Consider the following 284,595-nt stretch of genomic DNA (forward strand, 5'->3'; position numbering starts at 1 on the left):
ATCCTGGTTACAGGGGAGCTGGAGGAGGAGCACCTCTGAAATCTGGACCAGATGTTAAAGAGACTCTTGGATGCAGGGCTGCGCCTGTAGCGCAGCGAGTGCACCTTCCAATCACAAAATCACTGCACAGGGTCTGTGTCCTGTGGAGGACAAAGTCAGAGAAATTAAAGATGCTATAAACCCCAAAAATGCGTCCGAGCTCAGGTCATTCCTGGGCATGGTAAACTACTATTGTAAGATCCTACCTGAGCACTCAACAGTTTTGGCTCCACTGTACCAGCTGCTCCACAGAGACTGTAATTGGAAGTGTGGACCAGCACAAGTGAAAGCTTTCAAGGAAGCAAAAGCACTACTATAATCAGCACAAGTACTGGTTCAATTTGACAAAGGGATCATCCTGTAGGAAGTAAAAGCACTACTGCAATCAGCACAAGTGCTGGTTCACTTTGACAAAGGCATCATCCTGTCATGTGACGCTTCACCCTATGGTGTCGGGGCCGTACTCGCTCATCAGATGGGTCTGAAAAACCCATCGAATTTGCATCACACACACTGACAAGGGCTGCGAAGCGATATTCACAGGAAGGAAGGTCTAGCCATAGTCTTTGCTGTAAAACTTTTTCATCAGTACCTCTACAGTTGTAATTTCACCATATGCACTGACCACAAGCCCCTGATGAGCCTTATCAGTGAATCAAGATGTATTCCTCCCATGGCTTCAGCAAGGATACAGCGCTGGGCTCTCACACTCTCAGCTTACGCAAACGCAGATGCGCTCAGCCGTCTCCCGCTACCAGAGATGCCCGCCACAATTGGGATGCCTCCCAAGACAATTTTCCTAATGGAAAGATTGTCAAACTCACCTGTGAATGCCAAACAGAATAAACAGTGGACAGAACCTATCCTGCGCCAAGTAAAAATATACCTTATGCAGTGTTGGCCTCCAGTCATAGATGATGATGGACTGAGACCGTGCGCAAAGTGTAAACCTGAGCTGAGTGTGCAAGATGGCTACATACTCTAGGGGTCCAGAGTGGTCGTTCCGCCCTCTGGCTGTTCACAAGTCATGTACAAGGTTCATGAGGCTCACCCGGGAGCCATCAGGATGAAAAGTCAGATCTTATAACTGGTGGCCTAACATGCATCAAGACTTAGAAAATCCTGTTCTGAGTGCCAGATCAACCAGAATTTGGCCCTGCCCACGCCACTAAATCCGTGGGACTGGCCTAACCGCACATGCTCCTTGTCATAGTGGACGCACACCCCAAGTGGCTGTAATTACCAAGTAAAGGCAATGAACATTAATCCTTGTAAAGCTGTCACAATTACACTTTGGATGGTGTATCAATACACCCAGTCACGTGAAATATACAGGCATCCTTCCTAACTCAGGAAGGAAACAGCTCAGGGATTTTACCATGAGGCCAATGGTGACCTTAAAACAGTTACTGAGTTGAAAGGCTGTGATAGGAGAAATTGTGGATGGATCAACAACATTGTAGTTACTCCATAATACTAACCTAATTGAGTGAAAAGAAGGAACCCTGTACAGACTAAAAAAAAATCTAAAACATGCATCCTGTTTGCGACAAGGCACTAATGTAATACTGCAAAAAATGTGGCAAAGCAATTCACTTTTTGCCCTGAATACAAAGTGGTATGTTTGGGGCAATCCAATACAGCACATTACTGAGTACCACTCTCCATGTTTTGAAGTGGTGGCTGCATCATGTTATGGGTATGCTTGTAATTGTTAAGAACTGGGGAGTTTTTCAGGATAAAAAAATGGAATGGAGCTAAGCACAGGCAAAATCCTAGAGAAAAACCTGGTTCAATCTGATTTCCATAGAAAAATTGTAGATTAATTCACCTTTCAGCAGGAGAATAACCTAAAACACAAGGCCAAATCTACAGTTGCGTTGCATTCTAAGAAGACAGTCAATGTTCCTGAGTGGCCTAGTTACAGTTTTCTACTTGAAAATCCATGGAAAGTCCTGAAAATGGTTGTCTAGCAATTATAAACAACCAATTTGACAGAGCCTGAAGATTTTTGAAAAGGATACTGGGCAAATGTTGCACAACCCAGGTGTAGAAAGCTCTTAGAGACTTACACAGAAATACACATATGTATCTGTAATCGCTGCCAAAGGTTCTTCTTCAAAGTATTGAACGCAGAGTTCCTCTCAGCCTTATGTTCTCCTTCTAATCTAACCGCAACCCTTTCCTCCAACCCTAGCTAGCCACTCAGCCCCTACTCAGATGATCATGTGCCATTGCAATATTTGCACTCTCTCTCTCCTCTTCTATCCTATCATCTCTCCCTTATGTTAATTCCTTCTCCCTGCTGTCTCCTGATTCCACCTCTTCGGCCCTACTCTCCTCTCTTTACCCACCCTATGACTCGCACTGTCCCCTTTCCTCCCGGCTGGCGCTGCCCTCCCCTCCTGCTCCCCCGTGGCTGAGTGACTCATTGCGAGGTTACAGAACAGGACTGCGGGCAGCTGAGCGAAAATGTAGGAAAACTACATTTCCAGAAAACATTCTTTCACTCCCTCCTCTCTACCTTCTCTTCCTATGTATCTGCTGCTAAAGCCAGCTTCTATCACTCCAAATTTCAAGCTTCTGCCTCTAACCCTGGGAAACTCTTTTCCACCTTATCCTATCGCCTTACCCCCCCCCCTCCTCTCTGCATACGACTTTGTCAACCACTTTGAAAAGAAAGTTGACAACATCCACTCCTCATTCGCTAAGCACAACTTTGTCTGCCACTTTGAAAATAAGGTTGACAACATTCACCCCTCATGCACTCAGGACAACTTTGTCTGCCACTTTGAAAATAAGGTTGACAACATTCACCCCTCATGCACTCAGGACAACTTTGTCTACCACTTTGAAAATAAGGTTGACAACATTCACCCCTCATGCACTCAGGACAACTTTATCTACCACTTTGAAAATAAGTAACGGGGGCCTCCCGGGTAGCGCAGTGGTCTAAGGCACTGCATCGCAGCGCTAGATGTGCCACCAGAGATTCTGGGTTCGAGTCCAGGCTCTGTCGCAGCCGGCTTCAAACATAAAGATATAAAACTGTATTTTTTTGTGAAGAATCAACAACAAGTGGGACACAATCATGAAGTGGAATGACATTTATTGGATATTTCAAACTTTTTTAACAAATCAAAAACTGAAAAATTGGGCGTGCAAAATTATTCAGCCCCCTTAAGTTAATACTTTGTAGCGCCACCTTTTGCTGCGATTACAGCTGTAAGTCGCTTGGGGTATGTCTCTATCAGTTTTGCACATCGAGAGACTGAAATTTTTTCCCATTCCTCCTTGCAAAACAGCTCGAGCTCAGTGAGGTTGGATGGAGAGCATTTGTGAACAGCAGTTTTCAGTTCTTTCCACAGATTCTCGAATGGATTCAGGTCTGGACTTTGACTTGGCCATTCTAACACCCGGATATGTTTATTTTTGAACCATTCCATTGTAGATTTTGCTTTATGTTTTGGATCATTGTCTTGTTGGAAGACAAATCTCCGTCCCAGTCTCAGGTCTTTTGCAGGCTCCATTCTTCCAGAATGGTCCTGTATTTGGCTCCATCCATCTTCCCATCAATTTTAACCATCTTCCCTGTCCCTGCTGAAGAAAAGCAGGCCCAAACCAAGATGCTGCCACCACCATGTTTGACAGTGGGGATGGTGTGTTCAGGGTGATGAGCTGTGTTGCTTTTACGCCAAACATAACGTTTTGCAGTGTTGCCAAAAAGTTCAATTTTGGTTTCATCTGACCAGAGCACCGTCGTCCACATGTTTGGTGTGTCTCCCAGGTGGCTTGTGGCAAACTTTAAACGACACTTTTTATGGATATCTTTAAGAAATGGCTTTCTTCTTGCCACTCTTCCATAAAGGCCAGATTTGTGCAATATACGACTGATTGTTGTCCTATGGACAGAGTCTCCCACCTCAGCTGTAGATCTCTGCAGTTCATCCAGAGTGATCATGGGCCTCTTGGCTGCATCTCTGATCAGTCTTCTCCTTGTATGAGCTGAAAGTTTAGAGGGACGACCAGGTCTTGATAGATTTGCAGTGGTCTGATACTCCTTCCATTTCAATATTATCGCTTGCACAGTGCTCCTTGGGATGTTTAAAGCTTGGGAAATCTTTTTGTATCCAAATCCGGCTTTAAACTTCTTCACAACAGTATCTCGGACCTGCCTGGTGTGTTCCTTGTTCTTCATGATGCTCTCTGCGCTTTTAACGGACCTCTGAGACTATCACAGTGCAGGTGCATTTATACGGAGACTTGATTACACACAGGTGGATTGTATTTATCATCATTAGTCATTTAGGTCAACATTGGATCATTCAGAGATCCTCACTGAACTTCTGGAGAGAGTTTGCTGCACTGAAAGTAAAGGGGCTGAATAATTTTGCACGCCCAATTATTCAGTTTTTGATTTGTTAAAAAAGTTTGAAATATCCAATAAATGTCGTTCCACTTCATGATTGTGTCCCACTTGTTGTTGATTCTTCACAAAAAAATACAGTTTTATATCTTTATGTTTGAAGCCTGAAATGTGGCAAAAGGTCGCAAAGTTCAAAGGGGCCGAATACTTTCGCAAAGCACTGCACAAATGCAGTTGCACTATTCTACACACAGAAATGCAATCAAAACATCCGTTTCAAATCAAATCAAAGTTTATTTGTCACATGCGCCGAATACAACAGGTGTAGTAGACCTTACAGTGAAATGCTTACTTACAGGCTCTAACCAATAGTGCAAAATAGGTGTTAAGGTGAACAGTAGGTAGCTAAAGAAATAGAACAACAGTAAAAAGACAGGCTATATACAGGAGCAAGGCTATAAAAGCAGCGAGGCTACATACAGACACCGGTTAGTCAGGCTGATTGAGGTAGTATGTACATGTAGATATGGTTAAAGTGACTAAGCATGTATGATGAATAGAGTAGCAGTAGTGTAAAAGAAGGGTTGGCGGGTGGTGGGTGGTGGGACACAATGCAGATAGCCCGGTTAGCCAATGTGTGGCAGCACTGGTTGGTCGGCCCAATTGAGGTAGTATGTACATGAATGTATAGTTAAAGTGACTATGCATATATGATAAACAGAGAGTAGCAGCACCGTAAAAAGAGAGGTTGGGGGGGTGGCACACAATGCAAATAGTCCGGGTAGCCATTTGATTACCTGTTCAGGAGTCTTATGGCTTGGGGGTAAAAACTGTTGAGAAGCCTTTTGGTCCTAGACTTGGCACTCCGGATGTAGAGAGAACAGTCTATGACTGGGGTGGCTGGGGTCTTTGACAATTTTTAGGGCTTTCCTCTGACACCGCCTGGTGTAGAGGTCCTGGATGGCAGGCAGCTTTGCCCCAGTGATGTACTGGGCCATACGCACTACCCTCTGTAGTGCCCTGCGGTCAGAGGCCGAGCAATTGCCATACCAGGCAGTGATGCAACCATGCTCTCGATGTTGCAGCTGTAGAACCTTTTGAGGATCTCAGGACCCATGCCAAATCTTTTTAGTTTCCTGAGGGGGAATAGGTTTTGTTGTGCCATCTTCATGACTGTCTTGGTGTGTTTGGACCATTCTAGTTTGTTGTTGATGTGGACACCAAGGAATTTGAAGCTCTCAACCTGCTCCACTACAGCCCCGTCGATGAGAATGGGGGCGTGTTCGGTCCTCCTTTTCCTGTAGTCCACAATCATCTCCTTAGTCTTGGTCACATTGAGGGATAGGTTGTTATTCTGGCACCACCCGGCCAGGTCTCTGACCTCCTCCCTATAGGCTGTCTCGTTGTTGTCGGTGATCAGGCACTGTTGTGTCGTCTGCAAACTTAATAATGGTGTTTGAGTCGTGCCTGGCCATGCAGTCGTGGGTGAACAGGGAGTACAGGAGGGGACTGAGCATGCACCCCTATGGAGCTACAGTGTTGAGGATCAGCGTGGCAGATGTGTTGCTACCTACGGGGCGGCCCGTCAGGAAGTCCAGGATCCAGTTGCAGAGGGAGGTGTTTAGTCCCAGGATCCTTAGCTAAGTGATGAGCTTTGAGGGTACTATGGTGTTGAACACTGAGCTGTAGTCAACGAATAGCATTCTCACATAAGTGTTCCTTTTGTCCAGGTGGGAAAGGGCAGTGTGGAGTGCAATAGGATTGCATCATCTGTGGATCATTTCTATCTGCATTTTAAAAAATCCTGATTGAAATTGTAAGGCCCATCACATTCCACTATACATCTAAACACACACTAACAAGTGTATCTTGCAAACAATTAAAATATACAAACCTGTCTGAACAAAGGGGTTTTGACAACCAGGAGTATAGCTAGCTGCTGTATCTGACAACACTTACAAGGAAACTAAAATGCATACAGTAACTGACAAATCAGTCCTCTTATCCCCCTCCAATTTTTACAACAAACTTCCCATTCTTTAATCATGTTCTACATCTCTGTTCTTTTATTGTTATTTTTTAACAAGCGCTAATTAACGGATGACACATCGAATCACGTTTAATAATGCACGGGTGTGTTTTGTCCGGAACATATGGCTCACATTATTAATATTCAACATCAATTGTCATTTCCTGCCTGACGGGCTCTTCCAAAAAAAAAAAAAAAAAAAAAAGGAGGCCATCTTGATGTGTTGGCGAGATATGAGGAAACAGTTGGGCCTTGTTGAAGTGGTTTGTTTTCAGATTTGTCTGTGTTTAGCAGACTCGTTTGCAAGCTGCCAGGAAGGAGAAGAAGTTGTTCACAACTTCATTTCGATGGCAGCAGCTTAGCGGTATGGTAGCAGACTGACAGGCAAGTGATGGTTCCTGACAGCGGCATGGGGGGGTTAAGGTGGGAGGGATGGAGTGGTGAAGGAGAGAAATGGGGTGGCAGGCAAACCATGTTAAGTGTTTCTTGTTGGTGTGCTTAACAGCTTGCTTGACATGGACAAGCTGCGCAGGTGGTGGTGGTGGGGGGTATTTTGCTTCTCTCCTGACTTCTAGGTCAAATGGCCTGGGAATACCGACCGTGGAGTGCACGTGTCGGCACATCAATCAAAGCACTCTTTTCCTTTTCGACCCTCGCGGCTGTCAATCAAAGGAGTGTGAAACCGCTAGAAAGGCAACTGGTTCAGTTTAGACGCTGATGATGACAAATAATTAAAGTCTATTAAGAAGTGTGAAATGTGTTGCATCAAAATGCAAACAATGAACGTTCTTGACAAGATGGGAAAGATAGACAGATGGCAAGGGTAATAGAGAGAGAAGGAAGAGAGAGAGTGGTAGTTAAGAAACCTGTACTGAATTAAAGATGACTGAGGTGTGAGAAAATGCATCCATCACATTGCAAGTACTGGAAGTGTGACCGGCTGGGTTTGAGCTTGGGTCGTCTGCACGCCATAAGACTGTGTTAGCCTGCTGAGCTTCAGCCTAGGCATTAGGTTGGGTAGCTAGGGGAAATGTTAAGGTCTCGGGCAAGGTTACTCATCACGTAAGCTTTGTTCACAACACCACCTCTGTTAAATAGGATATTGACAAGAAGGGAGAGGGGGGGATGGAGAGATTGACGGAGAAACAGAAGGGAGAGTGGTAGGTAAAGACATTTAAATACTCCGAATGAAACACAATTGAGATGTGAGAAAACGTATCCATTACAGTGCATGCAACATAAGTGTAGTGGAAAAATGAAATAATAAAGAACATTAAGAATATTAAGAATATCTACATTGAAAGTGTTTTTTTTGTCTAGGTATAGGCTTAGTTCGTGTCCAGGAATCCAGCCCCATTTGTGTGACATTTGCCTAAAACGTCTCTTTCTGTTCTTTCTTTTAAATACAGTGATAGGGGAAGGGACTGGAGAGGCATATTCCCACCGGGCAGACATTGGTTGAATCAATGTTTTTTCCACATCATTTCAATGAAATTATGTTGAACTAATGTGGAATAGACGGGGAATTGACGTCTGTGCCCAGTGTGTTGTTTTTATCAGGTCTTGTTAGACAAGTAGTCATGCAAAGACAAGTGAAGCAAGCTTTCTAAGCCTATTGGAATTCTGGCAAGATTGTACTTTTGGTGTTGATGGCATAATAACAAAGATGGTAGATAAATGAAGACAGTTCACTCAGGATGTTTACCATTGAAAAGAATGGTCAGTTCCGGTCTACTTAACTAGGTGTGTCTCCCATAGACACCAATGCAATAGCAGCTGGTTCTCGTCTTTTAGTTCATTGACTTTCATTGAACCAGAAAAAAACAGTGAGTGGGGTGTCTCGTTTCCTCTTGCATCTTTGCCAATACCCTACCATTAGCAATGAGTATCTGTGGCTGTGACCGCCGTCAACGGTTCTGACAGATACTCATTGCTAAAGGTTCCATGCGATTTTTCAGAAAACATTATCATCCTCATAACTTTCTTGGCATATGATTGATGATGGTGATTATTTTGTCACTTGTGTTTCCCTGAAGTCAAGCCTATCGGTGACATGAATAGACCTCAAGTAATGTCATTATGTAAACATCTTCATTATGAACAAGACATCTATTTTTACCAAGATGCACTAGGGGGCACTGGGATCTGGAAACAAGTCTAACTCCAGTCTTTCTCGACAATGACAGCTACATTTCAGACTCCCGTTTCCCTCCCAGTCTTCAAATTAAACTTCCACCGACTACTTGGATAAAAGCACAGAGTGAATGTTTACATCCCTACGGACAAAATAAATAAATAAATCAAGAAGAAAAAAAAAAACACGGAACAGAAACAAAACAACCTACAACAAATCTGACATATTTACCATAACAGCCGTTCCTAACTTTTTCCAAACGAAACGCGTCCATAAAATAAATGTTTGTTCTGTAGCCGCCCTTTGAAGTGGATTTGTTTTTTTTCTTTAATGATTCCGTTCGTCTGATGGTGATGGAAGCCATGCTGACACCTTCTTTTGGTTCATCAAGTTCCCCGGCACAATTACATGAATTTACTTTCAATAAATTACCATCTTTGCATACATCAGTCAAATCACTGAGCTGAGGCGTTCGCAAACAATATGCATTATTAATTGCATTGTCACAGTTTATTTGGTTAACTCATAACCGACATGGACAGCCCCTGCCTTGATGGTGTATTTAAAAGCATCAGCATCAGCATCAGTTTTTAAAAGGAGACCACTGGGGTGACACGCACAGCTATACACAACGACGCTATACACCACTGTGGTTTTAACATAGGGATAAAGTGAAAGTCACAGTCAAAGACCAATCAGAAACCGCGCTCAACCAAAATGGGAGAGATCTCTGGCTCACGGGGATTGTAAAAGGGAGAGAAAGTGCTTAACTCTTGTATCCTCCTGCATTAATAATGAAAGGTTGCTTTGAGCCAACGGTCGATCACCTAAAATATGTACGATTTTCATTTCATTTTTCACACTGATTGTCGGCAGAAATGGATGGCCTTGAGTACAGGTATTCCGTGTTAGGCTTTAGGGAACTGTCCAATGTTTACAATGAAAGATCTTCAGGGTTTCCGGTTGGTTTAGTGTGAGATGTAGGCCTTGTTCGTATACTTTGTAAATGGTATTATGCCATGGAAGGAAGGAAATGGTGTTACTCCATGGAAGGAAGGAAGGAAGGAAGGAAGGAAGGAAGGAAATGGTGTTACTCCATGGAAGGAAGGAAGGAAGGAAGGAAGGAAGGAAGGAAGGAAGGAAGGAAGGAAGGAAGGAAGGAAGGAAGGAAGGAAGGAAGGAAGGACGGAAGGAAGGAAATGGTGTTACTCCATGGAAGGAAGGAAGGACGCTTTTTTAACGTGTTTGAATGTGGCTATAGAGTCCTCCACTCCACAGAGGAAGGAGTAAGACAACAGACAGTTATTCACACAGCCATCTGTGAAGAGTTCCATTCCACTAAGGGTATATTGAGGAGATAAAGAAAGCCTCTCAATCCCACTTGTGTCAGCCTCTAACCATGTAATGTAGTGTGAATGAGGATGCATTCCTCTCCTTGTTTCCTTGAAGGGATCACTGATCTAAACAGACTGGGGGGAAAGCAGTATGTTGGCAATAATAATTTATCACACAATGCTAGTAAAAGAAACAAAAAATAGGAAGAAAGGAAGCTATTGGTCAATATTGGTACACAGTCGAAGTCAGGGCTGACTCTAGCTTTTTGGGGGCCCTAAGTGATATTTTGTTGGGGGGCCCACCACCTAATGGCAACAAAAAAAATTGTGGCCCCCCTATTAACGGTGAAAATAATTTTTTTGGTTTTAAATTTCATTTTCTACAATTCTACACTTTTTGCCATGGGGCGGAGGTCATTGTTTTGCAGTTTTACAGCTAATTCCCTGCAATTCTAGTTTCAAGGTTTATTCGTCGTATGTACGGGATACACATGGTATACATACACCGTCCAATGAAATGCTTACTTGAAGGTGACTTCTCGACAACGCAACAACAAAACAATAATAAATAATAAAACACAAAAATACGAACATAAAGTAAATGGCTCAGTAGAATAAAATAAACATTTTAGCATAAGTATAGTAGCGAAAGGTACAATTTATAGTCCAATATTTACACGCGTTTTGGGGGAAGGGGGATTGTGGGAGCAAGTGTTCTACCCATTTTGCCATGGGGTTGAGAGATATTTCTGCAGTTTTAAAGCTATTTTCCTGCAATTCTACACATTTTGTAATGACTTATGCCACGTTAATATGATATCTGAGTAAGAATGACTAACAAAATAAATGGTTGCCCGGGTAGGTATTTGTCCATGATTACTACCAGTTTAGATAGCTAGCCAGACTAACTACCATCTACAAATTGTTAGCTGACATGGCTAATTGAGTGACTTTCAGAAAGTTTTCCACTAATCTCCAAACCCTCTCTTTGCTCTGGAAGCCAAAAGAGAGGGAAGCTATGGCATCTTGTAAATATTTCTGTTAATTATGTATTACAGCTGTCCTTCCTAAAGGTAATTACGAAGTAGCCGTGAGGCAAAGCGACCCCATTTGCATACGCACGCGAGGAAAAAAGAGACATGGCGTATGCAAAACCTGGGATTTTAATTTGCATTCTTTGATTGGGTGCCTTGCAAATCAAAGTGGCGGCTTGTGAGATGCTCTTTGCTTGGGCTCACAATGCGTACAGACGTGGCGTGGAGTGGCGGCAGTGCCCAATGAAAGGTGGGTGAAGGCGTAAAGCCCTTGGTACCAGAGAGGTAGCGTCACGCATTCATTTCAACAAGCCTGCCCGTTCTCCCCACCCTTCTTCATTTGTTGGCCACGGATAACTGTCAGTGACACCATTATTTTTTTTTCACTGCCTTGAGGGAGGCGGAACAGCATCATTTGGTGGCTCTTTAATGACTGTGTCTTGATTATTATTATGAAGGGATATTACAGTCGGTCATTACCTCGATCCTTTATTTTATAAGTGAATTGAACTAATAAGACTTTTAGTCAGACAGCCTGAGGGGGACTGAGGGGTTGGTAATATCATAGACACAAATGAGCGTTTCAAATCTCACATAAACTTCTCTGACTTATTGACGTGCAACACCGTTTTAGCTCTGACAGACATTGTGCCAGTCCATAAATGATATGGCCATAGAAACAGTCCAATACCAATAGAAATAATTCCTCTGTCATATGCAAACAACTGTCAACGATTTTAAAACAAGGGCAGAGTAATTCTTAATTCCCCTACAACCAGTGCATGTATTATTACATGATTTAATATCTGAACATTGACTTGCATGACATGCTGCCCTGGGTAAGGGGATGGGTCTTGAAAAATGGCCACCAGTGAAGTAAAAGTAGGTGATACGATACAGTTCTCTTTTGTGAAAGAGATTTTATTTCAATGAGGTTAACTTGTCAAGGTGTGATGTGCAGAACCAACTCTCCTACCAAATTGCTTCAGGGTGGGGTTCAGGGTTCAACGATTCACCTCTCCCCTGGTGTCAGCACTGCAGCCATGCAGAACCAGGACTGAGAGGGCAGACATTTGCACGCTAGAGTGACTGAGCGAGGTGCTGCTGGGAGAGGGGCATTTGAAGGGGTAGATCTCAGGGTCTCCTGCCTCATCTGCCAGGTCTAATGATGGCGTCCACCTGCTGTTTTATGGCCACAGCTGGAGTGGTCTACTCCCATTTGTCCCAGCAGCCCAGAGCGCTCACTATCTTTGTCTCCATGTCCCTCTCCCTCTCTCTCCATCTCCAGTGCTCTGACTTTCTCGCTCTCCCCAGCACTCTCGCCCCACTCTCTCAGAGAACCCACTCTCTTTCTCTCCCTCTTATCCATCTTTCTGTCTCTCCAAAACCTATCTTTCTTTCTCTAACCCCTGTCCTCTAACATTCCATCTCTCCCAATCGCTCTCACCCCCATATCCCCTCTTCCATTCACCACCCTCCTCTCTACACCTCCTCCATCTCTCCCCCTTCTCTTCCTCACCATCCATCTCTCCCACCTTCCCCCCATCTCTCTCTCTCCAAGGCTCATTGCCTTGATGCTTTTTTTATGGTCAGCACCCATGAGCACCTCATCTAAAACAGCGTAGCCTCGTACGTCTCTGAGGAGGGGGGTAGGCTGAATGGGGTGAGAAGAGTGGGGGAGCCGTGAGGGTCTAGGAGTGGGTGAGGAGGGTCGAGAGAGGGAAACATCAGCTTCTCAGCTGAGAAATACGTCTCACAGCTGGGCGACAATCTCGACCCTTCCACCTCGCAGCATGCCTTTCCACAATCTGTAACTGTAATTTCTAGTCAAAAGTGCTGCCCCTGAATTTGTTTGTCCTGGCAAATAATTGCCACAGAGTTATTCGAATTTTGTTGTAACTGTCCCCAAATTACTGTTTGGGCACAGTTAAGAATAGATAGGCATATGTCCAGCCCTCAATAATCAGATCTTAAACTAAGGAGAGGTTCACTCAACCAAAGTGGTCATGCCTCTACTCTGTGATGTACCTATGACGTCACTATGATTATGTGATATGGCTCAGGGCCTAATCAAGCGATCCTGAGTTGTCCATACTTGCAATTTGGTGTCTCAGCGGACCTTCAGAGCAGGTGTTTCTAGACAACTTCCAATTTGACAGAGGAAGATTTGAGTGTGGACTAAAAATAGGGGCAACCCATCATTTCAGGAGACAAGCTGGAATTACCCGACGGAGGGAGAATCATGATCGCTCCTCAAGCCCGTCAAAAACCCAAGAAGCCTTTTGGGAGAGGCGCCGACTTGACAACATGTCAATATCACTACGAGCACTCCTGCGCACCAAGCTCTTAGGGAAATATCACTTACTCCAACAGCTTTTCCGATGAAAACCAGACAGGCTCAAGATTTGATATGAGTGCTAAGAAATCCTAGACAGTTGATCTCTGAGACCGCGGGAAGACAATAATAAAACATGTAAAAAAAAAAGATAAGACAACACTTCTTTGTTGATCACTGTCAACGCTGATACCGGACCAGACGGCGCGTCTAACTTTCCTCAGCACCAGTCTGTCTCAGATCTGACGCGGGGAGGGAGAAGAGAAATCGCTTTCCCCCAGTTTACCCCCTGGTTCAGCAGCCTCTTAAATCTGTCACTCAGGCTCTTTTCAGAAGCTGACAGGATGATTGAATACAAACTCGTATTAACAGTGACAACTTCAGCCGCAGCTTAGCAGACCTGAACAAACAGAACACTCAAGTAGGCCGTCGGTAAAAACAGAGTTCTACACACAGTACTGCTGCATATGTACACTTACCAGGGAACAGAGGAAGTTGAAAAAAATCGTAAAATAAATATGTTTTGTTTGTATTAGTGATTCCTACAGTAAACTGTAGTATTTGCAGATGATTCATGCTGAAAGCCTATTGTCTTGTCATTATTTGTGCGTGTGCGTTGTGTATTGTGTGGTGTGTGTGTGTGTGTGTGCGTGCGTGCGTGTGTAAGATGCCCATGTGAGTATTTTAAGATTTCCATATTTAGCTGCACTCCCCGAGGTGGAGCCATCAGTCTGGTCTCTAGGGGCGACAGCGGTTCTTGATTGTGATTTGTTCCCTGGGCTATTACGCATGCTGAATAAACACTGTGCTGGCTGTTCAAGCCACACCTCCTCATCACAGCTGGTGAACTGAAGGAGGCTTGTTAGGGTCAGAGTTCACACTTACGCTGTCCATAATAACAACATGAGAATGCAGTTATTCCTTGCCACTATGCTACCGCTTGAAGTAAAGCACTCTCTGACAAATGTTGCTTTAAAAAGGGCTACTAGGTAAATACATTTGATGAATTGATTGACACTTTACATTTCTCAAAAGCACAGTTGGCCCAGTTCGATTACACTGATAAAAAGGGGTATTCAGCATTCCACTATGCTGCTGTTGAAGTAAAACACTTTGTGATAAGTGTTGCTGTATAAAGGGCCACAATCATTTGGTTGAAACATTGACACTTTACATTTTTTAAAAGCACCATGGACCCAATTGGATCATACTGAAACAAGTGGTATTTGGAATATCCGGGGAGGGAATAGCAATGTCAACGAGGATGGATCTCCACACTTTCTTACTTTGTAAGAGTGCAGTTACATTAAGACACAGTGTATTCTCTGTAGGAAGTAGGAAACCAAAGCTTCAATAAACTGCAAAGAGTAATTGGCTACTTTATTGTTGTTTCAAGTGTTCCTCGAAAGCCCTTAAGGAACCACTTTAATCTTTATCTTTGAGCTTGCCTGTCAAGAGGCATATCCAAAATGTCCTATAGAACTTAATATTCCAATATGCCGGAAGAAAATATTTTGTTCTAAAAATCTAAGAAAGACCATCCTTTGCATCTTCGGGGTACTAAATGGTACTAAAAAAGAGGCATTGGTAAATTGCGATTAAGAGAGTGATACTGAACATGGCACATATCACGACACGAGCCCTATCTAAAACGACACACATTGATTTGGGGTTTCGTCAAACGGTGACACTCTAAAGTCTCATTAGCAACAAATATGTCTTTATTGTGATATTAAATCGTTCGGAGCCTGACTCTTTTCCTCCTTCGCCAATTAAGGGATAAGACAAGAATTTGTCTTTTGACTTTCTCTCACTGTATGGGCTTCTTCTTCCCTACTAAATCATTCAACAGCGCTGTGCTACTCATTAGCCCGCTTAGCAAAACTTCCTCTGAAATCAAATAAATCAGAGCCTGGGGATAAAAATTAAAGCCCTAGCTCGCTAGCTCCTGGGATTGGCTTTTTCTGTGAAAAGGCCTGCAGTTAAGATTTAAAGCACTGCAGTACTAAATGTTGACTTAACTTCACCCAAAGGGCTCTCATATGGTGAAGAATAGCCTAAAGTTTCAAGTTAGCGTAGCATCAACAAAAAAAAGTTTGCTTCAATGTGTTGTGAAAGGGACTGGTCATTCATTGGCAACGTAGATAGGAATAAGATCCCCTCGAGACAAGGAAAGCGGAAGAGCTAAATAAACAGTTGTTTTCAACTAATCATCAACCCCTTGACAAGTTGAATAAATTGTGTTTGTCTGGGGCTTCAAAAAGGACCAGAGTTGGGTTTCACTGCTTAAGATTAAGCAAATCAAAGCCCCACCTACAGTTGATCGTTTTAGATGCCAGATACCCCGTGATCCCAGAGTTCTAACACTAACACTCCAGGGATTTTAGTGTGAGTGAAAATAATGCTGCTCTCCAAGATATGGTAGAAACAGTAAACATCCTAAATAAAAAATATATATTCCCCCCCCCCAAAAAATGCATGGATCCATGGGCGGCCTCATCTCCGAGGCCCCATGCGGTGGTCTTTTTTTGAACGCAAACCTGAGCGGATGGGCCAACAACGCCTGTTTCATCTAGTCATCCAGGGCCTGACGAGATTTGACTGGCCCGGTCCCGAGTGAGATCTCAGAGTCCCGGCTCGGCACGGCAACCCATTGGCCTCCATAAACAAACAGAGCCAAACGTCGTCAGATGTTGGCTTGCATTTAACCGGTGGTCACTCAGAAAAATTATAATAGCTCACATAAAAGTCCAGACTTTTATCAGAAGCGCTTTTTTTGTGTGTTGCTTGTTCTGAGCAGTGATAGGTGTGGTGGTATATTCAGCTTTGTTTTTAGTGGACTTGGATGAAAATATGTGAAGTGGAGACCGATAGAGGTTGAAGTTACATCTGGATTTTGGTTGCTCGACGTCAGTGTAGCTCTATATAGGTCAACATCTTCTGTAAATGTCCTTTGAAACACCAGTGTTGTATTTTGTTGATGAGCCACGCGCAAATTTGAATGTTTGAAAGACTGGCTATTGGTAGAGTCTGTCTGTCCGTATCGGAAATATTATGTTGCACGTACTTTTTGGAGACACCCCCTGAGAAGGATGGGTACAGTAATGATCAAACCTCATCCTTCAAAATGTAAGGTCTAATTCGTGACCATTATTTAACCAACCTCTCACTAACACCCCATTCTCCACATGGAAGATCCTCCACGACATCCCGACTACAGACAGATGCATCCGGAACCTTTTGAAACCACAATCCCTCTGTTTGTCTACTGAAAGGAAACGGACCCATTCAAATTGCAGAGTGCTTGCCAAAAGTCTCCTCGGAGACAAATCTGTAATATAAAATAACTATTCGCCCATTAAAGAAAGTAAATAAATATGTAAATAAATAAAGGAAGATGGCTTGGTATGCAAATGAGGGTGACGACAGAGTACTTTGAGGCAACTTTGTGATGCGGCAGCGATTCATCACCGCGGCTGGAAATGCACTCCTCGCCGTCCTTAGCATATTCTAATGAAGCCCCGCTATGCAAATGAGGCTGCCCTTTTCCCTGGCTTCCTCCGTTAAGTTCATCTTCCAAACGGGAGGAATGGGTGCATATGAAAGGTTTGTGTGAACACAAACATGTACACACAGACAACTTATGAGAGCGCATACACACACACTAAAAACACACTAAAAAGTGTAGACCTACACAAGGGATGATGCATGTGTTGTATCAATGTGTGCCTATGGTACACACACAAACAAATACACACACACTCACACACACGCACACACAAAAACACACACACACCACAAGTCAAATGGCAAGCATGCAAAAAAAAATACACCCCTTTGCATACATTAATGAAACAAATACTGTGAGTCACCGTCCAAATGATTAAAATAGAAAAAGCAGAAAGCTCATTTTATTTAGACTACATAGTGGAATTAGCATCCCTTCCTTGTTAAAGTTTCAGATATCTAAAACTACATGCGTTAGCTTCCTAACCAAGTATGATATTCTATGTTCAAGAAGAACTGTCTTTCAACAACCTTTATACTACCCGAGGTTGAGGAAAAAAATTATACAAAATAAATACATATAAAATCAAACCAGGCTTCAAAATCAAAAATCAAATCAGAATGTTATTGGTCACATACACATATTTAGCAGATGTTATTGCAGGTGTAGCGAAATGCTTGTGTCCCTAGCTCCAATAGTACAGTAGTATCTAGCTTGGTATGAGAAGCAGGGAAAGTAATGGTCAGAGAGCCAAACAGCCAAGTTGCACATACCCTTACAATAACTTTGAACCTCTGGGGGCTTGTAAAATTGAGACATAAATATTGAAATATTGAAATGAAAGATGCTGCCTGCCACACAGCGGTGCATGGAGGGAGATTGGCATGAGAGCTGAGCCAGGTGCCAAGGCCTCAATCACGTATACCACGAACATGTAGACAAACACACAAGCACACACACACTCTCTCTCTCACTTATGTAAAAACGCGTGCCCACACACACACACACATTTGTATCCACTCATGTTAACCCACTTCCTCACAAATATACACTGACCACCAATAACTCACATACAGACACACCCAAACCAACACTCTCTCTCCCTTTCCCTCACTTTACTGACTCCAACACTCTGCCCCCCCACCCACCCACCCACCCACACACACACACACACACACACACACCAGACAGTTATGGATAGGAAACATTACTAGGCAGTGGTAATTAAAACAAATACTAAAACTGGTCTTATGGATGCAGGAGTCTTCTAGCCAGACATTATTAATCAATGCCGGTGTCGCCAGGCGTCAGATGAGCCTCTTTACACCTACTGGTATTTAAAAATACACCCTCTGTGGATAATGGTAATATATACTATTTGTTAGGCGCCCTTTCATGCTCACTTAAAATCACTTTACATTAAAAAGTAGAATCAATGAAAAGTGAAACCTTTCCTTGACATTTAGTCTATGGGTTTTTCACATATTAATGCCATCTGCTAGGGATAGTTTAGTTGTGTGCATTGCTATTTTCCATGAGTATTTCATTTGGATGATTCAAATGCTTTGCCAGACATTCACACACACAAACACACAAATACAAGATGCACATAACCACAAACAAATTCACACACGCAAACACACACACACACCTCAGATGGCATATAACGTGTTTGTGCCCGTGTGTGTGTGTGTGTGTGTGTGTGTGTGTGTGTGTGTGTGTGTACGCGTGTCACTGTGTAAGAGAAAAGGGCATTTGAGTACCAGGGTTCAGTTCGTGAGAAGACAGTGCCACTCACCAAGGGTCTCACTCTGCCAACACTGAGTCACCTTCAGCTGAAACACACACACCACACACACCACATACACACACACACACCAGCCAGTCGGTCATACACTGACACCCACTGGGACACGGCTCCATTCTTTCACATCAGAGAAGGACAGACAGAGGGTGTGGTGTGTGAATGAGGGAAAGAAAAGAAAGCAGAAAGAAACAATAAACAACACACAGGAAGCGAGAGTTGGAGGACTTGAAAAGGGGAGGATCATACGAGAACGAGTCGAATAAAAACGAAGAGTGAAAAGCCGGAGTTGGAGATGTAAAATGTAGTAAAAGCAGTGAGAGAAGCATAAAATGGCCTCACACAATGTTAACTATTTCCCACAGTTTTTTCCACCATTGTAATTCACTTCTTCTGACTGCCTCAACAAAACAGCCGCTATTTTAAAAAATGCACACGGATTATAAGTCGCTCTGTACCAGAGCTTAATACAATAAAAGTTTAAATAAAAGACACAAAAAGGAGAGAAAACACAAAGTGAAACACCCACCAGCCACCAGCAAAAGCACCCCCCCCCCTCAAAAAAAAGATAGAACAATGAGAGGGAGAGAGACAAGCGAGAGAGAGCCTGAGCAGAGTGAAAGAGAGAGAGAGAGACCGGTGAGAGAGACTGATCGCCACTGATCTCCGACAATAAGCGGGCCTGACAAGAGGCGAGCACGGTGCTGCTCCAACACTAATTGGCTGTGAAAGGTGACCCGCGACTAGGCGGCCCTCGCTCAGTTCCTAGCGGCCTCGCTATGCCGCCGTCGACCTGATTGCGCATGACGCCAGACAACCAGCCGTCAACCCTAGCCCAGCCACCAGCCAACAGCCGGGTGCTATCGAGAGAGGATGGGGGGGGGGGTGAGATAAACAAATAGGGACAGAGAGGAAGGAGTCAAAGAGAGAAGAGAGAGAAAGAAAGAGTGAAGGAGTAGAAAGGCAACGAGAGAAAAACAGGTGCTAGAAAGAGTGAGAGATAGTGAGGGAGACAGTAAACGTGTGAGATGGAGAGAGATATAAAATACTGAGAAAAAGACAGAGTGGGTGGGGGTGGCTATCAGTGGAGGTCAGTGCTGTTTAAGATCAGGGAGGACACATAATTTTTTTTATGAGCATGGTCTTATTTCTATTACGGCATATTGGATGACTGTCATTCATATTCCATTCACCCAGCTCAATGTAACAGTGATAGGTTAAGGCTACTACATGATACTCTAATTTTCCCGAAACCCATCATAAGGTTGCTACAACCTAGCCCATGATTGAAAGTTTACAACGTAGGTGCACAGGTCAAGATCATTGTTTTGTAATCAAGATAACAGACAGGTGAGTAGGCTAAACTAGCTAGCTGCATTCCCTATCTAGGTAAGCGAAAGTGAGAAAAAAAAATACAATGAAATATAGCATATTTATTTTATTTATTTAAATGTTTTTTACCTCTTTTTCTCCCCAATTTCATGATATCCATTTAGTAGTTACAGTCTTGTCCCATCGCCCAACTCCCGAACGGACTCGGGATCGGCGAAGGTCGAGAGCCATGTGTCCTTCCGAAAAACGACCCCGCCAAGCCTCACTGCTTCTTGACACACTGCTCGCTTAGCCCGGAAGCCAGCCGCACCAATGTGTCCGAGGAAACACCGTACAGCTAGCCACCGAAGTCAGCGTGCATGCGCCGGGGCCCGCCACAGGGAGTCGCTAGAACCCGATGGGGCAAGGACATCCCAGCCGGCCAAACCCTCCCCTAACAAGGATGACGTTGAGCCAATTGTGTGCCGCCTCATGGGTCTCCCGGTCGCGGTTGGCTGCAACACAGCCTGGGATCGAAACAGGATCTGTAGCGACATCTCTAGCACTGCGATACAGACCACTGCACCACTCGGGAGGCCCTCTCCTTCAAAACTGTTCAACTATTGTCTTTCTTTCTCTTCGAGTCAACTACTCACCACATTTTACGCGCTACAGTACTATCAAGCTGTAGCATATGGTTTCAGTACTAGATTCATTCTCTGATCCTTTGATTGGGGGGACAACATGTCAGTTCATGCTGCAAGAGCTCTCATAGGTTGGAGGACGTCCTATGGAATTTCTCAGAATTACTGTGTAAGTCTATGGAAGGGGGTGAGAACCATGAGCCTCCTACCTTTTGTATTGAAGTCAATGTACCCAGAGGAGGACGGAAACTAGCTGTCCTCTGGCTACACCATGGTGCTAACCCAGAGAGTATTGTTGAGGCTAAACAATAAAGTGTGTTTGTGTGTGTGTGTGTGTGTGTGTGTGTGTGTGTGTGTGTGTCTGTGTGCCTAGGGGTGGCCAGAAAGAGGCTTTCTCACATGAGGGGTAGAGAGAGACAGAGAGAAAACATATTGTTTATACTGAAGGAGGGGTAGAGGGGTTAAAATCATAACATTCTCATGATTTCAGGATCATCTGAGAGGAAGAGACACAGCCATGGTAGGGACAGGGGCCTGGCCTGTCATGGGAGAATAGCAAGCCTGAAAACCAAAATAATGGTTAGCCTCAGTTATAGATAATCAATGGAGGTAAGGGAGGAGGAGTAGGGGGAAGGAAGAGAGCAGGGAGGGGAAGAGAGGGGGCTTGTACAGCATTACAAGGAAAATAAAATGGCTGGCTAGAGTTCCACAGCAGATGACAGGTCTCCAATAAGAAGCAGCTGGAGGCAGGACTGTAGCCCTTCCTTGCAATCAACGGATCACTTCTGCACATGTAGAAGGAGACTCCCACACATATGCATAAACAAACCCGTGTTTTGCATCTCCCTGGCACCACTGACTCAGTGTTTGTACTGCATTGCACCCATCTCATATTAAAAGCCACGCTACACAAACGTACATTACCGCCCACATTCCTTCAGGGCAATTTGTAGCCTCCTGGAAAGATGAACAAGTTGTGTGTGTATGTGTGTGTGTTTCTTGAACTCCCATTGTACTTCTCGTGTGTTTTTTATTTTAATTATTATATTTTCTATTATTATTTATATTATTATTATTATTATCACTGCATTGTTGGGAAAGAGCTCTCAAGGTAAGAATTTCACTGTACTGTTTTACACCCTGTGACGTGGCAAATAAACTTTGAAACTTGAAACTCTCACACATTGACTAATCTGCTGTGTTTGCATGAAAGTCAGGCTCTGTCCTTAGCTTAGTTACAAGACAACTAGCTTTCTTCTGTTTCTGCTACCTTCCCTGTTATGTCCCTTCTACCCAGTGAGTCCAGTTCACCCAGGAGGCCTCTTCCCCAATCACCACCACCCTCAAGATCCCTCCGTGATGCCTGGAGCCAAACCTGAACCGCCATCAATCGCACCCTCTAATAACAGCACATTACAAGGGCTGGAAACTTCTTCCAGAAATATGTCCCTATCGATTTTAGCTGTGGGAGTAAAGAGATGAGGCTGGATCTTTTTACACACAGGAGCCAGACTGTCGGAGGGGTGGGGGCGACCATACCGCGGCTACATTAATAACAACTTGGGTTGTCTTCTGCACAGTCATGGGCCCGACCAGTCAATAGGAGTATGGTTGTTGGTTGAATGTGTAAGGATATGGACCAGCAAAAGATGTGGATGGCACCCCTCTTTGGTTGTGGGTGGTATGGGGGATTAATATACATTGAACAAAAATTTCAACTTAGCATGAAACAATTTCAAAGATTTTACTGAGTTACGGTTTATATAAGGAAATCAGTCAATTGAAATAAATTCATTAGGGAAAACAGATATGCATCTGTTGGTCACAGATACCTTAGAAAACCTGTCAGTATCTGGTGTGCAGTGAGACACACCTTTGCATAGATTTGATCAGGTCCCACTCCTCTTCAATGGCTGTGTGAAGTTGCTGGATATTGGTGGGAACTGGAACACGCTGTCGTACATGTCAATCCAGAGCATCCCAAACATGCTAAATGGGTGTCTTGTCTGCTGTTTATGCCGGCCATGGAAGAACTGGGACATTTTCAGCTTCCAGGAATTGCGTACAGATTGTGTACAGATCCTTGCGACATGGGGCAAAGAATTATCATGCTGAAACATGAGGTGAAGGCGGCGGATTAACGGCACGACAATGGGCCTCAGGAACTCGTCACGGTATTTCTGTGCATTCAAATTGTTATAGATAAAATGCAATTGGGTTCATTGTCCATAGCTTATGTATGCCCTTACCGTAACCCCACGCCACCACGTGGCACTCTGTTCACAAAGTTGACATCAACAAACGGCTCTCCCACATGACGGCATACATGTTGTCTGCCATCTGACCGGTACAGTTGAAACCGGGATTCATGCGTAAGGAACACAGTTCTCCAGCGTGCCAGTGGCCATCGAAGGTGAGCAAATTGCCCACTGAAGTCGGTTACGATGCTGATCTGCGGTCAGGTCAAGACCTTGTTGAGGACGACAAGCACACAGATAAGCTTCTCTGAGACAGTGTCTGACCATTTGTACAGAAAGGCTTCAGTTGTGCAAACCCACAGCTTCATCAGCTTTCCGGATGGCTGGTCTCAGACAATCCCACAGGTGAAGAAGCTGGGTGTGGAAGTCCTGGGCTGGCATGATTACATGTGGTCTGCGGTTGTGAGGCCGGTCGGACGTACTGCCAAATTCTCTAAAACGATGGACATTCCTGCAGTCAGCATGCCAATTGCACACTCCCTCAAAACTGGCATTGTGTTATGTGGCTTTTTATTGTGCCCAGCACAAGGTGCACCTGTGTAATGGTCATGCTGTTTTATCCGTTTTTTGATATGCCACACCTGTCAGGTGGAGGAATTTGTGGAAACAAATTTGTGCACAAAATCTGAGAGAAATACGTTTTTTGTGCGTATGGAAAATTTCTGGGATCTTTTATTTCAGCTCATGAAACATGGGACCAACATTTTTCATGATAGGGTTATATTTTTGTTCAATATAAATTCATTTATGATATAATTCATATACATCATGTAAAGGATGATTCATATTCCTATTTGCATGCTGTTGAGACTGAAATAAAGTATATTATAAATACACATTATAAAGACATTAGAAAACTAAAAAATACATATCCCAGAGAGGTGAAGAGACAAGAACATTTTTATCTGAGAAATTAATATCACAGAATTAATTTGGCTGAATTCTAATATTATAGGTCGGGCGAGAGAAGTCTGAACTTCTCATGTCAAATTTTAGTTTCACATGAAAATGTCCACTTATCTTTTTACGAAGAGGAACGGCCTATTAAAAGCAGATAAATACATTTATTTTAACTCATCAATATCTCAACATCTCAACATTTCAAGGAATCAATACCTTGATTATAATGTGATGATTTGACTACTAACCAAATTGAATTCACAAACTTAACAAAAATAAACTGAGAAACACCAAAAAGTCTATCTTGAGCATAATGTGCTGGAAGACACATTAACCTAATAAACATTTTTTAAATTTCATTTAATTAATCTTTTCTCCACATTTCTCACCAAAACGCCGGAAAAAGTGTGATGAAGTGCAAATTCACAGTGTCAAAAGTCACGGTAATTAAAAATGTAAAAAGACTTCTGCCCTCTCCTCAGTCAAGCATTACAGCGAGACATTAATTGAACAAAGTACAGGGGAGCCAAATAACAGCTGTGGGGAAGAAAAATGACAGATATCTGCTCAAGTCCCTAAATGTGCCTTTTGTATAACAGTAATAATCATATTTCATGCTGTCATTTTCTATTTAATTGCTCACCCCGATGGTTGGCTTTCCAGCAATCGTCAGTACCCCTACTGAGCTCAGTGCGAGGGTAGAGAGACATATACACAGATTCGACGGAAGGGAGTTCTCATTTTAGGTTGCGGCGCCAGGAGCTCGACAAGTACATTTTTCCTTCAATTATGCTATTTTGTGATTGTATGCAAATGCTTGACTATTTTTCATTGTATGCAAAGGAGGTGTATGGTCAATTATACTAATGGGAAATGTACAGCAAACAAGGCATGGGGTTGGACCAACACACCAAAATGTGCTGGTTATTCAGACAAAACGCAACAATCTATTTCACATGTTCACAACTTCGACTATGAATCACTTGTAAATAACTGTGCAGTCATTGTATGTTCTCTAGTATGTTGAAGCCTTGATTGCAGTCGGAAGCAACGTCATACATTCTGAACATTCAGCTAATCAAGTTAGTTGTCAAGACTGAGAAATTCACAGAAAATATCCTGATTGAACACAAAGCCTTTTCACGGCTCTTTGATCAAATCTTTTCCACCTTTTCTCTCTTTCTCTTCTCCCGTGGTCAAAGTCGACCCATAGTCTACCCTCTAACACAAGGGTGCCGTTTTCCGTTCAAACCCACATGCGCCGTAATATTTTGAATTAACTGGAGATCTGATACCGTAGCTCGAAATGGCATTGTGTGTACTGTGTGTATTCGTATGTATACTTAAACTCTGGTTAAACAACATTTTTAATAGAATAGGATCCCTTAGTCCACTGAGGGCAACTTGTATTCTAAGCTTGTTCAAGGGGGGAGATACCAACCCACTGATACAGGGTCAGATCTTTTTTTATCCAACTAATGGTCAAGATGACGCAGTTAAGGTAATCTGATCTAAGATCTGGTTATAAGTACCAGAGTCTATTGGAGCAAATGGAGCACTAACACAAGTGGAGCACTAATGATGACATTTCACCGTTAACACATTCACCTGAGCTGTTCTAGAATCAGTTTAGACACTACTTCCCCCTACGGACATATACAATTTAAGTTGCCTCCACTTTCCTTTTCCACCATTCCTTTGCTGTCCTACAATCAGTTCTTAGGAATCAAATACCTTTTCTCCAAGGAGGCTCCCCTGCACTAAGTGCATCTCCCAGAGCCCAGTTCGAAAGCAACATGGAAACCAACACGACTAACGCTTCTCTTAAAATGCTAACGCTTCTCCCATTAACATGTGGGCCAGTGTCAGCGGCCTCTCATAGGCGCCCGCGGATTCTCTCTCCCTCAGAAATGCTCTTTTAGCGTTTTGCTGACAGGCGACGCTTGGCTCTGTGCTTAATTAAAGGGAAAAACATGGCCTCCAACTGGCGTTGGTCGTACCCAGCCTGCATAATGGGAGATAATTAACTTCCTCCATCATCGCCTCACTTCAAAGGACAGGTTTGAGGGAGCCCTCCATATTCACACACACACACACACACACACGCGCACGCACACACCTACACACAAAAGTTACATCTTTGGATCCCATGAAAATATTGCTTATTTTCTGTGAGTTTGGAGTGGGTTAGAAGTGTGTTGAACACACAGTTGCACACAGGCACTTGCTCACGCACGACATTTAAAACATGCTAATTTAGGGAACATTGACTTCTATAGTTTTCTGGGGAAGAGTCGCTTTCATTTTCCCAACGTTCTCCCTCAAACCCCAGTGCCAGAAAACTATTTTTAAGGTGCGATCTGGGATTGGTACGTCCATTTTTTTCAACTTTTGAATGAATGATAATAGCGTGTAAGAGAAGCTAAACGCCGTCGCTAAAAAGAGAGCCCCATCACCTGCCCAGCCCGGACTAGATATCAAAGGAAGACTTCGGCGAGCGTCGAAGCCTTGAGAACACATAATTGCCAAAGGAATAACACAGGGTGAAATGTTATTACAAGCCTAGTGTTGATTTAAGACTGGGCTGTTATAGGAGAGAACCTGTGTGGGGGTCTACTAGACAGCTTTTCTCGCATATACACACACACACACACACACACACACACACACACAGTTATGCTGGTCAAACATATGTACACAGACACACACACACACAGTAGAAGGAGAAGGAAGGGGGTATTAAAGGGTCTACGCTAGCAGGAAGGGTGTGAGGTTGTCATGAAGTGCTGTAAATCGTGGCGTGTGGCCTGACACAGTGGGATCCGTCACGCCGGTGTGCATTACTATCCGCAAGGCCAATGTGTGTGCGTGCGTTCATGTATGTGTTTATCTGGGACGCCCTTTAGTGCGATGTTGCAAGCAGCCAATCATTTCTTCCACTCAAATTAGCACACGTGTAAATCTAGGGGGCGTCCATCCAGGGGCCCAACCGTGATGTGGTCACTTTTCACCACGCAGGCGGGGTTTGTGCGTGTGTGTCCTGGCGCGAGGGGATGATGTTGTCCAAACATTGTCAGCTATGAGATGAGTCAGACTCTTCATTGGATAGGATACTCCAAACCCAACCCAACCCACCCCCAATAACCCCTTTAACCCCAACCCAACCCACACTTTACCGTCAGTTGCCTTAACCCCCCCACTCCTTGCCACCAGCCCCACAATTCACCTTCCATCATGGCCGCCACACCAGACAAAGGTCAATATTCCGAAAGCCCATTGACCGAGAGGCAGGGAACCGGGATTAATTTCCTATTCGGATTGGAGGGGATGGGGGAAGGAGAGGGGGCGTGATACACCTGATGTGACAGGCCGTTGCCTCTCCTTTTGGCACTTCTGGGTAAAGGACAATGAAGGGAGGGAGGGATGGAGGAAAAGGGGGGGGGGTGGACAGACAGGAAAAATAAACAGATGAATAAATAACAGGGAAAGGCAAACAGAGCCCAGCCATCATTCTGATTTAGCCGGGCCTCGTTGCTCGCCGCCCGCTCACAGCTGGGAGGTTCATGGTAACTTGAAGAAACGCTGTCCCCCCGGATATTTCCCGCACCTTGGCGGAGCGAGCCGAGCTCATGTGGCAGATGTCAACTTTCAGGAAGCTTTAGTCATGTCTGGAGCGAGCGGCGAGGAGGGGCAGGAACGAGAAACAACTGACTTAAAGAATCTGTCACGAACATAAGCTTGACTTTAGACAAAAGATATTGAAGAATGTACCAATTTCATTGAAGAATGTATTAATTTCAATGAACAAAGCTTGTAAGTCGTACTGAGAATTTGAAACGAAAAGCGGTTAAACCAAAACAGGAAACAATTGATGTTGTTGATCATTTATATTTTGTAAAAGGATGAGAATGTGTGTGGCACAGCACCACCAGCAGACCCCCCCCCCCCCGCTGGAGCTCAATAAAAAACCAGCAGACACATCGGGACTTGATGTAGAGGGACAAGTAGGGGGAAATGGCAGAGGAAACAACCCCCAGCACAATGTCAAATCTCCCCTGCTTTCTCTGTCTCATATGGACAAACAGGAACATTTCTCTCTCTCCCTCTACCTCCATCTGTCAGCCTGTGTGTATCGTTCACTTGTTTTTCGTACGTGCACTTACAAGGACACAGGGAGGAGGTAAAGTGAACAGTGAAGTATTGAAATTTTTTTGAAATGAGCCTTAGGGAGAATAACGTATGTTTCTCTCTAACCTCTACACAGCAAATTTGAGATCAGAATTTTAACACACCCGGTGTTAAATTTAACACTTTCTTAGTAATTACAGTACTAGTCAAAAGTTTGGACACACCTACTCATTCAAAGGGTTTTTCTTTTTTTACTGTTTTGTACATTGTAAAATAATAGTGAAGACATAAAAACTACAAAATAACACATATGGAATCATGTAGAATCTAAAAAAGTGTTAAACAAATCAAAATATATTTTAGATTCTTCAAAGTATCCACTCTTTGCCTTGATGAAAGCTTTGCACACTCTTGGCATTCTCTCAACTAGCTTCACCTGTAATGCTTTTCCAACAGCCTTGAAGGAGTTCCCACATATGCTGAGCACTTGTTGGCTGTTTTTCATTCACTATGTGGTCCAACTCATCCCAACCATCTCAATTGGGTTGAGGTTAGGTGATTGTGGAAGCCAGGTCATCTGATGCAGCACTCCATCATTCTCCTTCTTGGTCAAATAGCCCTTACACAGCCTGGAGGTGTGTTGGGTCATTGTCCTGTTGAAAAACAAATGATAGTCCCACTAAGTGCAAACCAGATGGGATGACGTATCGCTGCAGAATGCTGTGGTAGCCATGCTGATTAAGTGTGCCTTGAATTTGAAATAAATCACACAGTGTCATGAGCAAAGCACCCCCACACCATCACAACTCCTCCTCCACGCTTCACGGCGGGAACCACACATGTGGAGAACATTTGTTCACCTACTCTGCATCTCACAAAGACACGAAACCAAACATCTCAAATTTGGACTCATCAGACCAAGGGACAGATTTCCACTCGCCTAATGTCCATTGCTCGTGTTCCTTGACCCAAACAAGTCTCTTCTTCTTATTGTTTTCCTTTAGTAGTTGTTTCTTTGCAGTAATTCGACCACGAAGGCCTGATTCACGCAGTCTCCTCTGAACAGTTAATGATGAGATCTTTTACTTGAACTCGTTGAAGCATTTATTTGGGCATCAATTTCTGAGGCTGGTAACTCTAATGAATTGATCCTCTGCAGCAGAGGTAACTCTGGGCCTTCCTTTCCTGTAGCGGTCCTCACAAGAGCCAGTTCCATCATAGCACTTGATGGTTTTTGTGGCTGCACTTGAAGAAACTTTCAAAGTTCTTGAAATGTTCCAGATTGTCTGACCTTCATGTCTTAACCTCTTAGAGCTCTAGGGGCGCTATTTCATTTTTGGATAAAAAACGTTCCCGTTTTAAGCGCGATATTTTGTCACGAAAAGATGCTCGACTATGCATATTCTTGACAGTTTTGGAAAGAAAACACTCTGAAGTTTCAGAATCTGCAAAGATTTTGTCTGTAAGTGCCCCAGAACTCATTCTACAGGCGAAACCAAGATGATGCATCACCCAGGAATTAGCAGAATTTCTGAAGCTCTGTTTTCCATTCTCTCCTTATATGGCTGTGATTGCGCAAGGAATGAGCCTACACTTTCTGTCGTTCGCCCAAGGTCTTAGCAGCATTGTGACGTATTTGTAGGCATATCATTGGAAGATTGGCCATAAGAGACTACATTTTCCAGAGGTCCGCCCGGTGTCCTTTGTCTAAATTTGTGCGTAATCTTCAGGTGCAGGCATTTTCTCCTGGGATTCAGGAGAGAAAGCATGTTTCCAAGAACGATGTATCAATGAAGAGATATGTGAAAAACACCTTGAGGATTGATTCTAAACAACGTTTGCCATGTTTTCAGTCGATATTATGGAGTTAATTTGGAAAAAAGTTTGCGTTTTGAGGACTGAATTTATGGATTTTTTTTGGTAGCCAAATGTGATGTATAAAACGGAGCTATTTCTAATACACAAGGAATCTTTTTGGAAAAACTGAGCATCTGCTATCTAACTGAGAGTATCCTCATTGAAAACATCAGAAGTTCTTCAAAGGTAAATGATTTTATTTGAAGGCTTTTATGTTTTTGTTAATGTTGCGTGCTGGATGCTAACGCTAATGCTAACGCTAAATGCTAACGCGAAATGCTAACTCTAGCTAGCTACTTTTACACAAATGATTGTTTTCCTATGGTTGAGAAGCATATTTTGAAAATCTGAGATGACAGTGTTGTTTACAAAAGGCTAAGCTTGAGAGATGGCATATTTATTTCATTTCATTTGCGATTTTCATAAATAGTTAACGTTGTGTTATGCTAATGAGCTTGCTGATAGATTTACACAATCCTGGATACAGGGGTTTTTTCATAGCTAAACGTGACGCAGAAAACGGAGCGATTTGTCCTAAACAAATAATCTTTCAGGAAAAACTGAACATTTGCTATCTGAGAGTCTCCTCAATGAAAACATCTGAAGTTCTTCAAAGGTAAATGATTTTTTTGAATGCTTTTCTGTTTTTTTGTGTAAATGTTGCCAGCTGAATGCTAATGCTAAATGCTACGTTAGCCATCAATACTGTTACACAAATGATTGTTTTGCAATGGTTGAGAAGCATATTTTGAAAATCTGAGATGACAGTGTTGTTAACAAAAGGCTAAGCTTGAGAGCTAGCATATTTATTTCATTTCATTTGCGATTTTCATGAATAGTTAACGTTGCGTTATGGTAATGAGCTTGAGTCTGTATTCACGAACCCGGATCCGGGATGGGGAGATCAGAAAGGTTAAAGTAATGATAGACTGTCATTTATCTTTGCTTATTTGAGCTGTTCTTGATATAATATGGACTTGGTCTTTTCCCAAATAGGGTGATCGTCTGTATACCTTGTCACAACACAACTGATTGGCTCAAACACAATAAGAAGGAAAGAGAATCCACAAATGAACTTTTAACAAGGCACACCTGTTAATTGAAATGCATTCCAGGTGACTACCTCATGAAGTTAGTTCAGAGAATGCCAAGAGTGTGCAAAGCTGTCATCAAGGCAGAGGGTGACTACCTTGAATTTCAAATATAAAATATATTTGTTGACACTTTTTTGGTTACTACATGATTCCATAGTTTTGATGTCTTCAGTATTATGTAGAAAATAGTAAAACATTTAGAAAGAATTAGTAGGCGTCTCCAAACTTTTGACAGTACTGTGTATATGACACACCGAGATAATGTTAACCAAAAACTTTTTGTGAACAAATGTTCAAACTAACACCTCTAGTGTTGGAATGGGGTATTGCAAATAAATTAACACTTTCTTAGAATTTATGCTCTTACACGTTTTTTTGTGTGTGTTTTCACTGCATGTGGGGTCAATTTCAATACCAGTGGTGTTAACCCCACTAGAATCTACACTTAGATATAACACTCACAACACGTTTAATTTTTTTATTTAACCAGGCAAGTCAGTTAAGAACAAATTCTTATTTACAATGACGGCCTAGGAACAGTGGGTTAAGTGCCTTGTTCAGGTGCAGAACGACAGATTTGTACCTTGTCAGCTCGGGGATTCGATTTATCAACCTTTCAGTTACTGGCCACTAGGCTACCTGCCGCCCACACCGATATTTTAACACATAGGCAGGCCCAACCAAATCTCGGAAAGGCTTGCCCCAGCTCTGTGTCTAGGTATCTTTTTGTTGTTGTTTTGTTTAGTTTATTAATTTGACCATTTGAAAAAAAAAACAAGAACACCTAAAAAACTTGAAAAAGCCATAAACAAAAACAAAGAAGAAGAACATCTATCTCATCATTGCGGTTACATCGTAGGGGACATTCATGTGGGCACAGAAGACAAACAGTTTTTTACTTTATTTTTTAAAGCTGCCCAGAGTGGACGTTGTTTTTATGGGCAGAAGCAACTCATTCCAGTCTGAGGCTATTTGGAGCTTCCCCGTCATAAGCTTAGAACGTAGTAGCATAGTCAAAATGGCATTGAATGAGGGCAGTGGCTAGCACTTTTAAGGAGTCCGTGTCAAGCAGCTTGGACTTTCTAGACAACAACTTAGTCCTGGCAATAGCCTTCCCTAGCACTTTAGCGGCCATGCTCACACCTCCCAAGCTTTCATCAAGGATGCATCCCAGGTAGCTAACATAGATTTAAGTAGTCAGCACCTCACCCCCTAACTCCACTCTGATTTCAGAGGACCTACTCAATTGCCTCAGTTTTACCTAAGTGCAGAGATTATTATTTCCAAGCCATTTGCTAATGTTAGTAAGCTCTGTACTAAGTATGCTCTCCAACATAGTATACTTTTGTGAGACACTAGAAGTGTCAAGTAATCCGTATAAAGGAAAGAAGACAAGAACAAACATCTTTCATATCGTTAATATACAGTAAAAACAGTAGTGGCCCAAACACACTCCTCTGCGGTACGCCACAACTCATTGGTTTTGCCTGAGAAAGTGAACCATTAAGCTCTACTACTTACTCCCTACCTGATAAATACCCATCCTATAGGGATACTGCTTAACCCCAGTGCCTCCAGTTTGGAGACAAGGAGACAGTGGTTAACTGTATCAAAGGCCTTCTGTAGGTCAAGCAGAATCATCCAACAGATACAGTTGAAGTCGGAAGTTTACAAAGCATAATTGGTTTAGCCACGGAAAAAGACAGGAGCCTTCCCGCTAGCCATGATTGGCTGAGATAATGAATAGGCTAAACATGCAAATATATGAATTCTTATTGGTCTGCCATGTAGCATGCTTCTGTCTATAACATGAGCTGCTCAGTATGTGAAGATAATCCTTTCTACCAATTTTTAAATACAGTTGAAGCCAGAAGTCATTAATACTCATTTTTCAACCACTCCATACATTTCTTGTTTACAAACTACAGTTTTGGCATGTCGATTAGGACATCTACTTTGTGCATGACACAAGTCATTTTTCAAACAATTGGTTACAGACAGACAGGCTAATTGATATAATTTGAGTCAATTGGAGGTGTACCTGTGGATTTATTTCAACACCTACCTTCAAACTTTGCTTGACATCATGGGAAAATCAAAATAAGTCAGCCAAGACCCCAGAGAAAAAATTGTAGACCTCCACAAGTCTGGTTCATCCTTAGGAGCAATTTCCAAATGCCTGAAGGTACCACGTTCATCTGTACAAACAATAGTACGCAAGTATAAACACCATGGGACCACGCAACCGACATACCGCTCAGGAAGGAGACATGTTCTGTCTTCTAGAGATGAACGTACTTTGGTGCGAAAAGTGCAAATCAATCCCAGAACAGCAGCAAAGGACCTTGTGAAGATGCTGGAGGAAACAGGTACAAAAGTATCTACAGTGGGGCAAAAAAGTATTTAGTCAGCCACCAATTGTGCAAGTTCTCCCACTTAAAAAGATGAGAGAGGCCTGTAATTTTCATCATAGGTATACTTCAACTATGACAGACAAAATGAGAAAAAAAATCCAGAAAATAACATTGTAGGATTTTTTATGAATTTATTTGCAAATTATGGTGGAAAATAAGTATTTGGTCACCTACAAACAAGCAAGATTTCTGGCTCTCACAGACCTGTAACTTCTTCTTTAAGAGGCTCCTCTGTCCTTCACTCGTTACCTGTATTAATGGCACCTGTTTGAACTTGTTATCAGTATAAAAGACACCTGTCCACAACCTCAAACAGTCACACTCCAAACTCCACTATGGCCAAGACCAAAGAGCTGTCAAAGGACACCAGAAACAAAATTGTATACCTGCACCAGGCTGGGAAGACTGAATCTGCAATAGGTAAGCAGCTTGGTTTGAACACTGATCCTCAACACTGTAGCTCCCCAGGGGAGCGTGCTCAGTCCCCTCCTGTACTCCCTGTTCACCCACGACTGCATGGCCAGGCACGACTCCAACACCATCATTAAGTTTGCCGACGACACAACAGTGGGAGGCCTGATCACCAACAACGGCGAGACAGCCTATAGGGAGGAGGTCAGAGACCTGGCCGGGTGGTGCCAGAATAACAACCTATCCCTCAATGTAACCAAGACTAAGGACATGACTACAGGAAAAGGAGCACAGAGTACGTCCCCATTCTCATCGACGGCGCTGTAGTGGAGCAGATTGAGAGCTTCAAATTCCTTGGTGTCCACATCAACAACAAACTAGATTGGTCCAAACACACCAAGACAGTCGTGAAGAGGGCACGACAAAGCCTATTCCCCCTCAGGAAACGAAAAAGATTTGGCATGGGTCCTGAGATCCTCAAAAGGTTCTACAGCTGCACCATCGAGAGCATCCTGACCGGTTGCATCACTGCCTGGTACGGCAATTGCTCGGCCTCTGACCGCAAGGCACTTCAGAGGGTAGTGCGTACGGCCCAGTACATCCCTGGGGCAAAGCCACCTGCCATCCAGGACCTCTACACCAGGCGGTGTCAGAGGAAGGCGCTACAAATTGTCAAAGGCCCCAGACACCCCAGTCATAGACTGTTCTCTCTACTACCGCATGGCAAGCGGTACCGGAGTGCCAAGTCTAGGACAAAAAGGCTTTTTACTCCCAAGCCATAAGACTCCTGAACAGGTAATCAAATGGTTACCCAGACTATTTGCATTGTGTGCCCCCAACCAACCCCTCTTTTACGCTGCTGCTACTCTCTGTTTATCTTATATGCTTAGTCACTTTAACTATACATTCATGTACATACTACCTAAATTGGCCCGACCAACCAGTGCTCCCGCACATTGGCTAACCGGGCTATCTGCATTGTGTCCCACCACCCCCCAAACCCTCTTTTTACACTTCTGCTGCTACTCTGTTCATCATATATGCACAGTCAATTTAACGATACCTACATGTACATACTACCTCAATAAGCCTGACTAACATATAGCCTTGCTACTCTTTTTTCAAATGTCTTTCTACTGTTGTTTTATTTCTTTAATTAGACACACACACACACACACACACACACACACACACACACACACACACACACACACACACACACACACACACACACACACACACACACACACACACACACACACACACACTTTTTTTGGGGCACCATTGGTTAGAGCCTGTAAGTAAGCATTTCACTGTAAGGTTTACACCTGTTGTATCCGGCGCACGTGACAAATATACTTTGATTTGATTTGACATTAACATAGAAATAAGGAAACTAGAATGCCCACCCTAGTCACACCCTGACCTAACCAAAATAGAGTATAAAAACTTCTCTATGGCCCGGGCGTGACAAGCTGAAATAAATAATTCTGTATTATTATTCTGACATTTCACATTCTTAAAATAAAGTGGTGATTCTAACTGACCTAAGACAGGGACTGTTTACTAGGATTAAATGACAGGAATTGTGAAAAACTGAGTTTAAATTTATTTGGCTAAGGTGTATGTAAACTTCTGACTTCAACTGTATTTCCCGCATCATTCTCTTTCCTGATGAAGTCAGTCAAGTAAAGTAGACATGAATCAGTGGAGTATGTTGTTCTCAAACCCGGCTGAAAATCATACATCAGACTTAGTTTGTTGACATATTAATATATTTGCTCATGTACAACTCTCTCCAGTATCTTTGATGTTATACTGAGGATGGATACAGGCCTATAATTCCCAGGGTCAGACTTTATCCCCGTTTTATACAGAGGTATAACTTTAGCATGTTTCATGTCCTTGGGAAAGATGCCTTGTTCAAGAGAGATTAATGATATGCGTAATACAAGGGGCAATTTGCTTAGCAGAATCTTTAAGAAACCTTGCAGGAATATTATCCAGGCCTGTGGCTTCGGCGCATTTAAGCTCTGCTAGCATACTGGCTATTTTGGCTGTTGCTACCTTCACAAAAGAAAGAGTTTGGCTGAACCCCTAACTAATAGTTATTGACTTGGTTGTTTCCATACAAAACAGAACTGGAAGGCAGCTTGCTAACCAGCTTGCTGGCAACAAAAGTAAAAAAAAGAGTTGAATTCATTGGCAACCTCTGATTTTTTTATATACGATCTCCCCCCTGATGTTCAGACCAATACTGTTTAATTGGTTTTTGGTAATACTATTACAGACTACTTCCTTAAATTATTTCCAAAGCTTTTTAGGGTCATTTTTGTTCTCAATCATTTTTTTCAGCAAGGTAACCCCTGTTAGCTCATCCATCCTGCTCTGTGCTTAATTTCTGTGACGTTTATATAGGACAAAATCAGGCTGCTCATTTCTTAAAGGCCTTATTCCTTGCTTGGATAGATTCTAGAATCTCATGATTAAACCAAGGGCTAGATCTCTGTTTTACTCTGACCCATCTAATGGGAGCCATCACATTCGCCACATCAAGGAATCTACATTTAAAGGCTTCCCAGGCACTGTCTACCCCTACACTATCCAGCACATGTGACCAGTTAATTTTACCCACTCTCTCCCTAAATATAAATATATATTTGAAAACCCTCCTTGTGTAAAATGTAATAAAATGGTCACTGATTCCATATACTATTACTCCACTCTGTGATATTTTGGATTCATCAGACACCAATATTAAGTCAATCGTACTTTTCGCCGACCCTGGTGGGATCTTTTATCATTTGGGTCAAGGCAGGTGATCTACAGAAGTGCATCAATATATTGTGGGTTGGGCTGTCGTTTTTGCAGACATCAGTATTGAAATCCCCTAACAAAATGATTTCCTTCACCAGGGAATCATTCAAGTTTGACAACACCATTTCGAGACTTTCATAGAATGCATTCTGATTGGGCGGCCTGTAACTCACCCCCAACAAATTCGGCTTGGTTTTGAGAAGGCAGATATCCAGCCAGACAATCTCCAGATCAACGCATAAATCCGATCTGACTTTATAAGCAATGTCCGATCTTACAAACGGCACATATCCCCCCCACTGTTCCATTTTCGATCCATCCTGACAGAGTAATTGCCTATCTCAATTCCTGAGTCACAAACAGATGAATTCAACCATGTCTCTGTAAAACAGAAGACATCCACCTCTGATTTGCGATCCACGAGGCGTATATCATCAATCTTCGGTAGTAGGCTTTGGACTTTTAAGTGCACAAAAATGTAAACCCGATTCACTTGTTACTCTTGCCTCCCTCTGCACTACCATCCTCCTGATGCGCTGGCTCCGGTGGCCTCTCTGCCGTCTTGGAGTCCCCCCCCCCCCCCCCCCCCCCCAGTACCCTCTCCGTCCCAGGTAAGTCCTCTGGTCCCACTCCACCTTCAATGCTCACATACCCAGCGGGTACAGCACACAGACAGCAAAGATACATTTCATTGACCCCTTGCCCAAAGCTAGGTTCACTGCATGTTAGATGAATCCACTGCACGCATTCCAAACATACCAGACCTTTGCTTTAACTCTTAATCTAATGTTCGCAGGAGGAACATTGCTGCATAGGCCATTTGATGGTGTTGGTGATAAACTGAGGTCCAGGGCATTGATGGATATCACCCGATAAGAGAAGGCATAGAGTTATTATAAGGTCTCCACCATTCATTTGAGATTTCAGACTGACTTTCGATGGTATTTTTGGTTTGTGCCAAGGTGTTATGAAAGATTGGTATATAACATTCCTTCCAAACCCGAAGTGTTGGATACCATCAAAAGTGTTGGCATAGATTGCAGATGCGATTATTTCCAGTGATATTTAAAACAAAGTAAAAGTGCTGCCACCATGCTGAACTTGCCGGATTGCCATCTTGTCCTTTAACCTTTCTGATCTCCCCATCCCGGATCCGGGATCGTGAATACAGACTCAAGCTCATTACCATAACGCAACGTTAACTATTCATGAAAATCGCAAATGAAATGAAATAAATATGCTAGCTCTCAAGCTTAGCCTTTTGTTAACAACACTGTCATCTCAGATTTTCAAAATATGCTTCTCAACCATTGCAAAACAAGCATTTGTGTAACAGTATTGATGGCTAACGTAGCATTTAGCGTAGCATTTAGCATTAGCATTCAGCTGGCAACATTTACACAAAAAAACAGAAAAGCATTCAAATAAAATCATTTACCTTTTACCTCTATTTCAGTTAAGTACTATAACAGGGGAATAACTGAACTAATGATTTGCTACCTTCACTTTGTGAGTCATAGATAAAGACCAGGATTGTGTTCAGTTGGCACTTGCACTAGGCCAAACATCTTAACGCTCCCTGCAGAACCAAGTCCAGTAGTGTTCACACAAGGTTAGGGTCTGGGTTGCCAAGATGATTTGGCACGAAACAGGAAAAAACAAGCATTCTTATTGGACACGGTCTGGTATTACTTCCTGTGTTTCAAATTATTTTCCTATGCCTACTGATTGAGGCCCTATAAAAGATCTCCCACAGTTTCTGGTTGAGTAAGTGTGTGTTTGTGTGTGTGTGTCTGCGTGTCAGCCTTTGAACTTGATCTTTTGACATGTGTACTACTAGCCACACTTTAATGCATTTAATCCCCATGCAACCACTGTACATACACACCTCTAGTGTGCTGTTCAGGGCCGCTAACACACTGTAAATATTTGACCAGATCAGTTCTAATAGGCATCAGTTCCTGTTTGGATGGACTGGTGGAACATCAGTAAACATTTATTTTGTGCACATTCTCACACACACAGATGCACACATACACACGTCTCTACAGAGTCATCCTGGGGTAGTTGAAGGAAGGATAGATTTGTTTAGCAAATTGCTGCTCTGTGTGAGATGACAAGAGTAGCCTGCATCTGCAGTGAATAATCTTCTATGATATTTTTGACACACTCACCATCCCACCCCCACACGCACACCAGCACACACACGCACACACGCAAACACACATACACACACATGCGCGAATGCACGCACACACACAAAGCTTGTTACAGCGGGGCAATTCAGTTCTCTATCGGATTTGAAATTGTCGTCTAAACACAACATGCCGTCTGCAATCCACAGCCTGACTGAAAATAGCGCATGGCCTCTTCCCCCCTTCTCTTTAGTGAGGGATATAATAGCATACAAGTACTGAGAACAAAGGGAGAGGAGTCAAACTTGAAAGAAAACATTACAGCATAATCATAGTACTTCTGGTATTTCTCTTTCAAATATATCAAAGCAATAAGAGGGAGAGAGAAGAAGAGAGAAAAAAAACTGTCAAGCTTCTAGAACAATCTGTTTCAAATGGAACAGAAAATTGTTTCCAATTTTTCCTCGTCCACCAATGATTTGGAGCTATCTAGAAGAACCCCTCTGGAAAAAAAAGAACTCATCCAATTTAGAACATATCTGAAGCCCTAATTACAAGTAATTACGTATTTTTCGCTCTCAACATGGTGAAATGATTTGGTTCGTTCTTATGAAGGGGTCTGGTTTGACTCAACAGAGACAACTGCTTCTGCTCTGAGTTAGTCCATTGAAGGGGTTGTGAGGATCTTTTGGAGAAAAAAAGAAGGAAGTGGAGAGGGAAGGAGAGAAAGATGGAGGGAGAAGAGGACGTGTTGGCCATAAATTATGAAGGTGGTATTGAGACGAGACGACGGTGCGTGCCTCGGTGGCCGTTTGACGTGAACTTCATTTGGGCGATAAAATAAATAAGGGTTTGAGAGGTGTTTGTTTGTCTGTCTGTCTGTCTGTCTGTCTGTCTGTCTGTCTGTCTGTCTGTCTGTCTGTCTGTCTGTGTGTCTGTGTGTGTGTGTGTGTGTGTGTGTGTGTGTGTGTGTGTGTGTGTGTGGCTGGAACCATCAACCAACCAAGCACTTTCACTGCATACCAGTTCAGCCTGAAAACACAGAAATTAGAATCTGTCCCTAATTGATCAAACGTGTGGGCCCCATAGTTAAGCGAAAACACCTTTTATGTGAAGATTTGCTCTTATTTGCTTCTTGGATACTTCCATTCCATTCTCTCATCCTACTTATTGTATTCTCCAGTCTTATTTCCAATCAGTGAAAATTAACTGCCCTTTTATGATGTTTGCATAACCCAACCTCCCCCAAAAAACTTGACACTGACCTTAAAAGCCAAGCCTCTACACCCTTTTCTCCAAACAAAAAACAAGTATAATATGACAAGGGCAACCACTTCAAAAGATCCTTTGTGAGTTAAGAGCAGGGGATTTCCAACCTTTTTAAATCCAGGGACAACTATTTCACACCTGAGAAGTAAGTAAGGCCTCACCCTCAAAGCAGAGGGACAGCCCTCGAACATCCAAGTAGATCGGCAAAGTGTAAGATAGATAGTGTGTAAGGCACCGCATAAAAACTCACAACAAGGAAGAGAAGTGTTTGAGTAAAGTTGACATTTGCAAACCCAGTGCGCTGGGTAACACTAGGAATGTCTGGTCATATAAATAGCATAATGCTAATACAGGAACTCAGTCAGAATCAAGCGAAGCTCCCACTGATATGTAGGCACAGTACAGTGCATATACATCACGACATACACACACACACAAGCTGTGAGCGTTCGTGTTTCAATCATTTGCCAACAAATGCCTATTTTCAACGCTTGGCCTTTTCAACAACAGCGAACACGCTGCGCTAAAGAGAAGAGGATGGAGAGGGAAAAAAACAGAACAGAAGAAATCAAAGACGTTCCGTCACCTGGGAAAGAGCCATGGGATAAAAGCAACATTGTTTTGGAGGTCACGTGACCCCTGTCACACTCACATCAACAAAAGCCCTGGGATGCTGAGGCGTTTGGAGAGCATCGATCTATCACACACACACACACACACACGCATACTTACAAGCATACATACGCACGCTCGCTCACACACACAAACCTCCTCCCACTCACCATCGCTTCTGATCTGCAACACTACACAAATACAGTTCCAATCCACCTGATCTTGTTTGATGGCCTGCACTCACACATGACAACACATAGATTTTTTTTACCCCTCTACCACTCTCGGCACGTAAGAAAAAAACCATTAGGCCGACACTTCTCGTTTCCATTGACTGACAGGTCTGACGGGCTGAGGCTCTTCGGCCTGTCCCTTAACTGGCAGCTCGACACTTAAACAAGCTCTCCAGTTGCTATAATAGTTTAAAACACTTTCAATTACCCGAGTCAAACAAATCCAGCAGACGAATGCTCAGGTTGTTCTCTCTGAAGCAGTCCCACCAGCCACCACACCCCCATTGTACTGTGTACTATCAGCCCATTGTACTGTGTACTATCAGCCCATTGTACTGTGTACTATCAGCCCATTGTACTGTGTACTATCAGCCCATTGTACTGTGTACTATCAGCCCATTGTACTGTATACTATCAGCCCAATGTACACTATCAGTTCGAGTGATCCAGTCACTACTAATTTCACCACCCAGGATCAATACCGAGCCAACTTCGCTTCCTGAATAACTGTCATTTTGTCGACAACATGGAAAAGGGAAGCCATGGTTCGCAAACAAGATTTTAAGAGTCAGAAATAGGATTTAATAATAACAATATCAGTGATAGTAGGCTGGCAAAGTCACAGCCCTTGATGCAGTTTGCAGTTTCCCTTAGTTCGACTGAATTTTTCTTTAATTCATATTTGAGAGAGAGAGAGAGAGAGAGAGAGATCAGTGTAGCAAACGGTTCCTGACAGAAATGTGTGCCTTTTCCAGGCTTTAGCTATGCTTTTAAGTAGTTGCTCTCTCAACTGAAAATGTTTCAACATTATGTTGAAAGTATACCCATTTAGCTGCTGATTATGTCCTCCCTCCCTCCCTCCCTCACACAGCTCATTTTGCAAGCTCGCCAACAACCTAATGAACAATCCCCATATATAGTATTTTAGAGATTTCACTAATAAACAACGTTGTAAAACATTCATAATGGTGTAATGGTTTCCCCCCCAAAATACCCAAAATAACTGCTATTAAATCTGTTAGACATTGGGCATGTGTTGGAGTTAGGCATTTTATTATTGCCAGATAATTTTTCGGATAACATTGTGTCTTGTCTTGTACAATTTGTCAACCACTAGCACGTTCATGATGCCCTGTGACAAAATGTATTAAAAGGGAGAACTTGATTTGCAGAATGCAGTAGTCTAAGGTTTTTTTTTTTTTTTTACATTTGGAAATGAACGCCTTAATATGGTTTTATATGATTCATGTGATGCAACCTCTTGCTTGCATCACAGAGATTATATTCACATTGCACCGTTGTGTCTTTTAAATGTGCCATTGACTACTGAAGTGCTCACAAAAAAATGCAGATGAAGGAAAATAATAGAACATTGACTTCCTTTATGAGTATCCTTCAACTCAGTCAAGGAAATCTTTAGAAAAAATCGATTTTGCCCAGGTGCAATATATCTCTGCGCGTTATTGTCAACGGCACAGCATAAAGACAATTAGCAATTCCAAAAGACTCCAAAAAGGTCACTGTTATACATTCACTGGTTTGACTACATGTCAGATCTAAGGTTACAGAGCAAGAAGGGTCCAAGATCCTGAGCACAAACGGTCCGTATCCAAATACCCATACTTGCATCCTAAATAGTAGGCCGCTTGAGTATGCAAACAAAATAAGGTTTAATAGTATGCAACATTTCAAAAATCAAGTATACTTGAAATGCCCGGATGTCTTACTCTTTTCGGCTTTGATCAATTAGATACTGGGATGCGCTACCGAAATGAAATAATGTGAAAATAGAGTGTGTGAATTTTCAAAAATGTAGGCTAAGTAGTTTTTGTTCTCCTTAAAATGATCCGAATATTGCATCGTAGAATATATCTTTGAAAACAGAAGTATTTTTTTAAATGTATTTTTTTTAACCCAAAATGGATTTCTGTTTTCTCAATGAAGTGTTTAATTGTTCTCTTGGCCTTCATCAGAGCTTTGAAACTAAATACTAAAAAACATATTTTGATTTCTTAATGTGTTGGGATGTGGCTGCGGTATTGATGTTATGTTAATCAGGCCTTTTGATTTGAACACATGGATTGTTTTAGTTTTGTAGGCGTGGCTACCTATTTCATTATTTATTATTCCCAGTTCCCATATTCCCAGTTATCAGTGCTTTAGTTTATTATGTTGCTGTCTAGCGGTTCTGAATTTGCATTATACACCCGACTGTCCATGTTTTTCTGTGCAATAGCCTTTAGATTTAAACATTTCAAACGTTTTGGTGTGTGTATTAGGCTATTGATGTAATGTATATATGTTACAGTAGTTTGATTTCACTAATAAATACTCTATGTTGAAATGGTACCAAATGATCAGTATCTGTCTTCAGTCATTTTTGAATAGGATAGATGGGCTATGGTATAAGTCGAATGTGATTGTCTGCCTATAACCAGCCTGATTAGGCCTATAACTCATTCTTATTCTATTTTAGAGAAATTAATCTAATTGGAAATGAGCTATTATCAGGCTGGTTATTATCAGGCTGGTTATTATCAGGCTGGTTATTATCAGGCTGGTTAATGCGATGCATGTCTGTTGAATTTGGAAAAATCCACCCGCACTCAGCCCCGCCCCACCTACTCAGCCAGTCAGGAGCCACTACTTCGTTGTGGCAGTGGCATGCTGCATACTTTTTACTACACGGTACGTGCTAAATAGTATGCGACTATGAGTACATGGTATGCAGTTTAAGTATGTAGTATGCTAGTCTGTGTATTCGGAGACAACCAATGTATTTTAAATAGACTGCAACTTAGTGTACATTCATTCCACTGGCTTTTGTATGTAACCCAATTTATAACTATAGTGAATTAAATGTTTGATATACTTTTAAGTATTTTGAAGACATACAAAATGGATCAGCTCATATATTGCATATTCCTTGTATTTCTAAATTAAGATTAAATATAGGAGACAATGGGGAGATGTTTATACTTTTAACAAAAAATAATCATATTAATTCAAATGATCCATTTTAAAATGCATAAAAGCCTAAGTTTGTGAAGTGGTAAAATAATCTGGACAGAAAAAAATGACATAAATCCAAGCACCTACAGTATGGGTGCAATATGAGTGAGTCATGAGTCAACACAGATAAGACTGTGATACATAACCAATATATACTGCATTTGGAAAGTATTTAGACCCCTTCACTTTTTCCACATTTTGTAACATTACAGCCATATTCTAAATTATTTTTGTTTCCGTCATCAATCTACACACAATACCCCATAATGTCAAAGCGAAAACAGGTTTTTAGAAATATTTGCAAATGTATTACAAATTAGTAACAGAAATACCTTATTTAAATAACTATTCAGACCCTTTGCAATGAGACTCGAAATTGAGCTCAGGTCAAAATTGAGCTCAGGTGCATCCTGTTTCCATTGATCATGCTTGAGATTGGACATGGACATGATTTGGAAAGGCACACAACCCGTCTATATAAGGTCCCACAGTTGACAGTGCATGTCAGAGCAAAAACCAAGCCAGAAGGTCGAAGGAATTGTCTGTAGAGCTCCGAGACAGGATTGTGTCATGGCACAGATCTGGGGAAGGGTACCAAAACAATTCTGAGCAATGAAGGTCCCCAAGAACACAGTGGGCTCAGTCATTCTTAAATGGAAGAGGTTTGAAATGAATGGCTGTGCAGAGACGCTCCCCATCCAACCTGACAGATCTTGAGAGGATCTGCAGAGACGAATGGGAGAAAGTCCCCAAATACAGGTGTGCCAAGCTTGTAGCGTCATAGTAAAGGGAAATAATACTTACGTAAGTGGAATGTTTCATTTGATACATTTTCACCCCCCAAAAAATTTCAAATATTTCTTTGTCATTATGCGGTATTGTGTGTAGATTGATGAGGGAAACAAAACAATGTAATCCATTTTAGAATAACGTAAACCTAACAAAATGTGGAAAAAGTCTAGGGGTCTAAATCATTTCAGAACGCACTGTATATGACCATATCAAGTACCGTCATGGATCTAGTGAAATAAGAATATCATAACAATAATAAATACCCACATGAAGTCTATCCCAGAGTGTATACATACAGTATAAAACGTCACATGCAGGATGAGAAATAAAAATGATTGACTCACAATCCAAAGTCCACTCATACAGACTTCTCTTGTGTGAAATTCCTAGGTGAAGGAAAACACAAAGTAAATGATGCGGCTAGTGAGTGAAACTGCCTCTGATGGTTTCCACAAAATGGCAGCCATCATCTTCATCATCTCCTGGGGTGATTGCCAGACACCATGATGGTGCTCCTGTCCAGATTCAACCCTCAGTGGGATACAATCATCCCCCACCACTCACAAAACTTCACTCACACACACACACAAACTTTGTATCGGCCAAAAGCGGATAATTATATGTAATTATATATGTCTTCAGAAAGAATTCATAACCCTTGACTTATTCCACATTTGGTTGTTTTACAGCCTGAATTCAAAAATGTTCAACCACCTACCCCATAATGACAAAGTGAAAACGTGTTTTTAGACATTTTTTCAAATGTATTGAAAATGAAATGCAGAGCAAATAAAAAAATGTGAAACTACCCAGACTGCCTATAGCTGGCCATGCGACCAAACTGAGCAACCGCACAAGAAGGACCTTGGACAGGGAGGTGACCAAGAACCCAATGATCACTCTGACACAACTACTGAGATCCTTGGATGAGATGGGAGGACAACAGTCTACACAGTACTTCACCAATCTGGGCTTAATGGTTATGACTGGCCAGACTGAAGCCACAACTGAGGAAAAGGTACATGACAGCACGCCTGGGGTTTGCACCAAGGCACATGCAAGACTCAGAGCAGAAGGCAAAATATTCTGTGGTCTGATGAGACAACAATTGAACTCTTTGGCCTGAATGTAAAGCTCTATGTCTGGAGAAATCCAGGCACAGCTCATCACCCGTTGAAAACCATCCCTACCGTGAAGCATGGTGGTGGCAGCATCATGCTATGGGAATGATTTTCAGAGGTAGGGACTGGGAGACTGGTAAGGATAGAGGGAACAATGAGTGGTGCCAAATACAGGCAACTCTTTGATGAGAACCTGCTTTAAAGTCCAAATGATCTTAGACTGGGTGCAACGATTCACGTTTCAACAGAACAATGACCCCAAGCATACAGCCAAATTGACACTGGAATTCCTTCAGAACAAGAATTTGAAAGTCCTTGAGTGGCCCAGCCAAAGCCCAGACTTGAATCCCAGTACAAATCTGTGTAAAGACTTGAAGATTGCTGTTCATCGCCGCTCCACATCTAACTTAACAGAGCTTGGAAAATCTGCAAGGAAGAATGGAAGAAAATCCCCAAATCCAGATGTGCAAAACTAATACAAACATACCCAAGACTCATACCCAAGACTCAAATCTGTAATCGCCTCCAAAAGTGCTTCTACAAAGTATTGACTCAGGGGAGAGAATATTTATGTAAATTAGATATTTCTGTATTTCATTTGCAAAAAATTCTAAAAACATGTTTTCACTTTGTCATTATTGAGTTTTGTGTGTAAATGGGTGAGAAAAAAATATTTAATCCATTTTGAATTCAGGCTGCAGCACAACAAAAACTTTCTGAAGCCACTGTATATATATATATATATATACATACATACATACATACATACATACATACATATATATATATATATATATATACACACACACACACTAAGACGTTCCTGTCATTGCAACAGTAAAACACTGTAGAATGCACAGGAAAATATCACACACGTTTTACAGCACTAATGCTGTAGATTGCACTGCATTATGGGTAAAATGCTTTAAAATACTGTCATTAACTGTAATTGGAAGCCTCCTGTAAAAATAACTAACATACTGTATTTCTTTACAGTAATAGATTATGCCTACTGTACTGTATATTAAAATGATCAGTTTCAGGCGCCAACGTCGTGCTGTCGGGTGAGACACATAAAGCTCAGGCTATTTTAGTAAATATCTTCTGTGATAGGCTATAGCTGTGGCTCGCAGGTACAGCACACAATGTTCTGGTATGTGTAACATGTGTCCGTCAACCCCCCCCCCCCCCAAAAAAAAATCATTCATCCAGTAATATATGGGTCATATCTTTTTAACTACTGAAAACATGCCCTTTCTCTCTAGTAATGGTGAAAACATACCTGTCAATTATTATCTGGGTGATGTTTTTCTAGGTTGCACAACAAGATACTGTATTTACGAGCAAATGTTGTGTCAACTTGAGCTAGCTAGGTTAGCAAAGAAAACATGAAGTAATTTAACATTGGCTAACAATAAATATACTTATAAACAAGTAGCAGGGATGCTGTAATATATATTTAAGGTAAGAAAATAGTACTGTAAAATATATTACAGCATCTCTGCTGTAAAACAAAATGACAGTATTACGCTGGCAACTCAGAACAGCCTCAACAGTATACTCAAACCTCTACAGTACACTGAAATCAGTGTGGTTAGCACCTACTGCCATACCCTGTTCAAATGTCCTTAAATATTTTGTCTTGCCCATTCACACTCTGAATTGCACACATACACAATCCATGTCTCAATTGTCTCAAGGCTTAAAATTCCTCTTTTAACCTGTTTCCTTCCCTTCATCTACACTGATTGAAGTGGAATTAACAACTAACATCAATAAGGGAATATAGATTTCACCTGGATTTCCCTGGTCAGTCTATGTCATGGAACGAGCAGGTGTTCTTAATGTTTTGTATACTTAGATTGTGTTGGAGTGAAAGCATTTGCCTCAAAAGAAAAATATTGAGCCACATTCAGCTTTTTTATATATTACTTTGCATCTACAAACAATGCAGTTTTGAAACGTCCTCTTTTGAGGCAAAGCCTACTACCCAAATGCAGGCAAAGACACTACTAAGTAAGTGTACACTCAAGTTGTTGGGGACTAATCGGCGGACATGAGCGCTCGGCCATGTTCTATCGCTTCGACTACATTGTTAGGTTAAACACCAGACAGATCCGAATCAGGAAAAATCAATTGGTGTTGTTCCAGTGAGACAGGTGTGTAGTAGGGGGTGCATCGGTCTTATAGGGAGTCACTTTATTTGGCAGGTCCTTAGCTTTTTTGTGCCGTGGAGCCTGCGACTACTGACCTGGATAGAGACGAGCTCCAGGGAGAGAGCAGAGGGAATCTGTCACCTAGCTCTTTGACTGCCGAGCAGGAGGCCCTCTGAGAGATGTTCCATTCTAATTCCATTCTCCTCTCCTCTTTTTTACAGTGTAATTGGAATATGAAAAAAAAAACATGACTTGACAATATTTTAGGAAGACAACACTGAGACACATTCTTTTGCCGTCACACTCGATTTTACACCTAACAGCAGACCCGGCTTGTTTCAATGCCTACTCTGTAACCGTATTACCTAACACCCTCAATCACATTACATTTTAGACACGACCGCATATCTCAGCCATAGTAAGTAGCCTAGTGGTTAGCGCGTAGAGCCAGTAACCGGAAGGTTGCAAAATCGAATCCTGAGCTGATAAGGTAAAAATCTGTGGCTCTGCCCCTGAACAAGGCAGTTAACCCACTGTTCCTAGGCCGTCATTGTAAATAAGAATTTGTTTTTAACTGATGAAATTAAAAAAAATGACATTTTTCCTCAATCAAGTAACACCCCACACCACTTCTAATTTACTTTACCACACCACATACAGCACATTCACATCCCTTGACTTTTCCTACATTTTGTTACGTGACAGCCTTATTCTGAAATATATTCAATTGTTTTTTCCCCTCATCAATCCTCACAATACCCCATAATGACAAAGCAAAGACAGGTTTTTAGACATTTTTGCACATGTATTAAAAATAAAACACTGAAATATTGCATTTACAAGTTTTAGAACACCTGCTCATTTAAGTGTTTTTCTTTATTTAGACTATTTTCTACATTGTAGAATAATAGTAAAGACATCAAAACTATGAAATAACACATGAAATCATGTAGTAACCAAAAAGTGTTATACAATTATATTTGAGATTCTTCAAATAGCCACCCATTGACTTGATGACAGATATGCACACTCTTGGCATTCTCTCAACCATCTTCACCTGGTTACTTTTCCAACAGTCTTGAAGGAGTTCCCACGCATGCTGAGCATTTGTTGGCTGCTTTTCCTTCACTCTGCTGTCCGACTCATCTCTTGTTGGTTGAGGTCGGGGAATTGTGGAGGCCAGGTCATCTGATGCAGCACTCCATCACTCCATAGGTAATCGTCTTGTTGAAAAACAAATGATAGTCACACTAAGCCCAAACCAGATGGGATGGCGTATCATTGCAGAATGCTGTGGTAAGCATGCTGATTAAGTGGGTCTTGAATTCTAAATAAGTCACAGACAGTGTCACCAGCAAAGCACCCCCACACCATAACACTTCCTCCTCCATGCTTTACGGTGGGAAATACACATGCGGAGATCATCCATTCAGTCACACCGCATCTTACAAAGACACAGCGGTTGGAACCACAAATTTCCACTGGTCTAATGTCCATTGCTCATGTTTCTTGGCCCAAGCAAGTCTCTTCTTATTATTGGTGTCCTTTAGTAGTGGTTTCTTCCCAGCAATTCGACCTTGAAGGCCTGATTCACACAGTCCCCTCTGAACAGTTGATGTTGAGATGTGTCTGTTACTTGAAATGTGATGCATTTATTTGGGCTGCAATTTCTGAGGCTGGTAACTCTCATGAACGTATCCTCTGCAGCAGAGGTAACTCTGGTCTTCCTTTCCTGTGGAGGTCCTCATGAGAGCCAGATTCATCATAGCACTTGATGGTTATTGTGACTGCACTTGAAGAAACTTTCAAAGTTCTTGATATTTTCCAGATTGACTGACCTTCAAGTCTTAATGTAATGATGGACTGTCATTTCTCTTTGCTTATTTGAGCTGTTTTTGCCATAATATGGACTTGGTATTTTACCAAATAGGGCTATCTTCTGTATACCTTGTCACAACACAACTGATTGGCTCAAACGCATTAACGCATTAATTCCACAAATGTACTTTTAACAAGGCACACCTGTTTATTGAAATGCATTCCAGGTGACTACCTCATGAAGCTGGTTTATTGAATTCCAAGAGCATGCAAAGTTGTGATCAAACAAAGGATGCCTATTTGAAGAATCTCAAATATAAAACACTTTTTTGGTTACTACATTATTCCATTTGCGTTATTTCATAGTGTTGATGTCTTCACTATTATTATACAACGTAGAAAATAAGGAAAAATAAAGAAAAACCCTTGAATGAGTAGGTGTTCTAAAACATTTGACCGGTAGTGTAAGAATTCACACCCTTTACTTTTTAAATAACATTAAAAAAAAATATTTAAACTTTATTTAAGTACTTTACTCAGTACTTTGCTGAATCACCTTTTCCAGGTCATACCTTTTCTTGGGTATGACGCTACAAGCTTGGCACATCTGTATTTGGAGAGTTTCTCCCATTCTCCTCTGCAGATCCTGTGAAGCTCTGTCAGGTTGGATGAGGAGCTTCACTGCACAGCTACTTTCAGTCTCTCCAGAGATGTTCGATTGGGTTCAAGTCTGGGCTCTGGCTGGGCCACTCAAGGACATTCAGAAACTTGTCCCGAAGGCACTTCTGCGTTGTCTTGGCTGTGTGCTTAGGGGCGTTGTCCTGTTTGAAGGTGAACCCTCACCTCAGTCTGAGATCCTAAGTACTCTGGAGCAGGCTTTCATCAAGGATCTCTCTGCACTTTGCTCCGTTCATCTTGCCCTGGATACTGACTAGTCTTCCAGTCCCTGCCGCTGCCACCACCATGCATCACCGTAGGAATGATGCCAGGTTTCCTCCAGACGAGATGCTTGGCTTTCTGGCCGAAGAGTTCAATCTTGGTTTCATCATACCAGAGAATCTTGTTTCTCATGGTCTGAGAGCCTTTATGAGTCTTTACGGCACCTCCAAGTGGGCTGTCATGTGCTTTTTATTGAGGAGTGGCTTCCATCTGGCCACTCTACCATAAAGGCCTGATTGGTGGAGTGCTGCAGAGATGGTTGTCCTTCTGGTACGTTCTCCCATCTCCACAGAGGAACACTGTAGGTCTGTCAGAGTAACCATCGGGTTCTTGGTCACCTCCCTGACCAAGGCCCTTCTTCTCCCACGAAGTTTGGCAGGGTGGCCAGCTCTAGGAAGAGTCTTGGTTGTTCTAAACTTCTTCCATTTAAGAATGATGGACGGCAATCTATTCTTGTGGACCTTCAATGCTGCAGACAATTTTTGGTACCCTTCCCCAGATCTGTGCCTCGACACAATCATGTCTTGGAGCTCTACGGGCAATTCCTTCCACCTCATGGCTTGGTTTTGCTCTGACATGCATGATCAACTGTGGGAGCTTATATAGACAGGTGTGTGCCTTTCCAAATCATGTCCAATCAATTAAATGTACCACAGGTGGACTCCAATCAAGTTGTAGAAACACTCTGAAGCATGATCAATGAAAACATGATGCACCTGAGCTCAATTTCAAGTATCATAGCAAATGGTCTGAATACTTATGTAAATATGGTATTTCAGTTTTTTATTTTAAAGACATTTGTTACAATTTCTAAAATCCTGTATTTGCTTTGTCATTATGAGGTATTAAGTAGATTGATGAAAAAATACATATTTAATACATTTTATAATAAGGCTGTAATGTAACAAAATGTGGAAAAAGTCAAGGGGTCTGAATACTTTCCAAATTAACTGTATATTGGACTTCAGAGGTAAATTCACACACAGTAAATGGTAAAAAACCTATAGATGGGACTCATAATTTCCTCTCTTTGGATTTTTACTCAACCAGGATGTCATAATGTTGCTCTGCTTTTATCCTGTGTGTGAACACATATGACTATACTTGTGAGTACCAGAATTCCTCGCAAGAATAGAAAACATTCAGAGAAATTAGGACATTTTGCCGGTCCTCAGGTTTATGGTTATGGTTAAAATTAGGGTTAGGGGTTAAGGTTAAAGTTAGGGGTTAAGGATAGGGTTAAGGTTAGAGAAAATGGGATTTTAAATGGGAATGTGTGTGGATGTGGGTTATTTATTTTTTATTGTTGGACATAAAAGACTATAAAAACACCAGCAAATCAGCTTCAAGCGATTTTCATTTTGGAATCCATTCCAAAGTATACCCATGCATAGTAGAGAGATGTGATCATATACAAATGTAAGCAAGGTTTGAAATTGTGATGTTTTAGTCAAATATTATATCCATTTGGGCTTCTTGAGGTCTTCAAATGATTTGGCCCCCTAACCATCTGCTCACGAATAAAATTGTCCCGCGGCTGAATCTATCTATGATCCCTGTTGTAGGGTATGAGATTCTTTGTGACCCCCACTTTTCCAACCCCGACCCCTCTGCCCCAACCAACTCTCTTCATCATTACACCTCCCTCATCTCTTCACTGTTTTGCTAGTGTGTGTCTCCTGTTTCTTGTGGAAATGGGGGGCGATTACTGTTGTAGCAGAGGCCCAAGGTGCTGCTGGTGATGCTAGATAATCGCACGTAAACAAACGGAGCCTCAGGATAAGTCCCGTCAACGCCGGGCTCGTTCTAACTCTCAAACAGCAAGACTGTGGAACGATAAAGCCCATGAGGACAGAAAACATTGGGTAATGTATGGCAAGCAAACCCCCATCCTCAAAAAAAAAATGTTGTAGCAGAAATCTGACCCATAATAATTTTTTGTGCTGACATGGCAACACTAAATAAATGGCTGCATTATCCATTTTTGACACGGCCACACAAAATAAATGGTAAAATATATATATTGCATATAAACAGTCAGATCCATAATTAGTCACCCTTGATAAAGATGAACAAATAAAAAAATAAAAATACGAACAGGATATTATGTTGTTTTATACTAATACAATTGTTCAGAGAAATAGTTTTTGTTGAACAAATAAAAACATTTTTATTTTATAGAGCTCTTTGACCAGACACACCAGCGGTGGCTTTGGTGTCAACATAAGGATGCATAAGCACAAAAGAACCCCATACTTACTGTAAAATATGGTGGTGGATCTTTCATGTTATGGGGCTATTTTGTTTCCACTGGTCCTGGGGCCCTTGTTAAGGTCAACTGCATCATCAACTTTACCCAGTACCAGGACATTTAAGCCAAAAATCTGGTTGCCTCTGCTAGGAGGCTGAAACTTGGCCGCAAGTGGATCTTCCAGCAAGAACAATAACCCCAAGCACACATCAAAATCCACAAATAAATGGTTAATTGGCCACAAAATCAACATTTTGCAATGGCCAGCACAGTCTCCGGACTTGAAACCCATTGAAAAGCTGTGGTTTGAATTAAACAGGGCAGTCGATAAGCGCAAACGAAGGATATCAAGGATCTGGAAAGATCCTGTATGGAGGAATGGTCTAAGATCCCTCCCAATGTGTTCTCCAATCTCATAAAATGTTTTATAAAATTATTCTCGCAAGCTGAGGGATTCAAAGGTATTCAAAACAGGGTTGGCAATCATTCTGACCCCATCTTTTGAGAAAAAAAAAATGTATTCCAATGAAATAATATAATTTCCCAATTATGTTTTAGCATATAATATAGCTCAGTATTTGCATTATTTATTTTAATACAGTCATTATAGGTAATCTTTATCAAGGGTGTCAATCATTTCGGACCCCAATTGTATATATATACAGTGAGTAACAGAACACCTTCCTAATATTGAGAACAGCCTCAATTCGTCGGGGCATGGGCTTTACAAGGTGTCGAAAGCTTTCCACAGGGATGCTGTCCCATGTTGACGCTGATGCTTCCCACAGTTGTGTCAAGTTGACTGGATGTCCTTTGGGTAGTGGACCATTCTAGATACACATTTGAAACTGTTTAGCATGGAAAAACCCGGCACCTTTGCAGTTCAAAGGCACTTACACTTACACAATCTATTTCTCAATTGTCTCAAGGTTTAAAAATCCTTCTTTAACACAGATTCAAGTGGATTTAACAAGTGACATCAATCAGGGATCATTGCTTTCACCTGGATTTACCTGGTAAGTCTATATCATGGAAAGAGCAGGTGTTCTTAATGTTTTGTAGACTCAGTGTAATATGCATGCATTAATAACACATTTCAAAAGGAGAAGCTGTTTTGTTCAAAGCAAAAAGCATATGCCTTTTAATATAAATCAATAACCTCAATTAAGGTTTGTTTCATAAGCTGTAATCACCATGAGGTCATAGCGCATTATTCAAAGTCACTTCAATTTATCCCATTGTAAAAAGACAGGACAGACGGAGGAAACTGGATAATAAACATAGACTTGTTTGCAACACCCTAAGATACTTTCTGTATTTCTTACTAAGTACGTCATGTGCAGCAACCCCTTGAGTAGGCTACTGTTTACAGTAATTGTGACTGGACCGGTGTCGGTTTGATAAAATCACGAGTGGGTGTCTATCTAATCACAATCCCTTCTTTGTCTACCCATAAAGGCTCTTTCGGCAAGGACATTGCTTTTAAATACTGCCATATGCAAATCCTTGCATGCAATTAGCATTTGTAAGTATTCCAACCTCTCATATTTATTGGATTTTCAGGGCATGCTGATCATTGATTTATGCGCTCCTGGCAATCATATTTCCATATTTGCACGATTTTAACGACGGTAATAATTCAAGGATCTGCGGGCATATTCTTTGAACGAAATGCCTAATTACATCCTCAAAGCATCATCATTTTACCAGGGTGTCCAGACAAAAAATAGTGTGAAGAAGGTGTGCGTGTGTGGGTGTGTGTGTGTTTTTCTCTTCAATGCCTGAGTCTAAAGGGGGACTACTTTTTTCCCCCACTCTCTCCGCAATACCTTTCACTCCTGCTCTATTTAAATAAAGAGGACTTAGAACTGTAGCCCAACACTTTAGTCATCGTGACACTCCTGCATGACAACGTCAATCATAGGGGTTGAGGAGATTCTATTCTGTGATGCAAAAACTGTCCCCCACCTTCCCACACTCACATCCAATGTTACCTCCCTCCTCTTCCCCAACCTAACAGTGAAGATTTCCCCGTTTGCCACATTGCTTCATTTGAGTTGACACGATGTATGTGCTCTCCAATGACAAAAATACAGGCAAATCTCAAAATATCATAATAAAGAGAGGCTGACATCTACCAGTGTTTTTGGTCAACAACATCGGGGAAATGTGTCCTCCGTCTGTAGACACGGCCTTAGAGGCCATTTCACCAATTCCTTTTGTTGTGTAAACGTTAATAAAAAAAAAGAACGAAAAATAAACCGTCATGAAATAATCTTTCACTGGGTAAGAAATGCAAGTCAATTCTACGACATATATATACATCGGATCATAGTAATCAAAAGTTATCATATATATAGTACAAATTGTTATGATGTGTATGTCGTTTATTTGAGTGCTTATACAGTATTTCATGAAATATCGTCCTACCATCAAATAAAGAAAACACCAATTAATAGCTCTCATTGGCCACATACTGTACCAGAGCAGTTTAGGGAAGACAACTACACAATGAGGGCAATTAATAATCCCTTCTCCCCCCTCTCAATATTCTAATGATAAAAAGATGATCAGGCGAGGTTAATATCTACGGAATATGCATAATTTATATGGCCTGGTACAAAATACTCTTCTGTCGCGGTGCGGCTGCTCATTCACTCGGCTAATTCATTGGAATAAAGTGTCCCAAAGGGTGTGCATGTAATCACCCTTAATCCCACATTGATCTGAGAGAGAAGGAGCAAAAGAGAGTAAGAGGGGGGAAAGCTTTCTGTCATACTGGGACGAGCCCTTGCTGAGGTAGGTTTATGCGATTGCAAGGAATAATTTATGAGTGTGATTCCTTCGGAGGTTTTAATATCTGTGATTAAAGAAATTAGGCAAACGCGAGTCTGATTTTCAAATGTGTAAAGCTTTGAAATGTTGCTGCTACTACCAGTATTAAAATGTGTTTTTTTACTCAAGATAATAACAATAATAGTAACAATAATGTTAACAACTAATAATTCATTTCAGACAAATGTGCTATAAATACCCTCTTATGACTTTACAGCAAATATATATATTTAACATTTTTTTATTCAATTCGTTTTTTAATATCACGAATATGGTTTAAAAAATAGAAATAGTACTGAGGCTTCTGTTTTTCGATCTTTAAAATATAATCACTAAATAAATAATTTGTTCATCTTATTTGCATGTTGCTAAAATAAGTCCCTGATATTCTGCTAGGCCAGCTTTTTGTGTTTGTTTGTCTGCAGGGTTATCAGTGTTAACATGTCTATCTGATACTATTCATCCACTACACACTGATTTGAATAGGTTCTCGTAGTGTGTGTGTGTGTGTGTGTGTGTGTGTGTGTGTGTGTGTGTGTGTGCGCAAGTTATCTGATCTGGCCAGTGTCTCCAAGGCTTCATCTCAGCCACAGAGCGAGAGAGAAAGCGAGAGTGAGCGCGAGAGCGGCCGGAGTTCCTGGATCCGTTGGGAGATAACTGGAACACTGTGGAAATCCAGCCAGGAATCGTTCTCAACTGATCGAGACAGACAGACAGACAGACAGACATTCATAGAAACATTTATCCACGCCACACATATTGTGTTGGCCTTTTAAGAGTTTGTGCTGCTTTCAAGTGATGCATGTGAACATTGGAGTGTTTAAAATCATTGTTCCTTCTCTTTACCAATATAGTGTGAATAGACCTTTTGAAATAAGACCCTAATTCCCAAGCACATTTAACTAAACATTTGTTTAATACACAAATAGGAATATTTCTGTTCAGATTCTATGCTTGTATATAATGTTCAGTATTGTGAATAAAGAATATCCATATATAAAGAATATCCTTATACTCACATTATCAATGTCTGTATCCAACCATTTGTGAAGACCGTGGGTAACAAAAATCTGCAAATAAAACAAGCATAAACATTACATATATAAAAAAAAAATCAGAACCGCAAGGTTTCTGCCAAATCTATTAGATAAATCACATTATCTGTATTTTAGAATAAAATGACATCTACATATCAAATTGTGAGAAGCAGTATCTCTCTATGTTGGCGTCATCCTGTGAAATGCATACGGTAAAATGGATTTCCGTAAAACCCCATGGTCATGTGTTTCATTGATTTATTTCATTGACTGAATGGTGGATTCATTTGAAGGGGGAACGTACACAGCCATCGGCAATTTAACTCCAGTCCAGACCTCTCAAGCCTGTAAGGTAGGGTCTAGGAAACCATACAACACACGTCATTATCAGCCCTGCTAATATTACCCCCCTACTCCTCTTTATTAAACTAGCATTGGGGACTCATTATGCTGTGGTCTTTGTCCTTATTGTAATTGCCCTCTCGGCATGGCTGTCCTCCTCTCTCCTACTCTGTGACGGCTAGTGGGCAGTAGGCTACATCAGCACTGTACTACACCAGCGGAGGTGTCTAAGGGAAAGCAAGTGCGTGACCACCTCCACCACCCCTCCAGGGACCCCGCAGCAGCCCAGTCAAAGTAGTGTCGGGAGGGACTCGAGACTCCATTGCTTCCCCGCTCCCGGTTCAAGAAGCAAGAAGGAGATGGACTCTGGTGCAATGGTGTTCATCAGGGTGGAGCTCAGTTTTTATTGATTTAAATGGATGAACTGAGAGAGAACAAATAAACTTTGTTTTCTATGCATACAATTCTATTAAAATCATTCAAACTACATGCATTGGAACAGGAATGACAGCAATTATCTCAAAATTCTAATTACACATCTCTTAATTCATGTTTTCTTTGCCGTTTACAATTTCCACTGAATTATGTTTTTCCTTCTTCAGCATAGTGAAATTAACACCTTTACTGTATTTTCGAATTATATAACTCAAGGTTCTTTCTGCTTTTACCACTCTTAAATATGTTTATAAATGTGTGACATGCGATAACTGTATACAACTACAACTACAGTGAAAATAACATTTGAGGACAGAAACATGAATTGTACAATAAACATTAATAATACCTGATGTATGCTGTTTATTGTTGTTTGTTTATTCCAAGTATCCAGTATGTTCTATGAGAACTGTATTATCAAATCAGAAATCCCTCTAAGGGACAGACATACATATTTTGGAAAGTTGTACAGTACATACACTACTTGGCCAAAGGTATATGGACACCCCTTCAAATGAGTGGACTGACAGGTGTATAAAATCGAGCACACAGCCATGCAATCTGGATAGACAAACATTGTAGTAGAATGGCCCTTACTGAAGAGCTCAGTGACTTTCAATGTGGCAAAATCATAGGATGCTACCTTCCAACAAGTCAGTTCAACAAATTTCGGGCCTGCTAGAGCTGCCCCGGTCAACTGTAAGTGCTGTTATTGTGAATTGGAAACGTCAGCCACAAAGTGGTAGGCCACACAAGCGCACAGAACGGTGCTGCCCGAGTGCTGAAGCGAGTAGTGCATATAAATTGTCTGTCCTTGTCTGTCCTCGGTTGCAATACTCACTACAGAGTTCCAAACTGCCTCTAGAAGCAATGTCAACACAAAAACTGTTCGTCGGGAGTATCATGAAATGGGTTTCCATGGCCAAGCAGCCGCACACAAGCCTAAGCTCACCATGCTCAATGCCAAGCGTCAGCTGGAGGGGTGTATAGCTTGCCGCCATTGGACTCGGGAGCACTGAAAACGCGTTCTCTGGAGTGATTATTCACGCTTTACCATCTGCCAGTCCGACGGACTAATCTGGGTTTGGCAGATGCCAGGAGAACGCTACCTGCCCGAATGCATAGTGCCAACTGTAAAGCTTGGTGGAGGAGGAATAATGGTCTGGGGCTATATTTCATGGTTCGGGCTAGGCCCCTTAGTTCCAGTGAAGGGATATCTTAACGCTACAGCATACAATTCTGTGATTCCAACACAGAATTGCTTCCAACTTTGTGGTAACAGTTTGGGGAAGGCCTTTTCCTGTTTCCGCATGACAATGCCCCCGTGCACAAAGCGAGGTCCATACAGAAATGGTTTGTCAAGATCGTTGAGGAAGAACTTGACTGGCATGCACAGTCAAGTTCTTCCGCATCAAACTTGACCGACCCCAACCCCATCGAACACCTTTGGGATGAATTGGAATGCCGACTGCGAGCCAGGACGAATAGACCAACATCAGTGCCCGACCTCACTAATGCCTGTGGCTGAATGGAAGAAATTCCCTGCATGTTACAACATCTAGTGGAAAGCCTTCCCAGAAGAATAGAGGCTGTTATAACAGCAAAGGGGGGACCAACTCCATATTAATGCCCATGATTTTGTAATGAGATGTAGTGTATGTGGCGCTATGTAGTGTACTGGCGCCATCTACTGAGCACATTCGTCCAAATACAATCCAACATCATCAAGTCCACCACAACTTTCCTTAATTGGGAAATAATTGCATGTCTTTCAAAGGAGATCTCATTCCTTTCCCCTTATCATTTATTTAACTTTTCCTTTTTTTCTAAGAGAAAAAAAAGGGAGAAGAAACTTAAATATGTTATTTTGCCTTACTATTTGAGGCAAAAGAACATACAATTTGTGCAAATACTGTGCCTCAATTAAGGGGAGGGAAGACAAGGCTTGACCAATTATCCCATGGAAGAGTGGGAGTCTCTTGGGTTTGGGGGGAGCAGTATATCTCCACGTTCCACTGAAGTGTTATGGCGTGTTAGCACCTCAGCTACTGAACATATTGTAGACTTATGAGAGTAGCAAGGGCCAATGGAGGTGTGAAAGAAGAAGGCATAATTGAGATGTGCTGGCTAGTATAGAAGCCACAAATAAAACTGTGAAACTGTGTGCTAGCAAGTTAGTATTTCTGCTTTTCATTGCAAGTTTGAAGTTTGAGAGCTTCTTGTGTTACCAAATTGCTTAGAAACATAAACTAGTCAGTCCAGAACTTACATTAAAGAATATCTATTAGACAGAAAGCAACATATCTTTAATTATTTTTTTGTAATGTTTCCCCCCCAATATTATTTATTTTAGATTACCTCATACAATTAGAATGATTTTGGAGAACTACACAATTACAGCAGTATGCTATTTTTAATGCACAAGGTCCAATTTGCACCGAGGCTTGATGACTGAGTCTGGTCAGTCCATTGTAGCTTTCATACAGTCCTCTACACTTGTATCTGCAGGAGGATTAAGGGTTGGGGTCCATGTTCTTAGTCATAACTACACATCCCAAGAAAGGACTATGACCTAGCCTACATTTTCAACAGGGTTTTAATCCATGTGAGTCAATTTTGACCTCGCCATGCTTACAACTAAAACACACGCCATCGGGCAACATAACTTAAACATCTATCCCTATCATTTGGCTTTTAAAATAGATAAGGAATCAACACACAACCAGACACTACAGTTTATCTTCCTTCACTCCAAGCGTAATTTTCGTCTGTTGTACTCCTAAACTGTTCAAGAGTCAGTGGGTGATCACCAAGGAGGCAGTTTATCAGGGTTAGAGAGGTGTCCCTTCTCCGGTCTGGCTAGCATAACACAAAGTCATCTTTTTAGGGTTGTATCTGAGCTTTATCATAGTCTCCTCGCATCTATGGCCCCAGGGGCTTGTTTGTCCTTCGCCCATACCCTTTGCCTCTGTCACATTCAGCTTCCCCATTTTCTCTGCACACTCTGATTCAAGAGGACGGCATTCGTTCTGTTGTATGTGGTCTTGGGCTACAACAAAAGCCTGCACAACCAGTAGTACTCCAGGAGACAGGTGGTCCACCCTGATCAAGGCATGTTGTATCAGAGCTCAACTTCACATGCTTTGTAAACAACAGGTGTAAACTAACAGTGAAATGCTTACTTATTACAGGCCCTTCCCAACAATCAAGAATACAATCAAAAATGAAATACGGTGTATTAATTCCTTGTGTTGCTATTTTTTTCTATTATTATTATTTCATTTTTGATTGGCTATATACACAGGGTACCAGTACCGAGTCGATTGTGCAGGGGCACAAGGAAATTGAGGTAGATATGTACATATAGGTAGGTGTAAAGTGACTAGACAACAGGATAGATAATAGACAGTAGCAGCCGCATATGTGATGAGTGTGTGTGTGTGTGTGTGTGTGTGTGTGTGTCTGTGTGTCTGTGTGTATGTGTAATGTGTAAGTGTGTGTGTGTGTGTGGGTAGAGTCCAGCGTGTGCATAGTGTGCATGCATAAGGCACTAACACCACTGAAGTATATCAAGACGAAGAGGGATGGCAAAAGGGCTAGTATTATCAACTGAGGAGGAGTAAGGTCCATGGCCAAAGAGCTCTATTTTCATGTTGTAACGTCTGCTTCCGACTCACACTCTCAAACACATAGATCCCCTGAACGCAGCTCACTTTCCAACCCACTTTCCAGCTCACACTCTCAAACACATAGATCCCCTGAATGCAGCTCACACTCCAGATCCCAATCAACTGAATTCTGATCACCTGTTCACACACCTGTACGTCATTTACTCACACTATTTAGTTCAGTTCTTTACACCCCATCATTGTGAGGTATTGTTTGTTTTTGTACACATTATATTCAGAGTGCTGTTCATTTCTGTATTAGTCCTCCTGTGTATCATAGTTTTTGGCCATCCTCACTACCAACTTTTTTTTGCCTGTTCTTTTGCTATCAGATTTCCTGTCATCAACCTCTTGCCTGATCTCCCGGACTACGTTATTTTTCCCAGCCTGTACTGTTACCTTTTTGGATTCCCTGTGTATGACCTTCTGCCTGTCCCTGGACCCTGCCACCTGCCTCCTCCTGTGGTCCTTTACTAAATAAACACCTGCTGCGCCCTGCGCTTGAAACCAGCACTCTGTCTCCCATCATACTCATTATACATGTCATCTGACCAAAACACCAGTTCCAATCCAAGTGCCAGGGCCGGTTAGCAAAATCCAGGCATTTACATTTGTTGGATGACATGAAAATAGATATCTTTGGCCAAGCATACCAGTGGTCCTCAGATCCTCAAAAGGTTCTACAGCTGCACCATCGAGAGCATCCTGATGGGTTGCATCACTTCCTGGTACGGCAACTGCTCGGCCTCCGACCGCAAGGCACTACAGAGGGTAATGCGTACGGCCCAGTGCATCACTGGGGCCAAGCTTCCTGCCATCCAGGACCTCTACACCAGGCGGTGTCAGAGGAAGGCACTAAAAATGGTCAAAGACTCCAGCCACCCTAGTCATAGACTGTTCTCTCTGCTACCGCACGGCAAGCGGTACCAAGAGACTTCTACACATAAGACTCCTGAGCATCTAATCAAATGACTACCCAGACTCTTTGCATTGCCCCCCTCCCTCTTTTTACACTGATGCTGCTACTCTCTGTTATTATCTATGCATAGTCACTTTAATAACTCTACCTACATGTGCATATAACGTCAATTTCCTTGACTAACCAGTGCTCCCGCACATTGGACTCAGTACACCCTGTATATACCCGGTACACCCTGTATATATCCAGTAAAACCCTGTATATATCCTCGCTATTGTTATTTTACTGCTGCTCTTTAATTATTTGTTACTTTTATTTCTGTACTTTTGTTTTTGTTGGTTAAGGGCTTGTAAGTAAGCATTTCACTGTAATACCTGTTGTATTTGGTGCATGTGACAAATAAAATGTGATTTGATTTGATGGGTTTGGCGTCAAAATGAAAATCCAAAAGCAGAAAATATCCCCATTCGTACTGTAAAATATGATGGTAGATATTTTATGCTATGGGGCTATTTTGCTTCCACTGGTCCTGGGGCCCTTGTTAAGGTCAACGGCATCATTAACTTTACCAAGTACCAGGACAATTAAGCCAAAAATCTGGTTGCCTCTGCCAGGAGACTGAAACTTGGCCGCAAGTGGATCTTCCAACAAGAACAATAACCCCAAGCACATATCAAAATCCACAAAGAAATGGTTCATTGACCACAAAATCTAAATTTTGCAATGGACAGTTCAGTCTCCGGGCTTGAAACCCATTGAAAACCTGTGGTTTAAATTAAACAGGGCAGTCGAAGGATATCAAGGAGGATATCAAGGATCTGGAAGGATTCCGTATGGAGGAATGGTCTAAGATCCCCAATGTTTTCTGTAACTCATAAAACATTTTTGAAAGAGACTCAGTGCCGATATCCCCGCAAGGCGAGCTATTGAATGGTATTGAAAACAGGGCTGTCAAATTTTGACCAATTCCTTTTCCTTGATTCCTCTTCTCTTTGTCTGAGCAATTGTATTGTTATTAGTATAAAATAATAATTTTAAAAATGTAGCATTCAATATAGCTCAGTATTTGAATGATTTATTTTATCTTTATAAAGGGTGCCAATAATTGCGGACCCCACTGTATATGAATTATATTCTATTATAAACTGAGTGGTTCGAGCCCTGAATGCTGATTGGCTGACAGCCGTGGTATATCAGACCGTATACCACGGGTATGACAAAACATGTATTTTTACTGCTCTAATTACGGTAACCAGTTTATAATAGCAATAAGGCACCTCGGGGGTTTGCAATATATGACAAATATACCACGGCTAAGGGCTCTTCTAATGCACAACGCAACACCTCCTTGGATCTTATTGCTTAATTACATTATATATATTATTTTGAGTACAGCGGTAACACTTGCCCTCACAAACATATTTAGTTTCTGTCGCAGTGGCAAACAATGACAGGATTGGCCATGTTGTCAACTAGCTTATCTGACCCCCCCCTCTCCCCACACAACGACCTTAAGCGCTCGGAAGGTCAACCACCGCATCACTGTCCCCAGGCTATAGACCCACTGCTCTGGGTGTGTACAGCAAAAACATGCATATATTTGTTTTTCATCAAATGCAGACGCAACCCAAAAGGGGTTATCGCCGACAGCAAATGATATGACAGTGCAATCGCTCATGCAACACTTGTGAAAGAAAAAAGAAGGGCTTGATAAAAAAAAGCAGGGGATGAGAGAGAGAGAAGGATGCTGTCACGTTCTGACCTTTATTTCCTTTGTATTGTATTTATTTAGTATGGTCAGGGCGTGAGTTGGGTGGGCAGTCTATGTTTGTTTTTCTATGTTTTGGGGCATTTCTATGTTTTCGGCCTAGTATGGTTCTCAATCAGAGGCAGGTGTCATTAGTTGTCTCTGATTGAGAATCATACTTAGGTAGCCTGGGTTGCACTGTTTGTTTGTGGGTGATTGTCTATGTTGATGGCCTGTTTCAGCACAGGTCTCATTTTGTAGCTTCACGGTCGAATTTGGTTTATTGTTTTGGTTACTCGTTTGTATAGTGTTCAGTCTTTCTTGATTAAAGATTTGCCATGGACACTTACCACGCCGCGTATTGGTCCTCAGATCCATCTCGTCTCTCCTCTTCAGATGAAGAGGAGGACGGCCGTGACAGATGCAATTGCTGAATTTATTTGGACACATTTTTGGTTTGATTCGAGGCGAATGGAGCTGAATTTTGAGATATTGTTGTGATAACAAAAAAAAGGGGGGTTATATATGTGTCCAAAAAACTAAAATATTTCTTATATATTAACTTTCTTATATCTCCTAGATACAGGACAGACACATTTAAATCCATCAGTTTTTCTTCTTCTAATGGGCTGTAGTAGTGAAGGCCAAATTCAGGATTATATCAAATAATGGTTTTATACTTTTTTTGTGGTTTGAGTCCTAAAATTCCAAATCATATATCTAAATGATCCACGGTATGACCATCTTAAAACAATGCCATATGTTAGTAGAACCCCCCCCCCGCCCACCCTTTCAAAGGCTTAGACTTTTAGAGTTAAGTGGGTGTCAACTTTAACGCTTGAATTAGAAGACAACAACCATAAATGATCTTGTACCATATTTAACCCCCCCCCCCCCTCCCAAAAAGACACATTTTACTGTTTTCATGAAAAGTAATTATGTAGAGGATACAATTGCAGGAATAAAACACAATTTTAACTATTTTTTAATACTGCTTCTCTCTACAATCCAATCATAAAATGACACCGTCACCTCGGGACATCTTTCAATTTACGCCTTTCTGATGCTCAATCTTGCTGCAATAAAGTGTAAATACTGCTAATCACTTAGAATATAATAGAATACAACTTTGTCCATCCACCTTACCTTAAAACTTCTCCTTAACACTCAATACTGCACCTATAAACTACATTCATGTCAGAATGTGTCACCTTCACACATTTGAACAGTAAACCTCATGGATTATTCCATTATTCCACTACAAGCTCACAGAAACCCACCCACTTTCCTCCATGGTATCCCATGATCCTCCCCTGCAAAGCCACAAGGAAATCCTGTCAAGCAGCAGGAAGTCTATTAAAAACTGCCAGCAGATACTAGGCCACCGTTGGCAGATCCTTCGCCTGTATGTCTGCATCTCTGCGTGCTGGCTGTTTGCTTGGCCTCTGTGTGGTGAGCCTTCTTAAATGGCCTCTGTGAATTCTAAAGAGGCCCTCACCACTTGCTGTGTGCTGGTATAAAGATTGCTAAACGTTGAAACCCTCCCCCGTCTGTAAAATGTATGGTTGCCTGCGTTAAAAGACAGCATGGTATTCGATTGGGTGTATGTCACCTGAAAGACACGTTATAACCTCTCTCCCCGCCGTTGTCTTTTGTTTTTATTTAACTCGGACTCTCTTGAGATCTCATGTCCCTTGCTGGCACTGTGGAAGTCTCTCTCAAGTGGAGAATTGAATGCACAAATTAAGTCCCTCCACCTTTCCATCCCACTAAATCTTTCGCTCTTTCCACTTTGCTGAGCTTGAATAGTGTATTCCTCCTTAAAATATGCATGCTATTAATTAAGTAAAATGATTCCCTGACTGCCAAATATCCTGTGCCAAAGACTGTCAACACAAAAAGCATGCCTGTGAACTTCTAACGAAGGGTGCATCTCTTAAAATGTTGAGTTACAGCCTTCAAGAGCTCCGTGTCTACGCGCGAGCGTTCACCCACACTCCCATCACTCCCACTCGATCCTCTCAGCCAAGCCCTGGAAGTAAGTGGCGGTTTCTTTTTCCTGTGTTTTTTTAACAAGGCTGCACAATGGGCTGACATACGCACTTGACAGGCGAGCGGTGAAATTTTAATTACATACCTTCCCCTCATCTTATAATTGCTGTTGTTAATCAGTCATTAACTTCATCCACCCCCCTCGGGGTTCACTTCCTAAATCTCCCCACAACACATTTCAGCTCAATAAATTCCGTCGCTCTTTCCTGGCCCCACTGTGTAATTTCATATATTTTTTAAGCTGTCATCTTTTCCTTTTTTCACCGCAAAAACAGGGGGTATTTGTTATTTGTTCTCTGAGGGGTTGACAGTAACAGGCTTTTAATCATAACTTGCATTTAAATGATGCATCTCAGGTCGATCAAGATGGTAAAGTAATTCAAGAAGGCGCAGATAAGGGTGCACGATAGGAGTCATTGTGCCCGGGTGCTAGGCGAACATAAGCTCTGAATGATTCCGCACAATGGCGATTGAGCTACAAGGGCCTTCGTCTTTCCCCACCCCTCCCACTCTTCCCTCCATAATTTCAACCTGTCCCACGAGCAAAGGAAAGTTGATATGAGCAAGGATGTACGCGCGCGACAGACAGTTTATTTGTCTCTCGACAAATCCCCCTCCCCCATTGAAAAGAAACAGATGTTTTTTTGGGAACTGTCTCAAAGCAAGTCAAACCACTACTTATATTATTCAGAGGGGTGGGGATTCCTCACACTGTACGACCGATGCGGCTGTAGCAATTTATCGTTAGCGCGTATGTGAGTGTTCAACTGCCTCTTCTCTTCTACTGGCTGAGGCCTGTTCTTTTTCGGGCACAGCTACTTCTCGCTCCAGGAAGTGCTAGAGAAAAAAGGTACCGCTAGGTACACTTTGACACTGTTAGCACTTGTAACAAGCGTTTAACACATTTTACACAGATAACACTAAATTAACGAGTTAATGCAGACATGAGTAAAAACTCAAAAGTACACTGACTGTATAAAACATTAGGAACACCCGGTCTTTCAATGACAAACAGTACCAGTCACATTTACTTATTGGACACATTTACTCATTCCAGATTGCAGCCCAAATAAGTTCAAGTAACAGACACATCATAACATCAACTTTTCAGAGGAGACTGCGTGAGTCAGACCTTCATGGTCGAATTGCTGCAAAGAAACCACTACTAAAGGACACCCATAAGAAGAAGAGACTTGCTTGGGCCAAGAAACACGAGCAATGGACTTTAGACCTGTGGAAATCGGTCCTTTGGTCTGATGAGATTTTTGGCTCCAACCGCCGTGTCTTTGGGAGATGCAGACTAGGCGAATGGATGATCCCCGCATTTGTGGTTCCCACCATGAAGCATGGAAGAGGAGGTGTGATGGTATGGGCTGCTTTACAGGTGATTGTACTGGTACTGTACACTGACCAGGTGAACATTAGGATCCCTTCTTGCTTTTAGTTGTTAATTCCACTTCAAGTTGGTGTAGATGAAGCGGAGGAGAGGAGAGATGTTAATGAATGATTTTCAAGCCTTGAGAGAATTGAGACATGGACTGTGTATTTGTGCCATTCAGAGGGTGAACGGCTAAGACAAAAGATTTAAGTGCCTTTGAACGGCGTATGGTGGTAGGTGCCAGGTGCACTGGTTTGAGTGTGTCGAGAACTGCAACGCAGCTGGGTTTTTTCACACAGTTTTCCATGTGTATCAAGAATGTTCCACCTCCCAAAGGACATTCAGCCAACTTGACACATCTGTGAGAAGCATTGGAGTCAACATGGGCCAGCATCCCTGTGACACCTTGCATGGTCCATGCCCCGATGAATTGAGGCTGGCAAAAAGGGGTGCAACTTATTATTAGGAAGGTGTTCCTAAAATTTGTACACTCAATGTATATATACACTGAAGAAAAATATAAACACAATATGCATCCATTTCAAAAATTTTAGTGAGTTACAGTTCATATAAGGAAATTAGTAAATTGAAATGAATTTATTAGGGCCTAATCTATGGACTTAACCTGACTGGGCAGGAGCGCGGGCATGGGTGGGCGTGGGAGGGCATAGGCCGGTTGGACACACTGCCAAATTCTCTAAAATGACGTTGGTGGCATCTTATGGTATAGAAATGATTATACAATTCTCTGGTAACAGCTCTGATGGACATTCCTGCATTCAGTATGCAAATTGAATGCGCCCCTCAAAACTTGAGACATCTGTGGCATTGTGTTCTGTGACAAAACTGCGCATTTTACAGTGGCCTTTTATTGTTCCCAGCACAAGGTGAACCTGTGTAATGATCAAGCTGTTTAATCAGAGTCTTGATGAGTCACACCAGTCAGGTGGATGGATCTTGGCAAAGGAAAAATGTTCACTAACAGGGATTTTGCTCAAATTTGAGGACAACATTTGAGAGAAAGAAGCTTTTTGTGCTTATGGAAAATTTCTGGGATATTCCAGAACTAATAGTAAGCAACACATACTTAAAGAGAGGAAAAGAGCCATGGAGTGGTGGTGCTACAGATGGAGAGAGGAAACTTGAACTTCAAAGTCCAGAGTTGGGAAACTGAAGAATTTGTTGAAAACACGGCCAATAAACCCAAATGTTGTTTTCACTGCGTTTAAAGTAAGAGTCATTTGGTGTGCGTATTAGTCGCCTCCATGATCCAAAAGTTACCGGAATATAAATCAATTAAAATATCAACTTCCTTCTTGCCTTGCTTTCACATTCTTTGAAATGCAGGAACTCAGTTAAAGGATACAGATTCAAATACTACAAAACACACAAAGATATTTAGACTGCAAATTAACCCTGCGGCCCAATCCCAAACCGAAAAGTTTATCTAGGAACACTAAGAGACGGAAAATAAAGTTACATTCTATTCTATGTGTTACAGCGAACAACGGAAATGTGTCTTCTGACCAAGGGATTGTGTCCCCCCATAAATAACTCCTGAAGAAGAAACGTTGAGAGGAACCAGGCTCAGAGGGAAGACTGGCTGTACCAGGTAGAAGTTAAGTGTAACTTAGAAGGGGACATCCAGGTAACCAGGCAGTTGAACCATTAGTTTTGACAGAGAGGGAACAATCACACTGGAGTCACCGGTGTGTTAAGAGCGAAGTCATTCAGACATCACAAAGAGTGGCACACCCCATTACTTTAAATACATTATGCATATTGTAAATGGCACACGTAAAACACGGCATTGTCACAGTGCCCCATCATTCAGAACAGATACTGTAGTGTTACAGAGAGAGATTTGAAGCAATGTGATATAAAGTGAAGAGGCAATGTGCTTAGTAGAAAGCTTCATGACCTATACCAGGGGTTCCCAAAGTGGCGTCCGCGGAGGTACTGCAAGGTGTCCACACAATTGATGTATTAAAAAAATGTTTTTACATTTAATTGTTTATTGCTAGCATCACATTTTTGACCAGGGATCTGTGGAAAAAAGTTAAGGGGGTTCAATACAATACAATGTAATATTATTAATCATCATTTATGTTCCCTTAGATGCACATGGGCCTGGGAGGCTCAAAGGGATATTGGTATCTTCAGTACTCCATCAATTCTACTCCCCCCCCAACTCAACTCTTCTTGTATTCCCCCAAACTTTGTTGTTTTGAACATAAATCCACTGTACTGTAATTTAAGCTATAAAACTGTACAACAACAAAAAATCCCTTCCCCTTGGCAAAATGTGTAGAATTGCAAAAACAATTGCTTTAAAACTGCAAAATGTTCTCTCTGCCCGAAGGCAAAATGTATAGAATTGCAGGACATTAGCTTTAAAACGGCAAAATGTTCTTTCTGATGCCAGGACGGGGGCTTGTGTAGTGCTATTTTTATTACACTATACAGTAGGAGTTGTGTTCTGATATTATGAGAGGGTCCCTGGTAAATGTTCTATAACAAAAGGGGTCTCGACACAAAAAGAAAGTTTAGGAACCACTGACCTATTCCTTATACCAGGGAACATAGCAATTAAGCACAACAGTCCACATGAAAAAAAATGAAATGGTTTTCATGGGTTTGCATAATTGAGACATAATTATGGCCGTACTATGGACTAAATACCCATACAAGCTAAAGTCAAACAAGTACAGAAACATATGATTGACTTTATCATTACTGATTACAATTAACAGATTTAGACTGTAATTACAGACGGTGTACCACACTTTCAGGGGTTATTAACGTTTGGCTAGAGTTCTCTTTCCATCATGGCATGGCTTTTTAAAAACCTTTAAATAAATCATCATCATCCTGAACTGCCCTTTGTCATCACATGCAAATCACGCCCTACAGCTAACATGCAATTACAATCAGTGAGCTTAGCTGATTCTCCGAGACAACAGTAGTTAGCCTGTGCCTAGTACAGTACGTGTCCCGTGTGAGAGGTGCTTTTGTGGCTAATGAAGTCTCTGGAAGATGGTGATTGGCGGCTGAGTACCTGTAGAGGCAGCAGAGGAGAAACAAAAGGTGTTCCAATTCTGAAGGAAAGTCTTCTAGGGTGTCCATGCAGGCTTTTAGGAAGGAAAATAGAGTAGGTTTGAAAAATGTCCCCGGTTCAGTTCAGAGTTAGATGAACGTTTGGTAACAAGAGTTTGACGAAAGTTTGGAAACACTTGCTATGAATACTCTCTTCTGAATATGGGTATGAGAGAAACAGTTAATTCCCTCAAAACTAAATCTGCATTCCATTCCAAGCTTGCAACATTTGGCCCTGGAAGAATCGTACAGTGAGATGGTCTTTAACAGACAATGTTTCATTGTAACAGCAACTGTTTTATCAGCGTGTAAGGTAACCTATTTTACTCGCATCATAGGGGGGACGAAGATAAGAGCACCAGGAGCCGTGACTTATTGGGGTGTCAAGCAGTTGAATATCATGGATGCACGCAAGAAAACTCATATGTTGGAGCAGTTACGAGAGCATGAATTAATACAAAGTCCACTTTACTTCCATTCTCCCAAGAATTACGATGAATACCTCAACTACATCAAATTGTCCAAGTGAAATAAGAGCTCAATGTACTGCTCCAGGGCATAAAGATACAGTTAACCTTTTCCTCTACCTAATTTAAGTGACAGTGTGTTCATTTGAATGATAAACTGGGTGGTTCGAGCCCTGAATGCTGATTGGCTGACAGCCGAGGTATATCAGGCCATATGTCACGGGTATGACAAAACATTTATTTTTACTGCTCTAATTAAGTTGATGACCAGTTGATAATCGCAATAAGGCATCTCGGGGATGTGTGATTTATGGCCAATATACCACGGCTAAGGGCTGTGTCCAGGCACTCCACATTGCGTTGTGCATAAGCACAGCACGTAGCCGTGGTATATTGGCCATATACCACACCCCCTCGTGTCTTATTGCTTAAGTAAAGAATAACAAATCTAATAGCTCAATCGCATTTGCTCCAATTGAATAATAAGAAGCTGAATTAGACACATTGAAGGACCTATTTGTATTGCAGCGAGGTGGGCTCTTTTGAAAAGAGACCTGTCTTAGACAGTGCATGCCACAAAGCTTATCATAATCATTTATGTGATCTTCTGTCAAATGAGTGTATGACAAGGCATTCAAAATAGTATTTTGTTTTTTATCATATGTTTCTCAAACATTCATACACTTGCTCAAGTGTCTTATCAACTCCTCACAAAAGCCGTTACAAAATGACATATGATACAATATCACAAACTGACAAAATATTTACCCTATCCTGAAATAACACCATATTTTGTGAATGTGGGACACTTTTTCATTATCAATCGTATCTCCTCTCGGTTTTTAAACGATGAGCAAGTGGCATCTGTTTCGGTCCCAATGAGCAGAAATGAAACGATCCCTTCCAAAGCCAAAAGTTAAAGTCTGATTTAAAACAGATTAGTAGTTTTACTAGTGAGAATGTACCCTCGTTTATATGGATACATTTATTATGCAAAAAGGGGTCTCATCTCCTTGTTGGTTAAAACTATTTAATATTCGCCTTCTCTCCTATAAAATACTCTGGAAAATGTTGCAATTTTAAGTATTTCCCAAGTAAAGGAAAATTAGCAATTTTTCACAATTTGGTTTATTTGCTTGATAGATTTAGGATGATGCAGGCTTTTAATTATTCCGTGTTTGACGAAAACTTTACTTGTTGAACAGTAACCCGCAAATAAATGGCCATCACAATAAGAGGTTTTAATAATGCAGTCAGTTTCATGTTCATCTTTAAGCAGGATTCCAATGATACCTCTAATGCACATGATGATTAAGTGTAATTCCAATACCGACTGTGTTGTTCAAAGTCTGACAGGCAATAATTTGTTCTATTATATTCTGCCATTTAATTGCCTAGGACCGACATCCTTTGACGCATCACGAGGCCATGATTTACAATTAAAATGGGCGCCGAGGATCATGGGAGTGACATTATAATCGTCTAACACGGAGATTCCCTCTCATCTGCGACGGGTAGTGCCGAAAGTAAAAATGTTTCATTTTAACTAGATTCCATTTGAGGATTATAAAATGGTAAAGTAGAAGAGGATCGGCCAAACAAAATAGGCCTAGTTAAGTGGCGACTGCTCTGGGAGAAGAAGCTAGTGAGCTGTAGCCCTATGCTGTCAGGACTAGGCTTCTCACACAGACACACACACACACACACACACATTACAGACAATGCAGAACGGATGGTTTAATCTGAACAGGGCAAAGAAGGGAGGTACCAAATGCAGGCTTGAGTTGAGACATACATCCTTTGGGCTTTTAAGATGTAGGGATATCACAATACATTTTAGATTAAGAGAGAGAAAAAAGACTATACATTCACAGGTTTAGAGTTCACAATAAAGTTTAAGAGTTGCATGATGTCGTCAGGGCTTCCACTACACCCAACATCTCCTATGTTGGAAAGAGAGAGTAGAAGAAAAAGCTCAACGCAAACTAGCAATTCAATGACTCTACGAGGCTGTTTACGTGTGGTGTGTCCGTATTAAACCAATGTTTCACTGAATCTTAAGACCTGATAAATAATTTAAGGAGTGCAGAGAAACATAGCGAGTGGGGAGGATAATTTGGGCTGTTGAGTGCATGTCCTCTTTCCCACGTGATGCAGGAGAAAAGGAACGCTCTCATTAAAACCTGTTTGGGCTAGGGGGCAGCATTTTCACTTTTGGATGAATAGCGTGCCCAGAGTAAACTACCTCCTACTCAGTCCCAGATGCTAATATATGCATATTTTTAGTATTGGATAGAAAACACTCTGAAGTTTTTAAAACTGTTTGAATGATGTCTGTGATTATAACAGAACTCATATGGCAGGCAAAAACCAGAGAAAAAATCCAAACAGGAAGTGGGAAATCTGAGGCTTGTAGTTTTTCAACTCATCCCCTATTGGAGATACAGTGGGATAATGGTAATCTTGAACTTCCTAAGGCTTCCACTAGATGTCAACAGTCTTTAGAACGTTGTTTGATGCTTCTACTATGAAGGGGGGCTGAATGAGAGGGGAATGAGTCAGAGGTCTTGCAGAGAGCCACAGGCTCGTGACGCGTGGTCATGAGAAAGTTACCTCTCGTTCCATTGCTTTTCTACAAGACAATGGAATTCTCCAGTTGGGACATTATTGAACATTTATGATAAAAACATCCTAAAGATTGATTCTATACATCGTTTGATATGTTTCTACGACCAGTAATATAACTTTTCGGAATTTTCGTCCGACATTGCCTGATGGAATTGCCCGCGCCTCGTGAGTTTCAATTTGTTTACTAAACGCGCGAACAAAAGTGTTTGGACATAAATTATGAACTTTATCGAACAAATCAAACATTTATTGTGGAACTGGGATTCCTGGGAGTGCATTCTGATGAAGAAAGGTAAGTAAATATTTATAATGCTATTTCTGACTAAATGTTGACTCCAACATGGCGGATATCTGTTTGGCTTGATTTTTCATCTGAGCGCCATACTCAGATTATGCTTTTTCCGTAACGTTTAAAAAAAATCTGACACAGCGGTTGCATTAAGGAGAAGTTTATCTAAAGTTCTATGTATAATAGTTGTATCTATTATCAATGTTTATTATGAGTATTTCTGTGAATTGATGTGGCTCTCTGCAAAATCACCACATGTTTTGGAACTACTGAACATAACACACTAATGTAAAATTTGATTTTTGGATATAAATATTCACTTTATCGAACAAAACATACATGTATTGTGTAACATGAAGTCCTATGAGTGTCATCTGATGAAGATCATCAAAGGTTAGTGATTCATTTTATCTATATTTCTGCTTTTTGTGACAACTCTCTTTGGCTGGAAAAATCGCTGTGTTTTTCTGTGACTTGGTGGTGACCTAACATAATCGTTTGTGGAGCTTTCGCTGTAAAGCCTTTTTGAAATCAGACACTGTGGCTGGATTAACGAGAATTGTATCTTTAACATGGTGCTTAATACTTGTATGTTTGATACATTTGATTTATGAGATTTCTGTTAATTGAATTTTGCGCCCTGCAATTTCATTGACTGTTGGCGAGGTGTTCCGCATTCCCAGACAGGTTATTTGGCTTTTGTCCAGCGTGAGTGGCTGTGCACCGTCGGAAGAGCAGAGTAGAAATCACCTTGCAGCCTTGTGTTTCCTCCATTAAAGATGAAGGATCGGGGTAATATTTGCCTGCAGGCTGTTTGCTGTGGGTCGTCCCGGCAACTGTTTCTGCTACTTCTGCAGATCATGTTGTTTTGAGCAACTTTATGGGTCTTTGATCAGACTCATGTTTTGGAGAGAGCAAACAAACCAAGAGATTTCAGGAGAAGGGGAGTCATTCAATTCAGTGACGCAGAATTCACTGGAGGCGTGAGACGACTTAAACCACACTACAATTGGCACTTTATATTATATTGGTATTGTAGCAACCACAGCTAACACTGTTACAGTGTCCTGACATAACAGAAGTGTGCTGTGCTTTGACGTGTGCTGGTTTAAGTCAAGCTACCCCCATATTTGCTACACTGGTGTCAGAAGTGGAATATATTTAACCTATTTCTTACATTATTATTAGAATTGTAATTCTACAGATTTTGCTATGTTGGTGTCAGAAGCGGGATACTAAACACTGATACACTGGTGTCAGAAGTGGGATACTAACTACTTTTCTACATTGGTAATAGAAGTGGGATATTAACCTGGGATCAGAACCTGACAGAATAGCGCTGGAGGAGATGGCTGCCGTTTTACAGGCTCCTAACTTATTGTGCTATTTTGTGTGTCTTATTTCGAACAGAATGTTTCTGCCGCCGTCTTTTTTGACCGAATCGAGCTTCTGGATATCGGGACAGCGATTACTCACCTCGTACTGGACAAAGATTTTTTCTTAAATGAGTAATATGCGAAGGATTTACTTCACGCACCAAAATCCCAATCCCAAAATCCCAATCAACAGCATGAAGAAAATCCGACATGGATCCGATGGCGAGTGTGTAGTCCGCCTCCACCATCAGTCCTATTAGCCAACGTGCAATCATTGGATAATAAACTGGATGAGCTCCGATCAAGACTATCCTACCAACGGGACATTAAAAACTGTAATATCTTATGTTTCACAGAGTCGTGACTGAACGACGTCACAAATAACATACAGCTGGCTGGATTTTCCATGCATCAGCAAGACAGAACAGCTGCAGCTGTAAGGCAAGGGTCTGTGTCTATTTGTGCAGCTGGTGCAGAAAATCTAATATTAAGGAAGTATCAATGTTTTAAGATTGAATCGTACATTGAATCGCACCATTATCCCAGAAACCCTAGACCCACTTCAATTTGAATACAGCCCCAACAATTCCACAGATGACGCAATCTCTATTGCACTCCAACCTGCCCTTTCCCACCTGGACAAAATGAACACCTACGTGAGAATGTTGTTCATTGACTACAGCTCAGCGTTAAACACCATAGTGCCTTTAAAGCTCATCACTAAGCTAAGGACCCTGGGACTAAACACCCCCCTCTGCAACTGGATCCTAGTAGGTAACAACACATCTGCCACACTGATCCTCAACATGGGGGCCCCTCAAAGGTGTATGCTCAGTCCCCTCCTGTACTACCTGTTCACCCATGACTAAATGGCCAAGCAAGATTCCAACACCATCATTATGTTTGCCAACGACGACACAGTGGTAGGCCTGATCACCTACAACGATGAGACAGCCTATAGGGAGGTAAGATACCTGACAGTTTTGTGCCAGGATAACAACCTCTCCCTCAATGTGATCAAGACAAAGAAGATGATCGTGGACTACAGGAAAAAGAAGGCCAAGCACACCCCCATTCTCATTGACGGGGCTGTAGTGGAACAGGTTGAGAGCTTCAAGTTCCTTGATGACCACATCACCAGCGAACTATCATGGTCCAAACACACCAAGACAGTTGTGAAAAGGGCACGACAACACCTATTCCCCCTCAGGAGACTGAAAAGATTTGGCATGGGTTCTCAGATCCTCAAACAGTTATTCAGCTGCACCTTCAAGAGGATCCTGACTGGTAGCATAACTGCTCGGCCTCTGACTGCCAGGCAATACAGAGGGTAGTGTGTATGGCCCAGTACATCACTGGGGCCAAGCTTCCTGTCATCCAGGACCTCTATGCCAGGCAGTGTAAGAGGAAGGCTCTAAAAATAGTCAAAAACTCCAGTCACCTTAGTCATAGACGGTTCTCTCTGCTACCGCACGGCAAGCGGTACTGGTGCACAAAGTCTAGCTCCAAAAGGCTTCTTAACAACTTCTACCCCCAAGCCATAAGACTCTTGAACAGCTAATCAAATGGCTACCCAGACAATTTGCATTGACCCCCCCCAGTCATTTTTACACTGTTGCTACACTCTGTTTATGATCAATGCATAGTCCCTTTACCTCTACCTACAGTGGGGCAAAAAAGTATTTAGTCAGCCACCAATTGTGCAAGTTCTCCCACTTAAAAAGATGAGAGAGGCCTGTACATTTTCATCATAGGTACACTTCAACTATGACAGACAAAATTAGAAAAAAAATCCAGAAAAATCACATTGTAGGATTTTTTATGAATTTATTTGCAAATTATGGTGGAAAATAAGTATTTGGTCACCTACAAACAAGCAAGATTTCTGGCTCACACAGACCTGTAACTTCGTCTTTAAGAGGCTCCTCTGTCCTCCACTCGTTACCTGTATTAACCTCTTGAACTTCTGGGGGCAGTATTTCATTTTTGGATGAAAAACATTCCCGTTTTAAACAAGATATTTTGTCACGAAAACATGCTCGACTATGCATATAATTGACAGCTTTGGAAAGAAAACACTCTGACGTTTCCAAAACTGCAAAGATATTGTCTGTGAGTGCCACAGAACTAATGCTACAGGCGAAACCTAGATGAAATTTCATACAGGAAGTGAGCCAGATTTCGAATGCGCTGTGTTCCAATGTCTCCTTATATGGCTGTGAATGCGCAAGGAATGAGCCTACACTTTCTGTCGTTTCCCCAAGGTGTTTGCAGCATTGTGACATATTTGTAGGCATATCATTGGAAAATTGACCATAAGAGACTACATTTACCAGGTGTCCGCTCGGTGTCCTCCGTCGAAACTATTGCGTAATCTCCAGGTGCGTGCATTTTTCCATTTTGAACAGAGGAGAAACAAAACTGCCACGAGTGATTTATCATCGAATAGATATGTGAAAAACACCTTGAGGATTGATTCTAAACAACGTTTGCCATGTTTCTGTCGATATTATGGAGTTAATTTGGAAAAAAGTTTGCGTTGTAATGACTGAATTTTCAGGGTTTTTTCTTAGCCAAAAGTGATGAACAAAACGGAGCGATTTCTCCTACACAAATAATATTTTTGGAAAAACTGAATATTTGCTATCTAACTGAGAGTCTCCTCATTGAAAACATCCGAAGTTCTTCAAAGGTAAATTATTTTATTTGAATGCTTTTCTTGTTTTTGTGAAAATGTTGCCTGCTGAATGCTAGGCTTAATGCTATGCTAGCTATCAATACTCTTACACAAATGATTGTGTAGCTATGGTTGAAAAGCATTTTTTGAAAATCTGAGAGGACAGTGTTGTTAACAAAAGGCTAAGCTTGTGAGCCAATATTTTTATTTCATTTCATTTGCGATTTTCATGAATAGTTAACGTTGCGTTATGGTAATGAGCTTGAGGCTATAATTACGCTCCCGGATACGGGATTGCTCGTCGCAACAGGTTAATGGCACCTGTTTGAACTTGTTATCAGTATAAAAGACACCTGTCCACAACCTCAAACAGTCACACTCCAAACTCCACTATGGCCAAGACCAAAGAGCTGTCAAAGGACACCAGAAACAAAATTGTAGACCTGCACCAGGCTAGGTAAGCAACTTGGTTTGAAGAAATCAACTGTGGGAGCAATTATTAGGAAATGGAAGATATACAAGACCACTGATAATCTCCCTCGATCTGGGGCTCCACGCAAGATCACACCCTGTGGGGTCAAAATGATCACAAAAACCACATGGGGGGACCTAGTGAATAACCTGCAGAGAGCTGGGACCAAAGTAAAAAAGCCTACCATCAGTAACACACTACGCCGCCAGGGACTCAAATGCTGCAGTGCCAGACGTGTCCCCCTGCCAGTGTCCAGGCCCGTCTGAAGTTTGCTAGAGAGCATTTGGATGATCCAGAAGAAGATTGGGAGAATGGCATATGGTCAGATGACACCAAAATATAACTTTTTGGTAAAAACTCAACTCGTTGTGTTTGGAGGACAAAGAATGCTGAGTAGCATCCAAAGAACACCATACCTACTGTGAAGCATGGGGGTGGAAACATCATGCTTTGGGGCTGTTTTTCTGCAAAGGGACCAGGACGACTGATCCGTGTAAAGGAAAGATTGAATGGGGCCATGTATCGTGAGATTTTGAGTGAAAACCTCCTTCCATCAGCAAGGGCATTGAAGATGAAACGTGGCTGGGTCTTTCAGCATGACAATGATCCCAAACACACCGCCCGGGCAACGAAGGAGTGGCTTCCTTATGAAGCATGTCAAGGTCCTGGAGTGGCCTTGCCAGTCTCCAGATCTCAACCCCAAAAGTTGAAAGTCCGTGTTGCCCAGCAACACCCCAAAACATCACTGCTCTAGAGGAGATCTGCATGGAGGAATGGGCCAAAATACCAGCAACAGTGTGTGAAAACCTTGTGAAGACTTACAGAAAACGTTTGACCTCTGTCATTGTCAACAAAGAGTATATAATAAAGTATTGAGCTAAACTTTTGTTATTGACCAAATACTTATTTTCCACCATAATTTGCAAATAAATTAATAAAAAATCCTACAATGTGATTTTCTCCATTTTCTTTCTCATTTTGTCTGTCATAGTTGAAGTGTACCTATGATGAAAATTACAGGCCTCTCTCATATTTTTAAGTGGGAGAACTTGCACAATTGGTGGCTGACTGAATTCTTTTTTGCCCCACTGTATATGTACATATCACCTCAATTACATCGACTAACCTGTGCCCCCACACATTGACTCTGTACCGGTATCCCCTGCATGTAGCATCATTACTGTTATTTTATTGTTGCTCTTTAATTATTTGTTATTTTTCTATTTTCTTCTTTCATTTTTTGTATAAGTTTTTTTTGCTTCAGTTTATTTTAGTAAATACTTTCTTAACACGTACTTTTCTTAAAACGGCATTGTTGGTTAAGGGCTTGTAAGTAAGCATTTCACTGTAAGGTGAAATGTTGTATTCGGCGCATGTGGCAAATAAAATTTGATTTCATTTTTTTTTTTAAATCTACCCATTTAAATTATGCTCTCTGCCATCATGTGACACCCATATCAAAGACCTTTTGAGTTGCCACACCACCACATGGGGAAAGGTTGCATGTTAGTCTACTCCTGATTTTCAGACACAGAAAACAATAACCCCAGATGTGGAGAGACAGTCAAAGAACATGATTTAGTCATATTTGAGTGGATATTAAATAAGTCATAACCAGGGGTAAAACCTCATGTTTGTGTGAAATACATCAGTTTCATTCGAGCAAAAGCTTATCATGACAAGACAAGTACTTGTCTACATTGACCTAATTTTACACTAGCACAACATTACTGTATCCGTATTTCAGCTTCTAAACTATGACAAATCTGTCACTCTTCATAAACCACACCAGTTCCATTTCTGGCTAATGTCAAATCCAACAACCATAGATAGTGTTGTGATTAGTGAACAGCTTTATCCCACAGATGGAGTACACTGATAAAGTCAATGCTAGTCTGATCTGAAGCACATCAGCACCATAAGATGGCCGCCCATAGTCCTCTTCACTTTGATCTCCATTTCCTGTAGGTCATTAGCTGCCAGCTTCTCCAACTCAAGCCTGACCCAAATAAAGATTCTGACATTTTTTTTCATTCATTGCAGTCAGTCAGCCTACTGGATGATTCTTTTTTTTATTATCAGAAAGGAGTGCATGTGCCCAGTTAATGCACAAGTGATTTGGTTCGACCAAGCTTCCGTTATACTGGAGCTCGTGGCATTGCTTGTCTTTTCTAACTTGTGAACATTGTGATTGACTTGCGTAATTGAACCGTGTCTCGGTTTAATGTTTGGCTCTTCACCCATTGACACTCCAGGCACTGTATCTCAACTTCAGTACTTGTTCAACTCCTCCTCAATTCGATTCATAATTCTTTGAGTTGGGAGATCTGTCAGCTACTTAAAGGGGCAATCTGCACCTCAAATGATAACAAAGCCTCACCCCGCCACTGATTTGGTAAATAGCTGAAGGATGGGACTAGAGAAATGTAGCCACTCTCAAATTAGGAAACAGAGCTATGGATGCAAGGACTGACCATCTATGAGATCCAAATGAAAGTTTTAACCATGTTTTGAGGCTATACCGTGTGTGTTTACAATTATATTGTTTGCAAATCAAAGAAATAAAACAATCTTCTATTTTTGGTTCTGATGGGGTAACATGGTTGAACTAAGCTCATGAGGCATGTATAAGTTATATTCTTCAAGAATCACTGGATTTATATCATGAATTTAAAAGTCCAAAAATGTATGTAGCAATCACAGTTTGCCCCTTTAATTAAAAAATAAGGTTCAGTTAAAAATGGAAACCTAAATGTGTCAAACTACATTGTACAGTACTAATGAAGAAAAAGAAAGTATCACAAAAATCCCACAGAATTGAGTGATGTGGTTGGAAGGGACGTACAATAACCTCTCAGTTTACAACTGAAGGCATTGACAAGGAATAAGCAGACGTCTTCAGTGCTCTCCTCCTCTTCCTCTCATCCTCCTCCTCCTCTCTCTCTCTACAAAGGCAGAATGCAAAAGGTCAGGGCGGTGAGCATTAATCAGGTTCCCCACACCACTCCCCTCCATCATTAAAGGCACTAATCACTCTGGTTTGGTTGTAGAGAGGTTTACGCCTAATTATTGTCATTAATAAATCAGCCAGCCGGGGCCTGTCAGGATGAGAGGGAGCGCGTCCGAGCATGCCATCCATCACCAGGGGCACAGAGAGTCATTATCAGGCCACTGTCAGCTACCTGCTACTGGGTTAGCATGGCTAAGGATGAACCACAGGACTAAGAGTGTCATGGTTGCTAAGTAGCCTAGCTACTTGCTGTTGGGGTAGTATGTTTGAAGATGAACCACAGGACTGAGGGTGTCATTGCTGCCAACTAACTTAGCCTGACTGGGATAACCCCCAGACTGGGATAACCCCCACTGACCAGCACAGTGTAACATGGGGGACTTAATTCCTGGGACTGTACTAGCTTGGCCAGACTGGCTTCAGCTCGTCACTACCATGCCTTTCTAAGGTCTTCAAAAGCCAAGTCAACAAACAGATTACCGACCATTTTGAATCTCACCATACCTTCTCTGCTATGCAATCTGGTTTCAGAGCTGGTGCATCTCAGCCACGCTCAATGTCCTAAATGATATCTTAACTGTCATCGATAAGAAACATTACTGTGCAGCCGTATTCATTGATCTGGCCAAGGCTTTCGACTCTGTCAATCACCACATCCTCATCGGCAGACTCGACAGCCTTGGTTTCTCAAATGATTGCCTCGCCTGGTTCACCAACTACTTCTCTGATAGAGTTCAGTGTGTCAAATCAGAGGGTCTGCTGTCCGGACCTCTGGCAGTCTATGGGGGTGCCACAGGGTTCAATTCTTGGACCGACTCTCTTCTCTGTATACATCAATGAGGTCGCTCTTGCTGCTGGTGAGTCTCTGATCCACCTCTATGCAGACGACACCATTCTGTATACTTCTGGCCCTTCTTTGGACACTGTGTTAACAACCCTCCAGGCAAGCTTCAATGCCATACAACTCTCCTTCCGTGGCCTCCAATTGCTCTTAAATACAAGTAAAACTAAATGCATGCTCTTCAACCGATCGCTACCTGCACCTGCCCGCCTGTCCAACATCACTACTCTGGACGGCTCTGACTTAGAATACGTGGACAACTACAAATACGTAGGTGTCTGGTTAGACTGTAAACTCTCCTTCCAGACCCATATCAAACATCTCCAATCGAAAGTTAAATCTAGAATTGGCTTCCTATTTCGCAACAAAGCATCCTTCACTCATGCTGCCAAACATACCCTTGTAAAACTGACCATCCTACCAATCCTCGACGTTGGCGATGTCATTTACAAAATAGCCTCCAATACCCTACTCAACAAATTGGATGCAGTCTATCACAGTGCAATCCGTTTTGTCACCAAAGCCCCATATACTACCCACCATTGCGACCTGTACGCTCTCGTTGGCTGGCCCTCGCTTCATACTCGTCGCCAAACCCACTGGCTCCATGTCATCTACAAGACCCTGCTAGGTAAAGTCCCCCCTTATCTCAGCTCGCTGGTCACCATAGCATCTCCCACCTGTAGCACACGCTTCAGCAGGTATATCTCTCTAGTCACCCCCAAAACCAATTCTTTCTTTGGCCGCCTCTCCTTCCAGTTCTCTGCTGCCAATGATTGAAACTGGAAACACTTATTTCCCTCACTAGCTTTAGGCACCAACTGTCAGAGCAGCTCACAGATTACTGCACCTGTACATAGCCCACCTATAATTTAGCCCAAACAACTACCTCTTTCCCTACTGTATTTCATGAATTAATTTATTTAGCTCCTTTGCACCCCATTATTTTTATTTCTACTTTGCACTTTCTTCCATTGCAAATCTACCATTCCAGTGTTTTACTTGCTATATTGTATTTACTTTGCCACCATGGCCTTTTTTTGCCTTTACCTCCCTTATCTCACCTCATTTGCTCACATCGTATATATACTTGTTTATACTGTATTATTGACTGTATGTTTGTTTTACTCCATGTGTAACTCTGTGTCGTTGTATGTGTCGAACTGGTTTGCTTTATCTTGGCCAGGTCGCAATTGTAAATGAGAACTTGTTCTCAACTTGCCTACCTGGTTAAATAAAGGTGAAATAAATAAAATAAAAAATAAAAAATTAGACTAGCAAAACCTAATAGGAATAGGCAGAACTGACAATGGTAACTAAGCCAGACCAGGCAAGCATTAGTGGGCTATATAGCAAAGCATGATTGGGCCTGCATAATAACAATTGATTTGAGGTGCTACATGAAAAGTAAAAAGGTTTTAACAACTACTTAGTCAATGCTGGGAGACATGCTGAGGAGAGCTGCCGGCACACAGAGGACTGCTAATACATTCATGTACGCTTCACTCAATACAAGTATGGAATGTGACAAATCAGATCCTGGTGGTCTAACCCGTGTTTGAATGGCAACTGTTGCCAGGAAGGTCTAGAAAAATGGGTGTGTGTTTCACAGTTGAGTGTGGAATACCACAGTATCTTCATTTTCAGACACTCACTCACTCTCACACACACACACAGACACACACACAGCGGGTCTAGCCCCCAGCGGACATCCCTTTTTGGGACGCCTGCTCGCATTAAACAAGCCAAAGGGAGAGAGGAAAAGAGAGAGTAGAAAGAGAGACAGTACAGCTCTCAGCCATCACATCTCATCAAATTAAGGGACTCCAATCCATTTAAATGAGTTCTGTGAAACTGAAATCGACCATTAATGCAGTGTCATGTTAAATTAATACTGTCATCTAAATTGGTGGTATGAATCTTTCATGTTTGAAATGAGACCAAGAATGACTTATTCATCGCCTCGAATCTCCTCTGATGTCATCTCCATTAACTATAAGTCTCTGCATGGCATCTCGCCTACTTAGATTGATACTAAGTGTTACGAAGCAGACAATGGAAGATAGGGTGTGGATGTCTGGTGGTTACACGCTGAAAGCCAAACTAGTAGATTATCTGAAACAAACCCCTAAAAGAAAATACAAATAAATGGGGCCTCCAACTCAAACTGAGACACAAGTTGAAAGTTCTAACCACTAGGAATTCGACAACTCTAGCCTTCAATGATATTACCCATTAAATGTAGTGTTACGCAGATATACCTACTCTCTGTTTAACAATTATTGTCTGCAAATTAAGCCTACAGAGAGGGGTACACCTCCACATGCCCTTGAGCAACAGTTTACAGTACAGGTACATTGGGTGGGGTCCTACTAATCACCCCAAACAACCACAACCAGGTTCTCCTAACAGGTACTCACAACAACCCCAAACAACCACTAACAGGTTCTCCTAACAGGTACCCACAACAACCCCAAACAGGTTCTTTTAACAGGTACCCACAACAACCCCAAACAACCACAAACAGTGCAAACCCAAACAACCACAAACAGGTACACAATATAACTCAAAAGTAACCCCCCAAAAATAAAACAGGTATGCAAAAGTACCCCAAACAACAAGAAGCATCCAGCTGCAGATTATGTGCGCTGAGGCCACCTAGTCTGCAAACCTTAAAGTGCATGCGCTTGCATCTCAGATTGTATTTTTGTGTCTCAGTGGTGTGTAGTGCTCTAACACCCTGGACCAGGGCTATAATCTGTCACTAGCTCTGGTCCAGGGCGTAGCTACTAGCTAGCCAGTTCTGGTCTGCACTAATTTAGCTACGCCCTGGACCAGAGCTACTAGCTATGCCTTGGACCAGAGCTAGAATGGACCAGAGCTGCCTAGCTACTACCTAAGCCCTGGACCAGAGCTAGTGACAGATTAGTCTAGGGCGTTAGAGCACTGCATGTGCACATACTGTACCAACTGAGACAAAAAAAATACAGTCTGAGACGCAAGAGAATGTTTTGAGGTGGCCTCAGCGTGCATAATCTGCAGCTGGATGCTAATCATTGTTTGGGGTTGTTTGGGAACCTGTTTGTGGTTGATTAGGGTACCAGTTTGTAGTTGGTTGGGGTTGTATGGGGAGGTTTGGTGTTGTTTGGGAATATTTTTGCGATTGTTTGTGGATATTTGTGCATGTTTGTGGTTGTTTGTAGTACTTATTTGTAGTCATTTGGGGTACCCATTTGTACTTGGTTGGGATTGTATGGGGTTGTTTGGGGTTGTGGGGTACCCGTTTTGGGTATCCATTTGAGTTGTATGGGGTCGTTGGTGGTTGATTGGGGTTGTTTGGAGTTGTTTGTGGTACCCTGTTTGTGTTTGGTTGTTTGGGGTACCCATTTGGGGTTGTTTGGGGTACCTTTTCGTAGTTATTTGTGGTTGTTTGTGATAATTAGTAGGACCCGTAACACTGAAAAATGTTTGTTAGCCTAAAACTAAGCACTATGTGGTTTCATGTGGTAAGTAATTGAACAACATTTTGATACATGTACATGTACAATACAGTTAATCCTCCAGTGAGCCAAAAATGCAGGTGAATAATTCTCCACTAAAATGTCATAGCTTTCCTTAACAAAAAATGTTTCATTTTGCCGAGAGACTGTCAGCTAGCCAATGATCCCTCTCAAAGTAGGCTTAAGAGGTAAGCTTTCCTATATCACCAAGGAAGAATAATGGTGTATGTTGAACACTTAACCTGTCCAAGTGTCTTGAATATCATCTCTAATTGGCACAGACCGATTTTGTTTTAGATCTAACTGAATATATTATTATGGAAAGCGAACACACAGACAAATTAACTACTCAGCTATCAGCATTGATTATTTTTGAATTATTAGCCTCTCTTTTGGGGATTTGGTTTGCTTTTAGTGAGCTTTAACCCATTTACATCACTTATTGACTATAATTACATGGAATTCTTCACGTAATGGACACATCAATTACACTTTGAACATCTTGACTAGACATTACTTTGGGAATCCTAAATCCCTGACCATTAGATTGGAAGCCTTAAATGTAGTTCATTTCCTTTCTTTAACCTTCATAACGAAACACTTCTACTTGTAAAAATATTGAAAGATGGTCTGAATAACTCAATTCTCACCAACAAAGGATATTTGAAGCATATCAAGTAAGAATTACATTTGTAACGAACCTGCTGTTGATCAAACTGATTACATCCACTGCCTTTGTTAAAAGGTAACCAGTAACCATTGCTATGAAAAGGGGTTGAGGATGTTACTATGTGGGGTTTATAAACAGTTTTGAGGAGTTCGTACATGAATTGTAAACATTTTCATGGGGAGGCTAACTGTAAATATTGTCTACAGAGTAGTTAAATGTTGAAATAAATGTAAGCAACTCACATCACAGGACTATGACTAGAAGAGAAACCTTCACAAACAGCTGGCTGATTTATGGGAAGTAACTTGACACCTTTAGCCATCCTGCATGACTGAATTGATTTATGTTACAAATCCCTTTAAAGGACAAATTAAATAGCATTGATCTAGATAATCTAGACTAGATTGCCTAGACTCTGGCCAACTAGGCCAATTGTTTTGAACACCAATTGGTATAGCAAGTGTATTGATTAAAGTGTCATGTGCTCGTAAGCCTTCAATACTCTGGTACCAGTGGCCTACTCGAAATATTCCTGGAGGTTTTCGTTCAGCTTCTGACTGGTGAACTCAAGAAAAATACATGGTTTTGTGTCGCCCTCTAGCGCCCACAATGCCACAATGTTATCATTCCACAGGGTGAGGGAGATGGGTTGTTTTTGCTGCCTGACATCTTCCAAAGGCATATCCAAGGTATTATCATAATTAGCCTACATGGGTCAATTGCAACCAGCATTGGCCAGTATACTATCACGAGGTAATCTCTCGTTAAAACATCAATTGCAACCATTATTGATCAATATATTTTCGCCCTCTGGTGGTTATCATCGGTGTAAATTAAACCTTTTTTAGCAGACCAAGGGGTTGTTTTAGCAACGCATCCCTTTGAAAGCAGCATATATGGCATCGATATGAGTCAAACAATTATTCTAGTGGCAAAATTCACTACAACGTTAAATAGGATACTTTTTGTCATAAAGTCTGTCTCGTTTAAACGGAAATTGGAACATCTGTGCGTCAAACCGGGTAAATGAAGGTTGGGTTGTTTTTTGACGATGTACATTTGCCCACTAACATGGGGTGAACAGCTGCAGTGATCGCTCTCTATCAAAAAAGCATAGACAGTGAGGTTGACCTGCCCAGCAGCTCCGACTATTTACGTAAGACATGTTTTTTTTACCTGCACTAAACACCTTAGTTAGATGTAAAATTTCGCAACTAAAACATCCTCGGCCAAAACGTAAAAATTACAGATTTGAGTTATCTTCATTCTGGGGATTTTAAGGAAGCGAAATCGGCTTCTGCGTCTACAGTGGTACAATGGATCGTGCTCACTAGGGCATACACTTGCAAAATGTTTGGAGAATTAAAACAAACGGTTGTTATTGAAAAAGTGCAGGCTGTACCTTCGCATTTCAGTTGATGTTCTTCCATTTGGTGCCTAATGAACACAACCCTGGTGTCAGGTTGGATCTTGAGACGGGCTAGCACTTGACAATACCAACATGAAACAGAATGCCCATTCTGATCTCCCCAACTCCTCTGGCAGTACGATTTCTGCACCTCTGGGCTGTGGAAGATCCCACTAGTGGCGGTTCTAGACCATTTCAACTGGGGGGGGGGGGGGGGTAAGCTGGGCCAGTTGTACTGTTAGAGGGGCCAGCTACATTAGACGTTGTCATATCGTTTTCTTCACTGCATTGCAGGCAAAATACCATGTTCCTTAATCATCATCGTTGCCACTGTCTAATAATGGATGTAAAAAAAGAATGATAACTAATTTTTGCTATGTAAAACTAATTTTTGCTATGTAAAAATAATAGTTAATAACTCCACACTTAGGGTGGGGGCACAAAATTGTTGTCACAGGAGCACTGCCCCCCCCCCCCCCCCCCCAGAACCACTAGTGGATCCCACTGTGCAAAAACTGGTTGAATCAATGTTGTTTCCACAACTATGTGATGACATTGAATCAACGTGTGGAAATTATTGGATTTGCAAAAAGTTAAGATACAGGAATTTCATTTATTTTTAACATAAATCCAATGACAGTGATTTTTTTTGTTGATTGCACATTAGTTGAAAACTCAACCAAATGTCAATCAAAACAAGACTGCCCAGCAGGATGAGTCTGACCACCTGTCTGCAACAGGACAACCCCACTGGTTACATCATTCCACCTGTCAAAACACACACACAAATCAACATTTGAAATCAACCAAGGGCACATCCTGTAGCTTGGATAGGAACATCAACCCCATTCAGTCACTCCTGGGTTCTATCATTAACCATCCCTCCACACTGTCCTTAGGCCCGTTGACTCCCCTTCATGAACTGTCAAATGAAAAGCCCAGGGAGAAGGAGGGATCAGTTTGGGATTGAGCCTCAACTCACTGGGCACATATCAAGTCAACGCTAATTCCACGTAATTTAATTGAAACAACGTTGATTCAACCAGTGCGCCCAGTGGGAAGGGTCAGTCACATTACATTTGTATGACTGTGGAAATTAAAGAAGCCAAAATCACATTTGAAATGTATGGATTCTGTTTTCTTTGGATTGATGGCATGACATGGGAAGTTTTCAGGATATTGGAAGCATGATAAAAAAAGACAAGACTGATGTTATGATTTATTGAATATATTGGCATGTGACAGTTGCCTGTTTCACAGTGACAAGGGAGAAAGTAGATGCATTACACAGGTCAAGTCATGCTCCAGTTTGAAAGAGAACCTTGAATGGCTCAATCAAGATGCCATTTTGTATACTGTACTATTTAATGTAATGCAAAAGTATGGAGATATTTTCATCACTTAGAATACTTCTGAATATATGCCTCCAATATCTGCGGATGTCTATGGCTATGTCCTGTGTGTTCATTTCTCTGGTCTACTCATGTTGTAAGACTGCAATATACATTTCAATACATACTGCAATGTTCTGCTTCCTGAGTGAACTTCTTCATAAATGATTACCCATAGTATTTAACAGGAATAAATTAGTTGAAATGGGTGTGCTGGTTTCTTTTCTTTTTTTACATTACAGTTGTAGGTTTCCCAACCAAACTAACATCGTAAGATAAAAAATGATCAGGTATAAAATCATCTCCAAGCCCTCCAAATGGAGGAAATGAGTGCATGTCAGTGTGCTGTTGTCTATTAGCACTTTCAGAAATACACCACAACAAAGCTGTGACATCATGGAAGTGTAATAGGGTATATATATATATATATATATACTGTCCACGTTTCCTTGTCGAGTTTGGTTTATAGTTCATCTATAACACTCTGATAAAGTAGATGAAGATATACAAGATGGCACTTCTACAATACAATAATCAATACTTCTATATTATTTTCCTCTACTTATCACCTTGTTGGGATATATTACAAATTACTAAAGGAACATCTTCAACGATCTGCTTTGCTGTACAGCAGCAGCAGTTCATGGAAAACATTATGAAACTTGCATTGGATAGAAAATTAAAACAGTTGGGTCCACAAGCTCAGGAGGCGGAGGGATACATCTCACTCAGGTCTGGCTAGTTCATTTACTCCAACTGGGAGACCTCGTGGAAGTATGCGCCAAGCATCTTGATGCCCTGGATGTAGTTTGTCCTGAAAGTAAACCATAGACATATATTCATATACATTTACATACAGTGCATTCGGAAAGTATTCAGACCCTTCCCTTTTTCGACATTGTTCAATTACAGCCTTATTTTAAAATTGATTAAATCATTTTTTTCCATTAATCTACACAAAATAATGACAAAGCGAAAACAGGTTTTGAAATTCATGCAAATGTATCAAAAATAAAACACAGAAATGCCTTATTTACATAAGTATTCAGACCCTTTGCTACGAGACTTGAAATTGAGCTCAGCTACATCCTGTTTCCATTGAACATATTTGAGATGTTTCTACAATTTAATTGGAGTCCACCTGTGGTAAATTCAATTGATTGGACATGATTTGGAAAGGCACACATCTGTCTATATAAGGTCCCACAGTTGACAGGGCATGTCAGAGCAAAAATCAAGCCAAGACCACGCATGACTAGCTTCGGGACAAGTTTCTGAATGTCCTTGTGGCCCAGCAAAAGCCAGGACTTGAACCCGATCAAACATATCTGGAGAGACCTGAAAGTAGCTGTGCAGCGACGCTCCCCATCCAACCTGTCAGAGCTCGAGAGGATCTGCAGAGAAGAATGGGTGAAACTCCCAAATACAGGTGTGCCAAGTTTGTAGCGTAGAAGAAGACTTGAGTTTGTGGTCGTTGCCAAAGGTGATTCAACAAAGTACTGAGTAAAGGGTCTGAATACTTGTGATTTCAGTTTTTTATTTTTAATACTTTAAATGTCAACTTGTTTTTGCTTCCTCATTATGGGGTATTGTGTGTAGATTGCGGATTTAAAAAAATCAATTTTGGAATAAGACTAACATAAAACGTGGAAAAAGTCAAGGGGTGTGAATACTTTCCGAATGTACTGTAGACGTGTAACATCATTGAATTAAACAACAAGATGTACATTAAGACTCCATCGAGAAGCTAATAATAATGTGGGTGCTTATATTTGTCATATTTCACATGTGCAAGTGTGTATTCAATGCATGTGTGAAATGGAAATGTGTTTTTTTGCATATCTCAAGTCCCCGAGACACGCCATTATCGCAGTCCCATGCATCCAGACAGCGTATAGATAAAAAGACAACCGTGGCAGCCTACCTGTTGAGTTTCTCATTCTGTGAATGTGCTCCGTCGTCAGACGAGCCCATGGGCAGCAGCATGACGTTACGGCCGGTGGCTTCCTGGAAGGTCAGCGTGACGGGGATGCTGCCGCCTTCCCGTGTCAGGTCAGGCTCCACACCAAACACTATGTGGAAAAAAGGAGAGAACAAGACATTATTGCTCAAAAATGTTATAAATATTTAAGGTAGACCAGTGTTGTGTGCGCATGTCTGTGTGCGTGTGTCTGAGTGAGAGGGTTTGCCGGTGTATCCACACACCTGTCTTCATGGCCTTTCTCCCAGCCATGTAATGGGGATGGTTGAAGTCAGACACCCAGGCCTTGGCCCCATGGCCCATGTACACCTTGAGCTTGTTGGGACTCTCCAGCTCAGCAAACTTCTTCTCCAGGTGGCCAATAACCTTGATAGGATTATACATACATTTCTAAATATATGTTTCCACATTCATATTAAAGTCTCATTGAGATCAAAAATATTATATGAACAGTAATGAAAAGGACAGACAGTCAGAATGCTATCAGGGCTGTCTGTGTATGGCATTTACTGTATTACAGGCTAATAGAGCAGTGGTTCCCAACCAGGGGTACTAGGAACCTTGGGGGTACTTAGCCTATGCACAGAGGGTACTTCAGAAGACTCCTGAGACCATTGGCCTTCTGGTAAAATGCACATTATGGGGTACTTCAGGGGTACTCCGGACGGAACAAAATTCAGGTGGTGGTACAGTAACCTAAAAAAAGGTTGGGAACCACTAATAGATGGACCTAATGTTTGAGAGTGAATTTAAATGTAAGGAATGGACCAGTGGTGGGGGATGCTTGTTCACTACTATTTCATCCAAAAGTCTAGAACATGCAATGTGCTTATTCGATAACACCTTTAATTAAGTTATCTAAATACCTGATCCTAGTCCTGTATTTAAAGAATTCAACTTATTACTGAGCCGACCTTTAACACTCTTCATATGTCAGCCTAACATGTTGAGGTGTTAGGATTTGAGGTAGGGGAATGGATCCCAGACCTGCCCTTAAAAGAGTAAGGCCGGAAATGATCTAAAAACCTGAGTTGAGTTCTACCTAAATTCTAGAGGTTTCTACCTGTTTCTCCACCATTTTGGGGTCCATGTCCGGGACCAGGCGGATGGAGAACTTGCCGATGACCTTGCGGGGAATGACGGTCTTAGCACCTCCGTCGGAGAAGGCCCCCTCTATGCCGTGCAGGGAGAGGGAGGGGTACCTCCAGCGGTGCATCAGGATAGCCTCCTGCAGACGAGGGTCAGAGGAGAGAGCAAAGGACAATATGAACCAGAGAACATTTAGCCTCCTGCAGACGAGGGTCAGAGGAGAGAGCAAAGGACAATATGAACCAGAGAACATTGGGAATTAATCACTTAAATTGACTGAGAATCAACCAGTATTACTTTTAAAACTAGTTGGTAATTTTAGACATTGGCCCTGTTTGAACACTTCAGAAATGCATTCGTAAGCAGTGAGATCAAGGTTACCACCCTATTACTTCAACCAATGCAACCAATTAAGATCAGTGATTGATTAAAGGGAGGTAGGAAAGAACGAAGGTCTCTTCATTTTTGAAGTATTTGAACATAACCCTCCATACCTTGGTGTCGTGTAGGAGCTTCCCAGCTCCAACGTCCTTGGCATACTCCACCATGTCAAAGTCGATCTTCTGGTACAGTTTCTTTTCCTCGTCTGTGACCTTGGCCACATCTTCATACATCCCCGGGACCAGGATCTTCCCCTTCTTGTCCACCAGTGAGCCTGAAGGAGGAGACACCAGGGTCAGGTTTCACGATTGCACGCAACAGAATACATTTCACAATGAAAAACTAAAATGAGTCGCGCCGAGTTTCAGTCCTTTTGTTTGGTGCATTATGAACACGATGACGCAGAGATATCATATGCCCTGTCCAGAAACAACCCCCCCAAGCCCCTACAAAACCCCCTAGGCACTTGTATAGATTTCATTCTAGGATTTTGTTTGATTCTATTGAAGGGCTACAATGCTGTTGCATATACCCATCCAATTATTTCATACCTATATCCTTATATATCTCTATGATAATACTATTCCAGCACATCAGCACACCTGATTCAACTTACCCATCAGTGCGATGAGGTCGGTCATGGCTTCATGGACAGAGCCCCCAAACACCCCAGAATGGAGGTCCTTGTCACAGCACGCCATCTGACAAAACAAGAAGGTTTGAAGCCGGGCTATGATCCATGCACAGTTTGTGGTAAATGCACCCTCTAGATTTGTCTGACTCTGGGTTTCCAAAACTCCGTCCTCAGGACCCCAAGTGGAGCATGTTTGGTTTTTGCCCTAGCACTACTCTGCAGATTCAAATAATCAACTAATCATCAAGCTTCGATAATTTGAATCAGCTGTGTAGTTAGGGCAAAAAACAAAACGTGCATAGAGTTTGTGAAACAATGGTCTAACTTTATGGCTTCACCACAATGACAATCACAGTTTTTTTTTGTGGGAAGAGAGCCCTCTAGCTAACTCTATGGCCTCACCTCAATGAAGAAGTAGCAGATCCCCCTCAGTCCATAGGTGATGCAGGGCTTGGTTTTGCCCAGCCAATAATTGTCTGAGATGCACACGTAATCCACGTCCTTCAGGAAGGTGTCTTTGCGGGCGAACACCAGATCGTCCAGGCCCTCTGAGCCTGATTCCTCCATGCCCTCGAAGCAGAACTTGATGTTGATGGGAAGCTCCTGTTTCCATGAGAGAGGTATGAATGAGAATCTCAGCAGGCAAAATATGGCACATAATCTTAAAGACGCTATTTTCTGGCTGTAAATGTTGTTGAGAAGACGTCACATAACCAGATTACAACCAACTGGTCTCTGCTGAAGTGCTTTGAATGGCTAGTCATGGCTCACATCAAAAGCATCCTCCCGGATACCCTAGACCCACTCCAATTTGCATACCGCCCAAACAGAGCCACAGATGACGCAATCTCAATCACACTCCACACTGCCCTTTCCCACCTGGACAAAAGGAACATGTATGCAAGAATTTCAATGAATACAGATCAGCGTAGTGCTCAAAGGTCATCACTAAGCTAAGGACCGTGGGACTAAATGGGCCACCTCCAGGTGGTAGGGGTAGGCAACAACACGTCTGCCACGCTGATCCTCAACACTGGGGCCGCCCAGGGGTGTGTACTTAGTCCCCTCCTGTACTCCCTGTTCATCCACGACTGCGTGGCCAAACACGACACCAACGCCATCATTAACTGATTAGCTGATCGTGGACTTCAGGAAAAGGTGGGCTGAACAGCCCCCCATTAACATCAACGGGTTGAGTTTAAGGGACCACAACCACATCATGTTCCAAACACACCAGTCGTGAAGAGGGCATGACAAAGCCTATTACCCCTCAGGAGGCTGAAAAGATTTGGCATGGGTCCCCAGATCCTCAAAAAGTTCTACAGCTGCACCATTGAGAGCATCCTGGTCAGTTGCATCATCGCCTGGTATGGAAACTGCTTGGCATCTAACCGTAAGGCGCAACAGAGGGTAGTACGTACGGCCCAGTACATCACTGGGGCCAAGCTTCCTGCCATCAGGACCTATATAATAGGCGGTGTCAGAGGAAACCCCATAAAATTGTCAGAGACTCACCCAAGTCATAGACTATTCTCTCTGCTACCGCACAGCAAGCAGTATTGGAGCATCAAGTCTAGGACCAAAAGGCTCCTTAACAACTTCTACCCCCAAGCCATAATACTGCTGAACAATTAATTAAAATGGCCACTGGACTATTACATTGACCCCCCCATTTGTTTGTACAGTGCTGCTACTCGCTGTTTATTATCTACGAATTCTCATGTCACTCCTACCTACATGTATTTTTTACTTTTGTTTATTTCGTAAATATTTTCTCAACTCTTCTTGAACTGCACTGTTGGTTAAGGGCTTGTATAAGTAAGCATTTCACGGTAAGGTCTACACTTGTTGCATTCGGTGCATGTGACAAAGTTTGATTTGATACATACAGGTAGATCTATTCACCACATACTATTCAAGACACTAAATGAATGTACCTGGCAGGCTGACAAAAGACTACTTCAACTTCTAAAGCACCGTCAGTCCTGTGTTTAACTTTGACAAATGGAGATCAATCATTCAATTAAATTACATTTATATAGCTCCAGCTTTCAAGCATCAGTGTCAAAGTGCTTCCAGTAACCTAGCCCACACCCCCCAAAAAAAACTATCTAGAGGAGGAATAAAGAGGGGAAGCCCATCCTCCTCTGGCTGTACCTCCATGATTACGATGTCAGTGAGCTAGTATAAGACATAGGTCAGCTCAATCATTAAACGCTGATGATAGGAGATAAAGATTACTTGAGGACCTTTGGACGGCCATGCTGCTGACAACACTGATGTGATCGACTGTAATCAAGATGAAAAGTCTTAAAGCGAAGAGGCTTTTTACCCTGTAGCTGACATCTCAACACCAAGTCCTTTAAACCTTGCCTGTTATTAGTTGCCTAACCAAGAAAAGGGCACCTGTACAAAAACTGTTTTGAAAACACAATACCATGGGGTTCTCTCTGTCCTGGGCTAGCTTCAGTGAGTGCTACTTATCAAGTCGTGGTGCTGTGTCTTACCTGTTGGATCTTCTGGTAGCCCTCGATACAGTTGAACCAGGCCAACACTGGACCTTTGTCGTCTGTTGAGCCTCGGCCATAGAGCTTCCCTGCAGGGGATTAAGTTGCTGATTATGTTTTTATGATGAGGATCATGATGATGATGATGATGGACTACATTATCTGCAAGCCATAGGTGTTTTAGTAAAAATAAAAATAAATCTAAAGCGTGAATGACTAAAACCATAAGAACATTTTGAAATTATAATGATCATATAATGATCATATAATATCATCTTGGAAAACTCTTGCAGCCTTTAGTCATTCAAACGAGATATCATTATAGACTAGGGCGGTATAAAGATTTTTTTCATTGTCATACCATCCTACTCTCATCCTGGGATTTATCGTATTACCGGTTTACCATGCGCTAAAAACGCAAGAAAAGCCCATTGGCCTCTATTCCCAGAATGCTACCAAATTAGCACAAATGTAGGAGAGTTCAAATGGTTATTCCATCAAACTTCCAATTATTAGAATAGTACACAAACGCAGAACATCCAGGTTTAGGGTCAGTGTCCCAAGCCCGCGAACAGGAATGTTCCAAGTTCAGACAGAAGGGGGAATCAGATCGCTATGATCGCCAGGAACTTTAGTTTTGGTTTATATTTTCATTTGTTGCGCTACTAGTACTGCCTGATGATGTTAAAGAGGCAGCTACAGTAGTTGGATGATATTAACATCTTCAGTTTTATTTCATTAAATGTATTTTAATTAAATCTGGGTGCTTACGTCACCTACTAACACCCTGGTACTACTGATAGCTCCCGTTCTCCTTACTCATGTGTAGAAGTCCATAATGTTAAATAAATAAAGCATCCCAAGGTTAATGCTATAGGTATTGTTATAAGGGAGTGTGAAGCTATCGAAACATGTAACAGTTTTATCGTTGTTATTTATATAGTTTTACAGAGTGATAAAAACTATTGCTGTTGCTAGCTAGCATGTCTTTCTGAGCTGCCGATGTATGCTCGTGTTGCATTATGGGAAATGTAGTTTTAGCTCTAAGGTCTGAATGGGATGAATGCAATTTTCAGTTGTAGCTTGTTTGCATTACAGTGTTTTTGTACATGAGTTGTATTGTAATACTGTCAACACTGAAAGCACCAAGCAATGTATTGGAGATGTGAGACAGGATATGTGTTTTACTTTTCTTCATGCTCCTCTAGAGAACAACTTGTCAGATGGTGCATTGAAGACTGATGTATTCCTGCCCTTTCGTAATACCATTGCAGATCTACATAGAAGGCCAAAAAGACAGCCTTGGTGTCGCTCTTCATTTCTTGGTTCTTCTGTGGTACATATAAAGACCGCTTTTCAAACTAATAGCGAAATCACAGACACTGTTGTCTAAATGTTAACGAGCAAAAAACAAACATAACTAATTGCAAAGACCGGCAAAACCAGCTATAAAGTTACACAAGCGTGGCTAGTAGATACCGAATTGGTGAGAGTGGACATTTACAAGCAAAAGTGAACGAGAGACATTGTAAAAATTAACAAAGTTGTGATGCATCCTTTTCTGAAGGAACAGCAGCACGTGTACATGGAACAGAGGGGAGAATAAAGGTGGGGATAGTAGGAAGCACAGGCCAAAAATTGCAACTGTACAGATAACTCATCCAGAGCTCTTTGACTTCTGAAGAAAGCCATAAGATATGATGGCAAACATTTAGTAGTGAAATGCATACAAGTGTAACGTCATCACTTCATGTGCGCTGCACAACAGAGACTCACTGATCGATATACAACACGATGGACTCACCAGCTCTTGCCTTCTCCTTCTGAAAATAGCACAAACACATGACTGGCTCAACTGTTCTGTGGAACTAAGGTAAGCGGCATAATGTAAGAGGTGAAGTGAACACTGTCGGTTTTATCTCCTAATATATTGCACAAGTTGACTGCAGGTATTAAGTAGCTACAAATATTAAAATGTATGGCTTTTTCCAAATGCCCCGGTATACACGGAATAACACCCAAGCCTATTATAGACCAATAAAAGACATTGAAAAAAATGCTACTTAAAAAGGAAAAAAATAAATCAGTACTAGCTTCCCTGTGAAACATATCAAGAGTCAAAAGAAGGAAATTAGGTAATCAAAGGGGGAGACGGTTTGATTTATGAGTGGTGAAGAGAATATAGCAACAGTCAGGTGACTGTCACAAGATAACAAGTAACGACCTGTCAGCATGAAAGGAAAATGCTGCTGACACATCTCTGCATGACACACTGAAACCAGACTAGAGACAAGACTAAAACCAGACTAGACTAAATATACAGTGCCTTCAGAAAGAATTCATACCCCTTGACTTATTCCAAATTGATTAAATTGTCGTTTTTTTCCACACCCATAATACCCCATCAATGAAAACACATTTATAGAAATGTTTGCACATTTATTGAAAATGTAATCTCATTTACAGGTTCTCATCAAGGCTTTGCATGTATTTTGCTCCATTCATTTTTCCCTCCATTTATACCATTCCCCCAGTCCCTCCCTAGTCCTTGCCGGTGACAAGCATCCTCAGAATGATCCTGCCACCACCATGCTTCACGGTAGGGATGTTGTTAGACGGGTGATGAGCCGTGTCTGTTTTTTTTCCAGACATAACGGTTTACATTCAGGCCAAAGTTTCATTTTTGTCTTGGCAGACCACAAACTTCTGCTTTATGATCTCAGTCCTTCACGTGCCTTTTTGAAAACTACAGGCATGCTGTCATGTGCCCTTTTCTCAGGAGTGGCTTCTGTCTGGCCACTCTCTCATAAAGCTCAGATTAGTGAAGTGCTGGATAGACTGTTGTCCTTCTGGCAAGTCCTCGCATCTCAGCCAAGACACTCTGTAGTTCTGTCAGTGGTCATCGGGTTCTTTGTCACCTCCCTGACCAAGGTCCTTCTTGACCAGTTGCTCAGTTTGGTCGGACGGCCAGTTCCAGGCAGCGTCTGGGTAGTTCCATTTTTTTGTTTTTGTTTTAATTTCCAATGAAGGGGACCACTGTACTCTTGGAAACTTCCACCACTCTAGAAATGGTTTTACACCTCATAAATACCTCATCAAAACGCTCTCTCTGAGATTGACAGAGTTCGTTGGACTTCATGGTATAGTTTCTGCTCTGACATGCAGTGTCAACTGTGGGACCTTTTACAAACAGGTGTGTTTCTTTCTAAATCATCTCCAAACAATTTTATTGGCCACAGGTGGACTCCAATCAATCGTAGCGACATCAAGAAAAAACAAACCCCAAAAAACAGGTGGGGACATTGATGGGCAAGACTTGATGGTAACGAGACTGTTTCTAGTAAGGGATATATTTTAGAGACAGGTGATTGCTGGACCATTGAGAAAAGTTCCTTATCAAACACTCATTTGATCCAATCATTATAAACCCATTTTAATGCAAGTGACCCTGAAAACAGTCTAGACTACCACACATGTAATCTGTAGTTTGGAGTTTAGGTTCATTAGTGCAGACATTGAAAAACTTGCAACTAACCAAGAAACAGAGCATTCGGAAAGTATTCAGACCCATTGACTTTGTCCACATTTTGTTACATTACAGCCTTATTCTAAAATTTATAAAATTATTATTTTTCCTTCAATCTACACAGAATATCCCACAATGACAAAGCAAAAAGAAGTTTAGACATTTTTGCTAATTTATTAAAAATAAAAAGTACTCAGAACCTTTGCTATGAGACTTGGAATTGAGCTCATGTGCTGCCTGTTTCTATTGATCACCCTTGAGATGTTTGTACAACCTCATTCATGTCCACCTGTGGTAAATTCTATTGATTGGAAAGGGACACACCTTTCTATAGGTCCGACAGCTGAAACTGCATATCAGAGCAAAAACCAAGCCATGAGGTCGAAGGAATTGTCCGTAGAGCTCCGAGATAGGATTGTGTTGAGGCACAGAGCTAGGTAAGGGTACCAAATAATTTCTTCAGAATTGAAGATCCACGAGAACACAGTGGTCTCCATCATTCTTAAAAATGGAAGAAGTTTGGAACCACCAAGACTCTTCCTATAGCTGTCCGCCCGGCCAAACTGAGAAATCGGGGGGGCTTGGTCAGGTATGTGAACCAAGAACCCAATGGTCACTCAGAGAGCTCTAGAGTTCCTCTGTGGAGATAGGAGAACCTTCCAGAAGGACAACCATCTATGCAGCACTCCACCAATCAGGCCTTTATGTAGAGTGGCCATACAGAAGCCACTCCTCAGTAAAAAGGCACCTAAAGGACTCTGACCATGAGAAGCAAGATTCTCTGGTCTGATAAAACCAAGATTGAACTCGTTGTCTTGAATGCCAAGCTTCACGTCTGGAGGAAACCTAGCACCATCCCTATGGTGGGATGTTTTTCAGCGGCAGGGACTGGGAGACTAGTCAGGATCGAGGGAAAGAGGAATGGAGTACAGAGAGATCCTTGATGAAAACCTGCTTCAGAGTGCTCAGGACCCCGGACTGGGGCGAAGGTTCATATATTTTTTAAACAATTTTTGCTTTGTCATTATTGGGTATTGTGTGTTGATTGATGAGGATTTTTTTAAATTCCATTTTAGAATAACGTAATGTTCTTGGTAACGTAACAAAATGTGTAAAAAGTCAATGGGTCTGAATACTTTCCAAATGCACTGTATGCCCTGGACTATTGGCTATGTCTAAAGGGCTTATGACCATGATACCACAATCATTTATGGGCATGCCACACCTTTATAGCTCTTTACACCTTGAATACAGTGTTCTGTAGCTTTCGTAGACTAGCAGCGAAATGGTTAAAGGAGTGCCACATACAACTGCAGTCTGCTAGCAGATTAGATTTTTTATTCAGTAGTCATGGAGCATGATGCCATGTAGAAATGGTTTTAGATAAAAAGGAATAAAAGACAAAAACAATGGATAAGAACCAACAGAAATTAAAACAAGAACCAACAGAAATTGTGAAACCTATAAGCAATGTTCCCTATATTTTTTTCGGGACTGAGTAAGTTTCAAGTCTGCAGAGTTTGCAACTTGAATGGCGTGAAAATTCTGTGCAACTTCCAGCGCATTTACTGTGAACACTGAGGCTGTAACTGCTTAAAGTTACAGTTATAACAGTGGCCAAGTAGGCTACTGTGGTTATTTGATCATGTTGGCCTACCATAAAAAAAAATTTGGAGAACATGCATCCCATAACATTTTAACATGGAAATGTGTGGTGTTCAATGTTTATTATTTTTATTTTACCTTTATTTAACTTAGCAGGTCAGTTAAGAACAAATTCTTATTTTCAATGACAGCCTAGGAACAATGGGTTAACTGCCTTGTTCAGGGGCAGAATGACGAATTTGTTCCTTGTCAGCTCGGGATTTCAAACTTGCAACCTTTCGGTTACTAGCCCAACACTAACCACTAGGCTACCCTGCCGCCCCGGGGTAGGCCTACATTCCATGAGACTTAAAAAACATGTAGGGATTGACAACCTGTTTATCCACTCAGGCAAGGTAACTGAAAATGTTGTGTTGTTTGAAGCAAGAAACTACTTTACAAAATAAAATTCCTGAATTATTCCTATATCATTATTACATAGAATCAGAAAAATTATGCTACCCTCTGCCTATTGGCTACTTAGCTTAATCAAGCCTGTAGGAAGTAACCACTCCACTATTGCTGACTAGAAATTAGCTATAACTGGGCTAATAACGCTACATGCAGTTCTTGCTTTGACCTCAAAACAAGCGCATCTACTCATGACCACTCATGCTATAAAAACAGTCCAGTTCAAAGTGAATGGCACAAATCCATATATGGCAAAGGTCTATTTGCATATAGGATACTGCAGCTCTGATTGGTTATGGCACACTGGTCTGTGTAGAGTATGGGCCTGAGTCGTGCCTGTCAAAGCAATAGAATCCTACTCCAATGCTCTCTGCCTACAAGAAAATATCTTACCTAATTCATTGTTTGGGTATGTTTCATTGAAAGTGGCTAATGTTGCGTTGATTAGATCACAATTCGCACAGTAGAGGGAATTGTTGATAGTGTTAACTAAAGGCGAAAACTTTAGATGTTCAATCTCATGCTTCCCTGCAAGGGCTGACATTTCTACTGCACAGCAGTCCCAGGGGAGCTGCACGCGTGAACACTGCCTAGAAGTTAGTAAGTTACACTGTTGATACAAAGAGTAAGAAGTAACCTAAATTGCACAAGCCAATGCAAATCATACTTCCCCAAAAGGAGAACAACGCTGAAACATCAAAGTCCAAATCTCAACACTGGCATGGATTTTGATGTTTCAGCATTGTTCTGTTTTTTGTGCTTTGGAATAGCTACTCTCACCATCTTTCTCCACCAGAGTGAAGGGCTCCGTGTCCCAGCCGTCATCGATGGCAGCTGGCTGGACATCCAGGTGGCCGTAGATGCACACAGTCTTCTTACCCGGGTCGGAGCCCAAAGAACCCAGGATGATGGGTGGCAAGGGGATCTCCTCTCCGGAGGGAAGCTGAGGGGGCAAAAATGAAAAGGTCTCATTCAATGGTCTAAAAATCCATCTTTTCCTCTTCTCGCCATTGCACTGACATTAAATAAATTACCAGGTGAAAGATGAAGAGGAGGAGACAGACTTTCAAGCAACAGATACAGCAAACCAGTTGAAGGAGATCAAGGGGGTCTGAGCCGGCCAGAGGATCGGCAGCAGTGTTCTTTCCTGGAAGCCTTTCATGCTCCACAAGGAAGAAGAGGACTAAGTTTGGAAAGACTAGGGTATATTAAATACAATGAAAGTAAAGGGAGCAGATGCATTTCAACTCAAAATGTTATGTACAGTTTGACTGCTGAATAGGCTGGTGTTGACACAATCTATGCAGACAATGTAGCTGGGCAACAAGTACCGATTGATAAAACGTTATCAACACATTTAAAATACAAGGAAGACCAGGTAGCCCTGAAGTGCAGGACTAATGCATGATAAATATGCTACATGGCCAAAAGTATGTGGATACCTGCTCGTCAAACATCTCATTCCAAAATGATGGCCATTAATATGGAGTTAGTCCCCCCTTTGCTGCTATAACAGCCTTCACTTTTCTGGGAAGGCTTTTCCCTAGATGTTGGAACATTGCCACAAGGGCATTAGTGAGGTCGGGCATTGATGTTGGGCGACTAGGCCTGGGTCGCTGTCGGAATTCCAATTCATCCCAAAGATGTTTGATGGGGTTGAGGTCAGTAGTCTGTTCAGGCCAGTCAAGTTCTTCCACACCAATCTCAACAAACCATTTCGGTATGGACCTCACTTTGTGCAAGGGGGCATTGTCATGCTGAAACAGGAAAGGATCTTCCCAAAACTGTTGTCACAAAGTTGGAAGCACAGAATCATCTAGAATGTCATTGTATGCTGTAGCGTTAAGATTTTCCTTCACTCTCAACCGCACCTGCTGTCTCCAATTCTGAAAGCTCGACTATGAAAAGCCAACTGACATTTACTGCTGAGGTGCTGACCTGTTGCACCCTCTACAACCACTGTGATTATTATTATTTGACCCTGCTGGTCATCTATGAACATTTGAACATATTGGCCATGTACTGTTATAATCTCCACCCGGCACAGCCAGAAGAGGACTGGCCACCCCTCAGAGCCTGGTTCCTCTCAGGTTTCTTCATAGGGAGTTTTCCTAGCCACCGTGCTTCTACAGCTGCATTTCTTGCTGTTTGGTGTTTTAGGCTTAGTTTCTGTATAGCACTGTGACATCGGCTGATGTAAAAAGCACTTTATAAATACATTTGATTAATTGAGTGATTGGAACCAAGGGGCCTAGCCCGAAACATAAAAAATTGCCCCAGGAAAAGTATTTCTCCTCCACCAAACTTTAGAGTTGGCACCAATGTTCCCTCTAAGCTGCCAAGCAGAGCGCATGAGAAATATCTGCCCACAGAGAGAAGCACAAGCTTGAACTTCACTCAACTTTCTAGAGTTTTCCCTGTTAGTTAACATTATCAATGTTTCCGAGTCAATCCAATATTAGCCACTTTCAATGCAACATAATGAAACAAAGCAAACTATTCAAGAGATTATGTTGTTGGCAGAGCACATAGGAGTAGGATTCTATTGCACGTGACTGAGCCCGTAGTCTACACAGACCGGTGTGACATAGCCAATCAGAGATGCAGTTGGCCTATGCAAATAGACTATTGCCATATACAGTGCCTTCGGAAAATATTCAGACCCCTTGAGTTTTCCACATTTTGATAGGTTACAGCCTTATTCTAAAATGGATTAAATAAAAAAGCCTCAGCAATCTACACACGATAACTCATAATGACAAAGCGAAAAGGTTTAGACATTTTTGCAAATTTATAAAATAAAAAAACAAATACATTTACATAAGTATTCAGACCCTTTGCCATAAGACTCAGAATTGAGCTCTGGAGAAACCAGTTTCCATTCATCATTCTTGACATGTTTCTACAATCTATTTGAAGTGCACCTGTGGCAAACTCAATTGACTGGACATGATTTGAAAAGGCACACACCTGTCTATATAAGGTCCCACAGTTGACAGTGCATGTCAGAGCAAAAGCCAAGCCATGACGTCGAGGGAATTGGCCATAGAGCTCAGAGACAGGGTTGAGTCAAGGCACAGATACCAAAACATTTCTATAGCATTGAAGGTCTCCAAGAACACAGTGGCTTCCACCACTCTTAAATGGAAGAAGTTTGGAACTAGAGCTGGCTGCCCGGTCAAACTGAGCAATCAGGGGGAGAAGGGCCTTGGTCAGGGAGATGGGAGAACCTTCAAGAAGGACAACCATCTATGCAGCACTCCACCAATTAGGCCTTTATGGTAGTGGCCAGACGGAAGCCATTCCTCAGTAAAAAAGGTACATGACAGACCAGCTGGAGTTTACCAAAAGGCACCTAAAGGACTCTCAGACCATGAGAAACAAGATTCTCTGGTCTGATAAAACCAAGATTCAACTCTATGGCCTGAATGCTAAGCGTCACGTCTGGAGGAAACCTGCCACCATCCCTACGGTGAAGCATGGTGGTGGCAGCATCATCCTGTGGAGGTGTTTTTCAGCGGCAGAGACTGGAAGACTAGTCAGGATCGAGGCAAAGGTGAATGGAGTAAAGTACAGAGATCCTTGATGAAAGCACTCAGGACCTCCGACTGGGGCGAAGGTTCACCTTTCAACAGGACAACAAAGCACATAGCCAAGACAACGCCGGAGTCGCATCGGGACAAGTCTCTGAATGTCTGAGTGGCCCAGCCAGAGCCCGATCTGACATCTCTGGAGACTTGAAAGTAGCTGTAAAGCAACGCTCCCCATCCAACCTGACATAGCTTGAGAGGATTTGCAGAGAAGAATGGCAGAAACTCCCTAAATAAAAGTGTGCCAAGCTTGTAGCGTCAAACCCAAGACCCAAGGCTGTAATTGCTGCCAAAGGTGCTTCAACAAAGTACTGAGTAAAGGGTCTGAATACTTATGTAAATGTGATACATTTTACATTTGTAAACATTTGCTAAAATGTCTAAACTTGTTTTGCTTTGTCATTATGGGGTACTGTGTGAAGATTGATGAGGGGGTAAAAAACTAATAAATTTTCTAATAAGGCTGTGATCTAACAAAATTAGGAAAAAGTCAAGTGGTCTGAATACTTTCAGAAGGCACTATATGGATCTGTGTAATTTACTTTGAACTGGACTGTGTTTACAGCTGTGGCCGTGATTAGATGCACTTGTTTTGAGATCAAAGCAAGAGATGCATGTAGCCACGTGTGCACATTGTTCATATCCTTTGCTATTTAGTGAGTTAGTAGCCCAGTTATAGATAATTTGTAGTCAGCAATAGGGGAGTGATTACTTACCACAAGAGCACAAAACATGCACATTTATCTTTGAAAAGTGAGTCAGGTAAATAACTGTCTTAAAGCGGCAGTGTTGTATTTTGAGACAGGCTTGAATAAGCTAAGTAGCCAATAGGGAGAGAGTAGCATAATGTGTCTGATTCCCTGTAATAATGGTATGGGAATAATAAAGCATTTTATTTGTAGTGGTTTCTTGCATCAAACAACATTTTCAGTCATAAACAGGTTAATGTCCTACATTGAACACCACACATTGGCTGCTACTGTAGGCTGAATGATGGAAATAGTTATTCTATGTTAAAATGTTATGGAATGCATTTTTCGCCATCGCTTTTCATTGTAGGCCACTATTGTAGGCATACATTATGATCAAATAGCTACTTGGCCACTGTTATAGCTGTAACTTTAAGCAGGTACAGCCTCAGTGTTCACAGTAAATGCACTGGAAGTTGTACAGAATGTTTGCAGACAGCAGATCTGAAATTTGATCAGTGGCAAAAATGTAGGGAATATTGGTTGGCACTATGCAGTTGGGCAGATAGCGTTCTCCTGGCATCCGCCAAACCCAGATTTGTCTGTCGGACTGCCAGATGGTGAACCATGATTCATCGCTGCAGAGAACACGTTTCCACTGCTACGGAGTCCAATGGAGGCAAGGTTTACACCTTTCCAGCCGACGCTTGGCATTGCGCATGGTGATCTCAGGCTTGTGTGCGGCTGCTCTGCCATGGAAATCCATTTCATGAAGCTCCCAACAAATAGTTATTGTGCTGATGTTGCTTCCAGAGGCAGTTTGGAACTCGGTAGTGAGTGTTGCAATCAAGAACAGACGTTTTTTTACACGCTACTTGCTTTAGCATTCGGCGGTCCCATTCTGTGACTTCACGGCTGAACCGCTGTTGCTCCTAGATGTTTTTACTTCACAATAACGGCACTTACAGTTGACCGGGGCAGCTCTAGCAGGGCAGAAATTTGACAAACTGACTTGTTAGAAAGGTGGCATCCTACGACAGTGCCACGTTAAAAGTCACTGAGCTCTTCAGTAAGACCATTATACTGCCAATGTTTGAGGCGATGGTGATTTTAAAACAGAGTTTAATGGCTGTGATATGAGAGAACTGAGGATGGATCAACAACATTGTAGTTACTCCAGAAAACTAACCTAAATGACAGAGTGAAAAAAAGGAAGAAAGTACAGAATAAAAATATTCTGAAACATGCATCCTGTTTGCAATAAGGCACTTAAGAGAAAATGCTACAAATGTTGCAAAGACAGTTACTTTTTGTCCTGAAAACAAAGCCTTAGGTTTGGTGCAAATCCAACACAACACCCCTCTTCATATTTTCAAGCACGGTGGTGGCTACATCATGTTATGGGTATGCTTGTCATCGGCATGGACTAGGGAATTTGTGTGATAAAAACTAACAGAAGAGAGCTAAGAAAACCTGTTTGTCTGTTTTCTGACAGACACTGGAAGACAAAATTAACCTTTCAGCCGGACAATAACCTAAAACACAAGGCCGAATATATGGGTTCCCGAGTGGTGCAGTGGTCTAAGGCACTGCATCTCAGTGCTTGAGGCATCACTACAAACACCCTGGTTTGAATCTACAACTGTCCGTGATTGGGAGTCCCATATGGAGGCGCACAATTGGCCCAGCGTTGTCCGTGTTTGGCCGGTGTAGGCCATCATTATAGATAAGAATTTGTTCTTAACTGACTTGCCTAGTTAAATAAAGGTTACATTTAAAAATATATATATTTACACTGGAGTTGCTTACCAAGACGACATTGAATGTTTCTGAGTGGCCTAGTTACAGTTATGAAGTAAATCGGCTTGAAAATATATGGCAAGACTGTCTAGCAATGATCAACAACCAACTTGACAGAGCTTGAAGAATTTAAAAAATAATAAATGTGCAAATACTGTACAATCCAGGTGTGCAAAGCGCTTAAGAGACTTACCCAGAAAGACTCAAAGCTGTAATCGGTGCCAAAGTATGTATTGACTCATGGGTGTGAGATATTTCTGTATTTCATTTTCAATACATTCTTTAACATTTCTAAATACACTTTCACTTTGTCATTATGGTGTAAGTGAATGTCGATGGGTGAGATGATATATATTTAAGTCATTTTGAATTCAGACTTTAACACAACATGTGGAATAAGTCATGGGTATGAATAGTTTATTGTGGCACACAGTGCAAAGTCCTACCTTCTGTTTTCCAATGTCCACCATCTCCACTGTGCCCCCCAGCTTCTCAATGTCCTTGGCTGCCATCTCCATCATCTTCTTGATCTCCCCGCGCTTCTCTGGCCAGGCAGACACACTCTGCACAGCCACCCATTGGGCAAGACGCTAGAGGCAGAGTAGAGCGAGTAAAGAGTGTTTTTTAAATGTAGGATATTTATTTTGAATTGTTCAACATTGTTTCTTTGGCAACAAGTATTTGTCATGCCAATAAAAAAAAATGCCTTTTCAATTGAGAGGCTTTGAAGCAAATTTCATACTCACTCAGTTCATGTTCAATAATCAAGTTTCATAGTTCTAGGTCGTCTTTTTAAATAAGGAGTCAATTTGTTTTCAGCACTTTTATTTATATGACTTAGCAAATAATCTTGTTGCAATACACATCATATCGATTCCTAAGTATAGTGATAATATTGTATTGTGAGGTTCCTAGCAATTCCCAGCCCTATACTTGTTCTTCAAGTTTATGAATAGGAAAACCCACAAACACATTACTTGGTTCTTGTGGCAAGGAAGTGAAGTCTGAGGCACTAAACCTAATACCCTACAGTGGTGTGGTGTCCTATCTTATGTTCTGGTGTTGTTTTTGCTACCATGTCAGTTCTTGCTACTCGTGATCTAAAGGGGTTGGAGAAGTGAAAGCAATAGCCTGCCATGACCAGGCTAAGATTTGACTCTGTTCTTATCAAGTCCTTCTAAATCTGAAGTTTAAGAAATTAAATAATTTAATATCATTTGAGATTCACATGCAAAGTAATGTTCGTCAAAACATTAATATGGCTAGTCCCAAATGCATGAATCAACTCAGTCAAGTCGCAGATAGTAAAACATGACTAAATGCATTATCATAATTCAAGTAATGAGAAAAGGCTACCTCAATGTACAGCTCCTGGTGTTCGTCCACATATTTAAAAAGTGCTGGAAGATGAGCCATGATGAGCTGAAGAGTTTGCTGGAGTCTAAGAGCTGTTGGGACAGACAGACTAACGTTACTTTGGACTACGAACTGACAGGGAGCAATGCACATGCCTCAACTATCTACTGTAACATGTTATCGACCATTAGCTCCTCCCAAACTGCTGACTGTGACACCAGAAGTACGTTAGTTGTGACCGCATGATATTATCGCCGAAACCCTGAACATTACAAATAACAAAGTAACAGTCAACTTGTAGCCAATAGTTTTTTTTTTATAGCAACATAGTTTAAACCTTTTTGGAACAGATTCTAAACCTGTTGCTGGGAATGTGATGGTCAGCAAACAGAGGCAAGTCACCCTCAGCTAGCTACTGTACTTAGCTAACGTTAGTTATCTACAGTAGCTAAATTAGTAACGTTACTGTATCTAACGTTAGCACGATGCTTTCAGGGTAAGAAAAAGTAATGCACCAATAAAGCTAGCTACAAAACACAATAACAAGCCAATTTAGCTAGCTACATTGGTTAGCCAGCTAGCTAGCAAACACTGGCAAGTTTAGCTTACTATTTAACATGTCAGTAGAGCAAGCTAAATGAGCTCCGAAATATATTGTGAAATATGACTACAACTGTGTTGCAAAGACATTTCAGAAAATGACAGTCATCACCATCGGGCACTTTTGCTTACTCACTGTAGAAAAAGATTGTGCTGCGCTTCTTCCTCTCAGGGGTGTATTAAATGAGGGGATTCGATTAATCTGTCCCGGGCGCCCATGTAGGCGTGCTTTGCACCGGGTGAAGGTTGATTGGGATTCGCTTTGGAACCGGGCTGCCTCGCGGGCGTGAGCTCGGGGTGCTCTGTTCAAAGCCCACGGCTCCAAACAAAAATGACGTAATTAACCACGATGAGTAATGAGTATGATTATGTTATAAAAACGCTTTATCTGCATTCACAATGAAAATTAAGAAAGATTTTTTTGGGAAAATATATATTTCTGGGCGAAGCACCAAACTGCCTTGTAGACAACATGACCTGGGCGAAGCACCAAACTGCCTGGTAGACAACATGACCTGGGCGAAGCACCAAACTAGCTTGTAGACAACATGACCTGCGCAAATTACTGTTCAATTTGAGAAGAGCACTCCTCCCTCACCGCTTTTGCCCGTTCACGTCATGGGCCATAAACCGGTACCTAGCGGCTCCGCAAAATCCAATTTGCTTAGTGTCTTGTTTGGCACACTTTGTACAAAATAATAAAATGCAGTACTACAGGATATTTCTTAACGTAGGTATTTTTTTTAGCTAGCTATAACTGGCATGTTCACGTATCACCGACCAGGATCAAACTGCCCATAACCTAACCATTTGGGTGGTCTTAACCAATCATCGCACAGTATGATATGGTGGTAGAATGCATCCAATTACAATTCAGTATGTTTACACATGAATATTACACTTAGTAGTTGAAACAGTTGCAAACTAAAACTAATATTTCTGTTGGACAAATTCAGGGAGGTCCCTCCCCGTTTCGTTCCGTTTGCTTTCTTTTAAGAAACGTTTTGCAACAGAATCGGCATAATGAATATGTCCCTGGCCTATGTTTTCTAGATTTCCACAACGTGAGATTGGCCGTGTTCGATAGCATCAAACCCATGATTTATCTTGGTTAAATTGTGACTGATTGACTGATTTACAAATAAGAATTAGTCATTATTTATGATACAAGGTGCTTTGTAGAAGAGTTTGTTGGCGGTTTGTTCCCGTGTGGTGCAGTGATCTAAGGCACTGCATCTCAGTGCTAGTGTCACTACAGACCCTGGTTCAATTCTGGGCTGTATTACAACTGGCCATGATTGGGAGTTCCATGGGTAGTGCACAATTGGCCCAATGTCGCCCGGGTTAGCGTTTGGCCGGGATAGGCCGTCATTGTAAATAAGAATTTGTTCTTAACTGACTAGCCTAGTTAAATAAAGGTTAAATAAAAATGTTTAATAAAAAGGCGGCTGCAACGTCGAACAAGCCCATTCTCTTTCGGTCGGAACAAGACCCAGCCATCTGGGAATTTTTTCCCCAGAAATAAAACAAATACAGTGCCTTGCGAAAGTATTCGGCCCCCTTGAACTTTGCGACCTTTTGCCACATTTCAGGCTTCAAACATAAAGATATTAAACTGTATTTTTTTGTGAAGAATCAACAACAAGTGGGACACAATCATGAAGTGGAACGACATTTATTGGATATTTCAAACTTTTTTAACATATCAAAAACTGAAAAATTGGGCGTGCAAAATTATTCAGCCCCCTTAAGTCAATACTTTGTAGCGCCACCTTTTACTGCGATTACAGCTGTAAGTCGCTTGGGGTATGTCTCTATCAGTTTTGCACATCGAGAGACTGAATTTTTTTCCCATTCCTCCTTGCAAAACAGCTCGAGCTCAGTGAGGTTGGATGGAGAGCATTTGTGAACAGCAGTTTTCAGTTCTTTCCACAGATTCTCGATTGGATTCAGGTCTGGACTTTGACTTGGCCATTCTAACACCTGGATATGTTTATTTTTGAACCATTCCATTGTAGATTTTTCTTTATGTTTTGGATCATTGTCTTGTTGGAAGACAAATCTCCGTCCCAGTCTCAGGTCTTTTGCAGACTCCATCAGGTTTTCTTCCAGAATGGTCCTGTATTTGGCTCCATCCATCTTCCCATCAATTTTAACCATCTTCCCTGTCCCTGCTGAAGAAAAGCAGGCCCAAACCATGATGCTGCCACCACTATGTTTGACAGTGGGCATGGTGTGTTCAGGGTGATGAGCTGTGTTGCTTTTACGCCAAACATAACGTTTTGCATTGTTGCCAAAAAGTTCAATTTTGGCTTCATCTGACCAGAGCACCTTCTTCCACATGTTTGGTGTGTCTCCCAGGTGGCTGGGAAGGTGGCTTGTGGCAAACTTTAAACGACACTTTTTATGGATATGTTTAAGAAATGGCTTTCTTCTCGCCACTCTTCCATAAAGGCCAGATTTGTGCAATATACGACTGATTGTTGTCCTATGGACAGAGTCTCCCACCTCAGCTGTAGATCTCTGCAGTTCATCCAGAGTGATCATGGGCCTCTTGGCTGCATCTCTGATCAGTCTTCTCCTTGTATGAGCTGAAAGTTTAGAGGGACGCCCAGGTCTTGGTAGATTTGCAGTGGTCTGATACTCCTTCCATTTCAATATTATCGCTTGCACAGTGCTCCTTGGGATGTTTAAAGCTTGGGAAATCTTTTTGTATCCAAATCCGGCTTTTAACTTCTTCACAACAGTATCTCGGACCTGCCTGGTGTGTTCCTTGTTCTTCATTATGCTCTCTGCGCTTTTAACGGACCTCTGAGACTATCACAGTGCAGGTGCATTTATACGGAGACTTGATTACACACAGGTGGATTGTATTTATCATCATTAGTCATTTAGGTCAACATTGGATCATTCAGAGATCCTCACTGAACTTCTGGAGAGAGTTTGCTGCACTGAAAGTAAAGGGGCTGAATAATTTTGCACGCCCAAGGTCGCAAAGTTCAAGGGGGCCGAATACTTTCGCAAGGCACTGTATACCTTATTTACATAAGTATTCAGACCCTTTGCTATGAGACTCAAAATTGAGCTCAGGTGAATCTTGTTTCTATTGTTCATCCTTAAGATTGGATTAGAGTGCACCTGTGGTAAATTCGATTGAATCGACATGATTTGGAAAGGCACACACCTGTTTATATAAGGAACCACAGTTGACAGTGCATGACAGAGAAAAAAACCAAGCCATGCGGTCGAAGGAATTGTCCGTAGAGCTCCGAGACAGGATTGTGTCGAGGCACAGATCTGGGGGAAGGGTACCACTGACAGAGCTCCAGAGTTCTTCTGTGGAGATGGGAGAACCTTCCAGAAGGACAACCATCTCTGCAGCACTCCACCAATCAGGTCTTTATGGTAGAGGGGCCAGATGGAAGCCACTCCTCAGTAAAAGGCACATGACAGCCCGCTTGGAGTTTGCAAAAAGGCACCTAAAGGACTCTCAGACCATGAGAAACAAGATTCTCTGGTCTGATGAAACCAAGATTAAACTAATTGGCCGGAATGCAAGACATAATGTCTGAAGGAAACCTGGCACCATCCATACGGTGAAGCCGGTGAAGCCGTGAGAGGATTTGCAGAGAATAATGGGAGAAACTCCACAAATACAGATGTGCCAAGCTTGTAGCGTCATACCCAAGAAGACTCGAGGCTGTAATTTCTCCCGAAGGTGCTTCAACAAAGTACTGAGTAAAGGATCTGAATACAGTCGTGGCCAAAAGTTGAGAATTATTGCCTCAGTTTGTATGATGGCAATTTGCATATACTCCAGAATGTTATGAAGACTGATCAGATGAATTGCAATTAATTGCAATTAATTGCAAAGACCCTCTTTGCCATGCAATGTAACTGAATCCCCAAAAAACATGTAAACTGCATTTCAGCCCTTCCATAAAAGGACCAGCTGACATCATGTCAGTGATTCTCTCATTAACACAGGTGTGAGTGTTGAGGAGGACAAGGCTGGAGATTACTCTGTCATGCTGATTGAGTTCAAATAACAGACTGGAAGCTTCAAAAGGAGGGTGGTGTTTGGAATCATTGTTCTTCCTCTGTCAACCATGGTTACCTGCAAGGAAACATGTGCCGTCATCATTGCTGTGCACAAAAAGTGCTTCACAGGCAAGGATATTGCTGCCAGTAAGATTGCACCTAAACCAACCATTTATCAGATCATCAAGAACTTCAAGGAGAGCGGTTTAATTGTTGTGAAGAATGGTCGCCCAAGAAAGTCCAGCAAGCATCAGAACCGTCTCCTAAAGTTGTTTCAGCTGCAGGATCGGTGCACCACCAGTACAGATCTTTCACAGGAATGGCAGCAGGCAGGTGTGAGTGCATTTGCACGCACAGTGAGGCAAAGACTTTTGGAGGATGGCCTGGTGTCAAGAAGGGCAGCAAAGAAGCCACTTATCTCCAGGAAAAACAGGGACAGACTGATATTCTGCAAAAGGTACAGGGATTGGACTGCTGAGGACTGGGGTAAAGTCATTTTCTCTGATGAATCCCCTTCCCGATTGCTTGGCGAATCCGGAAAATAGCTTGTCCGGAGAAGACAAGGTGAGTGCTACCATCAGTCCTGTGTCATGCCAACAGTAAAGCATCCTGAGACCATTCATGTGTGAGGTTGCTTCTCAGCCAAGGAAGTGGGCTCACTCACAATTTTGCCTAAGAACACAGCCATGAATAAAGAATGTCACCAACACATTCTCCGAGAGCAACTTATCCCAACCGTCCAGGAACAGTTTGGTGACAAACAATGCCTTTTCCAGCATGATGGAGCACCTTGCCATAAGGCAATGCACCTGAAAGTTCACGTGTTCCAGATGAAAATAAATATATTTTTTATAAAAAAGACATGTTTACGTTCAAATGCCTCTCCTGTGAAACTGATGTGTGACATACACCTAGTTTCCTGAAACAGGTCAAATGTGCATACACAGTCATTTAAAAAAAACTTTATGCATGCGAGGACACAAAAAACATTGATAATCTGGTTTTACAATACCTGCCTTTTAAACTTGATAGGACAATTGAAATATTTTGAAGTCTGCAGATAAATGCCCATATTTGTCTTACATTGTTTTACATGCCATGGTTCACTGCCCTTTCTGGTGAATGTGTTAGCAAAACTCTGTATGAGTCAGGTACACACTTAATTACATATACAGTAATAACAAATCCCAGAGGGAGACCTCTGCATATGCAGAATATGTGAATATTGTTGTCGATATCCTTTGTGGTGTGTTGTCAGGACATGCAATCCTGACTGTTAGTATGAATCACTTGAAAATCCAGAGCATTCACTCATTGCCAAACATCTTAAAGCTGTACATCCGTAATTCAAAGAACAGCAAACAGACAGCCCTGCCACTTGTTTTGCTACAAAGCTGTGGGATGAGGCTGGAACAATAAAGCCACTCAATTTATAAACAGAGCCATTGATGCAGGGACTGACCAATGAGATCAACGTGAGAGTTTGAACCATATTAAAACTCTAGTATACATTGTTTGGACTGATGAGTCCAACTTTGATATAGCTCTAGTCTATATTGTTTGTCAAGCAATAGCAACATTTTCTTAATAAATACCCATGTTGAATAGCCATGGGTCTACTCTATCCTTACCTATATATACTATTTTTAAGGCCAGGATTCAATCAGATCGCAGGTTATAGGCATTGCAGCTTTGAAAGGCAATTTCCGATTGAGCCGTCGTATGCAGTGTTTACCGGGAATGTGCCTTTAACATTTCTATTGGTTTTCCTGTATCTGTGCATGAGTCCCCTCTTAAGGATCCGCTCCTTTTTTTCAATTTTCGTCTTGAATGACATACCCAAATCTAACTGCCTGTAACTCAGGCGCTAAAGCAATGATATGCATATTCTTGGTACTATTTGAAAGGAAACACTTTGAAGTTTGTGGAAATGTGAAAGGAATGTAAGAGAGTGTTAAATAAGTCAAAATATATTTTAGATTTTAGATTCTTCAAAGTTGCCAACCTTTGCCTTGATGACAGCTTTGCACACTCTTGGCATTCTCTCAACCAGTTTCATGAGGTAGTCACCTGGAATGCATTTCCATTAACAGGTGTGCATTGTTAAAAGTGAATTTGTGGCATTTCTTTCCTTCTTAACGTGTTTGAGCCAATCAGTTATGTTGTGACAAGGTAGGGGTGGTATACAGAAGATAGACCTATTTGGTAAAAGACCAAGTCCATATTATTGCAAGAACAGCTCAAAAAGGCAAAGAGAAATGACATTCCATCATTACTTTCAGACATGAAGGTCAGTCAATCCAGAACATTTAAAAAACTTTGAAAGTTTCTTACAGTCACAAAAACTATCAAACTCTATGATGGAACTGGCTCTCATGAGGACCGCCACAGGAAAGGAAGACCCAGAGTTACCTCTGCTATGTTCATTAGAGTTAATTGCACCTCAGATTGCAGCCCAAATAAATGATTCACAGAGTTCAAGTAACAGACACATCTCAACATCAACTGTTCAGAGGAGGCTGCATGAATCAGGCCTTCTTGGTCAAATTGCTGCAAAGAAACCACTACTAAAAGACACCAATAAGAATAAGAGACTTGCTTGGGCCAAGAAACATGAGCAATGGACATTAGACTGGTGGAAATCTGTCCTTTGGTCTGATGAGTCCAAATGTAAGATTTTTTTTGTTCCCACCACTGTGTCTTTGTGAGATGCAGAGTAGGTGAACGGATGATCTCTGCATGTGTCGTTCCCACCGTGAAGCATGGAGGAGGAGTTGTGAGGGTGTGGGGGAGCTTTGCTGGTGACACGGTCTATGATTTATTTTGAATTCAAGGCACACTTAACCAGCATGGCTACCACTGCATTCTGCAGCGATATGCAATCCCATCTGGTATGCGCTTAGTGGGACTATAATTTATTTTTCAACAGGACAACACACCTCCAGGCAGTGTAAGGGCTATTTGACCAAGGAGAGTGATGGAGTGCTGCATCAGATGACCTGTCCTCCACAATCACCCGACCTCAATTGAGATGGTTTGGGATGATTTGGACCGCAGAATGAAGGAAAAGCAGCCAGCAAGGTCTCAGCATATGTGGAAAAAGACTGTTGGAAAAGCAGTCCAGGTGAATCTGGTTGAGAGAATGCCAAGAGTGTGCAAAGATGTCATCAAGGCAAAGAGTAATTACTTTAAAGAATCTAACACTGTCACGTTCTGACCTTAGTTCCTTTGTTTTGTCTTTTGTTTTAGTATGGTCAGGGCGTGAGTTGGGTGGATTGTCTATGTTAGTTTGTCTATGATTTTCTATTTCTGTGTTTGGCCTGGTATGGTTCTCAATCAGAGGCAGCTGTCAATCGTTGTCCCTGTTTGAGAATCATATGGTAGCCTGTTTTCCATTGTGTTTTGTGGATGGTTATTTTCAGTCTTAGTGTGTCTGCACCAGACAGAACTGTTTCGATTGTTTCTTTGTTGTTTGTTATTCAGTGTTCAGTTTTTTTCATTAAATAAGATGAACACTTACCACGCTGCGCTTTGGTCCTCACCTTCTTCCCACGACAGCCGTTACAAACACTTTTTTGGTTACAACATGATTCCATATGTGTTATGTCATACTGTTGATGTCTTCACTATTATTCTACAATGTACAAAAATAGTAAAAATAAAGAAAAACAATCTACACACACTACCCCATAATGACAAAGCAAAAACTGTTTTTTTTAGACATTTTATCTAATAAAAATAAATAAATCTTTATCACATTTACATAAATATTCAGACCCTTTCCTCAGTACTTTGTTGAAACACATTTGGCAGCAATTACAGCCTCGAGTCTTCTTGGGTATGACGCTAAAAGTTTGGCAGACCTGTATTTGGGGAGTTTCTCCCATGCTTCTCTGCAGATCCTCTCAAGCTCTGTCAGGTTGAATGTAGAGCATTCCTGCACAGCTATTTTCAGGTCTTTCCAGAGATGTTCGATCGGGTTCTAGTCCGGGCTCTGGGTAGGCCAATCAAAGGACATTCAGAGACTATTTCCGAAGCCACTCCTGCGTTGTCTTTGCTGTGTGCTTAGGGTGGTTGTCTTGTTGGAAGGTAAACCTTTGCTCTGGAGCAAGGTTCTCTCTATACTTTGCTCCGTTCATCTTTTCCTCAATCCTGATTAGTCACCCTGTCCCTGCCGCTGAAAAACATCCCCACAGCATGATGCTGCTGTTTCCTCCAGACGTGATGCTTGGCAATCAGGCCAAAGAGTTGAATATTGGTTTTATCAGACCAGAGAATCTTGTTTCTCATGGTCTGAGAGTCTTTAGGTGACTTTTGGCAAACTCCAAGTGGGCTGTCATGTGCCTTTTACGGAGGAGTGGCTTCCGTCTGGCACTCTACCATAAAGGCCTAATTTTTGGAGTGCTGCAGAGATTGTCTTTCTGGAAGGTTCTTCAATCTCCACAGAGGAACTCTGGAGCTCTATTAGAGTGACCATTGGGTTCTTGGTCACCTCCCTGACCAAGGCCCTTCTCCCCCAATTGCACAGTTTGGCCGGCCAGCCAGCTCTAGGAAGTTGTTGGTTCCAAACCTCTTCCATTTAAGAGTGGTGGAAGCCACTGTGTTCTTGGAGACCTTCAATGCTATAGAAATGTTTTGGTATCTGTGCCTTGACACAACCCTGTCTCTGAGCTCTATGGCCAATTCCCTCGACGTCATGGCTTGGCTTTTGCTCTGACATGCACTGTCAACTGTGGGACCTTATATAGACAGGTGTGTGCCTTTTCAAATCATGTTTTATCAATTGAATTTAGAAGAAAAGCAGAGTAGAAAACTTGAAAATAAAAGAGAGCCGCACACTCTAGGAGCTCAGATGCAAAAATGTAATTACCAACGTATCGACAGCCAAGCTGTCTTCATCAGGGTATACATTTTTGCATCTGAGCTCCTAGAGTGTGCGGCTCTCTTCTACAATCAAGTTGTAGAAACATCTCAAGGATGATCAATTGAAACAGGATGCACCTGAGCTCAATTCTGAGTCTCATAGCAATGGGTCTAAGTACTTATGTAAGTAAGGTATTTCTGTCATTTCTTTTTGAGATTTGCAATAACATTTACAACTAGTTTTCACTTCATCATTATGAGATATTGTGTGTAGACTGTTGAGATTTTTATTTGATCCATTTTAGAATAAGGCTGTAATGTATCAAAATGTGGAAAAAGTCAAGGGGTTTGAATACTTTCCGAAGGCACTGTATATACACTGTAAATACAAAAGTATGTGGATTCAGCTATTTCAGCCACACCCGTTTCTGACAGGTGTATAAAATCTATCACACAGCCATTGGCAGTAGAATGGTCTTGCTAAAGAGCTCAATTACTTTCAACATGGCACCGTCATAGGATGCCACCTTTCCAACAAGTCAGTTAATCTAATTTCTGCCCTGCTAGAGCTGCGCCGGTCAACTGTAAGTGTTGTTATTGTGAAGTGGAAACTCTTAGGGGCAACAACAACTCGGCCACAAAGTGGTAGGCCACACAAGCTCACAGAATGGGACCACCGAGTGCAGAAGTGTGTGACGCGTAAAAAATGTCTGTCCTCGGTTACAAAACTTCCTAGTTCCAATCTGCCTCTGGAAGCAACGTCAGCACAAGAACTGTTAGTCGGGAGCTTCATGAAATGGGTTTCCATGGCCGAGCAGCCACACAAGCCTGTTCACCATGCGCAATGCCAAGCCTCAGCTGGAGTGGTGTAAAGCTCAATGCCATTGAACTCTGTAGCAGTGGAAACGCGTTCTCTGGAGTGATGAATCACGCTGTACCATCTGGCAATCCAATGGACGAATCTTGGTTTGATGGATGCCAGGAGAACGCTATCTGACCCAATGCATAGTGCCAACAGTAAAGTTTGGTGGAGAAGGAGTAATGGTCTGGGACTGTTTTTCATGGTTTGGGCCCCAGTGAAGGGAAATCTTAACACTACAGCATACAATGACATTCTAGACGATTCAGTGCTTTCAACTTTGTGGCAACAGTTTGGGGAAGGCTTTTTCTGTTTCAGCATGACAATACCCCCTGTGCACAAAGTGAGGTTCATGACGAAATGGTTTGTCGAGATCGGTGTGGAAGAATTTGACAGGTCTGCACAGAGCCCTGACCTCATCCTCAGCGAAAACCTTTGGGATGAATTGGAACGCCGACTTCACAAATCTTCATTGTAAAGGTTTGAAACACTGTTTCCCATGCTTGTTCAATGAACCATAAACAATTAATGATCATTCACCTGTGGAACGGTCGTTAAGACACTAACAGCTTAGAGATGGTATGCAATTACTGTTATGAAAACTTAGGACACTAGAGGCCTTTCTACTGACTCTGAAAAACACCAAAAGAAAGATGCCCAGGGTCCCTGTTCATCTGCGTGATCGTGCCTTAGGCATGCTGCAAGGATGCATGAGGACTGCAGATGTGGCCAAGGCAATAAATTGCAATGTCTGTACTGTGAGACACCTAAGACAGTACCTACAGGGAGACAGGAAGGACAGCTGACCTTCCTCGCAGTGGCAGACCACGTGTAACAACACCTGCACAGGATTGGTACATCCGAACATCACACCTGCGGGACAGGTACAGGATGGCAACAACAACTGCCCGAGTTACACCAGGAATGCACAATCCCTCCATCAGTGCTCAGACTGTCCTCAATAGGCTGAGAAAAGCTGGACTGAGGGCTTGTAGGCCTGTTGTAAGGCAGGTCCTCACCAGACATCACCGGCAACAACGTCGCCTATGGGCACAAACCCACCTTCGCTGGACCAAAAAGTGCTCTTCACTGACGGGTCGCGGTTTTGTCTCACCAGGGGTATTGGTCGTATTCACGTTTATCGTCAAAGGAATGAGCCTTACACCGAGGCCTGTACTATGGAGCGGGATCGATTTGGAGATGGAGGGTCAGTCATGTTCTGGGGCGGTGTGTCACAGCATCATCGTACTGAGCTTTTTGTCATTGCAGGCAATCTCAACGCTGTGTGTTACAGGGAAGACATCCCCCTCCCTCATGTGGTACCCTTCCTGCAGGCTCATCCTGACCTAACCCTCCAGCACAATGCCACCAGCCATACTGCTCGTTCTGTGCATGATTTCCTGCAAGACAGGAATGTCAGTGTTCTGCCATGGCCATCGAAGAGCCCGGATCTCAATCCCATTGAGCACGTCTGGGACTTGTTGGACCAGAGGTGAGGGCTCAGGCCATTCCCCCCCAGAAATGTCTTCGAACTTGCAGGTGTCTTGGTGGAAGAGTGGGGTAACATCTCACAGCAAGAACTGGCAAATCTGGTGCAGCCCATGAGGAGGAGAAGCACTGCAGTACTTAATGCAGCTGGTGGCCAGCCCAGATACTGACTGTTACTTTTGATTTTGAATCCCCCCTTTATTCAGGGACACATTATTCAATTTCTGTTAGTCACATGTCTGTATAACTTGTTCAGTGTATGTCTCAGTTGTTGAATCTTGTTAAGTTCATACAAATATTTACACATGTTAAGTTTGCTGAAAATAAACGCAGTTGACAGTGAGAGGACGTTCTTTTTTTGCTGAGTTTAGTATTCTGTACGCTCAGTTGCTCTTGTTCTGTGGAACGTATTTGGTAATATTTATTTTAAAATGTTGGATAGAAAAGCCATACTGTTTTATTCAGAATTGAAATGTGCAAGTGTTTATTATATTCACATCATCCAGTCACTATCTGATCAACATTTGTCATATATACACTTGGTTAAAATATGTCTAGCACGGCTAATACTACAGAACTGGAAGATGGCAGCTCCCCCATCTTATAAATATTGGGTGAGGGATGTGTTGTGCTCTCTGAAACTAGAAAAAATTCAAATCACGTGGGAACCCCAAACTGTTTGATGAGGCTTGGGCTCCATTCCGGTCTTACTTTAAACAGTCCATCCTCTGATGGCATTCCAATTAATACTAAAATAAGTCTGTGACTTAAGGGTTGGAGGAGCTTCTCTCTGTGTTTTTGCTGGGGGGGGCGGGGGGGGCATTAAGGTCCATGTGCTTATTGATTGTGTTCCGCAGATGCCTTGTTCATCTTGCCCGGGCAGAGACTGTGTGAACTTGTTTTTCCCAGTTAATTTTACATTTTGTTCACGCCTACATGAATAATCATTATATTTTTTATTTGTTTTTATTTTAAAGCATTGTAAACTTTTTTTGTTGGTCCAGTGGATGGTTGGTCTGTGGCCATGACTCTCTCTCTGTGAGTGGTTGCATTTCTCCACCCTTATCCCTTGACTGTTTACAGGAACAATGGTGAGGTGTTTGCTCTGTACTATAGATTGCCCTTTAACCTCTGTAGCCTTCTGCCTGGTGTGTTTAACTTGTCTAAAGTATGGTATCTTTAAAGCTATTTTTTTATTTGTATTTTTATTTGTATTTTTTTTTTCTAGTTGAGTATATTATTTATATTGCTTTGTCTTGTCTGTGTGTGTGTGTGTAAAACTTAATAAACAGAGTTAAAAAAAAAATATATGTCTAGCTTGCCTCCACCCAGTACCCTGCCCTGAACTTAGTCACTGTCACTAGCCGGCTACCACCCGGTTACTCAACCCTGCACCTTAGAGGCTGCTGTCCTATGTACATAGACATAGACATGGAATCACTGGGCACTTTAATAATGTTTACATAATGTTTTACCAATTTCATACTGTATTCTAGTCAATGCCATCCTATTCAACTATTGCTGTATATACACTATTCTATCCTATGCATTCTGCAGATATACAAAGTATTCTATCCACATATCTATAATGTCTATACATCCCATCACACATATATATATATATATATATATATATATTATACTCCGGACTCCGACATTGCTCGTCCTAATATTTATATATTCCATTATTTTACTTTTAGATCTGTGTGTATTGTTGTGAGTTGTTAGATATTACTGGAGTTAGGAACACAAGCATTTTGCTACACTTGCAATAACATCTGCTAAATATGTGTATGCGACAAATAAAATGATCTCCCATCCATCCACTGTGTCTGCATTGAGAACAGATTTCCCAGTCCCTCCCTTAATGCAAATTATTTGACAGATACTTCAAAAATAATATTTATTTATTTTAGGACATATATTGATGTCATAAGTTAATCGTACCACATGTCATGAGCTGTCACTCCTACTCCAGCTCCCCCTCTCCAATGCTCCAGTGCTCGAAGTCGCCGGTCTACTAACCACCGGTCTTGGCACCATCCTTACACGCACCTGCTCCCCATCATTATGCACACCTGCTCCCCATCATTATGCACACCTGGACCTCATCATCACCTTGAATACTCTCTCTTTATTTTGCCCTCAGTCATTAGGCAATGTTGGTTTTGTCTCGTTCAGTGCGCTTCTCCTGTCTTGTTTATCTGTCTTTTATTATTATTAAACTCACCTTCTGCATCCTGACTCCCAGCGAATACATCTTGTCCACATTTTGATTGTATTATCAGACATGCAACCAATAACATTTACTTGTAGACGTGCGTGTCTGAATTGTGACCAGATTTCCTGGTCTGTCCTTGTCTGTAAATTGTTTGACAGATCAGCTTTCAAAATAATAATTCATTTTTTTTTATATCAATACATATTGATGCCATCAGTCAATTGTGCTACCTGTCAATTATTTTAGAGGATGGTATAGTGATGATTTAAATGGTTTCACTGTCCAGATCCATCTACACCTTTGAGATATCCAGGCACAATGTGTGCCTGATATATCTCCAGAGGTGGTAAGAAAGAGCTAATCACAATCAGATAACTATGTATTTTTTTCCCTGCCTCTCCAGGGAGTCCTGTAAACTTTCCCCCCGGTTCATCGGCCCGTTCCCCATCTAGAGTTATTAGCCCCACTGCTGTTCATCTTTTGTTACCACGTACCCTCCGTATTCACCCCACTTTCCATGTATCTAGGATTAAGCCCGTGTCTCACAGCCCTTTGTCTTCTGTTTCCAAGCCCTCTTCCCCGTGTCATTGATGGTCATCCGGCATACACAGTGAGACACCTCCCTGAGTGTTCGACCACGGGGCAGGGGTTTCCAGTACCTGGTGGACTGGGAGGGTTACGGCCTGGAGGAGAGGTGCTGGGTCCCCGCTAGAGACGTCCTGGACCCAGCCCTCATTGCCGATCAACCGGTTATGTGCCCAGGTACTGTCACACCCTGATCTGTTTTACCTGTTTTATGTTATTTACAGCTCGGGGATTTGAACTTGCAACCTTCCGGTTACCAGTCCAATGCTCTAACCACTAGGCTACCCTGCCGTTACAAGCCTGATAGCTGTACTTTTATGGTTGACACAGCTTGTTGGCCCTTATCCAAACGGGTAAACAAACCCGTCTGAACTCAACGAGTTCAGGTGAATGCATCCAACAGGTATTTACAACTTCACAATTAGTTTCCACCTCCCACTTGGAGTTCAAGGAAGATAGACGAGTTTCCCACTAGTAATTACCAGTTAGAGGGCCATTCAAATAGATATTTGTTACCCAGAAATGATTTGATATTGAGAATGTCTGCACTGGGCCTTTTTAATGAAATAAAGTACTTCTTAATGGCAAGACAAGGTCTCAATTTCACTGTCATGTATGTTTGTAAACAGTCTTTCAACGTCACTTGCAATTGCTGAATTGTATTTGGTTCCCTGTAAGCTGTCTATGGACAAGGAGACCGTTATACATGCATTGGGTTTGTTTACCTGGCCATCATCACCAACTGCTAATTCAGCATTTTTGATAACCTGAACTCTGCTTTCACTTGTGTCGCTTTCACCTTATTTTTTTCTATTTTTCTATGGTGTAATTCTTCAAAAACTCTGAAGATATCTAAATTGCCGCTAAATTGTTGGTTAACAATTTACTATAGGAGCGTATACAGATAAGGCCTTCATAACACCTTTATGAAGCCAATCATGAGACCTTTGTGAATTTTGAAGGATTATTCATAACAACCGTAATCCATTTATTCAACATCATTCATGAGGCGATTTCAAATTAAAACTCTTAAAGGTGTTATGAATAACTTACCCCGTAGAGCAAAGTGTTAACAATTGTTGCGTTATAGCATGTTTAAATAATTCTAAGAGGATTTCTGCAGACATTATTTCTCCAGTTAATGTTGATTTGAAAGGCTTTTATTACATGTGTTAAATTGTATGATAAAGAAACAAGTGCTGTATTGCAGACTTTCAAATATAGTGAGTTAATAGCTTAAATCAGCAGAGGAAATGACAAAAATCTAAAATAATATTTCTGTGTATATAAATGATTAAATTACATAAATGCATAATATACCAGCTCAGCTGTAGCTTTGACTAAAATGAGAAATACTATATAATATTAAAAAGTAGTACATTATGGAAACACGTGACCTATTAACCCTATCAAGAACAATGCAATTTTGTTATAAAAATATAAGCAAGTCCGTGTTTGATCTTCTCAAAAGTAATGGTGTATGGATTACATGAAAAATATATTATTTGTTGTGATGATGAGCAGACATAGATGATTGGCTGTTATTTTGATAGTCTTGTCACCTCAGAAGATGCCGTTTCTTGTGGTGTACTGTACGTTGTAAGCTCTGTGTTGTTGCCAGCGTCTCCTTAAAGCTGCACAGCCGCCACATAGCATGCACTGCAAAACAAGGATGGAGAAGTATGATTCACATGTAAAATCAAATCATTGCAGAGATTTAGCATATTTGTTTTATTAAATACTCTGTAAAATATGTAAATAGTATACACAGTACACAAGTGAACACAAGCCTATACGTACACATAGCAGGATCCACAGGGGTACCAGAATGATAGCGATGCCACAGGGGATGATAATAGCCAGAGCCCAGCCAGGAAAACCTCTGTCACTTGTACTGAAAGGAGTGGTCAGCAAAAGGGTAGTAGGTGGTGAGGTAGTTGTTGTTGGTGCAACAGTGGTTGTTGGTCCTAGAATACAAAGTGAACAATATTTAGAGGGTATTATAAACTTGTGATATATGAAATTGTTTTCACATTTGAGTGTTACACACAAGTTGTTACATGCAGTTTGATGACTCACTGGCATCAAAAAAGCATAGCAATCATGACCAATGACAACAAAATCAGCGTACCTGAGACTTTTAAAACATCCCCTAGAAAGGCACTAGGGAGGTTGACGTCTTTCTCTTTGTATACATACGTCACGTTTGCCCTGATTTGATTGCCAACAACACTGTAAAGATAAAAATGGTTTCCTGTGAGAGTTGAACTGTGGAATGTGTGAACAAGACCTATTCATGGAAATAATCCTTATATCAGATCATATAAATCATATGTAGTACTGATCCACAACTGGAACATATACAACACATGCTCCCTCCATCCTGTTTAGCCGTACAGACAGCAGCTGTATGAAATCAGCAGACATTCTAAAGAGTGCAGTTAAGAAAACTGGGTTGTTTTGGGAGGGCTTGAAGTTGTACTCACCTAAATTTGGCTTTGGGAAAGTCAAATTGTTTGCCGTTTGGTTCACTGAGAATATCATGCAGCTAAAAGGAGACATAAAATTAAGTTATGAATTATTAATTAAGATGATCTGACAGGACCATGGCTGGTTATGGATGGTTATGTATTATGGCCAATATGGCCCTTAAACATTCCTGTTGAATTCTGTTGATCAACTTTACAGTACAATATCCTAGATTGAGTAATCTAGTACGAAAAAGTATCTTACTAGGCTGTTAATTGAATCCTGTATCTGGCTGTAGGTATCATCGGTGAAAGTGACTCTAGCACTTTGAAGCAGTCTCTCCTCCATGGATACATTGGTTATTTTGAAACCAAGATCAACAGCAAATGAAGTACCTGAAAGTTCTGTGAGCACAAAAAAACATCACTATATTTATTTTATTTAACCTTTAGTTAACTAGGCAAATCAATTAAGAGCACATTCTCATTTACAATTTACTATAGCAGCAGACAAAATGACCTGTTAGAATTTATGAGTTTCAACAAAGCTGATTCTGTGTGGAAAAGTCACATTTAAGAAGTATTTAGAAAGTGGTAGCAGTTAATTGTTTACTTATTAATAAACAATTATTCTAAGCAGACTTAATTATCTTGAATTTTAGGAGGAAATCTGTTTTTCAACGTTTTTAAAATCATACTTCATGATATAAGCCGAATTTGTTCAACTCACTGATATAAGTTGCATTCTGGAGGGTGGCTTTAGTGTTTCTTTGAATTTTGAAGGTCCTGAATTGTGTAGACAGTTTCTTGTCGACGGCACCAAGGACGACATCCTTACTGGGGACTGCTGTGTTGAGCTGGAACTCTAGTCTTACAAAAACCACCACTGTGCCAAATCTGAGAGAAATTGATAATACATTTGGACATTTTGTATACTTTTATGAAAGCATTTGTGGTTAATGGCAGAGATACATTTGTCTTTGTTGCAAGGCTTCCTTGATTGACAATAAATATATATTAAATGATTTTGCTTACCTAGTTGATGCCACTGAAGCCGTAGAAGTTGAAGTAAATGTTGCAGTTGTGGTTGTCGAGGTAGGAAGTGCAATTGTGGTTGCACTTGTAGGAGCTGCTGTTCTAGTTGTAATAGGCGCTGCAGTTGTGGAGGTTGAAGGACCTGCATTTGTAGTTGTAATAGAAGTTGCAGTGGCGGTTGTCATTAATATGGTTTTAGGACCTGCAGTTGTGATTGGTGTTGTAGGAGCTACAGTTGTGATTTCTGTATTAGCTTCGGTTGTGGTTGTCGTAGGAGGTAAAATGGTAGTAGGACCTGCAGTTGAAATTGACATTGTTGGAGCTACAGTTGTTGAAGTGGATGTTGTTGTGGTTGTCGTAGGCGATACAGTTGTGGTTGTCGAAGGAGGTAAAATGTTAGTAGGACCTGCAGTTGTGATTGACGTAGTAGGTGCTGCTGTTTTGTTTGTGGAAGCAGCTACAATTGTTGTTATAGGAGCTGCTGCAGTTGTGGTCGTGGGAGCAACAGTTGTTGAAGTAGAAGCTGCAATTGTGGGGGTCATTGTGGGGGTCATAAGAGCTCCAGTTGTGATTTCTGTAGGAGCTTCAGTTGTGATTGTCTTAGTAGTCAAAATGGTAGTAGGACCTGCAGTTGTGATTGATGTAGTAGGTGCTGCACCTATGGTTGTGGAAGCGTCTGCAGTTGTTGTTGTAGGTGATGCTACAGTTGTAGTTTTAGTTGCAATTGTGGGGGGCATAGGAGCTACACTTGTGATGTCTGTAGGAGCTTCAGTTGTGGTTGTCGTTGGAGTTAGATTGATGGTAGGACCTGCAGTTGAGATTGACATTGTAGGAGCTACAGTTGTTGTAGTGGATGTTGTTGTGGTTGTCGTAGGTGATACAGTTGTGGTTGTCGAAGGAGGCAAAATGGTAGTAGGACCTGCTGTTGTGAATGACGTAGTGGGTGCTGAAGTTGTAGATGTTGTAGGAGCAAGAGTTGTTGTTGTAGGAGCTGCAGTTGGGATTGGCATTGAAGGAGCTACAGTTGTTGTAGTGGATGTTGTTGTGGTTGTCGAAGGAGGTAAAATGGTAGTAGGACCTGCAGTTGTGAATAAAGTAGTGGGTGCTGAAGTTGTAGAGGTCGAATGAGCAAGAGTTGTTGTTGTAGGAGCTGCAGTTGGGATTGGCATTGAAGGAGCTACAGTTGAGGAATTAGCTGCAGTTGTCGTTGGGACTGTTGTTCCTAAAGTCATTGGTGCTACAGTTGTTGTAGAAGGAGCTTCTGTTGTGGTTGCAGTAGGGGATGCAGTAGTAAATGTAGAAGCAGCTACAGTTGTTGTTGTAGGAGCTTCTGCAGTTGTAGTGATCGTTGGAGCTACAGTTGTTGAAGAAGAAGTTGCAATTGTGGGGTTCAAAGGAGCTACAGTAGTGATGTCTATAGGAGCCCCAGTTGTGCTTGTCGTTGGAGTTAAAATGTTAGTAGGACCTGCAGTTGTGATTGACGTAGTAGATGCTGCTGTTGCGTTTATGGAAGCAGCTACAGTTGTTGTTATAGGAGCTGCTGCAGTTGTTGTCGTGGGAGCAACAGTTGTTGAAGAAGAAGTTGCAATTGTGGGGTTCAAAGGAGCTACAGTAGTGATGTCTATAGGAGCCCCAGTTGTGCTTGTCGTTGGAGTTAAAATGTTAGTAGGACCTGCAGTTGTGATTGATGTAGTAGGTGCTGCACCTATGGTTGTGGAAGCGTCTGCAGTTGTTGTTGTAGGTGATGCTACAGTTGTAGTTGAAGTTGCAATTGTGGGGGGCATAGGAGCTACAGTTGTGATGTCTGTAGGAGCTTCAGTTGTGGTTGTCGTTGGAGTTAGATTGATGGTAGGACCTGCAGTTGAGATTGACATTGTAGGAGCTACAGTTGTTGTAGTGGATGTTGTTGTGGTTGTCGTAGGTGATACAGTTGTGGTTGTCGAAGGAGGCAAAATGGTAGTAGGACCTGCTGTTGTGAATGACGTAGTGGGTGCTGAAGTTGTAGATGTTGTAGGAGCAAGAGTTGTTGTTGTAGGAGCTGCAGTTGGGATTGGCATTGAATGAGCTACAGTTGTTGTAGTGGATGTTGTTGTGGTTGTCGAAGGAGGTAAAATGGTAGTAGGACCTGCAGTTGTGAATAAAGTAGTGGGTGCTGAAGTTGTAGAGGTCGAATGAGCAAGAGTTGTTGTTGTAGGAGCTGCAGTTGGGATTGGCATTGAAGGAGCTACAGTTGAGGAATTAGCTGCAGTTGTCGTTGGGACTGTTGTTCCTAAAGTCATTGGTGCTACAGTTGTTGTAGAAGGAGCTTCTGTTGTGGTTGCAGTAGGGGATGCAGTAGTAAATGTAGAAGCAGCTACAGTTGTTGTTGTAGGAGCTTCTGCAGTTGTAGTGATCGTTGGAGCTACAGTTGTTGAAGAAGAAGTTGCAATTGTGGGGTTCAAAGGAGCTACAGTAGTGATGTCTATAGGAGCCTCAGTTGTGCTTGTCGTTGGAGTTAAAATGTTAGTAGGACCTGCAGTTGTGATTGACGTAGTAGATGCTGCTGTTGCGTTTATGGAAGCAGCTACAGTTGTTGTTATAGGAGCTGCTGCAGTTGTGGTCGTGGGAGCAACAGTTGTTGAAGTAGAAGCTGCAATTGTGGGGTTCAAAGGAGCTACAGTAGTGATGTCTATAGGAGATTCAGTTGTGATTGCCTTAGTAGTCAAAATGGTAGTAGGACCTGCAGTTGGGATTGATGTAGTAGGTGCTGCACTTGTGGTGGTGGAAGCATCTGCAGTTGTTGTTGTAGGTGATGCTACAGTTGTAGTTGAAGTTGCAATTGTGGGGGGCATAGGAGCTACAGTAGTGATGTCTATAGGAGCCTCAGTTGTGCTTGTCGTTGGAGTTAAAATGTTAGTAGGACCTGCAGTTGTGATTGACGTAGTAGGTGCTGCTGTTGCGTTTATGGAAGCAGCTACAGTTGTTGTTATAGGAGCTGCTGCAGTTGTTGTCGTGGGAGCAACAGTTGTTGAAGTAGAAGCTGCAATTGTGGGGGTCATAAGAGCTACAGTTGTGATTTCTGTAGGAGATTCAGTTGTGATTGTCTTAGTAGTCAAAATGGTAGTAGTACCTGCAGTTGGGATTGATGTAGTAGGTGCTGCACTTGTGGTGGTGGAAGCATCTGCAGTTGTTGTTGTAGGTGATGCTACAGTTGTAGTTGAAGTTGCAATTGTGGGGAGTATAAGAGCTACAGTTGTGATTTCTGTAGGAGCTTCAGTTGTGATTGTCTCAGGAGTCAAAATGGTAGTAGGACCTGCAGTTGAGATTGATGTAGTAAGTGCTGCACCTGTGGTTGTGGAAGCATCTGCAGTTGTTGTTGTAGGTGATGCTGCAGTTGAAGTTGCAATTGTGGGGGGCATAGGAGCTACAGTTGTGATGTCTGTAAGAGCTTCAGTTGTGGTTGTCGTTGGAGTTAAATTGGTAGTAGGACCTGCAGTTGAGATTGACATTGAAGGAGCAACAGTTGTTGTAGTGGATGTTGTTGTGGTTGTCGAAGGAGGTAAAATGGTAGTAGGACCTGCAGTTGTGAATAAAGTAGTGGGTGCTGAAGTTGTAGAGGTCGAATGAGCAAGAGTTGTTGTTGTAGGAGCTGCAGTTGGTATTGGCATTGAAGGAGCTACAGTTGAGGAATTAGCTGCAGTTGTTGTTGGGACTGTTGTTCCTAAAGTCATTGGTGCTACAGTTGTTGTAGAAGGAGCTTCTGTTGTGGTTGTAGTAGGGGATGAAATAGTAAATGTAGAAGCAGCTACAGTTGTTGTTGTAGGAGCTTCTGCAGTTGTAGTGATCGTGGGAGCTACAGTTGTTGAAGAAGAAGCTGCAATTGTGGGGTTCAAAGGAGCTACAGTAGTGACGTCTGAAGGAGCCTCAGTTGTGCTTGTCGTTGTAGGTAAAATGTTAGTAGGACCTCCAGTTGTGATTGACGTAGTAGGTGCTGCACCTGTGGTTGTGGAAGCATCTGCAGTTGTTGTTGTAGGTGATGCTACAGTTGAAGTTGCAATTGTGGGGGGCATAGGAGCTACAGTTGTGATGTCTGTAAGTTCTTCAGTTGTGGTTGTCGTTGGAGTTAAATTGGTAGTAGGACCTGCAGTTGAGATTGACATTGAAGGCGCTACAGTTGTTGTAGTGGATGTTGTTGTGGTTGTCGAAGGAGGTAAAATGGTAGTAGGACCTGCAGTTGTGAATAAAGTAGTGGGTGCTGAAGTTGTAGAGGTCGAATGGGCAAGAGTTTTTGTTGTAGGAGCTGCAGTTGGGATTGGCATTGAAGGAGCTACAGTTGAGGAATTAGCTGCAGTTGTCGTTGGGACTGTTGTTCCTAAAGTCATTGGTGCTGCAGTTGTGGTCGTGGGAGCAACAGTTGTTGAAGTAGAAGCTGCAATTGTGGGGGTCATAAGAGCTACAGTTGTGATTTCTGTAGGAGCTTCAGTTGTGATTGTCTCAGGGGTCAAAATGGTAGTAGGACCTGCAGTTGGGATTGATGTAGTAGGTGCTGCACTTGTGGTTGTGGAAGCATCTGCAGTTGTTGTTGTAGGTGATGCTACAGTTGTAGTTGAAGTTGCAATTGTGGGGTGCATAGGAGCTACAGTTGTGATGTCTGTAGGAGCTTCAGTTGTGGTTGTCATTGGAGTTAAATTGGTAGTAGGATCTGCAGTTGAGATTGACATTGTAGGAGCTACAGTTGTTCTATTGGATGTTGCTGTGGTTGTCGTAGGTGATACAGTTGTGGCTGTTGAAGGGGGTGAAATGGTAGTAGGACCTGCAGTTTTGAATGACGTAGTGGGTTCTGAAGTTGTAGAAGTTATAGCAGCAAGAGTTGTTGTTGTAGGAGCTGCAGTTGTGATTGGCATTGAATGAGCTACAGTTGAGGTATTAGCTGCAGTTGTCGTAGGGACTGTTGTTGCTGATGTCGTTGGTGCTACAGTTTTTGTAGAGAGAGCTTCAGTTGTGGTTGCAGTAGGGGATGCATTAGTGGTTGTGGAAGCAGCTACAGTTGTTGTTGTAGGGGTTTCTGCCGTTGTAGTGGTCGTGGTAGCTACATTTGCTGAAGTAGCAACTGCAATTGTGGAGGTCATAAGAGCTACAGTTGTGATTTCTGTAGGACCAGCAGTTGTGATTGGCATTGAAGGAGCTACAGTTGAGGAATTAGCTGCAGTTGTCGTTGGGACTGTTGTTCCTAAAGTCATTGGTGCTACAGTTGTTGTAGAAGGAGCTTCTGTTGTGGTTGCAGTAGGGGATGCAGTAGTAAATGTAGAAGCAGCTACAGTTGTTGTTGTAGGAGCTTCTGTAGTTGTAGTGATCGTTGGAGCTACAGTTGTTGAAGACGAAGTTGCAATTGTGGGGTTCAAAGGAGCTACAGTAGTGATGTCTATAGGAGCCTCAGTTGTGCTTGTCGTTGTAGGTAAAATGTTTGTAGGACCTGCAGTTGTGATTGACGTAGTAGTTGCTGCTGTTGCGTTTATGGAAGCAGCTACAGTTGTTGTTATAGGAGCTGCTGCAGTTGTGGTCGTGGGAGCAACAGTTGTTGAAGTAGAAGCTGCAATTGTGGGGGTCATAAGAGCTTCAGTTGTGATTTCTGTGGGAGATTCAGTTGTGATTGTCTTAGTAGTCAAAATGGTAGTAGGGCCTGCAGTTGGGATTGATGTAGTAGGTGCTGCACTTGTGGTGGTGGAAGCATCTGCAGTTGTTGTTGTAGGTGATGCTACAGTTGTAGTTGAAGTTGCAATTGTGGGGAGTATAAGAGCTACAGTTGTGATTTCTGTGGGAGCTTCAGTTGTGATTGTCTTAGGAGTCAGAATGGTAGTAGGACCTGCAGTTGAGATTGATGTAGTAAGTGCTGCACCTGTGGTTGTGGAAGCATCTGCAGTTGTTGTTGTAGGTGATGCTGCAGTTGAAGTTGCAATTGTGGGGGGCATAGGAGCTACAGTTGTGATTTCTGTAGGAGATTCAGTTGTGATTGTCTTAGTAGTCAAAATGGTAGTAGGACCTGCAGTTGGGATTGATGTAGTAGGTGCTGCACTTGGGGTGGTGGAAGCATCTGCAGTTGTTGTTGTAGGTGATGCTGCAGTTGAAGTTGCAATTGTGGGGGGCATAGGAGCTACAGTTGTGATGTCTGTAAGAGCTTCAGTTGTGGTTGTCGTTGGAGTTAAATTGGTAGTAGGACCTGCAGTTGAGATTGACATTGAAGGAGCTACAGTTGTTGTAGTGGATGTTGTTGTGGTTGTCGAAGGAGGTAAAATGGTAGTAGGCCCTGCAGTTGTGAATAAAGTAGTGGGTGCTGAAGTTGTAGAGGTCGAATGAGCAAGAGTTGTTGTTGTAGGAGCTGCAGTTGGGATTGGCATTGAAGGAGCTACAGTTGAGGAATTAGCTGCAGTTGTCGTTGGGACTGTTGTTCCTAAAGTCATTGGTGCTACAGTTGTTGTAGAAGGAGCTTCTGTTGTGGTTGCAGTAGGGGATGCAGTAGTAAATGTAGAAGCAGCTACAGTTGTTGTTGTAGGAGCTTGTGCAGTTGAATTGATCGTTGGAGCTACAGTTGTTGAAGAAGAAGTTGCAATTGTGGGGTTCAAAGGAGCTACAGTAGTGATGTCTATAGGAGCCTCAGTTGTGCTTGTCGTTGTAGGTAAAATGTTTGTAGGACCTGCAGTTGTGATTGACGTAGTAGTTGCTGCTGTTGCGTTTATGGAAGCAGCTACAGTTGTTGTTATAGGAGCTGCTGCAGTTGTGGTCGTGGGAGCAACAGTTGTTGAAGTAGAAGCTGCAATTGTGGGGGTCATAAGAGCTTCAGTTGTGATTTCTGTGGGAGATTCAGTTGTGATTGTCTTAGTAGTCAAAATGGTAGTAGGGCCTGCAGTTGGGATTGATGTAGTAGTTGCTGCACTTGTGGTGGTGGAAACATCTGCAGTTGTTGTTGTAGGTGATGCTACAGTTGTAGTTGAAGTTGCAATTGTGGGGGGTATAAGAGCTACAGTTGTGATTTCTGTGGGAGCTTCAGTTGTGATTGTCTTAGGAGTCAAAATGGTAGTAGGACCTGCAGTTGAGATTGATGCAGTAAGTGCTGCACCTGTGGTTGTGGAAGCATCTGCAGTTGTTGTTGTAGGTGATGCTGCAGTTGAAGTTGCAATTGTGGGGGGCATAGGAGCTACAGTTGTGATTTTTGTAGGAGATTCAGTTGTGATTGTCTTAGTAGTCAAAATGGTAGTAGGACCTGCAGTTATGATTGATGTAGTAGGTGCTGCACCTTCGGTTGTGGAAGCATCTGCAGTTGTTGTTGTAGGTGATGCTGCAGTTGAAGTTGCAATTGTGGGGGGCATAGGAGCTACAGTTGTGATGTCTGTAAGAGCTTCAGTTGTGGTTGTAGTTGGAGTTAAATTGGTAGTAGGACCTGCAGTTGAGATTGACATTGAAGGAGCAACAGTTGTTGTAGTGGATGTTGTTGTGGTTGTCGAAGGAGGTAAAATGGTAGTAGGACCTGCAGTTGTGAATAAAGTAGTGTGTGCTGAAGTTGTAGAGTTCGTAGGAGCAAGAGTTGTTGTTGTATGAGCTGCAGTTGGGATTGGCATTGAAGGAGCTACAGTTGAGGAATTAGAAGCCGTTGGGACTGTTGTTCCTAAAGTCATTGGTGCTACAGTTGTTGTAGAAGGAGCTTCTGTTGTGGTTGCATTAGGGGATTCAGTAGTAAATGTAGGAGCTTCTGCAGTTGTAGTGATCGTTGGAGCTACAGTTGTTGAAGAAGAAGTTGCAATTGTGGGGTTCAAAGGAGCTACAGTAGTGATGTCTATAGGAGCCTCAGTTGTGCTTGTCGTTGGAGTTAAAATGTTAGTAGGACCTGCAGTTGTGATTGACGTAGTAGTTGCTGCTGTTGCGTTTATGGAAGCAGCTACAGTTGTTGTTATAGGAGCTGCTGCAGTTGTTGTCGTGGGAGCAACAGTTGTTGAAGTAGAAGCTGCAATTGTGGGGGTCATAAGAGCTTCAGTTGTGATTTCTGTAGGAGATTCAGTTGTGATTGTCTTAGTAGTCAAAATGGTAGTTGGACCTGCAGTTGGGATTGATGTAGTAGGTGCTGCACTTGTGGTGGTGGAAGCATCTGCAGTTGTTGTTGTAGGTGATGCTACAGTTGAAGTTGCAATTGTGGGGGGTATAAGAGCTACAGTGGTGATTTCTGTAGGAGCTTCAGTTGTGATTGTCTTAGGAGTCAAAATGGTAGTAGGACCTGCAGTTGAGATGGATGTAGTAAGTGTTGCACCTGTGGTTGTGGAAGCATCTGCAGTTGTTGTTGTAGGTGATGCTGCAGTTGAAGTTGCAATTGTGGTGGGCATAGGAGCTACAGTTGTGATGTCTGTAAGAGCTTCAGTTGTGGTTGTCGTTGGAGTTAAATTGGTAGTAGGACCTGCAGTTGAGATTGACATTGAAGGATCAACAGTTGTTGTAGTGGATGTTGTTGTGGTTGCCGAAGAAGGTAAAATGGTAGTAGGACCTGCAGTTGTGAATAAAGTAGTGGGTGCTGAAGTTGTAGAGGTCGAATGAGCAAGAGTTGTTGTTGTAGGAGCTGCAGTTGGGATGGGCATTGAAGGAGCTACAGTTGAGGAATTAGCTGCAGTTGTCGTTGGGACTGTTGTTCCTAAAGTCATTGGTGCTACAGTTGTTGTAGAAGGAGCTTCTGTTGTGGTTGCAGTAGGGGATGCAGTAGTAAATGTAGAAGCAGCTACAGTTGTTGTTGTAGGAGCTTCTGCAGTTGTAGTGATCGTTGGAGCTACAGTTGTTGAAGAAGAAGTTGCAATTGTGGGGTTCAAAGGAGCTACAGTAGTGATGTCTATAGGAGCCTCAGTTGTGCTTGTCGTTGGAGTTAAAATGTTAGTAGGACCTGCAGTTGTGATTGACGTAGTAGGTGCTGTTGTTGCGTTTATGGAAGCAGCTACAGTTGTTGTTATAGGAGCTGCTGCAGTTGTTGTCGTGGGAGCAACAGTTGTTGAAGTAGAAGCTGCAATTGTGGGGGTCATAAGAGCTTCAGTTGTGATTTCTGTAGGATATTCAGTTGTGATTGTCTTAGTAGTCAAAATGGTAGTAGGACCTGCAGTTGGGATTGATGTAGTAGGTGCTGCACTTGTGGTGGTGGAAGCATCTGCAGTTGTTGTTGTAGGTGATGCTACAGTTGTAGTTGAAGTTGCAATTGTGGGGGGTATAAGAGCTACAGTTGTGATTTCTGTAGGAACTTCAGTTGTGATTGTCTTAGGAGTCACAATGGTAGTAGGCCCTGCAGTTGAGATTGATGTAGTAAGTGCTGCACCTGTGGTTGTGGAAGCATCTGCAGTTGTTGTTGTAGGTGATGCTGCAGTTGAAGTTGCAATTGTGGGGGGCATAGGAGCTACAGTTGTGATGTCTGTAAGAGCTTCAGTTGTGGTTGTCGTTGGAGTTAAATTGGTAGTAGGACCTGCAGTTGAGATTGACATTGAAGGAGCAACAGTTGTTGTAGTGGATGTTGTTGTGGTTGTCGAAGGAGGTAAAATGGTAGTAGGACCTGCAGTTGTGAATAAAGTAGTGTGTGCTGAAGTTGTAGAGTTCGTAGGAGCAAGAGTTGTTGTTGTAGGAGCTGCAGTTGGGATTGGAATTGAAGGAGCTACAGTTGAGGAATTAGCTGCCGTTGGGACTGTTGTTCCTAAAGTCATTGGCGCTACAGTTGTTGTAGAAGGAGCTTCTGTTGTGGTTGCATTAGGGGATGCAGTAGTAAATGTAGGAGCTTCTGCAGTTGTAGTGATCGTTGGAGCTACAGTTGTTGAAGAAGAAGTTGCAATTGTGGGGTTCAAAGGAGCTACAGTAGTGATGTCTATAGGAGCCTCAGTTGTGCTTGTCGTTGGAGTTAAAATGTTAGTAGGACCTGCAGTTGTGATTGACGTAGTAGATGCTGCTGTTGCGTTTATGGAAGCAGCTACAGTTGTTGTTATAGGAGCTGCTGCAGTTGTTGTCGTGGGAGCAACAGTTGTTGAAGTAGAAGCTGCAATTGTGGGGGTCATAAGAGCTTCAGTTGTGATTTCTGTAGGAGATTCAGTTGTGATTGTCTTAGTAGTCAAAATGGTAGTTGGACCTGCAGTTGGGATTGATGTAGTAGGAGCTGCACTTGTGGTGGTGGAAGCATCTGCAGTTGCTGTTGTAGGTGATGCTACAGTTGTAGTTGAAGTTGCAATTGTGGGGGGTATAAGAGCTACAGTTGTGATTTCTGTAGGAGCTTCAATTGTGATTGTCTTAGGAGTCAAAATGGTAGTAGGACTTGCAGTTGAGATTGATGGAGTAAGTGTTGCACCTGTGGTTGTGGAAGCATCTGCAGTTGTTGTTGTAGGTGATGCTGCAGTTGAAGTTGCAATTGTGGGGGGCATAGGAGCTACAGTTGTGATGTCTGTAAGAGCTTCAGTTGTGGTTGTCGTTGGAGTTAAATTGGTAGTAGGACCTGCAGTTGAGATTGACATTGAAGGATCAACAGTTGTTGTATTGGATGTTGTTGTGGTTGTCGAAGGAGGTAAAATGGTAGTAGGACCTGCAGTTGTGAATAAAGTAGTGGGTGCTGAAGTTGTAGAGGTTGAATGAGCAAGAGTTGTTGTTGTAGGAGCTGCAGTTGGGATTGGCATTGAAGGAGCTACAGTTGAGGAATTAGCTGCAGTTGTCATTGGGACTGTTGTTCCTAAAGTCATTGGTGCTACAGTTGTTGTAGAAGGAGCTTCTGTTGTGGTTGCAGTAGGGGATGCAGTAGTAAATGTAGAAGCAGCTACAGTTGTTGTTGTAGAAGCTTCTGCAGTTGTAGTGATCGTTGGAGCTACAGTTGTTGAAGAAGAAGTTGCAATTGTGGGGTTCAAAGGAGCTACAGTAGTGATGTCTATAGGAGCCTCAGTTGTGCTTGTCGTTGGAGTTAAAATGTTAGTAGGACCTGCAGTTGTGATTGACGTAGTAGGTGCTGTTGTTGCGTTTATGGAAGCAGCTACAGTTGTTGTTATAGGAGCTGCTGCAGTTGTTGTCGTGGGAGCAACAGTTGTTGAAGTAGAAGCTGCAATTGTGGGGGTCATAAGAGCTTCAGTTGTGATTTCTGTAGGAGATTCAGTTGTGATTGTCTTAGTAGTCAAAATGGTAGTAGGACCTGCAGTTGGGATTGATGTAGTAGGTGCTGCACTTGTGGTGGTGGAAGCATCTGCAGTTGTTGTTGTAGGTGATGCTACAGTTGTAGTTGAAGTTGCAATTGTGGGGGGTATAAGAGCTACAGTTGTGATTTCTGTAGGAGCTTCAGTTGTGATTGTCTTAGGAGTCAAAATGGTAGTAGGACCTGCAGTTGTGATTGATGTAGTAGGTGCTGCACCTTCGGTTGTGGAAGCATCTGCAGTTGTTGTTGTAGGTGATGCTGCAGTTGAAGTTGCAATTGTGGGGGGCATAGGAGCTACAGTTGTGATGTCTGTAAGAGCTTCAGTTGTGGTTGTAGTTGGAGTTAAATTGGTAGTAGGACCTGCAGTTGAGATTGACATTGAAGGAGCAACAGTTGTTGTAGTGGATGTTGTTGTGGTTGTCGAAGGAGGTAAAATGGTAGTAGGACCTGCAGTTGTGAATAAAGTAGTGTGTGCTGAAGTTGTAGAGTTCGTAGGAGCAAGAGTTGTTGTTGTAGGAGCTGCAGTTGGGATTGGCATTGAAGGAGCTACAGTTGAGGAATTAGCTGCCGTTGGGACTGTTGTTCCTAAAGTCATTGGTGCTACAGTTGTTGTAGAAGGAGCTTCTGTTGTGGTTGCAGTAGGGGATGCAGTAGTAAATGTAGAAGCAGCTACAGTTGTTGTTGTAGAAGCTTCTGCAGTTGTAGTGATCGTTGGAGCTACAGTTGTTGAAGAAGAAGTTGCAATTGTGGGGTTCAAAGGAGCTACAGTAGTGATGTCTATAGGAGCCTCAGTTGTGCTTGTCGTTGGAGTTAAAATGTTAGTAGGACCTGCAGTTGTGATTGACGTAGTAGGTGCTGTTGTTGCGTTTATGGAAGCAGCTACAGTTGTTGTTATAGGAGCTGCTGCAGTTGTTGTCGTGGGAGCAACAGTTGTTGAAGTAGAAGCTGCAATTGTGGGGGTCATAAGAGCTTCAGTTGTGATTTCTGTAGGATATTCAGTTGTGATTGTCTTAGTAGTCAAAATGGTAGTAGGACCTGCAGTTGGGATTGATGTAGTAGGTGCTGCACTTGTGGTGGTGGAAGCATCTGCAGTTGTTGTTGTAGGTGATGCTACAGTTGTAGTTGAAGTTGCAATTGTGGGGGGTATAAGAGCTACAGTTGTGATTTCTGTAGGACCTTCAGTTGTGATTGTCTTAGGAGTCACAATGGTAGTAGGCCCTGCAGTTGAGATTGATGTAGTAAGTGCTGCACCTGTGGTTGTGGAAGCATCTGCAGTTGTTGTTGTAGGTGATGCTGCAGTTGAAGTTGCAATTGTGGGGGGCATAGGAGCTACAGTTGTGATGTCTGTAAGAGCTTCAGTTGTGGTTGTCGTTGGAGTTAAATTGGTAGTAGGACCTGCAGTTGAGATTGACATTGAAGGAGCAACAGTTGTTGTAGTGGATGTTGTTGTGGTTGTCGAAGGAGGTAAAATGGTAGTAGGACCTGCAGTTGTGAATAAAGTAGTGTGTGCTGAAGTTGTAGAGTTCGTAGGAGCAAGAGTTGTTGTTGTAGGAGCTGCAGTTGGGATTGGAATTGAAGGAGCTACAGTTGAGGAATTAGCTGCCGTTGGGACTGTTGTTCCTAAAGTCATTGGTGCTACAGTTGTTGTAGAAGGAGCTTCTGTTGTGGTTGCATTAGGGGATGCAGTAGTAAATGTAGGAGCTTCTGCAGTTGTAGTGATCGTTGGAGCTACAGTTGTTGAAGAAGAAGTTGCAATTGTGGGGTTCAAAGGAGCTACAGTAGTGATGTCTATAGGAGCCTCAGTTGTGCTTGTCGTTGGAGTTAAAATGTTAGTAGGACCTGCAGTTGTGATTGACGTAGTAGATGCTGCTGTTGCGTTTATGGAAGCAGCTACAGTTGTTGTTATAGGAGCTGCTGCAGTTGTTGTCGTGGGAGCAACAGTTGTTGAAGTAGAAGCTGCAATTGTGGGGGTCATAAGAGCTTCAGTTGTGATTTCTGTAGGAGATTCAGTTGTGATTGTCTTAGTAGTCAAAATGGTAGTTGGACCTGCAGTTGGGATTGATGTAGTAGGAGCTGCACTTGTGGTGGTGGAAGCATCTGCAGTTGCTGTTGTAGGTGATGCTACAGTTGTAGTTGAAGTTGCAATTGTGGGGGGTATAAGAGCTACAGTTGTGATTTCTGTAGGAGCTTCAATTGTGATTGTCTTAGGAGTCAAAATGGTAGTAGGACCTGCAGTTGAGATTGATGTAGTAAGTGTTGCACCTGTGGTTGTGGAAGCATCTGCAGTTGTTGTTGTAGGTGATGCTGCAGTTGAAGTTGCAATTGTGGGGGGCATAGGAGCTACAGTTGTGATGTCTGTAAGAGCTTCAGTTGTGGTTGTCGTTGGAGTTAAATTGGTAGTAGGACCTGCAGTTGAGATTGACATTGAAGGATCAACAGTTGTTGTATTGGATGTTGTTGTGGTTGTCGAAGGAGGTAAAATGGTAGTAGGACCTGCAGTTGTGAATAAAGTAGTGGGTGCTGAAGTTGTAGAGGTTGAATGAGCAAGAGTTGTTGTTGTAGGAGCTGCAGTTGGGATTGGCATTGAAGGAGCTACAGTTGAGGAATTAGCTGCAGTTGTCGTTGGGACTGTTGTTCCTAAAGTCATTGGTGCTACAGTTGTTGTAGAAGGAGCTTCTGTTGTGGTTGCAGTAGGGGATGCAGTAGTAAATGTAGAAGCAGCTACAGTTGTTGTTGTAGGAGCTTCTGCAGTTGTAGTGATCGTTGGAGCTACAGTTGTTGAAGAAGAAGTTGCAATTGTGGGGTTCAAAGGAGCTACAGTAGTGATGTCTATAGGAGCCTCAGTTGTGCTTGTCGTTGGAGTTAAAATGTTAGTAGGACCTGCAGTTGTGATTGACGTAGTAGATGCTGCTGTTGCGTTTATGGAAGCAGCTACAGTTGTTGTTATAGGAGCTGCTGCAGTTGATGTCGTGGGAGCAACAGTTGTTGAAGTAGAAGCTGCAATTGTGGGGGGTATAAGAGCTACAGTTGTGATTTCTGTAGGAGCTTCAGTTGTGATTGTCTTAGGAGTCAAAATGGTAGTAGGACCTGCAGTTGAGATTGATGTAGTAAGTGCTGCACCTGTGATTGTGGAAGCATCTGCAGTTGTTGTTGTAGGTGATGCTGCAGTTGAAGTTGCAATTGTGGGGGGCATAGGAGCTACAGTTGTGATGTCTGTAAGAGCTTCAGTTGTGGTTGTCGTTGGAGTTAAATTGGTAGTAGGACCTGCAGTTGAGATTGACATTGAAGGAGCAACAGTTGTTGTGGTGGATGTTGTTGTGGTTGTCGAAGGAGGTAAAATGGTAGTAGGACCTGCAGTTGTGAATAAAGTAGTGGGTGCTGAAGTTGTAGAGGTCGAATGAGCAAGAGTTGTTGTTGTAGGAGCTGCAGTTGGGATTGGCATTGAAGGAGCTACAGTTGAGGAATTAGCTGCAGTTGTCGTTGGGACTGTTGTTCCTAAAGTCATTGGTGCTACAGTTGTTGTAGAAGGAGCTTCTGTTGTGGTTGCAGTAGGGGATGCAGTAGTAAATGTAGAAGCAGCTACAGTTGTTGTTGTAGAAGCTTCTGCAGTTGTAGTGATCGTTGGAGCTACAGTTGTTGAAGAAGAAGTTGCAATTGTGGGGTTCAAAGGAGCTACAGTAGTGATGTCTATAGGAGCCTCAGTTGTGCTTGTCGTTGGAGTTAAAATGTTAGTAGGACCTGCAGTTGTGATTGACGTAGTAGGTGCTGTTGTTGCGTTTATGGAAGCAGCTACAGTTGTTGTTATAGGAGCTGCTGCAGTTGTTGTCGTGGGAGCAACAGTTGTTGAAGTAGAAGCTGCAATTGTGGGGGTCATAAGAGCTTCAGTTGTGATTTCTGTAGGATATTCAGTTGTGATTGTCTTAGTAGTCAAAATGGTAGTAGGACCTGCAGTTGGGATTGATGTAGTAGGTGCTGCACTTGTGGTGGTGGAAGCATCTGCAGTTGTTGTTGTAGGTGATGCTACAGTTGTAGTTGAAGCTGCAATTGTGGGGGGTATAAGAGCTACAGTTGTGATTTCTGTAGGAGCTTCAGTTGTGATTGTCTTAGGAGTCACAATGGTAGTAGGCCCTGCAGTTGAGATTGATGTAGTAAGTGCTGCACCTGTGGTTGTGGAAGCATCTGCAGTTGTTGTTGTAGGTGATGCTGCAGTTGAAGTTGCAATTGTGGGGGGCATAGGAGCTACAGTTGTGATGTCTGTAAGAGCTTCAGTTGTGGTTGTCGTTGGAGTTAAATTGGTAGTAGGACCTGCAGTTGAGATTGACATTGAAGGAGCAACAGTTGTTGTAGTGGATGTTGTTGTGGTTGTCGAAGGAGGTAAAATGGTAGTAGGACCTGCAGTTGTGAATAAAGTAGTGTGTGCTGAAGTTGTAGAGTTCGTAGGAGCAAGAGTTGTTGTTGTAGGAGCTGCAGTTGGGATTGGAATTGAAGGAGCTACAGTTGAGGAATTAGCTGCCGTTGGGACTGTTGTTCCTAAAGTCATTGGTGCTACAGTTGTTGTAGAAGGAGCTTCTGTTGTGGTTGCATTAGGGGATGCAGTAGTAAATGTAGGAGCTTCTGCAGTTGTAGTGATCGTTGGAGCTACAGTTGTTGAAGAAGAAGTTGCAATTGTGGGGTTCAAAGGAGCTACAGTAGTGATGTCTATAGGAGCCTCAGTTGTGCTTGTCGTTGGAGTTAAAATGTTAGTAGGACCTGCAGTTGTGATTGACGTAGTAGATGCTGCTGTTGCGTTTATGGAAGCAGCTACAGTTGTTGTTATAGGAGCTGCTGCAGTTGTTGTCGTGGGAGCAACAGTTGTTGAAGTAGAAGCTGCAATTGTGGGGGTCATAAGAGCTTCAGTTGTGATTTCTGTAGGAGATTCAGTTGTGATTGTCTTAGTAGTCAAAATGGTAGTTGGACCTGCAGTTGGGATTGATGTAGTAGGAGCTGCACTTGTGGTGGTGGAAGCATCTGCAGTTGCTGTTGTAGGTGATGCTACAGTTGTAGTTGAAGTTGCAATTGTGGGGGGTATAAGAGCTACAGTTGTGATTTCTGTAGGAGCTTCAATTGTGATTGTCTTAGGAGTCAAAATGGTAGTAGGACCTGCAGTTGAGATTGATGTAGTAAGTGTTGCACCTGTGGTTGTGGAAGCATCTGCAGTTGTTGTTGTAGGTGATGCTGCAGTTGAAGTTGCAATTGTGGGGGGCATAGGAGCTACAGTTGTGATGTCTGTAAGAGCTTCAGTTGTGGTTGTCGTTGGAGTTAAATTGGTAGTAGGACCTGCAGTTGAGATTGACATTGAAGGATCAACAGTTGTTGTATTGGATGTTGTTGTGGTTGTCGAAGGAGGTAAAATGGTAGTAGGACCTGCAGTTGTGAATAAAGTAGTGGGTGCTGAAGTTGTAGAGGTTGAATGAGCAAGAGTTGTTGTTGTAGGAGCTGCAGTTGGGATTGGCATTGAAGGAGCTACAGTTGAGGAATTAGCTGCAGTTGTCGTTGGGACTGTTGTTCCTAAAGTCATTGGTGCTACAGTTGTTGTAGAAGGAGCTTCTGTTGTGGTTGCAGTAGGGGATGCAGTAGTAAATGTAGAAGCAGCTACAGTTGTTGTTGTAGGAGCTTCTGCAGTTGTAGTGATCGTTGGAGCTACAGTTGTTGAAGAAGAAGTTGCAATTGTGGGGTTCAAAGGAGCTACAGTAGTGATGTCTATAGGAGCCTCAGTTGTGCTTGTCGTTGGAGTTAAAATGTTAGTAGGACCTGCAGTTGTGATTGACGTAGTAGATGCTGCTGTTGCGTTTATGGAAGCAGCTACAGTTGTTGTTATAGGAGCTGCTGCAGTTGTTGTCGTGGGAGCAACAGTTGTTGAAGTAGAAGCTGCAATTGTGGGGTTCAAATGAGCTACAGTAGTGATGTCTATAGGAGATTCAGTTGTGATTGCCTTAGTAGTCAAAATGGTAGTAGGACCTGCAGTTGGGATTGATGTAGTAGGTGCTGCACTTGTGGTGGTGGAAGCATCTGCAGTTGTTGTTGTAGGTGATGCTACAGTTGTAGTTGAAGTTGCAATTGTGGGGGGCATAGGAGCTACAGTAGTGATGTCTATAGGAGCCTCAGTTGTGCTTGTCGTTGGAGTTAAAATGTTAGTAGGACCTGCAGTTGTGATTGACGTAGTAGGTGCTGCTGTTGCGTTTATGGAAGCAGCTACAGTTGTTGTTATAGGAGCTGCTGCAGTTGTTGTCGTGGGAGCAACAGTTGTTGAAGTAGAAGCTGCAATTGTGGGGGTCATAAGAGCTACAGTTGTGATTTCTGTAGGAGATTCAGTTGTGATTGTCTTAGTAGTCAAAATGGTAGTAGGACCTGCAGTTGAGATTGATGTAGTAAGTGCTGCACCTGTGGTTGTGGAAGCATCTGCAGTTGTTGTTGTAGGTGATGCTGCAGTTGAAGTTGCAATTGTGGGGGGCATAGGAGCTACAGTTGTGATTTCTGTAAGAGCTTCAGTTGTGGTTGTCGTTGGAGTTAAATTGGTAGTAGGACCTGCAGTTGAGATTGACATTGAAGGAGCAACAGTTGTTGTAGTGGATGTTGTTGTGGTTGTCGAAGGAGGTAAAATGGTAGTAGGACCTGCAGTTGTGAATAAAGTAGTGGGTGCTGAAGTTGTAGAGGTCGAATGAGCAAGAGTTGTTGTTGTAGGAGCTGCAGTTGGGATTGGCATTGAAGGAGCTACAGTTGAGGAATTAGCTGCAGTTGTCGTTGGGACTGTTGTTCCTAAAGTCATTGGTGCTACAGTTGTTGTAGAAGGAGCTTCTGTTGTGGTTGCAGTAGGGGATGCAGTAGTAAATGTAGAAGCAGCTACAGTTGTTGTTGTAGGAGCTTCTGCAGTTGTAGTGATCGTTGGAGCTACAGTTGTTGAAGAAGAAGTTGCAATTGTGGGGTTCAAAGGAGCTACAGTAGTGATGTCTATAGGAGCCTCAGTTGTGCTTGTCGTTGGAGTTAAAATGTTAGTAGGACCTGCAGTTGTGATTGACGTAGTAGATGCTGCTGTTGCGTTTATGGAAGCAGCTACAGTTGCTGTTATAGGAGCTGCTGCAGTTGTTGTCGTGGGAGCAACAGTTGTTGAAGTAGAAGCTGCAATTGTGGGGTTCAAAGGAGCTACAGTAGTGATGTCTATAGGAGATTCAGTTGTGATTGTCTTAGTAGTCAAAATGGTAGTAGGACCTGCAGTTGGGATTGATGTAGTAGGTGCTGCACTTGTGGTGGTGGAAGCATCTGCAGTTGTTGTTGTAGGTGATGCTACAGTTGTAGTTGAAGTTGCAATTGTGGGGGGCATAGGAGCTACAGTTGTGATGTCTGTAAGAGCTTCAGTTGTGGTTGTCGTTGGAGTTAAATTGGTAGTAGGACCTGCAGTTGAGATTGACATTAAAGGAGCAACAGTTGTTGTAGTGGATATTGTTGTGGTTGTCGAAGGAGGTAAAATGGTAGTAGGACCTGCAGTTGGGATTGATGTAGTAGGTGCTGCACTTGTGGTGGTGGAAGCATCTGCAGTTGTTGTTGTAGGTGATGCTACAGTTGTAGTTGAAGTTGCAATTGTGGGGGGCATAGGAGCTACAGTAGTGATGTCTATAGGAGCCTCAGTTGTGCTTGTCGTTGGAGTTAAAATGTTAGTAGGACCTGCAGTTGTGATTGACGTAGTAGGTGCTGCTGTTGCGTTTATGGAAGCAGCTACAGTTGTTGTTATAGGAGCTGCTGCAGTTGTTGTCGTGGGAGCAACAGTTGTTGAAGTAGAAGCTGCAATTGTGGGGGTCATAAGAGCTACAGTTGTGATTTCTGTAGGAGATTCAGTTGTGATTGTCTTAGTAGTCAAAATGTCAGTAGGACCTGCAGTTGAGATTGATGTAGTAAGTGCTGCACCTGTGGTTGTGGAAGCATCTGCAGTTGTTGTTGTAGGTGATGCTGCAGTTGAAGTTGCAATTGTGGGGGGCATAGGAGCTACAGTTGTGATTTCTGTAAGAGCTTCAGTTGTGGTTGTCGTTGGAGTTAAATTGGTAGTAGGACCTGCAGTTGAGATTGACATTGAAGGAGCAACAGTTGTTGTAGTGGATGTTGTTGTGGTTGTCGAAGGAGGTAAAATGGTAGTAGCACCTGCAGTTGTGAATAAAGTAGTGGGTGCTGAAGTTGTAGAGGTCGAATGAGCAAGAGTTGTTGTTGTAGGAGCTGCAGTTGGGATTGGCATTGAAGGAGCTACAGTTGAGGAATTAGCTGCAGTTGTCGTTGGGACTGTTGTTCCTAAAGTCATTGGTGCTACAGTTGTTGTAGAAGGAGCTTCTGTTGTGGTTGCAGTAGGGGATGCAGTAGTAAATGTAGAAGCAGCTACAGTTGTTGTTGTAGGAGCTTCTGCAGTTGTAGTGATCGTTGGAGCTACAGTTGTTGAAGAAGAAGTTGCAATTGTGGGGTTCAAAGGAGCTACAGTAGTGATGTCTATAGGAGCCTCAGTTGTGCTTGTCGTTGGAGTTAAAATGTTAGTAGGACCTACAGTTGTGATTGACGTAGTAGATGCTGCTGTTGCATTTATGGAAGCAGCTACAGTTGTTGTTATAGGAGCTGCTGCAGTTGTTGTCGTGGGAGCAACAGTTGTTGAAGTAGAAGCTGCAATTGTGGGGTTCAAAGGAGCTACAGTAGTGATGTCTATAGGAGATTCAGTTCTGATTGTCTTAGTAGTCAAAATGGTAGTAGGACCTGCAGTTGGGATTGATGTAGTAGGTGCTGCACTTGTGGTGGTGGAAGCATCTGCAGTTGTTGTTGTAGGTGATGCTACAGTTGTAGTTGAAGTTGCAATTGTGGGGGGCATAGGAGCTACAGTTGTGATGTCTGTAAGAGCTTCAGTTGTGGTTGTCGTTGGAGTTAAATTGGTAGTAGGACCTGCAGTTGAGATTGACATTGAAGGAGCAACAGTTGTTGTAGTGGATGTTGTTGTGGTTGTCGAAGGAGGTAAAATGGTAGTAGGACCTGCAGTTGTGAATAAAGTAGTGGGTGCTGAAGTTGTAGAGGTCGAATGAGCAAGAGTTGTTGTTGTAGGAGCTGCAGTTGGGATTGGCATTGAAGGAGATACAGTTGAGGAATTAGCTGCAGTTGTCGTTGGGACTGTTGTTCCTAAAGTCATTGGTGCTACAGTTGTTGTAGAAGGAGCTTCTGTTGTGGTTGCAGTAGGGGATGCAGTAGTAAATGTAGAAGCAGCTACAGTTGTTGTTGTAGGAGCTTCTGCAGTTGTAGTGATCGTTGGAGCTACAGTTGTTGAAGAAGAAGTTGCAATTGTGGGGTTCAAAGGAGCTACAGTAGTGATGTCTATAGGAGATTCAGTTGTGATTGCTTTAGTAGTCAAAATGGTAGTAGGACCTGCAGTTGGGATTGATGTAGTAGGTGCTGCACTTGTGGTGGTGGAAGCATCTGCAGTTGTTGTTGTAGGTGATGCTACAGTTGTAGTTGAAGTTGCAATTGTGGGGGGCATAGGAGCTACAGTAGTGATGTCTATAGGAGCCTCAGTTGTGCTTGTCGTTGGAGTTAAAATGTTAGTAGGACCTGCAGTTGTGATTGACGTAGTAGGTTCTGCTGTTGCGTTTATGGAAGCAGCTACAGTTGTTGTTATAGGAGCTGCTGCAGTTGTTGTCGTGGGAGCAACAGTTGTTGAAGTAGAAGCTGCAATTGTGGGGGTCATAAGAGCTACAGTTGTGATTTCTGTAGGAGATTCAGTTGTGATTGTCTTAGTAGTCAAAATGGTAGTAGTACCTGCAGTTGGGATTGATGTAGTAGGTGCTGCACTTGTGGTGGTGGAAGCATCTGCAGTTGTTGTTGTAGGTGATGCTACAGTTGTAGTTGAAGTTGCAATTGTGGGGAGTATAAGAGCTACAGTTGTGATTTCTGTAGGAGCTTCAGTTGTGATTGTCTCAGGAGTCAAAATGGTAGTAGGACCTGCAGTTGAGATTGATGTAGTAAGTGCTGCACCTGTGGTTGTGGAAGCATCTGCAGTTGTTGTTGTAGGTGATGCTGCAGTTGAAGTTGCAATTGTGGGGGGCATAGGAGCTACAGTTGTGATGTCTGTAAGAGCTTCAGTTGTGGTTGTCGTTGGAGTTAAATTGGTAGTAGGACCTGCAGTTGAGATTGACATTGAAGGAGCAACAGTTGTTGTAGTGGATGTTGTTGTGGTTGTCGAAGGAGGTAAAATGGTAGTAGGACCTGCAGTTGTGAATAAAGTAGTGGGTGCTGAAGTTGTAGAGGTCGAATGAGCAAGAGTTGTTGTTGTAGGAGCTGCAGTTGGGATTGGCATTGAAGGAGCTACAGTTGAGGAATTAGCTGCAGTTGTCGTTGGGACTGTTGTTCCTAAAGTCATTGGTGCTACAGTTGTTGTAGAAGGAGCTTCTGTTGTGGTTGCAGTAGGGGATGCAGTAGTAAATGTAGAAGCAGCTACAGTTGTTGTTGTAGGAGCTTCTGCAGTTGTAGTGATCGTTGGAGCTACAGTTGTTGAAGAAGAAGTTGCAATTGTGGGGTTCAAAGAAGCTACAGTAGTGATGTCTATAGGAGCCTCAGTTGTGCTTGTCGTTGGAGTTAAAATGTTAGTAGGACCTGCAGTTGTGATTGACGTAGTAGATGCTGCTGTTGCGTTTATGGAAGCAGCTACAGTTGCTGTTATAGGAGCTGCTGCAGTTGTTGTCGTGGGAGCAACAGTTGTTGAAGTAGAAGCTGCAATTGTGGGGTTCAAAGGAGCTACAGTAGTGATGTCTATAGGAGATTCAGTTGTGATTGTCTTAGTAGTCAAAATGGTAGTAGGACCTGCAGTTGGGATTGATGTAGTAGGTGCTGCACTTGTGGTGGTGGAAGCATCTGCAGTTGTTGTTGTAGGTGATGCTACAGTTGTAGTTGAAGTTGCAATTGTGGGGGGCATAGGAGCTACAGTTGTGATGTCTGTAAGAGCTTCAGTTGTGGTTGTCGTTGGAGTTAAATTGGTAGTAGGACCTGCAGTTGAGATTGACATTAAAGGAGCAACAGTTGTTGTAGTGGATATTGTTGTGGTTGTCGAAGGAGGTACAATGGTAGTAGGACCTGCAGTTGTGAATAAAGTAGTGGGTGCTGAAGTTGTAGAGGTCGAATGAGCAAGAGTTGTTGTTGTAGGAGCTGCAGTTGGGATAGGCATTGAAGGAGCTACAGTTGAGGAATTAGCTGCAGTTGTCGTTGGGACTGTTGTTCCTAAAGTCATTGGTGCTACAGTTGTTGTAGAAGGAGCTTCTGTTGTGGTTGCAGTAGGGGATGCAGTAGTAAATGTAGAAGCAGCTACAGTTGTTGTTGTAGGAGCTTCTGCAGTTGTAGTGATCGTTGGAGCTACAGTTGTTGAAGAAGAAGTTGCAATTGTGGGGTTCAAAGGAGCTACAGTAGTGATGTCTATAGGAGCCTCAGTTGTGCTTGTCGTTGGAGTTAAAATGTTAGTAGGACCTGCAGTTGTGATTGACGTAGTAGATGCTGCTGTTGCGTTTATGGAAGCAGCTACAGTTGTTGTTATAGGAGCTGCTGCAGTTGTTGTCGTGGGAGCAACAGTTGTTGAAGTAGAAGCTGCAATTGTGGGGTTCAAAGGAGCTACAGTAGTGATGTCTATAGGAGATTCAGTTGTGATTGCCTTAGTAGTCAAAATGGTAGTAGGACCTGCAGTTGGGATTGATGTAGTAGGTGCTGCTGTTGCGTTTATGGAAGCAGCTACAGTTGTTGTTATAGGAGCTGCTGCAGTTGTTGTCGTGGGAGCAACAGTTGTTGAAGTAGAAGCTGCAATTGTGGGGTTCAAAGGAGCTACAGTAGTGATGTCTATAGGAGATTCAGTTGTGATTGCCTTAGTAGTCAAAATGGTAGTAGGACCTGCAGTTGGGATTGATGTAGTAGGTGCTGCACTTGTGGTGGTGGAAGCATCTGCAGTTGTTGTTGTAGGTGATGCTACAGTTGTAGTTGAAGTTGCAATTGTGGGGGGCATAGGAGCTACAGTTGTGATGTCTGTAAGAGCTTCAGTTGTGGTTGTAGTTGGAGTTAAATTGGTAGTAGGACCTGCAGTTGAGATTGACATTGAAGGAGCAACAGTTGTTGTAGTGGATGTTGTTGTGGTTGTCGAAGGAGGTAAAATGGTAGTAGGACCTGCAGTTGTGAATAAAGTAGTGTGTGCTGAAGTTGTAGAGTTCGTAGGAGCAAGAGTTGTTGTTGTAGGAGCTGCAGTTGGGATTGGCATTGAAGGAGCTACAGTTGAGGAATTAGCTGCCGTTGGGACTGTTGTTCCTAAAGTCATTGGTGCTACAGTTGTTGTAGAAGGAGCTTCTGTTGTGGTTGCAGTAGGGGATGCAGTAGTAAATGTAGAACCAGCTACAGTTGTTGTTGTAGAAGCTTCTGCAGTTGTAGTGATCGTTGGAGCTACAGTTGTTGAAGAAGAAGTTGCAATTGTGGGGTTCAAAGGAGCTACAGTAGTGATGTCTATAGGAGCCTCAGTTGTGCTTGTCGTTGGAGTTAAAATGTTAGTAGGACCTGCAGTTGTGATTGACGTAGTAGATGCTGCTGTTGCGTTTATGGAAGCAGCTACAGTTGTTGTTATAGGAGCTGCTGCAGTTGATGTCGTGGGAGCAACAGTTGTTGAAGTAGAAGCTGCAATTGTGGGGGGTATAAGATCTACAGTTGTGATTTCTGTAGGAGCTTCAGTTGTGATTGTCTTAGGAGTCAAAATGGTAGTAGGACCTGCAGTTGAGATTGATGTAGTAAGTGCTGCACCTGTGATTGTGGAAGCATCTGCAGTTGTTGTTGTAGGTGATGCTGCAGTTGAAGTTGCAATTGTGGGGGGCATAGGAGCTACAGTTGTGATGTCTGTAAGAGCTTCAGTTGTGGTTGTCGTTGGAGTTAAATTGGTAGTAGGACCTGCAGTTGAGATTGACATTGAAGGAGCAACAGTTGTTGTGGTGGATGTTGTTGTGGTTGTCGAAGGAGGTAAAATGGTAGTAGGACCTGCAGTTGTGAATAAAGTAGTGGGTGCTGAAGTTGTAGAGGTCGAATGAGCAAGAGTTGTTGTTGTAGGAGCTGCAGTTGGGATTGGCATTGAAGGAGCTACAGTTGAGGAATTAGCTGCAGTTGTCGTTGGGACTGTTGTTCCTAAAGTCATTGGTGCTACAGTTGTTGTAGAAGGAGCTTCTGTTGTGGTTGCAGTAGGGGATGCAGTAGTAAATGTAGAAGCAGCTACAGTTGTTGTTGTAGGAGCTTCTGCAGTTGTAGTGATCGTTGGAGCTACAGTTGTTGAAGAAGAAGTTGCAATTGTGGGGTTCAAAGGAGCTACAGTAGTGATGTCTATAGGAGCCTCAGTTGTGCTTGTAGTTGGAGTTAAAATGTTAGTAGGACCTGCAGTTGTGATTGACGTAGTAGGTGCTGCTGTTGCGTTTATGGAAGCAGCTACAGTTGTTGTTATAGGAGCTGCTGCAGTTGTTGTCGTGGGAGCAACAGTTGTTGAAGTAGAAGCTGCAATTGTGGGGTTCAAATGAGCTACAGTAGTGATGTCTATAGGAGATTCAGTTGTGATTGCCTTAGTAGTCAAAATGGTAGTAGGACCTGCAGTTGGGATTGATGTAGTAGGTGCTGCACTTGTGGTGGTGGAAGCATCTGCAGTTGTTGTTGTAGGTGATGCTACAGTTGTAGTTGAAGTTGCAATTGTGGGGGGCATAGGAGCTACAGTAGTGATGTCTATAGGAGCCTCAGTTGTGCTTGTCGTTGGAGTTAAAATGTTAGTAGGACCTGCAGTTGTGATTGACGTAGTAGGTGCTGCTGTTGCGTTTATGGAAGCAGCTACAGTTGTTGTTATAGGAGCTGCTGCAGTTGTTGTCGTGGGAGCAACAGTTGTTGAAGTAGAAGCTGCAATTGTGGGGGTCATAAGAGCTACAGTTGTGATTTCTGTAGGAGATTCAGTTGTGATTGTCTTAGTAGTCAAAATGGTAGTAGGACCTGCAGTTGAGATTGATGTAGTAAGTGCTGCACCTGTGGTTGTGGAAGCATCTGCAGTTGTTGTTGTAGGTGATGCTGCAGTTGAAGTTGCAATTGTGGGGGGCATAGGAGCTACAGTTGTGATTTCTGTAAGAGCTTCAGTTGTGGTTGTCGTTGGAGTTAAATTGGTAGTAGGACCTGCAGTTGAGATTGACATTGAAGGAGCAACAGTTGTTGTAGTGGATGTTGTTGTGGTTGTCGAAGGAGGTAAAATGGTAGTAGGACCTGCAGTTGTGAATAAAGTAGTGGGTGCTGAAGTTGTAGAGGTCGAATGAGCAAGAGTTGTTGTTGTAGGAGCTGCAGTTGGGATTGGCATTGAAGGAGCTACAGTTGAGGAATTAGCTGCAGTTGTCGTTGGGACTGTTGTTCCTAAAGTCATTGGTGCTACAGTTGTTGTAGAAGGAGCTTCTGTTGTGGTTGCAGTAGGGGATGCAGTAGTAAATGTAGAAGCAGCTACAGTTGTTGTTGTAGGAGCTTCTGCAGTTGTAGTGATCGTTGGAGCTACAGTTGTTGAAGAAGAAGTTGCAATTGTGGGGTTCAAAGGAGCTACAGTAGTGATGTCTATAGGAGCCTCAGTTGTGCTTGTCGTTGGAGTTAAAATGTTAGTAGGGCCTGCAGTTGTGATTGACGTAGTAGATGCTGCTGTTGCGTTTATGGAAGCAGCTACAGTTGCTGTTATAGGAGCTGCTGCAGTTGTTGTCGTGGGAGCAACAGTTGTTGAAGTAGAAGCTGCAATTGTGGGGTTCAAAGGAGCTACAGTAGTGATGTCTATAGGAGATTCAGTTGTGATTGTCTTAGTAGTCAAAATGGTAGTAGGACCTGCAGTTGGGATTGATGTAGTAGGTGCTGCACTTGTGGTGGTGGAAGCATCTGCAGTTGTTGTTGTAGGTGATGCTACAGTTGTAGTTGAAGTTGCAATTGTGGGGGGCATAGGAGCTACAGTTGTGATGTCTGTAAGAGCTTCAGTTGTGGTTGTCGTTGGAGTTAAATTGGTAGTAGGACCTGCAGTTGAGATTGACATTAAAGGAGCAACAGTTGTTGTAGTGGATATTGTTGTGGTTGTCGAAGGAGGTAAAATGGTAGTAGGACCTGCAGTTGGGATTGATGTAGTAGGTGCTGCACTTGTGGTGGTGGAAGCATCTGCAGTTGTTGTTGTAGGTGATGCTACAGTTGTAGTTGAAGTTGCAATTGTGGGGGGCATAGGAGCTACAGTAGTGATGTCTATAGGAGCCTCAGTTGTGCTTGTCGTTGGAGTTAAAATGTTAGTAGGACCTGCAGTTGTGATTGACGTAGTAGGTGCTGCTGTTGCGTTTATGGAAGCAGCTACAGTTGTTGTTATAGGAGCTGCTGCAGTTGTTGTCGTGGGAGCAACAGTTGTTGAAGTAGAAGCTGCAATTGTGGGGGTCATAAGAGCTACAGTTGTGATTTCTGTAGGAGATTCAGTTGTGATTGTCTTAGTAGTCAAAATGGTAGTAGGACCTGCAGTTGAGATTGATGTAGTAAGTGCTGCACCTGTGGTTGTGGAAGCATCTGCAGTTGTTGTTGTAGGTGATGCTGCAGTTGAAGTTGCAATTGTGGGGGGCATAGGAGCTACAGTTGTGATTTCTGTAAGAGCTTCAGTTGTGGTTGTCGTTGGAGTTAAATTGGTAGTAGGACCTGCAGTTGAGATTGACATTGAAGGAGCAACAGTTGTTGTAGTGGATGTTGTTGTGGTTGTCGAAGGAGGTAAAATGGTAGTAGCACCTGCAGTTGTGAATAAAGTAGTGGGTGCTGAAGTTGTAGAGGTCGAATGAGCAAGAGTTGTTGTTGTAGGAGCTGCAGTTGGGATTGGCATTGAAGGAGATACAGTTGAGGAATTAGCTGCAGTTGTCGTTGGGACTGTTGTTCCTAAAGTCATTGGTGCTACAGTTGTTGTAGAAGGAGCTTCTGTTGTGGTTGCAGTAGGGGATGCAGTAGTAAATGTAGAAGCAGCTACAGTTGTTGTTGTAGGAGCTTCTGCAGTTGTAGTGATCGTTGGAGCTACAGTTGTTGAAGAAGAAGTTGCAATTGTGGGGTTCAAAGGAGCTACAGTAGTGATGTCTATAGGAGATTCAGTTGTGATTGCCTTAGTAGTCAAAATGGTAGTAGGACCTGCAGTTGGGATTGATGTAGTAGGTGCTGCACTTGTGGTGGTGGAAGCATCTGCAGTTGTTGTTGTAGGTGATGCTACAGTTGTAGTTGAAGTTGCAATTGTGGGGGGCATAGGAGCTACAGTAGTGATGTCTATAGGAGCCTCAGTTGTGCTTGTCGTTGGAGTTAAAATGTTAGTAGGACCTGCAGTTGTGATTGACGTAGTAGGTTCTGCTGTTGCGTTTATGGAAGCAGCTACAGTTGTTGTTATAGGAGCTGCTGCAGTTGTTGTCGTGGGAGCAACAGTTGTTGAAGTAGAAGCTGCAATTGTGGGGGTCATAAGAGCTACAGTTGTGATTTCTGTAGGAGATTCAGTTGTGATTGTCTTAGTAGTCAAAATGGTAGTAGGACCTGCAGTTGAGATTGATGTAGTAAGTGCTGCACCTGTGGTTGTGGAAGCATCTGCAGTTGTTGTTGTAGGTGATGCTGCAGTTGAAGTTGCAATTGTGGGGGGCATAGGAGCTACAGTTGTGATTTCTGTAAGAGCTTCAGTTGTGGATGTCGTTGGAGTTAAATTGGTAGTAGGACCTGCAGTTGAGATTGACATTGAAGGAGCAACAGTTGTTGTAGTGGATGTTGTTGTGGTTGTCGAAGGAGGTAAAATGGTAGTAGGACCTGCAGTTGTGAATAAAGTAGTGGGTGCTGAAGTTGTAGAGGTCGATTGAGCAAGAGTTGTTGTTGTAGGAGCTGCAGTTGGGATTGGCATTGAAGGAGCTACAGTTGAGGAATTAGCTGCAGTTGTCGTTGGGACTGTTGTTCCTAAAGTCATTGGTGCTACAGTTGTTGTAGAAGGAGCTTCTGTTGTGGTTGCAGTAGGGGATGCAGTAGTAAATGTAGAAGCAGCTACAGTTGTTGTTGTAGGAGCTTCTGCAGTTGTAGTGATCGTTGGAGCTACAGTTGTTGAAGAAGTTGCAATTGTGGGGTTCAAAGGAGCTACAGTAGTGATGTCTATAGGAGCCTCAGTTGTGCTTGTCGTTGGAGTTAAAATGTTAGTAGGACCTGCAGTTGTGATTGACGTAGTAGGTGCTGCACTTGTGGTGGTGGAAGCATCTGCAGTTGTTGTTGTAAGTGATGCTACAGTTGTAGTTGAAGTTGCAATTGTGGGGGGCATAGGAGCTACAGTAGTGATGTCTATAGGAGCCTCAGTTGTGCTTGTTGTTGGAGTTAAAATGTTAGTAGGACCTGCAGTTGTGATTGACGTAGTAGATGCTGCTGTTGCGTTTATGGAAGCAGCTACAGTTGTTGTTATAGGAGCTGCTGCAGTTGTTGTCGTGGGAGCAACAGTTGTTGAAGTAGAAGCTGCAATTGTGGGGGTCATAAGAGCTACAGTTGTGATTTCTGTAGGAGATTCAGTTGTGATTGTCTTAGTAGTCAAAATGGTAGTAGTACCTGCAGTTGGGATTGATGTAGTAGGTGCTGCACTTGTGGTGGTGGAAGCATCTGCAGTTGTTGTTGTAGGTGATGCTACAGTTGTAGTTGAAGTTGCAATTGTGGGGAGTATAAGAGCTACAGTTGTGATTTCTGTAGGAGCTTCAGTTGTGATTGTCTCAGGAGTCAAAATGGTAGTAGGACCTGCAGTTGAGATTGATGTAGTAAGTGCTGCACCTGTGGTTGTGGAAGCATCTGCAGTTGTTGTTGTAGGTGATGCTGCAGTTGAAGTTGCAATTGTGGGGGGCATAGGAGCTACAGTTGTGATGTCTGTAAGAGCTTCAGTTGTGGTTGTCGTTGGAGTTAAATTGGTAGTAGGACCTGCAGTTGAGATTGACATTGAAGGAGCAACAGTTGTTGTAGTGGATGTTGTTGTGGTTGTCGAAGGAGGTAAAATGGTAGTAGGACCTGCAGTTGTGAATAAAGTAGTGGGTGCTGAAGTTGTAGAGGTCGAATGAGCAAGAGTTGTTGTTGTAGGAGCTGCAGTTGGGATTGGCATTGAAGGAGCTACAGTTGAGGAATTAGCTGCAGTTGTCGTTGGGACTGTTGTTCCTAAAGTCATTGGTGCTACAGTTGTTGTAGAAGGAGCTTCTGTTGTGGTTGCAGTAGGGGATGCAGTAGTAAATGTAGAAGCAGCTACAGTTGTTGTTGTAGGAGCTTCTGCAGTTGTAGTGATCGTTGGAGCTACAGTTGTTGAAGAAGAAGTTGCAATTGTGGGGTTCAAAGGAGCTACAGTAGTGATGTCTATAGGAGCCTCAGTTGTGCTTGTCGTTGGAGTTAAAATGTTAGTAGGACCTGCAGTTGTGATTGACGTAGTAGATGCTGCTGTTGCGTTTATGGAAGCAGCTACAGTTGCTGTTATAGGAGCTGCTGCAGTTGTTGTCGTGGGAGCAACAGTTGTTGAAGTAGAAGCTGCAATTGTGGGGTTCAAAGGAGCTACAGTAGTGATGTCTATAGGAGATTCAGTTGTGATTGTCTTAGTAGTCAAAATGGTAGTAGGACCTGCAGTTGGGATTGATGTAGTAGGTGCTGCACTTGTGGTGGTGGAAGCATCTGCAGTTGTTGTTGTAGGTGATGCTACAGTTGTAGTTGAAGTTGCAATTGTGGGGGGCATAGGAGCTACAGTTGTGATGTCTGTAAGAGCTTCAGTTGTGGTTGTCGTTGGAGTTAAATTGGTAGTAGGACCTGCAGTTGAGATTGACATTAAAGGAGCAACAGTTGTTGTAGTGGATATTGTTGTGGTTGTCGAAGGAGGTACAATGGTAGTAGGACCTGCAGTTGTGAATAAAGTAGTGGGTGCTGAAGTTGTAGAGGTCGAATGAGCAAGAGTTGTTGTTGTAGGAGCTGCAGTTGGGATAGGCATTGAAGGAGCTACAGTTGAGGAATTAGCTGCAGTTGTCGTTGGGACTGTTGTTCCTAAAGTCATTGGTGCTACAGTTGTTGTAGAAGGAGCTTCTGTTGTGGTTGCAGTAGGGGATGCAGTAGTAAATGTAGAAGCAGCTACAGTTGTTGTTGTAGGAGCTTCTGCAGTTGTAGTGATCGTTGGAGCTACAGTTGTTGAAGAAGAAGTTGCAATTGTGGGGTTCAAAGGAGCTACAGTAGTGATGTCTATAGGAGCCTCAGTTGTGCTTGTCGTTGGAGTTAAAATGTTAGTAGGACCTGCAGTTGTGATTGACGTAGTAGATGCTGCTGTTGCGTTTATGGAAGCAGCTACAGTTGTTGTTATAGGAGCTGCTGCAGTTGTTGTCGTGGGAGCAACAGTTGTTGAAGTAGAAGCTGCAATTGTGGGGTTCAAAGGAGCTATAGTAGTGATGTCTATAGGAGATTCAGTTGTGATTGCCTTAGTAGTCAAAATGGTAGTAGGACCTGCAGTTGGGATTGATGTAGTAGGTGCTGCTGTTGCGTTTATGGAAGCAGCTACAGTTGTTGTTATAGGAGCTGCTGCAGTTGTTGTCGTGGGAGCAACAGTTGTTGAAGTAGAAGCTGCAATTGTGGGGTTCAAAGGAGCTACAGTAGTGATGTCTATAGGAGATTCAGTTGTGATTGCCTTAGTAGTCAAAATGGTAGTAGGACCTGCAGTTGGGATTGATGTAGTAGGTGCTGCACTTGTGGTGGTGGAAGCATCTGCAGTTGTTGTTGTAGGTGATGCTACAGTTGTAGTTGAAGTTGCAATTGTGGGGGGCATAGGAGCTACAGTTGTGATGTCTGTAAGAGCTTCAGTTGTGGTTGTAGTTGGAGTTAAATTGGTAGTAGGACCTGCAGTTGAGATTGACATTGAAGGAGCAACAGTTGTTGTAGTGGATGTTGTTGTGGTTGTCGAAGGAGGTAAAATGGTAGTAGGACCTGCAGTTGTGAATAAAGTAGTGTGTGCTGAAGTTGTAGAGTTCGTAGGAGCAAGAGTTGTTGTTGTAGGAGCTGCAGTTGGGATTGGCATTGAAGGAGCTACAGTTGAGGAATTAGCTGCCGTTGGGACTGTTGTTCCTAAAGTCATTGGTGCTACAGTTGTTGTAGAAGAAGTTGCAATTGTGGGGTTCAAAGGAGCTACAGTAGTGATGTCTATAGGAGCCTCAGTTGTGCTTGTCGTTGGAGTTAAAATGTTAGTAGGACCTGCAGTTGTGATTGACGTAGTAGATGCTGCTGTTGCGTTTATGGAAGCAGCTACAGTTGTTGTTATTGGAGCTGCTGCAGTTGTGGTCGTAGGAGCAACAGTTGATGCAGTTGAATCTGCAATTGCGGGGGTCATAGGAGCTACAGTTGAAATTTCTGTATTTGCTTCAGTTGTGGTTGTCATAGGGGGTAAAATAGGACCTGCAGAATTGATTGGCGTTCTAGGTGCTGTTGTGGTTGTAGGAGCCACAGTGTATGTAGTAGCTTCTGTTGTGGTTGCAGTAGGAGCTGTGGGGGGCATAGGAGCTACAGTTGTGATGTCTGTAGGAGTTTCAGTTGTGGTTGTCGTTGAAGTTAAATTGGTAGTAGAACCTGCAGTTGAGATTGACATTGTAGGAGCTACAGTTGTTGTAGTGGATGTTGTTGTGGTTGTCGAAGGAGGTAAATTGGTAGTAGGTCCTGCAGTTGTGAATGACGTAGTGGGTGCTGAAGTTGTAGAGGTTGTAGGAGCAAGAGTTGTTGTTGTAGGAGCTGTAGTTGTGATTGGCATTGAAGGAGCTACAGTTGTTATGATTGACGTAGTAAGTGCTGTAGTGGTTGTAGGAGCTACAGGTATTGTAGTAGCTGCTGTTGTGGTTATAGGTGCTACAGCTGTAGTAGGAGCTGTTGTTGTGGTTGCAGTAGGGGCTGCAATAGTGTTTGTGGATTCAGCTACAGCTGTTGAGCTAGGACCTGCAGTTGTGATTGATGTAGTCGGTGCTGAGGTTGTAGCGGTTGTAGGAGCTAGAGTTGTTGTCGTAGGAGCTGCTGTTTTGGTTGTCGTAGGAGTTAAAATGGTAGTAGGAAGTGCATTTGTGAATGACGTTGCAGGTGCTACAATTGTTATAGTAGCAGCTGCAGTTGTCGAAGGGGATGTTTTCATGGTTGTCGCAGTTGCTACAGTTGTTGTAGAAGAAGCTACAGTTGTTGTTGCAGTAGGGAATGCAGTCGTGGTTGTGGAAGCAGCTACAGTTGTTGTTGTAGGAGCTGCAGTTGTCTTAGGGGATGTTGTTGTGGTTGTCATAGGTGTTATAGTTTTTGTAGAAGAAGCTTCAGTTGTGGTTGCAGTAGGAGCGGCAGTAGTGCTTGTGAAAGCAGCTGCAGTTGTTGTTGTAGGTGCTGCTATAGTTGTAGTGGCCGTAGGAGCTACAGTTGTTGTAGTAGGAGCTGCAGTTGTCGTAGGGGATGTTGTGTTTATTGTAGAAGGATCTTCATTTCTGGTTTCAGTAGGGTCTGCAGTAGTTGTTGTGGAAGCAGCTTCAGTTGTGGTTGGAGTAGGGAATGCAGTAGTGATTGTGGAAGCAGCTACAGTTGTTGTAGTAGGAGCTGCAGTTGTCGAAGGGGATGTTGTCGTAGGTGCTATAGTTGTTGTAGAAGAAGCTTCAGTTGTGGTTGCGGTAGGGGCTGCAGTATTGCTTGTGGAAGCAGCTTCAGTTGTTGTTGTAGGAACTGCTACAGTTGTTGTGGCTGTATGAGCTAGTGTGGTTGGAGTAGGAGCATCATTTGTTGAAGGGGGTGGTGTGGTTATTGTAGAAGGATCTTCATTTCTGGTTGCAGTAGGGGCTGCTTTAGTGGTTGAGGAAGCAGCTACAGTTGCTGTTGTCGGAGCTGTTGCAGTTGCAGTGGTTGTAGCGGCGACAGTTGTTGTTGTTGGAGCTGCTGCAGATGTAGTGGTTGTAGCGGCTAAAGTTGCTGTAGTAGCTGCCGTTGTGGATGCTGTAGGAGTTAAAATGGTAGTAGGACCTTCAGTTGTGATTGGTGTTGTTGGAGCTACAGTTGTGGAAGGGGAGATTGTTGTGGTTGTCGTAGGTGCTATAGTTGTTGTAGAAGAAGCGTCAGTTGTGGTTGTAGGAACTGCTGCAGTTGTTGTGGCCGTAGGAGCTACAGTTGTCGTAGGGGATGTTGTCATGGTTATTGTAGAAGGATCTTCATTTCTGGTTACAGTAGGGGCTGCTGTAGTGGTTGAGGAAGCAGCTACAGTTGCTGTTGTCGGAGCTGCTGCAGTTTCAGTGGTTGTAGCGGCTACAGTTGTTGTACTAGCTGCTGTTGTGGTTGCTGTAGGAGTTAAAATGGTAGTATGACCTGCAGTTGTGATTGGCGTTGTTGGAGCTACAGTTGTTGCAGTAGGAGCTGCAGTTCTCGTAGGGGAGGTTGTTGTGGTTATTGTAGAATAATCTTCATTTCTGGTTGCAGTAAGGGCTGCTGTAGTGGTTGAGGAAGCAGCTTCAGTTGTTGTTGGAGCTGGTGCAGTTGTAGTGACTGTAGGAGCTAAGGTAGATGTAGTAGGAGCTGCAGTTCTCGTAGGGGACGAAGATGTTGTAGGTGCTATATCTGTTGTAGAAGAAGCATCAGTTGTGATTTCAGTAGGGGATGCAGTAGTGCTTGTGGAAGCTGCTTCAGTTGTTGTTGTGGGAACTGGTGCAGTTGTTGTGGTTGTAGTGGCTACAGTTGCTGTTGGTGCTACAGTTGTGATTGTCGTAGGAGTTAAAATGGTAGTAGGACCTTCGGTTGTGATTGGCGTTGTTGGAGCTACAGTTGTTGAAGGGGAGATTGTTGTGGTTGTCGTAGGTGCTATAGTTGTTATAGAAGAAGCTTCAGTTGTGGTTCCAGTAAGGGCTGCTGTAGTGGTTGTGGAAGAAGCTGCAGTCGTGGTTGCAATAGGTAATGCAGTAGTGGTTGTGGAAGCAGCTACAGTTGTTGTAGTAGGAGCTGCAGTTGTTGAAGGGGATGTTGTCGTAGGTGCTACAGTTGTTGTTGTCGTAGGAGTTAAAATGGTAGTAGGATCTTCAGTTGTTGTTGGAGCTACAGTTGTCGAAGGGGAGATTGTTGTGGTTGTCGTAGGTGATATCGTTGTTGTAGAAGAAGCTTCAGTTGTGGTTCCAGTAAGGGCTGCAGTAGTTGTTGTATCAGAAGCTTCAGCTGTGGTTGCAGTAAGGGCTGCAGTAGTGGTTGTGGAAGAAGCTGCAGTCGTGGTTGCAGTAGGTAATGCAGTAGTGGTTGTGGAAGCAGCTACAGTTGTAGTAGGAGCTGCAGTTGTCGAAGGGGATGTTGTCGTAGGTGCTATAGTTGTTGTCGAAGAAGCTTCAGTTGTGGTTGCAGTAACGGCTGCAGTAGTGCTTGTGGAAGCAGCTTCAGTTGTTGTTGTAAGAGCTGCTGCTGTTGAAGTGGCCTTAGGAGCTCCGGTGGTTGTAGTAGGAGCTGCAGTTGTCGTAGGGGATGTTGTTGTGGTCGTCGTAGTTTCTACAGCTGTTGTAGAAGAAGCTTCTGTTGTGGTTGCTGTAGGTGCTACAGTTGTTGTTGTCGTAGGAGTTAAAATGGTAGTAGGACCTTCAGTTGTTGTTGGAGCTACAGTTGTTGAAGGGGAGATTGTTGTGGTTGTCGTAGGTGATATAGTTGTTTTAGAAGAAGCTTCAGTTGTGGTTCCAGTAAGGGCTGCAGTAGTTGTTGTAGAAGAAGCTTCAATTGTGGTTGCAGTAAGGGCCTCAGTAGTGGTTGTTGAAGAAGCTGCAGTCGTGGTTGCAATAGGTAATGCAGTAGTGGTTGTGGAAGCAGCTACAGTTGTTGTAGTAGGAGCTGCAGTTGTCAAAGGGGATGTTGTCGTAGGTGCTATAGTTGTTGTAGAAGAAGCTTCAGTTGTGGTTGCAGTAGGGGCTGCAGTATTGCTTGTGGAAGCAGCTTCAGTTGTTGTTGTAAGAGCTGCTGCTGTTGAAGTGGCCGTAGGTGCTCCGGTGGTTGTAGTAGGAGCTGCAGTTGTCGTAGGGGATGTTGTTGTGGTAGTTGTAGTTTCTGCAGTTGTTGTAGAATAAGCTTCTGTTGTGGTTGCAGTAGTGGCTGCAGTAGTGCTTGTGGAAGCAGCTTCAGTTGTTGTTGTAAGAGCTGCTGCTGTTGAAGTGGCCGTAGGAGCTCCGGTGGTTGTAGTAGGAGCTGCAGTTGTCGTAGGGGATGTTGTTGTGGTCATCTTAGTTTCTACAGCTGTTGTAGAAGAAGCTTCTGTTGTGGTTGCAGTAGGGGCTGCACTTGTCATTGTGGAAGAAGCTACAGTTGGAGTTGTAGGAGCTGCAGTTGTCAAAGGGGATGTTGTCGTAGGTGCTATAGTTGTTTTAGAAGAAGCTTCAGTTGTGGTTCCAGTAAGGGCTGCAGTAGTTGTTGTAGAAGAAGCTTCAATTGTGGTTGCAATAAGTGCCTCAGTAGTGGTTGTGGAAGAAGCTGCAGTCGTGGTTGCAATAGGTAATGCAGTAGTGCTTGTGGAAGCAGCTACAGTTGTTGTAGTAGGAGCTGCAGTTGTCAAAAGGGATGTTGTCGTAGGTGCTATAGTTGTTTTAGAAGAAGCTTCAGTTGTGGTTCCAGTAAGGGCTGCAGTAGCTGTTGTAGAAGAAGCTTCAGTTGTGGTTGCAGTAAGGGCCTCAGTAGTGGTTGTGGAAGAAGCTGCAGTCGTGGTTGCAATAGGTAATGCAGTAGTGGTTGTGGAAGCAGCTACAGTTGTTGTAGTAGGAGCTGCAGTTGTTGAAGGGGATGTTGTCGTAGGTGCTATAGTTGTTGTAGAAGAAGCTTCAGTTGTGGTTGTAGTAGGAGCTGCAGTTGTCGTAGGGGATGTTGTTGTGGTAGTTGTAGTTTCTACAGCTGTTGTAGAATAAGCTTCTGTTGTGGTTGCAGTAGTGGCTGCAGTAGTGCTTGTGGAAGCAGCTTCAGTTGTTGTTGTAAGAGCTGCTGCTGTTGAAGTGGCCGTAGGAGCTCCGGTGGTTGTAGTAGGAGCTGCAGTTGTCGTAGGGGATGTTGTTGTGGTCGTCGTAGTTTCTACAGCTGTTGTAGAATAAGCTTCTGTTGTGGTTGCAGTAGGGGCTTCACTTGTCCTTGTGGAAGAAGCTACAGTTGGAGTTGTAGGAGCTGCGGTTGTTGTAGTAGCTGCATCATTTGTGGTGGTCGCAGGATCTACAATTTTTGTCGTAGAAGAAGCTGTAGTTGTTGCCGTAGGGGTTACTGTTGCGCTTATTGTAGATGTTATAGAAGCGGCAGTGGTTGTCGTAGCAGCTACTGTTGTGCTTGCTATTGTAGCTAGAGTTGTTGTTGCCATAGGGGCTGCAGTAGTGGTTGTGGATGCAGCTACAGTTGGTGCTGCTGCAGTTGTAGTGATCGTTGGAGCTACATTTGTTGTACTAGCTGCTGTTGTGGTTGCTGTAGGAGCTACATTTGTGTTTGTCGTAGGACTTACAATGGTAGTAGGTCCTGCAGTTTTGATTGGCGTTGTAGGAACTACAGTTGTTGGAGCTGCAGTTGTCGAAAAGGATGTTGTTGTCTTTGTCGTAGGAGTTAAAATGGTAGTAGGACCTTCGGTTGTGATGGGCGTTGTTGGAGCTACAGTTGTCGAAGGGGAGATTGTTGTGGTTGTCGTAGGTGCTGTAGTCGTTTTAGAAGAAGCTTCAGTTGTGGTTCCAGTAAGGGCTGCAGTAGTTGTTGTAGAAGAAGCTTCAGCTGTGGTTGCAGTAGGGGCTGAAGTAGTGCTTGTGGAAGCAGCTTCAGTTGTTGTTGTAGGAGCTGCAGTTGTCAAATGGGATGTTGTCGTAGGTGCTATAGTTGTTTTAGAAGAAGCTTCAGTTGTGGTTCCAGTAAGAGCTGCAGTAGTTGTTGTAGAAGAACCTTCAATTGTGGTTGCAGTAAGGCCCTCAGTAGTGGTTGTGGAAGAAGCTGCAGTCGTGGTTGCAATAGGTAATGCAGTAGTGGTTGTGGAAGCGGCTACAGTTGTTGTAGTAGGAGCTGCAGTTGTTGAAGGGGATGTTGTCGTAGGTGCTATAGTTGTTGTAGAAGAAGCTTCAGTTGTGGTTGCAGTAGGGGCTGCAGTAGTGCTTGTGGAAGCAGCTTCAGTTGTTGTTGTAAGAGCTGCTGCTGTTGAAGTGGCCGTAGGAGCTCCGGTGGTTGTAGTAGGAGCTGCAGTTGTCGTAGGGGATGTTGTTGTGGTCGTCGTAGTTTCTACAGCTGTTGTAGAAGAAGCTTCTGTTGTGGTTGCTGTAGGTGCTACAGTTGTTGTTGTCGTAGGAGTTAAAATGGTAGTAGGACCTTCAGTTGTTGTTGGAGCTACAGTTGTTGAAGGGGAGATTGTTGTGGTTGTCGTAGGTGATATAGTTGTTTTAGAAGAAGCTTCAGTTGTGGTTCCAGTAAGGGCTGCAGTAGTTGTTGTAGAAGAAGCTTCAATTGTGGTTGCAGTAAGGGCCTCAGTAGTGGTTGTTGAAGAAGCTGCAGTCGTGGTTGCAATAGGTAATGCAGTAGTGGTTGTGGAAGCAGCTACAGTTGTTGTAGTAGGAGCTGCAGTTGTCAAAGGGGATGTTGTCGTAGGTGCTATAGTTGTTGTAGAAGAAGCTTCAGTTGTGGTTGCAGTAGGGGCTGCAGTATTGCTTGTGGAAGCAGCTTCAGTTGTTGTTGTAAGAGCTGCTGCTGTTGAAGTGGCCGTAGGTGCTCCGGTGGTTGTAGTAGGAGCTGCAGTTGTCGTAGGGGATGTTGTTGTGGTAGTTGTAGTTTCTACAGTTGTTGTAGAATAAGCTTCTGTTGTGGTTGCAGTAGTGGCTGCAGTAGTGCTTGTGGAAGCAGCTTCAGTTGTTGTTGTAAGAGCTGCTGCTGTTGAAGTGGCCGTAGGAGCTCCGGTGGTTGTAGTAGGAGCTGCAGTTGTCGTAGGGGATGCTGTTGTGGTCGTCGTAGTTTCTACAGCTGTTGTAGAATAAGCTTCTGTTGTGGTTGCAGTAGGGGCTTCACTTGTCCTTGTGGAAGAAGCTACAGTTGGAGTTGTAGGAGCTGCGGTTGTTGTAGTAGCTGCATCATTTGTGGTGGTCGCAGGATCTACAATTTTTGTCGTAGAAGAAGCTGTAGTTGTTGCCGTAGGGGTTACTGTTGCGCTTGTTGTAGATGTTATAGAAGCGGCAGTGGTTGTCGTAGCAGCTACTGTTGTGCTTGCTATTGTAGCTAGAGTTGTTGTTGCCATAGGGGCTGCAGTAGTGGTTGTGGATGCAGCTACAGTTGGTGCTGCTGCAGTTGTAGTGATCGTTGGAGCTACATTTGTTGTACTAGCTGCTGTTGTGGTTGCTGTAGGAGCTACATTTGTGTTTGTCGTAGGACTTACAATGGTAGTAGGTCCTGCAGTTTTGATTGGCGTTGTAGGAACTACAGTTGTTGGAGCTGCAGTTGTCGAAAAGGATGTTGTTGTCTTTGTCGTAGGTGCTACAGTTGTGGTTGTCGTAGGAGTTAAAATGGTAGTAGGACCTTCGGTTGTGATGGGCGTTGTTGGAGCTACAGTTGTCGAAGGGGAGATTGTTGTGGTTGTCGTAGGTGCTGTAGTCGTTTTAGAAGAAGCTTCAGTTGTGGTTCCAGTAAGGGCTGCAGTAGTTGTTGTAGAAGAAGCTTCAGCTGTGGTTGCAGTAGGGGCTGAAGTAGTGCTTGTGGAAGCAGCTTCAGTTGTTGTTGTAGGAGCTGCAGTTGTCAAATGGGATGTTGTCGTAGGTGCTATAGTTGTTTTAGAAGAAGCTTCAGTTGTGGTTCCAGTAAGAGCTGCAGTAGTTGTTGTAGAAGAACCTTCAATTGTGGTTGCAGTAAGGGCCTCAGTAGGGGTTGTGGAAGAAGCTGCAGTCGTGGTTGCAATAGGTAATGCAGTAGTGGTTGTGGAAGCGGCTACAGTTGTTGTAGTAGGAGCTGCAGTTGTTGAAGGGGATGTTGTCGTAGGTGCTATAGTTGTTGTAGAAGAAGCTTCAGTTGTGGTTGCAGTAGGGGCTGCAGTAGTGCTTGTGGAAGCAGCTTCAGTTGTTGTTGTAAGAGCTGCTGCTGTTGAAGTGGCCGTAGGAGCTCCGGTGGTTGTAGTAGGAGCTGCAGTTGTCGTAGGGGATGTTGTTGTGGTCGTCGTAGTTTCTACAGCTGTTGTAGAAGAAGCTTCTGTTGTGGTTGCTGTAGATGCTACAGTTGTTGTTGTCGTAGGAGTTAAAATGGTAGTAGGACCTTCAGTTGTTGTTGGAGCTACAGTTGTTGAAGGGGAGATTGTTGTGGTTGTCGTAGGTGATATAGTTGTTTTAGAAGAAGCTTCAGTTGTGGTTCCAGTAAGGGCTGCAGTAGTTGTTGTAGAAGAAGCTTCAATTGTGGTTGCAGTAAGGGCCTCAGTAGTGGTTGTTGAAGAAGCTGCAGTCGTGGTTGCAATAGGTAATGCAGTAGTGGTTGTGGAAGCAGCTACAGTTGTTGTAGTAGGAGCTGCAGTTGTCAAAGGGGATGTTGTCGTAGGTGCTATAGTTGTTGTTGAAGAAGCTTCAGTTGTGGTTGCAGTAGGGGCTGCAGTATTGCTTGTAGAAGCAGCTTCAGTTGTTGTTGTAAGAGCTGCTGCTGTTGAAGTGGCCGTAGGTGCTCCGGTGGTTGTAGTAGGAGCTGCAGTTGTCGTAGGGGATGTTGTTGTGGTAGTTGTAGTTTCTACAGTTGTTGTAGAATAAGCTTCTGTTGTGGTTGCAGTAGTGGCTGCAGTAGTGCTTGTGGAAGCAGCTTCAGTTGTTGTTGTAAGAGCTGCTGCTGTTGAAGTGGCCGTAGGAGCTCCGGTGGTTGTAGTAGGAGCTGCAGTTGTCGTAGGGGATGTTGTTGTGGTCATCTTAGTTTCTACAGCTGTTGTAGAAGAAGCTTCTGTTGTGGTTGCAGTAGGGGCTGCACTTGTCCTTGTGGAAGAAGCTACAGTTGGAGTTGTAGGAGCTGCAGTTGTCAAAGGGGATGTTGTCGTAGGTGCTATAGTTGTTTTAGAAGAAGCTTCAGTTGTGGTTCCAGTAAGGGCTGCAGTAGTTGTTGTAGAAGAAGCTTCAATTGTGGTTGCAATAAGTGCCTCAGTAGTGGTTGTGGAAGAAGCTCTAGTCGTGGTTGCAATAGGTAATGCAGTAGTGCTTGTGGAAGCAGCTACAGTTGTTGTAGTAGGAGCTGCAGTTGTCAAAAGGGATGTTGTCGTAGGTGCTATAGTTGTTTTAGAAGAAGCTTCAGTTGTGGTTCCAGTAAGGGCTGCAGTAGCTGTTGTAGAAGAAGCTTCAGTTGTGGTTGCAGTAAGGGCCTCAGTAGTGGTTGTGGAAGAAGCTGCAGTCGTGGTTGCAATAGGTAATGCAGTAGTGGTTGTGGAAGCAGCTACAGTTGTTGTAGTAGGAGCTGCAGTTGTTGAAGGGGATGTTGTCGTAGGTGCTATAGTTGTTGTAGAAGAAGCTTCAGTTGTGGTTGTAGTAGGAGCTGCAGTTGTCGTAGGGGATGTTGTTGTGGTAGTTGTAGTTTCTACAGTTGTTGTAGAATAAGCTTCTGTTGTGGTTGCAGTAGTGGCTGCAGTAGTGCTTGTGGAAGCAGCTTCAGTTGTTGTTGTAAGAGCTGCTGCTGTTGAAGTGGCCGTAGGAGCTCCGGTGGTTGTAGTAGGAGCTGCAGTTGTCGTAGGGGATGTTGTTGTGGTCGTCGTAGTTTCTACAGCTGTTGTAGAATAAGCTTCTGTTGTGGTTGCAGTAGGGGCTTCACTTGTCCTTGTGGAAGAAGCTACAGTTGGAGTTGTAGGAGCTGCGGTTGTTGTAGTAGCTGCATCATTTGTGGTGGTCGCAGGATCTACAATTTTTGTCGTAGAAGAAGCTGTCGTTGTTGCCGTAGGGGTTACTGTTGCGCTTGTTGTAGATGTTATAGAAGCGGCAGTGGTTGTCGTAGCAGCTACTGTTGTGCTTGCTATTGTAGCTAGAGTTGTTGTTGCCATAGGGGCTGCAGTAGTGGTTGTGGATGCAGCTACAGTTGGTGCTGCTGCAGTTGTAGTGATCGTTGGAGCTACATTTGTTGTACTAGCTGCTGTTGTGGTTGCTGTAGGAGCTACATTTGTGTTTGTCGTAGGACTTACAATGGTAGTAGGTCCTGCAGTTTTGATTGGCGTTGTAGGAACTACAGTTGTTGGAGCTGCAGTTGTCGAAAAGGATGTTGTTGTCTTTGTCGTAGGTGCTACAGTTGTGGTTGTCGTAGGAGTTAAAATGGTAGTAGGACCTTCGGTTGTGATGGGCGTTGTTGGAGCTACAGTTGTCGAAGGGGAGATTGTTGTGGTTGTCGTAGGTGCTGTAGTCGTTTTAGAAGAAGCTTCAGTTGTGGTTCCAGTAAGGGCTGCAGTAGTTGTTGTAGAAGAAGCTTCAGCTGTGGTTGCAGTAGGGGCTGAAGTAGTGCTTGTGGAAGCAGCTTCAGTTGTTGTTGTAGGAGCTGCAGTTGTCAAATGGGATGTTGTCGTAGGTGCTATAGTTGTTTTAGAAGAAGCTTCAGTTGTGGTTCCAGTAAGAGCTGCAGTAGTTGTTGTAGAAGAACCTTCAATTGTGGTTGCAGTAAGGGCCTCAGTAGTGGTTGTGGAAGAAGCTGCAGTCGTGGTTGCAATAGGTAATGCAGTAGTGGTTGTGGAAGCGGCTACAGTTGTTGTAGTAGGAGCAGCAGTTGTTGAAGGGGATGTTGTCGTAGGTGCTATAGTTGTTGTAGAAGAAGCTTCAGTTGTGGTTGCAGTAGAGGCTGCAGTAGTGCTTGTCGAAGCAGCTTCAGTTGTTGTTGTAAGAGCTGCTGCTGTTGAAGTGGCCGTAGGTGCTCCGGTGGTTGTAGTAGGAGCTGCAGTTGTCGTAGGGGATGTTGTTGTGGTAGTTGTAGTTTCTACAGTTGTTGTAGAATACGCTTCTGTTGTGGTTGCAGTAGTGGCTGCAGTAGTGCTTGTGGAAGCAGCTTCAGTTGATGTTGTAAGAGCTGCTGCTGTTGAAGTGGCCGTAGGAGCTCCGGTGGTTGTAGTAGGAGCTGCAGTTGTCGTAGGGGATGTTGTTGTGGTCATCGTAGTTTCTACAGCTGTTATAGAAGAAGCTTCTGTTGTGGTTGCAGTAGGGGCTGCACTTGTCCTTGTGGAAGAAGCTACAGTTGGAGTTGTAGGAGCTGCAGTTGTCAAAGGGGATGTTGTCGTAGGTGCTATAGTTGTTTTAGAAGAAGCTTCAGTTGTGGTTCCAGTAAGGGCTGCAGTAGTTGTTGTAGAAGAAGCTTCAATTGTGGTTGCAATAAGTGCCTCAGTAGTGGTTGTGGAAGAAGCTGCAGTCGTGGTTGCAATAGGTAATGCAGTAGTGCTTGTGGAAGCAGTTACAGTTGTTGTAGTAGGAGCTGCAGTTGTCAAAAGGGATGTTGTCGTAGGTGCTATAGTTGTTTTAGAAGAAGCTTCAGTTGTGGTTCCAGTAAGGGCTGCAGTAGCTGTTGTAGAAGAAGCTTCAGTTGTGGTTGCAGTAAGGGCCTCAGTAGTGGTTGTGGAAGAAGCTGCAGTCGTGGTTGCAATAGGTAATGCAGTAGTGGTTGTGGAAGCAGCTACAGTTGTTGTAGTAGGAGCTGCAGTTGTTGAAGGGGATGTTGTCGTAGATGCTATAGTTGTTGTAGAAGAAGCTTCAGTTGTGGTTGTAGTAGGAGCTGCAGTTGTCGTAGGGGATGTTGTTGTTGTAGTTGTAGTTTCTACAGTTGTTGTAGAATAAGCTTCTGTTGTGGTTGCAGTAGTGGCTGCAGTAGTGCTTGTGGAAGCAGCTTCAGTTGTTGTTGTAAGAGCTGCTGCTGTTGAAGTGGCCGTAGGAGCTCCGGTGGTTGTAGTAGGAGCTGCAGTTGTCGTAGGGGATGTTGTTGTGGTCGTCGTAGTTTCTACAGCTGTTGTAGAATAAGCTTCTGTTGTGGTTGCAGTAGGGGCTTCACTTGTCCTTGTGGAAGAAGCTACAGTTGGAGTTGTAGGAGCTGCGGTTGTTGTAGTAGCTGCATCATTTGTGGTGGTCGCAGGATCTACAATTTTTGTCGTAGAAGAAGCTGTCGTTGTTGCCGTAGGGGTTACTGTTGCGCTTGTTGTAGATGTTATAGAAGCGGCAGTGGTTGTCGTAGCAGCTACTGTTGTGCTTGCTATTGTAGCTAGAGTTGTTGTTGCCATAGGGGCTGCAGTAGTGGTTGTGGATGCAGCTACAGTTGGTGCTGCTGCAGTTGTAGTGATCGTTGGAGCTACATTTGTTGTACTAGCTGCTGTTGTGGTTGCTGTAGGAGCTACATTTGTGTTTGTCGTAGGACTTACAATGGTAGTAGGTCCTGCAGTTTTGATTGGCGTTGTAGGAACTACAGTTGTTGGAGCTGCAGTTGTCGAAAAGGATGTTGTTGTCTTTGTCGTAGGTGCTACAGTTGTGGTTGTCGTAGGAGTTAAAATGGTAGTAGGACCTTCGGTTGTGATGGGCGTTGTTGGAGCTACAGTTGTCGAAGGGGAGATTGTTGTGGTTGTCGTAGGTGCTGTAGTCGTTTTAGAAGAAGCTTCAGTTGTGGTTCCAGTAAGGGCTGCAGTAGTTGTTGTAGAAGAAGCTTCAGCTGTGGTTGCAGTAGGGGCTGAAGTAGTGCTTGTGGAAGCAGCTTCAGTTGTTGTTGTAGGAGCTGCAGTTGTCAAATGGGATGTTGTCGTAGGTGCTATAGTTGTTTTAGAAGAAGCTTCAGTTGTGGTTCCAGTAAGAGCTGCAGTAGTTGTTGTAGAAGAACCTTCAATTGTGGTTGCAGTAAGGGCCTCAGTAGTGGTTGTGGAAGAAGCTGCAGTCGTGGTTGCAATAGGTAATGCAGTAGTGGTTGTGGAAGCGGCTACAGTTGTTGTAGTAGGAGCAGCAGTTGTTGAAGGGGATGTTGTCGTAGGTGCTATAGTTGTTGTAGAAGAAGCTTCAGTTGTGGTTGCAGTAGAGGCTGCAGTAGTGCTTGTCGAAGCAGCTTCAGTTGTTGTTGTAAGAGCTGCTGCTGTTGAAGTGGCCGTAGGTGCTCCGGTGGTTGTAGTAGGAGCTGCAGTTGTCGTAGGGGATGTTGTTGTGGTAGTTGTAGTTTCTACAGTTGTTGTAGAATACGCTTCTGTTGTGGTTGCAGTAGTGGCTGCAGTAGTGCTTGTGGAAGCAGCTTCAGTTGATGTTGTAAGAGCTGCTGCTGTTGAAGTGGCCGTAGGAGCTCCGGTGGTTGTAGTAGGAGCTGCAGTTGTCGTAGGGGATGTTGTTGTGGTCATCGTAGTTTCTACAGCTGTTATAGAAGAAGCTTCTGTTGTGGTTGCAGTAGGGGCTGCACTTGTCCTTGTGGAAGAAGCTACAGTTGGAGTTGTAGGAGCTGCGGTTGTTGTAGTAGCTGCATCATTTGTGGTGGTCGCAGGATCTACAATTTTTGTCGTAGAAGAAGCTGTAGTTGTTGCCGTAGGTGTTACTGTTGCGCTTGTTGTAGATGTTATAGAAGCGGCAGTGGTTGTCGTAGCAGCTACTGTTGTGCTTGCTATTGTAGCTAGAGTTGTTGTTGCCATAGGGGCTGCAGTAGTGGTTGTGGATGCAGCTACAGTTGGTGTTGCTGCAGTTGTAGTGATCGTTGGAGCTACATTTGTTGTACTAGCTGCTGTTGTGGTTGCTGTAGGAGCTACATTTGTGTTTGTCGTAGGACTTACAATGGTAGTAGGTCCTGCAGTTTTGATTGGCGTTGTAGGAACTACAGTTGTTGGAGCTGCAGTTGTCGAAAAGGATGTTGTTGTCTTTGTCGTAGGTGCTACAGTTGTGGTTGTCGTAGGAGTTAAAATGGTAGTAGGACCTTCGGTTGTGATTGGCGTTGTTGGAGCTACAGTTGTTGAAGGGGAGATTGTTGTCGTTGTCGTAGGTGCTGTAGTTGTTTTAGAAGAAGCTTCAGTTGTGGTTCCAGTAAGGGCTGCAGTAGTTGTTGTAGAAGAAGCTTCAGCTGTGGTTGCAGTAGGGGCTGGAGTAGTGCTTGTGGAAGCAGCTTCAGTTGTTGTTGTAGGAGCTGCAGTTGTCAAAGGGGATGTTGTCGTAGGTTCTATAGTTGTTTTAGAAGAAGCTTCAGTTGTGGTTCCAGTAAGGGCTGCAGTAGTTGTTGTAGAAGAACCTTCAGTTGTGGTTGCAGTAAGGGCCTCAGTAGTGGTTGTGGAAGAAGCTGCATTCGTGGTTGCAATAGGTAATGCATTAGTGGTTGTGGAAGCGGCTACAGTTGTTGTAGTAGGAGCTGCAGTTGTTGAAGGGGATGTTGTCGTAGGTGCTATAGTTGTTGTAGAAGAAGCTTCAGTTGTGGTTGCAGTAGGGGCTGCAGTAGTGCTTGTCGAAGCAGCTTCAGTTGTTGTTGTAAGAGCTGCTGCTGTTGAAGTGGCCGTAGGTGCTCCGGTGGTTGTAGTAGGAGCTGCAGTTTTCGTAGGGGATGTTGTTGTGGTAGTTGTAGTTTCTACAGTTGTTGTAGAATAAGCTTCTGTTGTGGTTGCAGTTGTGGCTGCAGTAGTGCTTGTGGAAGCAGCTTCAGTTGTTGTTGTAAGAGCTGCTGCTGTTGAAGTGGCCGTAGGAGCTCCGGTGGTTGTAGTAGGAGCTGCAGTTGTCGTAGGGTATGTTTTTGTGGTCGTCGTAGTTTCTACAGCTGTTGTAGAATAAGCTTCTGTTGTGGTTGCAGTAGGGGCTTCACTTGTCCTTGTGGAAGAAGCTACAGTTGGAGTTGTAGGAGCTGCGGTTGTTGTAGTAGCTGCATCATTTGTGGTGGTCGCAGGATCTACAATTTTTGTCGTAGAAGAAGCTGTAGTTGTTGCCGTAGGGGTTACTGTTGCGCTTGTTGTAGATGTTATAGAAGCGGCAGTGGTTGTCGGAGCAGCTACTGTTGTGCTTGCTATTGTAGCTAGAGTTGTTGTTGCCATAGGGGCTGCAGTAGTGGTTGTGGATGCAGCTACAGTTGGTGCTGCTGCAGTTGTAGTGATCGTTGGAGCTACATTTGTTGTACTAGCTGCTGTTGTGGTTGCTGTAGGAGCTACATTTGTGTTTGTCGTAGGACTTACAATGGTAGTAGGTCCTGCAGTTTTGATTGGCGTTGTAGGAACTACAGTTGTTGGAGCTGCAGTTGTCGAAAAGGATGTTGTTGTCTTTGTCGTAGGTGCTACAGTTGTGGTTGTCGTAGGAGTTAAAATGGTAGTAGGACCTTCGGTTGTGATTGGCGTTGTTGGAGCTACAGTTGTCGAAGGGGAGATTGTTGTGGTTGTCGTAGGTGCTGTAGTTGTTGTAGAAGAAGCTTCAGTTGTGGTTGCAGTAGGGGCTGCAGTAGTGCTTGTCGAAGCAGCTTCAGTTGTTGTTGTAAGAGCTGCTGCTGTTGAAGTGGCCGTAGGTGCTCCGGTGGTTGTAGTAGGAGCTGCAGTTGTCGTAGGGGATGTTGTTGTGGTAGTTGTAGTTTCTACAGTTGTTGTAGAATAAGCTTCTGTTGTGGTTGCAGTAGTGGCTGCAGTAGTGCTTGTGGAAGCAGCTTCAGTTGTTGTTGTAAGAGCTGCTGCTGTTGAAGTGTCCGTAGGAGCTCCGGTGGTTGTAGTAGGAGCTGCAGTTGTCGTAGGGGATGTTGTTGTGGTCGTCGTAGTTTCTACAGCTGTTATAGAAGAAGCTTCTGTTGTGGTTCCAGTAGGGGCTGTACTTGTCCTTGTGGAAGAAGCTACAGTTGGAATTGTAGGAGCTGCGGTTGTTGTAGTAGCTGCATCATTTGTGGTGGTCACAGGATCTACAATTTTTGTCGTAGAAGAAGCTGTAGTTGTTGCCGTAGGGGTTACTGTTGCGCTTGTTGTAGATGTTATAGAAGCGGCAGTGGTTGTCGTAGCAGCTACTGTTGTGCTTGCTATTGTAGCTAGAGTTGTTGTTGCCATAGGGGCTGCATTAGTGGTTGTGGATGCAGCTACAGTTGGTGCTGCTGCAGTTGTAGTGATCGTTGGAGCTACATTTGTTGTACTAGCTGCTGTTGTGGTTGCTGTAGGAGCTACGATTGTGTCTGTTGTAGGACTTACAATGGTAGTAGGTCCTGCAGTTTTGATTGGCGTTGTAGGAGCTACAGTTGTTGGAGCTGCAGTTGTCGAAAAGAATGTTGTTGTCTTTGTCGTAGGTGCTACAGTTGTTGTTGTGGTTGCTGTAGGTGCTACAGTTGTGGTTGTCGTAGGAGTTAAAATGGTAGTAGGACCTTCGGTTGTGATTGGCGTTGTTGGAGCTACAGTTGTTGAAGGGGAGATTGTTGTGGTTGTCGTAGGTGCTGTAGTTGTTTTAGAAGAAGCTTCAGTTGTGGTTCCAGTAAGGGCTGCAGTAGTTGTTGTAGAAGAAGCTTCAGCTGTGGTTGCAGTAGGGGCTGAAGTAGTGCTTGTGGAAGCAGCTTCAGTTGTTGTTGTAGGAGCTGCAGTTGTCAAAGGGGATGTTGTCGTAGGTGCTATAGTTGTTTTAGAAGAAGCTTCAGTTGTGGTTCCAGTAAGGGCTGCAGTAGTTGTTGTAGAAGAACCTTCAGTTGTGGTTGCAGTAAGAGCCTCAGTAGGGGTTGTGGAAGAAGCTGCAGTCGTGGTTGCAATAGGTAATGCAGTAGTGGTTGTGGAAGCAGCTACAGTTGTTGTAGTAGGAGCTGCAGTTGTTGAAGGGGATGTTGTCGTAGGTGCTATAGTTGTTGTAGAAGAAGCTTCAGTTGTGTTTGCAGTAGGGTCTGCAGTATTGCTTGTGGAAGCAGCTTCAGTTGTTGTTGTATGAGCTGCTGCTGTTGAAGTGGCCATAGGTGCTCCGGTGGTTGTAGTAGGAGCTGCAGTTGTCGTAGGGGATGTTGTTGCGGTCGTCGTAGTTTCTACAGCTGTTATAGAAGAAGCTTCTGTTGTGGTTGCAGTAGGGGCTGCACTTGTCCTTGTGGAAGAAGCTACAGTTGGAATTGTAGGAGCTGCGGTTGTTGTAGTAGCTGCATCATTTGTGGTGGTCGCAGGATCTACAATTTTTGTCGTAGAAGAAGCTGTAGTTGTTGCCGTAGGGGTTACTGTTGCGCTTGTTGTAGATGTTATAGAAGCGGCAGTGGTTGTCGTAGCAGCTGCTGTTGTGCTTGCTATTGTAGCTAGAGTTGTTGTTGCCATAGGGGCTGCAGTATTGGTTGTGGATGCAGCTACAGTTGGTGCTGCTGCAGTTGTAGTGATCGTTAGAGCTACATTTGTTGTACTAGCTGCTGTTGTGGTTGCTGTAGGAGCTACGATTGTGTCTGTTGTAGGACTTACAATGGTAGTAGGTCCTGCAGTTTTGATTGGCGTTGTAGGAGCTACAGTTGTTGGAGCTGCAGTTGTCGAAAAGAATGTTGTTGTCTTTGTCGTAGGTGCTACAGTTGTTGTTGTGGTTGCTGTAGGTGCTACAGTTGTGGTTGTCGTAGGAGTTAAAATGGTAGTAGGACCTTCGGTTGTGATTGGCGTTGTTGGAGCTACAGTTGTTGAAGGGGAGATTGTTGTGGTTGTCGTAGGTGCTGTAGTTGTTTTAGAAGAAGCTTCAGTTGTGGTTCCAGTAAGGGCTGCAGTAGTTGTTGTAGAAGAAGCTTCAGCTGTGGTTGCAGTAGGGGCTGAAGTAGTGCTTGTGGAAGCAGCTTCAGTTGTTGTTGTAGGAGCTGCAGTTGTCAAAGGGGATGTTGTCGTAGGTGCTATAGTTGTTTTAGAAGAAGCTTCAGTTGTGGTTCCAGTACGGGCTGCAGTAGTTGTTGTAGAAGAACCTTCAGTTGTGGTTGCAGTAAGGGCCTCAGTAGTAGTTGTGGAAGAAGCTGCAGTCCTGGTTGCAATAGGTAATGCAGTAGTGGTTGTGGAAGCAGCTACAGCTGTTGTAGTAGGAGCTGCAGTTGTTGAAGGGGATGTTGTCGTAGGTGCTATAGTTGTTGTAGAATAAGCTTCAGTTATGGTTGCAGTAGGGGCTGCAGTAGTGCTTGTGGAAGCAGCTTCAGTTGTTGTTGTAAGAGCTGCTGCTGTTGAAGTGGCCGTAGGTGCTCCGGTGGTTGTAGTAGGAGCTGCAGTTGTCGTAGGGGATGTTGTTGTGGTAGTTGTAGTTTCTACAGTTGTTGTAGAATAAGCTTCTGTTGTGGTTGCAGTAGTGGCTGCAGTAGTGCTTGTGGAAGCAGCTTCAGTTGTTGTTGTAAGAGCTGCTGCTGTTGAAGTGGCCGTAGGAGCTCCGGTGGTTGTAGTAGGAGCTGCAGTTGTCGTAGGGGATGTTGTTGTGGTCGTCGTAGTTTCTACAGCTGTTGTAGAAGAAGCTTCTGTTGTGGTTGCAGTAGGGGCTGCACTTGTCCTTGTGGAAGAAGCTACAGTTGGAGTTGTAGGAGCTGTGGTTCTTGTAGTAGCTGCATCATTTGTGGTTGTCGCAGGATCTACAATTTTTGTCGTAGAAGAAGCTGTAGTTGTTGCCGTAGGGGTTACTGTTGCGCTTGTTGTAGATGTTATAGAAGCGGCAGTGGTTGTTGTAGCAGCTGCTGTTGTGCTTGCTATTGTAGCTAGAGTTGTTGTTGCCATAGGGGCTGCAGTAGTGGTTGTGGATGCAGCTACAGTTGTTGTAGTAGGAGCTGCAGTTGTTGAAGGGGATGTTGTCGTAGGTGCTATAGTTGTTGTAGAAGAAGCTTCAGTTATGGTTGCAGTAGGGGCTGCAGTAGTGGTTGTGGAAGCAGCTACAGTTGGTGCTGCTGCAGTTGTAGTGATCGTTGGAGCTACATTTGTTGTACTAGCTGCTGTTGTGGTTGCTGTAGGAGCTACATTTGTGTTTGTCGTAGGACTTACAATGGTAGTAGGTCCTGCAGTTTTGATTGGCGTTGTAGGAACTACAGTTGTTGGAGCTGCAGTTGTCGAAAAGGATGTTGTTGTCTTTGTCGTAGGTGCTACAGTTGTGGTTGTCGTAGGAGTTAAAATGGTAGTAGGACCTTCGGTTGTGATTGGCGTTGTTGGAGCTACAGTTGTCGAAGGGGAGATTGTTGTGGTTGTCGTAGGTGCTGTAGTTGTTGTAGAAGAAGCTTCAGTTGTGGTTGCAGTAGGGGCTGCAGTAGTGCTTGTCGAAGCAGCTTCAGTTGTTGTTGTAAGAGCTGCTGCTGTTGAAGTGGCCGTAGGTGCTCCGGTGGTTGTAGTAGGAGCTGCAGTTGTCGTAGGGGATGTTGTTGTGGTTGTTGTAGTTTCTACAGTTGTTGTAGAATAAGCTTCTGTTGTGGTTGCAGTAGTGGCTGCAGTAGTGCTTGTGGAAGCAGCTTCAGTTGTTGTTGTAAGAGCTGCTGCTGTTGAAGTGTCCGTAGGAGCTCCGGTGGTTGTAGTAGGAGCTGCAGTTGTCGTAGGGGATGTTGTTGTGGTCGTCGTAGTTTCTACAGCTGTTATAGAAGAAGCTTCTGTTGTGGTTCCAGTAGGGGCTGTACTTGTCCTTGTGGAAGAAGCTACAGTTGGAATTGTAGGAGCTGCGGTTGTTGTAGTAGCTGCATCATTTGTGGTGGTCGCAGGATCTACAATTTTTGTCGTAGAAGAAGCTGTAGTTGTTGCCGTAGGGGTTACTGTTGCGCTTGTTGTAGATTTTATAGAAGCGGCAGTGGTTGTCGTAGCAGCTACTGTTGTGCTTGCTATTGTAGCTAGAGTTGTTGTTGCCATAGGGGCTGCAGTAGTGGTTGTGGATGCAGCTACAGTTGGTGCTGCTGCAGTTGTAGTGATCGTTGGAGCTACATTTGTTGTACTAGCTGCTGTTGTGGTTGCTGTAGGAGCTACATTTGTGTTTGTCGTAGGACTTACAATGGTAGTAGGTCCTGCAGTTTTGATTGGCGTTGTAGGAACTACAGTTGTTGGAGCTGCAGTTGTCGAAAAGGATGTTGTTGTCTTTGTCGTAGGTGCTACAGTTGTGGTTGTCGTAGGAGTTAAAATGGTAGTAGGACCTTCGGTTGTGATTGGCGTTGTTGGAGCTACAGTTGTCGAAGGGGAGATTGTTGTGGTTGTCGTAGGTGCTGTAGTTGTTTTAGAAGAAGCTTCAGTTGTGGTTCCAGTAAGGGCTGCAGTAGTTGTTGTAGAATAAGCTTCAGCTGTGGTTGCAGTAGGGGCTGAAGTAGTGCTTGTGGAAGCAGCTTCAGTTGTTGTTGTAGGAGCTGCAGTTGTCAAAGGGGATGTTGTCGTAGGTGCTATAGTTGTTTTAGAAGAAGCTTCAGTTGTGGTTCCAGTAAGGGCTGCAGTAGTTGTTGTAGAAGAACCTTCAGTTGTGGTTGCAGTAAGGGCCTCAGTAGTGGTTGTGGAAGAAGCTGCAGTCGTGGTTGCAATAGGTAATGCAGTAGTGGTTGTGGAAGCAGCTACAGTTGTTGTAGTAGGAGCTGCAGTTGTCGAAGGGGATGTTGTCGTAGGTGCTATAGTTGTTTTAGAAGAAGCTTCAGTTGTGGTTCCAGTAAGGGTTGCAGTAGTTGTTGTAGAAGAAGCTTCAGTTGTGGTTGCAGTAAGGGCCTCAGTAGTGGTTGTGGAAGAAGCTGCAGTCGTGGTTGCAATAGGTAATGCAGTAGTGGTTGTGGTAGCAGCTACAGTTGTTGTAGTAGGAGCTGCAGTTGTTGAAGGGGATGTTGTCGTAGGTGCTATAGTTGTTGTAGAATAAGCTTCAGTTGTGGTTGCAGTAGGGGCTGCAGTAGTGCTTGTGGAAGCAGCTTCAGTTGTTGTTGTAAGAGCTGCTGCTGTTGAAGTGGCCGTAGGAGCTCCGGTGGTTGTAGTAGGAGCTGCAGTTGTCGTAGGGGATGTTGTTGTGGTAGTTGTAGTTTCTACAGTTGTTGTAGAATAAGCTTCTGTTGTGGTTGCAGTAGTGGCTGCAGTAGTGCTTGTGGAAGCAGCTTCAGTTGTTGTTGTAAGAGCTGCTGCTGTTGAAGTGTCCGTAGGAGCTCCGGTGGTTGTAGTAGGAGCTGCAGTTGTCGTAGGGGATGTTGTTGTGGTCGTCGTAGTTTCTACAGCTGTTATAGAAGAAGCTTCTGTTGTGGTTCCAGTAGGGGCTGTACTTGTCCTTGTGGAAGAAGCTACAGTTGGAATTGTAGGAGCTGCGGTTGTTGTAGTAGCTGCATCATTTGTGGTGGTCGCAGGATCTACAATTTTTGTCGTAGAAGAAGCTGTAGTTGTTGCCGTAGGGGTTACTGTTGCGCTTGTTGTAGATTTTATAGAAGCGGCAGTGGTTGTCGTAGCAGCTACTGTTGTGCTTGCTATTGTAGCTAGAGTTGTTGTTGCCATAGGGGCTGCAGTAGTGGTTGTGGATGCAGCTACAGTTGGTGCTGCTGCAGTTGTAGTGATCGTTGGACCTACATTTGTTGTACTAGCTGCTGTTGTGGTTGCTGTAGGAGCTACATTTGTGTTTGTCGTAGGACTTACAATGGTAGTAGGTCCTGCAGTTTTGATTGGCGTTGTAGGAACTACAGTTGTTGGAGCTGCAGTTGTCGAAAAGGATGTTGTTGTCTTTGTCGTAGGTGCTACAGTTGTGGTTGTCGTAGGAGTTAAAATGGTAGTAGGACCTTCGGTTGTGATTGGCGTTGTTGGAGCTACAGTTGTCGAAGGGGAGATTGTTGTGGTTGTCGTAGGTGCTGTAGTTGTTGTAGAAGAAGCTTCAGTTGTGGTTGCAGTAGGGGCTGCAGTAGTGCTTGTCGAAGCAGCTTCAGTTGTTGTTGTAAGAGCTGCTGCTGTTGAAGTGGCCGTAGGTGCTCCGGTGGTTGTAGTAGGAGCTGCAGTTGTCGTAGGGGATGTTGTTGTGGTTGTTGTAGTTTCTACAGTTGTTGTAGAATAAGCTTCTGTTGTGGTTGCAGTAGTGGCTGCAGTAGTGCTTGTGGAAGCAGCTTCAGTTGTTGTTGTAAGAGCTGCTGCTGTTGAAGTGTCCGTAGGAGCTCCGGTGGTTGTAGTAGGAGCTGCAGTTGTCGTAGGGGATGTTGTTGTGGTCGTCGTAGTTTCTACAGCTGTTATAGAAGAAGCTTCTGTTGTGGTTCCAGTAGGGGCTGTACTTGTCCTTGTGGAAGAAGCTACAGTTGGAATTGTAGGAGCTGCGGTTGTTGTAGTAGCTGCATCATTTGTGGTGGTCGCAGGATCTACAATTTTTGTCGTAGAAGAAGCTGTAGTTGTTGCCGTAGGGGTTACTGTTGCGCTTGTTGTAGATTTTATAGAAGCGGCAGTGGTTGTCGTAGCAGCTACTGTTGTGCTTGCTATTGTAGCTAGAGTTGTTGTTGCCATAGGGGCTGCAGTAGTGGTTGTGGATGCAGCTACAGTTGGTGCTGCTGCAGTTGTAGTGATCGTTGGACCTACATTTGTTGTACTAGCTGCTGTTGTGGTTGCTGTAGGAGCTACATTTGTGTTTGTCGTAGGACTTACAATGGTAGTAGGTCCTGCAGTTTTGATTGGCGTTGTAGGAACTACAGTTGTTGGAGCTGCAGTTGTCGAAAAGGATGTTGTTGTCTTTGTCGTAGGTGCTACAGTTGTGGTTGTCGTAGGAGTTAAAATGGTAGTAGGACCTTCGGTTGTGATTGGCGTTGTTGGAGCTACAGTTGTCGAAGGGGAGATTGTTGTGGTTGTCGTAGGTGCTGTAGTTGTTTTAGAAGAAGCTTCAGTTGTGGTTCCAGTAAGGGCTGCAGTAGTTGTTGTAGAATAAGCTTCAGCTGTGGTTGCAGTAGGGGCTGAAGTAGTGCTTGTGGAAGCAGCTTCAGTTGTTGTTGTAGGAGCTGCAGTTGTCAAAGGGGATGTTGTCGTAGGTGCTATAGTTGTTTTAGAAGAAGCTTCAGTTGTGGTTCCAGTAAGGGCTGCAGTAGTTGTTGTAGAAGAACCTTCAGTTGTGGTTGCAGTAAGGGCCTCAGTAGTGGTTGTGGAAGAAGCTGCAGTCGTGGTTGCAATAGGTAATGCAGTAGTGGTTGTGGAAGCAGCTACAGTTGTTGTAGTAGGAGCTGCAGTTGTCGAAGGGGATGTTGTCGTAGGTGCTATAGTTGTTTTAGAAGAAGCTTCAGTTGTGGTTCCAGTAAGGGTTGCAGTAGTTGTTGTAGAAGAAGCTTCAGTTGTGGTTGCAGTAAGGGCCTCAGTAGTGGTTGTGGAAGAAGCTGCAGTCGTGGTTGCAATAGGTAATGCAGTAGTGGTTGTGGTAGCAGCTACAGTTGTTGTAGTAGGAGCTGCAGTTGTTGAAGGGGATGTTGTCGTAGGTGCTATAGTTGTTGTAGAAGAAGCTTCAGTTGTGGTTGCAGTAGGGGCTGCAGTAGTGCTTGTGGAAGCAGCTTCAGTTGTTGTTGTAAGAGCTGCTGCTGTTGAAGTGGCCGTAGGAGCTCCGGTGGTTGTAGTAGGAGCTGCAGTTGTCGTAGGGGATGTTGTTGTGGTAGTTGTAGTTTCTACAGTTGTTGTAGAATAAGCTTCTGTTGTGGTTGCAGTAGTGGCTGCAGTAGTGCTTGTGGAAGCAGCTTCAGTTGTTGTTGTAAGAGCTGCTGCTGTTGAAGTGGCCGTAGGAGCTCCGGTGGTTGTAGTAGGAGCTGCAGTTGTCGTAGGGGATGTTGTTGTGGTCGTCGTAGTTTCTACAGCTGTTGTAGAATAAGCTTCTGTTGTGGTTGCAGTAGGGGCTGCACTTGTCCTTGTGGAAGAAGCTACAGTTGGAGTTGTAGGAGCTGCGGTTGTTGTAGTAGCTGCATCATTTGTGGTGGTCGCAGGATCTACAATTTTTGTCGTAGAAGAAGCTGTAGTTGTTGCCGTAGGGGTTACTGTTGCGCTTGTTGTAGATGTTATAGAAGCGGCAGTGGCTGTCGTAGCAGCTGCTGTTGTGCTTGCTATTGTAGCTAGAGTTGTTGTTGCCATAGGGGCTGCAGTAGTGGTTGTGGATGCAGCTACAGTTGGTGCTGCTGCAGTTGTAGTGATCGTTGGAGCTACATTTGTTGTACTAGCTGCTGTTGTGGTTGCTGTAGGAGCTACATTTGTGTTTGTCGTAGGACTTACAATGGTAGGAGGTCCTGCAGTTTTGATTGGCGTTGTAGGAGCTACAGTTGTTGGAGCTACAGTTGTTGGAGCTGCAGTTGTCGAAAATAATGTTGTTGTCTTTGTCGTAGGTGCTACAGTTGTTGTTGTGGTTGCTGTAGGTGCTACAGTTGTGGTTGTCGTAGGAGTTAAAATTGTAATAGGACCTTCGGTTGTGATTGGCGTTGTTGGAGCTACAGTTGTCGAAGGGGAGATTGTTGTGGTTGTCGTAGGTGCTGTAGTTGTTTTAGAAGAAGCTTCAGTTGTGGTTCCAGTAAGGGCTGCAGTAGTTGTTGTAGAAGAAGCTTCAGCTGTGGTTGCAGTAGGGGCTGAAGTAGTGCTTGTGGAAGCAGCTTCAGTTGTTGTTGTAGGAGCTGCAGTTGTCAAAGGGGATATTGTCGTAGGTGCTATAGTTGTTTTAGAAGAAGCTTCAGTTGTGGTTCCAGTAAGGGCTGCAGTAGTTGTTTTAGAAGAACCTTCAGTTGTGGTTGCAGTAAGGGCCTCAGTAGTGGTTGTGGAAGAATCTGCAGTCGTGGTTGCAATAGGTAATGCAGTAGTGGTTGTGGAAGCAGCTACAGTTGTTGTAGTAGGAGCTGCAGTTGTTGAAGGGGATGTTGTCGTAGGTGCTATAGTTGTTGTAGAAGAAGCTTCAGTTGTGGTTGCAGTAGGGGCTGCAGTAGTGCTTGTGGAAGCAGCTTCAGTTGTTGTTGTAAGAGCTGCTGCTGTTGAAGTGGCCGTAGGTGCTCCAGTGATTATAGTAGGAGCTGCAGTTGTCGTAGGGGATGTTGTTGTGGTAGTTGTAGTTTCTACCGGTTTTGTAGAATAAGCTTCTGTTGTGGTTGCAGTAGGGGCCTCAGTAGTGGTTGTGGAAGAAGCTGCAGTCGTGGTTGCAATAGGTAATGCAGTAGTGATCGTGGAAGCAGCTACAGTTGTTGTAGTAGGAGCTGCAGTTGTCAAAGGGGATGTTGTCGTAGGTGCTATAGTTGTTTTAGAAGAAGCTTCAGTTGTGGTTCCAGTAAGGGCTGCAGTAGTTGTTGTAGAAGAACCTTCAGTTGTGGTTGCAGTAAGGGCCTCAGTAGTGGTTGTGGAAGAAGCTGCAGTCGTGGTTGCAATAGGTAATGCAGTAGTGGTTGTGGAAGCAGCTACAGTTGTTGTAGTAGGAGCTGCAGTTGTCAAAGGGGATGTTGTCGTAGGTACTATAGTTGTTGTAGAAGAAGCTTCAGTTGTGGTTGCACTAAGGGCTGCAGTTGTTGTTGTAGAAGAAGCTTCAGTTGTGGTTGCAGTAAGGGCCTCAGTAGTGGTTGTGGAAGAAGCTGCAGTCGTGGTTGCAATAGGTAATGCAGTAGTGGTTGTGGAAGCAGCTACAGTTGTTGTAGTAGGAGCTGCAGTTGTTGAAGGGGATGTTGTCGTAGGTGCTATAGTTGTTGTAGAAGAAGCTTCAGTTGTGGTTGCAGTAAGGGCTGCAGTAGTGCTTGTGGAAGCAGCTTCAGTTGTTGTTGTAAGAGCTGCTGCTGTTGAAGTGGCCGAAGGTGCTCCGGTGGTTGTAGTAGGAGCTGCAGTTGTCGTAGGGGATGTTGTTGTGGTAGTTGTAGTTTCTACAGTTTTTGTAGAATAAGCTTCTGTTGTTGTTGCAGTAGTGGCTGCAGTAGTGCTTGTGGAAGCAGCTTCAGTTGTTGTTGTAAGAGCTGCTGCTGTTGAAGTGGCCGTAGGAGCTCCGGTGGTTGTAGTAGGAGCTGCAGTTGTCGTAGGAGCTGCAGTTGTCGTAGGGGATGTTGTTGTGGTCGTCGTAGTTTCTACAGCTGTTGTAGAAGAAGCTCCTGTTATGGTTGCAGTAGGGGCTGCACTTGTCCTTGTGGAAGAAGCTACAGTTGGAGTTGTAGGAGCTGTGGTTGTTGTAGTAGCTGCATCATTTGTGGTTGTCGCAGGATCTACAATTTTTGTCGTAGAAGAAGCTGTAGTTGTTGCCGTAGGGGTTACTGTTGCGCTTGTTGTAGATGTTATAGAAGCGGCAGTGGTTGTCGTAGCAGCTGCTGTTGTGCTTGCTATTGTAGCTAGAGTTGTTGTTGCCATAGGGGCTGCAGTAGTGGTTGTGGATGCAGCTACAGTTGGTGCTGCTGCAGTTGTAGTGATCGTTGGAGCTACATTTGTTGTACTAGCTGCTGTTGTGGTTGCTGTAGGAGCTACATTTGTGTTTGTCGTAGGACTTACAATGGTAGTAGGTCCTGCGGTTTTGATTGGCGTTGTAGGAGCTACAGTTCTTGGAGCTGCAGTTGTCGAAAAGGATGTTGTTGTCTTTGTCGTAGGTGCTACAGTTGTTGTTGTGGTTGCTGTAGGTGCTACAGTTGTGGTTGTCGTAGGAGTTAAAATGGTGGTAGGACCTTCGGTTGTGATTGGCGTTGTTGGAGCTACAGTTGTTGAAGGGGAGATGGTTGTGGTTGTCGTAGGTGCTGTAGTTGTTTTAGAAGAAGCTTCAGTTGTGGTTCCAGTAAGGGCTGCAGTAGTTGTTGTAGAAGAAGCTTCAGCTGTGGTTGCAGTAGGGGCTGAAGTAGTGCTTGTGGAAGCAGCTTCAGTTGTTGTTGTAGGAGCTGCAGTTGTCAAAGGGGATGTTGTCGTAGGTGCTATAGTTGTTTTAGAAGAAGCTTCAGTTGTGGTTCCAGTAAGGGCTGCAGTAGTTGTTGTAGAAGAACCTTCAGTTGTGGTTGCAGTAAGGGCCTCAGTAGTGGTTGTGGAAGAAGCTGCAGTCGTGGTTGCAATAGGTAATGCAGTAGTGGTTGTGGAAGCAGCTACAGTTGTTGTAGTAGGAGCTGCAGTTGTCAAAGGGGATGTTGTCGTAGGTACTATAGTTGTTGTAGAAGAAGCTTCAGTTGTGGTTGCACTAAAGGCTGCAGTAGTTGTTGTAGAAGATGCTTCAGTTGTGGTTGCAGTAAGGGCCTCAGTAGTGGTTGTGGAAGAAGCTGCAGTCGTGGTTGCAATAGGTAATGCAGTAGTGGATGTGGAAGCAGCTACAGTTGTTGTAGTAGGAGCTGCAGTTGTTGAAGGGGATGTTGTCGTAGGTGCTATAGTTGTTGTAGAAGAAGCTTCAGTTGTGGTTGCAGTAGGGGCTGCAGTAGTGCTTGTGGAAGCAGCTTCAGTTGTTGTTGTAAGAGCTGCTGCTGTTGAAGTGGCCGTAGGAGCTCCGGTGGTTGTAGTAGGAGCTGCAGTTGTCGTAGGGGATGTTGTTGTGGTCGTCGTAGTTTCTACAGCTGTTGTAGAAGAAGCTTCTGTTGTGGTTGCAGTAGGGGCTGCACTTGTCCTTGTGGAAGAAGCTACAGTTGGAGTTGTAGGAGCTGTGGTTGTTGTAGTAGCTGCATCATTTGTGGTTGTCGCAGGATCTACAATTTTTGTCGTAGAAGAAGCTGTAGTTGTTGCCGTAGGGGTTACTGTTGCACTTGTTGTAGATGTTATAGAAGTGGCAGTGGTTGTCGTAGCTGCTGCTGTTGTGCTTGCTATTGTAGCTAGAGTTGTTGTTGCCATAGGGGCTGCAGTAGTGGTTGTGGATGCAGCTACAGTTGGTGCTGCTGCAGTTGTACTGATCGTTGGAGCTACATTTGTTATACTAGCTGCTGTTGTGGTTGCTGTAGGAGCTACATTTGTGTTTGTCGTAGGACTTACAATGGTAGTAGGTCCTGCAGTTTTGATTGGCGTTGTAGGAGCTACAGTTGTTGGAGCTACAGTTGTTGGAGCTGCAGTTGTCGAAAATAATGTTGTTGTCTTTGTCGTAGGTGCTACAGTTGTTGTTGTGGTTGCTGTAGGTGCTACAGTTGTGGTTGTCGTAGGAGTTAAAATTGTAGTAGGACCTTCGGTTGTTATTGGCGTTGTTGGAGCTACAGTTGTCGAAGGGGAGATTGTTGTGGTTGTCGTAGGTGCTGTAGTTGTTTTAGAAGAAGCTTCAGTTGTGGTTCCAGTAAGGGCTGCAGTAGTTGTTTTAGAAGAACCGTCAGTTGTGGTTGCAGTAAGGGCCTCAGTAGTGGTTGTGGAAGAAGCTGCAGTCGTGGTTGCAATAGGTAATGCAGTAGTGGTTGTGGAAGCAGCTACAGTTGTTGTAGTAGGAGCTGCAGTTGTTGAAGGGGATGTTGTCGTAGGTGCTATAGTTGTTGTAGAAGAAGCTTCAGTTGTGGTTGCAGTAGGGGCTGAAGTAGTGCTTGTGGAAGCAGCTTCAGTTGTTGTTGTAGGAGCTGCAGTTGTCAAAGGGGATATTGTCGTAGGTGCTATAGTTGTTTTAGAAGAAGCTTCAGTTGTGGTTCCAGTAAGGGCTGCAGTAGTTGTTTTAGAAGAACCGTCAGTTGTGGTTGCAGTAAGGGCCTCAGTAGTGGTTGTGGAAGAAGCTGCAGTCGTGGTTGCAATAGGTAATGCAGTAGTGGTTGTGGAAGCAGCTACAGTTGTTGTAGTAGGAGCTGCAGTTGTTGAAGGGGATGTTGTCGTAGGTGCTATAGTTGTTGTAGAAGAAGCTTCAGTTGTGGTTGCAGTAGGGGCTGCAGTAGTGCTTGTGGAAGCAGCTTCAGTTGTTGTTGTAAGAGCTGCTGCTGTTGAAGTGGCCGTAGGTGCTCCAGTGGTTATAGTAGGAGCTGCAGTTGTCGTAGGGGATGTTGTTGTGGTAGTTGTAGTTTCTACCGGTTTTGTAGAATAAGCTTCTGTTGTGGTTGCAGTAGGGGCCTCAGTAGTGGTTGTGGAAGAAGCTGCAGTCGTGGTTGCAATAGGTAATGCAGTAGTGATCGTGGAAGCAGCTACAGTTGTTGTAGTAGGAGCTGCAGTTGTTGAAGGGGATGTTGTCGTAGGTGCTATAGTTGTTGTAGAAGAAGCTTCAGTTGTGGTTGCAGTAGGGGCTGCAGTAGTGCTTTTGGAAGCAGCTTCAGTTGTTGTTGTAAGAGCTGCTGCTGTTGAAGTGGCCGTAGGTGCTCCGGTGGTTGTAGTAGGAGCTGCAGTTGTCGTAGGGGATGTTGTTGTGGTAGTTGTAGTTTCTACAGCTGTTGTAGAAGAAGCTTCTGTTGTGGTTGCAGTAGGGGCTGCACTTGTCCTTGTGGAAGAAGCTACAGTTGGAGTTGTAGGAGCTGTGGTTCTTGTAGTAGCTGCATCATTTGTGGTGGTCGCAGGATCTACAATTTTTGTCGTAGAAGAAGCTGTAGTTGTTGCCGTAGGGGTTACTGTTGCGCTTGTTGTAGATTTTATAGAAGCGGCAGTGGTTGTCGTAGCAGCTACTGTTGTGCTTGCTATTGTAGCTAGAGTTGTTGTTGCCATAGGGGCTGCAGTAGTGGTTGTGGATGCAGCTACAGTTGGTGCTGCTGCAGTTGTAGTGATCGTTGGAGCTACATTTGTTGTACTAGCTGCTGTTGTGGTTGCTGTAGGAGCTACATTTGTGTTTGTCGTAGGACTTACAATGGTAGTAGGTCCTGCAGTTTTGATTGGCGTTGTAGGAACTACAGTTGTTGGAGCTGCAGTTGTCGAAAAGGATGTTGTTGTCTTTGTCGTAGGTGCTACAGTTGTGGTTGTCGTAGGAGTTAAAATGGTAGTAGGACCTTCGGTTGTGATTGGCGTTGTTGGAGCTACAGTTGTCGAAGGGGAGATTGTTGTGGTTGTCGTAGGTGCTGTAGTTGTTTTAGAAGAAGCTTCAGTTGTGGTTCCAGTAAGGGCTGCAGTAGTTGTTGTAGAATAAGCTTCAGCTGTGGTTGCAGTAGGGGCTGAAGTAGTGCTTGTGGAAGCAGCTTCAGTTGTTGTTGTAGGAGCTGCAGTTGTCAAAGGGGATGTTGTCGTAGGTGCTATAGTTGTTTTAGAAGAAGCTTCAGTTGTGGTTCCAGTAAGGGCTGCAGTAGTTGTTGTAGAAGAACCTTCAGTTGTGGTTGCAGTAAGGGCCTCAGTAGTGGTTGTGGAAGAAGCTGCAGTCGTGGTTGCAATAGGTAATGCAGTAGTGGTTGTGGAAGCAGCTACAGTTGTTGTAGTAGGAGCTGCAGTTGTCAAAGGGGATGTTGTCGTAGGTACTATAGTTGTTGTAGAAGAAGCTTCAGTTGTGGTTGCACTAAGGGCTGCAGTTGTTGTTGTAGAAGAAGCTTCAGTTGTGGTTGCAGTAAGGGCCTCAGTAGTGGTTGTGGAAGAAGCTGCAGTCGTGGTTGCAATAGGTAATGCAGTAGTGGTTGTGGAAGCAGCTACAGTTGTTGTAGTAGGAGCTGCAGTTGTTGAAGGGGATGTTGTCGTAGGTGCTATAGTTGTTGTAGAAGAAGCTTCAGTTGTGGTTGCAGTAAGGGCTGCAGTAGTGCTTGTGGAAGCAGCTTCAGTTGTTGTTGTAAGAGCTGCTGCTGTTGAAGTGGCCGAAGGTGCTCCGGTGGTTGTAGTAGGAGCTGCAGTTGTCGTAGGGGATGTTGTTGTGGTAGTTGTAGTTTCTACAGTTTTTGTAGAATAAGCTTCTGTTGTGGTTGCAGTAGTGGCTGCAGTAGTGCTTGTGGAAGCAGCTTCAGTTGTTGTTGTAAGAGCTGCTGCTGTTGAAGTGGCCGTAGGAGCTCCGGTGGTTGTAGTAGGAGCTGCAGTTGTCGTAGGGGATGTTGTTGTGGTCGTCGTAGTTTCTACAGCTGTTGTAGAAGAAGCTCCTGTTATGGTTGCAGTAGGGGCTGCACTTGTCCTTGTGGAAGAAGCTACAGTTGGAGTTGTAGGAGCTGTGGTTGTTGTAGTAGCTGCATCATTTGTGGTTGTCGCAGGATCTACAATTTTTGTCGTAGAAGAAGCTGTAGTTGTTGCCGTAGGGGTTACTGTTGCGCTTGTTGTAGATGTTATAGAAGCGGCAGTGGTTGTCGTAGCAGCTGCTGTTGTGCTTGCTATTGTAGCTAGAGTTGTTGTTGCCATAGGGGCTGCAGTAGTGGTTGTGGATGCAGCTACAGTTGGTGCTGCTGCAGTTGTAGTGATCGTTGGAGCTACATTTGTTGTACTAGCTGCTGTTGTGGTTGCTGTAGGAGCTACATTTGTGTTTGTCGTAGGACTTACAATGGTAGTAGGTCCTGCGGTTTTGATTGGCGTTGTAGGAGCTACAGTTCTTGGAGCTGCAGTTGTCGAAAAGGATGTTGTTGTCTTTGTCGTAGGTGCTACAGTTGTTGTTGTGGTTGCTGTAGGTGCTACAGTTGTGGTTGTCGTAGGAGTTAAAATGGTGGTAGGACCTTCGGTTGTGATTGGCGTTGTTGGAGCTACAGTTGTTGAAGGGGAGATTGTTGTGGTTGTCGTAGGTGCTGTAGTTGTTTTAGAAGAAGCTTCAGTTGTGGTTCCAGTAAGGGCTGCAGTAGTTGTTGTAGAAGAAGCTTCAGCTGTGGTTGCAGTAGGGGCTGAAGTAGTGCTTGTGGAAGCAGCTTCAGTTGTTGTTGTAGGAGCTGCAGTTGTCAAAGGGGATGTTGTCGTAGGTGCTATAGTTGTTTTAGAAGAAGCTTCAGTTGTGGTTCCAGTAAGGGCTGCAGTAGTTGTTGTAGAAGAACCTTCAGTTGTGGTTGCAGTAAGGGCCTCAGTAGTGGTTGTGGAAGAAGCTGCAGTCGTGGTTGCAATAGGTAATGCAGTAGTGGTTGTGGAAGCAGCTACAGTTGTTGTAGTAGGAGCTGCAGTTGTCAAAGGGGATGTTGTCGTAGGTACTATAGTTGTTGTAGAAGAAGCTTCAGTTGTGGTTGCACTAAAGGCTGCAGTAGTTGTTGTAGAAGATGCTTCAGTTGTGGTTGCAGTAAGGGCCTCAGTAGTGGTTGTGGAAGAAGCTGCAGTCGTGGTTGCAATAGGTAATGCAGTAGTGGTTGTGGAAGCAGCTACAGTTGTTGTAGTAGGAGCTGCAGTTGTTGAAGGGGATGTTGTCGTAGGTGCTATAGTTGTTGTAGAAGAAGCTTCAGTTGTGGTTGCAGTAGGGGCTGCAGTAGTGCTTGTGGAAGCAGCTTCAGTTGTTGTTGTAAGAGCTGCTGCTGTTGAAGTGGCCGTAGGAGCTCCGGTGGTTGTAGTAGGAGCTGCAGTTGTCGTAGGGGATGTTGTTGTGGTCGTCGTAGTTTCTACAGCTGTTGTAGAAGAAGCTTCTGTTGTGGTTGCAGTAGGGGCTGCACTTGTCCTTGTGGAAGAAGCTACAGTTGGAGTTGTAGGAGCTGTGGTTGTTGTAGTAGCTGCATCATTTGTGGTTGTCGCAGGATCTACAATTTTTGTCGTAGAAGAAGCTGTAGTTGTTGCCGTAGGGGTTACTGTTGCACTTGTTGTAGATGTTATAGAAGTGGCAGTGGTTGTCGTAGCTGCTGCTGTTGTGCTTGCTATTGTAGCTAGAGTTGTTGTTGCCATAGGGGCTGCAGTAGTGGTTGTGGATGCAGCTACAGTTGGTGCTGCTGCAGTTATACTGATTGTTGGAGCTACATTTGTTATACTAGCTGCTGTTGTGGTTGCTGTAGGAGCTACATTTGTGTTTGTCGTAGGACTTACAATGGTAGTAGGTCCTGCAGTTTTGATTGGCGTTGTAGGAGCTACAGTTGTTGGAGCTGCAGATGTCGAAAAGGATGTTGTTGTCTTTGTTGTAGGTGCTACAGTTGTTGTTGTGGTTGCTGTAGGTGCTACAGTTGTGGTTGTCGTAGGAGTTAAAATGGTGGTAGGACCTTCGGTTGTGATTGGCGTTGTTGGAGCTACAGTTGTCGAAGGGGAGATTGTTGTGGTTGTCGTAGGTGCTGTAGTTGTTTTAGAAGAAGCTTCAGTTGTGGTTCCAGTAAGGGCTGCAGTAGTTGTTGTAGAATAAGCTTCAGCTGTGGTTGCAGTAGGGGCTGAAGTAGTGCTTGTGGAAGCAGCTTCAGTTGTTGTTGTAGGAGCTGCAGTTGTCAAAGGGGATGTTGTCGTAGGTGCTATAGTTGTTTTAGAAGAAGCTTCAGTTGTGGTTCCAGTAAGGGCTGCAGTAGTTGTTGTAGAAGAACCTTCAGTTGTGGTTGCAGTAAGGGCCTCAGTAGTGGTTGTGGAAGAAGCTGCAGTCGTGGTTGCAATAGGTAATGCAGTAGTGGTTGTGGAAGCAGCTACAGTTGTTGTAGTAGGAGCTGCAGTTGTCGAAGGGGATGTTGTCGTAGGTGCTATAGTTGTTTTAGAAGAAGCTTCAGTTGTGGTTCCAGTAAGGGTTGCAGTAGTTGTTGTAGAAGAAGCTTCAGTTGTGGTTGCAGTAAGGGCCTCAGTAGTGGTTGTGGAAGAAGCTGCAGTCGTGGTTGCAATAGGTAATGCAGTAGTGGTTGTGGTAGCAGCTACAGTTGTTGTAGTAGGAGCTGCAGTTGTTGAAGGGGATGTTGTCGTAGGTGCTATAGTTGTTGTAGAAGAAGCTTCAGTTGTGGTTGCAGTAGGGGCTGCAGTAGTGCTTGTGGAAGCAGCTTCAGTTGTTGTTGTAAGAGCTGCTGCTGTTGAAGTGGCCGTAGGAGCTCCGGTGGTTGTAGTAGGAGCTGCAGTTGTCGTAGGGGATGTTGTTGTGGTAGTTGTAGTTTCTACAGTTGTTGTAGAATAAGCTTCTGTTGTGGTTGCAGTAGTGGCTGCAGTAGTGCTTGTGGAAGCAGCTTCAGTTGTTGTTGTAAGAGCTGCTGCTGTTGAAGTGGCCGTAGGAGCTCCGGTGGTTGTAGTAGGAGCTGCAGTTGTCGTAGGGGATGTTGTTGTGGTCGTCGTAGTTTCTACAGCTGTTGTAGAATAAGCTTCTGTTGTGGTTGCAGTAGGGGCTGCACTTGTCCTTGTGGAAGAAGCTACAGTTGGAGTTGTAGGAGCTGCGGTTGTTGTAGTAGCTGCATCATTTGTGGTGGTCGCAGGATCTACAATTTTTGTCGTAGAAGAAGCTGTAGTTGTTGCCGTAGGGGTTACTGTTGCGCTTGTTGTAGATGTTATAGAAGCGGCAGTGGCTGTCGTAGCAGCTGCTGTTGTGCTTGCTATTGTAGCTAGAGTTGTTGTTGCCATAGGGGCTGCAGTAGTGGTTGTGGATGCAGCTACAGTTGGTGCTGCTGCAGTTGTAGTGATCGTTGGAGCTACATTTGTTGTACTAGCTGCTGTTGTGGTTGCTGTAGGAGCTACATTTGTGTTTGTCGTAGGACTTACAATGGTAGGAGGTCCTGCAGTTTTGATTGGCGTTGTAGGAGCTACAGTTGTTGGAGCTACAGTTGTTGGAGCTGCAGTTGTCGAAAATAATGTTGTTGTCTTTGTCGTAGGTGCTACAGTTGTTGTTGTGGTTGCTGTAGGTGCTACAGTTGTGGTTGTCGTAGGAGTTAAAATTGTAATAGGACCTTCGGTTGTGATTGGCGTTGTTGGAGCTACAGTTGTCGAAGGGGAGATTGTTGTGGTTGTCGTAGGTGCTGTAGTTGTTTTAGAAGAAGCTTCAGTTGTGGTTCCAGTAAGGGCTGCAGTAGTTGTTGTAGAAGAAGCTTCAGCTGTGGTTGCAGTAGGGGCTGAAGTAGTGCTTGTGGAAGCAGCTTCAGTTGTTGTTGTAGGAGCTGCAGTTGTCAAAGGGGATATTGTCGTAGGTGCTATAGTTGTTTTAGAAGAAGCTTCAGTTGTGGTTCCAGTAAGGGCTGCAGTAGTTGTTTTAGAAGAACCTTCAGTTGTGGTTGCAGTAAGGGCCTCAGTAGTGGTTGTGGAAGAATCTGCAGTCGTGGTTGCAATAGGTAATGCAGTAGTGGTTGTGGAAGCAGCTACAGTTGTTGTAGTAGGAGCTGCAGTTGTTGAAGGGGATGTTGTCGTAGGTGCTATAGTTGTTGTAGAAGAAGCTTCAGTTGTGGTTGCAGTAGGGGCTGCAGTAGTGCTTGTGGAAGCAGCTTCAGTTGTTGTTGTAAGAGCTGCTGCTGTTGAAGTGGCCGTAGGTGCTCCAGTGATTATAGTAGGAGCTGCAGTTGTCGTAGGGGATGTTGTTGTGGTAGTTGTAGTTTCTACCGGTTTTGTAGAATAAGCTTCTGTTGTGGTTGCAGTAGGGGCCTCAGTAGTGGTTGTGGAAGAAGCTGCAGTCGTGGTTGCAATAGGTAATGCAGTAGTGATCGTGGAAGCAGCTACAGTTGTTGTAGTAGGAGCTGCAGTTGTCAAAGGGGATGTTGTCGTAGGTGCTATAGTTGTTTTAGAAGAAGCTTCAGTTGTGGTTCCAGTAAGGGCTGCAGTAGTTGTTGTAGAAGAACCTTCAGTTGTGGTTGCAGTAAGGGCCTCAGTAGTGGTTGTGGAAGAAGCTGCAGTCGTGGTTGCAATAGGTAATGCAGTAGTGGTTGTGGAAGCAGCTACAGTTGTTGTAGTAGGAGCTGCAGTTGTCAAAGGGGATGTTGTCGTAGGTACTATAGTTGTTGTAGAAGAAGCTTCAGTTGTGGTTGCACTAAGGGCTGCAGTTGTTGTTGTAGAAGAAGCTTCAGTTGTGGTTGCAGTAAGGGCCTCAGTAGTGGTTGTGGAAGAAGCTGCAGTCGTGGTTGCAATAGGTAATGCAGTAGTGGTTGTGGAAGCAGCTACAGTTGTTGTAGTAGGAGCTGCAGTTGTTGAAGGGGATGTTGTCGTAGGTGCTATAGTTGTTGTAGAAGAAGCTTCAGTTGTGGTTGCAGTAAGGGCTGCAGTAGTGCTTGTGGAAGCAGCTTCAGTTGTTGTTGTAAGAGCTGCTGCTGTTGAAGTGGCCGAAGGTGCTCCGGTGGTTGTAGTAGGAGCTGCAGTTGTCGTAGGGGATGTTGTTGTGGTAGTTGTAGTTTCTACAGTTTTTGTAGAATAAGCTTCTGTTGTTGTTGCAGTAGTGGCTGCAGTAGTGCTTGTGGAAGCAGCTTCAGTTGTTGTTGTAAGAGCTGCTGCTGTTGAAGTGGCCGTAGGAGCTCCGGTGGTTGTAGTAGGAGCTGCAGTTGTCGTAGGAGCTGCAGTTGTCGTAGGGGATGTTGTTGTGGTCGTCGTAGTTTCTACAGCTGTTGTAGAAGAAGCTCCTGTTATGGTTGCAGTAGGGGCTGCACTTGTCCTTGTGGAAGAAGCTACAGTTGGAGTTGTAGGAGCTGTGGTTGTTGTAGTAGCTGCATCATTTGTGGTTGTCGCAGGATCTACAATTTTTGTCGTAGAAGAAGCTGTAGTTGTTGCCGTAGGGGTTACTGTTGCGCTTGTTGTAGATGTTATAGAAGCGGCAGTGGTTGTCGTAGCAGCTGCTGTTGTGCTTGCTATTGTAGCTAGAGTTGTTGTTGCCATAGGGGCTGCAGTAGTGGTTGTGGATGCAGCTACAGTTGGTGCTGCTGCAGTTGTAGTGATCGTTGGAGCTACATTTGTTGTACTAGCTGCTGTTGTGGTTGCTGTAGGAGCTACATTTGTGTTTGTCGTAGGACTTACAATGGTAGTAGGTCCTGCGGTTTTGATTGGCGTTGTAGGAGCTACAGTTCTTGGAGCTGCAGTTGTCGAAAAGGATGTTGTTGTCTTTGTCGTAGGTGCTACAGTTGTTGTTGTGGTTGCTGTAGGTGCTACAGTTGTGGTTGTCGTAGGAGTTAAAATGGTGGTAGGACCTTCGGTTGTGATTGGCGTTGTTGGAGCTACAGTTGTTGAAGGGGAGATTGTTGTGGTTGTCGTAGGTGCTGTAGTTGTTTTAGAAGAAGCTTCAGTTGTGGTTCCAGTAAGGGCTGCAGTAGTTGTTGTAGAAGAAGCTTCAGCTGTGGTTGCAGTAGGGGCTGAAGTAGTGCTTGTGGAAGCAGCTTCAGTTGTTGTTGTAGGAGCTGCAGTTGTCAAAGGGGATGTTGTCGTAGGTGCTATAGTTGTTTTAGAAGAAGCTTCAGTTGTGGTTCCAGTAAGGGCTGCAGTAGTTGTTGTAGAAGAACCTTCAGTTGTGGTTGCAGTAAGGGCCTCAGTAGTGGTTGTGGAAGAAGCTGCAGTCGTGGTTGCAATAGGTAATGCAGTAGTGGTTGTGGAAGCAGCTACAGTTGTTGTAGTAGGAGCTGCAGTTGTCAAAGGGGATGTTGTCGTAGGTACTATAGTTGTTGTAGAAGAAGCTTCAGTTGTGGTTGCACTAAAGGCTGCAGTAGTTGTTGTAGAAGATGCTTCAGTTGTGGTTGCAGTAAGGGCCTCAGTAGTGGTTGTGGAAGAAGCTGCAGTCGTGGTTGCAATAGGTAATGCAGTAGTGGATGTGGAAGCAGCTACAGTTGTTGTAGTAGGAGCTGCAGTTGTTGAAGGGGATGTTGTCGTAGGTGCTATAGTTGTTGTAGAAGAAGCTTCAGTTGTGGTTGCAGTAGGGGCTGCAGTAGTGCTTGTGGAAGCAGCTTCAGTTGTTGTTGTAAGAGCTGCTGCTGTTGAAGTGGCCGTAGGAGCTCCGGTGGTTGTAGTAGGAGCTGCAGTTGTCGTAGGGGATGTTGTTGTGGTCGTCGTAGTTTCTACAGCTGTTGTAGAAGAAGCTTCTGTTGTGGTTGCAGTAGGGGCTGCACTTGTCCTTGTGGAAGAAGCTACAGTTGGAGTTGTAGGAGCTGTGGTTGTTGTAGTAGCTGCATCATTTGTGGTTGTCGCAGGATCTACAATTTTTGTCGTAGAAGAAGCTGTAGTTGTTGCCGTAGGGGTTACTGTTGCACTTGTTGTAGATGTTATAGAAGTGGCAGTGGTTGTCGTAGCTGCTGCTGTTGTGCTTGCTATTGTAGCTAGAGTTGTTGTTGCCATAGGGGCTGCAGTAGTGGTTGTGGATGCAGCTACAGTTGGTGCTGCTGCAGTTGTACTGATCGTTGGAGCTACATTTGTTATACTAGCTGCTGTTGTGGTTGCTGTAGGAGCTACATTTGTGTTTGTCGTAGGACTTACAATGGTAGTAGGTCCTGCAGTTTTGATTGGCGTTGTAGGAGCTACAGTTGTTGGAGCTACAGTTGTTGGAGCTGCAGTTGTCGAAAATAATGTTGTTGTCTTTGTCGTAGGTGCTACAGTTGTTGTTGTGGTTGCTGTAGGTGCTACAGTTGTGGTTGTCGTAGGAGTTAAAATTGTAGTAGGACCTTCGGTTGTTATTGGCGTTGTTGGAGCTACAGTTGTCGAAGGGGAGATTGTTGTGGTTGTCGTAGGTGCTGTAGTTGTTTTAGAAGAAGCTTCAGTTGTGGTTCCAGTAAGGGCTGCAGTAGTTGTTTTAGAAGAACCGTCAGTTGTGGTTGCAGTAAGGGCCTCAGTAGTGGTTGTGGAAGAAGCTGCAGTCGTGGTTGCAATAGGTAATGCAGTAGTGGTTGTGGAAGCAGCTACAGTTGTTGTAGTAGGAGCTGCAGTTGTTGAAGGGGATGTTGTCGTAGGTGCTATAGTTGTTGTAGAAGAAGCTTCAGTTGTGGTTGCAGTAGGGGCTGAAGTAGTGCTTGTGGAAGCAGCTTCAGTTGTTGTTGTAGGAGCTGCAGTTGTCAAAGGGGATATTGTCGTAGGTGCTATAGTTGTTTTAGAAGAAGCTTCAGTTGTGGTTCCAGTAAGGGCTGCAGTAGTTGTTTTAGAAGAACCGTCAGTTGTGGTTGCAGTAAGGGCCTCAGTAGTGGTTGTGGAAGAAGCTGCAGTCGTGGTTGCAATAGGTAATGCAGTAGTGGTTGTGGAAGCAGCTACAGTTGTTGTAGTAGGAGCTGCAGTTGTTGAAGGGGATGTTGTCGTAGGTGCTATAGTTGTTGTAGAAGAAGCTTCAGTTGTGGTTGCAGTAGGGGCTGCAGTAGTGCTTGTGGAAGCAGCTTCAGTTGTTGTTGTAAGAGCTGCTGCTGTTGAAGTGGCCGTAGGTGCTCCAGTGGTTATAGTAGGAGCTGCAGTTGTCGTAGGGGATGTTGTTGTGGTAGTTGTAGTTTCTACCGGTTTTGTAGAATAAGCTTCTGTTGTGGTTGCAGTAGGGGCCTCAGTAGTGGTTGTGGAAGAAGCTGCAGTCGTGGTTGCAATAGGTAATGCAGTAGTGATCGTGGAAGCAGCTACAGTTGTTGTAGTAGGAGCTGCAGTTGTTGAAGGGGATGTTGTCGTAGGTGCTATAGTTGTTGTAGAAGAAGCTTCAGTTGTGGTTGCAGTAGGGGCTGCAGTAGTGCTTTTGGAAGCAGCTTCAGTTGTTGTTGTAAGAGCTGCTGCTGTTGAAGTGGCCGTAGGTGCTCCGGTGGTTGTAGTAGGAGCTGCAGTTGTCGTAGGGGATGTTGTTGTGGTAGTTGTAGTTTCTACAGCTGTTGTAGAAGAAGCTTCTGTTGTGGTTGCAGTAGGGGCTGCACTTGTCCTTGTGGAAGAAGCTACAGTTGGAGTTGTAGGAGCTGTGGTTCTTGTAGTAGCTGCATCATTTGTGGTGGTCGCAGGATCTACAATTTTTGTCGTAGAAGAAGCTGTAGTTGTTGCCGTAGGGGTTACTGTTGCGCTTGTTGTAGATTTTATAGAAGCGGCAGTGGTTGTCGTAGCAGCTACTGTTGTGCTTGCTATTGTAGCTAGAGTTGTTGTTGCCATAGGGGCTGCAGTAGTGGTTGTGGATGCAGCTACAGTTGGTGCTGCTGCAGTTGTAGTGATCGTTGGAGCTACATTTGTTGTACTAGCTGCTGTTGTGGTTGCTGTAGGAGCTACATTTGTGTTTGTCGTAGGACTTACAATGGTAGTAGGTCCTGCAGTTTTGATTGGCGTTGTAGGAACTACAGTTGTTGGAGCTGCAGTTGTCGAAAAGGATGTTGTTGTCTTTGTCGTAGGTGCTACAGTTGTGGTTGTCGTAGGAGTTAAAATGGTAGTAGGACCTTCGGTTGTGATTGGCGTTGTTGGAGCTACAGTTGTCGAAGGGGAGATTGTTGTGGTTGTCGTAGGTGCTGTAGTTGTTTTAGAAGAAGCTTCAGTTGTGGTTCCAGTAAGGGCTGCAGTAGTTGTTGTAGAATAAGCTTCAGCTGTGGTTGCAGTAGGGGCTGAAGTAGTGCTTGTGGAAGCAGCTTCAGTTGTTGTTGTAGGAGCTGCAGTTGTCAAAGGGGATGTTGTCGTAGGTGCTATAGTTGTTTTAGAAGAAGCTTCAGTTGTGGTTCCAGTAAGGGCTGCAGTAGTTGTTGTAGAAGAACCTTCAGTTGTGGTTGCAGTAAGGGCCTCAGTAGTGGTTGTGGAAGAAGCTGCAGTCGTGGTTGCAATAGGTAATGCAGTAGTGGTTGTGGAAGCAGCTACAGTTGTTGTAGTAGGAGCTGCAGTTGTTGAAGGGGATGTTGTCGTAGGTGCTATAGTTGTTGTAGAAGAAGCTTCAGTTGTGGTTGCAGTAAGGGCTGCAGTAGTGCTTGTGGAAGCAGCTTCAGTTGTTGTTGTAAGAGCTGCTGCTGTTGAAGTGGCCGAAGGTGCTCCGGTGGTTGTAGTAGGAGCTGCAGTTGTCGTAGGGGATGTTGTTGTGGTAGTTGTAGTTTCTACAGTTTTTGTAGAATAAGCTTCTGTTGTGGTTGCAGTAGTGGCTGCAGTAGTGCTTGTGGAAGCAGCTTCAGTTGTTGTTGTAAGAGCTGCTGCTGTTGAAGTGGCCGTAGGAGCTCCGGTGGTTGTAGTAGGAGCTGCAGTTGTCGTAGGGGATGTTGTTGTGGTCGTCGTAGTTTCTACAGCTGTTGTAGAAGAAGCTCCTGTTATGGTTGCAGTAGGGGCTGCACTTGTCCTTGTGGAAGAAGCTACAGTTGGAGTTGTAGGAGCTGTGGTTGTTGTAGTAGCTGCATCATTTGTGGTTGTCGCAGGATCTACAATTTTTGTCGTAGAAGAAGCTGTAGTTGTTGCCGTAGGGGTTACTGTTGCGCTTGTTGTAGATGTTATAGAAGCGGCAGTGGTTGTCGTAGCAGCTGCTGTTGTGCTTGCTATTGTAGCTAGAGTTGTTGTTGCCATAGGGGCTGCAGTAGTGGTTGTGGATGCAGCTACAGTTGGTGCTGCTGCAGTTGTAGTGATCGTTGGAGCTACATTTGTTGTACTAGCTGCTGTTGTGGTTGCTGTAGGAGCTACATTTGTGTTTGTCGTAGGACTTACAATGGTAGTAGGTCCTGCGGTTTTGATTGGCGTTGTAGGAGCTACAGTTCTTGGAGCTGCAGTTGTCGAAAAGGATGTTGTTGTCTTTGTCGTAGGTGCTACAGTTGTTGTTGTGGTTGCTGTAGGTGCTACAGTTGTGGTTGTCGTAGGAGTTAAAATGGTGGTAGGACCTTCGGTTGTGATTGGCGTTGTTGGAGCTACAGTTGTTGAAGGGGAGATTGTTGTGGTTGTCGTAGGTGCTGTAGTTGTTTTAGAAGAAGCTTCAGTTGTGGTTCCAGTAAGGGCTGCAGTAGTTGTTGTAGAAGAAGCTTCAGCTGTGGTTGCAGTAGGGGCTGAAGTAGTGCTTGTGGAAGCAGCTTCAGTTGTTGTTGTAGGAGCTGCAGTTGTCAAAGGGGATGTTGTCGTAGGTGCTATAGTTGTTTTAGAAGAAGCTTCAGTTGTGGTTCCAGTAAGGGCTGCAGTAGTTGTTGTAGAAGAACCTTCAGTTGTGGTTGCAGTAAGGGCCTCAGTAGTGGTTGTGGAAGAAGCTGCAGTCGTGGTTGCAATAGGTAATGCAGTAGTGGTTGTGGAAGCAGCTACAGTTGTTGTAGTAGGAGCTGCAGTTGTCAAAGGGGATGTTGTCGTAGGTACTATAGTTGTTGTAGAAGAAGCTTCAGTTGTGGTTGCACTAAAGGCTGCAGTAGTTGTTGTAGAAGATGCTTCAGTTGTGGTTGCAGTAAGGGCCTCAGTAGTGGTTGTGGAAGAAGCTGCAGTCGTGGTTGCAATAGGTAATGCAGTAGTGGTTGTGGAAGCAGCTACAGTTGTTGTAGTAGGAGCTGCAGTTGTTGAAGGGGATGTTGTCGTAGGTGCTATAGTTGTTGTAGAAGAAGCTTCAGTTGTGGTTGCAGTAGGGGCTGCAGTAGTGCTTGTGGAAGCAGCTTCAGTTGTTGTTGTAAGAGCTGCTGCTGTTGAAGTGGCCGTAGGAGCTCCGGTGGTTGTAGTAGGAGCTGCAGTTGTCGTAGGGGATGTTGTTGTGGTCGTCGTAGTTTCTACAGCTGTTGTAGAAGAAGCTTCTGTTGTGGTTGCAGTAGGGGCTGCACTTGTCCTTGTGGAAGAAGCTACAGTTGGAGTTGTAGGAGCTGTGGTTGTTGTAGTAGCTGCATCATTTGTGGTTGTCGCAGGATCTACAATTTTTGTCGTAGAAGAAGCTGTAGTTGTTGCCGTAGGGGTTACTGTTGCACTTGTTGTAGATGTTATAGAAGTGGCAGTGGTTGTCGTAGCTGCTGCTGTTGTGCTTGCTATTGTAGCTAGAGTTGTTGTTGCCATAGGGGCTGCAGTAGTGGTTGTGGATGCAGCTACAGTTGGTGCTGCTGCAGTTATACTGATTGTTGGAGCTACATTTGTTATACTAGCTGCTGTTGTGGTTGCTGTAGGAGCTACATTTGTGTTTGTCGTAGGACTTACAATGGTAGTAGGTCCTGCAGTTTTGATTGGCGTTGTAGGAGCTACAGTTGTTGGAGCTGCAGATGTCGAAAAGGATGTTGTTGTCTTTGTTGTAGGTGCTACAGTTGTTGTTGTGGTTGCTGTAGGTGCTACAGTTGTGGTTGTCGTAGGAGTTAAAATGGTAGTAGGACCTTCGGTTGTGATTGGCGTTGTTGGAGCTACAGTTGTTGAAGGGGAGATTGTTGTGGTTGTCGTAGGTGCTGTAGTTGTTTTAGAAGAAGCTTCAGTTGTGGTTCCAGTAAGGGCTGCAGTAGTTGTTGTAGAAGAAGCTTCAGCTGTGGTTGCAGTAGGGGCTGAAGTAGTGCTTGTGGAAGCAGTTTCAGTTGTTGTTGTAGGAGCTGCAGTTGTCAAAGGGGATGTTGTCGTAGGTGCTATAGTTGTTTTAGAAGAAGCTTCAGTTGTGGTTCCAGTAAGGGATGCAGTAGTTGTTGTAGAAGAACCTTCAGTTGTGGTTGCAGTAAGGGCCTCAGTAGTGGTTGTGGAAGAAGCTGCAGTCGTGGTTGCAATAGGTAATGCAGTAGTGGTTGTGGAAGCAGCTACAGTTGTTGTAGTAGGAGCTGCAGTTGTCAAAGGGGATGTTGTCGTAGGTACTATAGTTGTTGTAGAAGAAGCTTCAGTTGTGGTTGCACTAAGGGCTGCAGTAGTTGTTGTAGAAGAAGCTTCAGTTGTGATTGCAGTAAGGGCCTCAGTAGTGGTTGTGGAAGAAGCTGCAGTCGTGGTTGCAATAGGTAATGCAGTAGTGGTTGTGGAAGGAGCTACAGTTGTTGTAGTAGGAGCTGCAGTTGTTGAAGGGGATGTTGTCGTAGGTGCTATAGTTGTTGTAGAAGAAGCTTCAGTTGTGGTTGCAGTAAGGGCTGCAGTAGTTGTTGTAGAAGAAGCTTCAGTTGTGGTTGCAGTAAGGGCCTCAGTAGTGGTTGTGGAAGAAGCTGCAGTCGTGGTTGCAATAGGTAATGCAGTAGTGGTTGTGGAAGCAGCTACAGTTGTTGTAGTAGGAGCTGCCGTTGTTGAAGAGGATGTTGTCGTAGGTGCTATAGTTGTTGTAGAAGAAGCTTCAGTTGTGGTTGCAGTAGGGGCTGCAGTAGTGCTTGTGGAAGCAGCTCCAGTTGTTGTTGTAAGAGCTGCTGCTGTTGAAGTGGCCGTAGGTGCTCCGGTGGTTGTAGTAGGAGCTGCAGTTGTCGTAGGGGATGTTGTTGTGGTAGTTGTAGTTTCTACAGTTGTTGTAGAATAAGCTTCTGTTGTGGTTGCAGTAGTGGCTGCAGTAGTGCTTGTGGAAGCAGCTTCAGTTGTTGTTGTAAGAGCTGCTGCTGTTGAAGTGGCCGTAGGAGCTCCGGTGGTTGTAGTAGGAGCTGCAGTTGTCGTAGGGGATGTTGTTGTGGTCGTCGTAGTTTCTACAGCTGTTGTAGAAGAAGCTTCTGTTGTGGTTGCAGTAGGGGCTGCACTTGTCATTGTGGAAGAAGCTACAGTTGGAGTTGTAGGAGCTGTGGTTGTTGTAGTAGCTGCATCATTTGTGGTTGTCGCAGGATCTACAATTTTTGTCGTAGAAGAAGCTGTAGTTGTTGCCGTAGGGGTTACTGTTGCGCTTGTTGTAGATGTTATAGAAGCGGCAGTGGTTGTCGTAGCTGCTGCTGTTGTGCTTGCTATTGTAGCTAGAGTTGTTGTTGCCATAGGGGCTGCAGTAGTGGTTGTGGATGCAGCTACAGTTGGTGCTGCTGCAGTTGTAGTGATCGTTGGAGCTACATTTGTTGTACTAGCTGCTGTTGTGGTTGCTGTAGGAGCTACATTTGTGTTTGTCGTAGGACTTACAATGGTAGTAGGTCCTGCAGTTTTGATTGGTGTTGTAGGAGCTACAGTTGTTGGAGCTGCAGTTGTCGAAAAGGATGTTGTTGTCTTTGTTGTAGGTGCTACAGTTGTTGTTGTGGTTGCTGTAGGTGCTACAGTTGTGGTTGTCGTAGGAGTTAAAATGGTAGTAGGACCTTCGGTTGTGATTGGCGTTGTTGGAGCTACAGTTGTTGAAGGGGAGATTGTTGTGATTGTCGTAGGTGCTGTAGTTGTTTTAGAAGAAGCTTCAGTTGTGGTTCCAGTAAGGGCTGCAGTAGTTGTTGTAGAAGAAGCTTCAGCTGTGGTTGCATTAGGGGCTGAAGTAGTGCTTGTGGAAGCAGCTTCAGTTGTTGTTGTAGGAGCTGCAGTTGTCAAAGGGGATGTTGTCGTAGGTGCTATAGTTGTTTTAGAAGAAGCTTCAGTTGTGGTTCCAGTAAGGGCTGCAGTAGTTGTTGTAGAAGAAACTTCAGTTGTGGTTGCAGTAAGGGCCTCAGTAATTGTTGTGGAAGAAGCTGCAGTCGTGGTTGCAATAGGTAATGCAGTAGTGGTTGTGGAAGCAGCTACAGTTGTTGTAGTAGGAGCTGCAGTTGTCAAAGGGGATGTTGTCGTAGGTGCTATAGTTGTTGTAGAAGAAGCTTCAGTTGTGGTTGCAGTAGGGGTTGCACTTGTTCTTGTGGAAAAAGCTACAGTTGGAGTTGTAGGAGCTGTTGTTGTCGTAGTAGCTGCATCATTTGTGGTGGTCGCAGGATCTGCTATTATTGTCGTAGTAGAAGCTGTAGTTGTAGATGTTATATTAGCTGCAGTGGTTTTCGTAGCAGCTTCTGTTGTGCTTGCTATTGCAGCTTCAGTTGTTGTTGCCATAGGGGCAACAATAGTGGTTGTGGATGCAGCTACAGTTGGTGTTGTTTGAGCTGCTGCAGTTGTAGTGGTCATTGGAGCTCCAGTTGTTGTACTAGTTGCTGTTGTGGTTGCTGTAGGAGCTACATTTGTGTTTGTCGTAGGACTTACAATGGTGGTAGGTCCTACAGTTTCAATTGGCGTTGTAGGAGCTACAGTTGTTGGAGCTGCAGTTGTCGAAGGGGAGATTGTTGTGGTTGTCGTAGGTGCTATAGTTGTTTTAGAATCAGCTTCAGTTGTGGTTCCAGTAAGGGCTGCAGTAGTTGTTGTAGAGGAAGCTTCAGTTGTGGTTGCAGTAAGGGCCTCAGTAGTGGTGGTGGCAGAAGCTGCAGTCGTTGTTGCAATAGGTAATGCAGTAGTGCTTGTGGAAGCAGCTACAGTTGTTGTAGTAGGAGCTGCAGTTTTCGAAGGGGATGTTGTCGTAGGTGCTATAGTTGTTGTAGAAGAAGCTTCAGTTGCGGTTGCAGTAGGGGCTGCAGTAGTGCTTGTGGAAGCAGCTTCAGTTGTTGTTGTAAGAGCTGCTGCTGTTGAAGTGGCCGTTGGTGCTCCGGTGGTTGTAGTAGGAGCTGCAGTTGTCGTAGGGGATGTTGTTGTGGTAGTTGTAGTTTCTACAGTTGTTGTAGAATAAGCTTCTGTTGTGGTTGCAGTAGGGGTTGCACTTGTTGTTGTGGAAGAAGCTACAGTATGAGTTGTCGGAGCTGTGGTTGTTGTTGTAGGTTCATCATTTGTGGTTGTCGCAGGATCTACAATTTTTGTCGTAGTAGAAGCTGTAGTTGTAGATGTCATTATAGCTGCACTGGTTACAGTTGTTGTTGTGGTTGCTGTAGGTGCTACAGTTGTGGTTGTCGTAGGAGTTAAAATGGTAGTAGGACCTTCGGTTGTGATTGCTGTTGTTGGAGCTACAGTTGTCGAAGGGGAGATTGTTGTGGTTGTCGTAGGTGCCATAGTTGTTTTAGAAGAAGCTTCAGCTGTGGTTTCAGTAGAGGCTGAAGAAGTGCTTGTGGAAGCAGCTTCAGTTGTTGTTGTAGGAGCTGCAGTTGTTGAAGGGGATGTTGTCGTAGGTGCTATAGTTGTTGTAGAAGAAGCTTCAGTTGTGGTTGCAGTAGGGGCTGCAGTAGTGCTTGTGGAAGCAGCTTCAGTTGTTGTTGTAAGAGCTGCTGCTGTTGAAGTGGTCGTAGGTGCTCCGGTGGTTGTAGTAGGAGCTGCAGTTGTCGTAGGGGATGTTGTTGTGGTAGTTGTAGTTTCTACAGTTGTTGTAGAATAAGCTTCTGGTGTGGTTGCAGTAGTGGCTGCAGTAGTGCTTGTGGAAGCAGCTTCAGCTTCAGTTATGATTGCTGTTGCTGTTGTAGTTGTTGTAGTGGTCATAGGAGTTACAGTTGTTGTACTAGCTGCTGTTGTGGTTGCTGTAGGAGCTACATTTGTGCTTGTCGTAGGAGTTAAAGTGGTAGTAGGACCTGCAGTTGTGATTGGCGTTGTAGGAGCTACAGTTGTCGAAGGGGATGTGGTTGTGGTTGTCGTAGGTGCTACAGTTGTTGTAGAAGAAGCTTCAGTTGTGGTTGCAGTAGGGGTTGCAGTAGTGGTTGTGGAAGCAGGTACAGGTGTTGTTGGATCTGCTGTTGTGGTTTTCATAGTAGCTTCAGCAGTAGTAGTTGTATCAGGATCTACAGTTATTGTCGTAGGAGCAACATTTTTTGTATTAGTAGCTGCAGCAGTGGTTGTCGTTGGAGCTGCTGTTATGCTTGTTATACTAGCTAAAGTTGTTGTTGTAGGTGTTGCAGTTGTTGTTGCAGTATTGAGTGCAGTAGTGCTTGTGGAAGCAGCTACAGTTGTTGTTATAGGACCTGCTGCAGTTGTAGTGGTTATAGGAGCTCCTGTTGTAGTAGAAGCTGCAGTTGTCGTAGGGGATGATGTTGTGGTTTTTGTAGAAGGATCTTCAGTTCTGGTTGCAGTAGGGGCTGTGGTACTGGTTGTGGAAGCAGCTACAGTTGGTGTTGTAGGAGCTGCTGTTGTGGTTGTTGTAGCAGCTTCAGCAATTGTAGTGGTCACAGGATCTACAATTATTTTTGTAGTAGAAGCTGCACTTGTTGCTGTAGGGGGTTCTGTTGGGCTTGTTTTTGATGTTGTAGAAGCTGCAGTTGCAGCTGCTGTTGTGCTTGCTATAGTACCTAAAGTTGTTGTTGTAGAAGGTGCAGTACTTGTTGCATTAGTGGCTGCTGTAGTGGTTCTGGAAGCAGCTACTGGTTTGGTTGTAGGACCTCCTGCAGTTGTTGTGTTCGTAGGAGCTACAGTTGTCGTAGTAGAAGTTGCAATTGCGAGGTTTGTAGGAGCTGCAGTTGAGATTTCTGTAGGAGCTGAAGTTGTAGTTGTTGTCAGAGTTATAATGGTAGTAGGACCTGCTGTTATGATTGCTGTTGTAGTTGCTGCATTTGTCGTGGTAATATGAGCTACAGTTGTTGCACTAGCTGCTGTTGTGGTTGCTGTAGGAGCTACATTTGTGCTTGTCGTAGGAGTTAAATTGGTAGTAGGACCTGCAGTTGTTATTGGCGTTGTAGGAGCTACTGTTGTTGTCGTAGGAGCTGTTGTTGTCAAAGGAGATTTTGGTGTGGTTGTCGTAGGTGCTACAGTTGTTGTAGAAGAAGCTTCAGTTGTGGTTGCAGTAGGGGTTGCAGTAGAGGTTGTGGAAGCAGCTTCAGTTGTGGTTGCAGTAGGGGTTGCAGTAGTGGTTGTGGAAGCAGCTTCAGTTGTGATTGTCGTAGGAGCTGCAGCAGTTGTAGTGGTAAAAGGATCTACATTTTTTGTATTAGTAGCTGCTGCTGATGATGATGTAAAAGCTGCAGTGGTTGTTGTAGGAGCTGCCGTTATGCTGGTTATAGTAGATACAGTTGTTGTTGTCGGAGCTGCACTTGTTGTTGCAGAAGGGGGTGCAGTGGTGGTTGTGGATGCAGCTACAGTTGGTGTTGTTTGAGCTGCTGCAGTTGTAGTGGTCGTTGGAGCTCCAGTTGTTGTACTAGCTGCTGTTGTGGTTGCTGTAGAAGCTACATTTGTGTTTGTCGTAGGGCTTACAATGGTAGTAGGTCCTGCAGTTTTGATTGACGTTGTAGGAGTGGTTGGAGCTGCAGTTGTCGAAAAGGATGTTGTTGTGGTTGTTGTAGGTGCTACAGTTGTTGTTGTGGTTCCTGTAGGTGCTACAGTTGTGGTTGTCGTAGGAGTTAAAATGGTAGTCGGACCTTCAGTTGTGATTGTCGTAAGAGCTGCAGCAGTTATAGTTTTAAAAGGATCTACATTTTTTGTATTAGTAGCTGCTGCTGATGATGATGTAAAAGCTGCAGTGGTTGTTGTAGGAGCTGCCGTTATGCTGGTTATAGTAGATACAGTTGTTGTTGTCGGAGCTGCAGTTGTTGTTGCAGAAGGGGGTGCAGTGGTGGTTGTGGATGCAGCTACAGTTGTTGTTGCAGGAAGAGCTCCAGTTGTTGTAGTAGGAGCTGCAGTTGTCGTTGGGGATGTTGTTGTGGTTATTGAAGAATGATTTTCAGTTCCGGTTTCAGTAGGGGCTGCTGTAGTGCTTGAGGAAGCAGCTACCTTTGGTGTCGTAGGAGCTGATGTTGGGGTTGTCGTAGTACCTTCAGCAGTTGTAGTGGTTGCAGGATCTAAAATTGTTGTTTTTGTAGAAGCTGTAGTTGTTGCCATAGGGGGTATTGTTGTGCTTGTTGTAGATGTTATAGAAGCTGCAGTGATTGTCGTAGCAGCTGCTGTTGTGCTGGCTATAGTAGCTAAAGTTGTTGTTGTCGTAGGTGCTGCAGTTGTTGTTGCAGTAGGGGCTGTGATAGTGGTTGTGGAAGCAGCTGCAGTTGGTGTTGTAGGAACTGCAACAGTTGTAGTGGTCGTAGGAGCTGCAGTTGTCGTTGGGGATTTTGTTGTGGTTATTTTAGAAGGATCTTCAATTCTGGTTGCTGTTAGAGCTGCTGTTGTGGTTGTTGTAGTAGCTTCAGCAGTTGTAGTGGTCGCAGGATTGACAAATATTTTCGTAGTAGATGCTGCAGTTGTTACCTTATTGGGTATTGTTGGGTTTGTTTTTGTAATTAAAGTTTTTGTTGTAGGAGCTGCAGTTGTTGCAGATCTCGTTGGCGTTTTAGCTGCTTTAGTTGTGCTGGTCAAATGAGCTACATGTTTTTTACAAGGAGCTGCAGTTGTGGTTGTGGTATGGGCTGCTTTTCTGGTTCTGGAAGCAGCTAGGTTTGGTGTCATAGGAGGTGCTTTTTTGGTTGTTGTTCGAGCTAATGTGGTCCTAGAAGCTGCAGTTGTGGTTGTTAAAGCAGCTCTTGTTGAAGGAGCTGCTCTTCTGGAGGCTGTGGTTATTGTCGAAACTCCATGGATATTCCAGAATACGAACACTGATTTATGAGATGAATGGTTAGTATATTTGATAGTACAGTATCGATTTTTCTACTCTTACTCTTCATCAGATGCGTGCAGTATGTTATAAATTCCACTTATATTTGAGTAAACAAAATAATTATTATATGTAGCCACTCTCCTTATTGATTTTGAAGTACATTAGGTCAAACTTTACTATATGTGTCGTTATGTATGCTTTCAGAAATACTTCATAACATCTATATAACACCTAATGTCATTTGTCATAATCAGTCATAAGTATTCCCGCATTAAATTATGTTCATAATAACTTCAAAAGCACTACATAAATGTGTTAAGAAGCATCTATGACTGTATGTCATGCTTTATAAGGCTTTATAAATGTGGCATAACTCTGTGACATAATTACCCATGCCAAATGTGACGTAACCCACTACAGTGCATTTGGAAAGTTTTCAGACCCCTTGACTCTTTCCACATTTTGTTAGGTTACATCCGTATTCTAAACTGGATTAAATAGTTTTTCCCCCCTCATAAATCTACACACAATACTCTGTAATGACAATGCAAAAACAGGCATTTTTGCAAATGTATTACAAATATAAACTGAAATATCACATTTACAAAATTTGAAGTGATCACCTTTGGTCATTCATAACATATTCTCTTTAAGACTATATCGCATGATGGCGTTATGTGTATAGTCTTTATGAATGTGTTATGAATGACTGAAGGTGTCTGACTTTGTGATGAAGCTGTACTTACTTTAAAGTCATTCATAACACATACATAAATGCCATATATCATATGGTGCTGTACCTACTATGAAGTGAGACACCTTTAGTCATTCATAAGACATATAGTACCAGTCAAAAGTTTGAACACACCTACTCATTCAAGGCTTTTTCTTTATTTTTACCATGTACAATGTAGAACAATAGTGAAGACATCAAAACTATGAAATAACAAATATGGAATCATGTAGTAAGCAAAAAAAGTGTTAAATGAATCAGAATATAGTTTTACTACGCGATAAAAAAATATTTTAAACGCCGCATTAGACAGGATTACCTAGACATACTGACCAGCTCAAATAGTCAGAAGCGTACTATATGGCAGACCAATCCAAACTCATCTCTCGGCATGGCCAGCCCACTCATTATCTTGGCTTTACCAACTAGCCTCGTAATTTAACAATTGTATTCATATTGATCGATGGCATACAAGTTTGTTATTAAGACTCAAGAAAGTTCACGTTTCAGAAGGCATTTCTGGCAGAATACGCATTTTGATTTTTTAAAAAAAGTTTACGTTCAAACGGCTCTTCTGTGAAGTAGTGACCCCACTACATATGCATAGTTTCCTAAAATGGGTCACAAATGCCTTTTACATACAGTTTAAGTCGGAAGTTTACATACACTTAGGTTGGAGTCATTAAAACTCGTTTTTCAACCACTCCACAAATTTCTTGTTAACAAACTATAGTTTTGGCAAGTCCTTTAGGACATCTACTTTCTGCATGACACAAGTCATTTTGCCAACAATTATTTACAGACAGATCTTATAATTCACTGTATCACAATTCCAGTGGGTCAGAAGTTTACATACACTAAGTTGACTGTGCCTTGAAACAGCTTGGAAAATGCCAGAATTATGTCATGGCTTTAGAAGCTTCTGATAGACTAATTGACATAATTTGAGTCAATTGGCGGTGTACCTGTGGATGTATTTCAAGGCCGACCTTCAAACTCAGTGCCTCTTTGCTTGACATCATAGGATAATCCAAATAAATCAGCCAAGACCTCAGAAAAATAATTGTAGACCCCCACAAGACTGGTTCATCCTGGGGAGCAATTTCCAAACGCCTGAAGGTACTGCGTTCATCTGTACCAACAATAGTACGCAAGTATAAACACAGCCGTCATCCCGCTCAGGAAGGAGACGCATTCTGTCTCCTAGAGATGAACGTACTTGTGCGAAAAGTGCAAATCAATCCCAGAACAGCAGCAAAGGACCTTGTGAAGATGATGGAGGAAAAGAAGTACAAAAGTATCTATATCCACAGTAAAACGAGTTCTATATCGACATAACCTGAAAGGCCGCTCACATGGAAGAAGCCACTACTCCAAAACCACCATAAAAAAGCCAGACTACGGTTTGCAACTGCACATGGAGACAAAGATCGTACTTTTTTGAGAAATGTCCTCTGGTCTGATGAAACAAAAATAGAGCTGTTTGGCCATAATGACCATCGCTATGTTTGGAGCAAGAAGCGGGAGGCTTGCAAGCCGAATAACACCATCCCAACCGTGAAGCACGGGAGTGGCAGCATCATGTTGTGGGGGTGCTTTGCTGTAGGAGAGACTGGTGCACTTCACAAAATAGATGGCATCATGAGGAAGGAAAATGATGTGGATATATTGAAGCAACATCTCAAGACATCAGTCAGGAATTTAAAGTTTGGTCACAAATGGGTCTTCCAAACTGCCCGCCCTCCAGGACACCTACAACACCCGGTGTCACAGGAAGGCCAAAATTATCAGCAAGGTCAACCACCACCCGAGCCACTGCCTGTTCACCCCACTACCATCCAGAAGGCGAGGTCAGTCCAGGTGCATCAAAGCTGGGACCGAGAAACAGCTTCTATCTCAAGGCCATCAGATTGATAAACAGCCATCACTAACACAGTGATGCTGCTGCCTACATACAGACTTGAAATCCTTGGCCATTTTAAGAAAAGGATCACTAGTCACTTTAATAATGCCACTTAAATAATGTTTACATATCTTGCATTACTCATCTCATAGTATGTATATATTGTATTTTATACCATCTATTGCATCTTGCCTATGCCGCTCTGTCATTGCTCACCCATACATTTATATATTCTTATTCCATTCCTTTACTTAGATTTATGTGCATTAGGTAGTTGCTGTGGAATTGTTTGATTACTTGTTAGATGTGGCTGCACTGTCGGAACTAGAAGTACAAGCATTTCGCAACACTCACAATAACATCTGCTAACCATGTGTATGTGACCAATAAAATTAGATTTGATTTATTATAGCACACAGAGTGAGTCCATGCAACTTATTATGTGATTATGTGTTATGTGATGTTTTTACTCCTGAACTAATTTAGGCTTTTGTTGTTGTAGGGATAGTTGCTTTTTTCCCAAATTCCATTTTCTTGGTTTTGTTTTTCCAGGTTTCGGATTTCCCCTATTTGTTTCTGTTTTTTTCACACTTTTTTTTAATTATAGAAAAACAACAAAATTAGATCAAAATTCAGAACAATGCTTAAACCACATCAGGGTATGACTTTTGAGGTCTGGGAAAAATCTAAGAAACTTAGATTTTTGAGTGTAGTTGCCCTTTAATTCAGTGAGCATGTCCTGCACTGTTGTTTGGTTAGCGGGTTTTCAGTAAGCACACGTGATGTGATTCGTCGCAAATGGAATGGGTGGAGTATAAGGTCAGCAACACGCCGTATTTGATTTGATTTGATTTGAATTATTCAGAGCCCCATGAAATGACACCATATACTGTATACATTCTACGGACCATACTGAATATTTTCTACAATACTTTTACTGCGGCACCCAGAATAGTTCTTGCTCTAAGCCCAATATGTACAGTATTCCGTATACAGGGATTCGCATTGGGAGCATTTATTTTATTTTGGAACAAAACCCAAATTTAAACAAATGTCACTTAAAAATGAACACATATGAAACATTGTTAATGTGTAAACAATTATTTTTCATATGATTATTGACACTTTTCTACTACTACGTGGGGGACTTTTATTTAGAACATTTCCGAAATTCCGTGATCTGGAAATACATTTTTAGTGTTGCTGACGGGACACTGATCATGTGATGAGTTTGCAAATCAAATGCACCACTGGACAGCGAAAACAAATAAGTTAACCTTTATTTGTTGTAATTATATTACTTTGTAGCTGTTAACCAGTTGAGCTGATAGACGTGTTGCACTGTTTCGCTATGACTTTTGAAAGCTATGGCCTTTGGCTTTCACCTGGAATTGTTTATTTATGTCAACACATATGATCTAGTACACAATAAAATATAATAACACATACAAATATGTGAATGAATAAGCTTTTTCAAACATTATAATATGTCCATATGTAGTTATAATCTATTTTAGAAAACATCTACCCAAAATATTTTACATTCTTTATTACTTAACCAGACATGTCATGACATTAGTGATTGTCAAAATCTGTTACATTTGTGAACGTCTAAATAAACTATTTTAACAGTGTGTCCCTCTTATCGACAAGGGGAGAAGGGCTATGTGAAGAACTTGTATTGTGTCGTCCTGAACATATGCTATATGTCTGCGTCCGATGTTAAATTACTTCTTCACATACACTTAGGTGTAAGAAAGTGTGCAGGTCACATTCTTTATTGTAGGGCTATGACAGTTATATATTTAGATATGCCTGCTCTAGACAAATTCAGCTATTGCTTTGCCATGTCTGTGCCCTAAGGCAGTCAAGCTGGGTAAGTGTTTTTGTAAGGACCACCTGTTTGAAGTAACATTGCAGTGAAGTGATATAAATCAATGTAATGATGCATCCGACCTCCAGAGGGAGGCAAAAATAAGTTTATTTGAAAGAGGACGTTTACGGGGTCCTAGGAAGGTATGGATGACAGTCTTCTTTTTATTATTTTTTTATTTAAACTAGGCACGTCAGTTAAGAACACATTCTTATTTACAGTGACATAAAACGGTGGGAAATCAATTTTAAAAAAGTAATGTGAACATATACATAGACTACCATTCAAAAGTGTTGTGTCACTTAGAAATGTCCTTGTTTTTGAAAGAAATCACTTTTTTTGTCCATTTAAAATAATATCAAATTGATCAGATACATGGTGTAGACATTGATAATGTTGTAAATGGCTATTGTAGCTGAAAACGGCTCGCAAAGCACCAGTCTCAACGTCAACAGTGAAGATGCGACTCCGGGGTGCTGGCCTTCTAGGCAGAATTGCAAAGAAAAATCCATATTTCAGACTGGCGAATAAAAAGAAAAGATTAAGATGGGCAAAAGAACATAGACACTGGACACTGGACACTCCCGGAGTCGCATCTTCACTGTTGATGTTGAGACTGGTGTTTTGCGAGCCGTTTTCAGCTACAATAGTCATTTACAACTATTGAAGCTGCCAGTTGAGGACTGTCTGTTTCTCAAACTTGTTCTCTTGCTCAGTTGTGCACCGTGGCCTCCCACTCCTCTTTCTATACTTTTACTTTTGTTACTCAAGTAGTATTGTACTGGTTGTCTTCCACTTTAACTTGAATCATTTTCTATTTAGTATGACAATTGAGTACCTTTTCCACCACTGCCAAAATGTAGCTACCTAGCAGGCTCAGCTAAATACGAATCTCCTTAGATAAAGCCACGTCTCATAGTCACGTCATGAGGATTGTAAATGATAGAGGAATATAATAATACAAATTTAATTAAGCCTACCATTTAGAGTTTCTGGCGCAACACAGAAATGCCATTATCCAGATGGTGTGACAAAGGCATTTCTGAACAGACATGCTAATTTTCTTTGTTGTTACTTTTAAGGTTGGAACCAACATGCAGTATCTCCAGCAGGAAGAGGCGAGAACCATTCACCACCAGCTCAGGGACTAGCTACAATATTCACAGCCTTTGTATGACTTTTTGAAACTTAATGTATTTGAATTGTTTAAAAAAAAGTACAAATAAAAGGAAATGTATGGTTTAAATGTCTTTAATGATTATTTGTTTGAACTGTTGGTGATAATTCCCTAAGTGTTAATACATTTGTGTTTGCATCATTAAGCCTTTATGTATGTGTTATGAATGACCAAAGGTGTCTGACTTAATTTTAAGGACAGTGTCACATGATATAAGGCATTTATGTATGTGTTATGAATGACCAAATGTGTCTGACTTTAAATTAAGTACAGTGTCATGCAATACAGACTCTTTATGGATGTTTTATGAATGACCAAAGGTGTCTCACTTCAATCTAAGTATTACAGGATACTGAACAAAAGTGTAAATAAATTGGTGATTAACCCTGTGCTGATTAATGAAGGTTATCTCATGATCACAGGTTGCTGTAGGGTGTGAGAGCTATTTAAATGGGTTGATAGACCTGCAAAACTTATGTTGTTGTGTGGGTGATTGTGTACTGAGGAACATGTATCTTGGTTCCAGAGGAAAGACACTATCAATTTCTTTAGTTTGGGGGCTTTCATAAAGGTAAGTGTGTCTTGGTAAAATGTTGTCCCTAGGCTATTAAACACACAGCACATATAAGCCTGGGATATCAACCATTCAAAGTTGGGCTTTGTAGGGTTGACAATAGAATTCTATAGGAGTGACCTTACCGAGTAAAGTATTTGACATTGTCACTACTTAACACAGTCAGAAATGCATAATTATTGTTAAATCCTGCCCATTTCCACAATTTATCTTCTTAAAATTAGAATTTAGACCTAACTAATGAAGGACAAGTTTGATGTGTTGGTTCATTTGGGCGGAAGTGTCTGGGAATGAGATTAGGTGTAATGTGACTAACTTATCACTTTAGAGCGCATGCCATCCTTTATGAAGCACATGTTTATATCATATTCAACATTTGACATGAGTGATTGTCACACAGTTATGCCCCATTTAACCCTTTATAAAGCATGACATACGATTATATATGTTTTGTAACACATTTATGTAGTGCTTATGAAGGTATTATGAAGGCTTTATGAAGCCTTTATAAGCTGAACGTCATTGAAAGCGGGATACTTTTTGGGTTTATACCTGGACATGGTCCAGTTTGTGCAACTCAAAGAAGTTCATTGTCTCGTTGTCTAAATAAAACATTCTAAATACATCTGTACTCCCTTTTTCCCATGTTTCTTTGATATCCTTTAAATGGTAATGTTTTGTGATTCTCAACTCATCTTGTGGTACAAGCACATTCATAGCTGCTTTATAACACCTCAAATTAATAACAAGGTGTCTGTCTGTGCACAATTTATAATGGCATATGGCATGGTTTTGAATGACACACATCATTCCATTCAATGTAATAATGTGACACAGAGGTTGGCAAGTGACATAACACCTTGTTATAACAGCTGGTATTTAGACTCTTATATACTGTAGCATGTAATAACATATGACATTTTTCATTGAGACAGTGTTATAGCAGTTATTATTAACAGTTGACATTAGAGCATATGACAACAGGATGAACAGTCATCTATAACACACATTGTAACTACTTTTGCAACATCTTATTCCATTACACATAACTATTTAAAACTACGTATGTCAGGGTATGACTAATGTTATAATGTGTGTTTTTTAAACTGGGTGGTTTGAGCCCTCAATGCTGGTTGGCTGACAGCCGTGGTATATCAGACTGTATACTATGGGTATGACAAAACAGTCATTTTTACCACTCAAATTACATTGGTAACCAGTTTATAATAGAAATTAGGCACCTTGGGGGTTTGTGATATATGACGAATATACCACGGCTAAGGGCTGTATCCAGGCACTCCGAGTTGCGTCGTGCGAAAACAAAGCCCTAAGCGTGGTATATTGGCCATATACCACACCACCTACAGTAAAGTGTTACTGAACATTACTTACACTTTATTAAGATTAGCGCACACATTTTTTGTTTGTTTGTTTACATGATGGCACATTTTTCCATACAGGAATGTAAGGAAATGACATTCAGCAGTGTGATAATATTTACCTCCTCCACTTTTTCCATTTAATATTTAAAGATTTTGGAAATGTATTTAATTGGGTTGTTACAGTAGACCAGGAAACACGCAAAACTGTCTCCATGAAATATTTAGCAATTAAATTATTTTATTTTAGTTTTTATTTGGATTTTGTATCTATGTTCTTGAACAATCATATGCTTTATCCAAAGGGATATGGACTATTTTATCACCTTCCTGCCTATTTAATTGTACATGTTGGGATTATTTAAATTAATCTGTGACAACACATCATGAATATCTATTCGGGTTTGAGTTGCAAAATGTGTTATGTAAAAATGAAAAAGGAGAAAATACAGTGTACTACATACCCATGGTGAAAAAAGTAGCTGTCAGTTTCTGAGTCTTCATTCTGAACTCAGTTCATGCAGTTGTTTTCTGAATAGAAAGAAACATATAAATTAGATTGACAGGTCGGTCATATTCCATTTTTTTTTTTTTTTACAAACAAATTTGTTTATGTAAATGGAATGTTATAGAAGGGGCAAGATATGTGTTTAGAGATTTCACATTTTTGAGAAAACTTAAACCAAACAGTAAATTACTTCCTCATCCTTGTGTAATATGGGGACCCCAAAAAACATAAACAAAGGCTCCAAAAACAACCAAATGCATACTTTTAAACTGCAAATCTCTCAGTATAGTGATGCAGGTTATTCTGAATTTTATCTGCAACGTTATATGACATTTTATTGCGACTGGAGCAATAATTCTCTGTCCAGTCTACAGGTAACTGCCAAAATAAAGGAAACACATGAGAGATAGAAAGTATATTGAAAGCATGGTGTGCTTCTACACAGGAAGTTCCAGACACTGGTAGAATCTATGCCAAGCGCATTTAAGTTTTTCTGGCGGCTCGAGGTGGCCCACGCCCTTTTAAGACACTTTGTTATGGTGTTTTCTTAATTTTGGCAGTTATCTGTTGCAGCGGGCACAGAGAATGGAACAGCAGCTAGGGGAAATGGCACACATTGCGCAAAAGGGAATATGACATTGCAGATCAAGTTCGGAATGACACAATTTCAAGTGTACAACATCTAAAGACCTGCATCACTATTCTGAGAGCTGTCTCTAAAAGGACATATTTAGGTGTTTTTGGAGCCATTGTTCATGTTTTTTCAGGTCCCCATACTACGCAACCAGGATAAGGAAGTGATTTTCTGTTTGAGGTAAGTTTCTCAAAAACGTTAAATCACCAAAAAACAACCAAATAGAGTTTTGGTTGTAAATGTTTTTACTTAGCCTTTAACCACTACTGTGACAGACTGCATTCAAGTAAATGTGTAACTTGGTAAGGAAACATTTGCACTTTAACTAAATGCTAGATTAAATGCCAGAAAGGTGACTAAATGCTAGAAAGGTGCTAGAAAGATGACTAAATGCTAGAAAGGTGACTTTCAATTTAGCGTATGCAGAGTTTACCGTTAATGCATCCTGCAAACATGGGAACATTGTCTTTAAATTCCAATCGTGCTACAGCTCAGAACTTTAGCGGTAATACCTTTTTTGCACTATTGGTTAGAGCCTGTAAATAAGCATTTCACTGTAAGATCTACTACACCTGTTGTATTCGGCGCACGTGACAAATAAACTTTGATTTGATTTGTATAGAATCTAGACTTAAATATGGTATGACATATCAAGGGGTGTGAATGCAATCAAGACATCTCAGTTAAAACATTTCCGATACTTCTTTGTAGAGTAGCTTTTGTAGAATAAAATTAAAACTTTGCTAGGGTGTGAATTATTTCACAACACCGACTATAACTGCTGTAAACATGAACAGGGCCTTTGGAAAGTATTCAGACCATTTGAACTTTTCATCATTTTGCTACAGCCTTATACTAAAATTTATTAAATTGTGTCTTTCCCCCTCATCAACCTCTGTTGTTTTTTGTTGTTGTTGCTGATTTATGATTTACAGAAATATTACATTTACATAAGTATTCAGACCCTTTACTCAGTACTTTGCAGAAGCAGCCCAGAAGTGATTACAGAATTTAGTCTTCTTGGGTATGACGCTACAAGATTGGCACACCTGTATTTAGGGAGTTTCTCTCATTATTCTCTGCAGATCCTCTCAAGCTCTGTCAGCTTGGAAGAGAGCGTTGCTGCACAGCTATTTTCAGGTCTTTCCAGAGATGTTCTATCAGGTTACATTTTGGGCTCTAGCTGGGCCACTCATGGACATTGAGACTTTTCCCGAAGCTACTGCTGCATTGTCTTGGCTGTGTGCTTAGGGTCATTGTCCTGGTGGAAGGTGAACATTTGCCCCTGTCTGAAGTCCTGAGCACTCTGGAGCAAGTTTTCATCAAGGTTCTCTCTGTACTTTGCTCCGTTCATCTTTGCCTCGATCCTAACTTGTCTCCCAGTCCCTGTCGCTGAAAAACATCCCCACAGCATGATGCTGCCACCACCGTGCTTCACCGTAGGGATTGTGCCAAGTTTCCTCTATTGGTTTTATCAGATCAGAGAATCTTGTTTCTCATGTTCTGAGAATCTATAGGTGCCTTTTGGCAAACTCCAAGCGGGATGTCATGTGCCTTTTACCGAGGAGTGGCTTCTGTCTGGTAACTCTACCATAAAGGCCTTATTGGTGGAGTGCTGCTGTTGTCCTTCTGGAAGGTTCTCCCATCTCCACATAGGAACTCTAGAGCTCTGTCAGTGTGCCCATCGGGTTCTTGGGCACCTCCCTGACCAAGGCCCTTCTCCCCCAATTGCTCTAGGAAGAGTCTTGGAGGTTCCAAATATCTTCCATTTAAGAATGATGGAGGCCACTGTGTTCTTGGGGACCTTCAATACTGCAGACATTATAGAAACAGGATGCACCTGAGCTCAATTTCGAGTTTCATTGCAAAGGGGCTGAATACTTATGTAAATAAGGTATTTCCGTTTTAAATAAATAAAACAAATCTTAAAACCTGTTTTCGCTGTGTCATTATGGGGTGTTGTTTGTAGATTGTGTTTGTACATATTAATACATATTTAATCAATTTTAGAATAAGGCTGTAACTTAACAAAATGTGTAAGAAGTCAACGGGTCTGAATATTTTCCGAGGGCACTTTACATCCTGGTGAAATTTCACAGTAAAAATGTTGTATGAGAAATCAGCCTAATTTTGCATCACTTCAATCGTGTTACTTTATAAAAGAGCTAAAGTCATTTTAACTGGTCTGCAAGTGCCCTGAAATTCACTCTGAATTCTATACTTGTTTTGTGACAGTAATAGGTGTAGTTCATCAAAAGTGAAGGGTTTTTAAAATATAGCACATAATACATAAAATAATATAGTCAAATCCACATTAGCGTTGTATTTTTTGCAAGGTGAAATTATAATTTGATATGCTTTTAAAAAACATGTAAGTAAACTGTTACCGCCAAGTTCCATTTATATACTGTAAAAAAATAAAAAAATACTTACCTACAACAAACACCACTGCCAGCCTCCTTATTCCTTTAAATTCACCAAATATCAATTGAGGAAGGAATTTGCCTATGACGAAAACAATCACAATGTGCCTCTATTCTAAAAGCTCATCATCTGTCTAGTTCTGCTCTAAATGTTTTTTTGGAAATCTAACTTTTCACAGTGCATACGGTCATGCCAATGTATCTGTAGTTACTAGTTAAATCACTTCAGAGCTGATCTGATTCCAAAGTTCTTGTCTTGCCTGTAACTAAAATATTTTGGGAAGCACAAGAGATAATATGAAATAAGGGAGGAACACAAAATGGGCAGGTAAATATGTGGGAGGTCTTTAGGTTAATACCATCTTTGTTTTTTCCTTTGATACTAATTTGGTAAGAAAACTGGTCAGGTGAAAACTAGTTAGGTGTTCTGACGCCACTAATTTTGTCATGCCTTGCAGGTGATGTACAAATCTTTTGGGAGGGACAATATGAGAAACGGGTGGGACAAAATATTGACAGGTGAATCTGTGTGTGAATATAATAACATTGTTGGTTTCCAGACAATTGTTTGACACTTCAAAATGTTTTTCAAGATTTGATATAGCAATACATTTGCTTCACTGCACTTAAAGGACAAATCCACTCAAAAACTATATTTTGGTATTTGATTCATTAGTCCACACTTGATACAGTCCCAAAATGTTTTGCATGTCTGTGATCAACTTTGCAAGATAAACAACTTTCAAAATACAGAAAAATAGCCGGTATGATGCGCTTTGTATCATATGATGCATTTTGCGTCATACCGCCTGTATTTTCTGCCTGAGTGAACGACAAGAGCTCAGATACACATGAAAACATGAAATGAACCTGGGAATCGATATAACATGCATTGCTTTAATTTACCTAACTTTTGAGCCATGTGGAATGAACTTGTAAATGTACTGTATATTGTATTGATTTATTTCAATATTATTATAATTATTACAATGTTCTCAGTAAAATATTGTTTGCTCTGTGGCCTGAAGTGAGTACCAAGTCTGTTTCACAGTCCTCAATCCCACTCACACACCTATCTCAAGAATGACTCAAGGAAGATTTTTCAGATGCTTAAATCACTTGACATTATATGACGGAAGTGACCACCATCGTGTGAGAGATACATTCTTAAAAAACAAAACAGGGCCTGTATTTATAAAGAGTGCTGGTATAGGTTTACCGTTGCCCTTGCTTTTAACATTTTTACTTTTAGCTTTTGCCTTTTTGATCTGAGAAGCTTCCAACTCCCTGAGACAATCCAGACGCTCCTCCAGACCCGTATCTACAGGATCCTAACAGAGGCTGGAGAACAGCCAGGAACACCGCCCCCAACACCACCCTCCATTTCTTCCCTCCCAAGAACTGCATCCAGGTAGACTGAGCTACACCCAAACCGTTCACATACCCAGAGGCCCTATGCAGAGACTGGATACTGGGCCACTTCTGCCCTCCATGGCAGCCCCAAACCTGCAAAAGGAGCCACAACCAGGCAGGTTGACCTATGCACAGGCTGTTTGCCGACCCAGAAACTCCCCTGAGAGAATGGAGAATGGTCAGCCACTCCGACCACCTGCAGCCGTCCACTCTTGCAGCAGGAGCCTCATCCAATCAGAAGAAGCTATACAGGGCCCCTCGCCAATCTAACAAATGCTCAGTCTACTCTGCTTTCATCTATTTGGTCAGGGACCTTGGCAAAGAGTCAGCATACGCAACCCCAGCAAATACTGATCACAAACAGAGTACAAAAAACTGCAGATGACCCTCTGCTAATATATCAATCTCCCCATTTGGCTGATTTCATTGTTGATCAAATGTATTATTTGCTGTGCTTGACAGAGACTTTGCAACAACCAAATGATTAAACCAGGCCACAGCCCTTGGCTTTCAGCACATTGCTCAGCCTCGCAACACTGGCCACCGAGAAGTTGGGATAGCAATGATCTGTTGATCAAAATTGAAAGTAAAGGGAATTCCAATAGAGAACCCAGCATTTGAATACTTTGTTTATAAATGGTTTACTACTACTGAAAATGCGATGCCAATTGTGGTCTATTGTCCTCCTAAACCGAATGCCTGATTTAAGTGACGATGGAGTAATTTAGTTTACGAAAGTTTAATCAGGAAGGCAGGTCTGAATGGTGTTTAACTTCATCCAGTAATCATAACAATTAATTTAATTTCCTATTCTACAGGCATAGTGGGAATGAATAGGAACGTATCAGCTGTGTAAGGGCTATTTGACCAAGAAGGAGAGTGATGGAGTTATGCGTCAGATGACCTGGCCTCCACAATCACCTGACCTCAACCCAATTAAAAAATGGTTGAGCTGGACGGCAGAGAATGCAAAGCAGTCAACAAGTGCTCAGCATATGTGGGAACTCCTTCAAGACTGTTGGAAAAGCAATCCAGGTGAAGCTGGTTGAGAGAATGCCAAGAGTGTGCAAAGCTGTCATCAAGGCAAAGGGTGGATACTTGATTCATGATTCCATATGTGTTATTTCATAGTTTTGATGTCTTCACTATTAAATCAAATCAAATCAAATGTATTTGTCACATATACATGGTTAGCAGATGTTAATGCGAGTGTAGCGAAATGCTTGTGCTTCTAGTTCCGACAATGCACTAATAACCAACAAGTAATCTAGCTAACAATTCCAAAACTACTACCTTATAGACACAAGTGTAAGGGGATAAAGAATATGTACATAAAGATATATGAATGAGTGATGGTACAGAGCGGCATAGGCAAGATACAGTAGATGGTATTGAGTGCAGTATATACATATGAGATGAGTATGTAAACAAAGTGGCATAGTTAAAGTGGCTTGTGATACATGTATTACATAAAGATGCAGTAGATGATATAGAGTACAGTATATACATATACATATGAGATGAATAATGTAGGGTATGTAAACATTATATTAGGTAGCATTGTTTAAAGTGGCTAGTGATATATTTTACATCATTTCCCATCAATTCCCATTATTGAAGTGGCTGGAGTTGAGTCAGTGTGTTGGCAGCAGCCACTCAATGTTAGTGGTGGCTGTTTAACAGTCTGATGGCCTTGAGATAGAAGCTGTTTTTCAGTCTCTCGGTCCCAGCTTTGATGCACCTGTACTGAGCTCGCCTTCTGGATGATAGCGGGGTGAACAGGCAGTGGCTCGGGTGGTTGTTTTCCTTGATGATCTTTATGGCCTTCCTGTGACATCGGGTGGTGTAGGTGTCCTGGAGGGCAGGTAGTTTGCCCCCGGTGATGCGTTGTGCAGACCTCACTACCCTCTGGAGAGCCTTACGGTTGTGGGCGGAGCAGTTGCCGTACCAGGCGGTGATACAGCCCGACAGGATGCTCTCGATTGTGCATCTGTAGAAGTTTGTGAGTGCTTTTGGTGACAAGCCGAATTTCTTCAGCCTCCTGAGGTTGAAGAGGCGCTGCTGCGCCTTCTTCACGATGCTGTCTGTGTGGGTGGACCAATTCAGTTTGTCTGTGATGTGTACGCCGAGGAACTTAAAACTGTACTACCCTCTCCACTACTGTTCCATCGATGTGGATAGGGGGGTGTTCCCTCTGCTGTTTCCTGAAGTCCACAATCATCTCCTTAATTTTGTTGACGTTGAGTGTGAGGTTATTTTCCTGACACCACACTCCGAGGGCCCTCACCTCCTCCCTGTAGGCCGTCTCGTCGTTGTTGGTAATCAAGCCTACCACTGTTGTGTCGTCCGCAAACTTGATGATTGAGTTGGAGGCGTGCGTGGCCACGCAGTCATGGGTGAACAAGGAGTACAGGAGAGGGCTCAGAACGCACCCTTGTGGGTCCCCAGTGTTGAGGATCAGCGGGGTGGAGATGTTGTTGCCTACCCTCACCACCTGGGGGCGGCCCGTCAGGAAGTCCAGTACCCAGTTGCACAGGGCGGGGTCGAGACCCAGGGTCTCGAGCTTGATGACGAGCTTGGAGGGCACTATGGTGTTAAATGCCGAGCTGTAGTCGATGAACAACATTCTCACATAGGTATTCCTCTTGTCCAGATGGGTTAGTTGCAGTGTGCAGTGTGATTGAGATTGCATCGTCTGTGGACCTATTTGGGCAGTAAGCAAATTGGAGTGGGTCTAGGGTGTCAGGTAGGGTGGAGGTGATATGGTCCTTGACTAGTCTCTCAAAGCACTTCATGATGACGGAAGTGAGTGCTACGGGGCGGTAGTCGTTTAACTCAGTTACCTTAGCTTTCTTGGGAACAGGAACAATGGTTGGTGGCCCTCTTGAAGCATGTGGGAACAACAGACTGGGATAGGGATTGATTGAATATGTCCGTAAACACACCAGCCAGCTGGTCTGCGCATGCTCTGAGGGCACGGCTGGGGATGCCGTCTGGGCCTACAGCCTTGCGAGGGTTGACACGTTTAAATGTTTTCCTCACGTCGGCTGCAGTGAAGGAGAGTCCGCATGTTTTAGTTGCGGGCCGTGTCAGTGGCACTGTATTGTCCTCAAAGCGGGCAAAAAAGTTATTTAGTCTGCCTGGGAGCAAGACATCCTGGTCTGTGACGGGGCTGGTTTTCTTTTTGTAATCCGTGATTGACTGTAGACCCTGCCACATACCTCTTGTGTCTGATCCGTTGAATTGAGATTCTACTTTGTCTCTATACTGACGCTTAGCTTGTTTGATTGCCTTGCGGAGGGAATAGTTACACTGTTTGTATTCGGTCATGTTTCCGGTCACCTTGCCCTGATTAAAAGCAGTGGTTAGTTAGAATAGCAATGATCCAAGGTTTTTCCAGCCCTGGTTGCGCAATCGATATGCTGATACAATTTAGGGAGTCTTGTTTTCAGATTAGCATTGTTAAAATCCCCAGCTACAATGAATGCAGCCTCCGGATATATGGATTCCAGTTTGCAAAGAGTCAAATAAAGTTAGTTCAGAGCCATCGATGTGTCTGCTTAGGGGGGAATATATACGGCTGTGATTATAATCGAAGAGAATTCCCTTGGTAGATAATGCGGTCGACATTTGATTGTGAGGAATTCTAAATCAAGTGAACAGAAGGACTTGAGTTCCTGTATGTTGTTGTGGCCACACCACGTCACGTTAACCATGAAGCATACACCCCCGCCCCTCTTCTTACCAGAAAGATGTTGTTTCTGTCGGCGCGATGCGTGGAGAAACCACCTGGATGCACCAACTCCGATAGCGTCTCTCCAGTGAGCCATGTTTCCCTGAAGCAAAGAATGTTACAGTCTCTGATGTCCCTCTGGAATGCTACCCGTGCTCGGATTTCATCAACCTTGTTGTCAAGAGACTGGACATTGGCGAGAAGAATGCTAGGGAGTGGTGCACGATGTGCCCGTCTCCGGAGTCTGACCAGAAGACCGCTTCGTTTCCCCCTTTTACGAAGTCGTTTTTTTGGGTCGCTGGCTGGGATCCATTCCGTTGTCCTGGGTGAAAGGCAGAACACAGGATCCGCTTCGCGAAAGTCATATTCTTGGTCGTACTGATGGTGAGTTGACGCTGCTCTTATGTTCAGTAGTTCTTCTCGACTGTATGTAATGAAACCTAAGATGACCTGGGGTACCAATGTAAGAAATAACCCGTAAAACAACAAAAAACTGCATAGTTTCCTAGGAACGCGAAGCGAGGCGGCCATCTCTGTCAGCGCCGGAAGTATTAATCTACAGTGTAAACCCTTGAATGAGTAGGTGTGTCCAAACTTTTGAATGGTACTGTATATTAATTAAATGAAAAAAAAGTACCATTGAAGATTAATTTATTGAAACTGTAATATCAACTGGTTATATCCTGGAACAAAAAGGTTAACCTCAGCAGTGTGGTGTTTGCTTGTAGAAGCTTATGGCTGTGCAATGGCAAAGCCTTGTTTTGTTAGTTTAGCAGACAAGACGCTCATATTTCCAGAGCCCTTATCACAGTCAAGACACCTATTTTATAGTAAAAACATGATGTTACATAAGGGAATATAATAGAACAGAATAGTGTGAAGTGATTCACATCTCGCTTCTTAAACAGTTATTCTCAGAGTGATCATTTGAAACAAGGTCAATTTGGCAAGTTGAAAGACATTTTTCATGGTTACAAACCAAAATTTCCTTTCGATATTCATATCTTAGATTACGTTTATTCTGCCTGTTCCTTGGAATGTTCTAAATTGATTAAATTGTCCTAAATGGACAGTACTTCAGTGAACACTCAAGGGGATGAATTATGGCCACGAATGTTGTTTTGTGTGTAGGCCTAGGCTTATTGATTGTGATGTAAATACTCCCTTTGTCTTTATCAAACAAATGTTTTTGCATATTATCCATGTGGATCCTGTCTATCTTTAGAGGGTTAATAATCTAGGCTTACTTTAAATGCCACTCGCAGATCGCAAAGTATGGTCGTCACTAACGTTAGTTGCCACACCCACAAAATTATAAACCCTGCCTCTTTCTACAATTTTGCTTCTTAGAATCTGATTATAAATCCTTACTCCCTTAACACTAACTTTAACTACACTGTTAACATTATGTCAAACCTTTTAAATTCATGACTTTGTATAATATTTCAAAATATTGGGAGAAATATGGGGACTTGGGAGGAAATTCTAGACGGGAGAGGACCCTGGGCACAGCCAGGGGAATATCGCCGCCCCAAAGCAGAGCTGGAGGCAGCGAAGGCAGAGAGGCGCTGGTATGAGGAGGCAGCACGGCGGCGCGGTTGGACGCCCGAGAGTCAGCCCCAACAATGTATTGGGGGGTGGCACACAGGGAGTGTGGCGAAGTCAGGTAGGAGACCTGCGCCAACTTCCTGTGCTTACCGGAGAGCGAGAGGGACCGGGTAGGCACTGTGTTATGCTGTGGAGCGCATGGTGTCCCAGGTGCGGGTGCATAGCCCGGTGCGGTACATTCCAGCTCCTCGTATCGGCTGGGCTAGAGTGGGCATCGAGCCAGGTGCCATGAAGTCGGCTCTACGCATCTGGTCTCCAGTGCGTCTCCTTGGGCCGGCGTACATGGCACCAGCCTTACGCATGGTGTCCCCGGTTCGCTTGCACAACCCAGTGCGGGCTATTCCACCTCGCCGCACTGGCCTGGCTACCGGGAGCATTCAACCAGGTAAGGTTGGGCAGGCTCGGTGCTCAGGATCTCCAGTACACCTGCACGGTCCGGTCTACCCAGTGCCACCTCCACGCACCAGCCCTCCGGTGGCAGCCCCCCGCACCAGACTGTCTCTCCGTTTTCTGCCTACAGGGTCTCCCGTCTGTCCGGAGCTGCCAGAGTCTCCCGTCTGTCCAGAGCTGCCAGAGTCTCCCGTCTGTCCGGAGCTGCCAGAGTCTCCCGTCTGTCCGGAGCTGCCAGAGTCTCCCGTCTGTCCGGAGCTGCCAGAGTCTCCCGTCTGTACGGAGCTGCCAGAGTCTCCCGTCTGTCCGGAGCTGCCAGAGTCTCCCGCCAGCCAGCCAGGCGATGCCGGAATCACCCTTCACTCCGGAGCTGCCGGAGTCTCCTGCCTGTCTGGCGCTGCCGGAGGCGTCCTTCACTCCAGCGCTGCCGGAGTCCCCCGTCCATTTGGGACCCATGTCTAGGGTCCCCAGTCCAAGGTCGGTGGCGAGGGTCGCCGCTGGGCGGGCGAAGAGGCGCACTAGAACTATGGTGAAGTGGGGTCCACGTCCCGTGCTAGAACCGCCACCGCGGACAGACGCCCACCCAGACCCTCCCCTATAGGTTCAGGTTTTACGGCCGGAGTCCGCACCTTTGGGGGGGGGGGGGGGGGGGGGGGGGTGTACTGTCACGTTCTGACCTTTATTTTCTTAGTTTTGTCTTTATTCAGTATGGTCAGGGCGTGAGTTGGGGTGAACAGTCTGTTTGTGTTTCTATGTTTCTTCTAATTCTGTGTTTGGCCTGATATAGTTCTCAATCAGAGGCAGCTGTTTATCATTGTCCCTGATTGGGAACCATATTTTAGGATGTCTGGGTTTCACTGTTGGTTTGTGGGTGTTTGTTTCCGTGTCTGTGTTTTTAATTTTTTTGTTATTTCACGTATTTTATTGTTTTTGTATTTCATAGTGTTCAGTGCTTTTGTTATTAAAATCGTCATGAACACTTATCACGCCGCATCTTGGTCCGATCCTTACTCCTCTTCAGACGAAGAGGAGGAAATCTGCCGTTACAAGTTGGGACATTGAAATGCAATTGAGTGAGACACTGAGGGGAAAGGGTATTTAGGGAGCAGAACTGTGTGATGCTTGGTTTATTTTTTGTGTCCCGCAAATGCACATGTGCAAATGTAACACCAGAGTCAAAGCAAATTAACATTGTCTTCAAGACTCCAAAAAAATGTATCCCTGGTTAAAGATTGAGATTTGATGTCAATTCGAGTACTCGGTTACTCATACCCATCTCTATCTCACAGCACTTATGACATCCAGCCTCACTCTTCTCAGTCCAACTATAACCAAACTCATAAATTACTCTCTTGATTCAGGTACTGTGCCTAATTCCCTGAAAACTGTATCCATTACACCAACCTTGAAAAAAACTGGACTTGACCCCAAAACCCAACGCAATTACAGACTAATTTTCAACCTGCTCTTTCTATCAAAGATCATTGAATGTGTGGTCTCAATACTGCTACAGAACGACCTTTCAACCAACAGTCTCCATGAATCCTTCCAGTTCGGCTTCCATGCATGGCAGATCACAGAGGCAGCTGAATTGTTGATGGCAGCTGATGATGGAGACACTGGCTTCCTTTTGTTCTGGACATGACAGCAGCCTTTGACACCGTGAATCATGACTTTCTCATCAACAGACTAAAGACCTTGCGCAAATACTTTAGCACAGCACTTCAGCGGTTTCGCTCCTAGCTGACTGATAGACAATAATTTGTGGCACTTGCCAATTATAAATCCAACCTTGCCACAGCCACAGGGCTCTGTTCTGGGGCCACTCCTGTTCTCTACATACAGTGCTTTCGGAAAGTATTCAGACCCATTGACTTTTTCCACATTTTGTTACATTATAGCCTTATTCTTAAACGCTTCTGAATCAAGTGCACCTACCACCTACCAGCGCGAAATGAATAAAAAAATAAATAAACACATTTATCGTTGGGTTTTTTAAAGATATGTTTGGTGATCAACTAGAAATGCTTTGGAGATCGACCAGTCCATACCGATGGACCAGTTGGTGACCCCTAAGCTAGAGCGTTCCAGTGCTGAGGGACCACATGTGAGGATCTCCTGTCACTCATGCTGTGAAGGGTTGTGGCCGGTATGACCAGGCTGTTTGAGCCTGATGATCGTAGAGTGCGTGCTGGGGAATAGTTCTCTAGAGGTTGGCATATGTATTTAGGTGCATCATCCTTGAGGACCTTAAAAGGTGAGCAGAATGATCTTAAATTTGATCCTATATTGAACAGGCAGCCATGGGAGGTTGAATAAATCAGGTGTTATTTTTCTGGGGTGGTATGTGAGATTATTCTCGCAGCTGCGTTCTTGATCATCTGGAGTTGAGACAGGAGCCTTACTGGGATTCCTGCCAGCAGTTCATTGCAGAAGTCAAGATGAGATGTTACCAAGGCATGCACAAGCTTCTCAGCATCCACAGCGGACAACAGTGACCTGATCCAATCAATGTTACATAGATTAAAAAATTACACTTTCTTGATGTTGTGGATGTGTGCTTCAAATGAGAGGTTACAGTAAAGGATTTCACCAAGGATTCTGGTGGTGGGGAAGCTGCGATGCTGTCATCCAGAGAAAGGGAGAATGTCCTCAGCCAGCTCTATGCACTCTTAGAGCCAATATGGCAAGATATGTTTTGCTACAATTAAGTTTCAGGAAGTTCAACTGCATCCACCTCTTGATTGCATCTAGACAGTCTGCCAGTTATTTGTTACAGTCCCTAATTGTCCTTGTATATATTTGTGTCAGCATAAAAATGACAGTTCAGTCCAAATCTATGGATAAGTATACCATCTGGGAGCAAGTACAGTGCATTCAGAAAGTATTCAGATCCATCGACTTTTTACTAATTTTGTTATGTTACAGCCTTATTCTAACATTGATTAAATATTGTTTTACCTCATCAATCTAAACACAATGACAAAGTGAAAACAGCCCCTCAGCACTGGAAAGCTCTAGCTTAGGGGTCACCAACCGGCCGATCGGTATGGACTGGTCTAGCATTTCTAGTTGATCACCAAACATTTCTATAAAAAGAACAACGATAAAGCGTTCCTTTTTTTGTATTCGTTTCGTGCTGGTAGGTGGTAGGTGCACTTGATTCAGCAGCCCTAGCGTCTGGAAGGCAAAGTGTTTCCATTCTGAACCATTTCATGTGTCTGAACTCCACATCCCCAGCAGGCCCAGAGAGCAAATCAATTGCACCTATACACTCTTATAAAAAAGGGATCTAGAAGGGTTCTTCGGCTCTCCCCATAGGATAAACCTTTTTGGTTCCAAGTAGGACCCTTTTTGGTTCCAGATAGAACCCTTTTTGGTTACAGGTAGAACCCTCTGTGGAAAGGGTTCTACATGGAACCCGAAAGATTTCTACCTGGAACCAAAAAGGTTTCTTCAAAGGGTTCTCCTATGGGGACAGCCAAATAACCCTTTTAGGTTTTAGATAGAACCTTTTCTTAGCGTGCAGGCCTACAGCTGGCCAATTCGATCGCTCAGATCACTGTGTCTGAGCTATCACGCACATGTTTTATCCCCTTTTCTCAGCAGAGGGAAGGAGGGCGGAGGGACAATGAGTCAGGTGAGACGCAGCCTCACCACTGCTCCCTCCCTTCACTAAGACGGGCCATCAATCAAGTAAAAACAATAGAAGGAAACTATTATGCTTACTTAGCTGTGCCTCGCTAGTAATACAACAAATGATCCATTACCAGTGTGAACATATACATAAATCGTTTTTAAAATAATGTATAGAATTTCAAAATGGTCTGAGAAGATTAAATTCAAGCGGAGCAAATATGTAGTGATAATGTATTGGGCCTATAGGTTGCTGCAGAAACTTTTTTGCTACAGAACTGTTTTTAATTGTTTAATGTTGAATAGGCTTACATTTTAGACGTACTGTTTTTTATTTTTAAGTCTGATTGTTGATCTCGGCCTGTATTTTGACTCAAAGTGATCTTGCTCTAGCTGTACATGTCAAGGAGGCAGCTTCAATTTCCTAATTCAAAAAATAACAAATTCTTGATTGCTTAAAGTCTACCCTTTTCATTAGTAGGTCATTTTTTAATGCATTGTGATCTTTGTTTCTACTTTTTGATGTATTGATGCTGTTTTTAGTTGTTTTTTCCCCCCTACATTATGTTAATTGAGCTTGGGAAATGCACTCTACAAATGAAATGTTGTTATTATTATCAGTATAATAACCCAGGTTTAATAATGGTGTAGTTGCTTTTAAAGACTGTGCCCTTTAGCTGGGCACTATGCTCCGAAGTGGTCAATACAATAGTTGAATTAAAAACAAATGATTTAGTGCAACTTGTTTCTAACCAGCAACATGTATCACTTCTGAACTTCTACATGCTCTCTGAGGAGGATAGCTGACTCAAATTGTCTAATTGTTTAAATCAGCTCCTTCTTGGCTATTAAGAAATGTTGTTATACCTGCTTGGCAAAGAGAGCATGTTTGTTTGTTTAGGGCGTGGAAGTTTTAGTTTGAACGGCTTGTATTGCACAACCTATTCACAGAGACAGTGCAGGGAAAGAATATAATTGTTGTAATATGAAATTTCACATTCAACAAAACCTGAGATGACATAGTCTCGGATATCCTAAACCATGGAGCATCTTAAGCTTTTGCCTGGCTACCCTTCTACATCACTCCGGCCAACTGATGTTTCTTCTCCTCTATGAATCTGGATTTGCCTCCCTCCTCAATGATTTCTAGAACCCAAACACATTCTGACCGTTCTGATTCGTCCCAGAAACCGATGGGTCTGCATGATGACGATATCAACTTTGATACTCTGATTGGTTGGATTTGATAGAAAACCAATCGCTGATGAGTTTTTGTACAATGCCGCTCATTTTGAAGTCACAGAAACAACTTTTGGTATAGCAGTTTCAGACTGAATGTAGAATGTATGTAGCAATCGATAGAGCAGCAGAAATACATTCAGGGGGAATCGTCAGGCAACGTAAGCTAGGTAACGGCAGAAGGTCTGGGGAGAATGTCGGCTTCTCTCTGACGTTTCGAAAGGGGAAATGTGTTTAGGGGAAGATCATCTTCAGATAGACAACTCTTTTATCTATTTTGGGAAGGCAGGGTTTAAAATACAGGCAGGAATTCTGCCCATGTTTAGAAGCAGATCCGGCAGTGACGTTACACGTGACGTGCTTCCCATTTCCAACTCATCCTTTCTGTCCCATGTGACCCTGGAACACGTGTTAAACTGGATTATTGGTACGTTGCCGGAAGCAACCAGTCTGTCTAGTGAGAGATGACAGTCTCAAGCCCAAGCCGTCCTGTATGTGACAATCGGTTTTGGTGTTGATCATTAAATCATCCTGCATCTTCATTATGATTTGTATGCATAATTGATATCTATTTCTGAACGTTATAATGGAACCATTGTTAAGACATGGAACCTCTTTCATGTCATGTGTTTCATAATAAATTGTGAAATATATGTTGGAGCAAACCCTTCAAATATAAGGAGAAATCTGTCATATGCTTAGCTTCTACAATATTTGAACTATAACTGAATAATATTTTATCATAAAAACTAACACTTGTGTGATATCTAATTTCTTTCCTTGACATATTTGTGTCAGTGAATGAGGACCTCACCTGAACAGCCATGCACATCAATCCATAATTACTTCAGGCATTTTATCCATCTTAAATATACTGAACAAAAATATCAATGCAACATCTAAAGCATTGGTTCCTTGTTTAATGAGCTGAAATATGAGGTCAAGAATGTTCCATAAGCACAAAAAGTCGACGTCAAAATCTAATTTTTCAAATCTAATTTTATTAGTCACATGCTCCGAATACAGTGAAATGCTAACTTAAGAGCTCCAAACCAACAATACAGTTAAAAAAAAATATGAGTACGAATAAGTAATTAAAGAGCGGCAGTAAAATAACAATAGCAAGACTATACACAGGGGGGTACCTGTACAGAGTAAATGTGTGGGGGCACCGGTTAGTTGAGGTAATATGTGTATAGAGGTAGAGTCATTAAAGTGACTATGCATAGATGATAACAACAGTGTTGCAGCGGTGTAAAAAAGGGGTGGGGGGGCAGTACAAATAGTCTGGGTAGCCATTCGATTAGATGTTCAGGAGTCGTATGGCTTGGGGGTAGAAACTGTTTAGAAGCCTCTTGGACCTAGACTTTGCGCTGCGGTACAGCTTGCCGTGAAGTAGAAGTTTTAGGGCCAATTCTTAGGGGCTTCCTCTGACACCAGGTGTAGAGGTCCTGGATGGCCGGAAGCTTGGCCCCAGTGACGTACTGGGCCGTACACACTACCCTCTGTAGGTGCCTTGCGGTCGGAGGCCAAGCAGTTGCCTTACCAGGCAGTGATGCAACCAGTCAGTATGCTCTCGATGTTGCAGCTGTAGAACCTTTTGAGGATCTGAGGACCCATGACAAATCTTTTCAGTCTCCTGAGGGGGAATAGGTTTTGTTGTGCCCTCTTCACGACTGTCTTGGTGTGCTTGGACCATGTTAGTTTGTTGGTGATGTGGACACCAAGAAACTTGAAGCTCTCTCAAGACAAAGGAGATGATTGTGGACTACAGGAAAAAGAGGACCGAGCACGCTCCTATTCTCATCGACAGGGCTGTAGTGGAGCAGGTATGCTCCACTACAGCCCTGTCGATGAGAATAGGGGCGTGCTCGGTCCTCTTTTTCCTGTAGTCCACAATCATCTCCTTTGTCTTGATCACGTTGAGGGAGAGGTTGTTGTCCTGGCACCACAAGGCCAGGTCTCTGACCTCCTCCCTATAGGCTGTCTCGTCATTGTCGGTGATCAGGCCTACCACTGTTGTGTCGTCGGCAAACTTAATGATGGTGTTGGAGTCGTGCCTGGCCATGCAGTCATGAGTACAGGAGGGGTCTGAGCACGCACCTCTGAGGGGCCCCTGTGTTGAGGATCAGCGTGGAGGATGTGTTGTTACCTACTCTTACCACCTAGGGGCAGCCCGTCAGGAAATCCAGGATCCAGTTGCAGAGGGAGGTGTTTGGTCCCAGGGTCCTTAGCTTTGCATGCTCCCTCATCCCTGTTAGTATTTGTGATTTGCCTAGATAGTCCATCCACCTGACAGGTGTGGCATATCAAGGAGCTGACTGAACAGCATGATATATTACACAGGTACACCTTGTGCTGGGGACAAAAAGCTGCTCTAAAATGTGCAGTTTTGTCACTGCCAGAGAGTTGCTGTGAAAACTCACTGGGAACAGTATTGCCGTTGATTGTTGAAAATATAACTTATAAATTCCACATGCGCTTAGTACAACTGTCATGCATGGGGGGGACCCAAAATACAAGCTAGTTTTACTCCTTTGTTTGGAAATAATGTATAGTTTAAAACAGTTAACATTTATTTTCATCTTAAAGCAGATGAAAGTACTTGCATTAGAGGAAATATCTATGAGAGGTATAACATTTGCCTAGCCTCATCCCTCAGTTATTTACCAAGTGGCCGAGCCACTGTTCTTTGGTTTTAAAGAGATTCTTCTGTACTTTGTATACATTTTTGACAGCAGTTCTGAAAGTAGAGGTCACGAACCAAAAGTTGTGTGCTACTTCACATAGATAGTCCCTGTGCACCAGAATGCCAAGGTAACCCGTCTAAATGACTATTACCCCATACCACTCACATATGTAGCCATGAAATGCTTTATAAAGCTGGTGATGGCTCACATCAACACCATCATCCCAAACAACCTGGACCCACTCCAAATTGCATACCGTCCCAACAGATCCATTGACGACACAATCTCTATTGCACTCCATACTGCCCTCTCCCACCTGGACAAGAGGAACACCTATGTGAGAATGCTGTTCCTTGACTACAACTCAGCGTTCAACACCATAGTGCCCTCCAAGCTCATCACTAAGCTCAGGTCCCTGGGACTGAACACCTCCCTCTGCAATTGGATCCTGGATTTCCTGGCGGTCCGATGCCAGGTGTTATGGTTAGGCAACAACACATCTGCCACACTGACCCTCAACATGGGGGCCCCTCAGGGGTGCTAGCTTTGTCTCCTCCTGTCCTCCCTGTTCTCCCACGACTGCGTGGCCATGGATGATTCCAACACCATGAAGTTTGCTGACGATGCGACAGTGGTAGGCCTGATCATCGATGATGATTAAACCTCCTATAAAGAGGTCAGTGACCTGGCAGTATGGTGCCAGGAAAACAATCTTTCCCTGAACGTCAGCAAGACAAAGGTGCTGATAGTGGATTACAGGAAGGGGCTGTAGTGGAGCAGGTCGGAAGCTGATGCTTCTGCTTATTCTCTATCCTATTGAATTGTGTTTGGTAAATAAAGATTGTGGTAATATTTCAATCAGTACAGAAATCTGTAGGTGGCTTAACTTACCCCTTAGCCAGGGTAAGTTGTGCCAAGAGACCACTGTCTGTGGGTAAGCCATGTTTTCAAAACTGTAATGTTTACATACATTCTGATTATTTCCAGAGATACACAACATTCAGAAATGTAGATATCTTTGTTAGAAAGAATACAATATTTCCTTTGACAGAGTGATGCTGAAGGTAACAAATGTCTCAACTTAATATATAATTATTTTTAAATTGATTTAATTGTCATGTTTTTGTAAAAATCTGCCAAAATAGTCCATGGTCAAAGTGGAAAACAATTATAATATTTGTAAAACATTTAGGAAAAGTAAAACACTAATATCTTGATTACAGCTGTGTTTCTTAGGGAAAATCTAAGAGCTTTCCACACCTGGATTGTGCAACATTTGGCAATTATTATTTTCAAAATTCATCAAGCTCCGTCAAATTGATTGTTGATCATTGACAGCAGCCATTTTCAAGAGCTTGCCATATATTTTCAAGCAGATTTAAGTCAAAACTGTAATTTGGCCACTCAGAAACATTCACTGTCTTTTTGGTTTAGCACATACAGCAGCTATTCTTCCTGGGGTCCACATAAAAAGTACAAAAGAGTAAAAGACAAGAACAACTTAAAAACATAAAATGTAAATAAAGTTATATACATATACATAGTTAATTCGGAAAGTATTCTGACCCCTTCCCTTTTTCCACATTTTGTTACGTTACACACAATACCCATAATGACAAAGTGAAAACAGGTTTGTAGAAATGTTTGCAAATAAAAAACAGAAATATCTCATTTACAAAAATATTCAGACCCTTTGCTAAGAGACTTGAAATTGAGCGCAGGTGCATCCTGTTTCCATCCTTGATGTTTCTACAACTTGGAGTCCACCTGTGGAAAATTCTATTGATTTGACATGATTTTTAAAAGGCACACACTTGTCTATATAAGGTCCCACAGTTGACAGTGCATGTCAGAGCAAAAATCAAGCCATGAGGTCGAAGGAATTGTCTGTAGAGCTCAGAGACAGGATAGTGTCGAGGCACAGATCTGGGGAAGTGTACCAAAAGACTTCTGCAGCATTGAAGGTCCGCATGAACACAGTGGCCTCCATCATTCTTAAATGGAAGAAGCTTGGAACCACCAAGACTCTTCCTAGAGCTGGCCGCCTGGCCAAACTGATCAATCGGGGGTGAAGGGCCTTGGTCAGGGAGGTGACCAAGAATCTGATGGTCACTCTGACAGAGATCCAGAGTTCCTCTGTGGAGATGGAAGAACCTTCCGGAAGGAAATTAAAAATGTTGTGTTTATATTTGTGTTTATATTTTTGTTCAGTGTATATACACCAACCATGTGCAACAATGCCTAATTTACCTTAACCACTACAGATAACAAATCCTAACTGCTAAATTGCCTCACATATATTGCACCATTTCAAAATGGATTAACAATACTACAGTGAACACTCAAGAGGATGAATTATGGCCACGACTAGTAGGCCTAGGCTTAATGATTCTGATGAAAATACGCTCTTTGTCTTCCTCAAACGAATGTTTTTGCATATTTTCCGTGTGGATCCTATCTGTCTTTAGGGGGGTAATAACCTAGTCTGACTTAAAATGCCAGAAGCAGTACGCAAAGTATGGTCGTCACTAATGGTAGTTGCAACAGCCACAAAGTTATAAACCCTGCCTGTTTCTACAATTTTGCTTCTTAAAATCTTTATTTTAATTTAAGCTTTATTTAGCCAGGAAAAGCCCATTGAGACCCAGTCTCTTTTTCAAGGGAGACCTGGCCAAGAAGGCAGCAATAAACAATACATTACATAATTAAAACATACAACATGATCCTGTCTAAAAAAAAATATTTACAGTACTCTGTAACTGAGTCTCCCATCAATATTTTAGATTAATTCAGTGGTACTAACATATCTAGATGAAGCATGGATTGCAGATTATTCCATGCGTCTGGTGCAGATGAAGAGAAGGCAGTCTTGCCTAATACTGTGAATGTCCAGGGGACTTTAAGCAGCAACCACCTAGCAGACCGGGTATGGTAACTGCTGCTGGTGAAGGAGACCAGACTACAGAGGTAAAGATGGAGTTCACCCAAAATGGCATTGTACAGACCTGACCAAAATGTTGAGAATGACACAAATATTAATTTCCACAGTCTGCTGGCTCAGTGTCTTTATATAATTACGCTAGTGTCGGGAAGGGCTGTCTCCTGGGCTACGGCAGTGTGGGAACAACAATCTGCCATTTGTAGGCATTTAGAGGAATTCAACTATGTTGAGTCAGACTGGGAGTTCCCTAATTTCCAGCACCCGCACACCCCTTTTTGCTCTTGTGTGTGGAGAGACCAATCTACTCTACGAGTGCTCATTGACTCTGGGGCTGATGAAAATCTTAAGGATGCCAAGATAGCTTTGGAGCTTGGTATTCCCACTCAGCCTCTCTCTGTGCCCATGGATGCTGGACGGCCGCTCTATAGGGGAAGTCACCCATAGTACTGGTAACCACAGTGAGACAATACAGTTCCTCCTCATTACTTCTATGTATGTGCGGTGGTTTTGGGATTTTCCTGGTTTCAAAAGCACAATCCGAATACTGCTTGGACTACAAGCTCCATCCTGGGTTGGAGCCTATTTTGCCATTCCCACTGCCTTCAAGCAGCACAGGCTTCCTCAAGTCATCTTCCTCAAAATGTTGGCAAGACTGGATGTCTCTGCTATCCCCAAAGAATACCATGACCTTCTGGAAGTATTCAGTAAGGCACGTGCTACTTCCCTTCCCCTCACCATCCTTATGATTCTCCCAGGCGCTACACCACCTCGGGGTCGGTTGTATTTTCTGTCTGGACCAAAGCTATGGAGGAATACATAGGAGTCTCTGGACACTGGGGCCGTCCGTCTGGGTTTTTCTTTGTGAGTGGAAGACAGCCTTCAACACAGCCAGTGAACATTATGAGTACCAGGTCATGCCATTTGGACTCACCAACGCCCACACTGCTTTCCAGGCTTTGGTCAATTATGTGCATCAGGACATGCTAACCCGGTTTGTGTTTGTGTGCCTTGACGACATCCTGTTTTTTCCCCCCGATCTGCACAAGAACATGTTCATGTTCTTCAGCGCCTCCTGGAGAACCAACTGTTTGTGAAAGCCGAGAAGTGTAAGTTCCACTGCTCTACTATCACCTTAATGGGATATGTCATTGCTGAGGGCAATGTTCAGATAGAAAGGTGAAAGCAGTGGTGGATTGGCGTCAACCAACGTCCAGGGTGCAGTTGCAATGGTTTCTTAGTTTTGCAAACTCCTACCGCCGTTTCATTCGGGACTACAGCACCCTGGTGGCCCCCCTCTTGGCACTCACCTCTCTCAAGGTACTGTTCAAATGGTCTCCAGCTGTCGACAAAGCCTTTGTGGACCTGAAGCATCAGTTCACAACAGCACCCATCCTCATCCATCCGGACCCCTTGCGTCCGGATGCTTCGGATGTTGGACTGGCAGATCGCTGGGACAGGATGGCCCCCAGTCCAACATCCGAAGATGAAGCTTCATCCCTGTGCCTTCCTGTCCCATCGTCTCAATCCTGCTGAAAGGAACTATGATGTTGGCAACCGAGAACTCCTGGTGGTGAAGATGGTGTTGGAAGAGTGGAGGCACTGGCTGGAAGGAGCAGAACAGCTATTCCTGGTCTAGACTGACCATAAAACCTGGAATATCTTCGTACAGCCAATTGCCTCAACTTCAGGGTCAAAGAATGTGAAGCCTGATGCCCTCTCCCACCTATACTTTTCCTCTGCCACACCCTTGACTTCTGTAACCATTCCCCCTACCTTGTGCCTTGCTGCCACTGTGGATTGGAGGAATTTAGAACCTGGTCTGGGAGGCACAATGCTCCCAGCCTGGACCTGAAGGGAGCCCAGCTAACCGGCTGTTTGTCTCTAATCGAGTCCGGTCCCGGGTCCTGGAATAGGCTCATTCCTCCAGGCCGACCTGTCATCTAGGGTCCCGTCGTACACTAGCCTTCCTTTGACGTTTCTGGTGGCCCACAATGGTCCCTGACGTCTCTGCATTCCTCACCGTATGCACCGTGTGTGCTCAAAAGAAGGCTCCAAGCTCTTTCTGGCCTCCTGCAGCCGCTACCGGTTTCTCATCATCCCTGGTCTCATATATTGCTGGTCTTTGTCACTGGGCTCCCTCCGTCTGATGGCAACACTGTCATTCTGACGGTAGTTGACCGCTTCACCAAGGCCGCCGATTTTATCCCTCTCCCCAAACTACCTTCTGCCAAGGAGACGGCCCAGCTTATGCTGCATCATGTCTTCCGGATCCATGGACTCCCGGTAGACATGGTCTCCGATTGGGGTTCTCGTCTCAGTTCTGGAAGGCATTCTGCACACTTATTGGGTCGTCGGCCAGCCTGTCTTCTGGATTCCATCCCCAAACTAATGGTCAGTCAGAGCGAGCCAACCAAGCCCTGGAAAACACCTTAAGGTGCCTGGTCTCAACCAACCCCACTACCTGGAACCGTCAACTGGTCTGTGTGGAGTATGCCTGGAGCACTCTTCCCAGTTCTGCCATGGGACTCTCCCCTTTCGAGTGCTTCAGCCGCCACTCTTCCCTGAACAAGAGCAGGAAGACCCTCGGCCCAGACGTTTGTCCGCCGCTGTCGACGTACCTGGAGAAGAGCCATGGCGGCTATTCTCAAGACCAACTCCAGGTTTTGTTGACAAGCGGACCGTCGCCGGACCCCAGCTCCCGCTACCGCATTGGGCAGAGGGTATGGCTGTCCACTTCGGGTAGAGTCCCGCAAACTGTCCCCTCGTTTCATTGGTCCTTTTCCCATCTCCAGAGTTCCACTGCTGTCCATCTTGTGTTGCTCCGTACCCTCCTTATTCACCCTACCTTCCATGAGTCTAAGAATAAGCCCTTGTCTCACTGTTCTTTGTCTTCTGTCCCTGGGCCCCCACGTGTCATTGATGGCCACCCGTCCTATACAGTAAAACGTCTCCTGGGTGTTCGACCACAGGGCAGGGGTTTCCAGTACAGGGTTACGGCCAGGAGGAGAGGAGCTGGGGTCCCGCTAGAGACATCCTGGATCCAGCCCTCATCAATGACTTCCACCGCCGGCACCCCGGTCAACCAGGTATGCACCCAGGTAGGACGCCAGGTGGCTTCCCTAGAGGGGGAGGGGTACTGTCACACCCTGATCAGTTACACCTGTCCTCGTTATTGTCTCCACCCCCTCCAGGTGTCGCTTGTTTTCCCCAGTGTATTTATCCCTGTGTTTCCTGTCTCTCTGTGCCCGTTCGTCTTGTATGTTTCCAAGTCAACCAGTGTTTTTCCCATTCTCCTGCTTTCTACATTCTACTTCTTCTAGTCCTCTCGGCTTTGATCCTTGCCTGTTTCTGGACCTTTTGCCTGCCTTGACCATGAGCCTTTCTGTCACTCTGTACCTCCTGAACTCTTATCTGGTTTGGACCTTTTGCCTGTACATGACCATTCTCTTGCCTACCCCTTTGGATTGATAAACATTGTAAGACTCCAACCATCTGCTTCCTTTGTCTGCATTTGTTTCAACCCTTGATATAAAATGAATATTTTTCCTTTGTAGGTCATGTTTTTATGTATTGCGATCGTTGTTTCTACTTTTTGAAGAATTTATTATTTGTTTCCTACATTATGTGCATTGAGTGTGGGATATGCGCTCTACAAATTAAATATGATCATTATAATAACCCAGGTGTAATAATGGAGTAGTAGCTTTTAAAGATAGTACCCAGCTAAAGGGCACAATGCCCAAAAGTGATCAATACAATAGTTGATCTGAAAACAAATGATTTAGTGCTACTTTTTTTCTAACGAGCAACATGTATTACTTCTGAACTTATACAAGCTCCCTCCGATGGATGGCTGACTCAACTTGTCTAATTGTTCAAATCAGAGCCGCCTTTACTAATATGGAATGTTGTTATACTTGCTATGCAAAATCATGTTTGTTTGTTTAGGGTGTGACAGTTTAAGTTTAAGATTTAGTGCTAACTTTTTTTCTAACTAGCAACATGTATCACTTCTGAACTTATACAAGCTCCCTCAGATGGATGGCTGACTCAACTTGTCTAATTGTTCAAATCAGAGCCGCCTTTACTAATATGGAATGTTGTTATACTTGCTATGCAAAATCATGTTTGTTTGTTTAGGGTATGACAGTTTAAGTTTGAAAGGCTTATATTACCCAACCTATTCAGAGTGCAGGGAAATCATTTCATTGTTGTAATATGAAATTTCATATTCAACAACCTGAGATGACAGTCTCGGATATCCCAAACCTTGGAGCATCTTAAGCAATGGCCTGACTACCCATCTACATCACTCCGGCCAATTGATCTTCTGAGTCATCTCCCTAATGATTTCTAGAACGCAAACACATTCTGACTATTTTGTTTGGTCCCCGAAACCGTGGCCTACATGATGATGTTATCAACTTTGATACTCCGGTTAGTTAGATATGTTAGAGGCAATCAATCGCTGATTAATTTTTGTGTAACGCCGCTCATTTTGAAGACACAAACGACTTCTAGGATAACTGTTTCAGACAATGTATGTAGCAATCGATAGAGCAGCGGGAAAAAATTCAGGGGGATTCGTCAGGCAACGTAAGCTAGGCAACGGCAGAAGGTCCGGGGAGGATGCCGGCTTCTCTCTCTGACTTTTCAATAGGGGAAATGTGTTGAGGGGAAGATCCTCTTCAGACAACTCTCTCAATTGGTTTGGATAGGCAGGGTTTAAAAAACAGGCAGGAATTCTGCTCATGTTTAGAAGCAGATCTGGCAGTGATGTTACCAGTGAGGGGCTTCCCATTTCCGACTCATCCTCTCTGTCCCAACTGATGCCAAAACACACATCTACACGTGTTAAACTGAGGCATTGGTACATTGTCGGAAGCAACCAGTCTGTGTAGTGAGGGATGACAGTCTCAAGCCAAAGTCATCCTGCATGTGACAATGGATTTTGGTGATTGATCATCCTGCATCTTCATAATGATGGGGCGGCAGGGTAGCCTAGTGGTTAGAACATTGGACTAGTAACCAGAAGGCCGCAAGTTCAAATCCCCGAGCTGACAATGAGCACAAACACATTCGGACTATAATCATTCTGCCCCTGAACAGGCAGTTAACCGACTGTTCCTAGGCTGTCATTGAAAATAAGAATTTGTTCTTAACTGACTTGCCTAGTTAAATAAAGTTTTAAAAAAATGAATTGCTATTTACAGTGCCTTGCGAAAGTATTCGGCCCCCTTGAACTTTGCGACCTTTTGCCACATTTCAGGCTTCAAACAAAGATATAAAACTGTATTTTTTTGTGAAGAATCAACAACAAGTGGGACACAATCATGAAGTGGAACGACATTTATTGGATATTTCAAACTTTTTTAACAAATCAAAAACTGAAAAATTGGGCGTGCAAAATTAGTCAGCCCCCTTAAGTTAATACTTTGTAGCGCCACCTTTTGCTGCGATTACAGCTGTAAGTCGCTTGGGGTATGTCTCTATCAGTTTTGCACATCGAGATAATTTTTTCCCATTCCTCCTTGCAAAACAGCTCGAGCTCAGTGAGGTTGGATGGAGAGCATTTGTGAACAGCAGTTTTCAGTTCTTTCCACAGATTCTCGATTGGATTCAGGTCTGGACTTTGACTTGGCCATTCTAACACCTGGATATGTTTATTTTTGAACCATTCCATTGTAGATTTTGCTTTATGTTTTGGATCATTGTCTTGTTGGAAGACAAATCTCCGTCCCAGTCTCAGGTCTTTTGCAGACTCCATCAGGTTTTCTTCCAGAATGGTCCTGTATTTGGCTCCATCCATCTTCCCATCAATTTTAACCATCTTCCCTGTCCCTGCTGAAGAAAAGCAGGCCCAAACCATGATGCTGCCACCACCATGTTTGACAGTGGGGATGGTGTGTTCAGCTGTGTTGCTTTTACGCCAAACATAACGTTTTGCATTGTTGCCAAAAAGTTCAATTTTGGTTTCATCTGACCAGAGCACCTTCTTCCACATGTTTGGTGTGTCTCCCAGGTGGCTTGTGGCAAACTTTAAACAACACTTTTTATGGATATCTTTAAGAAATGGCTTTCTTCTTGCCACTCTTCCATAAAGGCCAGATTTGTGCAATATACGACTGATTGTTGTCCTATGGACAGAGTCTCCCACCTCAGCTGTAGATCTCTGCAGTTCATCCAGAGTGATCATGGGCCTCTTGGCTGCATCTCTGATCAGTCTTCTCCTTATATGAGCAGAAAGTTTAGAGGGACGGCCAGGTCTTGGTAGATTTGCAGTGATCTGATACTCCTTCCATTTCAATATTATCGCTTGCACAGTGCTCCTTGGGATGTTTAAAGCTTGGGAAATCTTTTTGTATCCAAATCCGGCTTGAAACTTCTTCACAACAGTATCTCGGACCTGCCTGGTGTGTTCCTTGTTCTTCATGATGCTCTCTGCGCATTTAAGACTGAGACTATCTGAGACTATCACAGTGCAGGTGCATTTATACGGAGACTTGATTACACACAAGTGGATTATATTTATCATCATTAGTCATTTAGGTCAACATTGGATCATTCAGAGATCCTCACTGAACTTCTGTATTTCTGTATTTCTGAACGTTGTAGTGGAACCAAAAGTAAGACATGGAGCCACAGATTCTCAACAAATTTTGTCTAAATTCTTTGTCTTCAAATAAAATGATTGTTAATTAATATTTGTTGGCACTAACCATTCAAATATATTGAGAAAGCTATCAATATTTGATCTTAACACTTGTGATATGTCTAATTTAATACTTGACATATTTTTGTCAGTGAATGAGGACATCACCTGAACAGCCATGCACGTCAATCCAATTACTTCAGGAATTTTAGGCATCTTAAAAATACTCAATGACTCTCAATCTGTTTTTGAACACTGGTTTCCATGGATTAGTTTAATACACAGAGATAACAACCCTTCGGCATTCATGATGTAAAACAGTGTAATTGTACTGCTCACAGAGAAGATATTCCACTATGAAGAGAAACACATCACTTGCGTTTGAAAATGTCACAAATAATTTTGAATTGGTAGCTGTATACAGATTGGATGTGTTTAATATGTCTGAGAGAAAGAAACAAACTTAGGTCATGACATTTAAAGCCAACAATCTCACAAACTCATTGCTCTTTTCAACGTTTGTCCAAAATGGTTTTAAAAAAAAATAATACGCACATCAATCCACAATTACTTCAGGCATTTTAGCCATCTTATAATGATGAGGCGGTGAGTCAGACGCATGTGAACTGTTTTAATAAAACAACAAAACCAAGAACACGACACTGACATAAGGCAGTACGCTGATACACAAGAACAATAACAACTGGTGAGTGAACATGGCAGAGTGACATATAAAGGGGAGGAATTATGAAGGTAACGTCCAGGTCCAGGTGTGAATCATAATGATTAACAGGTGAGCGCAATGATGAATCCCAGGACTGGTGGTTAGTATTCTGCTGATGTTGTACGCCGGAGTGGAGGAGAAGGAGCAGACGTGACACATCTTAAATATACTGAACAAAACTATAAACACATAATCTAAAGTGTTGGTTCCATGTTTAATGAGCTGAAATAAACGAGCACAAAAAGCTTATCCCTCAAATTGTGCGCACAAATTTGTCTACATTCCTGTTAGTATTTGTCCTTTGCCAAGATAATCCATCCACCTGACAGGTGTGGCATAACAAGGAGCTGATTAAACAGATGTCTCATGTTTTGAGGGAGCGTGCAATTTCAATGCTGACTGCAGGAATATCCCCCAGAGCTGTTGCCAGAGAATTTAATGTTAATTTCTCTACCGTAAGCGGCCTGCAACATTGTTTTATTGAATTTGGCAGTATGTCCAACTGGCCTTACAACCGCAGACCATGTGTAACCACGCCAGCCCAGGACCTCCAAGTCTACCTTCTTTACCTGCTTGGTCGAGACCAGCCATTCGGACAGCTGATGAAACAGGAGTATTTCTGTCTGTAATAAAGCCGTTTTGTGGGCTTTTCTGACTGGCTGGACCTGGCTCCACAGTTCGTGGGCCTATACCCTCCCAGTCTACCCATTGATAATCCCCTGCCCAGCAATTGTGGGCCTAATTAATTTATTTCAATTGACTGATTTCCTTATATGAACTGTTGTCACACCCTGACCATAGTTTGCTTTGTATGTTTCTATGTTTTGTTTGGACAGGGTGTGATCTGAGTGGGCATTCTATGTTGTGTGTCTAGTTTGTCTGTTTCTGTATTTGGCCTGATATGGTTCTCAATCAGAGGCAGGTGTTAGTCATTGTCTCTGATTGGGAACCATATTTAGGTAGCCTGTTTGGTGTTCGGTTTTGTGGGTGATTGTTCCTGTCTCTGTGTTTGCACCAGATAGGGCTGTTTTTGGTTGTTGCCACATTTCTTGTTTTGTTAGTCTATTCATGTATAGTTTCTTTATTAAAGAACCATGAATAATAACCACGCTGCGTTTTGGTCCGCCTCTCCTTCAACTCAAGAAAACCGTTACAACTGTATGAAATGTAACTCAGTAAAATCATAGAAATTGTTGTGTTTATTTTTGTTCAATATTCATTCATGAATGACTGGAACGAACTACAAAAATCTCTGAAACTGGAAACACTTATCTCCCTCACTAGCTTTAAGCACCAACTGTCAGAGCAGCTCACAGATTACTGCACCTGTACATAGCCCACCTATAATTTAGCCCAAACAACTACCTCTTTCCCTACTGTATTTTATTTATTTATTTATTTTGCTCCTTTGCACCCCCATTATTTTTATTTCTACTTTGCACATTCTCCCATTGCAAATCTACCATTCCAGTGTTTTACTTGCTATATTGTATCTACTTTGCCACCATGGCCTTTTTGCCTTTACCTCCCTTATCTCACCTCATTTGCTCACATCGTATATAGACTTGTTTATACTGTATTATTGACTGTATGTTTGTTTTACTCCATGTGTAACTCTGTGTTGTTGTATGTGTCGAACTGCTTTGCTTTATCTTGGCCAGGTCGCAATTGTAAATGAGAACTTGTTCTCAACTTGCCTACCTGGTTAAATAAAGGTGAAATAAAAATAAATAAAACAATTATTTGATTCATTAATCTATTTTTTAACACTGGTTCCCATTGATTTGTTTAATACCCCGAGATAACAACACTTAGGCATTAATGTTGTAAAACAGTGTAATTGTACCTCTCACAGAGAAAATATTCCCCTCTGAAGAGAAACACATCACTTGCATTGAAAATGTCACCATGTGTGAAAGAATGTTGAATGGTTGAGTCCAATAAAAAACGTTTTGTTAAGTTCAATTATTGGAATTTCTTTCATTCCTAATGACTTTGAGACAATACGTTCTGTTGTGACAAAGTAGGGGTGGTAAAAGGCGGTGGTAAAAGGCAGCCCTATTTGGTAAAAGACCAAGTCCATATTATGGCAAGATCAGCTCAAATAAGCAAAGAGAAACGACAGTCCACCATTACTTTAAGACATGAATGTCAGTCAATGCGGAAAATGTCAAGAATTTTAAAAGTTTCTTCAAGTGCAGTCGCAAAAACCATCATGCGCTATGATGAAACTGTCTCTCATGGTGATCGCCACAGGAAAGGAAGACCCAGAGTTACCTCTGCTGCAGAGGATCATAAGTTCATTAGAGTTAACTGTATCTCAGATTGCAGTTCATTAGAGTTAACTGTACGTCAGATTGCAGCCCAAATAACTGCTTCAAAGAGTTCAAGTAACAGACACATCTCAACATCAACTGTTCAGAGGAGACTGCGTGAATCAGGCCTTCATGGTTGAATTCCTGCAAAGAAACCAATACTAAAGGACACCAATAATAAGAAGAGACTTGCTTGGGCCAAGAAACACGAACAATGGACATTAGACAGGTAGAAATATATTTTATATATAAATGCAAAGTTTAAGTCAGATGTTTACATACACCTTAGCCAAATACCTTTAAATTCAGTTTTTCACAATTCCTGACGTTTAAGCCTAGTAAAAATTCCCTGTCTTAGGTCAGTTAGGATCACCGCTTTATGTTAAGAATGTAAAATGTCAGACTAATAGTAGAGAGAATGATTTAATTTCAGCTTTTATTTCTTTCATCACATTCCCAGTGGGTCAGAAGTTTACATACACTCAATTAGTATTTGGTAGCATTGCCTTTACAATGTTTAACTTGAGTCAAACATTATATATATATATGTATATATACACAGTATTGTAATTCACTTTGGACACATTTTGACAGGTACACACATTACCGTGAAATGCTTACTTATAAGCCCTTAAACAACAATGCAGTTCTAGAAATAGAGTTTTGAAAATATTTACTAAATAAACTAAAGTAAAACATAAACTAAAAAGTAACACAATAAAATGACATAACAATAACAAGGCTATATACAGGGGACACCGGTACCGAGTCAATGTGCAGGGGTACAGGTTGGTTGAGGTAATGTGTAGATGTAGGATAGTCCAGGTGGCCATTTGATTAATTGTTCGGCAGTGTTATATCTCGGGGGTAGAAGCTGTTAAGAAACCTTTTGGACCTAGATTTGGCGCTCTGATACCGCTTGCTGTGCGGTAGCAGAGAGAACAGTCTATGACTTTGGTGACGGGAATCTTTGACAATTTTTCGTGCCATCCTCTGACACCGCCTAGTATATAGGTCCTGGATGGCAGGAAGCTTGGTCCCAGTGATGTATTGTGCCGTACGCACTACCCTCCATCGCGCCTTACAGTCAGATTTGAAGCAGTTGCCATACCAGGCGGTGATGCAACCACATGCTCTCGACAGTGTAGCTGTAGAACCTTTTGAGGATCTGGGGACCCATGCCAAATCATTTCAGTCTCCTGATGGGGAAAAGGTGTCGTCGTGCGATTGAGATTCAGTGTGGAGTGCGATTGAGATTGCATTATCTGTGGATCTGTTGATGTGAGCCGAAGGTTGTCAGTCCTGATCCGCACCCAATCCTGGGCCTTCAGGCTTGGTTGTTTCACACTGTTTGATGTGTCATAACATTGTTTCGTCCGTTGCTGTGCCACTCCAACATAGGCATGCCTTGCTTCCGCAAGCTTGTTCTTTTGTTTTGGGCAGAAGCAGTCCAAAGGGAGTTTCCGTTCCCTGCCAATCATCATAGAGGCAGGAGACACCCCAGTTGTGGAGTGCTTGGTAGCCCTGATGTGGAGTAGTGTAAGGCCCAGAGCCACATCAAAAGGTCGTCCCTCAGCCAAGTAGGCCCATAATCCTTCCTTCAGGGTACTGTTCAAGCGTTCCACCCCCGTTTGCTTGAGGGTGGTACACAGCCGTCCGGATGTGCTTGATGGATTGCTTTTCAAGGTACACATACAGATCATTCGAGACAAACTGGGGACCATTGTCTGTTGTAATGGTGCTGGGCAACCCCCGCTGACAGAACAGCTTTTCTAGTGTTTGGATGATCATCTACGAGGTGGTAAATGACAACGGCATGGCTTCTGCCCATTTTGAATGTAAGTCATGAAATACCAGTAGGTATCTTGCGTGTGCTGGGGCCCCGTGCAACTCTCCACAGATATACACCTCCAGGTGGTCCCAGGGAGCCTTTGGCCATTCCACTGGTGTCAGGGGTGCAGGAGTGGGTCTGCCCGATTTCCCACTCATCGGGCATGCTGTGTAGTCGTTCACAAGGGACTCAATGTCTCTCTCAATATTGTGGCGTCCCGGGGAGAACTAAGATTGAAATTGTACTGGTTCAGAAGGTCTGCCCATCTGAAAAGCCGTAGAGGTTTTTTTCCGGAAGCCTGTGTGACCAGAAGTGCTGTGAGGGGAGCTAGGGCCTCCCGCTCTCCGACAGAGTACTTTTGCTGAGGCATCACAGGTGACAATCGGAGAGCCTGTATCCAATGAACTGAAAGTCTGACACCCCAAACACACTTTTCAGTTTTGAGTCTGGCCCCGTTCTCGAAGAGCTGATGAAACACCTGCTGCAACAAGAATCGTGCGCTGTCTGTGATGCACCGTCACCACAATGTCACCCATATAGATTGAAACTCCAGGGATGCCTGCCAGGAGAAGAGTCATAATCTTCTGGAAACAGCTGTGCACGGAGCTGAGTCTTAATGGTATGTGTTTGTACCTGAACAGTGTGTTATGAATGCGGTGAGATCTCGACTCTCATGTGCCAGGGAAACCTGGAGGTATCCCTGCCTTAGGTCAAGTTTGCTGAATACCGTAGACCCATTTAAATGGGTTGTGAGCTCCTCAGCGGTTGGTAGGGGGTACTTGTCAGGAATAATCGCTTTGTTCATGGCCCTAAGGTCCATACAGATCTGAAGATTGCCATTTTCTTGGGCGCAACGACCAGGTTTGAGACCCATGGCGAGGCGTCAGTGGGCTCGATGATGTCATCCTACAGGAGATTGTCAAGTCCCTTGTCAATGGGCTCCCGAAGGGTCAGCGGAACACTCCACAATGGCGGGATTACTGGCTTGAAATCTCTGAGGTGATCTAGCCCCTCAAAAAGTTGTGAGTACTCCATAGGCACTGGTGTAAGTGGCTTTGTTCAAAAGTGACAATTTTGCTCCAGTCTCAATCACCAGTGAGGTTTTAACACCCTTGATGTAGCAGTCACAACTGAGTCATCATGTACAGAGTTAATGGAGACTGGTGAACTTTGACCTGAATTTGTTCGATGCTGCCCTGCAGGGGGAAAAATTATTGTATTTGTTGCAGTTCTTGCATCATTGCCCCTTTGCTGGACATGTTTCCAGACAAGTGGTTTCCTGCACATTTTGCACTGGTGCCTCAGCCAGTGTGTGAAGCCATGCCCCCTGTAGTTTATGTAGGTCAGCGAGAGCAACTTCCATTTGTTTTCCAATATTAAGTGCTTTCTCCAGTGTCAGATCATCGGTCTCTCACAACAATTTCTCCCTCAGTGGAGCACATGTTTTTTCGAGTGGTCCGAATCTGCATGGTCCCAATAGCTCTCTCAAGGAGGAGACAAACTGTGCTACGGACTCCCCCGGCAGTTGAGCTTGTTATCTGAAGAGAAAACGATGCATGATCAGACAGCTTGAGCCATTGTAGTGTTCCTCAAGAACTTGGACAGCCGATGTAAACTTGTTATCCACTGGCTCTAGAGTGGAGAAGACACGTTGTCACTCAGCGCCGAGACAGTGGAGTAGAATCACCCGTTTACATGCGTCGGCAGCTCCATGCAAATTGATAGCTACCATATATAACTAAAAGGATTGAAACCATCGATTCAATGGAACAGAGAGAAATGGAGATGGTGGAGGTAAGCTAAACTCGGCCACCCTCATCGACATATGTTACAAATACAAGGAGGCTTGTCGTGCAATTAAACTGAACGTCTTTACTTCAGATGTTAACCACTCGTACCAAACTCACTCATCCAATCCTCATCAATGATGCATTTAAAACACAGAGATAACAACACTTAGACATTCAAGATGTAAAACACTGTAATTGTTCCTCTCACAGAGAAAGATATTCCCCTCTGAAGGCAAACACATGTTTGTTGAAAATGTGTTGAAAATGTCACCATATGTGAAATAATCCATTGTAGAGTCCAGTCCAAAAAGTTTTGGATTGATTGCTGTATACAGATTAGATATCTGTTTACAACACATTTTGTAAAATATTTCCTCTATCTCAGAGAAAGAAACAATTTAGGTCATGACATTTAAAGCCAACGTAATCTCACAAACTCACTGCTTTTTTCAACGTTTAGCCCAAATATTTTTTGAAATAGAAAAATTGTTGATATAGTTTTGCATCAATTGTTATAAAACTTCTGCAGTACTCACAATTGTCTTCATTACATGACATTTTTCTTACCCAACAGAGGATGTCATCAACAATCTTCACATACTCTAGGGCCAGGCCTAGATTCTTGGGATAGGCCTTGATATGATTATCACTTAAAATATGTGAAGATTGATGACACATCCTCTGTTATGTAAATAAAAACAATTTTGAAAGACATTTGCATTGGAAAATCAAGAGCTTTCATTTGTACAAAAGAAGAATCAGATGAATCTCACAAGGAATGTTTAATGTTTTGTAACAAGATTAAGTAAGTTGCTGTGAAAACTCACTGGGAACAGTATAGCCGTTGATTATTGAAGAATATCACTTGTAAATTCCACATGCGCTCAGTACAACTGTCTTGCATGGAAGGAACACAAAATACAAGCTGGTTATACTCAATGTTTGTAAATAATGAATAGCTTAAACCAGTTAAAATGCATTTTCATCTTAAAGCAGATGAAAGTACTTGCACAAGAGGAAATGTATATGAGAGGTATAACATTTGCCTAGCCTCATCCCTCAGTTATTTACCAAGTGGCGGAGCCACTGTTCTTTGGCTTTAAAGAGATTCTTCGGTACTTTTGTATGATATTTTTCCCAGCAGTTCTGAAAGTAGAGGTCACGAACCAAAAGTTGTGTGCTACTTCACATAGTCCATGTGACCAAGAACGGCAAGTTAACCCGTCTAAATGACTATTGCCCCATAGCACTCACATCTGAAGCCATGAAATGCTTTGAACGGCTGGTGATGGCTCACATCAACACCATCATCCCAAACAGCCTGGACCCACTCCAATTCGCATACCGCCCCAACAGATCCATTGACGACACAATCTCTATTGCACTCCATACTGCCCTCTCCCACCTGGACAAGAGGAACACCTATGTGAAAATGCTGTTCCTTGACTACAGCTCAGCATTCAACAACCTAGTGCCCTCAAAGCTCATCACTAAGCTCAGGTCCCTGGGACTGAACACCTCCCTCTGCAACTGGATCTTGAATTTCCTGACACTCCCTGTTCTCCCACGACTGCGTGGCCACGGATGATTCCAAAATGATTAAGTTGGCTGACGATGCGACAGTGGTAGGCCTGATCATCAATAAACCTCCTGTAAAGAGGTCAGTGACCTGGCAGTGTGGTGCCAGGACAACAATATTTCCCTCAACGTCAGCAAGACAAATGTGCTGATAGTGAATTACTGGAGCAGGTCTACAGCTTCAAGTTCCTCTGTGTCCACATGGTCCACACAGTCCTGAAGATGGCACGACAATGCCTCTTCCCCTTCAGGAGGCTGAAAAGATTTGGCATGGGCACTCAGATCCTGAAAAGCTATACAGCTGCACAACTGAGAGCATTTTAGCTTCGTATGTCAACTGTTTACATTTTCCCGTAAGGCGCTGCTGAGGGTAGTGTATACGGAGCAAAATAAATAAATAAATACAGTATGGGGATGAGGTAGTTTGATGGGCTATGTACAGGTGCAATGATCTGTGAGCCACTCTGACAGCTTCAGTGATTTTTGCAGTTCGTTCCAGTCATTGGCAGCAGAGAACTGGAAGGAAAGGTGGCCAAAAGAGGAATTGGCTTTGGGGGTGACCAGTGAAATATACAGTGCCTTGCGAAAGTATTCGGCCCCCTTGAACTTTGCGACCTTTTGCCACATTTCAGGCTTCAAACATAAAGATATAAAACTGTATTTTTTTGTGAAGAATCAACAACAAGTGGGACACAATCATGAAGTGGAACGACATTTATTGGATATTTCAAACTTTTTTAACAAATCAAAAACTGAAAAATTGGGCGTGCAAAATTATTCAGCCCCCTTAAGTTAATACTTTGTAGCGCCACCTTTTGCTGCGATTACAGCTGTAAGTCGCTTGGGGTATGTCTCTATCAGTTTTGCACATCGAGAGACTGAATTTTTTTCCCATTCCTCCTTGCAAAACAGCTCGAGCTCAGTGAGGTTGGCTGGAGAGCATTTGTGAACAGCAGTTTTCAGTTCTTTCCACAGATTCTCGATTGGATTCAGGTCTGGACTTTGACTTGGCCATTCTAACACCTGGATATGTTTATTTTTGAACCATTCCATTGTAGATTTTGCTTTATGTTTTGGATCATTGTCTTGTTGGAAGACAAATCTCCGTCCCAGTCTCAGGTCTTTTGCAGACTCCATCAGGTTTTCTTCCAGAATGGTCCTGTATTTGGCTCCATCCATCTTCCCATCAATTTTAACCATCTTCCCTGTCCCTGCTGAAGAAAAGTAGGCCCAAACCATGATGCTGCCACCACCATGTTTGACAGTGGGGATGGTGTGTTCAGCTGTGTTGCTTTTACGCCAAACATAACGTTTTGCATTGTTGTCAAAAATTTCAATTTTGGTTTCATCTGACCAGAGCACCTTCTTCCACATGTTTGGTGTGTCACCCAGGTGGCTTGTGGCAAACTTTAAACAACACTTTTTATGGATATCTTTAAGAAATGGCTTTCTTCTTGCCACTCTTCCATAGAGGCCAGATTTGTGCAATATACGACTGATTGTTGTCCTATGGACAGAGTCTCCCACCTCAGCTGTAGATCTCTGCAGTTCATCCAGAGTGATCATGGGCCTCTTGGCTGCATCTCTGATCAGTCTTCTCCTTGTATGAGCTGAAAGTTTAGAGGGACGGCCAGGTCTTGGTAGATTTGCAGTGGTCTGATACTCCTTCCATTTCAATATTATCGCTTGCACAGTGCTCCTTGGGATGTTTAACGCTTGGGAAATCTTTTTGTATCCAAATCCGGCTTTAAACTTCTTCACAACAGTATCTCGGACCTGCCTGGTGTGTTCCTTGTTCTTCAGGATGCTCTCTGCGCTTTTAACGGACCTCTGAGACTATCACAGTGCAGGTGCATTTATACGGAGACTTGATTACACACAGGTGGATTGTATTTATCATCATTAGTCATTTAGGTCAACATTGGATCATTCAGAGATCCTCACTGAACTTCTGGAGAGAGTTTGCTGCACTGAAAGTAAAGGGGCTGAATAATTTTGCACGCCCAATTTTTCAGTTTTTGATTTGTTAAAAAAGTTTGAAATATCCAATAAATGTCATTCCACTTCATGATTGTGTCCCACTTGTTGTTGATTCTTCACAAAAGAATACAGTTTTATATCTTTATGTTTGAAGCCTGAAATGTGGCAAAAGGTCGCAAAGTTCAAGGGGGCCGAATACTTTCGCAAGGCACTGTACCTGCTGGAGCACGTGCTGTGGGTAGGTGCTGCTATGGTGACCAGTGAACTGAGATAAGGCGGGGTTTTCCCTAGCAAAGACTTGTAGATGACCGGGATCCAGTGGGTTTGGCGACGAGTATGATGCGAGGGCCAGCCAACAAGAGCATATAGGTCGCAGCGGTGGGTAATACATGGGGTTTTGGTGACAAAACGGATGGCACTGTGATAGACTGCATCCAATTTGTTGAGTAGAGTTTGAGGCTATTTTGTAATGACATCGCTGAGGTCGAGGATCGGTAGGAAAGTCAGTTTTACGAGGGTATGTTTGGCAGCATGAGTGAAGGGTGCTTTGTTGCAAAATAGGAAGCCGATTCTAGATGTAATTTTGGATTGGAGATGCTTAATGTGGGTCTGGAAGGAGAGTTTACAGTCTAACCAGACACCTAGGTATTTGTAGTTCACACCTAAACCCATAGGGGAGGGTCTGGGTGGGCGTCTGTCCATGGTGGCGGCTCTGGCGCGGGACGTGGACCATACTCCAACATAGTCTTAGTCCGCTTACTCCGCGTCCTTTGATTGGCGACCCTTGCCGCCGACCTTGGCCTAGTAACCCTAACAAAGGGCCCCACTGGACTGAGGGGCAGCTTGGGACTGAGGGGCAGCTCGGGACTGAGGGGTAGCTCGGGACTGAGGGGAAGCTCAGGCAGGTTGATAGCTCTGGCAGATCCTGGCTGACTGATGGTTCTGGCAGATCCTGGCTGAATGGCGGCTCTGGCAGATCCTGGCTGACTGGCGGCTCTGGCTTCTCCATGCTGACTGGTGACTCTGGCGGCTCATGACAGACGGGAGACTCTGGCGGCACATGACAGGCGGGAGACTCTGGCGGCACATGACAGGCGGAAGACTCTGGCAGCGCTGGAGAGGAGGAAGGCTCTGGCAGCGCTGGACAGGCGAAGCGCACTGTAGGCCAGGTGCGTGGTGCTGGCACTGGTGGTACTAGGCCGAGGACACGCACAGGAAGCCTGGTGCGGGGAGCTGCCACCGGAGGGCTGGTGCGTGGAGGTGCCATGTTCGCCGGCCCAAGGAGACGCACTGGAGACCAGATGCGTAGAGCCGGCTTCATGGCACTTGGCTCGATGCACTGGGGACACCGTGCGCTCCACAGCATAACACAGTGCCTGCCCGGTCTCTCTCGCCCTCCGGTAAGCACAGGAAGTTGGCGCAGGTCTCCTACCTGGCTTCGCCATACTGCCTGTGTGCCCTCCCCCAAGATATTTTTGGGGCTGACTTTCGGGCTTCCATCCACGCCGCCGTGTTCGTCTCTCCAACTCCATTCTCCTATAACCCTCCTCGCACTGCTCCAGCAAATCCCAGGCGGGCTCCGGCACTCTCCCTGGATCGACCGCCCACCCGTCTATTTCCTCCCAAGTCGTATAGTTCATACTTCGCTGCTCCTGCTGCCGCTGCCTGTCACCACGCCGCTTGGTCCTGTTGTGGTGGGTGATTCTGTTAGTTTTCTTCTGTTGAAAGAGAGAAGGACCAAAATGCAGCGTGGTTATCTTTATAAACATCTTTAATAAAGATGAAAATACGAACAATATTCAAAAACAATAAACGTGAAAAACCAAAACAGCCCTATCTGGTACAACGTGCAATGGTGGGTAAAAATCTGATTATAAACCTAACACTTAACCCTAACCCGGTGATTAGCATGAGAAAGAGACGGCGGTATCGGGGACGTAGCTCGGGATGCCTTGTAGGAATCCGACGGCGAGTGGGTAATCTGCATCTACCAACAGTTCTATTAACCAACGTACAATCAATGGATAACAAAATAGACAAACTACGATCATGAATATCCTACCAAACAGACTGTAATAAAAACTGTACTAACTTATGTTTCACTGAGTCGTGCCTGAACGACAACATGAATAACATACAGCTGGCAGGGTTTACGCTGTATCGGCAAGATAGAACAGCCACCTCCGGTAAGACAAGGGGTGGCGGTCTGTGTATATTTGTAAACAAAAGCTGGTGTACGAAATCTAGTAGCAAGGAAGTCTCAAGGTTTTGCCAACGCCTGAGGTAGAGCTGTCTATTTATCACCACAAACCGATGCTGGTACTAAAACCGCACTCAATGAGCTGTATACGGCCATGAGCAAGAAGGAAAACGCTCATTAAGAGGTGGCACTCCTGTGGCCGGGGACTTTAATGAAGGGTACCTTAAATCCGTTTTACCTAATTTCTACCAGCATGTTAAATGTGCAACCAGAGGGATTTAGTTTTACTCCACATAGAGATACGTACAACGCTCTCTTTCGCCCTCCATTTGGCAAATTTGACCATAATTATATCCTCCTGATTCCTTCTTAAAAGCAAAAACTAAAGCAGGAAGTACCAGTGACTCTGACAATAAAGAAATGGTCACTGTTGACAGGAATCCCGGCAACGCTCCTGCCTCAACTCCAGATTATCCAGAATGCAGCTGTCAGAATAATCTCACACACCATACAAAATAAAACACATCACCCCTGTTTTATTCAACCTCCAATGGCTGCCTGTTCAATATAGGATCAAATTCAAGATCCTTCTGCTCACCTTTAAAGGTCCAAAGGTGATTCACCTAAATGCATATGCAAATTTTTGGAGAACTATTCCCCAGCACGCACCCTATGATCATTAGGCTCAAACAGCCTGGTCATACCAGCCACAACCCTTCACAGCATGAGTGACAGGAGCTCCTCACATGTGGCCCCTCAGCGCTGGAACACTCCAGCTTAGGGTTTTACCAACCGGTCAATCGGTATGGACTGGTCGATCTCCAAAGCATTTCTAGTTGATCACCAAACATTTCTGTAAAAAACCCAACCCAAAACCCTTGCAATTCCTTTTTTTGTGTTCGTTTCGCAATAGGTGGTAGGTGCACTTGATTCATCAGCCCCAGCGCCTGGAATTCAAAGTGTTTCCATTCTGAATCATTTAATGTGTCTGAAGGTAGAACTACACATACCCAGCAGGCCCAGAGAACAAATCAATTGCTGCTATACACTCTTAGACAAAAGGGTTCCAAAAGGGTTCTTTGGCTGTCCCCATAGGAGAACCCTTTTTGGTTCCAGGTAGAACCCACTGTGGAAAGGGTTCTACATGGAAACCAAAAGATTTCTACCTGGAACCAAAAAGGTTTCTTCAAAGGGTTCTCCTATGGGGACAGCCAAATAACCCTTTTAGGTTTTAGATAGCACCTTTTCTAAGCAGGCCTACAACTGGCCAATTCGATAGCTCAGATCACTGTGTCTGCACAGTTTCCTCGAGTCATAGACTGGAAAAAGAAGTCTTGAATGCACAACAAAGTTCATACTAAGATTTCAATACTTTTAAAACATGACTAGAAAGAGACTCAGCAAATATCTGCTGTTTTCATGTGTAAGTTCATGTTTACGTTGTTATTCAGCACTGTCAACACTTTGTTCAACAACTTTATAATCCATAAATGCACGTTCTCCCTACTTCCACACGTTTCAACCATCACTGCAACTGCAATGAATGAGTATAGCAAAGTGTTCCGGTAAGCTTGTGTTTAATATCGGTGAATGTTTCACTTTTTTCACCTTCTCTGGTCATAGGAGTAACATGAATTTGTGCATGATGCATAAATAATGCTGGAAGACTGTCCCCTTTTCTCAGCAGAGGGAAGGAGGGCGGAGGGACAATGAGTCAGGTGAGACGCAGCCTCACCGCTGCTCCCTCCCTTCACTAAGACGGGCCATCAATCATGTAAAAACAATAGAAGGAAATTATAATGTGCCTCAAGTAATACAGCAAATTATCCATTAATGACTAATTATCCAGTGTGATCATATACATACATACACACTTATAACTTCAAAATGTGTCACGCCCTGACCTTAGTTATCTTTGTTTTCTTTATTATTTTGGTTAGGTTAGGGTGTGACGAGGGTGGGTTGTTTAGTGTTTGTATTGTCTAGGGGTTTTTGTATGTCTAGGGGTTTATATGTCTATGGTTGCCTAGATTGGTTCTCATTAGATTGGGGACCATATTTAGGTAGCCATATGCCTTGGATAGTTTGTGGGTTATTGTCTATGTGTAGTTGCATGTCAGCACTCGTTGTTATATAGCGTCACGTTCGTATGGTTTCTTTATTAGTTTGTTTAGTGTTTTTTTTTCATTAAAAGAAGCATGTATGCTTATCACGCTGTGCCATGGTCTCATCAATATGACGAACGTGACAGAATAACCCACCAAACCAGGAAAAGGAGCGTGGAAAGGAGAAACAGCGATTAATGGGGAAATGGACCTGGGAGGAGTTATTAGATGGAGCGGGACCCTGGACACTGCCGGGAGAGTATTGCCGTCCTAAGGAGGAGTTAGAGACAGCGAAAGCGGAACGGCGATACTACGAGGAGAAATACAGGAGAATAGAGGAACAGCGACGATATGAAGGTACACGGCTAGCACGGAAGCCTGAGAGGCAGCCCCAAGATTTTTTTTGGGGGGGAGGAGGCACACGATGAGCTTGGCACACGAGGAGCTTGGCTGAGTCAGGTAGGAGACCTGAGCCAACTCTTCTTGCTTACTGTGGGGAGCGTGTAACTGGTCAGGCACAGTGTTATGCAGAGATGCTGCACGGTGTCTCCAGTGCGCTATTCTAGTCCGGTGCGCTCTATTCCAGCTCCTAGCATTTGCAGGGCTATAATGGGCATTCAGCCAGGACGCACTGCGCCAGCTCTATTTTCTGGATCTCCAATGCGTCTCCACGGTCCAGTTTATCCTGCTCCTCTTCCCTGCAACCGCTCTGAGGTGCCACCAGTGCCAGCCCAGTACCACCAGTGCCAACACCACGCACCAGGCTTTTCGTGCGCCTCCAGAGTCCAGTACACCCTGCTCCTCTTCCCCGCACTCGCCCTGAGGTGCGGGTCCCCAGCCCAGTACCACCAGTTCTGGCACCAGGCCTCCAGTGCACCTCCAGGGTCCAGTACGCCCTGTTCCTGATCCTCGCACTCGCCCTGAGGTGTGTGCCTCAGCCCGGTACCGCCAGTGCCGGCACAAGGACTATGGTGGTCTGCTTGAAACGTCTCGGTCTGGGAGAGGTTCAAAATGCCAGTGAAGACATTTGACAGTTGGTCCGCGCATCGGTCTGGCCCAGCGGCCTTGTGAATGTTAGCCTGTTTATTAAAGGTCTTGCTCACATCGGCTACGGATAGCTTAATCACACAGTCGTCTGGGACAGCTGGTGCTCTCATGCATGCTTCAGTATTGCTTGCCTTAAAGCGAGCATAAAATGCATTTAGCTCATCTGGTAGGCTCGTGCCACTGGGCAGCTCGTGGCTGGGTTTTCCTTTGTAATCCATAATAGTTTGCCACATCCGACGAGCATTGGAGCAGGTGTAGTACAATTTAATCTTAGTCCTGTATTGATGCTTTTCCTGTTTGATAGTTCGTCGGAGGGCATAGCGGGATTTCTAATAACCGTCCGGGTTAGAGTCCCGCTCCTTCAAAGAGGCAGCTCTACCATTTAGCTCAGTGTGGATGTTGCTTGTAATCCATGGCTTCTGATTGGGGTATGTACGTACAGTCACTGTGGGGACGACGTCATCGATGCACTTATTGATGAAGCCTGTGACTGATGTGGTGTACTCCTCAATGCCATCGGAAGAATCATGTAACATATTCCAGTCTGTGCTAGCAAAACAGTCCCGTAGCTTAGCATCTGGATGATCTGACCACTTCCTTATTGAGCAAATCACTGGTACTTCCTGCTTTAGTTTTTGCATTTAAGAAGGAATCCAGAGGAGGGAGTTATGGTCAGATTTGCCAAATGGAGGGCGAGCGAGAACTTCATACGCATTTGTTTTGTAAAGGTTGTCTAGAGTTTTTTTGTCTGGTTGCACATTTGACATGCTGGTAGAAATGAGGTCAAACGGATTAAATTCTCCTGCATTAAAGTCCACTCGGAGCTCCGCTTCTGGATGAGCATTTTCTTGTTTGCTTATGGCCTTATACAGCTCGTTGAGTGCCGTCAGCGCTCAGCGCTCAGATATATAACTCTCTTAGTAAATAGTGTGGTCTATAGCTTATCATGAGATACTCTACCTCAGGCAAGCAAAACCTAGAGACTTTCTTAATGTTAGATTTCGTGCAACAGCTGTTATTTACAAATCGACACAAACCCCCATTTTATTATCCAATTATTGGTAGAGGTGGAATACTCACTCGCCATCGGATCCTTAAAAGGCACCCTGACCTACACTACCGTTCAAAAGTTTAAGGTCACTTAGAAATGTCCTTGTTTTTTAAAATTATTATTATTTTCTTTCAAAAACAAGGACATTTCTAAGTCACCCCAAACTTTTGAACGGTAGTGTATGTCCCCGTTATCTCCATCTCTTCATAATGCGAATGACGGGGATTTGGGCCTTGTCGGGTGTCTGTAAATATTTTGTGTCCGACTCATTAAAGTAGAAATCTTCATCCAGTACGAGGTGAGTAATCGCTGTCCTGATATCCAGAAGCACTTTTCGGTCATAAGAGACAGTGGTAGAAACAATATGTGCAAAATAAGTTATAAATAACACAAAAAACACACGCAATAGCACAATTGGTTAGGAGTCAGTAAAACGGCAGCCATCTCCTCCGGCGCCATTCTTGGATCGACTAGGCTCATAATCAGGTGTTTCTTTTATGCCTGGTACGTTAGGTTAATGGTCCTTTTTACACATAACCTGTCCAGACTATTCATGGGGAACACTCAACCATATGTGACTTGTTTCAGTAAACTAGGCATACACGTGTGTTGCCCATTACTATTTCACAGGAGAGACATTTGAACGTAAACATTTATTTGTCATCAAAATGCATTTTTTGGTAGAAATGCCTTCTGGAACATGTGCCTTATTAAACTCGTATGCCATCTGTAAAAACAAATACACATTTTTAATTACGAGCCTAGTTAGTTCAGCCATAGAAAAGGACAGAAGCCTTTCCACTAGCCATGATTGGCCATGTAACATGATTCTGTCTATAACAAAGGCAGCTCATTATATATAGGTTATCTTTTCTTTTGGAAAGATATCACAAATAACTGCAAACGTGTTGCTCTCCAATTTCTGGAGGACAGAGTTTTGGAATCAGTGGAATGCCTGATGGAAGTACAGTCGTGGCCAAAAGTTTTGAGAATGACACAAATATTTATTTTCACAAAGTCTGCTGCCGCAAGTTTGTATGATGGCAATCTGCATATACTCCAGAATGTTATGAAGAGTGATCAGATGAATTGCAATTAATTGCAAAGTCCCTCTTTGCGATGCAAATTAACTTAATCCCCAAAAAATATTTCCACTGCATTTCAGTCCTGCCACAAAAGGACCAGCTGACATCATGTCAGTGATTCTCTCGTTAACACAGGTGTGAGTGTTGACGAGGACAAGACTGGTGATCACTCTGTCATGCTGATTGAGTTCGAATAACAGACTGGAAGCTTCAAAAGGAGGGTGGTGCTTGGAATCATTGTTCATCCTCTTTCAACCATGCTTACCTGCAAGGAAACACGTGCCGTCATCATTGCTTTGTACAAAAAGGTGCTTCACAGGCAAGGATATTGCTGCCAGTAAGATTGCACCTAAATTAACCATTTATCGGATCATCAAGAACTTCAAGGAGAGCGGTTCAATTGTTGAGAAGAAGGCTTCAGGGTGCCCAAGAAAGTCCAGCAAGCACCAGGGCCGTCTCCTAAAGTTGATTCAGCTGCAGGATCGGAGCACCAACAGTATAGAACTTGCTCAGGAATGGCAGCAGGCAGGTGTGAGTGCATCTGCACGCACAGTGAGGTGAAGACTTTTAGATGATGGCCTGGTGTCAAGAAGGGCAGCAAAGAAGCCAGACTGATATTCTGCAAAAGGTACAGGGATTGGACTGCTGAGGACTGGGGTAAAGTAATTTTCTCTGATGAATCCCCTTCCCGATTGTTTGGGGCATCCGGAAAAAGCTTGTCCGGAGAAGAAGGGTGAGCGCTACCATCCGTCCTGTGTCATGCCAACAGTAAAGCATCCTGAGACCATTCATGTGTGGGGTTGCTTCTCAGCCAAGAGAGTGGGCTCACTCACAATTTTGCCTAAGAACACAGCCATGAATAAAGAATGGTACCAACACATCCTCCGAGAGCAACTTCTCCCAACCATCCAGGAACAGTTTGGTGACGAACAATGCCTTTTCCAGCATGATGGAGCACCTTGCCATAAGTGGCCCAGGGAACAAAACATCAATATTTTGGGTCCATGGCCAGGAAACTCCCCAGATCTTAATCCCATTAAGAACTTGTGGTCAATCCTCAAGAGGCGGGTGGACAAACAAAAACCCAGAAATTCTGACAAACTCCAAGCATTGATTATGCAAGAATGGGCTGCCATCAGTCAGGATGTCACCCAGAAGTTAACTGACAGCATGCCAGGGCGGATTGCAGAGGTCTTGAAAAAGAAGGGTCAACACTGAAAATATTGACTCTTTGCATCAACTAATTGTCAATAAAAGCCTTTGACACTTATGTAATGCTTGTAATTATACTTGAGTATTCCATAGTAACATCTGACAAAAATATCTAAAGATACTGAAACAGCAAACCTTTTGGAAATTAATATTTGTGTCATTCTCAAAACTTTTGACTGTAGACTATAGCTTAGGAGATGGAGGTAATTCTGGGGTCTGATTGCAAATATGTGGACCGAGTCGAAAGAGAATACACAGAAGGTTGTTATATAAAACACCTGTCTCTGGATTGCATCTTCAAAATAAAGTCAACCATGGCATCCTTGACAGAGAGGGAGAAGCGCTCATCCATGTATACGGTAAGAGAGTAGCTACATTACTAGCTACATTTTCAGATATTATACATTTCTAATTTTGTCAGAAAGTTGCTGTCATTGCAAGTTAAAGCGCACTGTTAGCTAGCTAGCTAACGTTAGAGGTATGATATGTGTAGTAATATGATTTGTATCTCAAAGCTGTTTACATTGCTAGTTATAGCCTAATGTTAGCTTGCTAGCTAACAATAAATCTAGTTGGTTAGCTACCTGCAGATTCATGCAGGATAGTAACATTATGGTTCATTGTTTTAGCTACATGTCTAAACAAAAGACAACACTATGCAAGGTACCATTTCACTGTACTATTTACATGTTCTGTATCTTGTGCATGTGACAAATAAATGTTGATTTTATTTTATATAGTGTGCGTTTAGCAGAGACAGTAATATGAGGAACAACATGACCTGCACCAAAGTCAAATTAGAATATAATGTTAGGCCAAAGAGACAGTGTCCAAGTTCTAAAATTATTTGGTAGAATGCCATGCTTTTATTTCGTCACACTGACAACCGTAAGCTATTTTCTGTAATTAGCTTGCCGTTAACTCGTGAAAAATTATCTTCTTGCGAGTTTATTTTTCTGTAATAATGAATAGAAAAGGGTAATACGTTGTCAGCTATATGATGTGGTCATTATTTCAATTGGTTAGCCAGCTAACTTAACGTTAGCTAACAAGCTAGAAATGAACCAAAACATTATTTAGAAAGTTGATTTTAGTTAACTGGTTTTCTAGATTGACATATACTGAATTAATTTTTAAACGGATGGGTTAATTTGTGTTAAAATACACCAGATATGCTATTTTGGACCCCAAGGCTGCTAATGTCATGCATGTGAATCCTTAAAGAGATGGGTGGGGCTAAGGCTTAAGAGGGTGTAAACGATGCTGACAGGGTGTAGACAAAGAAGAGCTTGCCAATACGTGTACCAAAACATCAAAGGACATTTTCTTAAAAGTGGGGTTACAAGTTCATCAACTTTCAAAGCAGAATTACTTTTCCATTGTTCCTCAACTGTAGTCCATGATAATTATAAAATTCTCCCTCTGAGTCTCTACTTTTAATCAATGTGAAAAAAAAAATGTAATCTAATTTTGCTACATATGTCCTAATCAAGCCGGTCGGTCACATATGGGCTTTCTTTATATTTGGGATTCATATTCACTATCCATAATATTTACTATTTACAGTTCAACAAACAATGTTGTCTTGTGTCATAAACTTTATTTTCCAGAGAGCGTATGGAGTTATTTCCAAATATAACTATCCACTGCAGGGACAAAGGCACAAAAAGGCTACTGGCAGTGGCTCACAAGTATAATTCATGATTAGCCTATATTTACCTGACGATATTAATTTGTTACCCATATTCACGTCATTCTTATAATGCATAGGCATAATTATTATTATATTGCCTTCATTTTAGCTGCTATCATGCCTTTACAAATCAATCAAATACAATTATATTTCATATGTACAGGATACACTTAGACTTCAGGTAGACTTCACAATTCAATTAAATGCTTACTACTGGCAATCTTACTTACTCATCGTGGGGCAATTTCTGTTTTTATCATGGCATGTTGTTCTAGCACAATCCTAGTTCACATTTTCAGTCTAGGCTTTACAGTGGATTCAAAGTATTCAGACCCCTTGACTTTTTATAAATTTTGTTAGGTTACAGCCTTATTCTAAAATGGATTAAATTGTTTCCCTCATCAATCGACACACAATACCCCATAAAGAAAAAGCAAAAACAGGTTTTTACATTTGACATTTTTGCAAATGTATTAAAAATAAAAAACGGATCACATTTACATAAGATTTCAGACCCTTTACTCAGTACTTTGGCAGCAGAAACAGCCTCGAGTCTTCTTGGGTATGACGCTACGAGATTGGCACACCTGCAATTGGGGAGTTTCTCCCATTCTTCTCTGCAGATACTCTCAAGCTCTGTCAGGTTGGATGGGTCACTGCACAACTATTTTCAAGCCTCTCCAGAGATGTTAGATCGGGTTCAATTCCGGGCTCTGGTTGTGCCACTCAAGGACATTCATTGGCCCGAAGCCACTCCTGGATTGTCTTAGCTGTGTGCTTAAGGTTGTTGTCCTGTTGGAAGGTGAACCTTCACCCCAGTCTGAGGTCCTGAGTGTTCTGGAGGTTTTCATTTAGGATCTCACTGTACTTTGCTCCGTTCATTTTTAACCCAATCCTGATGAGTCTCCCAGTCCCTACTGTTAAAAAACATCCCCACAGCATGATGCTGCCACCACCATGCTTCTCCATAGCGATGGTGCCAGGTTTCCTCCAGACATGACCAGTGCCGACCAGTCATTCAGGGCAACCCCCCCCCCCCCCCCCCCCCCCCCCCCCGACCCATTTTTTGTTAATAAATCCGCATAAAAACATGGTCTCTTTTTTCCTTTCTTGAGTAAGGCAGCTCCAAAATGCAGGTGTTTCAGCCTAGATCAGTGCTTTCTGTGGTGGTGGGGCAGCTAGTGGAAAATACGGAGGGGTTGGTAATATTCTCTTGTTTTCAGGCTGCAGGTAGCCTAGTGGTTAGAGCGTTGGGCTAGTAATCAAAAGATTGCTGGATCAAATCCCTGAGCTGATGAGGTGAAAATCTGTTATTCTGCCCCTGAACAAAGCAGTTAACCCACTGTCCCCTGCTAGGCTGTCATTGTAAATAAGAATTTGTTATTAAATGACTTGCCTTGTTAAATAAAGGTTACATTTGTTGTGTTGGGATTGGCTCATATGGGGACACTACGTCACCACCAAGTCTGAGGGTAGAGCTTGAAAATTCAAGCCCCTTGGGTGCTACCATGAAGTTAAATTCCAAGTGCCATTCAAGAAGGCTCAAGGTCATTGGTCACAGATAAAATATTTACAGTAGCTTTAATTGGGCTGATCATGTCAACATCATACTTTCAACATTTTAGCTAGCAGTCATCATACTGAATCAAGTAGACAATCTACCTGCAAATCCTTTTTAATCCTTGTCATATGAATATACATAATAAAGAGAAATTCTAGATTCCAAATTCAACAATGAGTAGTTTGGAAGGAATCAGTGGCTAACTGCAAGCATTGCAAAGCAATCACTAGCCCGGTATTCAGTAGAGTGGCTGTATGGTCCCAAGTCTGGGTTTAAGGGTCACTTTTCCAAGCTTAAAATAATAAACATTCAACATTAGCCATGCTGTCAGTGAAGCATGATTTGTGCCCCTTTCAAAACAACTGTTAACTCGGAACTGGGAAATCTGACTTCACTGAGTTCAAGACAACTGGGAAAATATGTTTTGAACGGTCATCCAACTCAGAATTCTAAGTCGGGAACTCGGGCCTCTTTCTAGAGCTACAACCTGAAGATCACTGACGTCCTCATGATTCGACCTTGTTTTTTTTCAGCTTTACCAGTTGTCTTGAAAGCAACATAAATCCAGAGAATGCCAGACTTTGCCCACGATCCTACGGTTCTAACTTGGTGTACAGGGAGAACACTGAAACAGCCCATGTTCTGAATTCTGTCGCTGTACACTTCAAAGTGTTGAACAAACAGTTATATTGACTATGTCCATCCAAGCTTGCTTACTTATGTCTTCATCGAAATTACGGATTGCCTCTTATCCGCTTGTTGTCCCCTTATGCCATAGTTTGTACATCTCAATTGTCAGTAGAAACCACATTTGTTAAGCAAGTCAACCATGTCAGCTATGTTTTTTTTAAAGGCAGTAAATGAGGCTGAATGAACTGTTTTGCTGCCATACAAGGCTCAGCCGATAGCCAGGTGTAGCAGTGGTAAACTGTTGGGATTCTGCTGTTGGGACAGGTTTATGGAGGTCCTAATAGCTTGTTAGGTTCTCCATAACAAGCTTGTCACTGTTATAGTGCAATTAATGCATTGTTTGTGTTGTGTTATGTATCCAAAAATGTATTTATTTTTTTGCCCCACCAGGACTTACATGCTAAAATCGCCACTGGACTTGACTCTTGGCATTCAGGCCAAAGAGTTCAATCTTGCTTTAATCAAACCAGAGCATCTTGTTTCTCGTGGTCTGAGAGTCCTTTACGTGCCTTTTGGCCAACTCCAAGCAGGCCTTGTGCCTTTTACTGAGGAGTAGCTTCTGTCTGGCAACTCTAACATAAAAGCCTGATTGGTGGAGTGCTGCAGAGATGGTTATCCTTCTGGACAGTTCCCCCATTTCCACAAAAGAACATCGGGTGTTTGGTCACCCACCTGACCAAGGCCCTTCTCCTTTGATTGCTCAGGTTGGCCGGGTGGCCAGCTCTAAGAAGAGTCTTGGTGTTTCCAACCTTCCTCCATTTAAGAATGATGGAGGCCACTGTATTCTTGGGGACCTTCAATGCTGCAGAAATTATTTGGTACACCTCCCCATATGTGTCTTGACACAATCTTGTCTCGGCACTCTACTGACAATTTCTTTGACCTCACGTTGTTTTTAAATCTAACATGCACTGTCAACCGTGGGACCTAATATAGACAGGTGTGTGCCTTCCCAAATCATGTCCAAGTAAGGTGGACTCAAATACATTTTGAGTCTCATAGCAAAGGGTCTGAACACTTACGTACGTAAATAAGGTATCTGTTTTTTAATTTGTAATACATTTGCAAAAATGTATCAGAATTGGTACCCTTCCCCAATATTCTAAACCTGTTTTTGCTTTGACATTATGGGGTATTGTCTGTAGATTGATAAGGGGAAAAAACTAGAATAAGGCTAAATACTCTGAACACTTTTCAAATACACTGTATAACAACGTGCACCTTTCATTGTCATTCCCAGCCGATACAGATACTGTGCCTATCGCCGTTTTGTCTATGGGTAATGGAATGGGGCTAACTTGGAAACATGTCAGAGTTGTCATATCTTCCTATGCAATGTCCCATTTACAACAAGAGTTCTCTGATCCTAGTGCATAATACACAGGGTTTCTCCCTCCACATAGCGACTGATACCATTGAATAATACTAAAAGAAGTACAGTAAAAGTTGTCTTGTAAAATGTTAATGCCAAGTGCCAGGTCTCTCTCCATTCAGAGACATCAGTACCAAGCCCGTATGTCAGTCTGGACTTCATCACATCGTCTTGCAAGTCTCCATGTGCTAGCTCTATATGTTTTTATGAACACATATACACATCGCCAATGTTCTATGACCAATGGCAGTTTGGATAAGTAATATCTGACACAATTTGAGCAGGTCAGATAAAACCTACCCAATTATCATCTCCCCTGCTGTTGGTGAGCAAGCAAGAAGTGAGGCTGGAGGTAAGGTCTTTGCCAGAGCCCCATTGATGGGTATAGCAGCGTAGGTAAGCTTCTGGTACCTCAAAGATACTGGTCAGTAACACACACACACGATGCTGATGAGGGACCAATTGATGGTCTTCTTCATGCTGCATGTTTGGCTGCAGACTGGACATCTCTCGAACAACTGCAGCATGCATCTTATGCAATGTTGTTGACTGGGAGGGCGATATAATAGACAGCCAAGTGGTAAATTACATTTTGTTCTAAAGAAAGGACAAAGTTTTTTGCTAATGCACTTCACAACCAAAATGACTACTTGTTGTATCTGTATGGCTGTGGAATTAGCCTAATAGTTTATCTAGACGTTTATTTTTTTTATAGAACTTTTCAAATATAAATAATGAGATGCATAACCAGCAGTCTATGGTCTAGCTACCGGTATACTCACCACCACTGCACTGGGGACCAATGATCTCCAACCACCTATTCTGCATGGCAACCCTGCCTCCCTACAAGCTATTGATCATGTTCCGGCCTCTATTAGAAAAGGGGACCGTCTTAAACAGTTAAACCAAAGGGAAAGTTTTTGGATTTACAAACTACAGGCCACTAAATAGCCTGGTTTAAATGAGGATATGGATTTCTCACCCTTCCTGTAGGGTCGTGATGGGTCCATTTGCTGTCATCTAGTGGACATTTTGCTCTATTGCCCTCAGCTATGGTTAGACTGTTGTTGTTCATGTTTTGCTGTGTTCTAGTGTACTATGGAATATATTGCTTTCTTATTCTTGACACTTCTCCCAGTCATATTTAAGGTTAGAACTACCTTTCTAAGTGTTCTGATACTTCTAGCTTGGAGTTGTATCTTTATGATAACATAGCTACAGCATTTCACCTTTTAATGTGTATACTATTGTTTATTAGGTGTGTCCAATCAATTTTGTAACCACTCCTTCTTTCAATTAGGGCTAATTGGAAAAGCTGTTCAAAAGAGGACATTGTATTCCTTTTTTTTGTTTTGTACTCCCTGATGAAGGCCATGCAGCCGAAACGCGTCGGTTTTTAAAACGTTGTTTGTATTGAACAGGCCATACTAATAAAGGCATTTTAATTAATTATATGAAGAGTGCCTTGGTCCTCCTTTCTTTTTGATGACCAATTTACCCCTTTTACTAAAGAGCACCTTCTATCTACCAAAATGTACTATTGTGTACCTTAGTAGCGCTTCCCTCCCTCCTCTTTCTACTAGTTAAACATCCTGACCTTCTTTAGCATTTGTCCAGATATGACGATTTCACTATTTGTGTCCGTCTGAATCACTTTCAATGGGGAAATTTTATTTTGAAGGCAAACCGCAAATTCCACTATTGTGGCTAGTCTTTATTGTAGCTAGCTTCACACAGGTGTGCACTGCAGAGTGGTTGACACATCTCAAATCAAACTTTATTTGTCACATGCGCCGAATACAACAAGTGTAGACCTTACCGTGAAATGCTTACTTACAAGCCCTTTTAACCAACAGCGCAGTTCAAGAAGTGTTAATAAAATATTTAACAAATAAATTCAGGTAAAAAATAATAAAAAGTAGCACAATAACGAGCCTATATACAGGATAACGAGGCTAACGCTTCGATCACACTTGCATTTTGGTCCAACAGAATTACATTAATTTCCAATGAAAAGTTGAATGTGCCTTGCAGCATTGTGTTGCAGAGGCAGTTGCAGTTGTTTCGGTGTGGTGCATACCTTGGATTTATCGAATATATGAGTCAAACTGTATGCGTAGATGGCTTGATAGAAATGGTAGCAGAAGGTGAATGTTGAACTTTTGTTGCATACATATCCAGATGCTGGCGACTATTTTGGTGTGTTTGAAGCGTAACACAAATCAAATCAAATTTTATTTGTCACATACACATGGTTAGCAGATGTTAATGTGAGTGTAGCGAAATGCTTGTGCTTCTAGTTCCGACAATGCAGTAATAACCAACGAGTAATCTAACCTAACAATTCCACAACTACTACCTTATACACACAAGTGTAAAGGGATAAAGAATATGTACATAAAGATATATGAATGAGTGATGGTACAGAACGGCATAGGCAAGATGCAGTAGATGGTATCGAGTACAGAATATACATATGAGATGAGTAATGTAGGGTATGTAAACATAAAAGTGGCATAGTTTAAAGTGGCTTGTGATACATGTATTACATAAAGATGGCAAGATGCAGTAGATGGTAAAGAGTACAGTATATACATATGAGATGAGTAATGTAGGGTATGTAAATATTATATTAGGTGGCATTGTTTAAAGTGGCTAGTGATACATTTCTTACATCATTTTCCATTATTAAAGTGGGTGGAGTTGAGTCAGTACCACTCAATGTAAGTGGTGGCTGTTTAACAGTAAGATGGCCTTGAGATAGAAACTGTTTTTCAGTCTCTTGGTCCCTGCTTTGATGCACCTGTACTGACCTCACCTTCTGGATGAAAGCGGGGTGAACAGGCAGTGGCTTGGGTGGTTGTTGTCCTTGATGATCTTTATGGCCTTCCTGTGACATCGGGTGGTGTAGGTGTCCTGGAGGGCAGGTAGTTTCTCCCCGGTGATGCGTTGTGCAGACCTCACTACCCTCTGGAGAGCCTTACGGTTATGGGTGGAGCAGTTGTCGTACCAGGCGGTGATACAGCCCGACAGGATGCTCTCGATTGTGCATCTGTAAAAGCTTGTGTGCTTTTGGTGACAAGCCAAGTTTCTTCAGCCTCCTGAGGTTGAAGAGGCGCTGCTGCGCCTTCTTCACAACGCTGTCTGTGTGGGTGGACCATTTCAGTTTGTCCATGATGTGTACGCTGAGGAACTTAACTTACTACCCTCTCCACTACTGTCCTGTTGATGTGGATAGGGGGGTGCTCCCTCGGCTGTTTCCTGAAGTCCACAATCATCTCCTTTGTTTTGTTGACATTGAGTGTGAGGTTATTTTGCTGACACTACACTCCGAGAGCCCTCACCTCCTCCCTGTAGGCCGTCTCATCGTTGTTGGTAATCAAGCCTACCACTGTAGTGTTGTCCGCAAACTTGATGATTGAGTTAGAGGCGTGCATGGCCACGCAGTCGTGGGTGAACAGGGAGTACAGGAGAGGGCTCAGAACGCACCCTTGTGGGGCCCCAGTTTTGAGGATCAGCGGGGTGGAGATGTTGTTACCTACCCTCACCACCTGGGGGCGGCCCGTCAGGAAGTCCAGGGTCTCGTGCTTGATGATGAATTTGGAGGGTACTATGGTGTTAAATGCTGAGCTGTAGTCGATGAACAGCATTCTCACAAAGGTATTCCTCTTGTCCAGATGGGTTAAGGCAGTGTGCAGTGTGGTTGCGATTGCGTCGTCTGTGGACCTATTGGGGCGGTAAGCAAATTGGAGTGGGTCTAGGGTGTCAGGTAGGGTGGAGGTGATATGGTCCTTGACTAGTCTCTCAAAGCACTTCATGATGACGGAAGTGAGTGCTACGGGGCGATAGTCGTTTAGCTCAGTTACCTTAGCTTTCTTGGGAACAGGAACAATGGTGGCCCTCTTGAAGCGTGTGGTGACAGCAGACTGGGATAAGGTTTGATTGAATATGTCCGTAAACACACCAGCCAGCTGGTCTGCGCATGCTCTGAGGACGCGGCTAGGGATGCCTTCTGGGCCTGCAGCCTTGCGAGGGTTGACACGTTTAAATGTTTTACTCACGTCGGCTCCTTGGGGGGAGTATATACGTCTGTGATTATAATCGAAGAGAATTCTCTTGGTAGATAATGCGGTCGACACTTGATTGTGAGGAATTCTAAGTCAGGTGAATAGAAGGACTTGAGTTCCTGTATTGTTGTTATGATCACACCACGTCTCGTTAATCATAAGGCATAACCCCCGCCCTTCTTCTTACCAGAAAGATGCTTGTTTCTGTCGACATGATGCGTGAAGAAACCAGTTGGCTGCACCGACTCCGATAGCATCTCTTGGTTGAGCCATGTTTCCGTGAAGAAAGAACGTTAGTCACTGAGGTCTCTCTGGAAGGCTACCCTTGCTCGGATTTCATCAACCTTGTTGTCAAGAGACTGGACGTTGGCGCCTGACCAGAAGACCGCTTCGTTTGCCCCTTTTACGGCGACGTTGTTTAGGTTCGCCGGCTGGGATCCGATCCATTTTCCTGGGTGGTGGGCAAAACACAGAAGCCGTAATGATGGTGAGTTGACGTTGCTCTTATATTCAGTAGTTCCTCCCGACTGTATGTAATGAAACCTAAGATTACCTGGGGAACCGATGTAAGAAATAACACGTAAAAAAACGAAATACTGCGTAGTTTCCTAGGAACGCGAAGGGAGACCAGCCATCTCTGTCGGCGCCGGAATAGGATGTCACATGTCAGGGTGGCACTGTTGATCCGCACACATTTGGATGAAAATGTCAAGAAGACAGGAGAAGGAGCGTACTGGAATGTATTATGAATGTTAGAAACAGGTGAGTTTTTCCTGATACTAGCAATCATGCATTTGTACACTGCAGTCAGTGCACAACAAAGCCAGAAACGCTGTTTGTTTACATGTAACTAGATGCATGCCAGCAAAGCCACTATACAACACAAAACAATACATTAATTGCACTTTAACGGTGACAAACGGTGCCCACAAACTGTTAGGGCCTAAATAAAGCTGTCCCAACAGCAGAGCTTTCTTTTCAGCACCATGGAGTGAATTCTTACCACCGCTACACCAGGCTATCAGCGAAGCAAACATTTCTAAAAACCTGTTTTTGTTTTGTCATCATGGGGTATTTTGTGTAGATTGATTAGGAAAATAAACAATAAACAATACATTTTAGAATAAGGCTGTAACACAACAAAATGTGGAAAAAGTCGAGTGGTCTGAATACTTTCTGAAGGCACTGTATAATGTGATTTGACGTCATTTTATCTGTGGCCAATGACCTTGAGCCTTCTTGGATGGGAAATTCTAATGTAAATCTATGGTAGCACTCAGGGGGTTGAACTTTCTAGCTCTCCCTGTAGATTTTGCAGTGACGAAGTGTCCCCATGAGTGACAGAACACTGAGCCAATAATGGCGCAACTAGAGAACATTACCAAGCCCCTATGCTCTGTATTTTCTGCTGGCTGCCCCACCACCACCACCGCAGAAACACTGAGATAGGCATTAAATTAGGCAGAAAATTAGTACTTCCGGCGCCGACAGAGATGGCCGCCTCGCTTCGCGTTCCTAGGAAACTATGCAGTTTTTTGTTTTTTTACGTGTTATTTCTTACATTAGTACCCCAGGTCATCTTAGGTTTCATTACATACAGTCGAGAAGAACTACTGAATATAAGATCAGCATCAACTCACCATCAGTACTACCAAGAATATGTTTTTCGCGACGCGGATCCTGTGTTCTGCCTTACAAACAGGACAACTGAGTGGGTTCCATACAGCGACCCAAAAAAAAAACAACTCCGAAAAAGAGGGAAACGAGGCGGTCTTCTGGTCAGACTCCGGAGACGGGCACACCGTGCACCACTCCCTAGCATTCTTCTTGCCAATGTCCAGTCTCTTGACAACAAGGTTGATGAAATCCGAGCAAGGGTAGCATTCCAGAGGGACATCAAAGACTGTAACGTTCTTTGCTTCACGGAAACGTGGCTCACTGGAGAGACTCTATCCGAAGCGGTGCAGCCAACGGGTTTCTCCACATATCGCGCAGACAGAAACAAACATCTTTCTGGTAAGAAGAGGGGCGGGGGCGTATGCCTTATGACTAACGTGACATGGTGTGATGAAAGAAACATACAGGAACTCAAATCCTTCTGTTCACCTGATTTAGAATTCCTCACAATCAAATGTAGACCGCATTATCTACCAAGAGAATTCTCTTCGATTATAATCACAGCCGTATATATCCCCCCCCAAGCAGACACATCGATGGCTCTGAACGAACTTTATTTAACTCTTTGCAAACTGGAAACCATTCATCCGGAGGCTGCATTCATTGTAGCTGGGGATTTTAACAAGGCTAATCTGAAAACAAGGCTCCCTAAATTTTATCAGCATATCGTTTGCGCAACCAGGGGTGGAAAGACCTTGGATCATTGTTACTCTAACTTCCGCGACGCATATAAGGCCCTGCCCCGCCCCCCTTTCGGAAAAGCTGACCAAAACTCCATTTTGTTGATCCCTGCCTACAGACAGAAACTAAAACAAGAGGCTCCCACGCTGAGGTCTGTCCAACGCTGGTCCGACCATGCTGACTCCACACTCCAAGACTGCTTCCACCACGTGGACTGGGACATGTTTCGTATTGCGTCAGACAACAACATTGACGAATACGCTGATTCGGTGTGTGAGTTCATTAGAACGTGCGTTGAAGATGTCGTTCCCATAGCAACGATTAAAACATTCTCTAACCAGAAACCGTGGATTGATGGCAGCATTCGTGAAACTGAAAGCGCGAACCACTGCTTTTAATCAGGGCAAGGTGTCTGGTAACATGACCGAATACAAACAGTGCAGCTATTCCCTCCGCAAGGCTATCAAACAAGCTAAGCGTCAGTACAGAGACAAAGTAGAATCTCAATTCAACGGCTCAGACACAAGAGGCATGTGGCAGGGTCTACAGTCAATCACGGACTACAGGAAGAAATCCGGCCCAGTCACGGACCAGGATGTCCTGCTCCCAGGCAGACTAAATAACTTTTTTGCCCGCTTTGAGGACAATACAGTGCCACTGACACGGCCTGCAACGAAAACATGCGGTCTCTCCTTCACTGCAGCCGAGGTGAGTAAGACATTTAAACGCGTTAACCCTCGCAAGGCTGCAGGCCCAGACGGCATCTCCAGCCGCGCCCTCAGAGCATGCGCAGACCAGCTGGCCGGTGTGTTTACGGACATATTCAATCAATCCCTATACCAGTCTGCTGTTCCCACATGCTTCAAGAGGGCCACCATTGTTCCTGTTCCCAAGAAAGCTAAGGTAACTGAGCTAAACGACTACCGCCCCGTAGCACTCACTTCCGTCATCATGAAGTGCTTTGAGAGACTAGTCAAGGACCATATCACCTCCACCCTACCTGACACCCTAGACCCACTCCAATTTGCTTACCGCCCAAATAGGTCCACAGACGATGCAATCTCAACCACACTGCACACCGCCCTAACCCATCTGGACAAGAGGAATACCTTTGTGAGAATGCTGTTCATTGACTAAAGCTCGGCATTCAACACCATAGTACCCTCCAAGCTCGTCATCAAGCTCGAGACCCTGGGTCTCGACCCCGCCCTGTGCAACTGGGTACTGGACTTCCTGACGGGCCGCCCCCAGGTGGTGAGGGTAGGCAACAACATCTCCTCCCCGCTGATTTGACAAACTGAATTGGTCCACTCACACAGACAGCATTGTGAAGAAGGCGCAGCAGCGCCTCTTCAACCTCAGGAGGCTGAAGAAATTCGGCTTGTCACCAAAAGCACTCACAAACTTCTACAGATGCACAATCGAGAGCATCCTGGCGGGCTGTATCACCGCCTGGTACGGCAACTGCTCCGCCCTCAACCGTAAGGCTCTCCAGAGGGTGGTGAGGTCTGCACAATGCATCACCGGGGGCAAACTACCTGCCCTCCAGGACACCTACACCACCCGATGTCACAGGAAGGCCATAAAGATCATCAAGGACATCAACCACCCGAGCCACTGCCTGTTCACCCCGATATCATCCAGAAGGCGAGGTCAGTACAGGTGCATCAAGGCTGGGACCGAGAGACTGAAAAACAGCTTCTATCTCAAGGCCATCAGACTGTTAAACAGCCACCACTAACATTGAGTGGCTGCTGCCAACACACTGACACTGACTCAACTCCAGCCACTTTAATAATGGGAATTGATGGGAAATGATGTAAATATATCACTAGCCACTTTAAACAATGCTATCTTATATAATGTTACTTACCCTACATTATTCATCTCATATGCATACGTATATACTGTACTCTATATCATCGACTGTATCCTTATGTAATACATGTATCACTAGCCACTTTAAACTATGCCACTTTGTTTACATACTCATCTCATTTGTACATACTGTACTCGATACCATCTACTGTATCTTGCCTATGCTGCTCTGTACCATCACTCATTCATATATCCTTATGTACATATTCTTTATCCCCTTACACTGTGTACAAGACAGTAGTTTTGGAATTGTTAGTTAGATTACTTGTTGGTTATTACTGCATTGTCGGAACTAGAAGCACAAGCATTTCGCTACACATTAACATCTGCTAACCATGTGTATGTGACAAATAAAATTTGATTTGATTTGATTTGACACCTGCATTTTGGAGCTGCTTTACTCAAGAAAGGAAAAAAGAGACCATGTTTGTGTATGCAGCTTTATTAACATTTGTACATTGTTTACAAACTGATGTGACACTTATTAATGCCAAAATAACATGTAAAACAGGCAACAACAAAAAAAAGAAATTTTGGACACACCTACTCATTCAGGAGTTTTTCTTTATTTTTACTATACTATTTTCTACATTGTAGAATAAAAGTGAAGACATCAACACTATGAAATAACACAAATGGAATCATGTAGTAACCAAAAAAGTGTTAAACACTTAAAAATATATTTTATATTTGAGATTGTTCAAAGTAGCAACCCTTTGCCTTGATGACAGCTTTGCACAATCTTGGTATTCTCTCAACCAGCTTTGTCTGGAATGATTTTCCAATCGTCTTGAAGGAGTTCCCATATATGCTGAGCACTTGTTGTCTGTTTTTCTTCACTCTGCAGTCCAAAGCATCCCAAACCATCTCAATTGGGTTGAGGTCGGGTGATTGTGGAGACCAGGTCATCTAATGCAGCACTCCATCACTCTCCTTCTTGGTCAAACAGCCCTTACACAGCCTGGAGGTGTGTTGGGTCATTGTCCTGTTGAAAAACAAATGAAAGTCCCACTAAACACAAACCAGATGGGATGGCATATCGCTGCAGAATGCTGTGGTAGCCATGCTGATTAAGTGTGCCTTGAATTCTAAATAAATCACAGATAGTGTCACCAGAAAAGCACTCCCCCACACCATCACACCTCCTCCTTCTTGTCCTACAGTGGGAACCACACATGCAGAGATCATCTGTTCACCTAATCTGCATCTCACAAAGACACGGCGGTTGGAACCAAAAATCTCAAATGTTGACTCATCAGAGGACCGATTTCCACCGGTCTAATGTCCTTTGCTCGTGTTTCTTGGCCCAACCTAGTCTCTTATTCTAATTTGTGTCTTTTAGTAGTGGTTTCTTTGCAGGCATTTCGACCATGGTGGCCTGATTCATGCAGTCTCCTCTGAACAGTTGATGTTGAGATTACTTGAGTCTATTACTTGAACTCTGTGAAGCATTTATTTGAGCTGCAATCGGAGGTGCATAATCTAAAATCTAAAATATATTATGATTTGTTTAAGACCTTTTTGGTTACTACATGATTCCACAAGTGTTTTTTCATAGTTTTGATGTCTTCACTATTATTCTAGAATGTAGAAAATAGTAAAAATAAAATCCTTGAATGAGTAAGTGTCTAACCATTTGATTGGTAATAAATGTCAGGCTTGAAATCGCCATGCCGAAAGGTTTGCCCCAGGTGCATGAACAGTAATCTTATGAACTGCAATTTTGATGAGAACCTCATGGTAAAGTACTGAAGACAGGGTTGGTACAAACTACTGCCTGATAAACATTGTTTCTTTAATTTGATTACATTGTGAAAGATGTCTTCAATGATCACACATGGTATACAAATTATGGAAATTTGATGTTCAGTCAATTTTAATGTGTATAATGTGTATTGTGTATTGTCTAATGTGAAAACATGGCAATGTACTGTACTATACTTTACAGTACTGTAGGATACTACATTCAAAGGGCAATTTTGAAACATGTATCTTAATCATTTGTTTGATAATGGATTAACTTCTTGTTTAAAGAACTAAATTGAGACGATATCATTTATGTTGTGTTTGGTGATGTACTCATTATATTTCACAGTAAACTCAGGGCTGCCAACTTTTGGAGAAAACTTTGAGAGAGATTTTGTCTAGAAGTGTTTCTGGGGCAAACTTTTAAGCAAATTTCCTGCAATTCTATGTATTTTTAAAAAATGGCTTAGGCCTAATATCAGGGTGGGGTAAAAAAAAAAAACATAGGTCAGGTGTATTCAGAATGCTTTGAAAATTCAATGAACACAAAGAATTCGACAACGTTGTTACTTTGAACATTTTGGGAGATCAAATTTAAAGTATGTTCATATTTTAGGATTTTTTTTAGGTGGTTTTACACTTTATTCAGACAGTCATTAAATTAGATGGGGAGACAGGCAAATTGGAAAGTGGAAAGTGGAAAGGTAATTGGGAATGCTCTACACAGAAAATACTCATATTAATTGTTGATGGCAGTGGCTAACCAAATCATTTGTCCATATACAAAGAACACAAACATTTTGTAATTTTGGAGAACAATGTCTTTAAAATAGGGCTGGAAGAAAATCCTGCTTGCTCTCCAGGAGAGTTGGTCACTTGGATATGTGTTTCCCAAGTGCTGGGTGTTTGAAATTGTTCCTGTTATAACAATGAATTTCTCAATCACCCAACCTTCAAAAATGAATATCAATATTCAGTTGGTTTATACTTACTAGTTGAAGATCCTTGCCGTCATCTTACTCTACATAGACAAAATATATAATGTGTTTATGAGTTGTGAGTCCTCCTCTGCCATTTCTGCCTAATACTGTCAGGTGCGTGAATGAGGACCCAAAAGCGAATTAACAAACAGAGTTTCTTTAATGATGAACACACGTGGGCTCAGATGGACAGGTAGATTCCGACAGGACAGGACAAGGTTGCAGCAAACACGATGATAGTCTGGTTCAGGCATGAGACACACAAACAAGAATCCGACAAAGACAGGAGCAGAAACAGAGAGAGATATAGGGACCTAATCAGAGGGAAAAAGGGAACAGGTGGGAAAAGGCGTGAATGAGGTAGTCAGAGAAGACAAGGAACAGCTGGGGGAAAAAGGGACAGAAACGGTAACCTAGTACGACCAGCAGAGGGAGACAGGGTGAAAGGAAAGGACAGAAAGACACAACATGACAATACATGACAGTACCCCCCCACTCACCGAGCGCCTCCTGGCGCACTCGAGGAGGAAACCTGGCGGCAACGGAGGAAATCCTCGATCAGCGCACGGTCCAGCACGTCCCGAGAGGGAACCCAACTCCTCTCCTCAGGACCGTACCCCTCCCAATCTACGAGGTACTGGTGACCACGGCCCCGAGGACGCATGTCCAAAATCCTACGGACCCTGTAGATGGGTGCGCCCTCGACAAGGATGGGGGGGGGGGGGGGGGGAGACGAGCGGGGGCGCGAAGAACGGGCTTGATACAGGAGACATGGAAGACCGGGTGGACGCGACGAAGGTATCGCGGAAGAAGAAGTCGAACTGCGACAGGATTAATGACCCGAGAAATACGGAACGGACCAATGAACCGCGGGGTCAACTTGCGAGAAGCCGTCTTAAGGGGAAGGTTCTGAGTGGAGAGCCAAACTCTCTGACCGCGACAATATCTAGGACTCTTAGTTCTACGCTTATTAGCAGCCCTCACAGTCTGCGTCCTATAACAGCAAAGTGCAGACCTGACCCTCTTCCAGGTGCGCTCGCAACGTTGGACAAAAGCCTGAGCGGAGGGGACGCTGGACTCGGCGAACTGAGATGAGAACAGCGGAGGCTGGTACCCGAGGCTACTCTGAAAAGGAGATAGCCCGGTCGCAGACGAAGGAAGCGAGTTGTGGGCGTATTCTGCCCAGGGGAGCTGTTCTGACCAAGACGCAGGGTTGCGAAAAGAAAGACTGCGTAAGATGCGACCAATAGTCTGATTGGCCCGTTCTGCTTGACCGTTAGACTGGGGGTGAAAGCCGGAAGAGAGACTGACGGAAGCCCCAATCAAACGGCAAAACTCCCTCCAAAATTGAGACGTGAATTGCGGACCTCTGTCCGAAACGACGTCTGACGGAAGGCCATGAATTCTGAAAACATTCTCGATGATGATTTGTGCCGTCTCTTTAGCAGAAGGAAGCTTAGCAAGGGGAATGAAATGAGCCGCCTTAGAGAACCTATCGACAACCGTAAGAATAACAGTCTTCCCCGCTGACGAAGGCAGTCCGGTGACAAAATCTAAGGCGATGTGAGACCACGGTCGAGAGGGAATGGGAAGCGGCCTGAGACGGCCGGCAGGAGGGGAGTTACCGGACTTAGTCTGCGCGCAGACCGAACAAGCAGCCACGAAACGACGCGTGTCATGCTCCCGGGTGGGCCACCAAAAACGCTGGCGAATGGAAGCAAGCGTACCCCGAACGCCAGGGTGGCCGGCTAACTTGGCAGAGTGAGCCCACTGAAGAACGGCCAGACAAGTAGGAACGGGAACGAAAAGAAGGTTCCTAGGACAAGCGCGCGGCGACGGAGTGTGAGTGAGCACTTGCTTTACCTGCCTCTCAATTCCCCAGACAGTCAACCCGACAACACGCCCCTCAGGGAGAATCCCCTCGGGGTCAGTGGAGGCTACTGAAGAACTGAAGAGACGAGATAAAGCATCAGGCTTGGTGTTCTTAGAGCCCGGACGATAAGAAATCACGAACTCGAAACGAGCGAAAAACAGCGCCCAACGCGCCTGACGCACATTAAGTCGTTTGGCAGAACGGATGTACTCAAGGTTCCTATGGTCAGTCCAAACGACAAAAGGAACGGTCGCCCCCTCCAACTACTGTCGCCATTCGCCTAGGGCTAACCGGATGGCGAGCAGTTCGCGGTTTCCCACATCATAGTTACGTTCCGACGGCGACAGGCGATGAGAAAAATACGCGCATGGGTGGACCTTGTCGTCAGAGAGGGAGCGCTGAGAAAGAATGGCTCCCACGCCCACCTCTGACGCGTCAACCTCGACAACGAACTGTCTAGAGACGTCAGGTGTAACAAGGATAGGAGCGGATGTAAAACGATTCTTGAGGAGATCAAAAGCTCCCTGGGCGGAAACGGACCACTTAAAGCACGTCTTGACAGAAGTAAGGGCTGTGAGAGGAGCTGCCACCTGACCGAAATTACGGATGAAACGACGATAGAAGTTCGCGAAGCCGAGAAAGCGCTGCAGCTCGACGCGTGACTTAGGGGCGGGCCAATCAATGACAGCTTGGACCTTAGCGGGATCCATCTTAATGCCTTCAGCGGAAATAACAGAACCGAGAAATGTGACGGAGGAGGCATGAAAAGTGCACTTCTCAGCCTTCACAAAAAGACAATTCTCTAAAAGGCGCTGGAGGACACGTCGAACGTGCTGAACATGAATCTGGAGTGACGGTGAAAAAATCAGGATATCGTCAAGGTAAACGAAAACAAAGATGTTCAGCATGTCTCTCAGGACATCATTGACTAATGCCTGAAAGACAGCTGGAGCGTTAGCGAGGCCGAAAGGAAGAACCCGGTATTCAAAGTGCCCTAACGGAGTGTTAAACGCCGTCTTCCACTCGTCCCCCTCCCTGATGCGCACGAGATGGTAAGCGTTACGAAGGTCCAACTTAGTGAAAAACCTGGCTCCCTGCAGGATCTCGAAGGCTGAAGACATAAGAGGAAGCGGATAACGATTCTTCACTGTTATGTCATTCAGCCCTCGATAATCTATGCAGGGGCGCAGAGACCCGTCCTTCTTCTTGACAAAAAAAACCCCCGCTCCGGCGGGAGAGGAGGAGGGGACTATGGTACCGGCGTCAAGAGCTACAGACAAATAATCCTCGAGAGCCTTACGTTCGGGAGCCGACAGAGAGTATAGTCTACCCCGGGGGGGAGTGGTTCCCGGAAGGAGATCAATACTACAATCATACGACCGGTGTGGAGGAAGAGAGGTGGCCCTGGACCGACTGAACACCGTGCGCAGATCGTGATATTCCTCCGGCACCCCTGTCAAATCACCAGGCTCCTCCTGTGAAGAAGAGACAGAGGAAACAGGAGGGATAGCAGACATTAAACATTTCACATGACAAGAGACGTTCCAGGAGAGGATAGAATTACTAGACCAATTAATGGAAGGATTATGACAAACTAGCCAGGGATGGCCCAAAACAACAGGTGTAAAAGGTGAACGAAAAATTAAAAAAGAAATGGTTTCGCTATGATTACCAGAAACAGTGAGGGTTAAAGGTAGCGTCTCACGCTGAATCCTGGGGAGAGGACTACCATCCAGGGCGAACAAGGCCGTGGACTCCCTTAACTGTCTGAGAGGAATGTCATGTTCCCGAGCCCAGGTCTCGTCCATAAAACAGCCCTCCGCCCCAGAGTCTATTAAGGCACTGCAGGAAGCTGACGAACCGGTCCAGCGTAGATGGACCGACAAGGTAGTGCAGGATCTTGAAGGAGAGACAGGAGTAGTAGCGCTCACCAGTAGCCCTCCGCTTACTGATGAGCTCTGGCTTTTACTGGACATGAAGTGACAAAATGACCAGCAGAACCGCAATAGAGACAGAGGCGGTTGGTGATTCTTCGTTCCCTCTCCTTAGTCGAGATGCGGATACCTCCCAGCTGCATAGACGCAGCTCCCGAGCCGGCAGAGGAAGATGGTAGTGATGCGGAGAGGGGGGCAACGGAGAACGCGAGCTCCTTTCCACGAGCTCGGTGACGAAGATCAACCCGTCGCTCAATGCGAATAGCGAGTTCAATCAAGGAATCCACGCTGGAAGGAACCTCCCGGGAGAGAATCTCATCCTTTACCTCTGCGCGGAGACCCTCCAGAAGACGAGCGAGCAAAGCCGGCTCGTTCCAGCCACTGGAGGCAGCAAGAGTGCGAAACTCAATAGAGTAGTCTGTTATGGATCGATTGCCTTGACATAGGGAAGACAGGGCCCTGGAAGCCTCCTCCCCAAAAACAGATCGATCAAAAACCTGTATCATCTCCTCCTTAAAGTCCTGATACTGGTTAGTACACTCAGCCCTTGCCTCCCAGATTGCCGTGCCCCACTCACGAGCCCGTCCAGTAAGGAGAGATATGACGTAGGCGACACGAGCAGTGCTCCTGGCGTAAGTGTTGGGCTGGAGAGAAAACACAATATCACACTGGGTGAGGAACGAGCGGCATTCAGTGGGCTCCCCAGAGTAACACGGCGGGTTATTGATTCTGGGCTCCGGAGATTCGAAAGCCCTGGAAGTGGCCGGTGGATCGAGGCGGAGATGGTGAACCTGTTCTGTGAGGTTGGAGACTTGGGTGGCCAGGGTCTCAACGGCATGTCGAGCAGCAGACAATTCCTGCTCGTGTCTGCCTAGCATCGCTCCCTGGATCTCGACGGCTGAGTGGAGGGGATCCGAAGTCGCTGGGTCCATTCTTGGTCGGATTCTTCTGTCAGGTGCGTGAATGAGGACCCAAAAGCGAATTAACAAACAGAGTTTCTTTAATGATGAACACACGTGGGCTCAGATGGACAGGTAGATTCCGACAGGACAGGACAAGGTTGCAGCAAACACGATGATAGTCTGGTTCAGGCATGAGACACACAAACAAGAATCCGACAAAGACAGGAGCAGAAACAGAGAGAGATATAGGGACCTAATCAGAGGGAAAAAGGGAACAGGTGGGAAAAGGGGTGAATGAGGTAGTCAGAGAAGACAAGGAACAGCTGGGGGAAAAAGGGACAGAAACGGTAACCTAGTACGACCAGCAGAGGGAGACAGGGTGAAAGGAAAGGACAGAAAGACACAACATGACAATACATGACAATACATGCACCAATGTTCCCTCAAAACATTTTCGGCACTGAGCAAACTTTAGGTCTGCTGAGCGCAAACCTGAACATTGTGTCAATTCTGTGCAACTTCCAGCACACATTTACTGTGAACACTGAGGCTGTACCTGATTTAAGTTACAGTTTCAGACAGTGGTCAAGTAAATATAATGGCTAACGTGGCTGTTTGATCATAATGTAGACCTACCAGTGTGGCCTATCATCAAAAACAATGGAAAAATGGATCCCGTAACATTTTACCATGGAAATAGATGTTCTATCATGGCGTCCAATGTTGGCCTTTGAAAAAAACATGCAGGGCTTAACATTAACGTGTTCATCCACTTGTCCTTCAGACATGGAGGTGACTGAACATGTTGGGGTGTTTGATACAATAAACCACTTACAAAACAAATGCACAGTGTATTTTACAATAGTTATATTTTGTTTGTTTATAATCCCATTCAGCTAACCTCAACCCCTCCAATCTATCTCTGAAGACTATCCAGTTTGATTTCTATTTGCCATATATTTTTAACTGTGCTGTTCCACAAATGTTCTGAACCTATATGCATTTTACGAACACAGTATATTTTACAATAGCCTTGTTGTTGGTTTTAGTCCTACCCTTCAGCTCCTCTCCTCATCTATCTCAACGTCATCCATTTACTTTCTTCTAATTACCATATCTGACATTATATAGACAGGTGTGTGCCTTTCCAAATCATGTCCAATGAATTGAACTTTAAACTATAAAAATAAAGAGTCGCACCCTCCATATATCAACTCCAAGTAATTTATTGGGTATTTACCAAAGTTTTGGCGTCACAGTGCCTTCTTCAGGGTAATGTCATGAATACTTGAACCAGGTTGTGTAGACAAACAGTGCAATTAGAGCAACCAATGACAATAGTGAGGGGTGTATCATAATGATTAAGTTAATTACAACGAATTAGTGAAACTGTTAAACAATTTATTTTTATGGCATATTAAAGGTATTAGCATATTGTACATATTATTAGCATTAACATACATTATTGTTATATTTAATTGTTTCGTATTTCATTTCGTATTTGTTGCACATAATCTTTTGGTTCAACCTTAATGCATAATACGCATCATCAACAAGGGGAACATTATTGTACGCTAATAAGCTGTAGAAAGAATATATCAAATTATAAGACTTATTCATAAAAGAAAGAATTGTTTATGAGAAGGGTCAAAAACATTGACCCTTAGTGATCTGAATATTGACTTTGATCTCAAATAAAATGTTATTGGTCACATACAC

The 284,595-nt window shown here is 43.3% G+C and overlaps 13 protein-coding genes and 1 long non-coding RNA gene across 15 annotated transcripts; all 14 read right to left on the minus strand.

Moving 5' to 3' along the window:
• Positions 1-53,807: 53,807 nt before the first annotated feature.
• LOC110496334 lies at positions 53,808-87,796 on the minus strand. The gene is made up of 3 exons (XR_005037490.1): positions 87,597-87,796; positions 56,610-56,660; positions 53,808-56,286 (listed from the first exon to the last, which is right to left on the minus strand). It is a non-coding gene; the product is annotated as an uncharacterized LOC110496334 (long non-coding RNA).
• Positions 87,797-88,808: 1,012 nt separating this feature from the next.
• Positions 88,809-109,490, minus strand: LOC110496332 (cytosolic non-specific dipeptidase). 2 transcript variants are annotated; one of them, XM_036952902.1, is made up of 12 exons: positions 109,338-109,490; positions 108,602-108,693; positions 107,692-107,835; positions 101,947-102,109; positions 95,586-95,674; positions 93,481-93,681; positions 93,061-93,145; positions 92,558-92,718; positions 92,038-92,202; positions 91,199-91,340; positions 90,918-91,065; positions 88,809-89,807 (listed from the first exon to the last, which is right to left on the minus strand). In XM_036952902.1, exons 2-12 carry the CDS (start codon positions 108,659-108,661, stop codon positions 89,741-89,743), a joined length of 1,425 nt encoding a protein of 474 aa, XP_036808797.1. In that variant the 5' UTR covers positions 108,662-108,693; positions 109,338-109,490; the 3' UTR covers positions 88,809-89,740. The 2 variants fall into 2 exon arrangements, with proteins under 2 accessions (XP_036808797.1, XP_036808796.1); XM_036952901.1 differs by lacking the exon at positions 109,338-109,490 and having other exon boundaries at positions 108,602-108,786.
• Positions 109,491-124,421: 14,931 nt separating this feature from the next.
• On the minus strand, positions 124,422-130,845 carry LOC110496335 (mucin-5AC). Its single transcript, XM_021572158.2, has 7 exons — positions 126,762-130,845; positions 126,457-126,623; positions 125,992-126,131; positions 125,745-125,806; positions 125,390-125,490; positions 125,059-125,225; positions 124,422-124,917 (listed from the first exon to the last, which is right to left on the minus strand). Exons 1-7 carry the CDS (start codon positions 130,808-130,810, stop codon positions 124,822-124,824), a joined length of 4,782 nt encoding a protein of 1,593 aa, XP_021427833.2. The 5' UTR covers positions 130,811-130,845; the 3' UTR covers positions 124,422-124,821.
• A 1,328-nt stretch (positions 130,846-132,173) lies between these two features.
• Positions 132,174-137,028, minus strand: LOC118940978 (mucin-5AC-like). Its single transcript, XM_036951050.1, has 3 exons — positions 133,926-137,028; positions 133,432-133,548; positions 132,174-132,330 (listed from the first exon to the last, which is right to left on the minus strand). Exons 1-3 carry the CDS (start codon positions 136,799-136,801, stop codon positions 132,174-132,176), a joined length of 3,150 nt encoding a protein of 1,049 aa, XP_036806945.1. The 5' UTR covers positions 136,802-137,028.
• Positions 137,029-137,696: 668 nt separating this feature from the next.
• LOC118940979 (mucin-5AC-like) lies at positions 137,697-141,945 on the minus strand. The gene is made up of 4 exons (XM_036951051.1): positions 139,553-141,945; positions 139,070-139,080; positions 138,742-138,858; positions 137,697-137,823 (listed from the first exon to the last, which is right to left on the minus strand). Exons 1-4 carry the CDS (start codon positions 141,785-141,787, stop codon positions 137,697-137,699), a joined length of 2,490 nt encoding a protein of 829 aa, XP_036806946.1. The 5' UTR covers positions 141,788-141,945.
• A 30-nt stretch (positions 141,946-141,975) lies between these two features.
• Positions 141,976-147,290, minus strand: LOC118940980 (mucin-5AC-like). Its single transcript, XM_036951052.1, has 3 exons — positions 145,429-147,290; positions 142,463-145,158; positions 141,976-141,990 (listed from the first exon to the last, which is right to left on the minus strand). Exons 1-3 carry the CDS (start codon positions 147,098-147,100, stop codon positions 141,976-141,978), a joined length of 4,383 nt encoding a protein of 1,460 aa, XP_036806947.1. The 5' UTR covers positions 147,101-147,290.
• Positions 147,291-148,043: 753 nt separating this feature from the next.
• Positions 148,044-155,308, minus strand: LOC118940981 (mucin-2-like). Its single transcript, XM_036951053.1, has 4 exons — positions 153,070-155,308; positions 148,965-152,799; positions 148,558-148,674; positions 148,044-148,269 (listed from the first exon to the last, which is right to left on the minus strand). Exons 1-4 carry the CDS (start codon positions 155,258-155,260, stop codon positions 148,044-148,046), a joined length of 6,369 nt encoding a protein of 2,122 aa, XP_036806948.1. The 5' UTR covers positions 155,261-155,308.
• A 13-nt stretch (positions 155,309-155,321) lies between these two features.
• LOC118940982 (uncharacterized protein PB18E9.04c-like) lies at positions 155,322-165,565 on the minus strand (the record flags this gene model as incomplete). Its single annotated transcript, XM_036951054.1, has 10 exons — positions 155,322-155,448; positions 155,539-155,613; positions 157,237-157,353; positions 157,444-157,560; positions 157,834-158,019; positions 158,185-158,301; positions 158,557-158,871; positions 158,917-159,189; positions 160,261-160,361; positions 164,570-165,565. Coding segments are annotated over 10 exons (2,424 nt in total), but the record flags the coding sequence as incomplete, so codon positions are not given.
• A 357-nt stretch (positions 165,566-165,922) lies between these two features.
• On the minus strand, positions 165,923-167,089 carry LOC118941171 (mucin-5AC-like; the record flags this gene model as incomplete). Its single annotated transcript, XM_036952903.1, has 1 exon — positions 165,923-167,089. A coding segment is annotated over exon 1 (903 nt), but the record flags the coding sequence as incomplete, so codon positions are not given.
• A 1,837-nt stretch (positions 167,090-168,926) lies between these two features.
• Positions 168,927-173,872, minus strand: LOC118940983 (mucin-5AC-like). The gene is made up of 5 exons (XM_036951055.1): positions 172,361-173,872; positions 172,202-172,218; positions 171,598-171,861; positions 170,224-170,487; positions 168,927-169,125 (listed from the first exon to the last, which is right to left on the minus strand). Exons 1-5 carry the CDS (start codon positions 173,870-173,872, stop codon positions 168,927-168,929), a joined length of 2,256 nt encoding a protein of 751 aa, XP_036806950.1.
• An 838-nt stretch (positions 173,873-174,710) lies between these two features.
• On the minus strand, positions 174,711-178,145 carry LOC118940984 (mucin-2-like). The gene is made up of 3 exons (XM_036951056.1): positions 175,714-178,145; positions 175,180-175,318; positions 174,711-174,927 (listed from the first exon to the last, which is right to left on the minus strand). Exons 1-3 carry the CDS (start codon positions 177,605-177,607, stop codon positions 174,711-174,713), a joined length of 2,250 nt encoding a protein of 749 aa, XP_036806951.1. The 5' UTR covers positions 177,608-178,145.
• A 446-nt stretch (positions 178,146-178,591) lies between these two features.
• On the minus strand, positions 178,592-180,722 carry LOC118940985 (mucin-5AC-like; the record flags this gene model as incomplete). Its single annotated transcript, XM_036951057.1, has 1 exon — positions 178,592-180,722. A coding segment is annotated over exon 1 (1,593 nt), but the record flags the coding sequence as incomplete, so codon positions are not given.
• Positions 180,723-185,060: 4,338 nt separating this feature from the next.
• Positions 185,061-193,210, minus strand: LOC118940986 (mucin-5AC-like; the record flags this gene model as incomplete). The annotated part of the gene is made up of 5 exons (XM_036951058.1): positions 185,061-185,277; positions 186,936-187,744; positions 190,835-191,079; positions 192,190-192,310; positions 193,058-193,210. Coding segments are annotated over 5 exons (1,545 nt in total), but the record flags the coding sequence as incomplete, so codon positions are not given.
• Positions 193,211-195,149: 1,939 nt separating this feature from the next.
• Positions 195,150-238,583, minus strand: LOC118940987 (mucin-5AC-like). The gene is made up of 11 exons (XM_036951059.1): positions 238,474-238,583; positions 205,496-205,623; positions 203,117-203,331; positions 201,593-201,728; positions 201,116-201,318; positions 199,460-200,509; positions 199,277-199,429; positions 197,864-198,028; positions 197,159-197,378; positions 196,194-196,626; positions 195,150-195,366 (listed from the first exon to the last, which is right to left on the minus strand). The coding sequence occupies exons 1-11, from the start codon at positions 238,581-238,583 to the stop codon at positions 195,150-195,152; spliced, it is 3,030 nt and encodes a 1,009-aa protein (XP_036806954.1).
• Positions 238,584-284,595: the final 46,012 nt, after the last annotated feature.

Source organism: Oncorhynchus mykiss, chromosome 18 (assembly GCF_013265735.2).
Source record: "Oncorhynchus mykiss isolate Arlee chromosome 18, USDA_OmykA_1.1, whole genome shotgun sequence".
NCBI lineage: Eukaryota > Metazoa > Chordata > Actinopteri > Salmoniformes > Salmonidae > Oncorhynchus > Oncorhynchus mykiss.

Excerpts from the sequence above, each read along its gene's own strand:
- LOC110496332 (XM_036952901.1), bottom strand. The coding sequence starts at position 108,754 with ATGTGCATTGCTCCCTGTCAGTTCGTAGTCCAAAGTAACGTTAGTCTG. Across the intron at positions 95,675-101,946 it reads CACTCTGGTGGAGAAAGATG|GGAAGCTCTATGGCCGAGGC; the intron begins GTGAGAGTAGCT and ends AATCCCCTGCAG. Across the intron at positions 92,719-93,060 it reads CGACCTCATCGCACTGATGG|GCTCACTGGTGGACAAGAAG; the intron begins GTAAGTTGAATC and ends CTCCTCCTTCAG.
- LOC118940983 (XM_036951055.1), bottom strand. The coding sequence starts at position 173,872 with ATGGCAACAACAACTCTAGCTACAATAGCAAGCACAACAGTAGCTGCT. Across the intron at positions 170,488-171,597 it reads AGCAACCACAACAGCAGCTA|CACCTACGACAACCACAACA; the intron begins GTACAACAAATG and ends AAACGACTACAG. Across the intron at positions 169,126-170,223 it reads AGCAACCACAACAGCAGCTA|CTCCTACAACTCCAACTGTA; the intron begins GTACAACAAATG and ends TGACAACTGCAG.
- LOC110496335 (XM_021572158.2), bottom strand. The coding sequence starts at position 130,810 with ATGCCCCCCACAATTGCAACTTCAACTGTAGCATCACCTACAACAACA. Across the intron at positions 126,132-126,456 it reads CCAGAATGCAACTTATATCA|AACTTTCAGGTACTTCATTT; the intron begins GTGAGTTGAACA and ends TTGTGCTCACAG. Across the intron at positions 125,226-125,389 it reads GGATGTTTTAAAAGTCTCAG|GACCAACAACCACTGTTGCA; the intron begins GTACGCTGATTT and ends TTTGTATTCTAG.
- LOC118940984 (XM_036951056.1), bottom strand. The coding sequence starts at position 177,607 with ATGGCAACAACAACTCTAGCTACAATAGCAAGCACAACAGTAGCTGCT. Across the intron at positions 175,319-175,713 it reads TACTGCAACCACAACTGAAG|ACAACAACATTCTTTTCGAC; the intron begins GTTCTTCTACAA and ends CCTACGACAAAG. Across the intron at positions 174,928-175,179 it reads AGCAACCACAACAGCAGCTA|CTACTACAACAACCGCAGCT; the intron begins GTACAACAAATG and ends CAAATGATGCAG.
- LOC118940981 (XM_036951053.1), bottom strand. The coding sequence starts at position 155,260 with ATGCCCCCCACAATTGCAACTTCAACTACAACTGTAGCATCACTTACA. Across the intron at positions 152,800-153,069 it reads TACATCAATCCCAACTGCAG|GTCCTACTACCATTTTGACT; the intron begins GTCCTACTACCA and ends TCCCAACTGCAG. Across the intron at positions 148,675-148,964 it reads ACAACTGTTGCTCCTTTAAT|CTTCTACTTCAACAACTGTT; the intron begins GTCAATCTCAAC and ends CCACAATTGCAG.
- LOC118940978 (XM_036951050.1), bottom strand. The coding sequence starts at position 136,801 with ATGACCCCCACAATTGCAGCTTCTACTTCAACAACTGTTGCTCCCACG. Across the intron at positions 133,549-133,925 it reads ATCACAACTGTAGCTCCTAT|CTTCTACTTCAACAACTGTT; the intron begins GCCCCCCACAAT and ends CCACAATTGCAG. Across the intron at positions 132,331-133,431 it reads TACGTCAATCACAACTGCAG|CTTCTACTTCAACAACTGTT; the intron begins GTCCTACAAACA and ends CCACAATTGCAG.
- LOC118940979 (XM_036951051.1), bottom strand. The coding sequence starts at position 141,787 with ATGACCCCCACAATTGCAGCTTCTACTTCAACAACTGTTGCTCCCACG. Across the intron at positions 137,824-138,741 it reads TACGTCAATCACAACTGCAG|CTTCTACTTCAACAACTGTT; the intron begins GTCCTACTAACA and ends CCACAATTGCAG.
- LOC118940980 (XM_036951052.1), bottom strand. The coding sequence starts at position 147,100 with ATGACTTTAGGAACAACAGTCCCAACGACAACTGCAGCTAATTCCTCA. Across the intron at positions 145,159-145,428 it reads TACATCAATCCCAACTGCAG|GTCCTACTACCATTTTGACT; the intron begins GTCCTACTACCA and ends TCCCAACTGCAG.
- LOC118940987 (XM_036951059.1), bottom strand. The coding sequence starts at position 238,583 with ATGCCTTCCAGAACTGAGACGAGAACCCCAATCGGAGACCATGTCTAC. Across the intron at positions 205,624-238,473 it reads GGCCGTCTCCTTGGCAGAAG|CACCTACGACAACCACACCA; the intron begins GTAGTTTGGGGA and ends CAACAACTGTAG. Across the intron at positions 200,510-201,115 it reads CAACCACAACTGAAGCTTCT|TCTTCTAAAACAACTACAGC; the intron begins TCTACAACAACT and ends ACAACTGAAGCT.